This window comes from Thermobia domestica, chromosome 11, assembly GCF_964235325.1.
Source record: "Thermobia domestica chromosome 11, izTheDome1.hap1.1, whole genome shotgun sequence".
In the NCBI taxonomy this organism is placed as follows: domain Eukaryota; kingdom Metazoa; phylum Arthropoda; class Insecta; order Zygentoma; family Lepismatidae; genus Thermobia; species Thermobia domestica.
In genome coordinates this window covers 110,768,797-111,057,154 of record NC_137464.1, presented here as the reverse complement: position 1 = coordinate 111,057,154, position 288,358 = coordinate 110,768,797, and the positions used below count along the sequence as shown (strand labels likewise).

Sequence of the window (288,358 nt, the reverse complement as noted above, 5' to 3'; positions counted from 1 at the left end):
TTCATGTGATGGAATAGAATTGGAAAGGTTGGAGACTCGGCGTGTGATAGAAAGTTTAATTGGAAGGTGATCACTGCCCATCGGATCGAGTACGTGCACAGTGCATCGGTCTATGAGATTATGCGAAACTCTGACTACATCTGGTGTAGTGTTGGAAACATGTCGAGTAGGTTTGGGTAGTTGCACAATAGTGCCGGTAGTATGAGTGGTGATGAAATCCTGGAAGTGGCGTTTTTGACGATCGGTACGGCTATGAAAATTGATGTCAGCCATGATTACAAACATTCGGAAGTTATTGGAAATATATTGAAAAAACCCATAAGGAAGCTCATGACCAGGGCGAATGTAAATTGTGGCAATGGTTACATAAAGGTTTGAAAAATAGAGCGTAACAACCAAGTTTTCAGACAGATTTTGTATTGGAGGATGAAAGATGCGATATGGTAAACTTCGAGGGAAACCAATAGCTACCCCACCATTTGCTCTGCGGGCTGGTATGGTGTTGTCATGGCGAAGTACATGATAATTTGAAACTTTGCGAGAGCGTGCAGCTGTAAGGTGAGTTTCGTTTAGTAAGAATGCATGAATGGTTTCCTCCAAAAGAAGTTGTTCAAACAAAGTCCTGTGTTCCTGTAAGGAGCTGATATTCAGAAACAATAAATTAATATGAGAGTTCATGTCTGAAAACTCAATGTGGATCAGTTGTAAGGTCAGTGTTGAGAATAGAAGAGTGAAAATATACATTTTGACCAGAGTAAGTAGCTTGGAAGTTAACATTGAGGATTCTTTTGGCTGCCAGTTGAATTTGTTGGAAGACGTGTTGCCGTTGAAAGGGAAGAATATTTTGAAGTGCTGTGGTGAGAAAGGAAAGAAACTGGTTGATTTGAATTGGTTGAAAAACAGAAGTTGGCGTATCCATAGAATTGTCGGTAGGTGCCGTAACCTTTAAGGGCACAACTAGTTCTGGCTTGTTTGGTTCAGGACGGGGCCCTGCTTTGCACCTGTAGCTAAAAGTGGGATGAGCATCTCCACAAGTACTACATGCTGGCGGATTTTGAAGGTTTGGACAGGTTTTCGTGTTATGAAGTTGTGAGCAGTATCCGCATTTCGCAGGATTACGACATTCCGCTGTGCTATGCGAGTTATAAATTTGACATTTCTCGCAACGCAATGGAAGGGGAGCTGGGGTTTGTGATGGCTCTACTCTGTGGCGTTTTTTATAAATGAAAGCTCCATTGCAAAGTAAATCGTCAATGGTCTCTTGAGAGCTAGTCAAAACGCGGACCATGTAAGTTGCGCCATGCACACTTTTGATGCGTAAACACTTGAGAATGGAGTGCCCTTCAGCTTTTAGTTCCTCGCTGACTTCATCGTCGCTTATACTTGGTTCGACTCCACGCATGACTACTGATAAAGCAGGTTGTCTTTGTGGAGGAGGTTGCTGTTTTATATGTTTATCTGTTAGTTTCTGCAGGTTAGCGTTTTTTCCCAAAAATTTCAAATGAGTATTTATTTCGAATGGTAGTAGCAAAGTTAGAATCTGGTGATTTAATTATGTTCCCGTTGCGAGTTTTAGTGATCTGAGTGACTTGTGCTCGAGTGAAATACTTTGTTAGTTGAAGAAAAATTTGCTTCTCGTTTTGGAACTTCGGATCGTAATTAGTAGGTAGATAAGAATAGAACGTCGGCTTTGAGATATCTTCTAGAGAAGGAAATTGCTGCCTATCGTTAGGAGATGGTACATCCATCTCGGTAGATTGAGGTTGCACAGGTTGCGAAGAGTGGTGCTTTTTTGGCGGTGGCGATTTTTGCTGACTGCGAGTAGTTCGCACTGGGGCTGGGGATCGCGACCGAGATCGGACACCTGCCCGCGAACCCTTGCTGTTTTTGCGTTTATCGGTCTTGCTGATAGCACCAGTTGAAGCAGAAGGTGAGGGTGTTGTTTGTCCGGTGTCGATATCCATTGTCGTCTAGGTCGATGTGATGAATCAATAAAGTGCGTAACTCAGATGAAGGTAGCCTGAATGAGAAAAAATGAAATGATGCAATAGCCAAAATAACTGGCCTCTCTCGGGTCAAACCCTCTATCTCGCCGCACCACTACGCCCGTAGCAATGATTGCCTGGTTGCGTCCACAACTCAGGATCGATCAAAGTCTAGACTCGATACCTAGGTACCTCGGCCGGAGAGTTGAGAGCCAAGTGGAAGTATGATTAAAAGCGTTTTTTTTAATGCTAGCCCGCAGGCTAGCTACCCTGTAGAGGGCTACACCCTCTTTAAGGGAAGGGTTGCATAGGAATTATATGGATGTGGAATGACGGGCGTTGGGCTATGAGACTTTCTTTATTTAACAATTACTACAGATGTCAGGTCATTATGGTCTTTGCGACCATAATCATTAGTGAGGCAAAGGGTACACAAGACATAGGAAAATACATACCATACATACATTATAGATTACTGAACTAGTGGATTAAAAGTATTTTATTGCAGAGATGATCATGAGGGATGGAATGAGTGCAGATGACGCCACAACACGTAGGGAATGTTAGCAGAACAAATGCGGGTTATCTTCTGCCTAGGGGCGACGCTAGGCCAATGAAGACGAGGGAAGCCCTGTTAGGTACAGAGGGTAATCACTGTGCTTGATGCGAGGGAAAAATATGAGGAAGATGGACATGCAATCGATGATCCTGCAATAGTGCTAGGTTGGGATGATTTGGTGGTAAGGTATAACAGTATAATGTAAACAGCAAATTTAGAGGGAGATGGTAATATCGAGGGCGAGCAGATGAATTGGCAAGGTAGTGCATAGTGGCGAGTAGAAGTGGTTGCTGCTGCATATATCGAACAGTGATGAACTTGAGGCGAAGAGATTCGAGGTGGAAAAGTAATGTAGGGAAAGTAATGAGTGAATATAGGTATCTAGTCGGACTGGGAAGAGAAATGCGGTAGGCAATGTGGAAGGCATGACGTTCAAATGTTGCAAGTTTGTAGTAGTACGAGGTAGGAGCTGAGAGCCAAGCGGTGAAACCGTATGTAAGGACAGGGCGGAGAAATGCTTTATATGTGTTGAGAACCATGGTTGAGGTGGGGCCCCAGGTAGTGCCAGTGAGACGTTTAAGGAGATTCAGACGATTATATACTTTGGTTTTGATGTAATTAAGATGAGGAAGCCAGGTGAGATGGTGGTCAAAAACAATACCAAGGTAAGTAACAGTTTTTGATGGACGGATCGCTGTATCTTGAATTTTTAGAGAAAGAAGTGATGGATTTCTGTGGGTCTTGGAGCGTTTGCGTGGCGGCAGAAATATTATGGCCTGTGTTTTTGAAGCATTTATGGTAAGGTGCCATTTATGACACCAGTGCGAAAAACGATTAATAGATTCTTGTAAGATGAGGTTGATATGGTTGATGGTGCGACCAAGGGCAAGGAAGGCTGTATCATCTGCATATTGGAAAGTATACACGTTTTCTGGAAGAAAAGGAAAATCGGAAACAAACAGTAAATACAGCAAAGGGGACAGAGCTGAGCCTTGTGGGACACCAGAATTTAGGAAGATAGGATGTGATAGATGGTTGTTGATATTAACATATGTGATACGGCATGCCAAGAAGTGAAAAATGAAGCGAATGTAAGACATGGGTAATTTAAGCTTGATAAGTTTGAAAATAAGTGCAAGGTGCCAGACTTTATCGAATGCTTTTTCTAGGTCGAACAGAACAAGGCAGGATGGACGAACGGAATTAAAGTGATTTGTAATGAGAGTGGTTAGACGTTGAAGCTGATCGTTAATGGAATAAGACGGGTGGAATCCGGCTTGAAAAGAAGGAATGAGATGACGTGCGTGGAGGTATGGATGAAGTCTGTTGACAAGGATGCGCTCAAGAATTTTGCAGAAAGTGGAAGTAAGTTGTATAGGTCGGTAGGAAGAGACTGCGCTAGGAGGTTTGTTTGGTTTCGGAAACATGAGGGTTTTGGACATCTTCCATTCAGCGGGGAAAAAGCCAGTTCTGAGAATAAAAGTGTAAATAGAGGCTAGAAGAATAAGTAGAGAAATAGGACTTTCTTTGATATGACGATATGTGATGGAATCAAAACCAGGAGCAGAGTTTCGTTTATGCTGCACGACTGTTGTGATGTCTGTAACAGTGATTGGAGCTGTGAGTTCATGCTGCGGCAAAATATGATTAAGGTTTGGTTGAAGGATAGGATGTGCGGTGTTGACATGATCGACTGGATGAGCAAAAATGTGGTATGACGGGATGGTGTGAAAATGTCTTGTAGATAGTCAGCAAAGGCGTTTGCTTTAGCTTGATCAGATGGTGCGTGACTGTTGTCGATGATGAGAGGATATGGGGTTTTGCTGTACTTGCCACAGAGTGCATTGAGACGTTTCCAATAACGTGAGGGGTGTGCATGGTCAGTAAGGTTATTACAGGCTTTGATCCATTGACGGCGTTTGTATGCTTGAATGCAGTTTTTGACTGAACGTTGCAGTTGATGGTGAAGTTGAAGAGCCTCGGGGTTTTGTGTTCTTATGTATTCTCGATAAGCTTGCCGGGAACGTTTGATGTGAGTGAGGTAATGCGGAGGTAATTTAGGCTGATAAGGGGTGGAACTGGTGGTAGGAATATACAGTTCTGATGCATGGGTGATTTCTGAGGTGATCGTTTCAATATGTGTGTAAAGCTCATCTGATATAGTGGGAGGGTGCAAATGAGCTACGGCAGTGGTAAGATAGTCGCGGTAATGATCCCAATCAGCTTTGTCGAAACGTGGAGTTCGAATTGGCGGAGGTGCATCGTGAGGTCGAGCATTGCCCATATGATATGAGAGCTTGATCGGGGCATGATCACTACCGAGTAGGTCCAGGACTGTAAGGGTGATCTTAGCAGCAAGTGTATTTGAAGTGATAGCAATGTCAGGGGTGGTATTTGATACAGGTCTAGTAGGAGTCGGAGGGATGTGTAGAATGCCAGTGGTGTGTGTGGTTATATGATCTGAGAATTGTGTGCGTTCAACAGGAGTGCGACTATGATAGTTGATGTCAGCGAGGATGATATAATGTTTATAGGTGTGAGATATTTGACTAAAAAATGCGAGTGGAATAGGATGACCTGGGCGAACGTAAATAGTAGCAAAGGTGATCATGATAGACTTGAAATATAAGGTAGTGATTATATGCTCTGGGAGGTGAGGAATGGAACAAATGTGATTGCGATGAGGTGTGTGATTTCGAAATCCGATTGCTACGCCTCCATTAAAAGCGACTGAGCTCCAACCTATAACTTTAGCTTTCGAATCTTTCATTTACAGTTGTGTGTGATTTCACATTAAACAGAGACAAACATTTTGAGTATGTGTACTTTAAATAAATTAGTTAACTAAATCTTTTTCATAAAGTTTGTTTGTTTTAAAATTATTGCTCAAAGCCTTTGTATTTTAATAAGCCTTCTCTAATGTCAATGCATGTGAATTGTGCTGCCATCTTCCGAGTTCTTTTAAACTATATGTTGTGAACGTTTATATGTTCATGGTCAATCCTTTCGACAATGAGATCTCAGAGACTACAGGCTCTAGAAAGATGACGTTTTCACTGATCGATTGGAAATTTTGCGTAGAGTGTCCAGTTCTAATTGAATATTTTTTTAAAAACATGGCCATTATTACTTTATTACATTTTTAAGGGTACACTGGAAGCGTTGAAATTAAAACAAACTAAAGCATCATATCCTAAACATTATACAATCCAACACTACAATGTTGCATGTAGGGTTTTCGTATGTCTCAGGTGTTTATTGTTTGACGGCCAAATAATAATGAAAAAAGGAGAGATAACCATTTCTCCAGTGTAAGATGAATCTTTATTTTTGGAGTGTTTTCCCAATGAACACCATATTTAACTGTCATTATAATTAATTGTGTATGTAATGTATTTGCTTATTACATGCTGCATGCAACAAGAAAGAAAACACTGGTCATGCATGAATTAGAAACTCCAACCGGAAGTAGGCTCAAATCTTGCAAACGGTGCGAGATATTGAGAAAAAGAATCGATAAAATCTCCCCTTTATGATACGCCTTGCCGATTTTTTTTTTATTTTATTTATTTTTTTTTTATGAAGACGTCTTTCACTTGTGTCTGTAAAGGGACATGCACTGATGATGTGAGGAATGAGAAGGATATTTATGTTCATATGCGAATGATGCGCTGTGTAGAAAGCGCAGGTTCAGCTAGTCTACATATTAAAATGCTAGGTTTATATGCTTGTCGTCAATCCTTTCGACAATGGGATCTCGAAAACCACAAGTGCTAGAAACATGTCGTTTTTTCAACAATCGATTCCAAATTTTGTGTAGATTGTCCAGTTCTCATTCAAATTTTCAAAAACCGTATCATTATTAGTCTATTCAACATTTTAGGGGCCATTTTGAACCCATAAGATTAACATTGTTGCAGGCCGAAACTACGGTGTTGGGCAACCAGTAGAGAAGTTACGTATGGCGGGTTGACGGATATTGCAGGCACTTTGCTTAAATATGACTAGCATAACCTATTATTGTATGCTGGAAACTTCAAAGTAGGGATTGCCACAAAGTTCCGGTTCCGGCGGAACCGGTTTCGCAAAGAACCGGTTCTTGGAGATCCGGTTTTCAGAACCGGTTTCGGGACAGGTTCCAGAACCGGATCTTACGAACCAGTTCCAGACCTGGATGCGAAAACCCGTTTCCAGATCCGGATCTTAGGAACCGGTTCTAGATCTGGATCTGAAAACACGGTTCCGGAACCGGATCTTAACAACCATTTCCAAACCTGGATTCGAAAGCACTCAAAGAACTGTAAAGGTGGCACAAAGTTCACCTTCAAAACACTGCAAAGAGGACCACGCGCTTGTGCCCTCCCCGCTCAGACCCGTTTGTGCCCTCCCCAGAAAAAATGTTGGTCCACCAGCGGATGTTTAGCCAAATGAGATTGCGAGTTTGCCTGTTTAGCCAATGAGTTTGTCAGTTACCCAGTTTGTTTAGCTAAATGAGACAAGCGGCCGCCGCCTGGGTGCCTGCCTGTCGCTTTCACCATTTCATCTAGCATACTGTTCACAGCCTGCCAGCAGGTCGGGTTTAGCGTAGGGATGGCCACAAAATTCTGGTTTCGCCGGAACCGGTTCTTGCAGATCCGGTTTTCAGAACCGGTTCCAGGCCTGGATCTGAAAACCTGGTTCCGGAACCGGATCTTCTAGAACCGAATCCATTTAGAGCCGAAAACCGGTTCCACCAGGAACGATTCTGGCCATCTCTACTTCAAAGGCCTCAAGAGACGCAATGAGGCGTACTCGGACGGATATGAATTTATTAGAAAAAATATTTCCACTTGATATCGTGTTACTTCTAGAAATTTGACACAAACTCACTCCAACATCTATATATAGCAATTCACTTCCTTTGTAAGTCTCCTATCATTTACTTGTGTGAGTAAGAAAAGATGCACAGTGGGAAGGAGATTCATGGTCATAAGAGAACGATGCGCTGAGTAGATAGCGCAGGTTCAGCTAGTTGTATTATAAAACTTAATTTTCACAAGTTAAATAGATTTCAAATAGAAATCAATACAATAATACTACTAAAAATCAAATTTCACTTCAAACAAAGAAACAATATTTCCCCGTAAAAATCACTGGGCTAAAAATAAAGATGGCGCAAGTATTCAACACCGTTAAAACATGTCTCAAAGAAACATATTTTAAGAAACAAGCTGAAGAAATTAAAAGAGACCCGTTGGATTGAAAGCAAAGACATTTATTTATAAAAGATAAGTATGTGCAAAATTGTTCTTGACAGGAAATCTATCCAATTTTGAGTTAAATGTTCTTTTCATTCTATTGATGATACCGCTTTCCATTCACTAGTACTTCTCTGATCTTCTTCCCTCTCCTAGGAATAGTATTTCAACTTGGCTTTAAATCACGAATCTCTTCTAGCATGACTTATCTTCTTAATGGAAGGGTATTTCCTCTCTTGGGCATTGATCCTCTTCTTTTTTCCATTGCTTTTATTTCAGTATTCCTTTTCATTAGGCCAACTTTAGAACAGCTTTCCTCCTTCAGCTTCAATGGGGTGGCTGAAAGAATGGTTAGATAGGGGGAAGACAGACAGAGGAGCGCGAAAACTTCAGGAGAGACATCTGGGCCATAGGACATCGGGTCAGATGAAAATGTAGGCATCAGACCAAGTGTTAGGGCGCTGATAAAAATGCCATAAGCTATGAAGAAACATACATAACATATGGAGAGACAGGTAAGGTATGGTGTCGTGTAAGTGTAATTGTTCATATAACAATCAGCAATAGGAGAGGGTACACAAAAGTAACCGGAATTACAACACAGTATGGATACGTTTTGTAGTTACGGAATGTGCCGCTAGACATTATAGCTTGGGGTTTCCTCGCCAATGTCATGAGTAGCGTCAGTCTTTGTGAAGTGGTTCCCTCTTGATACTACATTGTGTATCCTCCTACTCTTAATGTTCTACGATTATTGTGATGTATGACCACAAGAAATAAAGAGGAAGGAAAGGATTTATGGGGAAAACTGAATATCACTCTTAAACCAACTATTGGAGGCGCATACCAGTATAATTAGTGCCGATTCAAAGCCCGGATAAATGGTGAGGATTAGCGTTAGGAAGTGCATCCGGACGTAAAAACATATTGCCTAGCCAAAACCAACATTTTGCCTAGGAAAATGATAGTGTTCTCCGGAAGCGACGCGAAGAGCCTGCCTCCTGAAAGAAATGAGGAACGGCTACCAAGTAATGCGCGAGAACTGTTCAACAAGCTACTCCATTTACAAATAGAAACCTTAAATGTGGGGTCAATGAGCAGAAGAGGAAGGAAAATGGCAGATCTAATGGCAAGAAGAAGAATAGAAGCACTGTTTTTTCAGGAAGCAAGATGGAGAGGATATACAGCGAAGAACCTAAGAAGTAGATATAAACTACTATATGGTGGAGCAACTCAACAAGGTAGAAATGAGAGCAGAAATTGTCCTGACTAGTGAGTTAATTCAATGTGTAGTTGGTGCAAATAGGAGTGGTAGAACAATTAGTGTCAAATCGCGCCTTGAAGAAATGTTTAGTATTATGAGCCTGTACGATCTGCAAGTTGGCTGCGAAGATGAAGAAAATGACACTTTCTAGAATGATTTGGAGTAAACATAACAAAGGAAGGAAGAATAATTGGCGATCTAAACGGGTATGTTGATGCAGAGGAGGAGTTATATCTTCAAAAGTCCACGAAGGTTGGAATGCTAGAGAAAGGGATGGGTAAGGGATGAGAATATTAAATTTTGCACAGGCATGTGATTATACTATCTATATATGTAACACATTATTCGAAGAGAATACAAAGCAATTAGTTACATATAAAAGCAGATGAAGGGAGAGCCAAATAAATTCTTTCTTATGCAGAAGACAACTTGCAAAGAATTGCAAAATCAACCACAAAGAAGCAGTACATCACAGAATCCTAGTACTTGATTGCATTCTAATGCAAAATGAAAAGAATCGCTTAGAGAACTACAGCTAACATTAAGTAGTAGAAATTCATAGATCCAAATCTAAGGTGCGAGTTCAAAGAAGATAAAACTACACAAAATACAACCCATGAAAGGTGCCAGCAAATGGTGGGAGATAAATACTGTAGTCATTAAAAAGATAGGAGAAGAAGTATTAGGTAAGACTTCAGAGAAAGGTGCTCTAGTAAATAAACACACTTGGTGGTGAGATAAAGACGTTCAGACAGCATCAAAGAGAAAGGAGATGTGAAAGTAAAATACGATAAATTAGGAATTAACGAGGATCAAGAACTATTCTGAAAACTGACCACAGTAGCTAAAAACAGAGTAGAATAAAGCAAAGTCAGACGCCTAGCGAAAAGTGTACGAAGAACTTGAAACTAGTAAAAATGAGAGGGAACTCCTATAGATAGCCAGGGAACGAGATGAAGAAACAAAATATTTTTCTATTTTACAGGTAAAGAATGAAAAAGGAGAAGTACCACGGGAAGAATAAAGTCAAAAGAAGATCGGAGACTACTATAAAAAGCTGTTAAATGAAGAAAACTTGAAAGTAATCTTGAAGAACAGTGTATTAAACAAAGGGGTTGAAGACAACATAAGGGAAAAAGAATATTAGCAGTACTCAAAACAAAGAATAAGAACGCAACCGACCCGAATGAAATACTTGTGGAAATATGGATATGCCTCGGCGAAGACGGAAAAGTATATTGTTAAATTTGATGCAGGGTATTTGCCGAAGAAAGAATACCCCAAAGAATGAAGAGTATAATAATACCAATTTTCAAGGAGAAGGAAGATATTCAAGGGTGCAACAATTATAGTGTGACTAAGCTAATGTCCCATAAAATGAAGATTTGGGAAAGAATCCATGAAAGATGGCTTCGGAAGGAGACATCAATAGGAGAGGAATAATTCAGATTGATGGATGTCGAAGAACAACAGGTATGATTTTTGCAATTAGACAAATGATGGGAAAATATCAAGAAAAGAAGAAAGAACTACATGTAGTGTTTTTCCACCTGAAGAAATCTTTGAATGTATATCGCGTCAAGAGATCGAAAGATTCATAAGAAGTAGAGTTGTACCAGAAAATTTGTTCGCATACATATAAGGAAGGTATGAAAGACCAATCACTTTTGGGGTATGCTATATGTAGATGACACTGTTTAATATATCAACAGAAAAGAGTTGGAACAGTGGAAAAGACCTTTGAGGATAGAGGATCAGTGGGGAGAAAACTGAATATATGAACTTTGGAGGAGATGGATACGAAACCGTACAAATGGAAGGACAGGTTGTAAAGAAAGTAAACAGACAGATTTGAATACCTAGGTTCCACAGTGAATAAGAATAGTAATTTAGATGCGGAAGTTGAGCAGAGAATTAAGATGGGATAGATGAAATGGAAGAAGGTCTCAGGTATTGTTTGTAATAAAAGAGTAAGTTTCAGGGTGAAAGGAAGAGCCTACAAGCATAATAAGACTCACAATATTGTATGGAACAGGGACTTCTGAAATCAAAAAAGATGTTGGAGAAGAAACTAGACGTGGCCAATACGAAAATGCTTAGATGAATTGTAGTGTTACCAAAAAGATCAATGTTGGACAAGATCATAAACGAAAGAATAACAGATAGCTTTAAAAAGACTGAGATATCTAATAAATAAATAAATAAAAATTATGAGAGAGAAGATTCAAGTGGTATAGTTATATTATGAGAGAAAAGGATGATTTTGTCGATAAGAAAATGTGGAAGCAGAAGCCAAAAGAGGAAGAGAAAGACCAAAAGGAAGATAGATAGATTGTATAACTCCTAACTTAGAAGAAAAGAGGTTAATAGAGACTGGGGTTTGCAACTGAGTAAGGTGGATGCAAATTAATCAAATTTTCAAAGATTTAATCAAATTTTCAAAAATATCGATCCCACATAAGCAGAGAAAGAGTAAAAGAGAAAAGAAGATAGTATATCACCGTCCAAAGTTCATGAGTAGAACAAGCGCTTTCGCGAAGAACGGACGTCGCTCGGGAATGACAAGCAGGATGGTGCACCGAAGCGTGTTACAGACCAGCATGTTGCTAAAGTGGATGAACTCATCAAGGAAATGTAACAGTCGTCGAGTAACAACGAAATTTCAGGCTCACCCTTCAGTCCTTGTTGTCATACATCACACTGGACGCTATGAGCGATAACATACACAATGCAATATCAATGATAAACAATTCCAACTCCACACAGAAGTGACTCCACTCGGCTAGTGACATGCTTTCCGTAACCACAAAATGCGTGCATGTTGTGTTGCAATTCTGGTTGGTTTGGGTATTCCCTCTTACTTACGAACTGAAGTGTTAGAGTGCGCGTATTTGGAAATATCAGTGTAGTGTAGTATATTTATGTAAAAGAATGCGGCGAGGTTCAGTGCTAGAGCGCTCACTTCTGATGCGTGAGTCCGTGGGTCAACCCCAGCTCCAGCCAAGTAAGCTATATGATGGACAAACACCGTGTGCATGGATTTTCTCAGGGTTTTCCGTTTCCTCCCACTTTCGTCATTCCATTATTATCATCCATCTCATCATCACCGTCTTCCTTAGCCTCAGTGCATAATTGTGGGACGTTAAACTAAAAAAAAAATTAAAAATCTCTACAAATTGCAGGTGTCTCCGGTTCCAGTATCGGTGGAAGATCAAATGGTTTCGATTTCATGTTAAGCTATAGATCCACGTCTCATGTAGTATCAGTCATTAAGGAAGAAAGAAAAAGACTTGAAAATAATAAGTTGTTACTTGTATATAACTTTTACGTATGAAAGGGTGTAATTATGCGTAGTACACATGTTGATGAGTAGAAATATGTAAAGTCGAGATTACGATACGAGATGATAGAGGCAGTGATTGAATTAAGCCGGTATGAGTCTGTGTGGCACACTGGCGGTAAATTGAAAAGCCAAAAGCTCATACCAGCTGTAAAAAGTTAAAAATAAGCTTTATAATATTAAAGTATATCAAAGACATATCTATGGATATAACCATACGGGTAGTATTTTATTTCCAACATAATTATTGAATTATGGTGAATGTCGGAGTAAATGAAACGAACAGTTAGAAAAGAACAGAGCATTGGAAATGAAAGAAGAGCGGGATAGAAATTTGATAAAAAAAGATGTAGAAACAAATGATTATTATTAAAAGAAAGGTATGGTGAAAGCTTCAGGAAGTAAAAGAATTGGAAAATAAATTATAGAAAAGTGATTATATCAAAGGAATTGAAACAAAAGAAGATAACACTAAACACCTAATTTATTTGGAATAAAAGTTGTAGAGAAAGAACGAAAAAAACAATTATAGAAATTATAAAGAATATAATAAAAAGGATAACAAATGCATATTAAAAACATAATTACAGGAATAACACTGGATTTGGTAAAGAATGGATTAGACGGTTGTCACTGTTTCCGAAATTCAAATTAAGATCAAAACAGGTTATGATTTATACGTCATTTATGGAATTTGGTGGATGAAAGAGAAGACTAATTTACGACATCATTTCTCTATATTATGTAAATTGAATGGTATACTTGTACGGTTTTAGGAATGGAGAGAAAAACTGTAAGAAGCAGACTTACTTTTTAAAAAAATAAATTCATAGCTATTTATAGATGCGATTGGAATTATATTAATGTTTGATTATTGTTGGCACGAAACTGTAAGGCACAGTCATCGAAAAAGTTAGGATTACTTGGATATCCCCAGGATTCAGTTAACAAGTATCTTCTAGAAATGACGTAATGGATGTGGGTGTCGCAGTGTCAAATGTGAGTGTGTGTGTTAGATTCTTGAGTTTAACATTCTATCGTTAGCAATGAGGCTATATGAGACATGAACTACAGTTTAACATTCGATCTAAATAACTTAAACTCCTGCCGAAAATCGGACCCGGATCTCCCGCGTCAAAATGTGTGTGTATCATATCTATCTATTTATCTATATCTATATCTATATCTATCTATCTATCTATCTATCTATCTATCTATCTATCTATCTATCTATCTATCTATATATATATATATATATATATATATATATGTGTGTGTGTGTGTGTGTGTGTGTGTGTATGTGTGTGTGGATGGGTAGGTATTTATGGGGGTGGGGGTGTTAGTGATGTAGATGGGGGCGTGTAGTTTAATATATTTATACGAGTACATATGTACGTGTGTATGCGTGCATGGAAGTGGTGTCGTACTTGTATATGTTTATGTATAGATGTGTGTGTGTCAGAGTAATACCAGTCTGCCTCTTAATTGGGATGTCTCTAGACTTTAGTGGCATTGCCTCTGTAAGACATCCCACGCACCCAATCCGATGCCACCCAAGAAAAAAAAAGATCAATATGTAAAGTGCCGATTTTGAAAAAAAAAAAAAGACGTAACTACATCCGACCGTCTGCCCAGCGGCCCAAACGCCCTCCTTCCACTGCCTGTTCCCCTGTCTGTTAATCCAACCACCATCAATCTTCACCTTTGACCCTTTGAAGTCTCTGAAGATTGATGGTACACTATCCCCACCCACCCACTGATCCGACCACCCCATTTAATCAAAGCTACGTAACCTAAAATCAGTTCTGCATACCCCTAGTGATCTGAAAATTTGAAAAGAAATAGATTTAACTCGCCAAATATTGAAAACTGTTAAACACATTTATAATGAGAAACAAATAGAAACAATAGGAATCTATTCTTAATTCAAACCATAAATAATATAGTATACATGTAAAAATTAACAATTGCTTGCTTATTTATGTGTTATATATTATTTTATTAACTGCAAACTAAGGTTACCAAATACAAACTACCATCAGAAGGGCCAAAGAACTAATACAGATTATAATTGAAAGCGTTGAAAGAAAACCAAGAGGAAAAGATAAATTTATTTTTTCACGAACAAATCTTTTTCAAACCAGGATAGTACCTAAATCACTGAATGTTTTAAAGGATTTGTAGTTCAATGTATGGACAATCCACTCTATTCACTATGATTATAATCTATTTACTAACATAGACTGAAATTTTGAGAAATTCACACATTATAAGTACAAAGAGTAGTTTTCTGCAGGCCAGATAAAGTTATTAAACAATAATGCCCTAAATAACTATATCTGTAGAATATTCCCTGTTTTTGTCACTTCTCAACCTCTTTCGTACTCTCAGTACCTCTTTCGGTTAAATTATTCTTTTTAATATTAACTAATTTTATTTGTTTCAATTTTACATTTCACATCTATAACCTTAGGAACAAATATGATGGTGAGAAATTATGATTATGATAATGAAATCAAGATTAACATTTTATAAAACTGAGCCCATGACATCTTAGCCTTTTACCACAGAACACTTAAGGATGTACCTAGTACAAAGTATTCAGTAACATTAGTTAACATATGGACTTATATGCTAAACTACATATTTTAAGAAAAAAGAAAAGAAAAGAAAAAGAGTGAGTGTCAGCTCGGGGTAAGGTTCGTCATCTCTGTAATATTACGAAGTTTACCATATTTTGTTACTACATCAACCACCACTGAATTTTGTATATTATGGTTGATTATTAGATGAATAATCTTACTTATGTTTATATACAGTACTAATTGGACATTGTCTATTGCTTGTAAGGTTTAACGGCAATAGAATATTTTATTATATTCTCTTCTATATCTAAATTCAGTACTGAATGTATGTATTATTCAAAGAATACTTATGTTTGACTGAAGTGGCTCACAGAATGTACTCTGTATTATACGTTTATTCAGTGGAAATAGTACATCGAAAAGTTCTACGATGGAATGAACTGAAAGAGGAAGATAAGATTGCTCAGGATGAGAAAGAAGATTGTATACTGCGCGCTGAATTTGACAAGACCATAAACAAACAGAAGAAAGGAGGTATTGATATCGTTCCAATAAAACTTATCAAGGACACAGGTTGTCAAATACATAATGATCTGTTTCGCCAGGTGCAAAAGGATCTATGCCATAGAACAACTTCTGGAAGGCTTTAAAAAGTGTCTTACTGTATATTACGCAAAACAGCGTCTGGCGTCAAATGTGAACGATATAGAACTATGAGTTCAGTAACGTAACGAAAATACTAACGGCCAAAGTTCTATGGACAACTAAAAGAAAGCTGTAATCTATCATTCAGATGATCAATTTGAATTCAGAAGAGGAAGGGGAAACGCGAAGGAGTATTGGGTTTGCATTTAATCTTGAAGAACAGGATACGAAAGATAAATATACGTATATTGCCTTTGTTGATGTGGGAAAGTCACTTGGTACAGTTGATTGGAAAATAATGTTTAGAATGCTGAAAAGGTTGAGCGTAAATTATAGAAATAGGCGAGTAATACAACGGTTGTATAGAGATGAAACCACTGTGATAAGATGTGGCGAATATATTGAGGAAGATGCTATCAAGCAAGCTGTAAGGCATCCTGCGAGGTTCCCGGTAGGGTGTAAGCAAGGTTCTTTATCACCTATTCTATTTAATGGATATATTCAATAGAATGAACGAATTACGAGAGAAAATAAGTATTAAAAAAATAAATAAATGAAATAAAGGAGTGAGAATACATAGGGAGAAAGTGGATTTCTTTGGAAGTGCCGGTGACATGGCTGTGTTAGCAGAAGATAAACAAGAGTAGGAAGTCATGCTTAATATGATTGGTTGAAGTACTCAAAAAATATAATATGAAGATCAATTGCTATAAGACAGCTAAGACAAAGATAATGGCAGCAAGAAAGAACAAAACAAAGTTAAGATGCTTTATCGAGAAGTTGGAGAATGTGTCAGCTTTCACGTGCCTTGGTTGTAACGTAACACCACATGTATAAGGTAAAAGCTGTTAGTAAAATAAATCAAGCTAAAGCCACCTTTAACAGTAAACAGAATATATTTACTTTCTGTAATATTGATACGAGAATTCACAAGAGCTTGCTAACTACCTTTATTTTTAAATGGTAGCGAGACCTGGATGCTCGGCCAAATAGATAAGAAACGCATAACAGCCTTTAAAATGTGGTGCTACACAGTGTTAAAAGTGGGAAAAAAGGAGAGGCGGTATGTTTTATTATGATTTTGGCTCAACATACCGGCTATTTAAATATTGTCTTGATCACTGAAAAACCAGAGACGGTATGTCCTCATTACTGAAAAACCAGAGGCGGTATGGTATACCACCGCATACCGTCTCACTTCGACCACTGGTGCTACAGACTTGTTTTGAAAAATCCAAGAGTGGACAAAGTAAAAAATCAGAAAATGTTGAAAAGGATTAGATACGAGAAAAGAGGAATATCTGGTGTGAAGACATCTTACGTCATGATGACTAGTTAAAAGGTTGCTAGAAGGATTTAGAGAGGGAGAGAATCCTAGGGTAAGACCTAGATTATAGTACATACACCAGATAATTGAAGACACCGGTTGCAAAAGCTACGAAACACAAACAAAAGGCACACTGACAGGGGCTTGCAAATGACCGTGTATTATGGACTGGTTCACACCAATCATATGACTAAATACAAAAGAAGGAGATTCCGTTTAATATACTACCCAAGATATTTTCCATGGGACGAGTTGTGCTGCAGAAAGAAAATGAAATAAAAATTTTTAGTTGATAGATGCACGTGAATAAGTTTGGGGGAAAAAGTTAGGAAGTGGAAAAAATAGGAGAATCTGCGGGAATAATGCCATTAATTTGAACACACATGGCCCGAGATTCAAGTTAGGGGTGTTCGATAAGGCTGAAGACCTATCGAACTTCGGGAGTGAAAATTTATCGAGTTGTCATCGGTTACTCGAAACCGTTCGAGTATTTGAAATTATCGAAGTTTCGGGTATTATCGAAATTTCGAGTATTATCGAAGTTTCGGGTATTATCGACATTTCGAGTATTACCGAAGTTTCGGGTATTATCGACATTTCGAGTATTACCGAAGTTTCGGGTATTATCGACATTTCGAGTATTATCGAAGTTTCGGGGTATTATCGAAATTTCGAGTATTATCGAAGTTTCGGGTATTATCGACATTTCGAGTATTATCGAAGTTTCGGGTATTATCAACATTTCGAGTATTATCGAAGTTTCGGGTATTATCAAAAGTAGTGATGAACAGTTCGGTTCCTTCACCTCTCCAATGATTTCTTCTTGCAGCCAAATTATTCAAACAACTTTTTTCATCTGATAAGTTATTGCAAAGTTGTATTTGTCGAAATCGTATGTAAAATTATTTTTCTGCCTGCCCCGTTATTGGCGCAATCGCCAAAGTGACTATTAGTAGGCTAATGTTGTCTTGGATTCCAATTCCATTCGGGTGATGCATGTTTTCTCTTCCTCTTTCTCTCTTCTGACTGCTTAACCCTTGTACAGATCTGTGGGGGAAAAAACTTTTCCTTCACTACATTGCTAAGGAGAGAAGTTTTAAAATGAACACTCTGCATATATGTAATACATATTATATACAACTATGATAACCTCGAATACATCGTTTCTTTCGAACACTCCGATAATCCCGAACTTTTCTAAATATTCAAGCGACTCGACAAATGCGATCATATTGATATCTTTCTGTAGATTCTCGAACAGTTCGAGTGTCTCGAAGTTGTCTAATGTTTCCTATATTTCGAGTGCCTCGAACATTTCGAGAGTCCCGAACATTTCGGGAGTCTCGATCATTTCGAGAGTCTCCATCATTTCGAGAGTCTCGAACAATTCGGGAGTCTCGATCATTTCGAGAGTCTCGAACAATTCGGGAGTCTCGATCATTTCGAGAGTCTCGAACATTTCGAGAGCCTCAAACATTTCGGGAGTCTCGAAAATTCGATAATTCGATAAAATTAAATTCTTTATCGATGAAACGGTTTTGAAATTTTATCGAATTGTTATCGATTACTCGATTATCGGAACAGCCCTAATTCAAGTACGATACTTTAAGGCAGAAGAGAATTTTATACCGCCGAGATGCTATTCTCACAATTATGTGGAAGAAAACTAGAACTAAAAATATAAAGCAAAATTTTTCAAGGACTAAAACTACAAAACCCATAATGTTCCTTTTGTTTCCTTATAGTTAATCCAATTTAAAGTATGAGAACATAGTTTATGATCAATCCAAAAATTCCAAACGAGATTAGTTCTTCGTATTATTTTTGTTATAAATCATATTTGCTACCCAACCAAATATGGAAACGACGGCAATATATATGTTTCGAAGATGGTGCAAAAAAATGTAAGTACTCCACTGCTGACAGACGTCACATATGGGCCGCCCGATTGCACATATGTTTGATGCACATTGCACCGCCCGATTGTCATGGATTCCCTGCCAAGAAGTGATCAAGGTGCCAGAAGAGACGATAGTCGATAGGAGAATCGTCAGTAGAACAGAAGAATATGATTGGCTAGGAATGGTTTCATACTGCAACTTATAGAGAGTCTGCACGGTCCTTCAAGAGTAATATGGAAGTTCATTTTCGTGAAACAAAAAGATATCATATCTGTCACTCATTGTTGGATGGTTGTGGACAAGTTTTCGGTGATTTGATGGAGTTGTCCACTATAATGCTCAGCAGTGACGGTTTCACCTTTATGGAGAAAAACATGATGCAGTTGAAGAGGTGAGTTTGGACGTTATAACGATCCAACTAGTCCTGGCCGTCTGTGGTTGTCGCAACAGAACCGTTTTTCATCCAATTGACACTCTGATGTAGGAAATCTTCCCGGTTATTAAGTACACTACTGCACACTACCAGATGAGGATCCTTGTCGCCCAGTGTCGACTCATGTGACACCCACTCCAACTGTTCCTCCTTATCGATTACAGGAAGCCACCGAACGACAGTGGTAGAGTCTATGTCCAACTCGTCTGCAATGGCACGAACACTTTTTCCAGGGTCCGCTTCCATGATATTGCTGAGGAGCTAATCAGAAATCCCTTTTGTTGATTGCTGTAGTTCTCATTTATCAATCTCTAGTTACAGGCAAGAAAATGCACTGTTGATGTTTTTCGCGACTAGATAGTAGAATGTCTCAGTTTAAGCTCATAAAGGATAACTACTCATAATTGTGTGTTAAAAGTCATAGTTTATACTCGTAAAGAGTAAGCACTCACAGCTGTGTGCTCTCCATGATGCATTTTCAAACAACCCTGTTGAACAATACACTTCATCTTGACTGACTGGGCACCTCAGTTTGTTTCGTGAACATCTACTGAGTTTGTGACGTCGTACGCGTGATTTCGGCTTATCCATTGGCTGCATTATAGAGAGTGGTTTCCTCTGCAAACATAAGAGCAGACATTCCGATCGTACAACCGAAAATATATTGTATTTCATTTATTCTCTTTTTTTTCCAAATGTTTTCTATCTTTCTTGGAAAGTAGTTGAATTCTTTCTAAACCCTATATATACTATGTAGAATCAGTGATTTTAATAATATCGCTAAGCTTCCTTGTGGCTATACGCATCTTCGATGCTCAAGTCCCGGGTTCGATTCCCGGCTGGAAATCATGTGGTTCGGATCACACACTCTAGGTCCATGTCTCATATAGCTTCGATGCTGAGAGGGACGCTAAATCTAAACTCAACCAATTAATAACATAGCTAAATGAATAATAACCACTAACCACTACTAATTTGTCTTTCTATTATTTCAACCCAGGAAGTATTATGGCCGATTAGACGGATTTCAGTTGGTTGGTGTGTGGTCAGCCCTTCACATCACTTCGTTGTTGTCTCGTTCTGTATAGACTGGAGTTCCTTTCCTTTTAATCCAATGGTCCCGATTGTATCACGATGGTGAGACAACAAAAGAATGCTATGCATTCGTCAGGAATCGAGCTCGATACCATATTTCATGAAAGACATTGCAAGAAGGCCCTGTGGTTCGATGGGAGCATAACAAATTAGTAAACCGTTAATAGAAATAAACATAAAGCGCTGAGATCCTCGAGAATATGAGTAACATTTTAAAAATATACATAAAAATTACACCCTTTGTAATCGAAACCAAGACTTCACGTTTAATGAGAGACTGGGAGTAAAAGAAATGCCTATAATTAAACAAAGATAAAGAGACAGCTTACTTTCTTGAGAGGGAAGAGATACATCTTGCTCTTCTTTATGTTGAATTACAAGGTAGTTCGCAAGATTAAGGTGACTCAACCATAGTTTTTTTTTTTATCTCTGAAGACATCTAAAACCTGAAAAGAATGAAGAATATTAAAGTTTTGTTCACTTTATTCAATGATATTTAAGAAGTTATATGTTCTCTGTAAGAGTTTTCTTACCTTGTTTACTACAGTAAAACCTGGCTTCAACGGACCCTTTATTAGACGGAAAACTGTCTTAAACGGAAATATTTCACGGTCTCATGAATTTTGGACTTAAAAAAACGCCTAAAAGTCCCTTCATTAAGTGAAAACTGTGTTATGTGGACAACGGAAGGCAAAATAAACATTTAACGGAAAATTCTGAGTTCCGGACTGCAGCGTTTAGAAAAACTTTTAGACATCCTGTGAGAGGCAAATATATACATTATATTATCTGCAATAAATTCTTCGTTCCTTTGTTAAATCTTTCTGGACAATTTTCCTTACGGAGAAACGTCTCTGATTTACTGAAGTGTAGTATCTGAGGCTAAAATGTGTGCGGAAAATGGAGCAGCCAAGCAGCAATATATACAAAAATCCCTACTTGACTATTGGAAAAAATAAGGGTAACGTGTGCATAGCATATATTATGTTTATTTGAAGATTTTGTGTATTAATTTGTAGAAGAAAGAAATACTGTAATTGAACAACGTACGTACAGCGATATATTTTCCCAGTATGTCCGTTATAAGCATATATTTTTAAGGAAAATTCTACCTCCATTAAGCGGAAACCTTACTTTAACGGAAATTTTTACGAGTCCCGCTTGATTCCACAAAAGACAGGTTTCACTGTGTTAGATTTAAGTTGGAATTCAACATTCTCAATATTAACAATTTAGAAATCAACGGATTATCCCTTTCATATAATTTTTTCATTGCAGTTGTTTTTACTTGCACTTTTTATCTTGTCAGTCAAAATCATGGATTATACAATTCAATAAATGAATAACTAATAAACATAAATTAATAACTAATAAACTATAAATAATAAAAAGACCATATCCAAGAAACAATGTGTGTAGTTAGTTCAAAGCATTGAGTTCACTCCTCCTTCCACTCCAGTACAGAAACGGTTCCTTTTTCCATCCAAACAACTTGAATATAGTGACACCTGTTAAATTGGGTTTACAGAGCAAGAAAACTGTACGCAATGTGAATCAATCTCTCACTTATGTAGCAGAGTGAAGGTCTTGTAGTAAGGCAAAATGCCTATAAAAAGATACGTCATGGCTCTGACCTATGGAAACTTTAGAACAGTGTCAAAATAATGGCTTTGTCATGAGACGGACCAATGTTAGTGATTTAATTAAATGTTATGCATAGCATTCTTCTCTACAACTCTTGTTACCAAAGGAATTGACATCCAAAGAGGACATCAGTGGAACTTACAAGATCTGTACTAAAGAAGATCTGAGATATGGCTGCCTATGAGAATCCACTACCTCAGCATGTTACGGTGAAACGGTTACATGTTTCCCAATCACAGTGAGTCGTGCAATCCATCACAAATTGAGGCTGTAAACTGTCCGCAAGGGCAGCTGCATGCGTTAACATTATGGAGCAAAAGAGCAAGGGCAGAAGGATGTACGAGCGCCACCTATTTAGTACCGCTGGGAGTTTGTTGTGACAATGCAGGAAGCTTAAATTTACCTAAAGGTCAAGGGTTTGTGGAAAACTCGGCCATCACCTACAGAGCTGTTCGTCAAAAAGGTCTATGTAACTTGGTACATCAATTCAAAGTTTTTCGAAAGGTTTTATGACTTTTGCTTTCTCCTGCTATAGAGGAAAGGTCGAAACATAAGTCAAAATTAATGCTGCTTATTCACAACATGTTCTATCCCCAATTTATACAGATGAAATACGACATTGTATGGCTATGACATCCATTGTATGGAACTGCACCAGGACCATGGCCACCGGAAAGGGAAGGGTAAACACTACGTAAAAGCAACACTGCCAACACCATCTGTTTTCCCATTCATCTCATCTAAGTATTGCCCAAGTTCAGCAATGATTATACAGAAATCGATACATCAGAGAGATTAGGGCGTTGGGCTGTGCTACTGGACAGTTCTAAGGAAGCTTTTACTGGTGAAAGCAAGGTGTGTGTAAAATTGACTAACAGCTTTTAACTCGTGTCTTCTGAATTATTTCTTTTGATTGCCTAACAATTACCACCAAATAAGATGAATTCACATCTTTCGGGTAAGTGAAAGCGATTTAACTAACTCTTGACTTCGGGACAGTCATTTCGAAGGAATTTGTGAGAGTCTGGAACTGCGATAAATTTGAACTTGCTCAGCGAGTTTCCTGAAGCACAATTGGAACGATTATATGTATATAATTTTTGACTCTTCAACAAGTTTGTTTCTTGTTCTGAAAATAAAGAGAAAGATGCTACAGTAACTTAATGTTTAGATCTATCAATATACTTACTAACATCCATAGCATTTAAAGTAGGCGTAGACAGCAGTTCTAACGTAGAAGCTGGTTGCAAAGTCCACAACTGTAACATCCATCAGTAACAGCGAAACTTCATTGCAGGTACTGGATATTTCAGTTCTTTGAACATGTAACGTTAGAATCTTCTGCTAGTTGCATGTAATATTGAGTATGATAATCTCAAATGCACTATAAAGAGTTAATAGCAAAGTCTTGAAGAGGTTAAAGAGTGTTGAACAGTCAACCATAAAAGCTGAAACATTACAGAATCTTCCCTAAAATAATCACAGGAGGTTGTTCGATGTCTCGACAATCATTTACTAAGCGTTGAGAAGCAACTTTGTACTCTAGATTCTTCTTTGGATGAACACTGCCAGTTAAAATTTGAATTTGTTTGTTTATTCACAATTTACACCTCAATAATTTTTGAGTTTTCATGTATACTGTTCACACGCAACTAGTCATAAAATATTTTGTACAAAATGTTGTCTTGGTGTAAGTGTATTATGAAGTTTTCGAAGTATTCCATCTCACATTGGGACTTCCTGTCCATGTAGTTTATAATTGATTGAGTATATATTTTTCCATCTTCAACAACGTTATGTCCATGGAAAAAAGAAGAAAAATATTGTGTTGATGAAGGTTGTATACAATCGTATATTCTTTCAACTTCATCTTTTCTAGATTCTTCTGGTCGTTCGAATTGACTTGTTCTTCACTTTGCATTGGCATTTATTGGCAATTCAAAAAAGTCTTGGTGTGTGATAGATATTATCGATTTACACAGTTTTAGTTTCTTTTATATTTAAAACCTGATAAGTCCCTTTGAAATTAGAAGAGCAACTGTTTTTGCAAATGCAATGGTTTTATATTGAATGTTTCTTCTCCAAATTTAGTTCCGTTACAATCTTCTGATAAATGGATCACAAAAATTATAGAACCCGTCTTAAAATTAACTTTTTTTTTTTTTTAAGCATATTAGAAGTACATAAGATCAGTGCATTCAAAGCAAGGAGTTATCGTATCTGTTTCATAGATGTGTTACTCATGATCATGTCGAAGCTATCTGCTTTATCGAACTGTATTTTTCACTATATTTTACTAATTTCTTTCTATAATATGAAGTTAGGCGGTATATTATTCTCTTAATCATCCAACCCAAGCATTTCTTGAAGATGTAATTAAGGACTATATGTACACATTTTCCCTCTGCATCACAAGTTATCTCTGTAGGTTTCATACTCATGGCACAAAGAATATCAGTTCTTTTCTTTAATTCCATTCTGCGAAGAATATATCCAAGGTAAATTTAGATCCATTACTCCTTCTAAACACATATAACTCCTCCTTCCATCGTTTTGATTTCTTAAGGAGTATTTTTGGATTCAAAGGAAGACCTTTGATTGGTAGATCTGACGAATGAGAATCTGCCTGTAAAGACAAAACGCTTTAAAGAGTCTACACTTTTTAAAATATTAGGTATTTCAATTATGTTGTCTATTAATCAATGTACCATCATCACATTTTGGAAGAAAGTGATTACTAACTGAGAATTGTGCTTTGCTTTATTGTACTTATGATTGCATATCTCATCAATAAGTATAAAACATCAATATGATTTTGTCGATGAGTATGCAACACAGATATGTTGCTAGTGGAGAATATCTTTTGACGAGAAAACACACTTTTTGCTAATATTGGAGCAAGCTTTCATAAATTCAAGTGCTTAAAATTTATTATCTGAATAAATTATTATTTCGTATATTCATAATTTCAGGCTAAGAATCTAATGAAAACAAACAACAGCAAATAATTAAATTTAGTAGTTAATATTATGCGAACTCTCTGAAACTCTCTGACAGGAAGACAGAACGCAGTAATCGCCCAACACATCAAAGTCTTATCTGTTCTTAAATACTGTATTTTCCGAAACACATTTCGCTTTCAACTATGATAATCAGAAATACAGTCCCCTCTTAGGGAGCTGCTATTAATATTTGTAATTACTATTTTGTTTATTATTCTTGTATATCTAACGTGGGTTCCTGTCACCACGGCATGGCGCGTCCTCAGGTTGCGGATCGAGAAGGCCTCTAGATATAGAAGTTAGCTGCGAATATACTGAATCAACCATGTACTGAATAAGCAGTCGCGGACAGCCGACTAGGAGGCAGTAGAGAGCTTTTGTGAACGCGGCATTGAACCTCCGGGTTCCATAGGCCATAGAGTTAGTTAGTTATTCTTGTATATCTTATGTATTCTTAGTTAATATAGATTTAGAAAGAAATCCCGGCCGGGTAAATTAATTATTACCAGGGCCCGGATTTTGTTGACAAGTAAACTTTTTTCTGTTACGCATAGGACAAGGCAACTTCAAACATTATCCATCAACTCTAGGTTCTAAAATTATATATTTTTAGGGTCAACTTTTGGTCACTTTTTGCCGTTTTGAAGTTTCAGGTCATTTTTCGCTATTTTAAGGTCACTTTTAGGTCACTTATGGCCTTTTTATTCTTTTTCTTCTACGTAAGTAAATCTTAAAATGAACACTGTTTACGGATGTGAAAAAAGATGAAGTTAAATCATCATCTTTTTATGCTTCCTGATTATTTGGGTGGGAAAATCTGCATTCTTAACAAGCTAATGAAAACAAAGCTGTAGCAGGATGACGAAAGGTGGGGGTTGGTAGGTGGCCAAACAGATAGTTTTGGGTTGTTGACCACAAAGGATGTGATTACGTGAATAACTAAAAATGGATTAGAAGGCGTACAAGGATTTTAAACAGAGTTTTTATATATTGTTCTCAAGTAGTCTACACTTGCAAACTTTTATTTTTTAAGAGTGCTTCCTAGTTTCAACTCGGGAGTGAATTGACGGATTCAGTACGTACTCCCATGCGCAAAAAAAATTGCGCGTATACTGTAACTCAAGATTTTTCGCATTTATTCCATTTTCCTTACGTTTATGGGTAAAATTCAGTTATTAGTATGTGGAGATAATAGAAAGCAATCCATCTAAGGAGATATTTCCAAAAAATATAATAAAATAATAAAAATATAAGCAAAAAACAAAATTATGCTCGGTTTTGTGTATACTGGCAACGATGATTTCTAGGGATTTTTTCAGTAGCAGATCACAATTGCGGAGGGAATTCAGTAGGGGAATCGAGAAGTTGGATCAAGGAACAAGATAGTGGACTAAAATGTTGCATTTATTGGTTAAAACCTAGTGTGTAGATTGCCTGCCAAATATAAATTAGCTTCTGTAACTAAGATGTCGTACGAAAATATAGAATTAAACAGAAAAACTCTTATCTTAAGGTTCGAAGCGATACGCACCATGGTTATGAAGATTATTTCTTTTAAAAAAAGAGCCAACACAACGTAGCCTCCGTGGTTAGGTGGGTAGAGTTGCGGAGTCGTAGTTATTTTATTATTTTGACACCACATCGAATCACATCCCATTTTTTTTTTTTTTTTTTTACAAAACATTATAATTTTCATGTTAATAAGAACCGAAGCAATATAATAAGGACAACTTACTGATATTTTGCTGTAATGACGTATTCATCCAGGATTAGAAAACTATTGTTAATAGCTATTGTTTTCTATTCATGCTGTTGTATAGTTTCTCTCATCCTGTTTTCTTGGGGAAAAATCAATTTTGTCTCCAACGAAGTGTGAAGGATATATACGGACAGAAAAAGACATCTTAGTACCAAACGTGATTTATCGTGATGAAGTGGACTAGTTTGCCATTATTAAAAAAAAAAAAATTGAGTTGGCTTTTCTTTAGGTTTTAGCTTAAAAAAAATATTTTTTTCTTTATAAGACTATACTTTATGAGGCAAGGTGTGTGATCATACCCACAAATTTAGCTAGGGAGTGAAAGATAATTGTTTATACAAACATTTTACAGGTTTAGTTGCGTGAAACACCAATACACCATAGTCTCGCTTATCCGACCATCCTTTGTTCCACATACCATATGATCCGATATATCATTGCAAATAGCACCAATCGGCAAGAAGATCTCCAAGTTGTGGTCTTAATCTATTTTTCATGCTGTGGAGTCTATCGCCTAGCGCGCCCGTCTACACCTTGACTCATACGTCTATCATTCAGTGCAGACACGTATCCAGGTTTTCTATTCGGAGGGGGCCCAACACGAATCCTCGTAAGCACGTAATTCTAATGTTTTTAAATATCAATAATAATAATAATAATAATAATAATAATAATAATAATAATAATAATAATAATAATAATAATAATAATAATAATGCAACAGTTCTGTACCTCTCTTAAACATTTTCCTACTTTTCATTTATAAACCGGTTTATTTTGGAAACTGCATTATAGCACAAACAAAATGAAACATATTTTCGAGAGAAATGTAACTAAAGAAAACTGTCTGCTACGTATATCACTAGTGTTGCCACGAGACGAGACATTTCTCGTGTCCCGTCTCGTCTCGTCTCGTTAACGAGACGAGACGAGACAGAACTCTTTTAGACGAGACACGAGACGAGACAGACTGCTTGTCCCGTCTCGAAAACGAGACGAGACGGGACGCCTCGTGAAATGTCTCGTCTCGTCTCGTGTCTCGAATATCAAAACGCTGGCGGGAATGGCCAAGATTGAAATTGCCAGTAATCATATAGATTGCAAAAGGAAAATTCCCTTTGAGAGAAAACATGTTGAAAAGCTTTCATAGAAAAGTGTCCTCTGTCTATTAAATGAAACAATCGTGATACGTGAGCTTCCAGGAATATCATCCTTTATGTCTTGTCTCCAATTCCCCTTGCTGTAAGCTGAGGAATTCTCATTTTTTTCATTTCTGGCTGGAATGATGACAAACAAAATCAAAGACAGGGAAGATTTTTACAAGGTCAAGAAACCGAACTACCACCACCATCTATTCAATTTGAAAACTGGGTAAGGACTACACTCATTACAGGTTGTAGTTGAAAGTTCTGGCTGAGATGGCAGAAGAGAACAGAACAGACTACACTTGTCTTTATTCTCTGGTGGCGGTATTCTTTTTGCTATATGAACCGAAAACGGCGATTGAAGTATGTCATCTTGCAACTTAAATTTTGTCTTCTCTCTCTCTCTCTCACTCACTCACACACACACATACACATAAAAACACACTTTTACCATTTTACCAATCGCTCGCTTATTATACAGCAGTCATGTTGTAAAATTCACCTCTTCGTTTGGAAGGCGGGATACTAATAATGACACTTTAGGTGAAGAGGTTTTACAGGGAGACCTTCGTTTTGTTACGCGGAAATGTTTGGTCTGACCAGAGTGCGAAATTGCCCTCTGCTTCCATGTTGAGAGGAGGGGAATACTTCCCTTTCCTAGTGAATAATATTCATTAGGACCTGAATTATCTTCAGAAATGGTTTCTTGCAGAGTGTAAAGAACATTTGGAATAATATTCATGGAACTCCGTTTAAAGCAGAAAATATCATGAGAATGATCAAAATTCGAACATAGAAGAACATAATTAACAGAAAAGAAATAGGATACTCAAACCATATTTTAAAACCTGCTATAAAATGTATATCCTATATTTTTACTAATTCCTTACTCCCATGAAAGTAACCTGGGGAGGATATTCTCTCCAATCTTCTCAGACTGAAATCCTTTTATCCCGTACTGTTTCCCCCTGACACAATGCAAAAAAAGGGGCCGCAGTGGCTCAGTGGTAGAGCGTTCATCTCCGGTGCTTGGGGTCCCTGGTTCGATCCCAGCCCGCGCCGTGTGGACTTTGTGGTGGACAAACACCGTGCTCGTGGGTTTTCTCGGGGTTCTCCCGTTTCCTCTCACTTTCTTCATTCCACCATTTCACTCATTTCTCATTATCACCGTCTCCTTTAGCCTCACTGGCATAATCGTAGGACGTTAAACTGAAAGATTTCATTTCATTTCATTTATAATACGAAAAAACAAATGCTGTTAAAATCCATACATATGACCCTTCTGGGACTGAACCCGGGGCCTTCAAGCCGATGGTCTATCGCCGCAGACCGCTCGGCTTGGTATGAAGATGTACGTTGTATGATTGCGAATAGATCACGAGAATATAAGAAACTTTAATCCAAAATGGCCACCCAAAAATTAACTTTTTTTTAGACCACTAGCTAATCTGGGTGTACTGTCATGGGTTTGTTACACAAACGGGACAACCACCACATAGTAGCACACACCCCGCAGTCATGAAAACAGATTTGAACCATGGAGGTGAAGACTGGCACCAAAGCATTCGTCCGATGTGTCGTTCAGCTCCCATTACTATGGCACTTTAAGTAGAGCTTACTGTGAAGTAACATATAAAATTTCAATCAAATACTTTCCATTACTCAATAAAATTATTTGGTTCCGAGCTTTTTTTTAAAAAAAAATAATTGCAACAAATCTAAACATGCTAAAATAGAAAGTAGTTTTTGGATTGGTATGGGTTAACACTGTGAAACCTAAAGGCTGGAATATATGAAATCAAAGTGTACACATATATCTATCTCTCTATTTATCTATATATCTTTCCATCTCTCCCTCTCTCATATATATACAGACACTATAAAGCAAGTGGCCTTATGTATACTATAGTGTCGGGGATGGTGACACCTTTACATCGAACTTTCCTTGTCGTGTAAACATTTTTTGACATTAGTGCCTTTATCTTCGACGTACCTATGAGCAATTTACTGTATATTCGTGTATTGAAACTGGTGAAACAAATTTCAATGTTTCAGAATGTAAAAAAAAAAAAAAAAAAAAAAAAAAAAAGCCAGGGTCGAGAAGCCTCAGACAACTAACAGCAGAGATATATTATCTTGTAAACTATTTGTCCTTGCCTTGTGGGCTTATTTGAATTTATTTTTAAGACCTTTAGGCAACTTTGGCCGAATGGATGATGATGGGAAAATAAGTGGAATGAAGAAAGTGGTAGGATACTAGACAACTTCGAGAAAACACACACATTCGAAAAATGAAGTGAAATATTCGAGTTTTACGTCCCACGTTTAGTACGAACATAAATCTAATTGTTCTCAGTGAAGAGTTCATATCCCAAGTTTGCTCTCTGTTCCTTTCCACCCCACATTCCGAGAGCCCAGTCTTTTTTCTTTTTTCTTTTGAGTTTTACGTCCCTCGATTATGCCGGTTAGGCTAAAGGAGACAGTGATGATGAGTAATGAATGAAATGGTGGAATGAAGAAAGTGGCAGGAAACGGGAGAACCCCGAGAAAACCCCCAACACACGGTGTCCACCACAAAGTTCACTTGGCGGCGGCTGGGTTCAAACCCGAGACCCCAAGCACCAGAGGTGAACGCTCTACCACTGAGCCACCGCGGTCCCCACATACATTCAATGTTTGTCCACCACAAAGCTCACGTGGCACTAACCGAGATCGAACCGAGTACCATATACAGCAGAGATGAAGGCTTCACGGTGTAGCTACCGTGACATTTCTTGTCTTGTGTGTTCTGGGTAATACTTGTAACTTAGTTGTATCTTGATTAGCATGGTGCAGCCTGCTACATTTTACTTTCGTTCCCATGGTATGCTGCTATATTTTTTACGAGACAAGACGAGACAAAACGAGACAAACGAGACGAGACGAGACGGGACAGAACCTCGCGAGACGAGACACGAGACGGGACGGACACATTTTTTCGAGACGAGACACGAGACGAGACATACTTTGCACGAGACGAGACGAGACAGCCTGAAGTCTCGTCTCGTCTCGTCTCGTGGCAACACTATATATCACATAACAAAAATAGCAAGAAGACATGGAGTGTATCGTTCTAATATATTAAAGTTAAAAACAGAACGGAAACGAAATGTTAATCCTATTTAAGACTGTTCTTTAATTCCACCTGGTCAGTGGCGTATTTACGATTTTGTTTCGGGAGGGGCTTTGCTAACTTTCAGGGGGGGGGCTTTGCCTGGAAATGTGAAAATTCTGCAAGATATTTCATTTACTTTACTATACTAAGTAAGATTTCGTGGGGGGCTTAAGCCCGAAAGCCACCCCCCCTAAATACGCCACTGCACCTGGCATAATGGCATTATGGTATGTTCTTAGAATTATAACAAGACAACAGCACATTGCCCAAAGTTTGGACACTGACTACTAGTAAACTGATATAAAAGAACCTCAAAAGGGTAAAGGCAAGTTTATTAAAAAGTGATTGAGTTTCGGAGAGAGACAGCTCTCAGGCCCTCACGCTGGATACGTCCCTGATTCAGTGCAGTGCAGTTATTTGTTATAAAACATTATTATTAGATGCGTAATATGTAAAATTATATCATAAGTTTTACTTTTAATAGGTCTTTTCTTAACACATCCATATTATCCAGCGTTCTGCCTGCCTGTTTATGTCGGATAAGCGAAACTCTACTCTATTTCCGAAGCTAGCATATACATGAACTAGAATTGTATCGTCCTAGAACAGACAATAGTCTGAAATGCTTATATTAAAAGGCTGGAATAAAAAAAGCATAAGTACTGTTTTGGAAGCGTGAGAACAAATTAAAAACAATTCAATATATTTCCTAGGTATCAGATTATCATCTTATTATGTCGATGTGTATTCTTTTTTAAACATATTTTTAAAAGTTATACCATTCGCAATATTCCTGAGGAAATCTAAAGAAAAACTTCTTGTGCCTCTTATGGCAAAGCGGCTTAAGTGCATGGTCCGAAACCGATTCCCACGTTAAGGTATAGATAAAGTTCCCGTACTTCAAAAATGCAAATCCGGGACGCTACTAAATTACGAGAATCGTTGAAATGCTTAAAACTGAAAGAAGTGTTGAATACTAATTTACTTTCCTCCATTAGATAGAGTTGTTCAAGTATTACGTTATCACATTTTTATTCATTTCACTAGATCTTCCAAGGACGCCAATTTCTCTGTAAATTGGGAGGGGGGGCATTCAAATGCAGAAGAGATATATATATGAAGATTTTAAGACAAATTACACTCAAATAATGCCAAATATTGTATATTCATAAATACAAAGGAGGCCTACATGAGCTTTGAGCGGGCCCGGCCCCCCAGGATCGGCGCCCTTGCCTTCTTCCTAGTTAAGCAAACGTAAGCAGATGATTTACTCCCTCCCCCTGGTAAGCAAATTTTTTTTTTTTTTTCCCTCAAGATCTGTTGTGTTTCGTGAAATAACAGCAGGAATTTCCTGATTACTTAACCATCTAAATGAATGTTTTCACTTAGAGCCATACCGTTGATTCGCGTTGCCTAGGACTAAAATAAATTAAGGGTCAATAATGAAGATGAGACTTCCATATCAAACATGAAGAGACATGTGGATCGGAGATCTTTCTTTGTTCCAACTTTGATTTTTTCAAATCCATGATGGGAAATTATATTATGAGTACAATTTTCGAAATTAATAGTATACAATCGTAAAAATATCTTACAAAACGATGGTTTATTGCAAAATACTTTGACTCAAATAATAAATTACAAGTAATAAACTTGTTACTTTTCCTGAAGAGTCTAAGTCGTGAATGAGACGGAAGCTGTCGAGCGTAGTGCTTGGAACGATTGCCTCACTTGTTCTACCTTCCCGTGGCGCAGCCTTGATTCGACTTGATCCTAAACGGATTATTCAGAAGTCGAAGTCGGAAGATGTTTCCCATTTTTCCAAAACACTCTTGGTCGATTACAATCTGCCTCACTCGTGAGGGGACAACCCCATGCCGTAAGCGTCGGTGGACCACCGATAGGCAACTAGTGACATGTCCCCCAAAAATTGGCGGTCCCGCAGCCAAAAATTGGTCCCACTTCCGTTTTGAAAATTATACCACCACCGGCAGAGAAGCGACGGAACGCCAACGAACCACAAAATTATTCCCCTAAAATACGTTAAATCGTCGATATGCGTAATTTCTTTGCATCAAGATGAGTCTAAAAACATTTTTTAAAAAATAAAGCGAAAGTGCCCTGAGCTGGGCGTGAACCATCAACCTTAGGGTTACTAATTGCGTGTTCTTCCGAATTCGTCACGGAGGCGATTATGAAGACACAGCTTGTAGAGTGATAAATCGTTGAAGTCTTTTTAATATTTCTAATCAGAGTGCTTCTTTAACCGTGTATATTTGAAGACAACTGTTCGGAATCAAATCAAATGCACTCGTCATGTAATTTTATAACAAAATGGCAAGCGTCTATTTACTTTTTTCATATTTCTTTCATATTCACTTGCTAGTGATCGGCGACAGTTGCCAACTAAATTCATACAATTATACGCACCCACCTCAAGATTTTTCACTTCATGATGTAAAGGCGGGAGTTACTTTTGACCCCCGGAGCTCAAATATTGTCCTGGAATGATGACTCTATACTACATTATGTTGCATAGAGCATTTTATGTATCATATCATTTGACAGTTGGACACTTTCTTTTTATATTGAAAGCAACAGGGATTAAGTCCTTCTACACTTATATGATAAGTAAACACATTCTTTTTAATTCGTGGAATTGTGCCAATGCACTAGGTTCAGAGAGTTTTAATTTAAGATAATAATAATAATAATAATAATAATAATAATAATAATAATAATAATAATAATAATAATAATAATAATAATAATAATAATAATAATTATTATTATTATTATTATTATTATTATTATTATTATTATTATTATTATTACTTTATTGACTTAGGTTTTCCTGAATATTAAGCAATATTTCACAAAAAGCTGGTATTTTTAAACAAATGTGTTCGATATCAAGTTTTCTTAAAAGTAGTCACTCTCTCCTATTAATAATTTCAGAGGGGCCGCGGTGGCTCAGTGATAAAGCGTTCACCTTTGGTGCATGGGATCCTTGGTTCGACCCCAGCTCGCACCAAGTGAATTTTGTGGTGGAAAAACACCATGTGCATGGGTTTTCTCGGGGTTCTCCCGTTTTCTCCCACTTTTTCATTCCACCATTGCATTCATTTCTCATCATCACCGTGTCCTTTAGCCTAGCCGGTATAACCGTGGGTCGTAAAACTTAAAGATTTGATTTCAAATAATTCCAACCCAAACAGTTGCAGGAAGTATGTCATTTCGAATAAAACAAACTACTCTATAAAATTCTGAGTATTATTATTTTTTATATATACAATTCTAGCGGACCTTATTTCTAAATCGAAGGGTAAGAAGACTAAATTCACTCTCTTATTATTATAAATTCATTTCAATTGAAGCAGTTAAAATAGTTGGGAAAAATTAGAAAGCCATACCCTATATTCCAGTGTGCCACAACCGGATAACGTGGCACACTGGCGTGCCCAGCAAAATGAACAGTGTGACGCAAACTTTTACCTATTATTTACAAGAATATTTGTCGAGTTTATTTTATTAACTATTATGAACGATTCTTCCACGGATCAGCTCTCTGTATACAATTAAACAAACAAGTATCACATTGAGGGAATGAGTGTAATTATTTACTTTAATAGTAATAGAAATGTATATATATATATATATATATATATATATATATATATATATATATATATATATATATATATATATATATATATATATATATATATATATGTATTTTCTACCGGGAATAACTGCATCCGGTCTAGAAAGCAGGGACTAACAACAAAGGAACCCGATGTGCTAAACACACACCACCTACGCACTTCAATACACCAATGAAGGTGCAGACTATTCATGAATTAAAGTCTCTCACCCAATGTATTCTCCTAACATGTCTCCCAGCGATTACAACATTTTTTGGTATCTCAATCACTTCCTAGTAGGATAGCTTTACCTAGAGACCACTGATTAACCTGGTATTGGATGTTTCACTTTCTTACCTTTGGAGTTGACAGTCATCGGTTGGACAATCTCACACGCAAATATCTAATATTAACAACGTTTCTTCTATAATTTCGTAATATTGTATTATTTCTTTGTATTATTTATTAGGTTGGTTAGGCTTGTTTCAACACTTTTCTCTTTGCACCTACTTATTACCTATACCTTAACGTTGGATAAAAATACACTAGCTCTCACCGGGAATCAAATCCAGAACCAATGGACTTCAACCATTTGGCAACAACAAGGCACATTTAAATAGAAGTTTCGATTTTGTTAGGAAAATTGTGATTAGGTGTAACATTTAAAATATATATTTAAGAATGGGTACGGATGAAACGCACTGAATTTTCTCGCTCGATTTTCTTAAACTGACTCGTGTTAGGCTGCAGCTATTACTGAAACATTTATTTGGGAAATGCGAATAAAATAATGTGTTTTTGGAAAACTTTGTTCGAAGCAACTTATGTCCAAAAGTAAAGTACCCATTGGTCATATTTCTGTTAGAAATAACTTATGCCATATATTAGAATTATTAAAGAAATAATTGTATGTGAACTATGAGCAAAAGCGTCTGAGTACTTTCTGAGAAATCGTCAAAAAAGTCATCCCCAAGAATAAAATATCCCTTGTGTATCTTTTCAGGACAAACGAGTTAGGCTATTTATGAAATACGAACAAAATTGCCAGAGTCATTCTCGACAAAATCGTAAAGTAAAAATTGCCCCGAAAAGTAATATACCACTTCTAGCTTTTTAGGATAATGGAATTATACCATATCGTTAGGTTATTTATGTGACATTCATTTATGAAATATGAACAAAATTGCGTCAAGCGTTAATGGGAAAATCGTCGGAGAAGAGTAAACTACCTCTTCTGAATGTTTACAGGACGAACGAGTTGTGTCATATTGTTAGGTTATTAATGATACAATTATTTATGAAATGTGATTGAGAAAATTGCTCGAAAAAACGCATCCCATACAGTAAATTACACCTTATGTATTTTTTTCAGAGCAATGATTCAAACTATATTTGTAAAAAAAATAAGCAAAATCTTTACAGCTACTTTTGAAACAATTTAATTATTTTAAATTCTCATCCTTCAGTAAACTACCCTTATTTTTAGGTGTCGGAGAATATAGAATTCGAAACGATAAAGTGTTATAAAAACTTCATGTCTAGACTTAGGTCCAGATACGTCGAACAGTATGGCCTCTATTTGAATGCATGTAAAAGCGTGACGAACCAACAAACGAACAGATGGACAGACATCAAAATCACTTTTTCGATATGTGGGGGCGTGAAACTTGAATTCATTGAAATCTCGAATTCGATTTTTATCACTATTACTACAATTTCTTCTTTGGTCGCTTGAACGTGAAAAAGAATAGGAATACAACGACACGTAAGGTGATAATTTGTAATTCCCAAAATTTAATGAGTTACGTTTAATGTGTTGCCATGCTAGAAAAAAAGCTTATGCCTGTTTGTTATATCATTTTAATATCAGTTTTTCACGCTACTATATAATGTAGAAATATGGTATGATTATCGTTCATATTCATTCTATATTTGGAAATATTCGTGTTCCGTATACAAAGATCTGTATAATTTAGTTACGTTCAACGAAAGCATTCTTGCACTTGTGGATATGAAAAAAAAGAGAGAGAAAGTCAATACTCTAAAAAGGAAAAAACAAGCACACACACACAAACACATAAACGATCATTTAACATCAGGTCGATGTAACAAGGGGTAAGACTGCACAGATTTTCAAGGTCGCGTATGTTCTTCCTGACACACAAACCCGAAGTGAGTTGTCTGCTGTTCAAGAACGGGAAGTAACATACAAGACTATAAACTGAAAACAATAACTGCTTCCAATAGTACACGTATTCTAATACTGAATAAATACGTCGATTAAAGGATACTACCAATAAATTATTTCCTTATTATATTGTTTCGGTTCTTATTAACATCAAAATTATACACTTCCTATAATGTTTTGTAAAAAAAAAAAAAAAAAAAAAAAAAAGGATGGGATTCGATGTGGTGTCAAAATAATAAAATAACTACGACTCCGCCACTCTATCCACCTAACCACGGAGGCTACGTTGTGTTGGCTCTTTTTTTTTTAAAGAAATAATCTTCATAACCATGGTGCGTATCGCTTCGAACCTTAAGATAAGAGTTTTTCTGTTTAATTCTATATTTCCGTACGACATCTTAGTTGCAGAAGCTAATTTATATTTGGCAGGCAATCTACACACTAGGTTTTAACCAATAAATGCAACATTTTAGTCCACTATCTTGTTCCTTGATCCAACTTCTCGATTCCCCTACTGAATTCCCTCCGCAATTGTGATCTGCTACTGAAAAAATCCCTAGAAATCATCGTTGCCAGTATACACAAAACCGAGCATAATTTTGTTTTTTGCTTATATTTTTATTATTTTATTATATTTTTTGGAAATATCTCCTTAGATGGATTGCTTTCTATTATCTCCACATACTAATAACTGAATTTTACCCATAAACGTAAGGAAAATGGAATAAATGCGAAAAATCTTGAGTTACAGTATACACGCAATTTTTTTTTTTTTTTTTTTTTTGCGCATGGGAGTACAATGCCGTACAATGGACTGTTCAATGGACATAAATGATCAATGGACTGCAACTAACTGAAACAAAACTTTGTGAATATGAGTGAGAAACGTTAATTAAAATCTAATAGATATTTTTTTTTAAATGTCAATGTTTAACGAAATAAACGTTTTTAAAAAACGCAAGTTTTAAGGTCAATTTTTGTGAATTTTAGGGTCATTTTACAGGAATTTTAGTGTCTTTTTATAGGTCACTTTTTAGAAAATTACAGGTCAACAAGATCCGGGCCCTGATTATTACAGTATATATAATCTACACTATATTAATTCTTATCTGTAATATAATTTTGTTTAGCTTAATTGTTAACTAACAGCAGTTTTCCTCCTTTACGAAACAGATTTTTTTAACAGCTCACTTAGGGGAGAGTCAGTTACGAACGCTAATCTTGCTTTAAAAAAAAAATCGTTAATTTTAAAATATTTTAAACCAAGCGTTTGGCTGGTGACCGTTGGCTGTAACTACTATATAAGAGCAGGAGAATCGTAGGTGGGGGAGGATTAGACTAATCTGATGTTTTCGTTAAAATCGTGATTCTTTAGTATTCTTCTGCCAATTTTGGGGGGATATGCGCGATAAATGGTTCTCTCTTATAAAGGGCTGGATTCATTACTTCCAGATAAAATGATCCGAGACATTTTTCCCCTCTTAGTATGAATAAAGATTTAGTATAGGTTAGTCCTTGGGTATTTTCCTTTTTGTTTTCCCATAAAGGTTATTAGAACTTTTTTTTTTTTTTGGAGTATTTTGAAGCTTTGTTTAAACCCTATGCATCTAGACCAATCTGAGTACATTGCTTAGAGAAAGATACTTTGGGGGCTCGTTTTCGTTTCTTATATTTTTTATTTTTTGTTAATCAACTATGCTATTCCTCCTGGGTGCACACAGATGTTAAATGAGCCGCTTATACTCTGTGGACACAAGTTCTATTCTCGGAATGTTTCCTTAAACGGGGAATGGTGATTAGTGAATGGGGGGACGAACTTGGAGGTGGCAGAAATAAACTCTGAATAATTCAAGTACAGTAATTAATTGTAAACAAATATAACTTTAGTTTCATAATTTTTTTTAAAAAAAAGTTTAAACCCTCTGTTTGTTGGGGAAAAATTTCTTCTAGTTACGCCACCCAGAGTTATAATTGACCCAGTACACATTACGGAAGAAGTAGAAAAAATAATCGTGCAAAAATAAAATAATTGTTCCTTCCATCAATGTACATATTCGTTTTCTAGCTACTTTGTACTCTATACAGATAGATCTGCTTGTATGACTCATGTAAACAAAATCTCTATAGAACTATAGCAAAAGCTATAATTTTCATAACAACTGTTTGAGACTCTACAATAGCAGAATGACCCTTTAGTGCAATTGAAATCTGAGCAGAGAATTCGATTAGATAATGTTGTCATTTGTGACGTGAAATTGCAATAGATCTTTTCGCTTTTGTTTTCCAAAATGTGTTTGATGAAGTTATTGGAGTGTAAAACACCGAGGGAAGGAAACTATAAAATAATATAATGAAAACATTACTAAAATTCCCAGATTACAGTCAGACGAAAATATGTGTAGGGGTGATTGCTTATTCCAGGGATAGCATATGCCAGGAACACCGCACCTGCAGCCCTCCTGAATTTCTTTGGCAACTATTTCTTCTTCCAGTGAAGTCATTTTTCCAAGAGTGATTTGCATCCCATGAAATAATTTCGTACAGGAATAAAACAAGTTAGCGGGAAGGTCATTTATGTTTTCCGTATATAAAAGTAATTTTTATGTTCAATATTTGAAACTATTTACCCTGCTACATATAAATGAAGGTGACAAGCAAATACTCCAGTACATTTATAACGTCCATCCACTGTTTCTACATTCAGATGCTCTTCATTACTAGAATTTGATTTTGTTTATGAATAGGTCAATGATTGTACCGAAGGACATGAACCTTGATGTACCAAAAGACCATGGGCGGAGTTATGGAGGGCATGGGGGGAATTGTACCCGAACTTTTTGAGAAAAAATTCCACCTATAAGATGGCCACCTACCAAGACCTCCGAGACCGACCAAAAAGTCTGCCCCCCACTGCCCTCCCAGCAGACAATTCCTAGCTCCGGCTATGCAAAAGACAATACTTTGGATATAATGATCACTATTTTTTTTTTTTTTTTTTTTTTTTGTAATGATCTTGTCAATATAGTTAGTTTTGGAACCAATGTCTCTAATTGCATATTAATTGTATGTTCTTTCAGCAAATGTTCTATTAAAACTGTGAACTGTGAACTGTGTGCGCCGGAGTTCCTTTGTATTATCCTAAATGCTCTCAATAGTGTCAAATAGTTTCCTTTTAAATGTGATTCAGGGTAATGTAACGTAACCTAAATGGTATGTTATAGAGTTATAGCTAAAGCTATTATACATAAAATGAGTATGTCATGAAACACCATTTACTTAAAGATTTAACAGGCTTGACAGCCGTATGCCAAAAGTAACACATAATCTACTAGGGGATCTCATTTGATATTATAGAATTTTAAATAAAATATTAACACATTATTTTTTGAAAAGTACTGCAGACTAAAATTAAGGTATAGAGCTGTGAATTACTTTTGGTATGAGCTTTTAAAGTGTTTGGCGTAAGAGTTCCCAAGTCTCGGTTTGGCACATCATTTTGCTTTGCAGGTGAAGATCCATTATCTCGCTGGTCGATCAACTGATGTGAATCCATCAAAATGTGGTTCTCCAATCCCTTTCTCTGGTTGATAGTTTTCTTCTCGGTTCGTTTTTCGGGCCCCACCTTCGGTCTCTTCCAATTGCAAATATGGAAACTGGTACTTAGTGTAATATCTACAATTATGACGAAGATAGCCATCATCTCGGGTGTCCATGAAGGTTGTGAACCTCAGATACGTACGTTTTCGTGAAACCTTCTTTGATGCCATCGTACCACATCGTGGAATCTTGATGTAGCTAAAAGGCGGAATGAAACTCTTGACGGTGACCAAAATTACGGAAGAGTCTGTGAAATTTTTTCGTCCTCATTATAAACAACTAGGAAGTTTTAATTCTACTCCATCAGTAATACATTATATTTCCACAAGCTGACACATGGGGAAGCAAAATACTGGCAATGACAGGAGAGAATAAGGAATTGCTGTAAAAGACAAAAGTGGCGAAAGTCGGCTAAGAAGTCTGCATAATGTACCTGAGTTTATTGCACAGAGAAAATTAATTTAAAAAAAAAAGTTACAAAAGCACTCAAGAGATGCGATCAATAATGTGTTTATATATATATAAATTAACGATAATTCCTTGAATTGACATCAACGGAGATCGAACCCATGGATTTTTCGAACACAATCATCAACAGTAGGGAACAGGAAAAAGTCACATGGAGTTAGATCATATGATTAGGAGCAATGGTGTTCGACGGTGATGATGTCTTTCTGCAAGAAGCTAAACACCATTCCTTAAGTGTGACACAGACCGCTGTCATAGTGCAAATGCTGCTATCCAAATGCCCATTTGTCCGGACGTTTACGTCGAACGGAATCGCGTAATCGTCGTAACACAGTTGCGTAGATCTCCTTATTGACAGTTTGGCCACATAGAACAAATTTACGATGTGTGATCCCGAACATGCCAATAAAATACAACACAGTAACATTTTCAGGAGGATTGGCCTTCTCTGGCCTTTTAGGATGATTTCAATGGGATGACATTAGCTCGGTTTACTGTACCCGTAAACCCATCATTCATTTTGTATGACGATACTACCCAGAATTTTCGGATCATTGGCGGCTGTTTTCTTCAATCCCCTGCTGATGGTGCCATGAGCGTTCTTCTGGAACTATGTGAGAATCCTCGACAGGAAATTCGCTAATACACGCCTTTAAAAAAAAAAAAAAAAAAAAAAAAAAAAACCGCCTAGATCTTTATGTATGATTTGGTAAAATTTGGAGTCAATTGAAATATTTAACGCCCTCGTACTTTCACGGACAGTCAGTCTATGATGGAATTTCTCGGACCGAAAGCGCGTACGCTAACCGTAGTCACAAAGCTCTACACTGATTCGAATCTCATCAAATTGTCAATATATGTCTCATATAAACTCAATGCTGAAAAGAGGCAATGGACAATTATGTTAATTGAAATTTTGTATTCATGTTTTCGACATATTAATGTGAACGTGATGCCTTTAATATTTTTCTCTAATGACATCCCTCATTGATAACCTGTAAATAAAGGTCAATAGAAGAAACACACTTATTATATTCTACTTGATAAAGAGCTTACCAAAGCTGCCTACACAGCACACGTGACCCACTCGGATCAAGACAGATTCTTTCGCCAGTTGAAGGAATAACATTCCTTAAATATGTAGGGTCACACACTGACATCAGGGAAACATAGTCTGGAAATAAAATGAAATAAATAATAATTGGCATGATATTTAAAGTAATTTACTTATTTGTTTAAAAACTCCGAATAACACAGGGTGCCCAAATTATAATTGAGAACTTTTAAATTACACATTATTACAACATTTATTACAGATTTATGACAGTTATTACACATTTCAACAAACGGGTCTTTTGGTTAACTAAACTTTGCGAAAGTAGTCGTAAGTTTGTAAATTTGTGTATTTGGTGCTGACAGTGTTAGTGTACCTTAAGAAAAAGTACAATGTGCGTATACTATAAAGTATTACGCAAATGCAATGGAAATTTCGCCGTGTGTTTTATAAGGTTCGTTTGTCATGTACCATATTATACTGCAGTACGTTGACTTAATTGAGGAAAACTTCTAACACGATTTTTTGAACGTCGAACAATAACAAAAATTTTCTTGAAACAGAAGAATCGTCCTCTGGATGAGTTACTCAACAATGAGTGATTATGAAAGCATTTTATGCAGATTTAACTAAACATATGAATGACTTTAATTTAAAATTACTAGAAGAAGACCAGGTTCTGCCTGATTTATGCTCTGACACTAAGTCCCTTCGACAAAATGGGTTTGTTTCAATCCCAATTTAAAAGAAAAAGTTTCACGCATTTTATTACATGACAAACATTCAGTCTGCAAACTGAGACTTCGTTTCCGGTAGATTTTGCAATAGAAGCTTTGGGTGCTTTAAAAATAAATTTTTGAGTCTCGTTTTTCAAATTTTGATACAACTACAAACGACATTGAGATTTTTCCAAAATCCTTTTAACGCCGACATAGAGGCTCTTGCCCCAGAATTTCAATATATTGGAAATGATTGATTTGCAGTGTAGCGATAGTTTTAAAGAAAAATATTTAAATTCCTCATTAGTGAAATTTTCTAAGTTTCCCACTCACACAGGTTGATCAGTTGCACAAATTTGCTCCAAGCATTCTTTCAACTTTCGGAACTGCTTATCTGTGTGAAAAAAAAGATCCAAAATGAAATATACAAAAAGAAAAATATTTACAGATTCAAGTTAACTGATGAACATTTGAAGTTACTGTTGGTAATTTCCACTAGTAAATTTCATCTACAAATGGACAATTGCCAACGGAAAATTACATAAATCTCATTAATCATAATTGTAATGTTTAATTTAATTATATGAATTACCTACGTATGTTTGTTACTTATTGTAAGTTTTAAAATAAATTCCATATCTTTAATTTCAGTTTAAATGTTGAATTTTATTATGTATGTCAGTTAATGTGTTTCTTAATTGATCGAATAAAAAATCTGATTATTATTTTGTATGATTTACTTAGTAAATTTTACAATTCAATCAGAATAAACTGTGTCACCCCGAATTGATGGTGCTCGTAGGTCGGTGTTGACCCGTGGGCCGTAGTTTGGAGATCCCTGGTCTAGTAAGTGCTTTATATGAGATTGATTCTAATTTGCTTAAAAAACATCAACAAGAAATAATAATAATAATAATAATAATAATAATAATAATAATAATAATAATAATAATAATACGAGAGGAAATTACTTCCTTGAATGAGTTGTATTTTATTCTTACTTTGATTTTTTTAATAGTTTGTTTATAGCACTGAAGACTATTCAAAGGAAGAATAGATCAGTCTTACTTGTTCCTCCTGGTGACAATAGAAAACAGGTAAACAGGTACTGCTGATAAAAATTGGTTAAGTTTCTAGGAGAACTATAGGTATGATTTTCTTAATATCTACAAAATGATTCTATAATATACGTGGACTTTGGTAAAAGAAACACAAATTTCCATTTTAAAGACACGTTTCAGGAACAACATAAACGCCATTGAAACAATCTTTCTATACCAGCATGTTCTAACACGGAATTCCTTATTCTATAGAGCGTCTCACCCTTAGATTGCAGTACAGGAGTAAATAGCAATGCTTTTCCTTATGCCCATTGTTGCCAAACTTAGCCTGGATTTTAGAAATAGTTTTATTTACTAGATATAGATAGATTTTGGCAAAACATTGTAATCTCTATCAAATAATGTGTTTTTCTCATATAAAGAAGAATTTTCAAGTATTGAAATAAATTGAAATAGTGAAATCTTGCTAATGGCAAATTCTAACGTTGCTTTAAATATATAACGTCATAAGTTCGGAACTATAAGAGATACGAAATTGAGACTTATACAGCTATTAACATCATATTTGGTGCCAATGTTGGAAAAGTTTGCATTCAAAAAACTTTTTGAATTTTAAAATAAAAAAATAAAATGTAAGAGAAAATGCGTATACTATTGCAATCCAAAAGTCGAGTAGTGAGAAACTTTTTTATTTTTCAGGTTAGATGGGGGTGCAAAGCGAGAAAAATATTGAGAAATGATTAAAGTTATTTTTAAAACAATTCACAAGTCGATATCTTTCTTTATTTGGGTTTTATGACTTTTAGAGTTAAGAGTCAACTTTCCAAAGCGCGCGCATCTGACCAGAAGAAAGGCAGTGACAAATCTTGCCAATGCTATGCTTACAATGTTTATTTTAAAGTTACTGATGTAGAGTGTCGTGCTATACCGATGAGTATTCACTGTTGATGCTATGTGAGCATGAATCTACTGATATACCGTAGGTATACACCCCTGCATTGATCAAATATAATATTCTAGTTTATGGGTTTATTTGCTTCCGCTCTTCCGAGCTTAAGATGTAAGTAAAAGCATATTCAGAACAAATAATGAAAAAACTAAGTCTACCTGATGAATAACAATAAGAAATGATATAAAAAGCAATACTGTACTGTATACCTACTTTAGGGCCACCCTATATATATATATATATATATATATATATATATATATATATATATATATATATATATATATATATATATATATATATATATATATATATATATATATATATATCAGGATAGTAATTAATTTAGCAATATCATAAATCAGAAAAATGCAGTTGGTACTCAAACAAAACGAACTGTTTCTTCAAAAGATCAATATTTATAGAAGAGAAAAAAACAGGCCAATATCTGTTAATAATAAAACACAAAGCAGAATGAAAAGGCTCTTTGTTCTTTTCCTCGATGTTTCCTTAGAAAGCATGAAAGAAACAAAATGAATTTCCAGAGGGTTTATTTTGTTTGGTTTTGTTTCCTCGCCCAACGATCTGTACCTTGTTGGCTGTCACTATACCTGATTTAAAGTCACAACTTGGTGCGTTTGTTTAGAGACTGTCATTGTGTGTCTGAGGTGTCAGAAGTGAGTATAGAAACAAGAGCGGTTCAGTTTCGGATGTAGATTGTTGAAATATTTATAATATTTGGTGTGTCGTGTACACTAATATTGTATTTACTGTGTTTTTCATAATGGAAAGTGAAGTGCGAAAAAGACGTTTGATTGGTAAGCTGCGTGGGAGAGAGCGTGAAATAGTGCTGAACGTGTTTAACCCCTTCAGTGTGGGTGGCGAGGTAACTCGTGTCTTCAAAACGCACCTGCTGTGCGGATGGCATATATACGCTTTCATTTTGCTTTGGCTATTTTGTATTGCGTATGGCGAATATACTTGCCCATAGTATGAGTAATGTTATTCCCGACAATATTTAGCGAGTTTGCGCTCACCTAGGAACCCCAAGAGACCACACAGAAAAATTGGGTTTGATCTGTTGAGGCATTCCTAAATTTTGTGTAACCTAACCATATGATGATGATGATGATAACCATAAATATGACAATGTCAAGTTATAGTAGCTAATCACAAGCAACAAAGATCATAATGCAGAAAATTTCATTGTGATTGCTTGAGAGGTTCAAAAGTTATTAAAAGGTAACAAATTCCAAAGTTAAAAAAAAAAAAAAAACCTTTTTTACAGCGGTTCGCATCTGAAAATTACGCACTGAAGGGGTTAAACATTTTGCACAAAGTATGAATGTTAGTTCTGCAGTTAAAGAAGGCTCACGAGCTACAGGATGTTCATAAAGAACTACTTACACATTACGAAAGGAAGAACACAAGGAAATATTGACGACTCCTGCGAAGGTCAAGCAAAGAAGAAAAGGACTGCAGAAAAATGCAAGATCGGTGATCTACGATGGTATTGTTCAGAGTGGAGTGCGCCGTATTGTTCACTCGTTACTTTTCGCAAATATTCCACCAACACTAAATGTTATTTTAAAAACCGTTAATGAAGACGAAACCTTGCCTAATTTTTCAAGAAGTACTTTGCACAGGTTTCTACATGACATCGGATTCCGATATGTAAGGCGAAGTAATAAGTGTGCTTTCATAGAACGCGATGATATACGTTGGCGTCATCGGTACCTGAGGCAAGTCAAACAGTTTCGAGCAATAAGTTTACCGATCTTTTATACAGATGAATCTTGGGTAAATGTTGGGCTTACAGTGGATAAAGAATGGAAGGACACCAACATCAAAAGTGCTCGACAGGCTGTGTTAGAAGGTGTGAGTTCTGGCTTGAAACCTCCACGGGCAAGGGGACCGCGATTTGCGCTAGTTCACGCGGGGAATGAAAGGGGGTTTGTAAAAAATGCCGAGTTGACATTTCTTTGTAAGAAAAATACCACTGACGTCCACGATGAGATGACAGCAGATACTTTTGAAAAGTGGTTTGCGGAACAATTAATACCAAATACACCGGAAAAGGTTGTTATTGTACTTGATAACGCATCTTACCATAGCCGATTGTGCGAATCCATTCCAACACAAAAATGGCGTGTAGGTGAAATCAAACAATGGTTAAGCGAAAAAAGTATTGCATTCGAAGATAATATGATAAAACAAGAGCTTTTACACATAGTGGCAGGAGAAAGAGAAAAATATGAAAAGTACAGACTCGATGAAATGGCAAGAAGTGTGGGGAAACAGTGATTCGGCTACCTCCAAAGCACTGTGAGCTGAATCCCATAGAATTGATTTGGGCGCAATTAAAAGCATTTATTAAATTACACAACACAACATTCAAAGTCAGTGATATAGAAAAATTAATATCTGAAGGTTACTCCCAGATTTCTCCACAAAAATGGAGCGATTGTGTGGACCATGTAAAAAAACTGAAACAAGAATTATGGAAGGCCGATGAATTGCAAGACGATGAAGAACGTCTTCTCATAGCACTATCATCATCTTCTTCAACTTCAACTTCATCATCGTCGTCGTCGTCACCTCAATCATGCTTTTCGGGTTTGCAGCTACAGACTGAATACATGGAAGGCATTTCACCTTTAAGTGGTAGCAGTGACAGTGATTAAAAGGTATTTAGCATGCGTTCTTTTCATATCCTTTTATTTTAAATTTACTAATCCTTCGTTAATATTCACAAATGCATTTATAATGTCTATTATAGTGTGGTGTTTCATTTAGACCTCCTGGTATTTGTTAAAATATCATACTGTTGTTCCGCGGAGAAAATCGGATCTAAACCGTCGGAAGTGGGGAGCAGCCGCTTTCACAATATGCTTTACGATATAACTTTTGTTTGACAAACGGAATTGGATTTGCGTATATTTTGCGTACACAGACGAATGAGCGTTTTCGTACGTCATATTTCTGGCCACGTATCATTATCACCCTACTCCAATTTTCACTCTTATCCAATTTCAGTATCTTACCCAATGCTATTCCTTAGTTTGCCGCACAATCGGTACAGGAAATTTCTGTGTGAAACTGTTTAGCCTGTCGTCTATTTCAATCATATGTTTTCTATTCGTTCATATATTCTCTCGATTCCGTTTGCCCTTTTCGAAATTTTATTGCAAATATTTATAAACCATCATAAAAGGAAATCTCTAACACACAATTATTAGACTGTTTCGTACCCTTCAATTCGCCGTTCCAAGTGAATTTGCGCGAATGGAATGACAAAAAGGTTGAAAATATATGAATTAAAAAAAGATTTATTTACAGACACAGTCATTCTGTCTTTCTTCTTCTTTCTTCAGAAGAAAACATACTGCGGAAGAAATATGGCAACAGCGCGCTCCATTTACCCTGTACTGCAATCTAAGAGTGAGACGCTCTATAGAAATCAAAATATGTATGTTTCTTGACAGAAATTGAAAAGTTCACGGATTCTCTGAGTTAGGTAATCTTAGCTAAGGTTCTGTTAACAAGGTATCGACACTGTCTGTTAAAGGTCTCTGATGAACAAGTTACCGACCAACAATATCATACTTATGTCCGATGAGTGACATATCAAGCGACATACAGATCAGAGAAGCAGCGTACGTGTTATTCCTTTAAGAAGACGTCTACATTCTGGGATATATGTGATTGGGCATTATTCTGTTAAAATAGCATCCGTGTTGTGTAAAGGAACTTTTCTGATTTATTGGCCACTTGTGAGGTTGCTCTGAATTGGTAGTAGCTGAGGTCGTGTGTTGCACCCAATGCAGTCGCCTCAAACCGTTATGCTTGTCTTTTGGCTGCTATGATACTCGACAATACGCTAGCAGATTACACTCATAATGACAGCGTCTAAAATTAGGTAGCCGTCATAGTACGACTCGTCTGGGCCGCTCAACATGGTAAGCAACGGCATTCACATGCCCACTGTAGCCTGAGACGTTTGTGGTTCTGAGTCAATGGAAGTCAAGTAAAGCCATGCGTGACCCAGTATAATATTCCCAGACACTGTCAAACAGTCAACTCAAACAGTTCTACATCCATTATCCTTTACCGTCTAGCTGATGCTGTGTACGACGGTGTTCGCTGTCATAGCCATCTGAAAAATATGTCTGTTATCCAGTGGTGTGTCCACGTCCCAATCGTTCCTGCGTATGATTATCTCCTGTTTGCACACGCGTATCACTGTTTTGGCGGCATGCTTTGCACGTGCACAAACTTCTCATGGTCTTCCTTTTTTGTAGGAAAACCTAGGACTCCATTGAACACAGTATATTAATAGGCTACATTGAGCCCTCCTATGCTGACAAGGCATATTGCCACTTGGGCATATGGTGTGTTTCCTGTTGAATTGGCCATGCTCTACTAACTGAATGCTGTGTTGATCGTCCTCTCGCTGTGCTATTCCTTAAATATAACTAAAATATATTTCCTTGTATAAATTATACTTCTTTAAATATAGTTTTCAATGTTTCTCGCGAGTTTCAACTTATTTTCTCTCAACTTCCTCAAATTCTATTGATCCACGTTGGAGCATAACCATGTTAGAAATATGGGAATTCATTGATATTTTTACAATTAAAGCTAGAAAGCCAATTAAGTGGTGTCTTAAATGATTCTTTAACGATTTCTTTCTTTTTAAATTTTAAATTATGTTTGATTAACTGGCTGTAGCAAATTATAGTAACCACGCTCATAATTTCACCAGTCGTCAAATTTTAATCGTAACTTAGAAAAAAACGCTATGAGGACTTCGGCAGAGGGTTTACATTGTGGATATTTGCTTCTCCTCACAATGCATTAATGGCCAACTTTAAAAAGTCTGCTCCAGCTACAACTCACTGTAGCTAGTATTCTTCTCACCTACTGAGGGGCACTTCCTAAATCCCAAACAATATAAGCATTCTATGAAATAGATCAACAATCGTCTGAGACAATAGCCAAGCTCATACTCAATAAAACTATGTCTGGCCCTATACCCGCTTAATCTTAAACAAAAACACCTTAGAATTGTAAATTGCACAACTTGATGCATACTCAATTTAATTTTCAAAGAAAATTCCTCAAATAGCATAAGACGCCTAGGCTATACAGATAAACCACAGCTGCATTAACAACATCTATCGTGAAAAGTTGATCCACTTTGTAATTAATGTCATCTGTCGCAGAGACGATAAGTAATATAAATTTACATCAAATTTGACAGAACAAAGACATGCTACATATCTAAACCCAAGGTTACACCATCTGTCGCGAAAAGTAATTCAATCTTAACCTTGACATAACGAAGACAAAGTTACTGAGCTAACCGAAAGTGCATCAATGCAATCTGTCGCAAAACACTCGAAAACGAGTCCTACTTCTCGGTGCCCTTAGAGGCGAATTGGAGCGTATATTACGAAATACAGGTAAATCTGTCAGAGGCGTACGCAAGGGGGATTTTCGGGTTTTAATTCCACATTGAGAAAGATATTATAGAAAAGTAAAGTTCAGTCACGTTTGTACTGAAAGAATATGAGTTTGAGAATCTGAACCCGTTTTGTTAAAATTCTGTGTACGCTACTGAAATATGTAATTTTTCAATGATTACTAGATTTTACACCTAATCCCCACCATAGCTGCATTATGTTCATCTTTCCAACTGTTAGATAAGGACCGTCTCCTTTAGCTTAGCCAGCATAATCGTAGGACGTAAAACTTAAAGATTTAATTTAATTTATGGTAGATAAGGACAATCATATCCAGTTTCAAATGAAAATTACCACCAAATTTTGCTATATACATTATATATAAACGAATGATTTACTAAATAATTTTAAAGCATTAGAGTTGTGAATCTGGAAACACTAATCACCACTATTAATATATAACATGATTACATGCATATACATTTTCATAAAATAGTTTAGGCCAACATATGTAAATTTTCATTCTTCCATTGGTCTATTGTTTTATAATAAGATTAAATTCAAACCTCGTCGTAGATACTTAGGCTACACACCCACTATTATTTATAAATAAATATTACCTATTGAAAATCCCGCATACGTATTTTTTCCTCCAAGAATCCAAATTCTCCACACTTTATCGTAAATTTTGCAAATGAATTAATAAAAATATATGAATAAAAATGAAAGAAAGAATGAGAGAAATTACTATCAACTCACCTTGCGTCCATATTTTGCGGATAACATATTCTTAACACAAAAAGTAGTGTTGTCATGGTATTAGATTTTTAAAGGATTACAACAAATAAAGTAAATTCAAAATTTTATAATTTAAACGAATTTCTATTGTTCCTTTCTATTGTTGAAATAATGCTCTGAGGAGCCAGCATTTCTCATATTTTTTATTTTAATTTTATTTATTTAATTTAGTTTAACATCCAATGATTATGCACTGAGGCTAAGGGAGACAGTTATAATGGAATGGATGATGATAATGGTGGAATAAAGGAAGTGGGAGGAAACTATTGAACTCCGATAAAGTTCACGCACACGATGTTTGTTCTCCACAAAGCTCACTTGGCGAGAGCTGGGATCAAACTAAAGATCCCATGCACCAGAGGTGAAAGTTCTACCACTAAGCCACAGTAGCCCAGTACTCTTAATAGTGATGTATCGCTCGCGAGTGAGTCGACTCTTCTAACTAACTCTTTTGGATGAGTGAGTGAGTCGTTGATCACTAGAAATGAGTAACGATTCTTCGAGAGTAGTTACTCTTTGAGAGTCGTTCTTTGGGAGTCGTGGTTCTTCGGGAATCATGATTCTTCGGAAGTCGTGGTTAGGGATGTAAAATACCTGGGTATTTATTTCAGCGGGTATTTACCCAAAATGGGTGTTTTAGTGGGTATTTTATGTTTCAATTAGCAATAAATGGATTTTGTCGTTGTCAGTGAAAAACATAATGGTCATTTGTATCACCTGCAACAGGAACACTAAACAACCATCTAATTAATCATTTTTTTCTAGTAATTAAAGAATGAATTTGATATTTATTAAGTAATACAGTCGGATTTCCCACCTACTCACCATAATTTTCTTTCTACTTACACTAAATTTCCTTCTATTACCCTTGGCGGAAAATAATTATCCATTCTACACTGTGAATTCTTACCTTGGTGTGCCCCTGAGGCGTCCAATCAACTACGCGGTAGAATTTGATAGTGGATTAAACCAACATGAAAATTTAAAATTTATGACAGAACGTAACGATAACTAAAGAAAGTGAAGTCAGTTGTCACCAAACCAGTCATACACTATTATTAAGTATTCTACCTGCCAGCAGCTCCTGGTATTAATGACACGGAGTTTAAGTTCTTCGTTAGGTTCTCCTCTCATGAAACTTTCTCCATTTTTCTCAATCTGACTCATCTTCTTTTATCTTACAATACATTCTCCAGTTTTTCAAATCACCGATGAACACACTAACTAAAATATTTAAGTAACAGCAGGATCTCTATTACTAAAGAAATACATTTTCTTTTGGTTTACCAAATTTATTAATGGCGGAAAATGAATTATTATTATTAATTGCTTTGTTATTTTAAAGATCTAAAGTTTATAACAATTTTATTATACATATATGTTGTTAACATTACCTTAAATATTTTTGAATAGTAATGATGAAAACAAGCTTTTTAATAATTTTAAAAAAACTGAATTGATATTACAGATACGGCTGGTTACTTTCTTCACGCAAAATAATGTTATTTTTGGTATTTTATCTATAGGCAATGAGATGTACTCAATTGTCGAGAATGCAAAGAATTGGACCAATAAGTTTCTTAGGTTTTACGCTTGGTTTACGGAATTAATAAATTAATCTGTTTAAGAAACTACACTGTAACAACGAAGTTGTTGATATACAGTGTAATCATATCATAGTAAAGAAACTCGACTTTAGTAACTAATAACCTTGAAAATACTTAGAAACTTAAAAAAATACACATTTACCGATTACGAAAGTTGCAGAATAATCAAGATAATTAAATTTAATAAATTGGTCGATTAAATTCTTTACTAAATATGCCGTTGAAAGAAAATTATCCATAAAATAAGGAATAACATTTCCTGATTTTTAGAAGTGTTCGCTAAATGGAGTTTAACACTAACAATGATGCTTTGTGAAAGAATTTTTTGGAATAGCATATATTTAAAATATTAATGTGATAAACAACATTAAGCTGTACAGTAACTCAGTTATATTTATACTTTAAATTATTCAATATAGAACAGCAATTAACCTCTACCATATTTGGAGCACTATAAAACAACCACAAATTTTACCGTCCTACTCAGAATCAACCGTAAGATCAGAGTCGGAATCATCACATAATTAGTTTCCAGTACGCCAGGATTTTTGCCTAAAATAATCATTCTAATTCTATTTAATGCATTTAAAGCTGTAGGATGATCATAGAGTCCTCCATGGAACGAGTCTGCGAAAACATGTTTTCCAAAGAGTCCTGATTTAAACGATGTGTTAGAACATACTTCATTCCCATGCTCCGAACACATGAGAGAAGATGTTTCAGGGATATAATGGACACAAGAATGGCTGTTTGAAACACTTGCATGCTTTTTTTGCCTCGACACAACATACTACTAATTGTATTATACATTTTATCTAATGCAGCATTTTGTTCTTCTAGTCGGATTCCGTATCCCTTTTTAGTTGGCAGATCTGAAGCTGATGGAACATATGTGTTCATAATATCAAACCAATCATTAACGGTTCCAATAAAATTTGCAGTGTTCTCAGCCAACTGAGGATCATCTCCAGGTTTAAAGTGATGAAGAGCTGCTGCAACAGTGTGCGACATCAATTCTGCGGCTCTTCTTACATTCATCCTTTCCGTACCTTCACAATTTATGTGATTTTCAGTTCATTTATAACAAGTTTTAATTTCATGACTATCACACTGGATAAGCGCATTTACTGGGTCTTTGGTCACATAACTGCCATCAGGAAAGATGAAACCTGTATCCAGAAACCAATTCCGATTTAATTTTAATAGGTGCGGTGCATTTGCGAAAAAGTATATTTTTTCCTGTGTTCTTGTATTATAAGCCCAAGTTCGTTCAATGCTTATCCCGTATTCCTTCCATAAACCTTGATTAGCTCCACTCATATCGCACACACATGCTATGACTCTGTAGCCTATATCTGACAGCCGAAGAATTAAATTGTCGAGAATACTTTTAGACATATTTTGATCAAATTTCACATAGACTAATTGTTTCCAATTTTTGAACAAACCTCTGGCCATTACAGTTTGCATTCTTGAATAAGGACCTATAATTTCATCTTTCAACTGGTCGTACTCATAAGCGCTTTTAACTTTCATCTCGTCAAACTGTAGAACTGTAAGTTTTTCAGTATCTTTATAATTTAATCCAGCTACTTTCATCATACATAGAATACGTTCCAATATACCATTCTCGCTTCTCATATCGATTTTTGAAGCCCATTTCTGTAAAGTTGACAGTCCAGGTAGTGGATGGTGTAGTTTTTGTCTAAGGTATACGTACGTTTTTTTGCCTAGGTACCTTAGCGTAAAGGTTACAGAAATGTCTTCATCAGTCCACCTAATACGCTTTTGTTTATTTGTTAGCATCTTAATTTGGTTATCAGTAAAAATCCCTCTCAGTCCCGATACAAGCTTCTCATGAACCACGCGAAGAGAATTATTTTTACTTCTATATTGAAGGAGTTCTTTTTGCAAATCTGAAAGTGCTGTTCTTTTAAGAGTTAATTTCCTTTCTGTTGTTTCAAGTTTACTTTTTAATATTTTGTTATTCATTTTCTCCTGTAAAAGTTGATGTTTTAATTCATCTATTTGTTTTTGAAGGAAAATAGAGGAATCATCTACTGTAGTTTCTTGTGTATTAACCATAGAAGCATCTAGAGAGTCTATTTCTTCCCTGGACTGCAGTAAAGTTGCTACAACTTTTCTATTGTCTCTTATTGCTTTTCTTTCCGCGCGGTCTTCAAATTGTTTTTCTTTATATACATCTTTAACTAACCCCAAATTAACTGAAGGTACGGCGTCTTTTTTTAGTTTCATGACGAGAGGCAGCCCTAATAATTCGTTTTTTTAGATCTCTTTCGAAGTCACTGGAAACAAAATGCTCCGAACACACTCTACACGAATCTGGATTCCACTTGCCATCACGCCTACAACGTTGAACCCACTGTCTTCGTAGTTCTGCATCTACGGGGAATCTAAAATATTTGACATGTTTTTTAAGATCATCTTTTATCGTTTTCACTAAACTATTGTTGCATACTGCGACAGTACACCTTGTGCCCGGCATATTAAAAACTTTTGCAAGTACTATAGAATTCAACTAATTAAAAACTAAATTTTCACATCACCACAGAAGTGTATATTTAAAAATCACTTTACATTCGATGCACTAAATTCCAAATAGGAATATAACAGATTCATTCCAGGAAAAACTATAATAATAATAAATAAATATAACACAACTAAAAACACTACACTGTAAAAATGAAATAACCAAGAAAATGGCCCAAGTTTTCACTAACACGAACAGCTGAAAAAAATCTGTTAGCTTACGATATAGAATCAAATAAAATTTCCTTTCGAACACACACACACACACAAAAGATTTGCAAAACATTTGTCACACAAGTTTGTCAAACAATTAACATTCTTTCGCACCCCTCATGTGTCTTCAAAGCGTTGGGTCTCCATGTGACGTATTTACGATCTTCACCGACTCCCTCCGAACGAAAACCGAAGTGTTTCGAGGCAACCTGTTCTCTAGTAATCTTGTCTAGCAACTACGTACTAACGAACCTGTTTCCCAACCAGGGCCGGCGGAAGGGGAAAATTTCACCCGGGCAAAGAATCCGTATGGCGCCCCCTACAACCCATTGTTATTATTGAGTTTAAATTTGCTATGCTACCTTACAGATAGCTGCTTTTAAAGGATAACTCCTTGAACTCTATAATTATAACTATAAGAATCAATTATCAAACTGAGTAAGATCTTAACTTTTGTCAGTTAAATACACAGAGTAAGTTTTAATACACAGGTTAACGATATACGAAACAATTATTTACACATGAGCATGCAAAATATTCTACGTCACTGATTAGAAATTTACAGAACGATTCAAGAAACAACGATTTATATAAAATTAAGATTGATGATGCGATACAGCATTTATTTACACATATATACATAAACAACCTTGTTAACTGCGAAAGAGAACACATATATGAACAAAAGAACATACAAATATATTTTGTAACAGCATTGTACAAAGATTTCGTAATACAAATAATACAACCAGTAATATAATTTTACATCTTTATACAGTTTTAATGCAAATTGTCCTTTGACTTGTTTACAATGCTAAGTAAAGTTAACTTTTCGTGTCTTTTTCTCTGCAAAGTCTTTAATTAAAGTATCAGTGTCAAGCTCACACAGAACATCACATTCAATAGACATCATAGAAAGGCCTACAAGACGCTCTTGCGTCATCGTTAATCGTAGGCAGTTCTTTATAAGTTTCAACTTGGAGAAGCTTCTTTCTGCTGAAGCTACACTTAAAATAATAGTTAGTAAGATTCTTAGAGCAATAGTTGCATTTGGAAATAACCCAATAAGGGAGTTCTTGCAAATATATGTAAGTACTTGCAACGGTTTGCTCCCACTTCCAGAACCGAGAAATGAAGGTAAAAGTAAGAGCTCTTGATATAACTGAAATCCGTCAATATCACAGTGATCTTTGTCTGTTAAAGATAGTTGTAAGTCCTTGCAACACTTTAGTAAATACTCTTTGTCCGCTATTGGATGGATGTCATACAAAAACCCAAATAATTCGCTGTGCTGCTTCAGTTGTTGAAATATTTCATTCAGGGAACAGATAATTGTGTCTAATGTGCAAAAATAGAAGTTTACATTTAAACGCACTGTATGGATCATTAATCGGTTCGTCTTCAGATTCATACAAAAATTGTCGTTTGACTTTTCTAGGTCGGAGTTTTGGTTCATTCTCAAATTGTGGTTGAATGTCGAGCTCTTCAGCAATTACTTTGGCATCAACCAAAATATTCTGGAAACCTTCATCACTTCGCATGTTCTCAAGGCGACACTTGGTTTTCTTAAGCAGATCAACTGCTTGCTGAATGTCCACTGATTCTTGTTGGAAAACATGGCTAACCACATTAACACAAGAAAGAACTTCATACCAAAACACCACAACACAAACGAACTTTAGCTTTGTCAGCGGAGATTCTTTTTTATAGACAAATAAGGTGAAGGGATTTCCTTTATAGGAGATTCAAGAAGAAACCGGGGTTGTTATAAAGAGTGAGGCCTATGGCATGAGGTAGTAACCAATGTTGCTACACAATTTATGAAAAAGTTAATTTTTAGTTCACCGTTTACAATAATATAAATTTAGCAAGGATTTTGGCGCCCCCTAACTCCCCTAAAATTTGGCGCCCCGGGCGGTCGCCCGGCTTGCCCGGCCCTTCCGCCGGTACTGTTCCCAACAATGTCATCGTGCGACTAAATTCTTGTCACAAGGTTATGAAAGCTCTTGGATGACTTTCTTCTAAATGTCTTCTTACCTTATGTTAGCACGCGACCCTTGCTGCTTGTTACTCATATGGATGTTACAAGAATTCACATTTCACATAGAATAACTTCCTTTATGCTAGAAGAAAGGTATACTTTGATATTACCAATTCAACATACTGATAAATTGCAACCACTGGAATTATTCTGTTCTTGAATCATGTTAGTTTAGCTCATCTTCCTCCTCCTCCACCTATTTTTATTATTATTATAGATTGACTATTTATAACAAACCAAAGCAATGCATTTTTCTTTCTTTTTGTATTTAAGATTAGAATACTCGATGTTTGTAAGTAAGCTAACATTCCGACCATGTTTGTCCACTATATGAGAGGACCAGCCAAATAGTTTTGTAATTCGTTACTTCAACCTTCAAAACTAACAGTAGCTAATGTTAATTTAAGTGGTTCCTCAGTGAGCTACAAGGACCTTTACTATGAAAAGTGAAAATTTTGTCTTCCTACTAGAGTGTTAATTCTCCCTTATTCTATTGGAATTTTAAGTTGTAACCGAACTCCTCTGTTTTGGTTTGAACTTTTAGTTACACATGTTGATTGATAACGTAATGAGTGAGCTAAACTAAAGAAAAAAAAGTCATTTTAGCTAAACTAAACTACGATTGGCATTTTATTCATGTGAATGTGCATCCATGGATGCAAAGAAATATTTACACACTTCTAGTGCCTTTAGGGGCTACTGAAAATTTCCGACTGAGAGGAAAAAACAAAATATTCTTCGAACGTGTTCCTTCTTGACATCAGCGTGTCTAGTTCTAATTTCTTCCAAGTACAATTAGTTAACTGTCAAAGAAGAGAAGAATCGTAAGTCTAGTGATGGCATTAACAATTGTGTGTTTAAGCCGTACAAGATTGGTGAAATTACCATTCCCACTGTTAGAGCGTATGACAGGTAAGTTCCTATTAAGGTTGCAGATGTATGTAAAATCATCAAATGTTTCTGATGACTGTAAAGACTTTACGAACAAATTTTGCTTCAACCAATTAGTGCACTACCACGGGATAAGAACGGCAAGTAACATAGCATACTTATGTATATGTTGTGTAACACTTGATGTTTGAAGTAAACTATTTTGTTTCTGTTTTTTAATATTATTTGCCAATTACAAAAGTTATTCTTTCGATTGTATGACTTTTCATGTAAGTAAATATTATTAACAGATATATACACTGTTTGATTTGTACTTTCCAATCCTTCAACAGCAAGTTTAAAAAGAAAAAAAAAATCATAATTTTTGTTGCTAACAGCTAACTAACAAAAATAAATATTTAAAAATAACATGTTCGATATCTTATGCAGGTCCTACAGAATAACTCTGTAATTATAGTTTTTATTATTATTATTTATTAACCTATTAGTTAAGCTGCAAAACATATTTTCTTCTGTTTCCCAAAATTCTGATCAGGTGGAATCTTTTCCTTCTTAATCCCACACATTCAATAGTTCATTGCATAGGGAGGATTTAAAAAAACGCAAGAAATGACAATTTATCAACTTTATTCACACAATATTATTCAAAATACTAGAAATATCTTTCTCGTTGCAAAAAACGTGACACAACTTCTACAAAAATAGAAACTTCGCAAGATCAAAAACACGAGTAAAACGCTCAAAATCCGATTCAATTATAATGTATATGTGGACACAACTAAGTACTTACAGCAAGTAACTCACTCAGAATCGGTAACTCACAAAGAGAAACAATTGTGCATCATCTGCGACAGAATCACAAACAATATAATACAAGTATTATTTATGGACACACCATTGAGCAAATATAGAAGGAAAAATATTTAATTTGTTTCTCAGTAAAACGAAACCATCACATATTTATTTGATAAAATGGTAATTACATTCGTTATAAGGTATTTTCATCTATATTTGCACTAATTTTAAATGGAATGTTTAAATATGTATAAAATAAAAAGGGTTTATTTTTTTATACTAAATATCTTAGGTTTTCATATGGCACAATAGAATGCATAATAATATTTAACTGTTACAACGGAGCAAAAGATCAACAAAAATCCACAAATCACTCTTATCCATACAGGGTCTAAAACTCATCTTGGGCCACGATGCCTGTTGCGCGGAGTCCCTGATTCGATCCTAGCTCGCACCAAGTGAACTCTGTGCTGGGCAAGCATTGTGTGGTGGGTTTCTCGGGGTTCTTCCGTTTCCTCCCACTTGCTTCATTCCATGATTTCATTCATTCTCATTATCACCGTCTCATTTAGCCGGAGATAAAACTGAAAATGTTCATTTCATAAAACTCATCTTAATTTAAAGATGTAAATATCAGTAGGAACTAGACGATACTATAATAGCCATACAATGTAGATCTAATAATGTTAATCTAAAAATTCAAATATTTCAATAGGGAAACTTAAAATAATAATAATTAAAAAACGAAAAATAAATAAACCAGAATGAAAAATCCAAAAGTAAACTAATTTTAGTCTTATCTTGAAAAGAAATAAAATTGATGTTATTATAGTTTTAAATTTGTACGTAGCAATGCAATTTCATTTCTCTCATACCTGAAGTGAAATTATTCCCTTACAACAAATGCCAAATATTATATTCGGAAGATATGAAACTACAGATATCAACGTATAATTATTTTCGGTTAAGATATAGTTCTCATCGTTTACTGTAAATAAATTTTAAAAATGTTGAAAATATTATTATATGTACCACACAAGATAAAAAAAGCAACATCTATGATAGCTTCTTTTCTACCGAAAAACTGTACATTATTATTTTTTTCCCCTCCACAACGCTGCTATTAACAATTACAACTTGTCACTATCATAGCATATATATGTATGTATATAAGTAAATGCATTTTTAAAATATTTTCCTTAATGTTCTTCTCATCTTTTTGATATACAAACGCAAAAGTTATTGATTAACAGACAAATTGATTTATCTTTCTGCCAAACAATAACTTACCACAATTCAAAATATTAATGGTTACTTTTAGATATTGCAGTTACCGAGATTTAAAACACGAGTTTTTAGTTACACCATTAACATATAAATTGTAAAGAAATTATTGTTAACTGAAAGAAATAGATACATGATTATGAGTGTGTGTTTTTGCGTTTATTTTGTCATAATTGTTAAAACTGAATATCTATAGGATTACGTACTAACAAAATGATTCCTGTCAAGGGCTGGAAATGGGCCTCCTGAAATTCCAGAGGCCTACCGGCCATAGATTGGCAGGTCTCCAATTTAAATTATATATCTAGAAACTTTATACGTTGACTTTTATATTCTTGTGTTATTGGCAATACCGTATATTGTTTGTGTAGTTGTATGTAAAATAAAATAAATAAAAAAAAATGTACACCAAAGGTTTTAAATATATTATTATCATTTAATACCAGTGTGTGTAACCATGTAACAAAACGAAGAAAATTTCAATACTGAACTGATGTCGAATAATCCGTTTTTTGGGTAAATGGTGTACAGACTAACATAGAGAATCGATGGTGGCGTTGGTAACTCCAATAGTGCAGCATCCGTCTAATAAGCGGGATACAGATTCGATTTACGACTAGTATGGTAAATATTTAAAAAAAAAAAAAAAAAATCAGTAATACAAAATACTGCATTACGCTTGCAGTAACAGAGAATTTCTCATCTGAACAAGACATCCTACTATTTAAGCAGCGATTTAAACCATCACGACGGAAATTATCTATTTTACAAAAATGATAATTGAACGAATACTACGTTTGTTCTTAACCTGTTAAATGTTTTATCAGTTTCATTGATATTTGAGTCAGAAGTGATGTCCATTTTTTTTTTTCAGAATATTAGCAACTGAACAATACATTATTAAAAAATGAAGTCACTAACAGATTTTTCTTTTGAATCAAGAAATATGACATCCGTTAAATACTAAACTGTTTTAAATTTGTAAGCAATCAGCTTGATTAAAACAATACAGAGAAACTTGTATTACGAAAGAATATGCAGTGAAAATACAGTCACAATACAGAAAACAATATAAAGAAAAATAATAAGCATAATATTATACACAAGTCTTTTGTTTGCTATAGGTTATATTAAAATAAATAAATAAAAGCTTATCTGTTGCATTGCAGACAACAGCATGGTGAGATAACCATTATATTATTGCAACCCATAATTTGTGTAACTTCAACTCTTCCCGCATCATGCTATATTGTATATTAACCTGTTTTTAGTATGAATCAACATACACGCACCAAATGATCCGACATTAAAAATCTCGAATTTTGGAAAGCAACTAACACTTAAAACTTCAGACAATTACTGCTGATGTGTTTTGTAATGAAACAAGGTGATTAAATCATCACAATTCGTTACTTCTGAGAATGAAGGTCGAAGATTAACCTACATAATGAAACATCGCAAGCAGATAAACATAACAAAGCTTAGAGATTTTTGCTTCAACTAGTGGAATATGACAACTCTTTGAGTTTTGTTTTAGGCTTTCCATATCCGAATGGAGATTCTGTAGTATATATATATATACACGTTGGACAGGTTCCGTTTAATCTCTCTAGGTTCGCTATTTTTTACATTTCTTTTAATTAGGAACAACAATAAATATCAAATTATAGCAGTATTGTATCTTCTTAACTTTATTTTTTTAACATGTTAAGTTCCACTGTACAATAGGACCTTATGAAGATGGTCAATTTTCGCTGAAAAATAACTGTAAATAATAAGTGAATGAAGAGAGATAAGCTCTGTCCTTTCGTGCTCTACTTTAAATATCAATATTTTGCTTCGTATTATGACTCATAGGAATGGGTTGGTTAGTCTTTCTCTGTATAGTATTAATCACGTACATACATATTTGTAGAAAGGTAAAAAATACTATCTCTCATTTTGAGCCAGGCCTTGGACGAGATGGAGGCAAGGTTCAACACTTTCTAATCCTCGAAACATATACAGAAAAATGTTATCAGCCTCACACTCCGACCATCTTTATCCTCCAGGTTGCCCCACGTACCCATTTGATAGGAATGGCAAGGTTGGAACGAGAAAAAGCCTGTTCCCATTGGGGATCGAACATGGACCGTCAGGTTGAAAGGATTGGAAATGTCATACCTGTTATATTAGCATAGCTCTGAATATATTTGTATATATGTACAAAATATTATTTCAAGTACTATTAGTAAGGACTAAAACAGTTTTTCTATTTTTTCAGTTATCACATTTTTCAACCAACTTCTCTTGAGATCAATCACATTTATGTATAGTATTCAAAATAGGTCTACCATTATGAAATAGAGATAACTCTCATAAATAATCAAAAACGAAAATTTTTTATCACAATTATATTGATTTGTACATTGAAACGCCTATGATACTTTAAAGTATGTTGTATCAACATTCTGCAGAATATATAAAACTTTATTACAAAACTCCAATCAAAAAGTTTGACACATTAATAATCACACGTGAAACAATTATGTTGTAAACTCGTGCATTGGTCCCCAGTTTGTACAGAGTGTACAGAGTGCGGAAAAACAACACCACTAAACTACGGGAAATCGACTTACATTATATGAAAGGAAACAGTTACAAACATGTATAGATTCTTTCACGCTATAAGCTGCCGAAGACTGGAAAAGTCAGCATGTGAAGCACACTAGCTTGCACACTATGGAATCTAATTCTAGCCATTCGAGAAGCTATACAGGAAAGACAGGATGTTATATAGATTCTAAATATACATGTCTGTGAACGAACCACTACATATTTAATAGTTCGAAAGAGCAAGTTGAATAACTGCTTGGAATTCTTTTCACACCCACTCTTTACTTCTAAAATGCGTTTTATAGGTGCAATACGGTTCGCAAAAATAGATATTAAGACAGAAATGTAATAAGGACTAGCTTTTGAAAATAGGATTATTTTAAAATGGTTTTCAAACATTCAGCAGCTTATAGCTCTGAAATGAAGTATTTTTCCTATTCTATGTCTTATAATTTCTTTAAGGAGTTATCTCCAAAAGTTTGAAGGTGTTTTTACACCCGTGAACATACGCACTCTGTACATTAATATTTGACTAAGAATGCAAGTTATTTAAATGTACAGTTTCACAATTAAAAGAAATTTTGCTGCTATATTTTCAACACAAAACAAGAGGTAAAGAGCAAGATAAGTATATGCATCTTACATGTACTCATGACAATAACCTCTTGACGAAATGTGCAACTGGAATACGGTTTTCAATAGTATACAAATAATTATGCTCTCCCCATGTCCAGAAAAACTTGATCGAATTAATTGATTTGTTACGAAATTATTGATGAAAGAATATCCGAGTGTATACATAGATTGCAGGTGACTGTATATACTCTTCATACGAAAAAGAGCTTCCTCGTGGCTAAGCGGTTAGCCTACGCGCCTTTGGTGTGCGAGACCTGGGTTCAATTCCCGGCGAAAGCTCATGTGGTTCGGATTCCACGTTAATCAGTAGGTCCCGTCTTATATAGCCTTGCTGCTGAAAGGGACGTTAAACTCAAAATCAACTCAACTCTTCATACGAAAAAAAAAAATTTCCCGGGCTAGCGCACACCTTTTGGTTTATGTGGTCTCGGGTTCTATGCCCGTTGAGAATGTATTGAAATTTAAAGAATCACAGTAGTTCGGATTTCACCTTAAACTGTAGGTTCACGTCTCATATAGACTCGGTGTTAAAAAAAGACGCTAAACTTCATTAGATAAACAAACAAAAATGGAAAAAATCATAATGTTTTACGGTTTTGTCCTTTAGTTTACACGATACACGTAAATAAAAGATTGTGTTAAAAAAAAGGTGCGTATTTAGCTTCAAGTTATAATTCTAACAGTCACGTAGTAGGGGTTACTTTGGAGTTTAGCGTCTCTTTCAGCAGTGAGGCCATATGAGATGTGGACATGCAGCTCTCAGCTTGCGATCCAAACCACATGAGCTCCAGCTGGAAATTGAAGCCAGGTCTCCCGCGCCGAAGATGTGAACGCTAACCATATAGCCACGAGATTGCTCTGAAGGCGTTTCGTGGAAAGAATATTTTTAAGATAAATTAGGACTGTCGAGAAGCGGAAGTGAATATAACTGTAATGTCGCTTTACTCTCAAATTAAAGAAAACATCATAATTTGATAATATATGATTCATAATTTGTAATTAGAATCCTCTTAAATAGGATTCCAAATTGTTATATATGTATGAGAAAAATTTTATTTATTAAATACGTATCAGAATTAACGCTTAAGTACTCCGAAAATACAATTTAAACATTCGGGATTAATATATTCCAAACCGAGTGATGATTTCAGAGAGTTCCCCCCGGAGAGAGGAGGAGGTTCAATGTAGAGGGATAAAGAGAGCAGCATTGCAAAGATCTAGCAACCTTCGTTAAGTACAATCATAGAATTCTGCAAGAAGTAATTTAATAGTTTCGAGGGGAAATCTTCCCTCGGGCCACCCTCTGAAATTATCACTGCTCCAAGTCAAAAACATTTCTGCAATCTGGTACAAATAATGCTTAGGGAAAAACTTTCTTGAGAAAACAAAGAAATACAGGGTGTCAATTAATGAATTATATGAAATAAAACCGTCATAATTTCTGAATTGTTCGCGTGATGATGTCCAAACTGCGTGGCTGACCACAGGGCATGATGGTAATTCGTATGCCCATGCGGCAAAGCTCACTTTCATTTGGATGGGTTCGTCAATAAGCAAAATTCGCACATTTGGAGGACTAAGAATCAGCATTTTACAATGGAGAAGTCTTTCCACCCTGAACGGGTGACGCTGTGGTGTGCAATGTCCAGCCATGGAGTAATCGGTGCATATTCCTTGACGGCGCGGTGACCACTGCACGATACGTGACGGTTTTGGAAAATGATTTCATACCCATTATCCAAAGTGACCTTGATTTCGACAAGATGTGATTCATGCAAGACGGAGCTACACCCCATCGGACCATGAGAGCATTTGACATCCTGGAGTAGTATTTCGGGGACCGCATTCTGGCTCTGAGGTACCCAGAAGCCACTGGAAGAGGACTCGCTTGGCCGTCATATTCCTCGGATCTGAGCCCATGTGAGTCATTTTTGTGGGACTATGTTAAGGACAAAGTGTACAGAAATAACCCCAAAACCATTGCCGAGCTGAAAACAGCCATTCAGGTCATCGGCAGCATCGATGTTCCGATACTTCAACGGATCATGCAGAATTTTGCTGTTCGTCTGCGCCAAATCGTCGCCAGAGATGGCAGACATATCGAACATGTCATAACCTAAATCCGAGTGTCTGTAGTGCCGTTTACATGTGCAATACAGTTTGTGTACCACGTAGTTTGTAACTAATTTCCGTTTTATTTCATATAGTTCATTAATTGTCACCCTGTACTTGCATTCTTAGATCAATATTAATTAACACTAATATAGTATTAAAAATATCTCATTAGAAATTCATACAGAAAAACAAACACGAGCACTCAATACACAACAATAACAATATAAGTACACATCTCATTCACACGTGCTTGTACATTCGGGGATTTCCCAGTAACGATAGAAGGCATGGTGAGGCTTTATTGATTATGTAGGTGCATGTAGTCTCCTGGTAATCATCACTCAACGTAAAGGCACTTCTTAGCTTCACATAGCCCTCAGATGGACAGCGAATAATACCACGTTGTGACGAAGAATCGTACTTCAGCACATCAACTGATGTAGTTGCTCCTATCTAGAAGAACAAATATAATGTAATGAGCTAAAACATTTAAAAAGGGAAAAAAAAACACTATATAGAAAAAAGCTAACGAATAGAAAAGAACTTACGAACAGGTAATAATTAATAAGTACAGGATTTTTCTAAATTACTTTTCTCACCTACATGTTCCTTGCAGTAGCTAAATAATATGACTCGGTTAGATCATCCAACGGTCAGAACGCCATAATTTCAAAACGGTCAAATCACCCAAAACTATGATTTGACGTCCACAGAAACAGTTAGAACGACCAAAAGCATACAGTGCCACAAACATGCAGGCGAACTTTACCGAATGAGTGTGATGTCACTCAGTGAGCACAGCCGACACAATGAAGCGGGCTTATATGCATTTCTCTTGGATGTAGGTTTACATTACTAATTCATATATATATATATATATATATATATATATATATATATATATATATATATATATATATATATATATACAGGGTGAGTCAAAATAAGTGTTACAAGCCAATATCTCGCGAACTATACATCATATAAGAAAAATATTAAGAGACAATGTACAATACAGAGGGGCCTAAAAATGAGTCAAACATTAGATTTCCCCCGCCCCCCATTTTGGGGGGAGGGGGGTGAACGTAAAATTTTCAAATGGGAACATAGGTCGAGTGATACCTCGTTCGAAAGAGCTTAAAAAATTGAACATTTTTTGTAGGAAACAATTTTTGATATGGGGCACCGTTTTCAAGATGGGCCCCAAAAATGGTCCTGTATCCGATAAAATTTCCAGTACTTATAAATAAGTGTTACAAGCCAATATCTCGCGAACTATACATCATATAAGAAAAATATTAAGAGACAATGTACAATACAGAGGGGCCTAAGAAATGAGTCAAACATTAGGTTTCCCCCGCCCCCCATTTTGGGGGGAGGGAGGTAAACGTGAAATTTTCAAATGAGAACATAGGTCGAGTGATACCTCGTTCGAAAGAGCTTGAAGAATGGAACATTTTTTGTAGGAAACAATTTTTGATATGGGGCACCGTTTTCAAGATGGGCCCCAAAAATGGTCCTGTATCCGATAAAATTTCCAGTACTTATAAATAAGTGTTACAAGCCAATATCTCGCGAACTATACATCATATAAGAAAAATATTAAGAGACAATGTACAATACAGAGGGGCCTAAGAAATGAGTCAAACATTAGGTTTCCCCCGCCCCCCATTTTGGGGGGGAGGGGGTGAACGTGAAATTTTCAAATGGGAACATATTGTAGGTCGAGTGATACCTCGTTCGAAAGAGCTTGAAAAATTGAACAATTTTTGTAGGAAACAATTTTTGAAAATGGGCACCGTTTTCAAGATAGACCCCAAAATTGGTCCTGTAAGAGATAAAATTTCCAGTACTTATAAATCGGAAACGGCTAAGTAGAAAAACATGAAACAAAAAATGAAAAAGGTAAACGCCATAGGCAACGTGGAATTATGTTGTCGTGGTGCCCCAGGACCCCATCATGGGGCCCCGGGAACAATTTTAAAATTTCAAATCTGAATATAGGTCGAGTGATACCTTGTTTGATAGATTATGGAAAACCAAACAGCTTAGAAAAAAAAATGTTTTGATTCCGGGCAAGCCTGTTACAAAATGGCCGCCGGAAATGGTTCCACATTCAGATAGAAAGTGCAGTGTTCAAACTGAGTGTTACAAGCCAATATCACGCGAATTATTGCATCAAATAAAAAGTGTTAAGAGTCCATGTACAATACAAACAGGCCTAAAAATATGTCGAACACGAGGTTCCATCATCATACTGTAAGTGAATTAACAAGTAAAATTTTCGGAGGCAAAATCGACCTATAACGTAATAATAATAATAATAATAATAATAATAATAATAATAATAATAATAATAATAATAATAATAATAATAATAATAATAATAATAATAATAATAAGAAGAAGAAGAAGAAGAAGAATACGCAAAATAACAAAATAATAATAAAACTAGTAATAATAATAATAATATGAATGAAAATAATAAGACAATGAATAATACTAATACGTATGCGCAAAAAGACGTCGTTCCTCAATCACTACAATCCTATGAGAAAGGGATAGGAAGGTACCTATTAGGCCCTACTTGTAGGCAACATCTCAGCATGTGCCCAGTTAGAGTAAGGAAAGCCCGTCAATGTCATTGCCTGGGGAATGGAACCGATGGCCTTCGGAACATAGTACAACGATAACGTTGTATATTGCATTAACAATCTGTACCATCTTATAAAAAAAAGGATCAGAGGCGAATTATCTGAGCCGTTTTATACAAAGAAAAGAAAGTTGCAAAGAAATATCTTTAGATTATTTTTGATCGTCAACTATTAATGTAATCGCTATGGAAACGTAATAAATGTAAGTGTAAGTGTGCAGACGTAGAAAGAACGGGATATAAACTTTGGTGATAAGTTTTCCGTATAAGTAAACGAACACTATCGTATTGATATTATTAGTTTGGGTAGCGTTTGAATAGAGCAATGGCGGTGTTTGATCATTGTGTAGATATGTTGCTGGTGTTGGGGGAATGTAGAAGAAACTATCGTAGCGCGGCACGAATGTATGCAATGCGCTATCCCCAACGCCAACAAACATCTCACATGGCATTTCTGCGATTGGAGAGACGTTTGCGGCAACATGGTAGTCTTGTCCGGGGACGAGGTAGGGGTCGTTACCGCTCTGCAACCAATGAAGAACGTGCAACAGGAATATTGGCAGCAGTGCACGTAGACCCACATGTTACCACGAGATATCTCGCTCAGGCCAGTGGAGTTAGCCAAAGATCTGTAGTGCGTATTTTGCACGAGTACATGTTTCATCCGTATCATATCATCTTACATCAGGAACTATCTGGCAATGATTTTCATGCCAGATTGCAATTTTGTCTATGGTTGGAAGGTATGGAAAACAGACAGCGCAACTTCATATCCACCATCTTGTTTAGCGATGAAGCTACATTTACAAACACAGGACACGTAAATCGACATAATATGCATTATTGGGCTAGGGAAAATCCACTATGGCAGAGAGAAGTTGCTCATCAGCATCGGTGGTCTCTTAATGTATGGTGTGGCATCCTTGGTAACCATATCATTGGGCCATATTTTTTTGATGGACGTCTTACTGGTGATACCTATGCCGCATTTATCAGTGATGTACTATACCCGGAGTTGTTAGAGAATATTCCTTTCGCTGAACGTATAAGAATGTGGTATCAACATGATGGTGATGGTGCTCCAGCACACAACGCACGTCAGGTCAGAGCCTTATTGGACCACCGTATGGCGAATAAATGGATTGGGCGTCGAGGTCCTATTCACTGGCCTCCACGATCTCCTGACCTAACCCCACTTGATTTTTTCCTCTGGGGTTATGTTAAGGATCGGGTAATGTCCAACGTACCAACAACTACTGATGATATGAAGGCGCGTATCCAAGGTGTGTGTGCATCTATCACTCCAGAGATGCTACATGATGTACGAACATCCCTATGCCGCCGCTTACGGAGGTGTGTGGAGCAGGATGGAGGACATATCGAGCATCATTTGTAACATGGTAAGTGTTGAAATTATTTGCTTTACAGTGATTGAAATTACAATTTTTAACATCGCACATACCCGTAGAATTACTAAACGTTATCCTACTACTTTACAGGATATTAGGTTGTGGTAATGCTGTTGTGACAGGCTTGTCTGAAATCAAAACAACTTTTGTAGTAAGCTGTTTGGTATTTCACGATCTATCAAAGAGGTATCACTCGCCCTATGTTGCGATTTGAAAATTCCATGTACACCCCTCCATACAAAAGCGGGACGAGGGAACTTCTTTAACACAAATTTCAGGCTTTCTGTATTGTACATTGACTCTTAACACTTTTCTTATTTGATGCGTAGTTCGTTGCGTTGATATTGGCGTGTAATACTCAAATTGAACACTGCACTTTCTATCTGAATGTGAAACCATTTTTGGCGGCCATTTTGAAACAGGCTTGCCCAAAATGAAAACAAATTTCGTACGAAGCTGTTTGGCTTTCCACGATCTATGAAACAAGGTATCACTCAACCTACAGGTATATTCCCATTAATAATTTTGAAATTGGTCCCGGAGCCCCATTATTAGGGCCCTGCGGACACCACGACAACATCATTCCACATTGCCTATGATGTTTCCGTTTTTTATTTTTTGTTTAATCGTTTCCTACTCATACGTTTCCGATTTATAAGTACTGGAAATTTTATCGGATACCGGACCATTTTTGGGGCCCATCTTGAAAACGGTGCCCCATATCAAAAATTGTTTCCTACAAAAAATGTTCAATTTTTCAAGCTCTTTCGAACGAGGTATCACTCGACCTATGTTCCCATTTGAAAATTTCACGTTTACCTCCCTCCCCCAAAATGGGGGGCGGAGGAAACCTAATGTTTGACTCATTTCTTAGGCCCCTCTGTATTGTAGATTGTCTCTTAATATTTTTCTTATATGATGTATAGTTCGCGAGATATTGGCTTGTAACACTTATTTATAAGTACTGGAAATTTTATCGGATACAGGACCATTTTTGGGGCCCATCTTGAAAACGGTGCCCCATATCAAAAATTGTTTCCTACAAAAAATGTTCAATTTTTCAAGCTCTTTCGAACGAGGTATCACTCGACCTATGTTCCCATTTGAAAATTTCACGTTTACCTCCCTCCCCCCAAAATGGGGGGCGGGGGAAACCTAATGTTTGACTCATTTCTTAGGCCCCTCTGTATTGTACATTGTCTCTTAATATTTTTCTTATATGATGTATAGTTCGCGAGATATTGGCTTGTAACACTTATTTATAAGTACTGGAAATTTTATCGGATACAGGACCATTTTTGGGGCCCATCTTGAAAACGGTGCCCCATATCAAAAATTGTTTCCTACAAAAAATGTTCAATTTTTCAAGCTCTTTCGAACGAGGTATCACTCGACCTATGTTCCCATTTGAAAATTTCACGTTTACCTCCCTCCCCCCAAAATGGGGGGCGGGGGAAACCTAATGTTTGACTCATTTCTTAGGCCCCTCTGTATTGTACATTGTCTCTTAATATTTTTCTTATATGATGTATAGTTCGCGAGATATTGGCTTGTAACACTTATTTATAAGTACTGGAAATTTTATCGGATACAGGACCATTTTTGGGGCCCATCTTGAAAACGGTGCCCCATATCAAAAATTGTTTCCTACAAAAATTGTTCAATTTTTCAAGCTCTTTCGAACGAGGTATCACTCGACCTATGTTCTCATTTGAAAATTTCACGTTCACCCCCTCCCCCCAAAATGGGGGGCGGGGGAAACCTAATGTTTAAATCATTTCTTAGGCCCCTCTATATTGTACATTCTCTCTTAATATTTTTCTTATATGATGTATAGTTCGCGAGATATTGGCTTGTAACACTTATTTTGACTCACCCTGTATATATATATATATATATATATGTTCACAGTTTCATTACAGAAAGCAATTAAATTTATATAGTTGATGTTGTTATGGTAAGTTAAATCATCAGTCACCAAAACTGGAGAAGGTGCTTGTTGTTATGGTAAGTTAAATCATCAGCCACCAAAACTGGAGAAGATGCAACAACGAACAAATGAAAATTGTTGAAGGAAAGCAAAATTCATGTGGACAAAGTGTAAAATCAAACTACCATGGAGAAGTTAGACGCTATCAACTGAAGCAGTTCATAATTGACTGTGAAATTGGCAAACGTCGATTGGATTTGTCTTTTACATCGCTGGTCTGTAATTTGAATCATTGTAAGCTGAACAAATGTTACCGTAGTAATAACAATTATTATTATTATTATTATAATCATCAAAGAGATTGTTTTGAATACTATAATAAGTATGATGGTATATTATTTACAACATCCATTTACAGCAGAAAAATATTTCATTGTATGTGAGTAGAGGTATTTCCTAATAGTTAACATTCGTCGCTCCGCTATATTTCCTACTTGCCTAACTACCAGCCTTTATTTGAAACTGGATAGTGATGATGCTGAACATGAACACGCCTTGCTGTCTATTATAACATACGGGCCTATTAAATGTAGATAAGGTTGGAATTATTTACATAAAATACGAAAGTATTTATTCCATGTCAAGCACAATACATAGTACCTAGGTATATAAACTACAGATAGTTGTTACAGTTTACGTTTAAGACAGTGCAATATTAAACAAGCTTTACGGTCAATCCACATATCCTATACTACTACTATCAGGCCGTAACTATATTTAAATTTGAGTATTTATATATGTAACAGCAAATTAGTTGGGAAAACTTTTTGGGGAAAGATAAGTGAAACAATTAGCACTCCTAATTAGTTATGATTTTAACCTATAGCGCACAACGAGCTAAAGACTCAGGGGGCTCAACTAATATAGTGTAAAGATGATATAATAATTATATGTTATAAATATTTAAAAAAAAAAAAAAAAGACTAAATGAGTTATCCAAAATCCGCTAAAAGTGTTCACTATGCATGGCGTCCAATATATTTGACACCACCTCCCTTCTCTTAAGTAGGGTACATGTAATCTAGCATTATTTTTACAATTTGAGTCTCTGAGTGATAATTTACATCAAAAGTATATTTTGGCATTTCGATAAACTGTATGCATTAATGGTTTAAGCACAAATTTAACCTTAAAAACATGACTGAAACAACTTCGTACTCGTTAAAACCAGAGAAGATAAAAATAAATAATAATAATAATAATAATAAAAAAAGTATGCAAGAAAGGAGGAAGTAGACTATAGTTACACTAAAGAATAGTATATGTATTATGATAATTATAAGACTAAGAATTATATAATTAAAAACAAACTAAAATATCTTGGATATTACACGCACTATAGAAAGTAATACATCTAAAACTAATGTAGTCCTAATGATCACTGCAACATTTTCTTATGATATTTTAAATGCTCAAAACAGATTCCGGGAGAAACTACGCCCTTATCTAAATAGTGTAATATAAACTGCATTAATTGTATTTATTGATGCAAAGATTTGAGTAAGAAGTCTGCAAACAAACAAACAAAAACAGGACGAAGGAGACTGCAGTTACTTAAGAATAGTATACGTAATACTATTCGGTAGCCACATCAATCGCTATAATTGTATATTTGAACAATGATGTATACACAATTTCATCGAGGAGATATCACGCACCCAAGCTGATATAACTGCTCCATCGAGCGTATGGAACCTTACATTATTCACCTAGTAATGTTCCTAATCAATCTTTCCTCCAATATTTCGAAGAAAGAGTAAGATAAGTGATGCTGTACCATAAAAACAGTGCAATGGGACCACTAATTTGTGAAGTGAGACATTTGGTACACTCATGTCCAAAATGATTGTGACATATCTATAACTGTCTTCTTGTAAGAATATAATTTGATAATGATTTTGCAGGATACTTTTAATACTAATACTATGTGTATAATCGGGAAATGTATATTTGTGGTTAATTTAATAGGAAAAGAATTATAAATACGAAAATTAGAATGAGTAAAGCAAAATGTTGCTAAATGCACAAGAAAATTTTATTCTCGCTTTTTATTCTTATTTACTGCTCTTTTGACATGAAATTTGCCACATACATGTCTTTGCCGATTATACACATACTAACATTACAAGAAATACCGGGTGAATTCGCTATCAAATTATATTCCTACAACAACATATTTATAGACATGCAACAATAATTTTGGACATGAGTGTACATGACTGGGACAGAATCGTAACATCAAAATCTTAATCAAAAAGGCTGACAATAGTCACTGTGCACGATGCCAAAAGATCAGTTTTTTTTAAAAATTTTTATTTATTTATTTTTTTAAAGTAACGACAGAAGAAATCTTTACGGAATCACAGGCATATGGCCGGCTGTGTTGCAAAGCCCGTATACGGTATTAGAGATAGAGAAGTTTTCGAAGACTGCGGGCAAGATGAAAATGAAGGCATATGTACTTCATTTGCTACAATTCTTACAGAGTTCATGATGGAGACGCACATAAGGGTGCAAAATTTTGAGACTTTTGGCCAAATGACATGAGGATGAGAGCTTTACACAACCATTATAATGGTAGCTAGAAGAAACCACGTTCAAACTCAACGGCCACATCAATCGCCATAATTGTGTATCTGAGCAGAGTTGTATCCACAATTTCATTGAGGGGGATATCGAACGTATGAAACACATTGCTATACCTGAAATTACTCACTCACTAGTGATGTTTCTGGTCAATCTTTTCTCCAATATTTCGAGTGAAACACAGGGTCATTTTTTCTCAGGGCTACACAATAACATAAGACCTTTTTACAACTCGATCTTTACATTGTTTTTGCTGTCTCAGTAGTGGCAATTATAAATACTACGCAGATTTTTAGATATTTATTTACAGTTGTCTACCTTTTCCAACAGTTATAAACTGCTCAATATTTTATTAATTAACAATATACTGTATATTTCTAATTTTGGTACACCAACTAAACTTTTTCAATTGATTCTTTTTACTTAGTTCGTCCTCTTAGTCACTTAACAGACATTTCATTTGTGATTTTGAGTAATTAAGACGACGGGCTGAGTATGAACTAAGAAGGACAAAAAATCCCGGCTTATCCCATTGTGCTTCTTATTTAATCATCTTAGAATCAAAGTACGAAACATGGTCGCCTACTCTGTGGGAAGAACGTAGATTGAAAGTATTTAAGAATACGATCCTAAGATGAATATTCGGACCCAATAGGAACGGGAATAGGGAACGACGGAAACTTCATAATGAGGAACTACATAGTTTATATCGTTCACCAAATCTAGGAGGCTTTAGGTGGGCGGGTCATATAGCAAAATGGAAGAAAATAGGATCGCTTTCAAGTTTTTAACCGAAAATCTAATCGGAAAACGACCATTACGAAAACCTAGGCGCAGATGGGAGGACAATATCAAGATGAATCTCGCAAAAATAGGAATACAAAGTAGAAACTGAATCCAGTTGGCTAAGGATAGAAGTCAATGGAGAGCTTTTGTGAACGCGGCATTGAACCTCCGGGTTGAACCTATGGCTTGTCCTACCTATTTTAAATCCTACCGTTCCTCCCACTACGACATTTAAGAGGTATAGATTGCTAAGCTTGTCACATATCAGCAGCTTAAGGGATAGCCTGTATCAAGTAAATTTTTATGATTTGTTAAGCACATGTAATAATTTGTCTACAGCATGGAATACATTTATAAACACTATCGTCAATATTTATAATGAGTGCTGTCCAATAAAATCTAAAACTGTTCACATAAATAATAAGAAACCTATAACACATTTAACATGGTTTAGTCCAAAATTAGCTAACCTTCGAGCTATAATGGTCAATTTACACGCTAAAGCTAAAAATGGTGACAATATTGTTAAATTAAAGTACAATGTGATTAAGAAAAAATACAGAAAAGAAATAAAAATAGCCAAGCAAAAACTTCATGAAGAACACATAGCCAAAGCAAGTAATAAATGCAAAGCTGCCTGGTCAATAATAAAAAAAGAAATTAAGACAGAACATGGAACAAAGTTGCCTAGCATTACACCTAACGAGTTTAATAGCTTCTTTGTAAATAATCAACATGTAACTAATATTTCTAAGAACAATGCTGGCAACCTTAACAATGATCTTAATGTGTACCTTAATAGGCAGAGTTTACCATAACTTAACAACCTAAATTTTAAATGGACACAGGTTAGTGCAGATGAAGTTTTAAATATTGTGTCAAAAATGAAAAATACGTACAGTGAAGATTTTTATGGTCTATCTACCTTTATTATAAAGCAAATAATTGATATAATTGCATTTCCTATCACGTACCTTATTAATTGGACACTAAACGACGGCTGTTTTCCTGATAGCCTAAAAGTAACAATAACAGTACCTATATATAAAAAGGGTGATAGAGGTAACCCTGGTAACTACCGCCCTATATCCCTTGTTCCAGTGTTTTCTAAAATAATAGAGTATTGCGTTAAAAAGCAATTATCTCCTTATTTTGAACAAAATTCACTTATTAATGTAGCCCATTTTGGTTTCAGATCAGGGTTATCTACTATTGATGCTGTCGAGACAGTCGTGGACGAAATACTAAATGGTTTTGAATCCGGCTCATATACGTGTACTACTCTTATTGATTTAAGTAAAGCTTTTGACACAGTTGTACACGATATCTTACTTACAAAATTACAATTCTATGGAATAAATGACATTGAACTATCTCTTCTTAAGAGTTTCCTCACTAACAGACGGCAAATAGTAAAGTTTAACAATAAGATATCTGATGAGTTAGAAGTTTTGACTGGTGTTCCTCAGGGCTCGGTACTAGGCCCATTTTTATTCTTAGTGTACATGAACGACCTACCAAGTTGTCTACCGTATAAAACAACAATCTATGCTGATGACACTACTTTTATTACAAATGACCATAGCATACTCAATGTAAACATTAAAAATAAAGAAATGTTAAAGGCTTCTTCTCTATGGTTCCAAACAAATAGCTTGGTATTAAACACGACAAAAACAGAAACTCATTTCTTTTACCTAAATAAACCACCGTGTATCTTGAATAACCAGAATTATGTGAAGTTGTTAGGCATATATTTAGATACAAAATTAAACTGGGCAGTTCACACTCAGGAACTATGCAAAAAACTCGCTCGTGTTCTTTACGTATTGCGGAAATTAAAAAGGTCTGTAAGTAAGGAAATGATGATTTCAGTATATTATGCTCTTTTTCACTCTCATTTATTGTATGGTAATTTACTATGGGGAAACTATGCAGGTGCAAAGGACGTATTCAAATGGCAAAAGAAGGCATTACGTTGTATTAAAGGTGTACCTGATACTGAGTCCTGTAGGAATATTTTCAAAGAATACCGAATCATGACAGTTCCCTCAATAAATATTTATTATAGTTTAATTTATATTAAGGAAAACCAAACTAGTTATAATTTGCGATCTAACGTGCACGATTATAATACAAGGTACAAAGATAATTTAGAAACGCCGTCTGTCAGATTATGCAAGACGCAGCAAAATTTTAAATATAATGCAATAAAACTGTTCAACTTGTTACCTTTACATGTACGTAATTTGGAAAACAAGCAGTTTGTTCAACACATTAGTAATATATTAATAGAGTATTGTATATATAGTATTACGGAATTTGAGGAATGCATTTGTAATCAATAAAATGTAAATAGCTGGTAAAAATGTGTGGGTAAAGTTCCGTAGACGACATACTTCCTTAAAGGATTCAAACATGGTAGCAGTAATCAACTAAACCTGCAATTACCTAATCTACTACTACTATCGCTACTGTTACCATTGCTATTGCTTCTACGGATCTTCACCCAAATTTGAAAGATGTAATTCAATAGAAGGCTTAACCCTAATAATGGTAATAATGGGCTTTTTGTTTATTGATATGTGGTAGTGCCAACAATGTAAATATGAAGTATATTTATTCTATGAAGTATATATGTAGTAATACTTCTATGAAGTAATTATGAAGTATATATGTAAATATGAAGTATGTAAATATGAAGAATGCAAATTGTGTTATAACTGTTAGTAATAGTTTCAATTAGTTATTAACTGGCAATTAGTAATAGCCATAGTTTCTTTTTTTGTTACATTTCAATAATTTTTACAATTTAAATACTATTCTGGACGAAGTCTATTGCAACTATGTTGTCTAATGACTAATAAAGTATTCTGTTCTATTCTATTCTATTCATACGCCACAGAGTTAGTTAGAATAAAAATATATTTTAATTAACAGTGCAATAGCAGCCATGATGCAAAACATATTTATAGCATCTCATCACATTTCTCTCCTTGTAGATACAGTAATATGAGTTTCAAGGAGTGCTAACAATAATCAATAGATGACAACAATAGGTGGTTTCTATTTTTCCAAAGTCTTTTGTAGAGAGCACAAATATTCATAATAATTCACTCAAATCTAAGAGACGAATATTTAAACTGTTTAAAGACAAGCTGAATAAATAATCAGAGAATAATCCGTGGAACTTTTAGATTTATTTATTTATTCATTTGTTTATTTCATTGTTGAAACAACTTAATCGGCGCGCGCGACAAGTTCCGGTCGTGCTGCAACCTGGTTTTATACGGACAACTACGTAGACCGAAATTGTAATTTTTCAAGACATCACTATTGAGTAGCTAATAACGACAGCAACGTCAAATTACACACAGTTACTAATACTGACATGTCGTACAAAAGTATCAAATGTTACGAGAGGGGAACTATTGAGAGTTGAGATATCAACCCATACAAACTATGTTTTTCGTGATTCCTGGCTGACTCACTCACTAACATAGATGTTTGGTATATTCCCGACTAGCTACAAATAGTCAATTTCGCACATTGATAAGAGGTAACATGTATATACCCAGAAAATTTAAACATTTCGGATACCTCTACTAGAAGGGTCAAACAGCGCTATCAACACCTAGAGAGACCGAAATGATCATTTGAAGATATCATTGTTGAGTAACTAATAATGTCGAGAACACCAAATTATAAATAGTTAACAGTAATGACACGTTAAATAAAAGTACCAAACCTTGCGAGTGGGCAACCGCGGGTGGTTGAGATATGAACCTCTACAAACTGCACTTTTCGTGGCTGCTTCATTCACTCCTAACATAAATGTCTGGTATGTTTCTGATTAGCTATAAAAACGAAATTTCAGACATTGATAGGGGGTTGCATGTATATTATGTATATCCAGAAAATTTCGACATTTCGGATACTACACCTAAGGGAGCCAAACAGTGTCATCCATCTCCTCGGACTATTTCTTGTATAGACCGAAAGGATCATTTTCTACAAAACATGACTGATAGCTACAACTATAATAATATGGGCAACACCAAATTACAGACAATTACTAGCAGGCCCGTATTAAGGGAGAAGCGATCGCTCCGGAATCCGAAGATTTTTTAAAAAAAAACACTAAAAACATATTTTTAAATCCCAAGAAGACCCACACGCACAGTGTTTACTACCACAAAATCCAAATGCTACGAAACAGAATTGAACGAAGGACCCGACGCCGAACAGGTGAGCGTTCTACTAGTGAGTTCCCGTGGTTGCTCACTAGTAATGGAATATTCTACAAAATTACTAAACCTTAAATATGGGGCTTAATGGGAGTTTGAGATTGCATGGAAACTGCATTTTTCGTGTAAACTGTTGACGAGATCGAAATGGTTATTTTCAAGACATTACTTCTGACTAATGGAATGAACAATGATTGAATATATTTACGTTATATTTTTTCCAGACTCTTTATTGAAAAGAATGTTCACGACTAACTACAAATAAGAAACTTTGCACATTGACACGGGTGACATTTACATAACAAGAAAAATCCAACATTTCAGGTTCCACCGCTAGGGGGACAAAGAGCAACATCAACATCCCAGAGTGCTCCTTTAGTAGAGTCGAAATAGGATTTTTTTTTTTTAAAAAAAAAAAGTAGAACTATTTCCTAAACAAAATGATTTCTGCCTTAAAGTGGAGCCAATACTCCTCCAATCGACATATTAAAAAACACGTATCTTACGGCTACCACCTTGAAGAAATAGCGCCCAAAATTTAAAGAAAAGAAAAAAAATCATGTGAGAAATTACAGGGAATTTAATTCTGAATCTGATTTTTTTTTTTAATCTTATCTTATCTGTCAAGTTCTTAGAATAAATTATCATTACTCTGAAAATATTTCAAGGGAATTTGGCTAACTGATTACAACAGATCATAACTTACCGTGGCTGAAGAATTTAGATGTATCGATAACGTAACTAGTTGGCTAACTTCTTCATATATTTTCAGAATGACGAAATTTATTTTAAGAACTTGACAGAATCGATATAATAACTTACCTTGGCTGCATTGATACCGTAGCTAATTGGCCAAGTTTTTCAAATACTTTCAAAATATGGCATAATCATTATCATAACTTACCCTGGCTAAAGAATTTTACTGTATTGATAACTTCACTTTTTTTTTTTTTTTTTTTTTTTTTTTTTTTTTTTTTTTTTGGTACTCGTTCAGAACTTGCCTTTTTCTTGACATGGAGTGTTTTGGATTGGGATTTTACTCTTCAGAAACATACTTTCAATAATGAAACAAACAAAACATCAGAAAAGTACAAGGATTATTCTCTGATTATTTTTGAATATTCGTGACTTGAATTTAATTATTTTGAATATTGAAGTTCCTTACAAAATACATTTAAAAGGCAGGAGACACATTCTCCCAACTACTGGTAATAGTCGATTTATAAGTATTGCTTACTTTAATGAAGCATGGAATATCCGAAAGAAGAAAGGCGAATTCAATCTGACTGTTGACAGTTAAATAAAAGTTTAAAAAGTTGGTCGATGTATAGCAGGAAAAATGAGCAGTGACATCGTCACATGACGTAATAACAAAATCACTTCGCTTAAACGTATTCACCTAACAGGAGCAAATGTCTATACGTTTTCAACTAATGTTAGTGTGTTCCATGTAAGTTCCTATATTATCCTTGTTTTCAAGTTTTTATTCATTCCTACATCTTACTTTGTTTATTCCATAGGAGAAGATGCAAAACATCTTGAAATATAAATGTGAACTTCGGTTTAAAAAAAAATGAAGCGTTAAGAAAGGTCTTTTCTCAATAATAGCAGCGTAGTACTGACATGATTTACATATAAATAAGTAAATAAAAATATACAGTACCTCGCCAAACACCGACTTCAAACACTGAATCATATGATTTTTGAAATAAACATCACTGACTTTAGGATTTGGCTCTTCCTTTACTTTTCTGGAAAGACAAATAAAGTACATTATCATCAAACTACTAACAATTGCCATTTTATAGCAACAATTACAATTCAATAGAAAACAGGATAATATGCAACAATACACAATACCAAAACCCCAGTAAAGATCACTAAACATGGCCAACCTCGAGGATACAATGCTGTTTTGATCTTCTTAAACTAAAAGCCTAAATGAATAATTCAATAAAAAGTCAAACACTTATTTATTTTTTACTTTTATTTCTTGTGGAAACATTTTCGGTATAATAGATACATTTACCAAGTTCTAACATACACTTTTATAATAGAAAAATATGAAAAATGAAATAAAATATTTCAGTTTAACGTCCCACGATTATGGCGTTTAGACTAAGGGAGATGATGATTAAGTCAAGTGAATGATGACGGAAGAATTGGTAGAATAAGAAAGTGGGAGGAAACGGAATCATAATAAATACAATTACACTTGCTTTTACACGGTTAGCGTACACGACTTCCGGCGCAGAAAATTCGGGTTTGACTCACGGTGGGAGCTCATATGATTCGTATTTCTGTAAACTATTCGCCGTAGGAGCTCATATGGTTCGTATCCCTGTAAGCTGTTACGACCACATCTGATACAGCTTAGGTGCTGAACGGGACGCTATACTCCTGATCAACCAACTGAAAATAAAATTTACAGCTTGAGAAAGAAAAATGGAGCAAATTACTTGAAGAGCACTATCTACTGATAAGTAATAAATTAGTTTACTGGAAGCCAACTACTAGTAGTCAATTCTCTATAAGGATTTAGCTCGTTCTGAAGTTACAAAGCTAACATATGGAGATTTATTTATTTGGTTAGAGAAGATTTAAGATGGAAACTGGATGTATTTTTCTCCCCGAATATTACTAAATTAACACAATAGTAAAAGGAAGTAGTCAATTCAAATAATAATAAATAGACCTTCACTTCCCCCAGAATTATCGTAAGTTAGTTCAGCGATTTATAGATTTTAAAGAATTGTCTTTCCTATTTTTTCTTATTCTTCTTGACAAAAGCCTCTATTTTTCTGAAAAGAGAACATTTCATTGAGATTTAGAGAATCTTAATTTCCCCATTTCTTTAATCAGGTTTTCATGAATTCAAGTTTAAAATTTGGAGCTCTATTCTTAATCACAAATATTTGGAACAACAGACAACTATAATGCAAAATACTGTATGGTACAAAACTAACAAAAATTAAAAAGAAAAGACCAAACTGCGCATTAAAATGATCATAGTTCTTGCTATTCTTTTTGTTATAACCTACCACACGCATATGGTCAAATAACACATTTTCAGACCATTTTGATTGTCCTTTCACCCACAAAAATGCATACACACTTCCATGTTCATTTGTGAATAACTTCCGAACGATCTGACCTTAGTATTACACAGAGAATCACATTCTCTCTAAGGCAACGAAAACTCAATTAAAAATGGTCGATTTGACTCGTTCCGAAGTTATTGACTAAAGGACATGCAGGATATGTGTACCCATTTTTGATTGTAATTGTACCTAGTATCCTTCAGTATACAGAATATCAGGGTTACTAATTACATGAAGTTAAAAAAAAAAGACATCTGAAAAAACGTATATTTACAAAGTGTGAACACGTGTAAGTACCATTTTATCTTTTAAATGGCATTTTCCTTCTTGTGTTACACAACTTTAAACATTTTAAAACGATAAACGCCAGTTTCCAATATATGCATCCACTTATGCTATTGACGAGCAAATTGCAACTGTCTCTTTCCTGCGCAGTATTGGCTGTTAGCAGACGACTTCCTGAGCTGTGGTCGAATATTACACATTTCTTTTTTTTTTTTTTTCTTTTTTTTCGTGGTCAATAGATACAAATATATGCAAGAATCGAGAGGGGAAAATTTATTTCAACTGTCCATTTTTCTCGAATTCCTAGCAAACCCGGATGATTTCATTGTAGAAAATCCACCCGGACGCTTGTTTTGCCCTTAAGAAAAAGAGGACATGTCGGGGTTATTGATTTGGTAAAAATCACCTATCTGTTTACGAGTACTGTATTGTTTACTATATATTAAATCAACGAAAGTAATATCGCAGCTTGTGAATTACTACATTTTTTATATTAAGGCAAGCTAAGTAGGACCAACCAATTTGGACCTACTTCTTAACACTCATAAATAAATGGTTTAGTCACTTACACAACACATCTTTATTATACCCACCGAAACTTCATAACACAAATATTCATTAAAACATTCCGAGCTTCATGGCTTCTTCATCAAACTCCGAGTTTCAAAGTTTTATATAAATTTCTGATAAAATATTGCTACAACAAAAATGAAATGAAATCTTTCAGTTTTACGTCCCATGGTTATGCCAGTTAGGTTAAAGGAGACGGTGATTATGAGAAATGAATGAAATGATGGAATGAAGAAAGTGGTAGGAAACGGGAGAACCCTGAGAAAACCCACGAGCACGGTGTTTTATTGCTACAACTCCATGTTTACATTACCAAACAGGAACAACACACATACATGATAAAGTGACTGGCCCATTATTATTTTTGATAGATGTCAATTATGCACTTATTATCCGCTAACATAACTTCTACCTTCCAACATCCACCTCTAGGTAATATTTCTTCTCGCCGTTTTATTAAAATTCTTTTGCTTCATTTTATTGTTGTCTTTTCTAAATTTCATTTATTAATGTTTTAAGCCCAAATAATTGCTTCTCGAATTCTTTTTTCTTCTTATCGATACATTCAACCTTCCTTGACCTTGGTCTCAGGTTATATAAGGATCTTGCTCTGATCGACTTCACAGATATCACACCGTCGAAGCTATTAAGAAGTTTTCAAGATTTTACGCGCTTTCGGCACGCAAGTTAAAGTTGCTGCTTTTTACTCTTTACATAGAGAAAAGGACAATATAAGATGTAGTAATCAACAACTGGACTTCATACATAACGTCGTCGATAGAGAAACAAATATCTCATGCCGATTCCCGAATTTCCAGGACTTTGGTGAAGGGGCCCCCTGTTTCCCTCTTTCACCAGGCTGTGAGGATTTATGATTTAGATTTCTGGGCTTTCGGCATCTACGGCCATTTACGGTACCATCTACGGTACCTGTCATGTTTGAGGGATGACATCCCTCGGTGAGCACACTATCCGGGGAAAGGTAAAAGGAAGAAAGGATTGGGGAAGGAGGGAAGCGACCTGGGACCTATAAGTTAGGTACCACCCCGGCATTTGCCTGGTGTGAATGAGGGAAACTCCATTCAGGGTGGCTGGCCTGAAAAAGCGTTTTACACTTTTTCGACCGAGTACCCCCATCGTTCACCAGGCTGTCTAGAGAAGCCAAGGACTATTAGTCACTCAACCAGCCTCAACTGGAAGACAAAGCAAGTGAGTACTACATTGTCCCGCTTAGTGAGATTTGCTCTCTAGACCATAATGAATCGACTTCGAGATCTTTCGTTGTAACGAATCTTACTGACGAATTGTATCTTCGATTAGCAATTGCAAAATGTGTTAATTTTAAACTTACTAAATGACCTCGATAAAATTAGTTTTTCGTCGCGCAAGTGAAACGACCTGGTCTGAGCCCTTGCGGTCTATTATTAAAATGTAAATTTTTTGCTTCTGAGTCGCATCTTCTCTAATCAAATCTCTACCTTATTTCATTTTTCTTCGTTTCCTTCGTTTAATGAAAGGCGAGAAAGGACAGCGAGTTGTATGCCTTTTGTAGTTTCTGAAATAAAACGAAAGGGGCATCACAATGAAAGTTAAATAGCCACAAGTATCGACATTAAAAATTCAATAGTAGAATGTTTTTCAAATCCAATGAATTTCAATACTTGTCTCCCAAAACTCAGTTAAAATCATCATATTACGAAAAAGAGGAAAATAATATATTCATCTTTTGACGCTCGGAAGTGATTTGCAAACTTTCAAGTAGTACCTGACTACCACTTCGCTCAATAACTTTTTATTTTACAAGAACTCAATATCTTTATTTGATTTTATTTATTTATTTATTTTATTTTATTTTATTTATTTATTTACTTTTTTTTTTTTGTTGTTGTTGTTAAACAGTTCACTTTGTAATCAGGAATAAAATGCTTAAAAAGTACAGGCTAGGAGAAGAAAGTACAAGCAGTTGCTAGCATATTTTTCCAGACATAAACTACATACAGTGAAACCAATTTAAGGCGATGATTTATATAAGTCGTCTCGAGAAGTGAGTAGTCTTCCTAAAGGTGGTACAATGACTTACCAAGAATTTCTAAATTAGGGAGTAAACCTAAAATAATCGCTGATTTTTTTTAGAATTATTTTGGTTGGTTGATACGACTGGAATTTAGCGTCCTTTTCAGCACCGACGCTATAAGGAGTCCGGGAATCTGAACCATCGAATTCGTTCAAAGTTCACCGTGAATCGAACCTGGAACTCATGCACTAAAGGCGCGTGCTAGCCTCTAGAGCAGTGACAAGGGCTAAGAATTATTTTATATTAAAAACAATGAAATAAAAAGGGACTTAATGAATTGGAAGGACGGTATTATTTAAGTGAAACGAAGAGAAGGAGGCGACAATTTACATATTACACTCCATTCACACTTTACATATTCTACTGTACTGTTGCACTACCTACTGGTCCACGTCTCATATATCCTCGGTGCTGAAAAGGAGCGCTAAACTCCAACTAACCAACCAATCTACTGCACTACTTATCACACGATCACCATTAACGTAAAAAAATAAATAAATAAGATAAGATAAAAAACAAATTACGCCTTGCATGCAGTTAAAACAATTTTTTAAGACTGCAAAAAATATATTTGAAGGCGCTCAAACAAACGCTTTTAAGTTTTTATCAACTCTCAAACGCACAAGATACTTCACAAGCCCTGCCAGAACTAGAACAATATGTAAAATGATGAGAGGAAAAAATAAAGTCCTTGATGGTCCTGCAGTTATTTCTATTTATAAGACTATTTAATCGATTTCTGAGAATCGCTCGAATTGTGTATATATTTTCACTTATGCAGTTCAAAACCTGGAACTTTCCTGTCAAAAGCAAACCTGGTAGTTGTCATGAGATGTAGTTTAGAAAGCACAGCATTCAAAACTTCATGCGTACATAAGCGCATACCTCTTCCCCAAACCCGATTACACACCAAATACTTTAGACCTTCCCAGAGTTCATCCATCTGTTGCACTAATTCAGATCATTAACATTATTTGACTATTGTTTGTTAGTATTACAAGTATCTCAACTGACGAACCACATGTCTGTAGTAGACGGTACAAATAATATTTTCTGATAAAAATTAGCGAGCATCCTGTCATTAGTATAAAGAGAGTTCTAATACATTGTTCTTATGAAACTAATTCCGTTACAACCAGTCAGTCGTAGTGCAGAATGGTTTGATTGAAATGGTGGTCATTCAGGCGGGTTTCACTATATCACAACAAAAAAGTGCTTATCAAACATTTGTAGTGTTTTCCCCAAATGATCACATGTAATAGCTGTAGGAATATAGTAATGATTTGAAGTAAGAACTGAAGCTTTCTTGATGTCGTGGTGAACATAGTTGTTCTCGGGCAATCAGCCAGGTGAATTCTACGTCGTCCAACGTTTCGAGAACTAACAACATTGTTCTCGTCTTCAGAGTGTATGAGAGACCAAAACAGAAGTCTTTATTATATAGGTGCTGGCAGGAAGGGGGAGCTGGTCAACGGCGATGTCCAATTAACGTCAGTCTGTGGCTTCAATTGTGATTGGCTGGTTGACTGGGTTGGTTAGCAAGTCTAGATTGGTTGTTTTGTATACGTTTTCTTCCAATGAGGGAAAGCTAGGTTTGGCTGAGTTGAAGACCGGTATCCTTACTGAGGTTCCTGCCTTCTTCTAGTATTGCTATTGCTTCCTTCACTTTTCTTCCCAGTAGCCTGAACATTTTGCTATCTACGTTGTTTCAGAGAAAGACATGTTGTGTCTCCCTGTTATACTATGCTCTGCCAATCTTGATTTTTCTGCCTGCTGTTATTCAATGTAATCGGAATGTTCTTTTCGTCAAATTTCAATTGTGCGTCCTCAGTCTGTCCAATATAGGCTTTCCCACATTTGCATGGAATACGGTACACTCCCGGTGTCTCCTAAATCCTAAATCATCGTTCACTGGATGCAGCAAGGCTCTAAGTTTGGCATGAGGTTTATTGATAGTTTCTATTCCGTGTTTTCGGAGGATTCTAGTGAGGTTTACTGGAAGTTGGAAGACGTGTACGGAAGACAGGCAATTTCTCATAGTTTTTTTTCCCCTCAAAACGAGAACAACATTGTCAATTCTGAAAACATTGGATTACGTGGAATTCACCTAGTTATTTACCCGAGAACAACTATATTCATAGTAATGATATTTTTCCTAGTGCTAAAACTATTAAGAAAACAAAGTAATTATTCAATCTGCCCGAATTATGATTTAATTTCCAATTTTTATACTGGATAGGGAATTACTCAAATATCCGTCTTTCAATTCCTGTATTTATCTTTCTTTAATTTTTAAAAATAACTTTAACTGTATTAATTTGACGTTTTGAATTTCTCAAACGATCTGAAACTTTGATACTGACATCTCTTCAATAGTCGGAACGTGTTTCTTGATTTTTTGTTCAACTCTTTCTTTTAGTCACTTCATTATACAATTCTTTGCATTTACACATTATTTTATAAACATGAATATTCCGTAGAAAAACAAAAATGTTCTTTCTAAAATTTTTGAAGGAAAGGTAGTATTATTAAATTTATTTAAGTTCATTCATCATATTTAAGTTAATTCATTAAATTATAAACAACACATGAGACACATTTTTAAATTTTACAAATATGTATCTCTTTTCGTGTCATTATAAATCAATTTTCAAAAAGCGCTAGCAACTTCTGTTAACTACTTTGTAACGTCAAGAAAGCAAGGAAGATGCACTGTTTTGCTACAGAAACACGACTAAATTTCATAAAGTGCGTAGGAAAATCTTGCATTAAGAATGCTTTCCCTTTGTTCGGTGGAAAACAAAATAAAATATGGTATGTGTGCCAAAAACATTGATAGTTTTTGTGTACTTTGTTCTCTTTTCACTAATACGTACATAGGTTTTCCAGTTTGCATAGAGAAAAGTTATTATTTTCATACTATTTCAATTCAGTACCAATAAAGTAACATTTCTTTTTTTATAAAAGTAATGAAAATATCCTAGAACAAAAATAATTTTGTGCCAATGACTCGCTAAATTTGTTAGGATACATATAAATATGCTTATCACATACTTCTAGACAATATCAATAGGTTTGTACAATATATTAAGGTTTAAAAAAAAAAGAAAAAAAAAAGAAAAGAAAAAAAATATTTAAAAAATATAAACATTCTAAGAACAATTTTGAAAAGTGAGATCCAAAAATAACTGGAAGAGACCATTTAAGGTAATTTTGATGTAAAATATAAATAAATAAATAAGTAAATAAATTTTTTTAAAAAATCATCAAACAAATACTGAAAACTTCTTACTTGATTTGTTAGCAAAGTGTCGTAAATACTGGTTATATTTAGTAACTGTTAATTGTACAGTCAAACATTTTAGTTCCAAAATGACTTAATAGTTAGTTTGCCAGAAATGATGCTAAACTTTAGTGTTTTCATCTTCAAACTGGTACAAGTTAGTTTCCAAACAAATGCCCAATATAACGAATTACTTACCTACTTGTGTTCTCTCGAAATATTGGAAGTAACAATGGGCATACGAACACGAATAGGTGAGTAATTCATTATATTATAATGTATTCCAAGTGCTCTAGGTTATAATAAACGTCCAGTAGTTTGCTATTGTCTTCTTCTTCTTCTTCTTCTTCTTCTTCTTATTATTATTATTATTATTATTATTAATAATAATAATAATAATAATAATAATAATAATAATAATAATAATAATAATTGTTCCTCGAAAAGCATTGTATAGCTGTAGAAGCTATAGCTATGGATTGGATTGGAAATCCATGACATCCGAGAAGATCATCTTGTATGACTTGCATTAACGAACCCTTCTTCATTTTTATACTATATGTATTACATTTTTAAGTTTTGTAGAAAATGTAAATTGAAGACACTAAGTCATTTACAAGACGGTACGTGTGATGATTTCTATCTAAGGTTTTTTATCTACGAATTAAAATTTTTAACTATACAAAATTAACATTTACTAAATAAATACACGTGTGGTATTTACGATAGTTTCCCTATAAGTCAAATAAGGAGTTTCAGTTTTTACTTGACGAAATAAATAAAAGTATCCAAGTATTGGAGTTTCCTTCGAAAAAGAAAATAATGACTGATTTCATTAGACTTTGGCATTTATAAAAATATTAATGTTTCATACTAAATTTAAAGGAAATGAATTTTTGAAACTCTATTGTAATATCTTCCTACGTACAGTGATGTACATGGGATTTCTTTTTATGTACCCTTCACCTTTTATTATATATCACTATAATACAGATCTTTTCTTTATAAAATTAAATTCGGCGAAGTAGTTACGTCCCTTTTTATAGATCTTTCTATCCCGAGCAGCAGACAGGCAAGCGTTTGTATTGGAGAACTCCAGACCCAGGCAGTCTTTGAAGTTTGTGGATGAGTTATCTCTTCGACCTAAGCAGTCAACAAAAAAAGAAGATATGATAGGATATTCTGACACAAGCAGTCGGAACAGTAGTCTCCCAACTCAAGTAGATGATGGGAAAGGTGAAGGGGTTTCTCAAAGTCCAAGCAACTAAGACAGAAATGGTCAACTCCAAGCAGACTGACTTCGAGGTGTGTGATGCACCCGTTTTTATTCTGGATATTCGGGTTTCTTGATAATGCCTTATCGCTGGCGCTGGTGCCGTTGACGTATCCCTACTTCATCATCATGTGATGAGTTGTTGATGGTTGAGATGTCTTCTGCTATTGTTTATAGCCACCTTATGGTCAGATATTACACTATCCATACACGCCAGTTTGCGATACGCACCGGCAGACAAGGCCTAATGTATGAATTAACCTCAATTGAAGGGATTATAGTTCTGTTCAAATAACGTTAATCATCAGGATAAAAAAACGGATTTAGAAGAACGTTTTAATTACTTCTAAGTAGTTAAGGTAATTATAAGAAATTAGCCAGGGTTGCCAGATCGTATATGATCCCCGTAAAACAATTTCTTCTGGTTTTTAATAAATAAAAGAAATGATAATCCTGGAAAATTTCTTGAACTCCTACGCTAGAACCACTGTGGATCCTCTCATTATAGAACTATCCCAGGAGAGTCTTCATGACTTGGAAAACAACTTACGAAATACGGAAATTTGTAAAGCACTTGTAACTATCTTCTGTAAAAAATTTTTTAAGTAAGGATTATGCGTACATTAAATTGAGTAGTACGCTCACTATGAACGAAATCAATCAATAAACACGAAAACAAAGAAAGAAAAAAAAAAAAACAACCGTTAACCCAATCACACTGTACCTCATCGTCGCCTTGAAACCTTAAGATTTAACATTAATAAAACAAATAACGATCCAACTCAATGTCACATTTAGTTTTTAAGTTACTGTTGTATGTGGTTGAAACTATTCACATTCTACGTGCTGAAATCGTGTAAATGTTATTCTATTTCGTAGAATCGTTCTTTTTCTTCTGTAAAATTTCGAACATTCCTAAAACACACTGTAATTAAAGTTTTCGAACAGAAGTTTTATTTTAAATTTGTTGTATATTGACATGATGAAAAACAATAAAAATGGATTATTTTAACACGTATTTCATTTTCAGTATTTACTGCAATTGCCAATAATATCATTCTACCTATGATCAAGATTTCCATTATCCAGATTAAGTACCGGATGATTTTGCTTGGATGAAAAAGAACTCAGACATACTTCTATCTATGTTCATGTAGTTGAAGTACCTTAACCGTATCAATCTGATGTCCTATTTCTTTTAAGTGTCTGGATAGAACTGAGATAGGTAACTGCTCATACTTCGAATCTTTCACATACTCTTTTATTGGTTGTGATATTCCTTTTTATCATAAATATATAGGACCTTGAACAAAAGTAAAATCCAATTTTTATTTTTTGGGGGGAGGGGAGGGGGGGCTACTGTGAAATTCCCAAGTTGTATTATTCTAGTGTGAACATTGAAACCATTTTTTCTCTTCTCAATAAAAGAATAACTCTACATGTTGTAGATCCTTCGAAGATAATGTGGAAAGCTTTCAGAATAACATTCGCTTTTATATGATCCGAATGTACGAATTCTTTATGCACGAAACAGTCACATATTGATTTTTTCTATACACTGAAGTCCAGAATTTGTTATTGAGCTCACAAATCTACCGTAAATCATATATAATTATGAATGGAGTTAAATCCGAAAGATCTGATAGAGCGTCTTTTCTTTGTAAATAGTTAAACAGCCATCAAAGCACCTAAAATATCTTATATATTTTTCTTTGCACAAGATTTTTGTTTCGAAATGGTTTATTATGATGTTGGCCAATACAGGGAGACAAGGGACATGCCGGATCTTGTAATATACGAAATCATCAAATTACTCGAATGCACGCGCCTTTGGCGTGGGAGACCCGGGTTCGATTCCCGGCGGGAGCTCATGTGGTTCGGATTCCACGTTAATCAGTAGGTCCACGTCTCATATAGCCTCGCTGCTGAACAGGACGTTAAACTCAAAATCAACTCAACTCAACTCGAATGCTGCCTCTCTAACAGCTGTTTTTGTCTTTGTATGAAAGAAACGTTTTTTCACTAAAAGCATAGTCTCGGCACCTTAATCTTCGTCTGTTAATATCGTCTTCTTCGTATCGCAGTTTCCATCGATCATGATACACTGATTTCCGGAACAGAAGCTACTTTCAACTAATAAAGACAGAATTCCAGTGATATAGACTTCGATAAGTTCTGCAAAGAGTTCTCTGAACGTATAAAGAAGGATGTTGGATTTACAATTAAGAGGAAACAAAGATTTGTGTAATATATTTGATTGATTGGATTTGAGTCTAACGCCCCTTTCAGTACCGAGGCTATACAAGACGAGAACTTATAGCTTAACGTGAGATACAAACTACATGAGCTCCACGGGAAATTGTAATATACTTTATTCAGTTTTATAGGTTGCAATTATTTCTAATTAAACTGCCCCACTTTTCAATTAAAATCATTCTATGCTAGTATGTGAAACTATATATATATATTTGTTACATGTAAATTTTGAATATCACATATATTCCTTTTTCCCTAAAAATCGTGAAATATTCCCTTTTTTCCTCTGAAAATTCTGGCAACCCTAGAATTAGTAACGAAATTTTGCAGAATGCAAGTCTCTGTGCGAAACTATATTCAGCATCTGTGCAGTAGCAGTGAGACTGCAAAATTGTATCTAGCGTCTTGAAATATAAAATAAGTTTGTAGAAGGAATTTCCAAGCTACTAAGGAAGACATGGGGCCTTGTCGAAACGATTTGGCATTTTCGAATTGAGACAATTTAACTTTAAGTCATTGTCAAATACTCGTAATAAACTGTGTGTCAATTTCTTTGTTACTAAAAATATTCACAATATCTCAATACTTGATTAAATTCTCTTTGTCTGCATTGAAATCCGGCAATATGCGATAAAGATTTAGGCCTAAATAAAGCGTGTAAGACATTAAAATTAAGAGTTGCCTAAATAAAAGACAGGAAAAATTTGACATTCATGACCTGACCTGACCGAATATGGATTAAGTGGGTGATATAAAAACAATTAAATATGGGTTTCAATTTTCTTATGACCTCTTATGCTTGAAATAGCTGCTGCCAACTTTGTAAAAGTAATGTGTTGAGTTTATTTGTCTATTATTGGATTAGTTTTTGGTATTTAATTCTCTTAGTATTTGTTTATTTGCCTTCTGGATTACGGTCTATTATGTCTAGCTATAAAGCTAGTGGTGGACGCCCCCATTATATCAGTTTAATTAGTCTTGTATATTAAGCTCTACCATCTGCTGCTTATTTCTGCCGTATTCTAATCCATGTTCTGTTGAGTTGAGTTGATTTTAGTTTAGCGTCCCTTTCAGCAGCGAGGCTATATGAGACATGGACCTACTGATTAACGTGGAATCCGAACCACATGAGCTCCCGACGGGAATCGAACCCGGGTCTCCCACGCCATCTAATCCATGTTCTCTCGTTACAATAGAGTAGAATAAAAGTAGAAGAGTAGGAGCAGTATCGGTTAGGTTTGCACTATGCTAGTGATTGAAGGTATCCCGTAATCACGTTTTCAGACGTTACTTTCTTTGTGAAGCAATATACTACTACCTAAAGTTTCCAAGATTTTCTGACCTATTCTTTACCAGTAGTTCGTTGCGTGTCTGTTACGATTTTATGGTGTCACTGGGTAAACTGTACGTGGTAGTCCCTATAAGCTAGTTTTGCATCTAATTCGCTTCAGGCAAGACGAAGAAACTATGAGGTTCCGCGTAAAGGTGTATCCGCAGGAGCAGGAGTGTCAGCGATGGTACGTATACTGGTAAATAGTTTGTTTGCAATGTTAATGTGATCAATTCTGCATGCGTAGAGATTGCAATTCTTTGTATTATGTTTATTATTAGCTCCAGTGTTGGCAATGATTCTGTCCTGTTACCAATCTAATATACTAAGCTAACGATAGCACACATACATGGGATCTCTATGCAAGAACACCCACACCAACGTTGTAAACTACATTTTCTTTTCTTTATGGAAAACCTCATCACTGAAAAACTGACCACTTACCTCCAACATGGGCTGTCTTGTATGCCTTCACATAATTGGATGGGTTAACTTTGTATTGCACGATCCAGCTGATATTTTTACTCAGACATAAACAGTAGGACTGGTTAAAGAAGTGTTTAAACGAGAGATACCATTATCTTTACAGGTAAGACATGAATGTGCAATTATGCTAAGAACACATATCAATCTATGTTAGGTGGTCAGTACAAACCAGTATTGTATTTAACACGCGTCAAAACAGGTGAGCCCGCTCGGTAGCACGGGGTCCAGACGCGTTAGCGAAAATGGAACGTGTATAAAGGATAAAGTTCTGTTTCAATATCTAATACAACTCTTTGTTCTCAAAGTTGAAAATGGTGCCATTGTTTGCGTCTGTGTAAAGATATCAACTGCAGTGGACTTCGTCAAATTAACCCAATTAATCTATAAGGCAAACCACTAATTTTTTCAGAAGAGTACTAAAAAACTGTACATGTCGTAACGTTACTAGAGAACCCAACTGTGCAGATTAAGGATATGGGGTACACCTTTTAAAAAATTTACAGGCAAAACTTGATGTATATATATATATATATCAGTAGCGGCTCGTAGTCTGTACAAGCACAGGTTGCAATGTTATAATATCAAAGGTATGTAGGTACGCGCAAGTGTTCCCATCCCCCAGCATTCTTGAGTCTTATCCAAGAAATATTCAGGAAATATGAAGAGGAAAGTCTTTTAAGCTCTATTTGTATATTATTGATTAAATTATTTCTCTAATATTAATTTAATATATAAGCTATTTCCTTTTTTTCAAACAACCACTATCGATGTATGTTTATACACTATTTATATACGAAACCTCTACACTCATGTTATTGAACACGAGATAAATCGAATATATAGTGTGTGCTGTAAGCCATGAATGATGGCGTTAATCCGAAAAGCAGAAAAAAAGCAAGAAAATTGTATGCACGCAGTTAAACAAAATTATTTAATTATATAAACTATGCATTATTTTAGAATGGAAGGTCTTTCTTCGATCTTTCGGGCTTCAAATTTTTCTATGACCTTATTGAAATCTGAAATGCTGCTCGCCAAGTTTCTCTGAATAGAAAGCATCGCTACCGCAAATATTTTCCGCTTTATTTTCTTTAGGGTCCAGAAACACCTCTCTCCTCCGACAATATGCATTTTGTTAGCATTTCTTTGTATAAATATACGGAACAAAAAGTCCATTTTCAGGAACCATGTATTTTTTTGTCTGTAAAGAAGCGTGAAATCTAAGATGTTTTCCTTTGAAAATGAAAAAAAAAAAAAAAGTTTAACATTCCAGCAAATTAGGCTAAAGAAGACAGATGAGTATTGGAAGTGAATGATTTGATATTAATTTATGCTCTCCGCCGGAAATCGAACACGGAATCATGTGCACGAAAGACACAGAGCTAGGAATTAGACCAGTAGTAAGACATTTTCTTCTTGAAGACTCGATTGACACCCCCCCCCCCAGAATAGGATTTTTTAAAAAAATAAATCGTATCCCAAGAATTTTCACCTTTGTATTATAAATGTTAAATAAAATCTATTGACTTCGAACGACCGCCACCCAAACTTTCAGCCTGGATCCGTCCCTGCTACCACCAGACTTATATTTGTTCTTTGCGAGTTTATGTTTTGTGAATAACTTCTTTCTTCCACGCATCTGTATCTTCCTCACCCTATCAATTGAGTCAAGCGCTGCTAAGCGGAGGAATTCGTAACTATTACAGAAGCTGACCAGTTGTGGCAGAAATTGCAACCGCAAGGGACCAATACGGTAAGATAGGAGCGTTGCAAGAATAAATCCACTTCCCCATGTTAAGAGATAGGAGCTCGCTGCCATATGCTCAATGTTACTGCTTCCAGTGGCAACGTTCGCTGCCACTGGAGAGGTAAATCTCTCTCTTTCTTTCCGTTTTTTTAATTGACTTTTTTCAGAAATGCATCAATACTGTTTTGCGCTCAAGAGCAAAGGTTTATTTTTTACTGATACACTACTTTAACACTTAAAAATATTTTTAGCATTAAAAAAAATATCCGGTTGCACAACCATGCAACATATAGTACCAGCCGCCACTGATATATATAAATATATATATATATATATATATATGGTTCACAAAAATAGAGTGATATTTAAAGACCTAAATTATATAAGAGGCAATCTGTAACTCATACATTAATCGTCTATTTTATATTTACAAGGTAGTGCTACCAATCTGTAATCATTACAAGTGCTACACGACTATATTAACTATTGTTTTCCGCCGGAGGAATATTTCTACACAGTATGCAAAAGCGTTTACACGTGTAGCGATACTAGTGTGAAACCAATACAATTGTTAGAAACTCGTACCACTCCGAAACCCACATTTAATTAGAATTTAAATAAAAAGTAACATACGCTAGGAACGTGGAACTTATTTTTCTTATTTACAGAAGCATGAATATAGCTTAAACTAGTTTATTTTAAACCAACCTAAACTATTCTACTAACCTAATCTCGACTACCATACAAATTTAACTGTTGCTTGCATTATCTAGCACAGGTTGATGCATGTTTTTCGCATGACTCTTTATTATGACATTTTAGTTAGCAAGCATATTATGAATTTATATGCAATTATTTGGACATGCGCCAAGAAAATAGGGCATTAGAGTAATATTGAGAGCAAGTTTTTTTTTTTCAAGTCTTTACTTTATGCATTTAATTTATTATTGATTCGTTTATTCGGGTTTTTGATTCAGTGATGTGATTCCGTTTTTGTGAATGAATCTGTTCCACCAGTTACGCTAATGTGATCATTCATATAGCATGTGAAATTAAGGGTATCGTTTGGGGTCAGGTGATTTCATAGATTTGTCAGTTGCTCATGTTTTCTTCGGCAAGCCACTCGAGACATATGTTATCTGTGGTACGTGTGTGTTGATGAAGTGACTGACGTTATTTACTATTTCGAATCAACTAAAGTACGGAAAACGGAAGCCAGAAGTTACAAATCTTGTTTTAATGAAAGTATATTAAAATTTAAGGAAAGACTACTTTGTGCCAAAAGGGGTACAAATGATTTGTTCTGAAACTAGGTACGTTTTCTTAGTAGATGTTCTGGTAATGTGAGAAACGCTAAGAATTCACTTGGCATGACATGTGAATAATAACTTTACTGTTTTGGAAAACTTGTTTAGTAGATACTTGTGAATGGAATAACTACAGTAATTACTTTAAGTTAAAATATCAGGTATTTATTTTATTTTTTTCTTCTTGGATCTCTCTTAATTTGGGTATATGGGTGATGGGGGATTTGTCTTCTCAAACGTATATGCCGTTTTCACTTTACATTGCATGTTCTTCTTTGTATTTAATTTTGATATATAGCATTAGGCGGGCTTGACCCCTCAAGTATATAATTTCATATGTGGTTTCTATTTTACATTAAGTCTTCCTCTTTGCATTTCTGTAGTCTAACTTTTGTGCATTACTTCACTTGATTATGCTCTTCTTGTTGATTTAGTGGTGAACGGGTAAACCTTCGGTGCACGTAGTCTCGGTGATACAGCCAGGGCTGAAAAAGAACACGATTTTTTCAAAAAAAAAGTCTGAATTTGTATATAAATTGATCTTTTAGACTTAAATCACTTGTACTTGATTTTGATAAAACGGAATACAATTTAAATTATATGTTGTTTTTTTTTGTTTTTTTTTTTTTTTAACTGATGAACTAAGAGGGTTTCAGATTTTTTTTTATTAGGTGACGTTAGAATAAAAACGAAATCGAAGGTTTCCTAATACTTGTTTTTACCAAGATGTTTCTCACTCAACAGTTACTCAATAGCAATACATTATTGTTCTCCCAACATATAAGAATGGGCGGTTACACTGATCCTGAGATTACTTCACACTATTTTGACGAAGAAAAATAATTATGATAATCTTAGTACGTATTTCTTTTTATGCATCTTAATCAGCAAAGGACTAAAGTAAAATACGCACATGTAGAATATGCTGCCATTTTGCAAATAGTAAAAATTTTGCATTGCTTTGCACAGTTAGTATATATCCTTTCTAAAATGTTTTTCTTTTATATATATATATGAACTGTTTATGTATATCTAGTTTCAGGTTATCTGCATTCAGTATGACAATAATAGTATCAAACTATGCAACATCTGTTAGTATTAAGGTATTTCTAATGAAGAACGGCTCCTTCTTTTCAAATATAATTATTTCTTTCTATTTACAGTATATCCTGTTCTTAGCACGGGAAAAAAACATTTTTTTTTTTTTTTAAAAGTTTAACCTCTCGTGTTTATGTTCTTAAGGCTGAGAGAGACGGGTGATTAATAAACGTGAAAGATTGTGAAATTATATATTTTGTGCTCTCCCACCGGGGAGAGCTCTTAGAGCGGAGTGAATTGGTTTATGCCTAATATATGAAAAGTATATTTCAGCCCTCTTTTTTCACCCGCTTCAGATGCGTATTTGAAGTGAAATGAAAAGATAGAAACCCTCCTCGACTCGAGTGCTATGTCAAAAAATCTTTACAAATGGTGCAGCCATTGTTGTTTGTAAAAATCTACCCCTTTCCCACCTCAGAATACGAATTTCAATTCAAATGTAGAACTAATGGTAAATACACAGAACAACCCAAGTTATATTTAGAAATTCTTAGTAAACGGTCCATATCCTCACTTTCGCCATTTTAAAAATACAAAATAGGAAATTAAAATATTACAGAAATATTCTTCCTTTAGAAGCAGAATTTTCAAAAACCCTGGGACAAGACTCAACTTATTTTCAATAACGATCTTATATACCGAGTTTCATCTGCCTAAGCCGTCGTAAGATATATATTTTTGTCATAAATTTCGAACCCCTCCCACCTTAGGATATGCATTTTTGTTAAAAAGACAGGCTAAAAATCCGGCACGAGTCAATGCAAAAACATTCCAAACGGTTCATCCGCTTCACTGTGATGAATCAGACAAACGGCGATGTTATTTTTATACTCACATAGAGAATAACATAGAAATTGTCTCTCATTTTAGGTCCGGAATTTTCTAAAAGGCTGCAGTATGTGGCCACTTATTTATGATAAGGAGGTAATATAGAAGTTCCATCGTTGAAGGCTCTGAGAAACTTTATTTTTGGAATAGGCTTTAAGTCCCCTTTCCATCCCATTAGGATATGCATTTCATTGAAAATAAGATAAAAACTGGCTCGATCCAAGTGCTATGTTCAAAAAATCATTTCAAACGATCCACCGTTTTTCCAGGATTATAATCCCAACAACAATGATTTGAATGTGGAGAAAAAAAGACTATAGAAATTTCCCTCTTCTTCCCTTAGAAGCGGAATTTTTGAAAAAGCTGTGATACCTGCTCAGTTATTTGTAATAAGGAGGTTATGTACCAAGTTTCATTTTCCTTTGAGACTTTTTTTTTTTTTTTTTTGGCGTAAGTTCTTACCTTCTCCCCCTTCCTCTCAGGATACGCATTTTAGTCAAGGTAACATGTTAAAAACCCAGCTTGGGGTAAGTACTATGTTAAAAAATACATTCCAAATGGTTCAGTCCGTTACATGTATGTAAACGTTCAAGTTGCAGCAAAAACGTTAGGATATGTATTAACACAATATCTACAATTCTGAACTAAAACCTGATAGTATTCAATGTTAAATGGATTCAAGCTTTCTTCTCAAGTCACCTGTACAATATGAAACAATTCAATCAGTACAATGTCTAAATTCTTGGCCCATTAACTGAAACCTAAAAAACAATACATTTTGTTTAAACTTATTAAAATCTTACCATCGTACAGGTTAGGATGCTAATTTCAGTTATACTCGATTAGTGTCCTGAAATATCGCACTCTGTATCTGTTTTAAGCAAAATATATTTGATTTAAATAAAGGAATTGTTTTTAAAAAAACATTTAATTTAAATCAAACACCGCTAGATAAAGCATAAAAAATTACTTGACGATCATTCACTTTCATTAATACTCCGTCTCTTTAGCCTAAATGGCATAATAGTCGGACGTTGAACTTAAAAGAAATCACTTGCTTTTGTTACAAGAATTGCGATACAATTTCCGATTTTTATAAAGTTTGTAGTGTGTTTTTCAGGAGTCGGGAAATGTGGTCCCTCTTGGTGTAAATTTTTCTGTTGTTATTTTAAACACTGCATATTTAAAATTTTGATTAATTTAGAACTCTTAGGAGAGAGAAAGCTGCCATAGTACTAAATATCGTGCAGGTTAAGTTTAGGACTACCACTCAAAATAATTGTTGAAAAATTAATTTACCACTTATTTTCGTATCTTCTTCCAAAATATTTTCACTGGGCGAAATGAGAATACCCCACTTAGCATAGATGAAGTTCAAGGGAGTAACTACAAATAACTGTTGAAAAAATTATTATTTCATTGTTTGTGTATAAATGCAGCACTCGGATATGTGCCATAAAAAACTACAGCCAAAAACACAAACCAACCTTGCTAGGTGATCACTAAAACACACAAATAGTATCAAATCAAGTAAGGGTAGGATCAAGCTGGTGTGGCAGCACGGGGATGCGCCCGTAGCAAGCAGGCGCATGAGCGACGGTGAGTGTGAACATAGGCAAAGATAGTGGAAACAATATGATCCTCATGTTACTAGATTCCCTACCTGTCGGTCAGATTCATCGTTACGGATCATGAACCCTGAAATGGGTATATTTTGGACAAAACGTCATTTCTTTTTTTAAAATTTTATGGTGGTATTCTTTAACTTTTGAAGTGAGAATTATTGCACTTACATTGTACTGAAAAGCACCTCCCGTTGCGAGTGGGTTCTATTGTCGTGTTCATTTTTGCCTTATGGTGACTGTTGTTTCGTGTTTGTCCTGTTTATTTGAAAATTGAGTGTGATAAGTTGGATGAATTCACTCCACAGTTCAGTTTTCTCCACATTTCACACTCCACAGTTTTCTCCAAGTGTGTGTGGTATCTTCGTACAATGCCGCGTGTATATAAACGAAAGGTACGAGCGCAGATATACTGCAATTATGAACAATATAAAGTAGATTTAGCAGTAAAAGCCATTAAATCTGGCAAAATGATGTACTGTAAGGTTGCAGTTTTTTTTTGGTGTACAACGGTCCATCTTAGAAAATAAGGTAAATCGAGCAAACCCTAAACCCATCCAAGTCCCATCAGTTCTTAAGCCTGCACAAGAAATACTGATACATAATATTGAAAAGGCAAAATATTTGCTGTTACCTTCTTACTTTAACCGACTTTCGGTACCTTGTGAGAGGATACCTTGATATATTAGAAAGAAAAGAGAGACGATTTGGTCAGAATCTGCCACGCGGGGAGCATAAAGCATGCACAGAAAATAAGAGACTCTTCTTATTTTAGTGCTTCTACTAAGACTAGTGTTTCTCTCATGATGTGTGTTAGTGACGACAGGAAGCTACTTCCTCCATATGTTTTGTACAATCAGCGGCAAAAAACCTGCAACATAATCATGTAAGTTTATTGTGAAATGACGAAGTCTTTTGCTCCAAAATAAGTGTTCACGGGAGGACGCCGAGGTTTATCCTGGCGTGATTCGTGCCACTTAGACGTTATGTTGATTCCCTGTGCTGTTAGGCGTAGTATCACAATAAACTTACATTCTCATGTTGCAGGTTTTTTGCCGCGGATTGTACAGTCAGAAACAATATTAAGTATAGGTTGTAGCTATCATTTCTTGTATCTTCAACCTATACACAGGGCTTGAAAAACTTTCCTTACAGGTACTTGCCAGCCAAAAAATCTACTAGAAAGACTATTATGCAGTTACAGTTGGTATTAAAATAAACAAAACTTGCAACACAGTAAACATATCAATACATCCCCCCCCCCCTATTTTGTCTATTGGAATCTCTCTTACAAATAATAATAATAAAAAAAAAGTGACGTGGAATGAAACATGTTTTTGATTGATCGGACTTTACTGGCGAACAGGTGAGTGGATTTTTCAAGCCCTGCCTATACTTAATATTGTTTCTGACTGTATAAGGTCGAGCATTTATGGGACACATGGCAAGAAGGTGACCCGGCTGGTACGAGATACAATAGAAACAAAAATACGTTGTTTGACCTTTCGTTTTTTTTTTTTTTTTTTTTTTTTTCTGTAACACTGCCATTATTCAAAACAGTTTCAGTGAAATAAAGTCATTACTGGAGACATTCTTTCCAGCCATATGTTTTTACCAGTAATCCAGGAATGTGAGAAACGAAATTTATTTTTTATTTATTTGTATTTTTTACTAGCAAATAATAGACATATTCTTCATCTGTGAGATATGTGCTAGTTGGCCACTTAAAAAAAAAAAAAAAAAAAAAAAAAAAATACATGAGACAAGTATTGACGAACTGAAAAATGTCCACACGTATATGTATATGTGTATATCTAGAGATGCCTTTCCTGCCATTCTGAAATAGACTCTACGAAAATGGAAGCAAAGAATCCTGGTATCACAAGGAGCGGCTTCTGCAGTATTCAGCTAATTCCTTTTAACCCACAAAGGGTCCTCAAAAGGTATCCAGAAACGAGTGATAAAAATGATAAATTATTATTTAAAAAAAAAAAAAAAATCATGGTCGTCCAATTTTGAGTACTTACAATCTGAAGCACGGTATGACTCTAGTAAGACCACTACAGTACACTGTCGCAAACTAAACGTTCCTGCGAGGAAATCTCTATCTCGCTACCATTTCACTGACAATCAAGTTGTTGGCAGAAAATGAAACAGTTATCGTAGAAAACCAGCGAGAGATGACACTGTGGAAACTACATAAAGATTCTGGAATTTCTGGGTCAGTGCTTGACTCGGAAATTTCTGTCGTAGAGAACTGCAGGTATGACCATGGAAACGGAAAACAGACGTCATTGGCATTACTGTTGAAATAGGAGCACAGAACGTGTATGTAAAATTCTTCTGATCGAATAGTGGAAGTAGAAAAATGTTTGTTTCCGAATGCTGAGGACGAGGACACAGTAATAAAGGACCATATTGTTAAGACTCTACCAAGCACCAAAGGAAAAAGGAAGAAAAATTTTCATTTTTAATGAAAATGTTACCTAACTCTTTCTATGTTAGTGGCGTATTTAGGATTTTGTTTCAGGAGGAGTTATACACAGCATATGAATAAGCATTTAATTTTTCTTTTTGAATGCCTACAAGTTTTAATGAATTTCGGGGAAGCTTGAGTCCGATAGCTCTCCCCTAAATACGCCACTGTTGCGTGTAACAAACTTTAAAAATACAATATAGTAAGAAACATACTGTTTTCAGATAGCACAAACATTTCGGATTCACGTAATGTCTACAGCCAGAAATGTTATTAATACTACTGAATTATAGATATCATATGTTATCGTTTGTAAATGAAGTCCATCCGACGTGTCTCCTGCTATACAAAATGTCCTATTACTCTATCATTAAAGTTCGGCATTGTGGATATGAAATCACGCTCGATTGATACGGCAGCCAAAGCATTGAGTCTTTCCTGACATATTGTGCATCTCAAATATGTTTTAACTATTTTTAAATTAGAGAAGAATCGTTCTGCTTACGGTTTCCTAACAATTGTCACACAAATTATATCTGTTCAGAAAATTTGCACAAACTCGAACATGGAATACTATTATTTTTAAAGCGCACAACAATTACACTGAACACCTTTATCCAAAACAACAGAATGGCGCCTCATGTACATCATGTCACGTCTCTTCGGCTTCTTTGGAAGTATTCGTGCGTTCTGAGCTGCTAGAAGTGCAGCTCTAGTAAATCCTATCTAACAAACAAGGAAAATGTTATATAGTGCGGCTGGTGAAGATTTTGGTCTCAATGCTAAAGCATAGGGCAATCAGTGCACAGCTCTTGCAATATTACTAAGCTTCAGAAGGTGTTTCCAGTAATTTTACGCTATGTAGCATATCCAGCAGTACAATTTCAGGACACAGTTAGACCAAATATCAGCATTACATGCTATTACCTTGATTAAATTAAACACAATTCAACTCAATTGAAAGTACATTTATTCCACTAAAATAGCTGGTAGCTCTGCAGGTCTGCAGCACTTATAGACAAGCCACCTCTGCATGATCGACATACCTGAATAGCAGCTAATAATACAGAAAAAAGTCATATAGTCTACCACTTTGCTGCAGATTAAGGGCTATGTTTCGTTGAAGGGTACAGAAGTACGTCCAAAATAGAAGATTTATAGGAGAAATGAGTTAAAGTAACGTAATTGTAATTGATTTCTATGTCATTTAAAATCCAATCACACTATATGTTGTAGACATGGAAAATGCAAAATGCTGTACAGACTATATCTACTTACCGGAAGGGCACATAAGGAAAGATGAATACATACAAAGTGTCTCCAAAGTCCCGACATAGGGTAACTCTGTTATTATCAGAGTTACAACACAACATAAGAGGGAAAACCGCCTTCAAATTTGCTTTCAATCTAAAGCGAAGGATTTTTTTTTTCTAAATCGGAGGAGCCGTTTGGGCTGAACACTCTTTATGCGCCCAATTTTAAATGAAAATGCAACGTTGTCATTTACCTGGACCCACAACATAAGTGAATAAAATTATTGTTTGACATGGGGGCTGGCTATCGACACGTTAGTGTGAAAGACAGTAACTTCATTCACTTTTGTTGTAGGTCTAGGTAAATGGCAACGTTGTATTTTCATTTAACATTGGGCGCATAAAGAGTGTACAGCCGTTTGATTTAAAAAAAATCCTTCACTTTAGATTGAAAACATTATATTTGGAGACGGTTTCCCCTCTTAAGTTTTGTTGTAACTCTAATAGTAACAGTTACCCTATGTCAAGGAACTTCTGAGACAACCTGTATATGTAAGTAGTTACACCTAAAGTAACCTAACCAAACTTAATATTAACAGAAATAAGCGTTTTTTTTTTTTTTTTTTTTTTATCATTTTCTCTAAAATAAAGCTGAACACCTTTAACCAAACATGGGGCCAGATTAAAAATAGTCCATCAAATTAGAAAAGCATTTTTCTCTCCCTTTTCTTGCTTTAAATGATCCCTAAGACGTCCTGCACTGTTATTACCGTGCCGCGTGCTCCAATCATTGCGTACTCGTTGATAATAATCGTGCAAGTTAATGCACTCTGGAAATAATTACGTGACATTCTATCACCTGCTATCCTATGTAATTATTTTATCACGAAATTCACTCACAGTACTTTTGAAATTCTTTATTATGGTAGAAATTGCATTAATGTATGCAGACTCACTTTATGAGGACTTCTCGTACAGGTCTAAATATGCGTCAGGACACATGCCATAAAAACGCTTGTATAAAACACATAAACCAACTTGCGTTAGGTGAGTATTAAAGGCGAGAATGCTAATCAAAACAGGACAGGGGGGGGGGGGAGCGGATGTTAGCGCTTCTGCAGGGAGCAGGAGAATTCTGGGCCTACTCTGCGGCAGGAAGATCCAAATAAATAATCGAATATAAATTAAAACGGATAATTTGGGGACTGGGAGGGCCAAAATCAGATATAAAACACTATGTTTACAGTGTTAGGATTGAGTATAGCCCGCTCCCCCCAGTGATTTTTAACGAATCATAGTGGTTCTAATGATTCATACTAGTTCATAATGAATCGGAATCGCATGTTATAAAGATTTAAGATGTAAATCTTGTGGTAAGGAAGTTTTAGTATAAGTAGTAGTAGTAGCGGTAGTAGTAGTAGTAGTAGCAGTAGTAGTAGTAGTAGTTAGTAGCAATAGTAGTAGTAGTAGTAGTAGTAGTGGGAGTTAGTAGCAATAGTAGTAGTAGTAGGAACGGGTTAGAAGCCCCGCAGGGGTTGGTTGGGTTCTGTTCTCGATATAAGTAGTAGTAGTGACTCTTCCAGTTCCGGTGACAAAGAACTGGGGGGAGCGGGCTATACACAAGCCCAGTGTTACATAGGGTAATTACTAATAACTATCAAAACATAACCTAAAAAGGTATGGCCCCCCAAATCCAAAAATATGCCAATTAAACAAAAGTACTATACTCTTTGAAGCTGATTACTCCACTGATTAAGTTTAAGCACCCTCGACTACAGCTCTGCCTTGCAGGTAGTTTCCTGTATAAATCATGAGCGCTCAAATGTCTGTGATTTTAGAAACCAGTGATACAACATTGCTAAGCTACTTAAAGTGAAAAAGCAAGTGCATTAAAAACAAATTTTTAAAAAAGTACTAACAAAGTAACATCCATGTAATAAAAGTCACTCATAGTAGACAGCTATTGATTCCTGCAGGATTCTCTACGTATATCTGTCAAACAAAATTCTTTAACACTTCTGTGCACTACTTTTAAAGAATATTAACTCATGCTCATGTACTTGACTATCAGTTCATTTTCTGTGTATTCGGACAACAGGAATTTAAAACAAAACTTCCTTGCACTTCATATATTGAAATAACAAAACACTCTCTTGCTGCGTTTCCGACACTGTTGCCAAAAGGTGCCTTTAGAAAACAGCTACATGCATAAAATTAGCTAAAAGTGTCTAAACCTTCTACCGCCCTTATGGGGCGTTTACACTTAGTCGATTTGCGTTCGATTCAGTTGAATTGACGTCAGTTTCAACTTAATCGACCGTGTAAACAGGAATTCAACTTAATCGCTTGTTGATCGAAAGCGACTAATCGACTGGTAATTGAATTAAAAGACGTTCTATTTTCTGTGGTAGAAATAATTGAACATATCCATCAATCTGATTCGGCCTAGTTGCTTCGATTTAGTGGAAAATGCAGCGAGTCGATTTAGTCGTGCGACTAAATCGACTAAGTGTAAACGCCCCATTAGAGGGGCAAAGTTGCCCCTTGAATTTTCGAAAAGATACAGTTTTATTATAGGGATCTACATATTGTAAAATGTACGGAAAAATTTGGGGAAGTCTTTAATTTGTCCATTTTATGTCGAGAACAGAACCCAACTAACTCCTGAGAGGCTCCTAACCCGTTCCTACCCCTACTGCTACTCCTACTACTACTACCCCTACTGATATTATAGATCCGTATAGTAAAACTGCGCGTTCGAGAAACGTTCAATTCTGGGAAGCAGGGCCGTCGAGTGGGTGGGGCAAGCGGGGAGCCGCGACCAGGGGCGTCGGGACGACAAATCAACAAATTTAGAGAAATTCAGGGCCATATGCATAGTCGACTGCGTAGGGGTCCCCTACACGAGCCGTACCTGTGGCAGGGTTAAAAAAACAGTTTATATAAAAAAAGATGTTTAAAATGTTTTAAACATGTTTTAAAACACACACATACACAAACATATTTTAAACATTTTGAACAGTTTAAAACATTTTTCAACATATATTTCAAAATCGTGTAGTAACTTATTTGTTAAGATTTCTTGCCCTTTACAAGCAACCAGTGATGTTCTAATTTTTTAACAACCGTTTCTGTGTGTGTGAGAGAGAGTAGATGGATAAGTAGATAAATAGATATAACTCTCTTAGGAAACAAACCGTACAAGGTAGAGAAAAGCATTATTTTTACTGGATACCACAAGTGACACGAAGTGACCTACACAGCATTCTAATACAAAGTGGTGTGACGAAATTAGTTACTACTGCAAATACCTAGAAAACAAATTCCCCAACATAGGTGGTTGTCAAAAAGTATTGGAAAGACCTTAATACAGCAATAGATCGGCAAGTTTTGATAATATGTATGCGTTTCAAATATACGTAAATTACCCCCATCACTACACTCATGTGATCCCAGTTTTCATTCTTGATATCTGTGCATTTGAGTTGAAGAAATAAACAGCTTATACTTCGTTCTACGGAATCATTTGTTTAACTCTTTAACTGTGAGAATTTTTAAAAACAAAGATAGTTAAACTGAAATTTACTGTTCCTGGGTATAACTGGATAAAATGTACTATCATGTCTGGGTTCTGCGAACTCGAAATATTTAACAACCGGTTCAACAAACCTGTCGGAACTGGCTGAGTAGTACCACTGCTTCCAACCGACTTTTTCATTTATTTTATCCCTGTTAAAACTACACTGTGTTGGGTACAGAATATTTCAGTATAGATTAGTAATTCTCAACTTATTTCATATCACGAACCTTTTTATTACACCATCTTGCCAGCCATGGGCGGCGATTAGGGGGGGCAAAGGGGGGCAGTTGCCCCCCCACTTTTTTGAAGTAACCCATTAATGTATATAGCTTCATTTGAAAATGTTAAGTTTTGTATATATTACTGGTTCATAAAAAATGGTGCCATATAATATTTTCCGTTGCGTGAGTACATATTGGTTGTCTTCTTGTGAAGTTAAGCAAGTTACAGGAATTGCGTTTTAATTGCAATTCAAACCAATTAATATTGCAATTGCATATTTCTTTAAATTTCGTAGAATGTGCTTGTAGTATTTACTGTCTTTCATTTTCTAACAAGGTACATTCGCGAATTGTACCTTCGGGATTCGTGTAAAATTGATTCAAATGCAAAGTTCTCCTCGTCACAATGTATATTGTACAAATTTTAGCGGCCCATACTGGTATTTATGTACCTTCATATATCCAGAATTCAATCATATACTAGCATAACGCTCAGACACGAGATTGCTTTTAGTTTCTTTAGATGTGACTGAACATGAATGTGGGCATGTGCAAAACAAATTTGATCAAGTACTGCTTCTCTGACACATGCTACTAACCCGAGCTGCCATCTTGGATTCAACTTTCGGTTTTTCAAAAGGGAATAGGTGCAAGTGAGACATCAAATTCATGTATAATTTTCTCGGAAACTCACTGATATAGAAAGTTTTACTGTAGCTTGTACCGTTTGCAAGGTATTGCATGTTAAATCCTTCCAGGCATTTCGCGAATAGATATTACAGAGTAATATCAGTTACACATATATTTTTTATGTTGACAAATCAAAAAACAAATTCTAACTGGAAAAAATATTGTAGGTATTAACAAATTCCTTACAAACATTGGTGTCATAATCTTATTACATTTTTGTGAGTGATTGTATTAGTTCCATGATATACTACAACAGAGAAGTATTGTATAACGGTCAAAATGCTTAATGTAAATTTAGATACGACCATATTTAGGCGAAGACCATTTCCGTATTGACGTCTGTGTTTCTGTATTATGTACGCTCAGAGAATATTTCGTCAACGATAAATCACGTAAAACATTACATATACACAGCGGGCCCTGCACAACTTTCTATTTGATTCAATATTCATGAAGTGCCTGACATTTAACATGCAATAGCTACGATGAAACTCACTACATTAGTGAATTTCCGAGAAATTGTACATGAATTTGATGTCTCACTTGCACCTATTCCCTTTCGAAAAACCGAAAATTGAATCCAAGATGGCAGCTCGGGTTGGTAACATGTGTCAGAGAAGCAGTACTTGATCAAATTTGTTTTGCACATGCCCACGTTCATGTTTAGTTACATCTAAGAAACTAAAAGCAATTTTGTGTCCGAGCGTTATACTAGTGTATTATTGAATTCCGGATATATGAAGGCTCATAAATACGCAAATTACCAGTATGGGCCGCTAAAATTAGTGCAATACATATTATGGCGAGGAGAAGTTTGTATTTCAATCAATTTTACACGAATCTTCAGGGGACACTTCGCGAATGTACCTTGTAAGAGTAATAATGTAATGTCATGTGTGGAATTATAAATTAAGTTGTTCATTAATCTCCAGTTTGAACATAACTTTTGCAAAACAAGCCTCATTATTCATTAATATAATTAATATTATCCTTTCTATTTACTTGTTTTGTAAATTTTTTTAATTAAATAATCTGATCACACAATTTTCCAGACAGAATTTTAAGATGTTCATGAGCAAGGAATCAAATCTCTTCTTACACCGTTGTTTAAGAGTACAAAGGGCTAGTATTTACTTCCGTTGCTCTTGTCACTTTAATAAAATATGAAATATGATATATGGTATTTTAACCGAAGAAGATAGTATCCTATTAGTTATACAACCTTTCGTCAAACAGTGTTAGAAACAACCAGATAAACTAAGATTGATATACAAATATTCAGATCATGCCTTGCCCCCCCACTTTTAACGTCCAACCGCCGCCACTGTTGCCAGCAACTCTCATAATACTTACTTGGTTGTAATAAGCTTTTTAGATAGATTTTAAAATGTATTTACTATGGAGATTTCACACAGTCTATCAATATACATAATTAAATAAAAGTCCTCAGCACCCTTGTGTGTTGAGAACGGGTTGAGGGAGGATGATGACACCCTGGACCTGTTGCGTGTATGTAACCACAGCGTCATCCTCATTTTGAACCACTCTCCTCATGTCATCAACGGAATTTAGATGGCCAATTCCATCTAATTCATCTAAAATGTTAAATCTTCACTATTTAATTCATTTATATTGCTACGCAAGTTATGATTTTCTTGAGGTGTCATGTCTGGCGTTTTCAGATGGGATTAGGCATGGTTCCGAAACAAGCCGCGTCCCAAAACTGAACGAATATGACAACTCTGTATCCTTTATTCTGTCCACCTGACCTTAACCACAAGATAATAAATACATAAGTTTTTTTCTGAGCCTGATCTTAACTTTGTTCTGCATGAAAAAATCCGTGGACAAACAAGTCTAAGATGTCAGCACTGGATACGCTGTGCTGCAGAATTAATATATCATTACATTCAAAAAGCACGAAGGGCGCGAAGCAGCGCGTCACATCTCTCGGATCCCCGATGTCCTAGCCGCTGCATTTCCATTATGCTTTTCAAGTGCTAAAGATCCTCGAGTAATCGTTCAGGTCGCGCAGCATCTCTTGAAGTTCATCCACAAGGTCGAGCTGTTCGGATGGGCAGAATAAATCCATCCAACTAAAACTGTAAACATCCGAGTTCGAGCCCGGGCGGAAGCGGCTGTCCATCGTGTCTTTGGCGTACAAAATCTGAGTTCAAAACTCGCATCGGGTCCCGCACGGCAGGGCATCAGGTTCCCAGCTTTAACCTTAAAAAGTCGTGTTCTGTCCTCAAATTATGCTCCGCACAAAAATTCCCATTCAATTTCCGGATCGGTCCCGGAAAATACCACGTAAATCAAAACTTTGATGTGAAAAGACCTGGATTCGGACCCTATACAGGAAAAATTATGTGGTTCGAATTGTCAGTAAGATCCCCACAATCAAAGTCTTGTGAGGATATACAAAATATAGCTTTGCTGGTAAAACGTGGGACGTTAGAAAATAAGATTATTCACTAAACTTTTCCTCCCACCCACTTGTTTCTTCTTATTTTACTTTAACAAATTTTAAAAACTATGTACCTAGTAACAAATTGAAAATGTGAAGGTGTAGGTCCACGCTAAAAAGTGTAGGTCCACGTCTCGTACATTCGTTGTGTTGAACAATAAACTACATCCATAATATTACAACTATATATGACTATATTTCAACTCGTGGTTCCTGAATACTGCATTTATCTAATAAACAAGAGAACTGCTTCAGACATAAAACATACATTAAAAAACACCACAAGAAATTCTGTATAATTGATTATCCATTAACCAAATCTTATTTTTTTTTTTAAAAAAAAACAGTGCTTAATTTTAACAATGTTCAGGGGAAGTCCCAAACCAATATTTTCAACTGTTACTTTTTTTACGAGAAAAAAATTGTGTTAAACAACCAGACATCCGTAAATTTTTCTCAGGGTTCTCCCATTTCCTGTCACGTTGTCATTCTATCAATTTTTCAGACTAACTTTTCATACAAGGTAAAATAAATATAGCACGATTCTCAACAAACTACTTTTATACCATACAATGGCTTTGAGTCCGTGAGTTTCCTCGGGTTTTCCCTGTTTCCTTCCACTCTTTAGTTCTACCAATTTTAAATGATTGTAGCTTATTACTTCGTAAGTGTGTGCTGGGTTGGTTCTCAACAAGCTAGGTTCATAGTACACAATGACTTTGTCCTTGTAATTTATTCGGTGTTCCCCGTTTCTTTCCACCTTTTCATTCTACCAATTTTCAAAGATTGTAGCTTATTACTGCATAAGTGTGTGCTAAGGCAGTTCACAATGACTATGTGTGTACTAGATAATAACTCTATGCCCGTAAGTTTTCTCGGTGTTCTCCCATTTCCCCCATTTTCTTCAGTTACCATTTTCAAAGATACTACTTTGTTACTGCGCAAGTGTGTGCTAAGGCAGTTCTCAATAACTACATGTGTACTAAATAATAAACCTATGCCCATTGGTTTTTCTCGGTGTTCTCTCATTTTCTCCCACTTTCTCATTCTACTATTGTTACCTTATTCTCGGCATAATGTAACATGGCCCGGTGCTTTTGGACACCTAGTATATATATAAAGGAAATTCTATCTTTATTGAAAAATGTAAGAAAACGTGTTTATTTCTTGTATTCTGAAAAGGTAGATCGTAAATTTTGCGTAATTTTATTTAAGTAAATAATTTCAACAAGTATTACATGAAAATATATGGTTAATAATTATGTTTTGCAAATTTTACGTATTTAACCAAAAATATAACATTATTTTAGAAAATAAGTGTATATTTTAGCTTTCTTTATGGTTTTCAGTTTATTTCTATTTGTATTTTGGTATAGGGAATCTTCAAAAGAAAACTAAAATTTTTATTTCGTAAATTTTCTTCAAAATTCCAAATTTAGAAAGTCAGCCATAATTACTTCTTGATGCATCTCTTTGTTTTTGGAGTAAATTATCTGATTGGATCATCCGCAATCACAGCTGTGGTTGAGATTTTCGGCTTTTTTTTTTTTTATCTCAGCAGAGAAGCCTATCATCCGATAGTTACATCACAATAATCTTCCAATTAGGGATCATCTTCTCGTTGTTCTTTGTCTTACATCATCAGCAGCTATAGGAGATAGACGTGTAGTGTTCGACGTCTGTACAAAATTGTTAAAATAATTAGTATTTTAAAACTGTGATTCATTCTTTGTCTTACATCAGTGTTACTCTTTTGGAATGGTGATTCTTGTTAAAAGTTACGATCTCGAACAGCGAGAAATTGTCGCAGTAGCAGAATAAGACAGTGGCAAAATACTCAAATCTTGAGTTTTGTGAGTTAGCGTCAGGGAAGAAGTTGAGTGGCCCTCCATTGCCTCATGGAACGACATCGTAGACGCTTGTGGATGTAAATATTTTTTTCAAACCACTGAGTAAATCCCTGGATGGGATTTGGTGGCAAGTATTCGTTATTTTTAGACTCAGTTTGTAAATCGACGAGGGATGCATTCAAGTAAGTAAGAGGCTAGTGAAAACAATATTTAGTTTAGAAAGTGAAACCTCAAAATTCTTAGTTTTGTGACAGCAATAAAAGTGTGGTTTTCCTGTGTACGTGTGAATCTTAACATGATGTGCTAAGTGCCGTAAGTTTTCCCCCAAAATTTCATACATATAGGTCCGGAAATGTGACAGCGTGAATACATTCAATGGGGGGGGGGGAGAAAATTAGAATCATCTTAACGCAGACGATTGTCATAATAACAACAAGAAATGTGTGTACCACACACATTTCCCCCAATGAAAGAAATTTTAGATTCCCTGTTAACCTCAAAATTATTTATTTTCGGAAGCTTAGTACTGCTCGAAAATTTTTATAATTCAGCATGATGCTTTTCTTTGTTTTGAAGTAATTCTAAAGATTATAGAATTTTGGAAACATATGTCAGAAAATCACGGCTAATGGCTAGTACAAGGATACATGAATTTGCATACCGGTAACAGGAGACTGTCGTCAACAGGTCAGATCTCCGTTATATACTCTGATACCCACCGAGAAAGTTTTAAAGATTTATTAGTAGAAATGTTCCAGTATTTTAAAGTAAAAGAGAATTTCAGAGCAAAACTTTCATGAATATCCACTACGTCTTTGCCATACTGTGGTAGCTGAAGGAAAACATATTTTTTGTGAATGAAAAGGGTGCTTCATGTATATGTGTATGACTTTTTTCTTAGGTTAAGTTAGTATAGTATAGTTAGGTTAGGATAGGGCAGTTAGGTTTAAGTATTGGGCGAATATTCTTTGAGTGTTTACCTGTGCTAGTTGTCCAATGGGGGTCCGAGCTTCAAGGGACAGCTAGCAAGGGTTCGCCAAGAAAAGCGTAAACCCTCTATGCCGGCGCACAGAAATTTGAGCACCAAAATGAGAAAGGAAAGAAAATAAATAGCTAACCACAGAGAATGTGTAGTGTAGATTTAAAATGTAATGTGTTTTGTTGAATTCTCATTTGTTTTGTGTCGGTCTGATGTAAATGTTTATGAATATTGAGAATATAAAGGAATATGAATATTTTAAGAATATTTGTGGAAAACTTAATGAAAAGTAAACAATGTTTCGGCTCTGAAGATTTAGAAAATCTTTAATGTTATCCTCTTTTGTTTCAATTCCGATGGGTATATCCGTACAAACAACTGTAAAGATTTATTTTATCAGATTTCCTGTCAAATCTATTTTCAATGAATAATGTCAAATAAAAGTTTACTAGCCGTGAAGTAACATCTTTGTTTTCAAGTACAGAGTATAACATTTTAGTTTTGAGAAATAAATTTGAGTATAGTTATGTTTGATATGTATGTGAAGCATGAACAGGGCAAAGAGCAGTACGTACACAATTATTTTACTGGTGAAATGAAATAGCTGTGAATCGAAGAAAGAGATTTTTCCTCAGTGTGACCGGGGTTGGAAACAACCAAGTCTGTAGAAATTTTCTTATTTTTATCAGTTTTAATCAAAATCTCAGTTTGGATTTTTTTTATTCCGTTGCGCTACAAAATTCTGTTTTGGGATTTGTATTTTTTTATTATTTAGATAGGGCTTTTACAGACAAAATTGAGATCTCCATGGTGCTCATTGCCAGCTCCACTCGTAGGTCGGTGTCCCGTGTCAGTAGTTGTGGTTCGCAACCTATTTCGTGGTGGGATGCGAATGGTGAACTGCAGGCCTGGATACCGGACTGTGAGTTGAGATGGGAGGGACTCTGGAATCTTCTCATTTCGGGCAAATTTGAGTTCTATTTTCCGTAGATGATTGGCTTGGTAAATGTGTCAGTGACTGTTGATGGCAGGCCCACACGGGCCCAGTAGGTTCGTTACCACCAGTCAGTAATACATTTGCATAGCCTGTAGTCTCAAGGAAAGTGAACATGATTCAAACAACAACAACATAAATTTATTATATATATATATATATATATATATATATATATATATATATATATATATATATATATATATATATTTTAAAGTAAAACTATTTTTCTAAGATTATAATTTATTACTGCATAGGTAAATCTTAAATCAATTCTTGATATGCACCCATATCTTAAAACATAACAAAGTACAAAAAACAACTTACATGTATCTTGTAGCACAGAAACAAACATACTTCAAATACATAATCACAGGAGAACAAAACAGCACTGAAAGAATCTATAACACAGAATACTCTCAAATATCAGGATGAGGTAAATCATGAAGTTTATATATCTCTTTATTAAGGACAGGTCAGTTCATTTATCTAGCATCAGTTAGGATTTTCTCTGGAAAAATGCATAGACGATTTCATACAAAATTTTAAAATGACAATTTGCATTATTACAAAGTTTAGTGCGAAAGGCAGGGAGAGCATTTACATCTAGATAAAAGCATTTACATATTCACTTAAATTTTCAAGATGCGATCTACATAGATTCCGGAATATTCCGAACAGATTACATAGTTTGGAATTACGATTCACCACTTCGTACGCTGACATTTCATTAAGATGGCATCAGCATATGACCACAACAGTTGATAATGACATACTGTCATTTGCTAATGCATTTAAAAAAAATTTATGTTCATCTAGTTTCACCAGACAATTTCAAGTAATCATTCTCATTCATGTCTCTACCAATACCTAAGGAAATTCAAGTGAACGAAATACAAGAAGTCAACGGCAGCAAAGGGTGCCAATGGCTTCATACGTCATAGCAATACACATTTCCTCTAACGGGTGCTGGAATGAACTAAGAGGTCAGCAACACGGCAAGGTAACATAGGGATCCTGACGTCACAGACACAAGCTTTCACCCGCACACTGAGTTCTTCTGTAATCTCTTCAGTTAGTGTCGTGAATTCTGCCAAGAAGGACGTACAACGATCATGCTCTGTATACAAGAATCAGTACCACAGAAACTGACTACGTTATGAAAGCATCATTGGATCTAGTGACGTCCATTGGCATTCGGATCACTACAGCAAATCTCACCAAATTACAGTAGAATTACTTAAAGGAAATAACATAGATTGAAAAATCACATATCTGGAACTCAAATAAGATTGGCCATCGTACCTAATAACCTGCATGCAGTGTAGCAGAAGTAATTAGTAAAGTCCCAAGAATACCTTCTTCGCCATAGTGACTAGCTAAGGAATATAATAGAATTTTTAACACTGCATAAACTTCTGTTCCTTAGTTATGCATTACGTACATGTACTGTTCTAAATGATTTTGTTTCTTTCAGTCTTAAATATTTACATTTATAATGTGCTTCACCGTCATGAAACACACTAATATATTATGGACTGGTTTTAACATCCGAAGCATACACCTGATAAGCTGGTACCCTGGAAAGGAAAAAACAAGTAATTGGTAATAAAAGACATATTTAAATATTTACATGTATTTACAAAAGACTATATATATATATATATATATATATATATATAAACCATATAGAGATGCATTATACATTTTTTTCCAATTTGGAGATTTTAATTTTTTAAACATTTTTGAAATTTTATAATTTGTTTGTATTTTCTAATTTGCAATACATTTTTTAAAAAATACTTGATATATTTTTTTAAAAAATTAACGTATATGCACAAGTTTATATACATATTGACAAAGTATTAAATATACAATTGTACATTTGTATAAATAATTTACACACAACGTGGAATACAACAAGACGACCCACTTGGACCGCCTTCGAGTGACCCACTTCGCCCTAACCATCCATCATATTGTTAAGGATATTAACACAGATTTAAATATCTGGTACTTAGACGACGGTACCAAAGCTGGAAATATCGACGTAGTACTACGCGCTTTCAATAAAATTCGTGTAGAGGCTTCGTCTATTGGATTGTTTCTAAACTCTCTCAAATGTGAATTAAGTTTTCTGAGCGCCGGAGACGATGAAGTTCATGACCTTTATGAAAGATTTAACGAAGAAGCACCTGGTATCAAACTCTTATCATCTAGCAATGCGAAACTTTTAGGTACTATCATCTTTGCCGAATAAAGGAGCAAAATTTTATTGAACAAGATATCAAAATTAGAATTCTTCTTTTCTCAATTATCAAAAATTTCTGCACACTCCGTTTATTATTTACTACGAGCTTCACTCTCACGTCAACGGGGATTTCCTCCGTTGCTCCCCTTCCTGGAAGGATGACAAATTACTTGACAAATTCGACCACACTCTTAGAACAGGGCTGGAATCCATTCTAAACTCTTCTTTGAAAGACAGTTCATGGTTACAAGCTTCCTTACCAGTTGAAAATGGAGGCCTTGGGATTCGTCGAGCCATGGATATTGCCATACCTTCTTTCCTCGCATCATTCTATGGCTCAAGAGAACTAATTGGATCTCTTCTTCAACAGAGGGGTTGACTTGGACTCGACTCGAGATATACAAGAATGCATCGATAAATGTACTAACCTGGGTGGAATGGATCCCCACCTGACGACAAAAGACAGGTCCAGTCTGTTTGTGATAGTCAAACTTCGTTTATCTTCGCTCCTATCATCAACTAATAACACAGATGACAAAGCCAGGCTGTTAGCTGTCTCTTACTCCAAAAACGGAGCATGGCTTCAAGCCCTACCTTCTCACACACTCGGCCTACACCTTTGTAATGAGAGCTTTCGTATTGCTACAGCTCTGTGCTAAGGGACTAATATTTGCGAGCCTCACTACCGTTCTGCTTGCAACGCATAAGTTGATAATAAAGGATTACATGGTCTTTCATGTAAAAAGAGTGCCGAAAGACAATCTCGACACCATAATGCAAACGACATCATTTGTAGAGCCCTCGTATCAGCGGGGGTTCCTTCAATAAAAGAACCAAATAGTTGTTGCCACTCTGATGGTAAAAGGCCTGACGGCATGACCTTGGTACCGTGGAAAAACGGGGAAGCACTAGTCTGGGATTTCACATGTTCCGATACGTTTGCTCCTTCCAACATAACCCATTCTTCAATTCAGGCAGGTCTCGTCGCCGCTCCCAGAGAATCCGAAAAAAGGCTAATATACATAAACATGTTAGACAAATATTGGTTTTAACAGTAGCAATAGAAACAAGTGAGTCTTGGGGTCACGAAGGATCTAATTTCATTAATGAACTTGGTCATCGAATAGCGATCAAAACTGGTGATTCCCGAGCTACTGCATTCTTCTTCCAACGTATCAGCATCGCCATCCAGCGCGGGAATGTGTCATTGATCTTAGGCACATTACCTCCTGGTAAAGAACTGTACAAGATTTGTCTTCTATAACCGACAATAAGACGGAAATACAGATATCCTAGAAGCCAGACAACCACTTTGACGATGTTCTGAAGAATGTTTTGAATACAAGAACGAAAGATACCTGGAAATAGACAAGCAAGGCCAAGTATTTTACAATTTTAGTTAATATTTGTTTTAGTGACATATTTAATGTGTGGAATATTCACATTATTAGGAACGAAAACTCAAAACAAATTTTTATTATATGTTTGTCCATTTTACTTGAAGTATATATGCACTCATTAAGTTGTCCACCCAAAAAACAACACAAATTGTACTATATATATATATATTCTATTCATACTTTCACCCAATATTATATACACATATGCCTACATAAATCCTACAGATGTCCAAGAAGATTGAAAATTTGAATCATGTCCTGCTGCAAAAGGGCAATCATCGAACGATGGTCAAAACGTGGTTTATACCTTTTCCACACTTTAATTTTCAAATTGGCGTAACTTAACGGCGAAATTTGGAATTTATAATAAATTTCTTTTTAAAATTTGTATTTTTCCCCCTTCTTTCACTGTACCGGTATACGACAAAAGATACGAAAGCTGTTCGTGGACAACTGTGCTCACCCTATTTCCAAGCCAATGATCTACCAAAAGACCGTATCCTGTCTGCTGTTGCTAGCTGATCAGCCTCCAGCAATAGTATTTTTCGAACGTTTTTCAGAAGCTTGGTCACCTGGTTCAAGAAATCACTCCTGGTTCTAGCCTCTACTTTGAGGATGAGCTTTTGCAGTGCATCGGAGAGATTGTGTTTTTAATGATTAGGAGATTTCAACATTTCTCCAAGCATCAGGCTTCCATCCTCGGCTACAGGATCATTCACTGCTGTAATTGTATCAGTTGTTCCAGCGGCTCCTTTTGTATCATCAGGAAAGGCAACCGTGGATAGGTGAGATCTGGTGGTATCTGAAATACTTCCGTCGATTGGTACTAACACTCTTGTAAAAATGTGCGAACAGTTGCCGTTGCCAACATTAGACTCAATGGCCGTAATGCTGAATGTTCGTGACGACGTTCAGCTAAACATGTGGGATCAGTTGAGCAGCTGATGTATCAGGTAAATGTAGTTCAACTAGTAACATCACACATATCACAAATATTGGTGTTACAGCATCAGTTGATTGCCTACCCTCAGAATGGGTTGTGTGTTCACGATAAGATCCGTGTACTCTATGCCAGTTACTCTCAAGAAGCAATGTCTGTTATTGGCAGATCTGCATAAATCATCTTCGAGTTTATGATCTTGCTCCCACACGTCCATGGACATCTAACTAAGCGTTCTTGACCGATTATTGTGACCTCTGAAAGGGCACAAACTCCTGTACCTATTCGGAAATATATTTCTTTGTTGTGCACAGATGGTAAATGCATCGGCTCATGGAAAACGTCTCATGTTTCGCTGTCAACTGAGATCGTAGATTTCAGAAGAGTTCTTGGAACTTATATACTATATATATTTATCACCACAGTTCGAATTGTTAAGATCTTAAAAAATCTTGTACTCCATAAACTATTTAAAGGATTACACACTTAATTCACATATATAGAATACTATATTCTAGATCCTATTTATTAAATGTTTCAAATGGGTACAATATACGTTTATATTAATGAATGTCCTCTTCGGTTATATCTTGATTACTTTTTCAGTATAGACAGGATCTTCCTCTTCTTCAATTTCGGAATCACGATCTACGGAAGTAGCACATGCGTCAGAATCATCCAACGGCTATTTTCTCGGTGGAACAGGCACAGGTGTAGAAGTCGAACAGCGGAAGGTAAATTTGCGTATATGATTGATTTATTGTATTTTGAGGTTATTCTACTTATGTTTGTTAAACAAAAATATCAGTCTGACGTGTGGTCTTTCGGGTCACGCCACACCATTGGAACGGCAAATGACATTGCTTTGTGTGTTCCATTCAACCACCCCCGAATATCCACTGCACAAAATTTACAACTCCATGTGGTGCCCATTTTTTCCTGATCCCCGACTTTGCACTCGAAGTACAATTTATAAGCTCTATTCACAATCAGTGTTATCTGTGTAATATTGGATTTAACAGTCACTCTCCCACAGGTATGTATTAGAATCTGTTAGGGTTATTCAAGTGAATTCTTGGCATGACTGACTGCACACAACACTCGCACAAGTACTTTTTACAAGAAAAAATCTTAAGAGTAATATCCAGCAACAAACTTTTATCTTTGTCCAACAAGTTCAGCTGTCAACAATAAGGGTATTTCCAGTGTATACCCTCCCACTCCTTCCATATGCAGCAAAATCACAAATAAGGAAGTCAAAATAATGGACCACAATTCCACTGATAAATACTTTTACACAGTGCTGCAACTATACAGCAGAAAGTGTTGCCAACTCGAGAAGGGCAAATTTATTATTAAAAATTCCCTTTTCCCCAATTTTGGGAAAATGGAGGCTGATACAAATGAACGACTTATGGTTTTAAGATCAGGGCACGAAATACGACTAGAACAGTGAATAACTTCTACGAAAGAAGACCACTATAACACAGTGATATCCAAGCAGTTTCTGACGAAGTTGGCTGTTGCACAAAATGTTTTAGAGCTATTACAACCATAATTGAGTTGCATGTGGAAATTAAACCAGAGAAGAATTGGCAGGACAATAGTGAATTTCTAGCATGTTCGTGTATATCGATTTTAGGATTTGGTCTTCTGGTAATCGCCTGACACTGGAACAATCTTGGATATATCACTGGCTGCCATTTCTTCAGAAAGACCAAAGATGTTAACAAGCAGACTCTTCTGTAAAACCGATAGTGGATTCTCTGCGATCTTATAAGGCAACTGGGGATGACTTCTCAAAATCGGTACAAAGAACATTTGAACTAATTTCTTGAGGTCCTGCGGAGGGAATGGTGCTTCTTCAGTAGGTGTTCCTGTATTTGAAAGTAATTGTTTTCTGTTTCGTTTGCGTGGCCCATAACGAACTTTACCATGTCCTTTTCTAAATTAATTCACATGTTTTTGCAACGGCTAAAAGCGCCATTATGCATTCTTCTACAAATAAGAGCTATTTTCAAGAGGCTTATTTGCACTTTTTGTTAAACTTGACAAAACTACCTATAATAATAATAATAATAATAATAATACACATCCACTTGAAGAACAGTTATAGAAATTTGAAGTACGACTATTTATATCATTTCGTAGTATAGATAAGAAACAAAATTTCAATATATTAGAAGCTATGTGCTTTTAAAATGTTCGAAATGGGTTACAGTATTAATTTCCAGTAATAATTGTAAGCTTTTTAAAAAAATTCTGTTATCTGACCACAAAAATAGCATTTCAATTTCGATTCTTTTACAGTAAAAAAAAATATGTTGTTAAATGCGACGGAAATTCAGAACGTGCCTTCTTCGCAAATTTCTTAATATTGATCGATGGAGTTGAAGAATATGTTTAATGTTTGTGTTTATAAATCTTTAAGTTTTACGCCACACGCTTATGCCGGATAGGCTAAAGGGGACGGTGATGATGAGAAATGAATGAAATAGTGGAATGAAGAAACCCTAACAACAGAAGATGTGCTAGGCATGTTCCATTTAGGTGTCCCAGTTACTTTTTAGGTACCCGACACTTGGCACATATGATAGTCATGTGCTAAGTATGTACTTCAGGTACTTAGTTTTAGGTACGGGTACTTGTTACACCTAATTGATATTTGCAATTAAGTACCACAAATATTGCATTTATATACCTGGCTCAGTTTCGTACTCGAACAGTCATTGTTTTTATGTCGTCACTTGGGACATCTGTCATGTTCTAGGTACGTCCTTTAGGTACATACAGTTTCAAATACCCTAACAGCATAAGATATGCTAGGTGTGCGCCATTTAGGTGTTCTAAATTCATCTCCCAGATTTGATGCATTTGTTGCTTCTTTTTCTAAGCGAATGTGTACCAGAAGCAACAAACGCATCAACTTTATTAGATGGCAACTGTGGCCGATCATTTGAAAGTGAATATGGACGAACCATGAAATAAAGTAAATAGACACTTGTCATTTTGTTATATAATTACATGGCGAGCAGATTTTATCTGATCCCAAACGGTTATCGTCGAATATACACGAGCACTCTGATTAGCCAAATTCAAAAGACCTCAACAATTTGTCCCTCTACAAGCGACGATTTCTTTATCGCCTCCGTAGCTAAGACGGAAGAGCACGCGGCTAGTAATCCAAAGATTGGTTTACGCTCAATCCGGGTGTACATTTTTTTTTACTTGTTTAAAGTGGTTTTTAGATTCACCCCAATGTAAACACATTACGCATCTAGACGATATAACATATTTGGGGGGGGATAATTTTATGGTTCATTGAGGCTTGCGGCATGGGGAATATATCTAGAACATACTGGGCACGTTCCCCATGTACGTGTCAGGCATGTGCCTAGGGGCGGATATAGACTGTGACTATTACTTGCCATCCATGTGATTTCTCTCTCAGAGGCAGATAACGCACATACTGGACACATTCTCATGTACCTGAGGGACATGATAGGCATATGCCTGCTATGTAATTGTGTTGTTAGTGAAGTGGAGGAAACGGGAAAACCTCGAGAAAACCCCCGCACACCGTGTTATCCACCACAGAGCTCACTTGACGTGAGCTGGAATCGAACCAAAGACCCCATGCACCAGACGTAAACCCTCTACCACTGAGCCTCCGCGGCCCCAGGCGAAATTCGTTGAGTTAAGTTCTAACCCCTTAAACCCCTTTCAACAACTGTTTTAGTGATGAGCAAATGCAAGACCAAGACCAAGACCACTTGCACATCCAGTCATGCTCTTGGTCTTGCACTGGAACCCTTCGTCTTGGTCTTGGTCTTGCACACCCAGTCTTAGTCTTGTTCCTGCTTGCAAAAGTCTTGCAAGTCTTGCATTTAAGAAATCTTATGCTTTTCATAGGTAAATTTTACTCTGGATATAAGGGATAATAAACTCTACAATGCGCCAATAGTAATGTAAATACAATGTATGTTTCTAAATGTAATATAGTTCGTGTAAGTATGATGATAGTGTACAGCATATATGATAACCTTTATTATTTTTAATGTGCCCACGCTTCACTACTTATAACATGAATCACAACGTTTCGTAATCTGTTTATGTTTTTTAACAGATCGAACACTCCACTAGTTCCCAAACTGGGGAAGCTACCCCTGAGACGCATAAAATTGAATCAAGACGGAACAGGTTACTAAAATACCATGAATTGCAAACTTATTTTTACACTCTAAAGGAGTCAGATTTTTCTTTTCAACCACGATTAGCTAATTCTTGTATTAAACGAACTTCCAATTAAATATTGAGATTTAGTTTTACTGATTCCGATATGTACTCCATGGGGCAGAAACATTGACATTAGGCAAAAGCGATGAAAAAATTGCAGGCTATCGAAACATGAGCATGTAGAGAAAAGGAGAGAATTAGCAGTGTTAAGTAGAAAACGAATGAGGTTTTAGAAATATTAACAGTAAGGGAAAAAAAGAAGAATTTTAGCTATTGTTAAGAGGAGGAACAGGAACTGGTTGGGATATTGGCTGAGGAGAAACTGTATTATGAGGGACGTGCTAGGGGGTATTGTGGAAGGAAAGGGATGGAGAGACCGAAGGAGACTAGTTGAAGCAAGGTATTAAAACAGAAAATTGCTACGTCAAGACGAAGAGACTAGCTGAGGACCACTGTACGTCAAAGCACATTCTCATGTTCTCAGTTGCACCAAGTGACCTGCCAATAATAGCAGAATAGCTAAGATGATTATGATATGTTCAACAGTATTGACCCCTCCCACCCTAAAAAAAAAAAAGAAAAGAGAGAGAGAAAAAATTAAAATAATAATGATTATAATCAAACCTCTTAATATTTTAGAATAATTTGAGTGAAAACTGAAAACGACTCAACTGTCTATGTCTTTTGTGTAAACTCAATTTATATAAATACTTTTGACCTGTATTAGAAATACAAAATAACGGCATCAAACTCCAAGTTATGTGAAGTCTCACCTGTGAATATGGATTACTAGCATCAATTACCCACTTCGTTGGGTTAGACTAATAATAATAATAATAATAATAATAATAATAATAATAATAATAATAATAATAATAATAATAATAATAATAATAATAATAATAATAATAATAATAATATATTTAGTTAGTCAGTCACTTTTTACTATTACTAAAGCGCTCTCAGATATCGGTCATTTTCGATAATTTTTATATTTCTCTCCCCTCCTCCTCCCCAACTTGCGTTGTTGAATTTGGATTTAAACGGCATCAAAAGTGTCGCTGTTCATCTCAGAGACTCCGCCCATGAAATCAAACTTGCAGTCACATGTACTAAGTTTTTGTCAATGTCCTGAAAACGTTATTTCGATATTAATTTTATTAGCACACATTAAATATTTCCAACGGATGCTTGAGTTTCGGAGCCAAGGCCATACCCATGTAGTCGGCAGCTATGGTGTACGGAATTACCGATGTTCAATACTATATTTCTCTTTAGTTTTGGAAGAAGACCACTAATATGCTTTGGAATGAAATGACGTCCCATGATTATGCACCAAGGCTAAGGGAGACAGAGATGATGAGAAATGACTGAAATAGTGAAATGAAGAAAATAGGGGTAAACGGAAAAACGCCGAGAAAATCTATGCACACGGTGTTTGTCCACTAAAAACGCTCAAATGGCGCAAGATGGCACTGTGTGGCTTGGAAATGAGCAATATCTACAGAAAACGCGAACAACCAATTCAGAAAACGACATACTGTAGTTATATGCTACAGGAGCAGATCGACTCACAGGGATAGCATAAACTACTGGAAACACATTCACGCCAGTAGCATTGTCACTGAAGCCAAGAAATTCATCCCCTTCTTTTTTACATTCTATAAAAAAATTCAATTAGTGACGGTACTTGTGCAAGAGTCTTGGTCTTGGTCTTGGTCTTGGTCTTGCACCCTTGGTCTTGGTCTTGGTCCTGCACCCTTGGTCTTGGTCTTGGTCTTCCATCGGGATTCCTGGTCTTGGTCTTGTTCTTGCATGCAAGATCAAGACTCTTGCGCTCATCACTAAACTGTTTCATGTCCGATAATGTTATTATTCCCCTTGTTACAATCATTTTAATATTCTCGATCTAACAGAAGCTTGTGTATGTCTATTAACTCCTCTCATTTTCACACCTTATTTCTCACCGTCTTTGTGATTAATCCGATTGGATAGAAAAGCCGAACACGCCGAACACGTATTTCAAAATTTGACGTTTCTGGTTTCGTAAACGCTCACCCTAACAGCACAATTACATACCACGCATATACCTGTCATGTCCCTCAGGTACATGGGAATGTGCCCAGTATGTGCTTTATGTACCTATGAGAAAGAAATCATATGGGTGGCAAGTGATACTCACAGTCTATGTGCGCCAATATGCACGTGCCTGACATGTACCTGGGGAACGTGCCTAGTATGTTCTAGGTATGTTCCCCATGATATAAGCGTCAATGAACCACAAAATTACTCCCCCAAAATATGTTAAATCGTCTATATGCGTAATGCGTTTACACTAAGGTGAGTCTAAAAAACATTTTAAACAAGTAAAAAAAAATGTGCCCTAAGATGGATGCGAACCAACAACGTTTGGATTAGTATCTGCGTGCTCTTCCGCCTTGGCCACGAAGGCGATGATGATAACGTCGCTTGTAGAGGGATAGATAAATTATTGAGGTCTTTTGTATTTGGCTAATCAGAGTGCTCCTTTAACCGCGTATATTCGACGATAATCGTTTGGGACGTAACATTTATTGAAACGTTTGGATCGAGAGTGAAGCGAGCTAGAACATTTTTACCAAATGTATTTCTTTACAAACCAACAACAATATTCATTTAATATGGTGGTGCACCGCGTCGTTTACTCTTTTCCAACATTGTTTCTTTCTACTTGCTTGTTCGGCGACCCTTTGCCATTAGCTCCCGGGGCAACAGCCCCGCTCCCTCCGAAGCTACGGCTTTGTATATTGCACTAAAGTGTTCGCGAGGAATTTTTATTTCTCGCACATAAAAAATAAGTATTTAAGCTGCTGTAAAAAATAAGTAGCTTAAAACAAAGAAAGATAATTTAAGCGTAGAAACCTCTATTCTGTCAAAACTTACAATAGGAGAACAAATGAATGACCAGAGCTGTAGGTAGGGGGAACAAGCGGGCGATTTCTCCGGGCGCTGATAGCAAGAGGGCGCCGAACGAATAAGAAGAAAGAAAAATGTTGGAAAAGAGTAAACAACGCGGCGCATATATATATATATATATATATATATGTTATTCTTACACACACACACACACACACACACACACATATATATATATATATATATATATATATATATATATATATATATATATATATATATATATATATATATATATATATATATGTGTGTGTGTGTGTGTGTGTGTGTGTGTGTGAACGTCTATTAGTGTATTTTTAATATGTTAATTAATAATAAATAACCTTAAACTCAGGTCTTTCTTTAATTAAGAAATTAAGTAATTACTATAATTTGAAACATATGTAGTAACAAAGTTGTATTTGGGTTTTAAATACAAACCTTAAACATATTTTCCTTATAGCTTACTCCAAAATAAATAAATAACGATGAACTAAACCTTCAATATGAAATACGACGAGTAATGCCTTCAGCGTTGCTCCTGTCAATATAAGTTAAATAATGAACGATATCTTTAACTGTTATATAAGCCCACATAACAAATATGTATTTTCGTTGCATACATGGAAGGTATTCTGAGAAACTATCAGAAGTCTTCATACATTTTGACCCTCTGCCAATCCGTTCCTCAAGCCGATTGAAAAAATACGTGGCAGATCTGGTGAAGTCATGTGTGTGTAGAAAATTTGGTGACTCCTTTCTATGCGACGAGCTCAAAACACACATACATTATTTGATTTACTAGTATATATATATATATATATATATATATATATATATATATATATATATACACTGTATAAGTGTCGATCAAATTGAACCATGACATGACACAATTTTCTGTTTCCTATATGCTTCTCACTTTGACGATTTACAACACGGACGGGAAAGAGTGATAGCTGAAGGTGGTACTGACCTCTCTAGAACAAAATATTTTTTTACAAGTGTTAAAGGACTAGGCTGTGATTATAATACGAAAAGGTTTTTATAAAGCTTTTTAATGCTAAAAATATTATACTATATTCGAGGCAATACGGTGGCTGTTCAAGTTTTAGGTTCATGTCTACTCTGCGAGCATTAATCATCTTCTGTGATCGTCGTAGACACTGCAAGACAATTGAACTATCTCCACCAGCATTTAGTACATCATAAACGTAAACAGCTCTTACTACTTCATAGATCTCTCTTGGTTGCTCAAGCTTCAGAAATAAATTTTATTGTAGGCTGGTAGATGCTATTTAACCTATACTTTTCTGAATGACAGCGCTTTTCTCTTAGTAGTAAATATATGTATAGTAACAAAACTTATCATGACTACTCAAGGTGTATTATTTTGCTACTAAATGTGAATATCATTTAATATAAATAAATAAATTAGGGGGGAAAACTTTTCGATCGCTTCTGATACAACTTAAATGGGGCCACGGTGGCTCAGTGGTAGAGCGCTTACCTCTGATGCATGGAGTCTATGGTTCGATCTTTGGCTAAATAAGTTTGAAGTGGAATCAACAGCTTCGCTGGATTCCCCTGACGACGCCAGTATCTTTGACCTGTGCCTATGCCTAATCCCACTAGTTGATGGACTAGCTTCAACACTTCCAGCGTCCTTCTTGCTTGTCTGCCCCTTAAATCTGCTCACTTTACGGGAAAACGTCTTTGACAGAGATTTGCTTGTTCGGACGTCAGTGTTACCAATGCTCATTTTCCTTGATATTCTCTGGTCCAAAAGAAACTTGAATTCTCGTTTTGGAATCTTGTGTGTCCTCTCACAGTTGCAATCTTCGGCAGTTTTACATTTGCAAGACGCAATATCAAAAAGAGACTTTTCCACGTGTGCAACAAAAACCTTCATGAAGTGTTGCTTCTTGTCCTTGTCGACAGAAATGTTTTTCCGTGGTGCGACACTTATTATAAAATGTTTTCAGCATGTCTAAAACTCTCTTTTGTGAAACCATAGAAATGCTTGCTTTACGCCAAATATGTACAACTAGTTTACAAATGTCAGTCACTGATAATTTAGTTACACTTTCATCACCACTTAAACCACTTCGAAACCAATGATAATGTCGCATAACGTCAGCGTACGTGGGTAACTGCACTTCACTCATTTCACTTGGAGTGCCAAATAAGCCTTGTTCCACACGTTGGTCTGCTATGAGGCTTTTTCTTCATCTTGCTTTCCATTGCTTCCGAACTTGGAAACCAAAGTATACAAAATGTCTGTGAATCGTATCGCACTAAGAAGACTGTAACTTTAGGTACAATGCACAAACTCTCTGTCTTAACAGAAACAGTAGCGAACTAAAACCGTTAAAGCTTAAGCTGCAATAAACTGACCTGTTGGATTGGTTGGCTGAAGTACGCAATATTTATACCACCGACGAACTTCGAGCGATAATATTCTAGAAAAGTTGGCGTAGGTTCTGGAGCCAACGAGGCGAGCGAGAGGTGCGCGAATCTTCTGGACGGAGCCGGACGTTGCGACGACGCTCGAAGAGCGTGGCCAAAGTAAGCAAGAGCGAAGTTGTGTAGCCTGCCGCTAGATGGCATTTGCTGTCGGTGTACATAACAAGCGAAGAGTTGCCAAAAACAAAACGTGTTATATCAAGAGGTATGCCTATAATCATCGTTAACGTGGCATTCCAAACAAAATCTGGACATAATTCCAACAACTGAGCTAATATGGCTGTACTTTGACTCATAAACATTTTAAAATTATTTACTGGCATTGCTACAAGTTTCTTTTAATAAAATAATTGTATTATAGTCATCAGGTAACTAAAAACGACCAGAAGTAGCTTTTCTGTCATAGGTGTTGTGCATGTTGCCTAACCAAACACTTAAAAAACTTTAAGTCCGTTGGAGCAGGGTAAGGGGTTGTCCAAAAAAAAATCAGTAAGATCGTTGCCACTAATGGCACCTTTTCCGCACTAGCCGTCATCAAATTTCCAACGAAAATGCAAAACGCTCCACCCTATTGACTAGAGAATCAGTAGCAGATTGACGTAAAAAAAAAGTATGGTTAGAATTAGGATTAGAAATTAGATTTCTAGGCTCTCGGCATCTATGGCTATGTTAGTCCTTCGCGTATGAGGGATGATATCCTTCGACGATCACATTACTCAGGGAATCAGGAAGAAAAAAAGTGGGGAATAAGGAACCGACCTGGGACCATTATATTAGGTACCATTCTAGCATTTACTTGGTATGAGTGAAAAAAACCCAGGAAAACCGTAGTCAGGATGACTGCCTTGAGAATGCTTTTACACTTTTTCGACCGAGTGTCCCTAGCGGAAATCGACTCTGGACCGCTCACACCAAAGGCGAGAGCATTAGCGACTACTCTACGCGGAGCCAAGAATACATCATAGCAGTGGCGTATTTATGATTTTGCTTCGAGGGTAGCTTTCCTAACTTTATTCCTGCAAATTTGAAAATGCAAGATATTACATTTACTTTAAAATAGTAAATAACATTTCGGGGGCTTTGAGCCCCGAAGCACCCTTAACCACGCCACTGCATAATAGTATAGTTCGTAAATACTGTAACACTTGTAACAAGTAATTTCATAAAAGATTTGATACATTTTTGTTAAGTGACTTCTGGTCAGCGATGATTTCAGAAGGTGGCCCGGGGTATTTCACCCCCTGGACATATCTTCTATCAAGCTCAACGTGAGTTACCTGTGTTTTTGCAGTACCACTTTTCACCCTCATTGTGTTAAAAGTCCTCCCGGAGGAATTTTGAAATCATGACTACTTGTGGCCTACCCTGTAGCGGTAGTCCCCTATACTGTATCACTTTTAGGAAATGTCTTATACTTCCTCAGTATGAAGATATTTAAAGGTACCTACATCATCTTAGGTAGGGTATGAAATGGTTGAAAAAGCTGTACTGTTTATTGTATGTTAATCGGTAGTATTTAAGAAATCTTTCTAAATTGTACCAGTCAAATTATAACATTTTGTATATACAATGAAGGTCACTGTATTATTGATTACTGTTAATGACATTACATTTAGGACTACATCTAAGAAATATAAAACCGGGTAACTGTTTTGGATCAGAAGATACAATTTAATGTGTCTAATGGGGCGTTTACACTTGGTCGATTTAGTCGCACGACTAAATCGACTCGCTGCATTTGCCACTAAATCGAAGCAACTAGGCCGAATTAGATCGATCGATGTGTTCAATTATTTCAACCACAGAAAATAGAACGTCTTTCAATTCAGTTGCCAGTCGATTAGTCGCCTTCGATCAACAAGCGATTAAGTTGAAGTCCCGTTTACACGGTCGATTAAGTTGAAAGTGACGTCAATTCAACTGAATCGAACGCAAATCGACTAAGTGTAAACGCCCCATAACAGATATTTTCCATTCAATGTATTAGCATTGTCAAAGTTTTTACAAGTTTAAATACGAAGATACACGAAAAATCGAAGTAAACAAAAGTCTATTCATATTTATAGAGAATGAATCTGCGATTTTCCTTTATATTGGAACTAGAAAATATTATTTGTTTTCTTGAAACAAGGAAACCGCTTTTGGGACTCTCTGACAGGTACTGGTAAAACATTAAGAGAGGGCTGGTGTCTCAGTTGTAGAACGTTCACCTCTGGCTTGTGGGTCTCCGCTTCGATGCCAAATTCCCGGTGGGGACTCTCAGTCGAAAAAATGTTAAAGCTTTCTCAGGCGAGCCATTCTGAGCGAGATTTTACTGGGTTTTCCTCATTCACACTAGGCAAATTCCGAGATGGTACTTAACATATAGGTCCCAGACCGCTTCCTTCCTTACCCAGTTCTTTCTTCTTCCCCTTTACTCGAATAATGTGATAGCCTGACGGAAGTTAACCCTCACACGTGACGGGCTAACATGGCGATAGATGTCGAAAGCCCAGAAATTTAATTCCTAAATCCTTCCTTCGATTCCAGCTCTCGCCAAGTGGGTTTTGAGGTTGACAAATGTCGTGGTCCCATTTCCTCCCACCTTCACCATTCCACCATTATCATCTGACTCATCATCGCCATCTCCCATAGCCGCAGTGTTTAATCATGGGCACGTTAAACTATATAATAAATGGCAAGTATTACAATACAATGTTGGTAGTTGGATTAATTACGTACATGTTGAGTTACAATTTCCTCCAAAGCAATTTTACCTCTTTGAGGCAATAAAAAAATGAAAGAAATTAGGGTAATTCGTTGCTTTAGGAAATAAATGAACTCAATGTTCATTATGCTACGATATGTGTGTGTGTGCTCTGTTTATGACATGAATGTATATAAGTGAATCAGCCCGTTATATACATGTATGTTAGAATGATGTGAGATTAACTGTAAATACAGGCTTCGGAGAGAGGAAATTGGGGGAGTGACTAGCAATCTTCATCGAACAGACGTTGAGCGATATTTACCACAAAATCCTATCACATTCAGTTTGGGGAACTGCGGGAGAGATGAAGAGAGAAATATTTCTGCTTCGCTCTTGAACATTCATTTGTTTTTATCGCCTAGGACCAAGCGATCAGCTCAGCCATTAAGCACGCATATATACGCTATGGAAAATTGCTCAATGGCACACACACACACAGACCAAGCAGTTCGTGCGCATTAAGCTATCCTATCGAATGATGGTTTGAAGTACACCAAAAACTAAACATAAAAAAAAGCGAGGAAACATATCACCCAACTCCATAACTAAAATATGGAGCTATCATTTCGCCTGCAGTAATACCAAATGGTTTATATTTTGGTATTGTATAACATAAAAAGATTTAATGCGCGTGATATGCGTTCATAAGCTACACACATATATACATGTGTATGTGCTCACTACAGACTTGCGCGATTTCTGGTGTTACAATTGGTAATATTTAGTTTTATGAAGCACTTAAACGGAAAGTAACATACAATGTTGAAGCGTGTTATTATATAATATATTCTGAAAGGTATTACGAATCTGATTTTGAAGACCCCCCCCCCCCCAGCTTCTACCTCACTATATCTCTTCTTTGAAGACCAACAAAATAAAGATAAGCCTTATCGTGGACAGAGAGAGAGAGAAGAACTCACTTTTGTAAAAGCTCGTTCGAGAACACTCTAATAGTCAAATAGCACTTGGCAATTGAACATTTATTAAAGATTACAACTCGGTCTTTTCTTCTTCTTTTTTTTTTTTACACCAGACGTATAGGCCTACACTAGAACGGAAACTGTGATGTAATAAATAAACTAACGTTTTTACTATTATTATTTATTATAAAATAAGAAACTATTTACAATATATATATATATATATATATATATATATATATATATATATATATATATATATATATATATATATATATATATATATATATATATATGCAAGGCGTCTCAAAAATTCTCTGACATAGGGTAACTGTTCTTATCAGAGTTACAACAAAATGTAAGAGGGGAAACCGTCTCTAAATATGTTTTCAATCTAAAGTGTTTTTTTTTTTTTTTTTTTTTTTTTTTTTTGAATCGGACGAGCCGTTCGGGCTGTACACTCTTTATGCGCCCAATGTTAAATAAAAATGCAACGTTGCCATTTACCTGGACCCACAACAGGGACGGCATTAAGGGTGGGCGGGGGTGGGCGACCGCTCACTCGATGGAAGGCCTCGCCCACCCATCCGCCCACCCCAACAGAATGTGGGGTAATGAAGGTGACATCATGTACTTTAAAAGCAATAGGTATTACTTTGGATTGTAATGTAATAGGTTCTAGGACTCTGTTTAACTCTGCAATAAACAATGATTTTAATATGGATACTTGTAATAATATAATTATGCCAAAATTTGTGATTAACCTTTAAATTACGCGTGCTTTAAATTCCAGTACCTCGTGAACTACGAAGCCATTTAAACCGATTTCGTGGGGTTGGAAAAAACGTAAAAATAATCACTCATATTTACGGCAGACACATGAAACAACAACAACAACAACAACAACAACAAACTTTTGTTACTCTACTTGAATTTCAGTTATTGATATACGTGATTTTTATTCTTTTATGCATTATCAGTATTGTTGTTACTGTAAATTTCCTTTTAGGAAAGAAAACTAAGAATCCTCCCCCACTCCTCCTCAAATATACTGATAGGAGGAATATGTGATTATTATTGTCCTTGAAGTCCATTATTTAACATCACAATCCATGTAAACCTTCCTTTCTAATTCCAGTTTTTACTCCACGAGAAAATATCACGAAAAAATTAAAACTCACATGGTGTATCCAGTTTTAAAGGGGAATTTCCCCATCATTCCCATATAATTCGCAAATTGCTCTTTACCAATAAAGTTAGTATGGCTAGAATTGCTAATATTGTTTCTCCTAGCACGGTGTAAACATGATTGCTAGCTTGTTCTATTGGACATGAGTATAGGTGACTTGCTTTTATTCGGGCTCATTTAATTACACATTTCCGTATTTTGCTTTTCCATTAGCAGTACAGGCTGCTCGCGTAAATCCAAACCTACCCTAATCCGAACCCCGCGCCTGTCCGAATGACATTTAGCCGGGGGTTGATATTTTTAGACTGGTTGCTCAAACAGAAACAGTTGTTGTGAATTATTGGACTAGATCAGGTCGCTTTTCTTGAATACAAGACTGTTTCAAATGACTTTTCAATGCTTAACTACATATACGGTACTGTACATGTTTTAGATTAGAACTAAACCTTGACAAATATTCGTTTATAGCTCGATTTGTGGCTTTTGAGCGCTCCCTTTTTACGTCAAACAATTTAAAAATCCGAACAGCTCAAGCAAATATTCGGATTAACGCGCGCTTTCTGCTGTAGTTATCGAAGATTATTACGGTTCACATTTTATCCGCACAGTTACCATGAAAATAAACGGATTCAAATAATGTTACTCCTATTGACCTTCCAGTGTCCCCGGTAGATGAGTGGATACGCTCATTGCCTTGTAAGCACGGAGTTCCGGATTCGATTCCCAGTGAGAACACAAGTGATTTGAATCCCACTCTAGATCCCGTTCTTAGGACGTTATCATCATTCCATGGAAGGCTATGACAAGCCATCATGGTTTCACTTTGCCCAGGGACCTTCGGGTCAAAGATCGACCTTCTGGCAGGACACTGCATCACCATAATGATCTTCCACTAATCGGTCATCGCGTCCTTTGATATTGCTGAGATGTCGTCAGTGATACTACGCAGAAAATGACGGCTTCTAATGTACTATCTTCTTATGGTATTCAACATATAGTATTATTTATGGCATTAAGTATCTTCTGAACCACTAACGAAATATTTTTTACCCGTTATCTTAGGTTGCAGTGGCTATGAAGAGAACGTTTAGGACAGTTATTCTAACACTTGGTGAGATAAGTAATGAAAATCGCAATCGCTCTTCTAAAACAAGACGTCTATTGAGAGAAGCGAATTTTCAGTTTGTGTTCCAGCTCAACTTGTTCACACTTCTTCTTGGAAAGTTGAAAAGATTGTCAGACTATGTACAAAATAAGGAGAGAACACTGGCTAATGCTGTTTTAGTTACGAAGGGTGTAGTGGATTATTTTTCGAACTCAGTCGAGGAGTTCGAAAAAATTTGGAATGATTCTTTGAGTCTTGCTGAAAATAACGATATATCTCTAACAGGTCTAATGTCCAGAACACAATCTCTTCCCCATCATTTACGTCAGTATATTATGACTGAGCAAATATAAGTTGAGGAAGAAGATATCCAATTCCAAGAAGACTACAGACTTTCCAAGAAGACTACAGACTTAGAATATTTCTTCCTGTACTTGACAGAATACTTGCAGAAATGAATAGACTTTTTTCAGAAAATGCAGGTATCCTATGTGGGATAAGCAGTCTTCACCCTAAAAATGAACACTCTCTCATTTGAGAAAATTGAACCACTTGCACGTCATTATGGATGTGATGTCGATAATGTAGAGGTGGAACTGAAACTTCTCCCGAAAGTTTGGAAACGTTATGAGGAGGAAAAGCAATGCAAAATTACCTCCGTTTCTCAGTTTCCTGAAGTGATGGATCGTTTCAAAATTGCTTTTCATGAAATTCACAAATTAGCCGTAATTGTTGTCACCATTCCCGTATCTAGTTCAGCATGTGAGCGTTCTTTCTCGTGTCTTAGACGAGTTATAACATATCTAAGAAATCGAATGGCAAATGGTCGCCTAAGTGATCTGTGTTTCCTTTCAATAGAAAGAAAGCGTAATGAATATTACTGTAGAGGATGTGGTAAATGCATTCGATATTGGACATAAAAATCGACGCATTGCACTTCATTAAAGTGCAGGTATAAAAAATTTATTGTAAGCTTGTTCATGCCATGTGATCAGCCCTTCATAGTTTAAAATACATTGTTGTTCCTGTGGATCATGATGAAGTTTTGTTAATTACTATTAATTTATCCAATTTATCTATCTATCTATCTATCTATCTATCTATCTATCTATATATATATATATATATATATATATATATATATATATATATATATATATATATATATATATTTGGTCTAGGAATTAATTCGTGCGGGTGGACAAGAGATGGCGCAACGAACGGAGCGTCCCACAGTTCCGTGTATCCACACATGTGTTGCAAACCCCTGTCATCGCGTATCGTTCGTAGTATAGGGCAGTGGATTAAAGCGTCAACAACACCAGTTTGTAGTTAAGTGAACATGGCGCAATTTGTGCCTGATAAAGTGTTTTTGCGGGGTGTCCTGCTGCATTACTTTAACATGCAGAAAAGTGCGACTGAAAGTCATCGTATTTTGGTGGAAGTGTATGGTGACCATGCTCTAGCTGAGCAAACGTGTCGGAAGTGGTTTGCACGGTTTAGAAGTGGTGATTTCGGCTTGGCAGACCAAGAGCGAGCTGGACAGCCAAAAAAATTTCAAGACGAAGAATTGACAGCATTGCTCGAGCAGGATTCGTGTCAAACGCAGGAACAACTTGCAGCAGCATTAGGCGTTGATCAAACAACAGTCTCCAAACGCTTGAAAGCCATGGGAATGATTCAAAAGATGTCACATTGGGTTCCACATGAATTGAAAGACAGAGACGTTGAAAGACGAAAAACCATTTGCGAATTGCTGCTTCAACGACAGAGCAGAAAGGGGTTTCTGCATCGAATTATTACGGGTGATGAGAAGTGGATCCATTACGAGAACCCTAAACGAAAAAAGGCCTGGGTGAAACCAGGTGAACCAGGTCCATCACAAGCAAAACGAGATATTCACTGTGCAAAGGTTATGCTGTGCATATGGTGGGATATGAAAGGTGTGGTGTACTATGAGCTGCTGCAACCGGGTGAAACTATGAATGGAGAACGTTATCGACGACAATTAATGCGTTTGAAGCAAGCTCTGGCCAGAACACGACAAGAATGGGAGAACAGACATGATAAACTTATTGTTCAACATGATAACGCTCGCCCACATGTCGCAAAACCGGTCAAAACCTATTTAGAAAATGTCGGATGGGAAATTTTACCCCACCCTCCGTATTCACCAGACGTTGCTCCTTCGGACTACTACTTGTTCGATTGCATGAACAACGATTTGATTGGACAGCGGTTTACTTCTTCAGAAGATATCGAAACATGGGTCTCTGACTGGATCGCTTCCAAGGATGAGGACTTCTTTCGCCACGGAATTCGTACATTGCCTGACAGATGGGCGAAAGTGGTGGCTAGCGATGGACAATATTTTTCTTAAGGTATTTATGTATTTTGTGTTTGTACTACAGTTTCAATGTGTGTGTACCAACCGCACGAATTAATTCCTAGACCAAATATATATATTTGCTACAGTTGCAAAGATATCTGTGTAAGCTATGATCAAATATTCATGCTGTCGAATTTCCTATAGAGATCACGGCAAAAAATTTTGTTTTACTTTACCTACTTATTGTGTAAACTGTATGTTGTAAATGTTATTAACGAAAGGTAGAGTTTTACTTGTTAGTTTGTGTTGTTTGAACCTTCTTTTATTTCTATGGATTCATGTGCATTCTTGGGGGAAGAGGAGGTAAAGCTGTCTTGAACTTCATCGACTACACAGTGCACACCGTTATTATCGTTAAAAAAAAAAAACTGGAAATAGAGGCAGTGTGTCTGCCACGCGGAATTCGGTAGGTCGAGCATATAGCCACGAATTCCCGCAGCCCATCCTATGTCCTGCACTTCTTCAGTCAAACCAGACGAATGCCGGAATTGTACCTTCTATAAGGCCCAGGTAGCTATTTTTCACATCCTTGTTCCTCCCCTATTACGGTCTGAACCGTAGCTAACTAAAGAATATAAAAATTTAAACTTAATTACTGTCAAAACAATGTCTACATTGCCCAGTTCTCATTTTCATTCTCCGCCCACCCACCAAATGGGTTCGCCTCTTTCCACCCACCCCATTAAGCGTTTCTTGCGCCGTCCCTGACCCACAACATAAGTGAATGAAGTTAGTGTCTTTTATGCTAACGTGTCGATGGCCAGCCCCCATTTCAAACAGTAACTACTGCATTCATTTATGTTGTGGGTAACTGAATTCACTTATATATACAGTGTATAAATATATATATTAAAATTTGCTACTGTTTTCAAAGTGTTTCACCAACGTTCGTTCAACATTGATTTCGAAACGGTGCTTTATGAACAGTATTTAACATTGGTTCGTCCCTGCATCAATATGTATTCAACGTGAAACATTTTATCAAATTCCCAATTAAATTTTTACTTGTTTTTACAGTGTTCTCTAAAATTAAAGAACAAACACTAATGCTTGCCTTAGTATGAAAATATTTTATATTCACTATAATATTTTTTCAAACAATTACAAAACTAATAAATAAATGTAAAATTTCCAGTCATTGACTGCTTCTAAGGTGTTCAGTTTTGTTTGCAAGGCGTCAACTGTTTGAAATCTCCCTAATTCGATTTTGTTGAGAAAATCCCTTTGAAGTCCTAAAGATAAATGATGGATCTTTTGTTCTTCTGACGCATCCGGTATTAACTGTCTAATTGCTCAGAGTTTACGAAGAAAAAAAGAATCTATGGGCTCATCTCTTCCCTTTTGGACTTGTAATAGTTCCTATAACGCCCTGTATGATGGAATCTTTGGCCTACTTAGTGCAACTAATTCAGATCTTCAAGTTTTATAAGGTATCGTTCCCAATTGATTTTGTTTTTTAAGTTGTAAAATTAAGTCTAACGCCGTGTCCTACAAGCATATTGGTAAAATTTCCTTCTTTTGGCTGGTGACCATGATTGTATGGTTGCCATGTAATCGAACAACATGAAAAATCTGTCCGAGTCCTCATGCACATGTCCTTAATATTTCGTAAGATAAGGTATGTTAAAAGATATATGAGATGCACCCTCTGTCATGTCTGTATTATTTCTTCCTTTTATATATATATATGTCTGTTTACCAGACCTCCTTTCCGGCATAAAATCGCACTCAGGAAAGCTAATGAAAAAAGGAAAGAGAGATAATAAAATTTAGATGAGTTTTAATACTGACCTCTTTAGTTTAGTGCCTGATAAAAGTTAATAAAAAGAGCGTCCGTACAAAACTCCCAAGCCTATCACCATATAATGATTTTATAGGTAGAGACAAAATAACGGTCCGGGCGAGTATTTTCCCCTTCACCAATTTATTATAAAAAATCCTAAGTACAATGTCTTTGATTTACAAAGAATAAATAGTGTCTTTTCTTATTGACGAGAAGGAGATTGGTGTTTCGCACGGTGCCCCTTCTCTCAAAGCAGTCTCCAAGGCACCTGCAACGTTTTGATGAGTCTCGAAGAAAAATCTCCTCAGCCCAAAGCAGCTTCATGAGGTTTTGCTTCTGATGATGATCCCTAGTCCAATACGACCTCGGGTAAAGGAAAGGTGTACCCCTAGTCCAATGCGACTTCGGGTTAAGGAAAGGTGTACCCTTAGTCGAATGCGACTTGGGGCTAAGGAAAGGTGTACCCCTAGTCCAATGTGACTTCGGGTTAAGGAAAGGTGTGCCCCTAGTCCAATGCGACTTCTGGTTAAGGAAATGTGTATCCCTAGTCCAATGCGACTTCGGGTTAAGGAAAGGTGTACCCCTAGTCCAATGCGACTTTGGGTTAAGGAAAGGTGTACCCCTAGTCCAATGCGACTTCGGGTTAAGGAAAGGTGTACCCCTAGTCCAATGCGACTTCGGGTTAAGGAAAGGTGTACCCCTAGTCCAATGCGACCTCAGGGCAGGTGTTGGTTAGTTGATCAGTGGTCAGACTGATACCAGGTCCTCCTCAGGCTGCGCTTTTATAGAAGGCATCTTGGTGGTTCGTTTCTCCTCGGGCTGTTGTCTTGGTTTCGTGTCTTCAGTGCTGACTTCGCGTCTGCTTCATTGTTTGTAATCAATAACACGTGTTGTATTGAAATGTACTTCTGTTATGACGTGGGGATCCTTATATTTTCTCCCACAAACTTACCATTCTGGCCCCTAAAGGTACTTTTCTGTTCCCAAATTAATCGTTTTCCAGTTTGATTGTATCATTTTTAACGAAAAATTATATCTCCCTTATATTCTTGATACCTCCCAACATGACAGGTATCATGAGACGGAAAAATTTGGAACACCCTATATATATATATATATATATATATATATATATATATATATATATATATATATATATATATATATATATATATATATATATATATATATATATATATATATATATATATATATATATATATATATAAATTAGATATTGTAGATAGATGTGTATTTCCTGGTAGAAAATTTTATTTTTTGGTCGTATTTCGTGTCATTAGGAAAAAATGGTGTCTTGGTTAAGTTAGTTTAGTTCGTAGAATTGTAGTATATTGATTTTTGTGTCATTTTGTATATTTTCTTGTGTTTTATGATTTTTTGTGGTAAAAACTTCATATTTCAGTGTTGTTTATGTCTTCAGAACATTTTCCTATCGAATTCTGAAGTTAGGAGTCATCTATAAAAGTTTCATAATTTTCTACGTAAAATTTTAATAATTTCTGGTTTCTATATTTTCGGCCATCTTAACATAAATTCTTAAAAAGTCCTTTAAATCGAACATTACTTTCTTCTACATGCATCATCTGACGTAAACGAAGAATTATCAGGTGTCAAAAGTTAATTGGTCGGTATTTTTCATCTTAAATCACGATTTGTTCATCCTATTGTTGTCGAGATTTATCAGCCAATCCCCGTAATCATCTTTGTGAGACAGACGCCTTGAAGAGTAGCATCCGTAGTGGATGGTACGGATTTTGTGATTGTGAATAATTTTCGGCGGAATACAAAGGTTTTGGATTATTTTAAGTGGAAAATTAGTTTTGAAAGGGAGCCAAAGTGGTGAACGTTCAAATTGGTTATAAAAAATCTAAAAAGGAAAGCCTAGTGACGGAACGAAAAAGAAACAAAATTGAAAAGTGTACTGCAATGTATTACGCAACATGGCGCAAAGTGATTTGTAGGATGGTTTCGTACAATAATTATTTTGAAATTGCCGTGCACTCTTAAGGATAAGAGTGGCAAAGTTTGTGGGAAATTGGGGAGTTAGAGCTGGACATGAAGCTGTGATACATAAAAAAAAAATTATTCTCAGAACTCGGAGTGAATTTAATGATTTGTTTGTCCTTTGAAACCGATCTGCATAGCGCGAGAATTGAAGCAATGTACATCAAGTAAGTTCGATATCTACGGACCCCTTCCTCCAAAATCTGGATTTTGTGCTGTAAGTATAAATTTTGTGTTGGACATAGGAAGGCAGGATTGTGACTGATGTAAGTTTCTCCAACTCCATAAGTTGTGTTAAAGAATCGTGTTTGGTGTAGTGCATTTGGTTTTAAAATGACATCCATTTACAATATGTTTGAGTAAAGAACCTCGTTCCCTACAGAGCTACTTTTCGATCATTCACATGTAAAGCAAACAGTTTCTCTTTGGAAAAGGGGGGGTTATCGAAAATGTACATAACATACAGTCTCTTATTTTCGTATGCAATGTAAAAGGTAACTAAATCCATAGAAATTTCGATATCTCTTTGGGCTTGCATAACAAAATTTTCTTAATATAATCCTGTACCAAATTAATTAGGTAGTACCGTAATGATTCATACAAAGCAAAATTTGAGAATTCGGTAGTAACGCGTTCTGAAATATCTATAGTGTAGTACTGTTTTATACACTCTCGAAAGAAATGGAAAATTTATTGTGTGTACAGCTGCACCACGTCACTGATGGTACGAAGTTCGTATCCCGTCTTTGATACTTATTTAAAAACATCAGTTTGCTGTTCACCTTGAAAGAGTTTTTTTTACGCTAAATTCAGACACAAAATGATGGAAATTATAGATATCCGTTTTCGTTTTCTGGCACGTCCCTATGCTTAATATGTGCATATATATATATATATATATATATATATATATATATATATATATATATATATATATATATATATATATATATATATATATATATATATATATATCTGTATAGTGTGATATTTTGTGTTTTGTTTATGTATGTACTTGTGCGTAGGTTAAGTTTAGGTTAAGTTAGGGTAAGAATGTAATGTTGATGTGTGCAAATTTAATGAATGTTGTGATAGCGGTTGAATATTCCTGCTTGAGTAATTTGTAATGAATAATTGATGACAAAATACGTAGTATAGCACACAAAATCTGAAGGGGCAGGATGTTTAATTCCCTGCAGTATATATAAAATATAAAACTGAATGCTGTGATTCATAATGATTCTAATAAGTAATCGGGACGATGTAGTAACAATTTGGATTTTTTTTAAGATTTGAAAGCGAACTTCTTGTAAAAATGATTTTTTTTTATTTTGTGGTTAAGAACATGTAGTAATGTTCAATATAGCAAATGTAATACAGATAGAGAAGGTGAACATGCGTGCAACTGAACAAAAGAAATGTAGCATAACTGTACACATTACATTTTTTTATAATTTTTATTTTATTTAAAATTTTCTTGAGATACCAATTAAATGGATAAAATTTGAAACCTAATATTTTCATTTCAAATAAATACAGAGAAAACCCAGTAGTTTAGGGAATTTAGGTACGTTTGAACAAAAATGGTACAAGGGTAGATTCAGTAACAACGGTCTGTAATGATTATAGTGAAAAGATCAACTGAAAGTGAAACGGTACAGATAGCGTTTGAGGGGAACCCAAAAGTAGACATAACAACCTTTTCAAAATTTAGTTTTATTTTTTTTCTTTCTTTCGGTCGCTGCGCAGAATCAAAGAAATTTTTCATACATTACCCGTTTGAGTTCAGCGTTCTCACATGACAGTGGAGTGCACGAATGTTTTGCGGGTTGCCAGGCGCACTTCTGTGGGGGCCCAAACAGGTCTGTGACTGGTTAAACTTGCAATGCGTCTGGGCACAATTCAATCAAGGGAAGGTGAACGTCATACAATACATAAGTCAGATGCGTAATTACATTTTCTTTTATTTATTTATTTCTGGGTAGATACAATATTTTTTTCAGCCAAGATTTAATTATTATTTTATTTATTTACTATTTGTTTGAGAGTTACATTCTTATGGGTGTAACTCACGCCCTAAGAGCCGCGTGTGAACACCCCGTGGCTTACACAGTGATATAAAATGAAAACAGAAGTTATTCGCACTGTAGAAGCTTTCTTTTGCTATCTTCAGTTATTTATGTATTGCACTTACACTATAATCATTTTTAACAACGAACGCCAATTTTATGAATACTAACGAAGAAAAATATGTATTACATTTTTCATGATAAAAATTTACGTAGTAAATTTTATTTTGTTCTTCCCTGGTGAGTACTAAAACAGCACCACTCATAGCAAACACAAGTATTTATTAATAGGCTTCAACGTTCTACTACGAATGGTCGCTATTCGCATTAATGGACGTTTAATACGAAGGGTTCCGGTTAGGCTATACATTTTTCAGTGTTTATCAAATGGAATGAGGCTATTCGAGAGTAAAAAATGAAAGCGGTATGAGACTTATGATCTGTTGTCTAAATTAAATCGTCACCTAATCAGTTTCAATCTTTCTATGGGGATTTGGACAGTCAACATTCAACATTTCAACATGTTTTATATCTGGGACGGATGAGTACTAATACTCTATTACTTGTCAAGACAAATATCAAGGTTTAGAGACAGTTCCTGTTATTATTATTATTATTATTATTATTATTATTATTATTATTATTATTATTATTATTATTATTGTTATTATTTACAAAACTTCTTGCTAAATATTTTGAATGGCATCCTGTTTACAATTTTTTATCATATATACATTTTTTAAATTTTTAATATTTTTTAAGAAACATTCCTGCGTTTTATTTACATTTCCAAAGAAAACCATTACAATCTTGAGAATGCATTAGTTAATGCTGTTGATCTTTCACATTTCCACCAATAATTCAACTGTTATGCACTACGATAATCACATCCTGATTTCTTTACAATATTTGTGGGGAGAGAACAATATTCTATATTTTTTAAAGAATCACAAGTTTTACGCATAAACCATATAAATTAGATTTCACTATGTTTTTGTTGAAACACTTCAAGGAGTTCACTAAGAGTTTTATCAAGAGATAAGCACTTCGTTGCAAATGTTCCAGTATTATAAAGATGAGTATAATCATGAAGAAGATTTAACTTGCATTCTATTCATTCAATTCGATGATTATTGCGTAAGTATACTTTTATAGTTTTTAATACACAATTCACATTAATCACACCATTTTCACCAGTACATAACACACATGAAACACTAGCAGTATTCGAATACATTTTTTTCAGTCTAGAGTATCCGATTTCCGTCTGTCTTTTCTTATGAAAATGTCCAGTAATACCTGGAGATAGTCTGTAGCACTTAACTACTCCGCATATGTTCCATAGAATTTTTCTCGTGTTAATATTCCAATAATATGCGTGTTTCCATATAGGTAAAACACATCTTCCTCAACACTAGGACTTGCTATAATACTCGAAACACATGTTTCCAATGACTTTGGGCATCATTCATAGAATCATGAGCAAAATCATGATAGAGTCCTTCTCTAAAACCGTCGCATATTAATGTACCGTTGAAATCCCATTTTTCAATAGCCTTCTTTATACATTCACGGTCCACTTTTTGACTATTACAACAACAATCTAAACCCCAAAATCGTGATGTTCTTGATAATATAAACGGAGATGACGGTGGGGTTGGTGAAACTGTAGGAACTGGTGATTCTATTGCATCAATATCATATTCTTCATCTAACGATAATTCGTATATTTCTGTTTCAACATCAGGTAATGCTTCAGTGTTAGCAGCAAAAGGTTCCTATTTCTCCAAGTAATGCATGATGTCTCTATATATATTTCCCGCTATAACCCGTATTTAAAGTATTTTCATACCCGCAAGGTAATCACGTGTTCACCATTCGTGGCGCCAAACTTTTTTTTCTATTGCCAATTAGCATAGGGGCATGTTTCAACATATTCATTTACCGCAACCTCAGTCTTCTTTTGTATTCTCCGCCGACAACATGTTATGTTCACCTATCGCTACACCAAACTTGTTTTTATTACTCTGTCGGCATTGTGTGATGTCTACCTGGCGTGGCGTCGGTCTTCTTTTGTATTTGTGTTCATGTTTTATCACGTACCTGTAAGGTCATTACCCGACAACGCCACCTTTCACACGCACCCAACCGGTTTCCAAAATGCCCGCGAAAGGCTCAGTTTGTCTCTTGAGTTCACCAGCGAAGTACGTACGAAGACCATGCTTTGTATGCAGCAGAGCCTATCATGTAAAAGTATGCGTACTTCGTAATACGAGTAATATTTTTACACATTACGAATGAATAAAACCAAGTCCCGCATGAATAAAATTTATTCCTTCTCCATCTTTAATTTGATCACAGCATAGCTGTTCTAATTAGCTTCATATCGAAGCGATCCATAACAAGCATTACTAAATAATAAAAAGATACGATCCTATAAAAAAAAATATAATCACGGCATAGCTGTTCTAGATTACTTAAGTTAAATGAGCTTCGTATCGAAACAAAAGAACAAATAATATAATCATAGCTTAGCTGTTCTACGTAGTATGCTATGCATACGAACGAATTAAAAATAACTGATATAATCACAATCAAATATTGTTCATCGAGTAAACTTACGAGAGAATAAAGCAATCACGTGATACAGATCATTCAACCTTTCTAGAAACTACTCCTAACGGTCAACCTTCCAAGAACTAGTCTGACCACCTAACGGTCTGGCAATAAATCTTTACCCTCCTAATGACCTGTCCGGCCATATCTGACAAGAAAATACACAGAGTACCAGTTTACTCAGACCACCTGCGATTCTATTGTCTACCACTCTTTCATCTGACCCTACTTCCGTGCCCCACGCAACCGTTTTTTCCAGGAAAATACGAAACCCGTATTCCCTCATTTTACGTCTACAATATCTGTTCACAATTTCATTCACTTCGGTTCACTTGTTTTTGCCTTTCGGGTGTCAGCTTTCAAAATTTTGGGTGTGTGCTTTTGCTTCCTAAAACCATAGAAATATTTCTTCAGAGTTGATGCGATCATATCTCGAACTTAAGAAGCAACATGAATGGTGATTAGTGTCTTCAGTTCGGAATACACTTGGTTATAGATTCTTGATTTAGTCTGTGTATGTGAAGATTGAAAAAAAATTAATGAATTATAATGGAGGTTATATGCCCAACGTTACTATTCAGACTGAACTCTATCTTGTTCTAGTGTGGCTTATATGAGGGGTGTACAAACTATAAGTGATCATAAAGTGGTAATGTCTTTGCGAGTTTGGTTGAACTTCCGCAGAAAATAAAAAAAACCGTATTCATCTATTTTTAGCGTATTGTCCCTACACGAAGTTTCGTTGAAATTCTTCATGTCCTTTACAGACATCTGACATATTGTAACTAGCACTATTGATATTTCGTGATCAAAGGTTTGGAGGGGTCCGTGCCCCACCTAATCGTTTTTTTTTTTAAAGGAAAATACGAAACCCATATTCTCTCATTTTACGTCTACAATATCTGTGCACAATTTAGTTGACATCGGTCTACTTGTTTTTGCATTTCGGGCGTCAACTTTCAAAATTTTGGTTGAGGACTTTTGCCCTCTGAAACCTTTTTCCGCAGAAAATAAAAAACACGCATTCATTTATTTTATGTGTAGTGTCTACCTGCCAAATTTTATCCAAATCGGAGTGTTACACTTTGGGAAGTGTTACTTGTAACTCGAGAGTGACATTGAACATGTTTCATCAACGTTATTATCACAGTCTCACTTAGTGTGTTTATAAGTTGTTGGACGAAAAATTTAGTGGAACGTTTCTTAAGTAAAAATTATAGAAATATTTCTTCAAAGTTGATGCGATCGTATCTCGAATTTAAGAAGCAACATGAATGGTGGTTAGTGCCTTCAGTTCGGAACACACTTGGTTATAGATTCTTTATTTAGTCTGTGTATGTGAAGATTGAGAAATAAAATTAATGAATTCTAATGGAGGTTATATGCCCAACGTTACTATTGAGACTGAACTCTATCTTGTTCTAGTGTGGCTTTTACGAGGGGTGTACAAACTATAAGTGATCATAAAGTGGTAATGTCTTTAGGGTGTTTGGTTGAACTTATATCATATTCGCCTTCGATACCTGAAATAACGTATACCCCAACTTCACATACAGGTTATTTAAATTATCCCGGCAGAATTTAACATCATTTTTGAACATTGATTTGTTAAGTGATCATTTCGAAGTTTCATCATCTTCGAGGAGTAGGGATGGTACCGGGACCAAGACGGACTGCTATATACGGAGACCGAGACGGATTTTATATAACTGAGACGAAACCGAGACGAAGACAGACCTCTATAAATCGAGACGAGACCGAGACGAAACTTAGGTGAGTCTCGAAAGTCTCGGTCTCGTCTCGAATATTGATAAAAATTAAAATTGCCTTTACTCAAAATGTCTTTCGTCGCAGTGTTAGATAATATGGGAACGGTTGACTGATATACAGTTTCGTATGTAGGGGGTGGCTATCAGGCTCAAGCCTCAACCAAAATAAATTTGTGATCATTTTTTTCGCACATCACGTACAGCACACATGTTTCTTACCCGTTCCTCAAGCCTCTCTCGAAAAAAAATCCACTGTTGATGTATATAGCCTTTTCTCTCTCACTCTCTCTCTCTCTCTCTCTCTCTCTCTCTCTCTCTCTCTCTATATATATATATATATATATATATATATATATATATATATATATATATATATATATATATATATATATATACAGATAGATAGATAGATAATATAAATAAAATAGAGTTTGTGTGTTTGTTTGTCCGTTTGTATGTGTGTCTGTGCGAGGCCTGGGGATCAGACGAGTGGACCGAGAGTTGCCAAATGTTGGTCACGGATACCTTGTCTAGGCCCCAGACCAAGACGAAGCGTTTTTTTAAAATTCAAATCAGAGGGTCTTAGTCTGTGGTATTTTGGGAATGCGTTTTCGAAGCGTAACCCGACCTAGAGCGAACACGACCAAGGTGGCTATTTGGTAACTTTACTTTTGCCAGAATTTAAATCATACTGTGAGCCTGTTAGGGCTTCCAGGTCTTTTTTTTTGCCAAGTCCAGGTCTATAATAGCAGAGTTCCGGTAATCTGCACAAAGCATCTTCAAAGCAGCTGTTTCTTGCTAAAATCCCCTTGCCTGGCAACACGTCTTTCCTTTTTTCCCTTCCTTTTAACATCTTTTAAACAGCAGGCGGTCTATTGTTCCGAAACGCTCCAAATACGCTCGAGCTGACGTTTTCTACGTGTTTTTATTGCTTTCGTGTTTGTGATTAGCCATCCACATTTAAATACATGGTCAGCGTATTCCAAGCGTACGCAAGAGCAATAAAAATCGCTTTGCAAACGCTACAATTAGCCGGGGACTTAGGGGAGGCGTTTACCGGGACATTAAAAGTAGTAGAAAATGATCGATATTAGTATCGAATTCATAGTTTTCGTGGTCGCTAAGATCAATGGTGAAACTCGCATTAACTTCCAAATTCTTCCCATTCGGTTGGGGACCATATACATAGGGGGGGGGGAAGTACCGAGACATGTAAAAATATTTTAAAATGGCCGATATTAGGATCAAATCCATATATTATTTTCGTTCATCATTTCATCTTTCTACTTTTTTAAAAATAAATCACTTTAACACATCAAAAGCGCATAATCTTCATAACTCATCCGAACTTGACCAAAATTGGTGTAGAAATAAACCTTGATTTGTTCACTACATATCGCACATTCGGTGGAAGAGTGTTGCAACTCAAAAAAAAAAAAAATGTAAATTTTGAATTATCATCGCTCAAAAGAGAATAGAGAGAGTGAATCAAGCTCTACCTGCGTGGTATTTTCGCAGAAACGTAACTAAACAAGTTAACTCCTAGATGACAGAAATACCAGTATTCCAGGGAGCAATTTTGATAGAATAACAAACTTTTAAAGTCATATTACTTCAAATGTATATTATTGACATATAACAGTCTTCCACCGGGTGTGCAATATGTGAAGTATTCTCTTGAGTTTGAACTTAGAGTACGTATTGTAATCTATCTACAAAACTCACTCGATCTTGATTGAAGGATGAACGTAGAAGTAGAGTTAGTTAGTACATCTATGTAACATTTTCCTATGCAAATACTTGAGTCCCGAGTTACAGTATCTATACCTACAAAAATAGGAAATGAATCAGAAGAAAAGATTTGAGGGAAGGAGGCGGAAGAAAAGACAGAGGAAAGAAGAAGGTGTTTTGGAAGTAATAGTTTAGGTGGTAAGACAGACCTTACTGAAAAAAGAGGCAAAAGAGGAAAGAAAAAGATATAAATGCATAATAGGAAGGAGTAGTATAGCAAATCAGTTATTAAGACTATAATATGGAATACATAGGAGAAACAGGAAAGACATTGGAAAAAAGAATAAGGCAACATTAAGACGAGAATAGTTGTAACAAAATTATTTAGTTTCAGAAACCAAACAAATATGTATTTCGTATTGGTAACCATTTACTTGTTTATTGCATCCAAACAAATCGTAACCAAATTATTTAGTGCCAATGACTAAACGTTTGGTTGGCACTATATTGGCCAAACGATTTGGTCATCAGCACCATTTTTTAAGTAAGGTTGACCAAATATTTTTTTCAGTGTATATTTGGTGCTTTGGTCAATTTTGTTTTATTAAAAGTATTAGACATAGAATATCTAAATTTTGTTCAAACTTTCACTCTCAGCTGTAAACAAAACAGAACATTATGACAGGTTCATCAAATATATATGAAACTATTAGCTGTATAATCCTGAAATTTTCTACAAACATTTTCCTAACACTCTGGGCTGTAGATAGGACGAATGTTTTCCAAATTCGGCCCCTAAGGGAAGGATAACGGCTTGAACGGTTTTCTCCCGTTCGTCAGCTCTCCGAAATTATTAGTCACAGACTCATGAAATTTTGTACAAATATTCTCCTTGCCCTTTAGACTGCAAATAAGATATTTTGCTTAATAGGGCCCTAAGGGCAGGAAAGTTTTTTTTTGAATGATCCTTTGTCGTTCGCCAGCAGTGCTGTGTAGTGGAAAATCAGCTCCCAGGACGAGAATATAGGACGTCGCCCCCGTACATATGAGTTAGGTCGACAGACCAGCCGCGAAGCGCCACCATGGTTGGCACTTAGCGTAATAAATTTCCAAAAATAAACCCTGATTTTTCGTGGTTTTGAGCACTTTTTATTACTTTTTCCTTCCTTTTAATATATATCTTTTATTTTTCCTCCCGAATTTTGCGCCCCCTTACTTAGACGCCAGGAGCCGTTGCTCCGCTCGCCCCATCAAGGCATGGTACTGTTCGCCAGAACTATTAAGCGTAGAACCTTAAAATTTTGAACAAATGATTTCCTTGCACTATGAGTTGTAGATGATATAGGATTTTCTGAAATGCGATCCATAAGGTGATATAAGAGAGTTTTAATGATATTTTGCCATTCACCAGATCTTCGAAACTATTAGACTACAATCTTGAAATTTTGTAAACATATTCTCCTTGCACTCTAGATTATACTAAGGCAGGGGTTTCTGAAATGCGGACCCTAAGAGGGTTTGTATGATTTTCTTCCCGTTCGATAAATATCTGAAACTATTAGACGTAGAATCTTGAAATTTTTTATTAATGTTTCTTTGCACCTTAAGTTGTAGATCGGGATTTTTGAAAATCCTATCCCTAAGGGCGGATAAAGGAATGTATTATTATTATTATTATTATTATTATTATTATTATTATTATTATTATTATTATTATTATTATTATTATTATTATTATTATTTTGCCGTTCCTCGAATCTCCAAACTATTGCGTGTAGAATGACAATGGCTCAGTGGAAATGCTTATCTTTGGTGCGTGGCGTCCCTGGTTCGATCTCCGGCTAAATAAGTTTGTGGTGGACAACATCGTGTCTGTAGGATTTCTCGGGATACTCCTGTTCCTCCTGCATTCTCATTCCATCAATTCTTCCATCATTCATTCACATGTCTTAATCATACCTTAGCCTAAACGACATGATCATGGAACGTTAAACTGTAAGATTTCACTTCATTTTCATTTCAGATTAAAGCTATCCTATTGTATTATTTGCAAATTAAGTTTACTCATTTTTAAACATTTAGATGACGCTAATAACGACAGTTGAAAGGACTAGCAATTACAGAGGTTGCATTTCAGTGTTTGCTATAGAGGCTACATTTGTTAATATCTTTTGTTTCCTTTTTTTTTTGGGGGGGGGGAGGAGAGTATTTTATACGTTATGTAAAATCACAGTCATGATGACACATCATGGGTTTGGTGTCATGATGATTGTACCCAGTGCACTTCAGCAAAGGGTACAAACAATGATCTAGTACGAAGTTCATAATTTTGCCAGAAGGAGGCGCATATTTGCCGCTGATAGCGTTCTCTTACGGCAAAATATTGAACTATCTTGTAAGATTGCGAGAATATTACTACCTAGTACTACTGAATTTCTACAGTACATTCTTAGTCTTTGACTATCCTCAATGGCACAGTCAATCAGAAAAAAAAAATCTATGGCTATGAATTTTCCACCTTTGATAACCTCTAAGGCATAGCAAATTTGCTGAAGATCGTTAAAAAAAGCTAGGACTAGTTCCAGAGAAAAAAAATATGCAGAAGAACCGTACAAACGAAGCAAAAACTGAAATCTAAACTAAATCATTTCTATGAGTATGCATATGTACTAAATTGCTATTTCCATTGCTATAATAGGCATGAAATATAAACAATACGAAGAAATATCTCCCATATAGCAAACTTGTAGATAAAAAAAAAAAAAAAAAAAAAAGCATACAGCAAACTCACGTTCTGTTCATATACGTGCAGGTAACTTGGTTCTATACTCTGAAATAAATCCTGAACAAGGTTTCCCAAGTCTGCTATATCTCAAGCGAAGAGAACGTGCATTGTATGGAATTGGGATGATACTGCACTATGTCCGTGGGGAGTCCCGAAACAAAGTATCCTCCAACACGTCTTACACGAAGTGTTTTTCCCCCGATGTTTCGTCTGCACATCCATTTCATCATTTTGTTTTCATGCGTGAGTGTCCCTCAAGTATTACAATACTTTTCTTTTATCTTTCTGTATATTTTGTTTGGGACTGTTATTTTTTTTTTTCTTAAAGGAACGTATCTGAAAGATTTTTTTTTTTTTTTTGGTATTTGTCAGATCTTTTTCCTGTGAAGGAATATGCTAAAGAAAATCTAGTGCTTTTACCTATGAACATATGCAATTTATTTTGATTTTCATTGATAATTTTACAAGTACAATATATTTTAAGGGTAACCATAAACTCAATTAAATTTCCTGGCGTTACAATTCACGAGGGGATATATGCAGCCGAGGGTTACAAGTTCAGTCCTATGATGCATGATCAGAGCATTGACTTACAGTATCCTCTTTTTCTAGACTGTATGTGTTATTTCTTTTAATTCATGTAGCTTCTCAATTGCCTCTCTATGCTGAGTAACATCGAACAAGATACATTCGCGAAGTGTTCCCTCAGGATTCGTCTAAAATCGATTTAAATGAAAAGTTATCCGCGGCCCAAAGTGTATTGCACTAATTTTAGCAGCCCATACGGGTAATTTTCATATTTATGGGCCTTCATACATCCGGAATTCATACACTACTATAACGCTTGGTCACAAAATTGCTTTTAGTTTCTTTAGATGTAACTGAACATGAATGTGGGCATATGCGAAACAAATTGGATCAGGTACTGCTTCTCTGACACGTGTTATCTACACACTAGCCGCCATCTTGGATCCACCATATTGGATTCAACTTTCGGGTTTTTAAATGGGAATAGGTGCATGTGATACATCAAATTTATACAAAATTTTCTCGGAAATTCATTGGTGTAGTGAGTTTTACGGTAGCTTGTGCCATTTGCAAGATATTGCATGTTAAATGTGAGGCACTTCACAAATTCAACCATTAAAAAGTTGTGCGGGGCCCCGTATGTATATGTGATCTTTTACGTGATCTATTGTTGACGAAATATTTTCTGAACGTACATACATACAGTCACACAGACGTAAATAGGATGTGGTAGATCTTCACCAAAATCTGGTCGTATCTAGATTTACATTAGGCATTTTGTTCGTAATACAATACTTTCTTGTTATAGTATAACATGGAAGTAATAACAATCACTCACAGAAATGTTGTAAGATTATGACACCAATGTTGTAGAGAGTTTGTTTATACCTACAGTACTTTTCGAGTTAGAAATTGTTTTGATTTGTCAACATCAAAAACGTAAGCGTGACTCTGCAATATTACTCTGCAATGTCTATTCGCGAGCTGCCTTGAGGGATTTAACATGTAATAGGTCGCAAGTGGTACAAGCTACCGTAAAACTCACTACACCAATGAATTTCCGAGAAAATTTTATACGAATTTGATGTGTCACATGCACCTATTCCCATTTGAAAAACCGAAAGTTGAATCCAATATGGCGGACCCAAGATGGCGGCCGGTGTGGATAACACGTGTCAGAGAAGCAGTACTTGATTCAATTTCATATGCACACATTCATGTTCAGTTACATCTAAAGAAATTAAAAGCAATTTTGTGACCAAGCGTTATAGTAGTGAATGATTGAATTCCGGGTACATGAAGACTCATAAATATGCAAATTACCTATATGTGCCGTTAAAATTAGTACAATAGACATTGAGCCATGGAGAACTTTGCATTTAAATCAGTTTTACATGAATCCCGAGGGACACTTTGTGAATGTACTGTACCTTGTAAGACCTGTTCTCTCGGCTCTTTGGGGTTGGCCATTTACCAATACTGGAGGAAAAGTAGCGCCAGCATAGTATGTTGGTTTTGTTATGTAGGATAAGTCTCAGAGTATCCGTAAGTTTTATTAAGCCTTATATAATAATAATAATAATAATAATAATAATAATAATAATAATAATAATAATAATAATAATAATAATAATAATAGTAGTAGTAGTCTGAATTCCCATTACTTAGAAGTAATAAGTGAAAACTTTTTTAACGATATAATCTCTGACCAACTTAATTTACATCGATTGATTGATTTGTATTAAGACGCTTTGTCAACACTGTGGCTATTTAAGACAAGACCTGTAACTTACAGTGGGATCTGAACCACTGTAGTAGTTCGAAGCCCTCTTACTGAAAATCGAACCAGGGACCTTGTGCATCAAAGGCACACATACCGGTTCCTAGACCACCGAGGAGTGCTAACAATTACGAAAACTTGGATGGAAATGAATTAAAATTTGGTTTTGAAGTCTTACAGTTTTCTCTCCTGATTGTTTAGAACAATTACAAGTTGGTTCATTGAATAGTTAATTTGGAGTTTACCATCCTGTTCAGCACCGAGGCTATATGAGACGTGGACAACACCTTAACATGGAATCCAAACTACATGAACGCTTACTGGGTACGAGCCGAAGGCACGTACTCTAACCATATAGCCACGGGGGAATTCGACAAATTCAAGTGTATGATAATAAAAGGCAGTAACGGTTTGTGATCTGTATACGCATCGGTTGCAATGTTGCAATATCAAAGGTATGTAGGTACGCGCAAGCAGGGATGAATTCAGGGGTAGCCCGGGGGAATGTGTCCGCGAAGGAAATTTATTCTCCCCGGAGAAACTCAAAATTTCAATCACAAAATGTAGAAATTACTTCACCCAAACTCCCCTTCCCCCTGGAGCAAAGTTGGCGTGGGTCAATGAAAACTTAACCCACGACCCACTGACCCAACACCCACCGTGACCCACGACCCACTGACCCAACACCCACCGTGACCCACGACCCACTGACCCAACACCCACCGTGACCCACGACCCACCATGACCCACTGTGACCTACCGTGACCCACTCTGACCCACCGTGACCCATCACCTACCATGAACCACTATCATCCACTGTGACCTACTCTGACTCACCAAAATCCATCGTCATCAACTCTGAACACGATCCACGGCCTCTTTTATACTGGCTAAAGTGTTTACACTTGAATAAAACAAGACTGTGAAATTGTCACTAATCGGAGTTTGAATTTCTAGTCAATCGCTTGAGCACCACTCTGTTACAAAAACGGGGGATCTGACCTTTACAATATCAAATGGTAAAGTGTTTATAAGTGAGGAAATTGAAGCATTTCGAGATGGGGGAAATTAGTGTTTGACTAAAATATACTTGTACTAAGAGAGTATTCTTGCAAGTGTTAATTTCTGAACGCATTCCTAAAGAAACTTCTATTCGCAGGAAAATAACCGTGTACAATATGGAAAAGGTTATGGTTTCTCAGTTCACAGTATTTTTTCTCACAAAAGACTTGAAAAATCAGTTTTTCATAGTGTATAAAGGTGCTCTGGTACCCTATGTGAGAGCATCTCCATAAAGTATGCTCATAATTGTAATTTGTGTAATCACTAAAACACCACGTTAAATTTAAGTTACAAATATGCATAATTGCAATTATTATGAATATTTATTCAAAGTACTTTAGCTAAAGCAAAGAAGAGATTTATTAAAAATTAAGTACAAAGTTGAATAACAGAAATAAGTCATTAGTAATACAGTAGAAGCTGTTTATTCACGGGGTATATGTTCCATAAATATGCCGCGAATACAGAAACCGTGAATACGGAATGGTGATTTATGTGGGATTATAGGGGAGACGTTCCTAGGTGACAAAATAAAAAACAAATACATATATTAAAAAATCAATTTACTGTAATTAAAGTTTTTGACGATATTGATTAATTATTATCTTCAGGCTTAGGCAATGGTTTGAAGAATTTTGTAATTTTTTCTTGCTTGGCAGTTTTTAAAAGCTCCTTCAATTCAGACTGATATTCAGCAGTGGCATTAGCAATTTGCCTCTTAAAAATAAAACTTCGTTCCATAGACGGATCAATTTTCATAAAGAAATCACAAAGTTCATTTGCCATTCTTAAACCTTCACTAAGATTTTTCAAGTTAAATGTCACGTTTCCAGTGCTTGTTGAAGCATCTTCTTCAATGGGCTGTGAATTTAACATTTCCTCCAAGTTGGTTTCAGTCAAATCTTCATCTTGCGATTCAAGCAATTCCTCAATGTCACTTGATTCTATCTGTTCAAACCCATCTCGTCCTATTCCATTCGCAATTTCGGCTATGTTTGCAGTCAAAGTTTGAATTTGCACACATTCTTTGTCATTTTCCGCAGTCAGAGCAGGCCACAGTTTTTTCCAGCATGACTTCAATGTGTGTGGCTTCAGTTCTTCCAATGATTCTTTTATGTTTACGATGCATTTTGCTATGTCCAATTTCTTCCAGCATTCCATAACATTCATATCAGGATTACATTCCATATTATCCAATACGATTTTGAAGGTTCGTCTAATGTAATAGAGCTTAAAGGCCTGGATTATTCCTTGGTCCATAGGTTGAAGCAAAGCCGTTGTGTTGGGAGGTAAAAATGTCACTTTTATATTTGGATGCATAATTTCAAGTTCGCGAGGATGACCTGGTGCATTGTCCAAAACTAGAACTGCTTTAAAGTCTAAATTCTGTTTTTTTTTTTTTTTTTTAATAAGTTTAGACTTCAGAAACAAAACAATTCCGGAACCAGTCACAAAAAATAGCGCTTGTAACCCGCGCTTTCTTATTAGCACGCCAAAACACTGTCAGGTCGTCCTTGTTTTGATTTTTAAAGCCCGAGGATTTAACGATCTGTAAAGCATCAGTGGTTTAAAGACACAATCTCCAGATGCATTAGAACATAGCAGCAGTGTAACTCTATCCTTTGCTGCCTTAAATCCAGGAGCAGACTTTTCGCTTTTAGAAATGAATGTTTTGTTTGGCATTCTCTTCCAAAACAGTGCAGTTTCGTCTGCATTAAATACTTGCTCAGGTTTGTATCCTCCATCAGCTATTAAGTTTGCAAATTCTTCTGGATATCGTTCTGTTGCAGCAGTGTCTGCAGATGCAGCTTCTCCAACGATTTTAAAGTTATGCAATGATTGTCTCACCTTAAATTTATTGAACTAACCTTCCAATGCTTGAAATCCTCCATCTGTACATTCACCACTACAACTACCATCAGGTTCTTTAAAATGAGCGTAAAGACGATTTGCCTTCTCCCGGACCATCGGACCACTCAGGGGCACCCTTTTTTGGTTGCGGTCTTCGATCCATAATGACAACGCCACTTCCATTTTTTCTATTGCTGGATCACGAACAATTTTCGATGACAGTGAAGTTGAAGCTACAAACGACCTTATTTTATCTTCGGATTTTTTTATCGATCGTACAGTTGACTCGTTGACATTGAATGAGCGTGATATGGATGCAAACGACTCTCCAAGGCGTAAACGATCAAGCATTTCTATTTTCACTTTAAGCGGTAACACAGATCTTTTTCGTGTCGAAACTCGTTTCTCATTTTTTTAGTTGACATTACTGTATAAATTAGGAAGACAGCGGTAGAGACGTGTTACTCGATCACAATTTTTGTAACGAATGGAAAGACGAAACAATAAAACACGCAAAGTGGCTCTTATCAAAGGACGGAACGTCTAATAATGTGGCGACATTTAAAAACATACTTTATTCATTGAGTAATAAGGTTGCTTTCATTCTGTTTGTTTACATTCTCAAAAACACCGTTTGCGGCGAAGGCGGCTTATGTCAAAGTCCGAACCAATACAGCGGCGATATCATTTAACAACATACTTTAGGCAAAGTTGTAATAAGGTCTATTTTACATTTTATTAGTCCATTTGACGGCGTTTACAAAGGATATTGGGTTGGATACCTATTGGAATCCTTTTTATTATTATGTATGTACCAAATTTCACAAAATTAAATCCCCACATTAAGCGGGTTTGCATATCCAGGCTCCTAACTATGAAAACATTTACGCTCACTCCAACCTCAATCATTTCACGAATTCAACCTGTTTTACGTATGTTATTAGGACATAATATCGATTGTGATTTATTCTAAAAACACTTTTATACATTGCGAGAGCTGTAACGTCCAAATATTTACTGAGAACTCATAGTCGTATCGGAATAAACAAAAGCGAGTATGGAACAGTAAACTGCTTTCACAAAAGGCAAAAGAACACGTACAAAGGCATACAAAACGGTCGAGTGGTTTGGGTCGATACGCTATCAATCACATGTTTGTGTGTTCAAACCCGGTAGTAAGTTGTTTCTTTTTTAAGTGTCTTCCTATTTTCATCCGGAGGCTGAAAATATTTCTTTGAGTAACTCATTGAAAACTTCTTTTGTTTCAAATTCAATTAGAACGGAACATTGTATGAATTGCGAATCTTAAATCCATAGCTAAAAAAAAAAAATGAAGTATACTCAGTACTCCATTATCCACTTATTTGTAACGAAAAACTATTTATAAACAGTGGTGACTTCAGAAAATTATCCTCGGGGAGAATTTCAATATGCGGGTGGAGGGCAAACATTGGTAGTCCACATTGAGCACGATCGAATATATGGTCCTTAGGCGGAAATTTCTTAGCTCGAAAGGGGTCTCAAATTCTCCGTCAAATCACGTCCTGAAAGTATCATTGCTTAAAAGCTTTTCGTAGCAAATATAATATTACACTTGTTTCTCGTTCTACATTTAGAATTGGTAAAATCATAACTTACAGAGGATTATAATAAAAGCATAAAAATTACAATACCAAACATGTATAAATTATCCTGTAAGTTACCAACTTTGGGTCAGATTAAAACTCAAATATTTGTTTTCGGATTGCACTTAGAAGTAAGTCCTCTCTATATAATCCTGATTGGAAAGCCATGTATAACTCTAATTAATTAATCAATATTTATACAAATATTTTTTTTATTTTACTATTTTTACTGTTCAATATTATATACACTTCATTTCCAAAATCAAAATCTCGAAAATGTATATTGTACGAGTGCAGATTCGGAAATAAATGATTATTTATCATATATATTGGTCTCTATTCGAAATTCTATTTAATCGAATCCGACAAGAACACAGACAGAAACATTGAGAACAGGTGAAAAAAAGAGAGAAAAAGGTGGTGTACCCGGAGGAGACTCGAACTTAGTTCGAATAGTGCTTTATAAGCCGAACGCCTTGGACCACTCGGCTATGGTTGTAGCAAAAGCTTCGAGTAGTAGTTTTTATTACAGAATAACGTTTTCTATTGCCTAAAATTTAAACCTAATTTACTTTGATATAATATATCTATTAATTTATTTCATGAACACGTTTTTGTTACTTTGATGAATGATGTATGTTGTTGATATAGATTCTATTACACGTTCTTTCGTAAATATTATAGAAAGTATCAGGGTTATTTATGATCTTTCATGGAAATTGACTGGCGCATGCGCAGTACACAGACAGTTCAATTGGAAGGCGAGGAAGGAAACGCTAACACACTGTTAGAATGTTTCCCTCACAAGCAGTAGTTTCCAACCGAGGGACGGCGGGACGCACTTCCTCCTCCTGGGGTGGCGTGAAGGGTTTAAGAAGTCCCTTCGTTGTGTTATATTACTTGAATGATTATGCACAATATACACTCACATCTTCGACACATTTGGAAGTGATAAATTGTAGTATAAATAAATCGTCCTCCACACACAGTGATCGTTGTTTTTCCAAAATTATAAACTGGAACACTTTTTATTTCAATAGAATATAAAAGTTTTCATGGGAGGGGTTACAACCCCCTGGGTCTTTGATATGTCACCGCCTAAACTGTAACTTTCAAGTTAGAATCGAAAAAATGGAGACATGTGACCTACTAAATATATTTTTAGTTCATTATACATTTTCATAAATAAAATATCCACAATTACAATGACAGTAAATGCTAAGTAATTATTGTAAATGTTTGTACTTTCATTTTCTCTCTTTCTTCTCAACTGAGCTTGAAAAATGTAAAAATGGGAGGTTAAGAATTTCAAATATTACGTATATTTTAGCGTATTACGAAATTATAATTAATAGAATCCGGCAGGATCACAAACAGAAACGTCAAGAAGAGGTAAAACCAAATTGTGCTAGGGTGGGATTCGAACTACTCTTGAATGGTGCCTCAGAATCTCTAGCCGAATGCCTTAGTCCACTTGGCTAATGTCACAAGTTGAAAATATAGTAAGCGTGTTTCGTGTTCAATCTTTTGTTACAGTATGAAATTTATTTTGTATTCTCTGAAGTTTAAGCCTATTTTGGCCTGATGTAATAGTCTGTTGAAATTGTTTTATGTTTACGGTATTCTTTACTTTGACGAATGATGTTAATATAGGTTCTATTACGTATTCGTTCATAAATATTACAACAATTGTCAGGATTATTTATGATCTTTCATGAAATCTGGCTGGTGCATGCGCAGTAGAAACAGAAAGATGCACTTTACCGACATTTGCCATACACGCCAGAACGCAAATTTCTAGCAGGTTCTGAAAATGCCTTGCTCTAAAGGTTGTGGAGAACTGTCTGTTGCTCTGAGAGGAGAAATCATAGGCCGAGCAAAAATGGACGACTGTGCCTCAGATTGCTAGAGATCTGGGATGTGACAACAAAACGGTCAAGAAATGGGTTCAGCGACATGAAGAAGGTGGTGAATGGTTCAGGTGTCGGTCAAGAAGTGGAAGGCCAAAAGTGACAACTGCAGCTCAAGATCAAGCTTTAGTTACAGAAGTAATGAACAGACCTCTACGCCACACGTCAATCCTCTTGGACAAAGCCAGAGAATATAATTGTTCTCACGAAACAATAAGAAGAAGATTATTGGGGGCTGGTCTACACTTTTCAAGACCCGCTAGGAAGACTCTCCTGACTGAAACTCACAAGGCCAGACGAATGGAATGGGAACAGAATAACATAACCCAACCTCAGTCATATTGGGACTTAGTCATCTGGACCGACGAGAAGGTTTTCAAGTCTAACCAACAAGGCAGAGCTATATTGTATAGACCGCGTGGGACCAGGTATGCTGAACAAAATATTATCAGAACTTCTTGTTCAGGACGAATATCAGCACACTTTTGGGGATACATGACGGCTGCTGGTCCTGGAGATTTGGTTGCCGTGCCTGAGAGAATGAACAGCAGTGTTTACATTAATATCCTCGAAAATACGTTGTTACCGTCCTTAGAAAGTAACTTCCCCGAACAGGAAGAATATATATTTATGCATGACAACAGTGCTGTTTACACTTCCCGGCAAACACGAGAGTGGCTAAGTAAACATCCAGAGTTAATTTGTATTGAGTGGCCCCCTCTATCCCCAGATTTGAACCCAATTGAACATCTCTGGGCCTACATGGTGCAAGAATGGGAAGAGAGACGTGAAGACAGAGACCAAACGTTTCTTCAAAATCATGTTATGGAACTGTGGCAACATTTTCGTGACACACCGTCGTATTGCTCGAGACTTGTATGTAGTATTCCCTCCAGACTTCAAGAAGTTATTGACTCTGGAGGTGATTACACGAAGTACTACTGTGTTATTTTTTGTGTAAACATTTATTTTCATTTATTTATTATATTTTTTCAAGAGCAATACTTTCGTTCTTCATTCTTTTCCTTTGCTTGTTTACTTATTAGTTCGTTAAAACGTTAAGGAAGAGTAGTATATCTTCAAAAAGTATTTGTGAATTTACTTTGAACGTTTCTAAGAATACACTTACTTTTTTTCTTACTCTATATCATGCCCAATATTACTTTCATTTCAGTTAATTAATAACTTTATTTTACATCTCGGATAAAAGTATTATTGCCTTTTTAACGATGTTTTTCCTTTTGATTGTGTAATTTCTAGTTTCATTGAATTATCTCAATTCGAATGAATAAATCACATTTTCTTTATTGTCCCTTCCTTAGCTAGGTTCGAATTCGAGAAAAATGTGGTGTAATTTACGTTCTTTATTCTTCATATTGTGCAGTAATGACAATATTAATATTTTTCATGAGTCCAGTTGATCAGTGAGAACTTGCACAAACATTAACCTGGTGATTGTTTACGCAATGACAAGAGTAAAATTCATTTTAGCTGTTCTTTATACTTCACAGCGATGAGACATTCTAACAGTGTGTTAGCGTTTCCTTCCTCGCCTTCCAATTGAACTGTCTGTACTGCGCATGCGCCAGTCAATTTCCATGAAAGATCATAAATAACCCTGATACTTTCTATAATATTTACGAAAGAACGTGTAATAGAATCTATATCAACAACATACATCATTCATCAAAGTAACAAAAACGTTTTCATGAAACAAATTAATAGATATATTATATCAAAGTAAATTAGGTTTAAATTTTAGGCAATAGAAAACGTTATTCTGTAATAAAAACTACTACTCGAAGCCTTTGCTACAACCATAGCCGAGTGGTCCAAGGCGTTCGGCTTATAAAGCACTATTCGAACTAAGTTCGAGTCTCCTCCGGGTACACCACCTTTTTCTCTCTTTTTTTCACCTGTTCTCAATGTTTCTGTCTGTGTTCTTGTCGGATTCGATTAAATAGAATTTCGAATAGAGACCAATATATATGATAAATAATCATTTATTTCCGAATCTGCACTCGTACAATATACATTTTCGAGATTTTGATTTTGGAAATGAAGTGAATATAATATTGAACAGTAAAAATAGTAAAATAAAAAAAATATTTGTATAAATATTGATTAATTAATTAGAGTTATACATGGCTTTCCAATCAGGATTATATAGAGAGGACTTACTTCTAAGTGCAATCCGAAAACAAATATTTGAGTTTTAATCTGACCCAAAGTTGGTAACTTACAGGATAATTTATACATGTTTGGTATTGTAATTTTTATGCTTTTATTATAATCCTCTGTAAGTTATGATTTTACCAATTCTAAATGTAGAACAAGAAACAAGTGTAATATTATATTTGCTACGAAGAGCTTTTAAGCAATGATACTTTCAGGACGTGATTTGACGGAGAATTTGAGACCCCTTTCGAGCTAAGAAATTTCCGCCTAAGGACCATATATTCGATCGTGCTCAATGTGGACTACCAATGTTTGCCCTCCACCCGCATATTGAAATTCTCCCCGAGGATAATTTTCTGAGGTCACCACTGTTTATAAATAGTTTTTCGTTACAAATAAGTGGATAATGGAGTACTGAGTATACTTCATTTTTTTTTAGCTATGGATTTAAGATTCGCAATTCATACAATGTTCCGTTCGAATCGAATTTGAAACAAAAGAAGTTTTCAATGAGTTACTCAAAGAAATATTTTCAGCCTCCAGATGAAAATAGGAAGACACTTAAAAAAGAAACAACTTACTACCGGGTTTGAACACACAAACATATGATTGATAGTGTGTCATCCCAAACCACTCGACCATTTTGTATGCCTTTGTACGTGTTCTTTTGCCTTTTGTGAAAGCAGTTCACTGTTCCATACTCGCTTTTGTTTATTCCGATACGACTGAGTTCTCATTAAATATTTGGACGTTACAGCTCTTGCAATGTATAAAAGTGTTTTTAGAATAAATCACAATCGATATTATGTCCTAATAACATACGTAAAACAGGTTGAATTCGTGAAATGATTGAGGTTGGAGCGTAAATGTTTTCATAGTTAGGAGCCTGGATATGCAAACCTGCTTAACGTGGGGATTTAATTTTGTGAAATTTGGTACGTACTGATTAGATCCGCGAATAAAGAAATCTTTAGCCGCGAATATAGGAATTGGGTCGCATTTTTTAATCTGCGAATAGTGAAAACGCGAATGAAGGAAGCTCGAATAAAGAGCTTTTCTGTAATAATAATAATAATAATAATAATAATAATAATAATAATAATAATAATAATAATAACAATAATAATAATACATGGACAATGTTTTCCTCAGAAACTTACGACTTTAAGGTCTACAGTGTAGAGCTCTGCCGACGACAACACACTGGACATTGTTTATAAACAAAAAACCGAAAAACATTATACATTAACTTATTGTCTACGGTTTGAACTACAAGAAATGATCATATTTCTTCGCGATAATGCGAATACAAAAGTGAAATGTTGTGTTTCTACATAACTTCCTTTTCTCGGATGACTGGATAATTAAAAAAAAAAAACTTCTATTGTTGTAAGAAAATAAGAAGTATGTCTTCAGGGGGAATCGATCTTATTACCACGTGAACTACCGATTACACCATCAAGACCTGCTTGCAAGGAAAGCGCTACATTGAGTGATTTGTCGAAAGAGTCCAAGCACTTTACATCGCATTGTATTTTTTTTCTTGTTTCGTTTTTATTGCGTTCAGTCTGTGTTTTTCGTACAATGCACGAAAAAGCAAATACATTTTTTGCCACGGTGCCCAGGAATACTGTTTTAACTGATCAGCAAATAGAAAGTTACTGGCGAAATGATATGGGGTAATGTGTAGTATTTTATTTTCATAGCAGCAAGGGAGCAAGATACTATCCCTCAGAAAACATGCAATTTATTTGTTTGACAGACAATACCTCGAGTATAAATTTTGCGCTACTGACAGAAGTTTTTATTGCGGGATTCGCTACAGTTTTTTGAATAATGTTCCTTTTCCTGTAGCCGCCATATTCGCTGCATATGATTTTAACACATGACGCAATGTAATTTCTTCCTTTGCTGTATTGTTTAAAGATGTAAATATTGTACTGCTATTACCCATGTTTCTTCAAGATGTTCGTTTTGAAGTGAGGCGTTGGATAACAAAGTGGCATAACTTTTTTTTTTTTTTTTGTCATTACCGTGAACTTGGAACCATATATAACCTGTTGGATGTCAAAGTTCAGTATCTCAGAGTTGAAAGACCAGGCCATAGGCCAAAAAATGGCAGCATAAAGAACTGATTTTGTCCGTTTTTCCTATATCTATTCTAATAAAAGTGTCAACGTCTCATAATATCTCGAAAGTGAGTTACCCCACTTTGCCATCCAACTCAACGCCTCAATTAATAAATGCATACACAACACAATACTATTACATGAATTTGACGATCATATCGATATGAGTGTCTCTTAACCAAAAATGCACGCATAACAATCATGTTTCAAATTTAGACAGTCATTCCTTCTAATCGTGACATACTAAATAGTAGGTAAATATTCGTATTGAAACAAATTTTGAAAAGTTTTTTAAGCTACGATTTTATGCACTTTCCGTATATTTCTAATTCTGTATGTCAACATTACGTTTCGGGTACAAAACATCGCATGTGAAACTTCGCGGCCAGAATCTTGGCCTCCAAAATATCGCCTAGGACAGAACTGTGCATTAACGAACGATTTCTTCAGTGAAGAATGTTCAACATATTGTTGTACTTATATTCAGGGGTAAAAGTGTGGGGGAATGCCCATGCCGTCCCCCCGCTTCCAAGAAAAATCCGTGGCGTCCCCCCAATTTTTAACAAAATTACAACGGGCAAAGATAGGCATAGGGGACGGCGTGACGTCATGCATCTTTTGAGATCCACTTTTACCCCTGCTTATATTTATTTAAAACAATATAATGACAAGTGAAATATGGATACTCGTAAAAAGAAATTGCCCTTCATTTGATTGTTTTCTGTCGAACACTGACCTTTAATTGTATTTAAACAATACTTATTACGATTTTTTATGTCCAATACATAGATTTAGAACCAAAAAAGCCACATCATGACATTCCACAAGTTTATATAACAGATCAAGGTCTACCACTATGCCAATCGAATGAGCTTGGTGTATGACGTTATGTTTTCAAAAATAATACCCAAAATTTTGCCGCCCATAACTCGAGAACCCAAAGCCTGCACAATCTAATATCTCACACGCTTACTGAGTTTATTATCTTGAAAAAATTATCAAAAACCGAATCAAGTCACACCATCCTCCACGATATGATAGTAATCAGTGTGCGAATTGAAAAATTTTCCCAGGGGGGGATGAATTTCACCCATATGCACACCGTCCTCACACACACACACACACACACACACACACACACATATATATATATATATATATATATATATATATATATATATATATATATATATATACTAACAAGTACAAAACAGTTGAGATGTGAGATGTGTCATAAATTTTCACTCAAACAATATTAGTTTAGCTACGCAAAGTAAGAATTGTTCCCTTTTTCTATCTTCATGTCTATTTAAAAATACTCCAAAGGGGGGAAAATTATCCCTGCCAGGGATAAAAATTTTCTTCTCCAGAGGGGGAAAGATTTTCGTCAGGGGGGGAAATCCCTGGCATCCCCCCCGCCAATTCGCACCCTGATAGTAATACAAATACAACAATAATACATATTGTTTTATGAACTGATACATATGTTAGAAGGAAGCACAGAAAAACAAAAAAACGAATGTGGCATACGTAAAAACGTAGGTTACATGCGTAAATCATGTAGTTTTTGGACTTAAAGTACGGCTCTATATAGCATTCTGTAGCAAACGTATAACTGAAAATGTATGTTTTATAATACTGTCCGTATAAATGTTCTATCTATACGCACTTTCCGTATTTCTGTATATAGGGCATAAAGATTTGGTATATAGATGGACGTATATAATATATAGCTGACGTATGTAATATAGACCCACTGTTAAATATCAGACATCCTGCAGCTGCATGATGCAATATCTAAACGAGAAAAAGGCAGTTCGTATGTAACATAGGGATAATGTATGATTCATACAGATTTCCGTAGTAAACATGTGGATTCCATATATTTGTAGAATACCGTTGTCCAGATAATGGATTAATACAAATATGGTATGTATCATAATTTTTTGAGCTGATTTCGAACGCGATTTAGACCCTGTAGGCCTATTACTTGATTTGGAAAACATCCCTTCTCTAAATACTTTGATGTTTTCTCTTTCTTGTAGGTAACTGAAATTTTAAAAGAATCCTCTGAAAAGTTACAGTAAGACAAACAACCATCCTACATCCAGGGCCGTGCTGGGATACTAATGAGGGCGGTGGACAAGTCTACTAAAAGGGCGCCCATACAAACGGGAATATATATATATATATATATATATATATATATATATATATATATATATATATATATATATATATATATATAGAGAGAGAGAGAGAGAGAGAGAGAGACTTTGAAAGAAAGTATGGGTGACATTTTATATGAAAATCACCCCCAAATTTCCAAATTTGTTTTAGTATTAACGTAAATAGCTAACCTCGAATCGAAATCCTATTTACTATAGAAAAACGTTTTAGTTCCTGTAATAACATTTCTGTCAAATAAAAAGAAGCTAAATGTATCAACAACTTAATATAGCACGCCTATGGACGCAGGAGGCTCATTGCCGCGTTTACAAAAGCGCTCCATTGATCTCTGTCCTTAGAAAACTGAACCCAGTTTCTACTTTATATTTCAATCTCTGCGAGAACCATTTTAATATTGTCCTCTCATCTGCGCCTCGGTCTTACTAACGGTCATTTTCCTATTTGGATTTCCAGTTACAACTTCGAAAGCGTTTCTAATTTCTTCCATTCTGGCTACATAACCTGACCATTTGAGCCTCCTAGACTTGATGACCCTAACAATGTTTGGTAAACGGTATAAAATTATGCAGTTCCTCGTTATGAAGCTTCCGCCTTTCCCCATTCCCGTTCCTTTTGGAGTTCAAATATTGGTTTTAGAATCTTGTTTTCAAATACTTTCAGTCTGCGATTTTCCCTCAGAGTCAGTTAGCAACGCATCTCCTTGTTTCAGGTCATTCTCAACGTGAAAGCTCGTGAACAAGAATTTATCTACTCGAACCTTACTTCGGAAATAATTTAAAAATATCTTAATTAATCTATCTTTCTCTGTATTGCAAATTCTGTAAGCATGTTGTACAATGTTTCCCTCCTACCAGAGTCTAAAGTCAATAATTGATGTGCCAGGATGTTGTATTCTCTCATTTCTTTTCAAGTATTAGTCGAATGGTAAATATCTGGTCGATAGTTGATCGACTTTACCTAAATCCGTTCTGATAATCTCCAATAATTTCATCTCCGTATGGAGTCAATCTTCCTAATACAATGTGTAAGAGGATTTATTGGATGTTGACAGGAAAGAAATACCTCGATAATTATTAGAACTGTTTTTTTTGCTTTTCTTCTGAACTGGAACAATGATTGATTCTCTTCACTCTTGTGGTAATTCCTCCTTGTTCCAGATAATGAGAATGAGTTTGTGTATCTTGCTCTACAATTTTTCCCTTCCAGCTAAAATTAAGTCAACCAGGATTTCGTCTACACCCGGAGATGTGTGTTTTATTTATTTATTTATTTTTTAAATAGCGATTTCTATTTCTGCCTGGTTAGGTTCTGGAATATACGGTTATGCTGCATGCATTTCACTTTCTCCACGTTGGCTGTGTGTTAAGCAAATCGTCAAAGAAATCTTTTCATCTATTTAAGGTGCTATCTGTATCAGTGAGAACTGTTCCTTTAGGTTTCTTTAATATATAAGCACGAAGTTGATAGCATTTCTTAAGTTCGTTGATGCATTTATACATGTCCCGATTGTCTTCAAGTTAATTAATTTTAACTTTCAAACGTAGCGTTTCTTTGTTTTAAAAGTTTTAGCAGTTTTCTGCCAGATGACAATGAAATTTTGTGTAGTTATTTTGTTCGAATTTTGTAGCCATCGCAGTTTCTTCTGTTTTCTCTTTTCTGCTACTTTACTACATTCCTGGTTGAACCATGGTTTGTTCCTACGTATTTCTGCGTGCTCCAATATTTATTTTGTTGAAATTTTAAAGTTAACTCTAATTTCAACCACGTATCTTGAACACTAGTGCACTCCGAACCTTCTAAAACCGAGAATCTATTCGACACTTTAATCTGGCTCCCCTCTCACGTGACTCTTCTCTATTTTAAACAAAATACCGCTCCTTTTTCAGATATTGAATATTTCTTTTATTCAACGATAGTCTCTCTCTTACAATCACAATCAACTCCTCTGAACGACCGAACATCAGTTGTGCTAGACTGTTCTTTTCTGTCTACTAAACCATGGTCAGTTTGAATATGTGTTTTTCCATCTGATGAGGTCCAAGTATATTTATGAATGTCGCGATGTTGGAATTTTGTAATCTTCAGGATAAGGTTTCTGGATGTTGCACAGTTCACGAGTCTAATGCCGTTGTTACGACTTTCCTTATGAAACATTTATTCCCTATAATCGGTTTGGAAATACCCTCTGGTCTTACCTTCGCATTGAAACCGCCTAACAGAATTTTCATTTGGTATTGCAGGAGATGATCAAATACCCGTTCTATTCTTTCGTAAAAACTGTATTTTTTAAATCTCCATCCTTATTTTATGTTGGAGCATGTGCATTTAAAATAATAATATTACACCAATGACCTTAAGAGAAGTAAAAGAAAAATCTATCATTAACAAATTCAACCTACGCAATTGCTGATATTACGTATTAGTTTGTGAACGGAAAGCCCTGTTTCTAATTGGTAATTTTTAATTTGTTCCCCGTAAAAGTACGTAAAATTTCCTGACTTGACTCTTCCATTTCCTTCTCATCTAACTTCCTGATATCCCACTAGGTCCAACCTCTATTTCTAAACTCATTTTTTTACAAATTTTAACGCGCAAGTCCTATAGAGACTTCTTATATTTTATGTTCCAAATCTTATGTCGATTTTACTTTGCGGAGTTCGTGCCAAGTTATCAGTTCTGATCCGAGGATTCTGCGACCTTATCTGAAAAATCCTTTGTTTTTAATGGATGAGGTGGTTAGCCTCACGCCAAATTCTCAAGCTGGATTATCACCCCTTGTCTGTCCGCGACTGCTTACTCAGTATATTCACAGCTAACCTCTATATCCCAAAGGCCTTCTCCTCAATCCACAACCTGAGGACGCGCCGTGTCGTGGTGACAGGAAGACCACATTTTACGGAAATTAATACAGCTTTATTTCAGAAATACAACAGGTACTGATTATACGAACACTGTTTTAAAACACACAGGAACAATCAGTATGCTCGGATATATGGATGCATATTAAGACTGTGAAAGCTTCGATGCCGCAAAAATCGTAAATTAGAGACTAGTGTCAGTGTAGTATCACATAAATGTATCGTACGTTTGACTATCCGAACTATTCTTGATGTATCACATTGTTTCGTTTTATAGCTATATAACTTTCTGAAAGTATTTGAGAACAAGATCCTGAGACGAATATTCGGACCCAAGGGGAACGGGAATGGGGAATGGCGGAAATTATGTAACGAGGAACTACATAATGTATACGATTTACCCAACATTGTTAGGGTCGTCAAGTCTAGGAGGCTTAGGTGGGCGGGTCATGTAGCTAGAATGGAAGAAAGTAGAAAGTCTTTCAAAGTCTTGACTGGAAGACCAATTGGAAAACGACCATTAGGAAGACCTAGGTGCAGATGGGAGGACATTATTAAGATGGATCTCGCAGAGATTGAAATACAAAGTAGAAACTGGATGCAGTTAGCTAAGGATAGAAGTCAGTGGAGAGCTTTTGTGAACGCGGCATTGAACCTCCGGGTTTCATAGGCCATAGAGTTAGTTAGTTAGTTAGTTAGATTATATTCTTTAACCGTTCTCTGCCAATAGCAACTGTATGAATTTATAATACAAAACTGAAATACAGAAGAATAAAATAAAAAATTAATGTGATATTTCGCAGGGCATCTTATGTAAAGGGCGCCTTGTATTCTTCACAGGTTCTGTACTACCAGTCAGTATAAGAATTTATTAAACAAAGCTGGTATACAGGATTACTAAAACCACTTATTTATAATGTGATGTTTCGTAGGGCGCCTTATGTAAAGGGCGCATTGTACCTTTCACGGGTTCTTCGCCAACAGTAACGGTGTGTATTTATTGTACAGAGCTGTGCTATACAGAAAAGTAAATAACATCGTTCATCTTCGATGTGGTCTCGGAAGGGCGCCTAATGTAAAGGGCGCACTGCACGTTTCACGGGTTCTTTACCAATAAAACTGTAAGAAATTATTACTAGAAACTTGTACCTTTATTTATACTGTGATATTTCGGAGGGCGCACCGGGACACGTTCCGGTGTCCCGGTGGGCCAGCACGGGCCTGCCTACATCCCGAGGACAGATAAAAAGGAGGAACAGCGTGTAAATATCAAATTTTGCTACAGAGTTGGTAAAACAACAACCGAAACGTAAATATTAAAACAAATGTACGAGAACAATAGTTTGGTCCTTTTCAGTGATTTTGGGGGTAGAAACCAAAATGGTGTGTTCGATTACAAAGATCAGTATACTGGGCATCCACGCTCGATGTACACTGAGAAACAAGCTGTAAAAGTACGCCAAATTTTGTTGGAAGATTTGCATATGTCTGTTAGACTGGTCGAAATATCTTCGTGGAATACCTGAAACCATTGTTCATAGCATTTTAGGGAAGAATATGACAAGCGAAAGGCGTGTGTGTGTTTGTACGATTTGTACTATGTAATATGTTCTTACCAATAACCAGTTTTTTTCTTAAGTGAGAGTTATAGCCTCTAGCCTCATGCTCAATACGTTTCTGATTCCTGAATTAGAACATTGTGGGCTATCAGAAACGTGGATGCTACAGGATGCAATGCAGTGCCGTGGAAAATCAGCGCCCGGGGCAAGAGTATACGGCGGCGCTCCCGTACATAATATTCCTTCTCTTTTCTTCCCTTCTTTCATTTTTCTTCCCGAATTTTGCGCCTCTTTACTTCGGCGCCCGGGACCATCGCCCCGCTCGCCCCTCTCACGGCACGGTGCTGATAGGATGGCGCTATCTATCACACAGCACGACGGTCTGTGGTAAATCTCCGCAAAGACTTCCCAGTATGCCCCATTTCACGATTTGGTAACATCAATTGGCCAGCAAGATAATTAGATATATCACAAGTAGACTACGTCCTTTGGGTTTACCTGAAGAAGAAACGCCAACAAACTACGAACAATTGATGCACTAAAGGAAGATATCAGAAGGGAAATTGTAACCATTCCAGTTGACATGCTCCACTGCACCATTCTGCAGCTTAAAGACGTTCTCGTCGTTCTCGTTGTAGTGGTGGCCACCTGAAGGATGTAATTTTCAAAATTTAATGAAGTGTGCAAAACTCCTGTATGTTACAAATGTATTCACCATAGTTTGCGTTAAAACTTATTATTACAACTGCAGATATTTGTATTTAATATATGTTTGATCTTTATGGGACACCGTGTAATTAAACAGTGTGCTTCTTTTTATTTAATAGGTAATACAAACCTTGTATTACTATGCACTACAGTATTTGGCATGGCTTAAGACAAAGAACAGGGAAGGGGGGAAATTGTTGTTAACTGGGGCTCTTGCTGCAGGTAAAGTTTTCTTCTTTGTTTTTATACGGTATTGGATACATATATAAAATTAGTGGTGTTTCCCTTGCTACAAACAGTTCCCACGTAATTCATTCACGGGAACAACACCGGTCGTTTTCATTTATCCCCTTCCCCCCAACTTCTCTCTGCAATCTTCTGCTTCTATTTGGTTCCCTTCCCGCAATTTCTGATCCCCTCTCCTCCCGAGATAGAGGCAACCAAATTACCTAAGTCGTTATCTCAATTAATCTTTCTAAATGATCATTGGCATGGAACGGTGGAACCTTCCTCGATTTTCCTAATCTCGTCCTACAGCGCACGTCATGCTAACCCTAACTACGTAACCTTCCACCCTTTCTCTGGGCCCCTTGTTTCCATTTTGGCCTCCAACCTCTCTGTTTCTCTTTCCCTTGACGTCTCCCTTTCACGTTTGGTCGGTTTGCCACGCCCGACAAATATAATTCAATGTCCCTGATTGTTCCTCATGATAACTTTCCCAAGAGCGATAGTTCGTTTTCTTTTTAAAAAATCTATTTTGTTCGAGGCAAAATTTCCTAGAAACAACTAAAAGAAGTGTCTTGAGATCGAATCTCAAACGAACCAAGATACTCCTTTCGTTCTTCAATTGATCTTCCCCCAAAGAAGGAAACAAATGACAAATACGCTATGTAACGTGCAACTTCAATCAAATTCACCCGATCTGGCCTATACTTGGCATGATAAGTAGAGCTTAACTTATTATTCGAGTTTGTGAATTTTTATGGTCTGCAGAATTTTGCTTCCTAAATTATGTACGTACGATCAAAGTTCTAAGTCAATTCGTGGGCAAACGTTTAAGTACTGTTTAAATAGCATAGGCCACTCTTCGATAGGAACAACGTAAGTAAGGAGAGGTCTCCTCAAAGCAGTCTGATCCTGTTCGTAGTTGAAAATTTCGAATATTCTTTCCCTGAAGAAACCTTCAAACAATTCAAATTCTCTCATGAAAGAACAGGACACCAAGTTTGTTGTACGGTAGGCCTATACTTTCAATTTCTGAATATTATTCTTGACAATTTTATTGCAGTGGGCGCTGCGGTGGCTCAGTGGTAGAGTGCTCACCTTTGGCATGTGGGGCCTGTGGTTCGATCCCAGCTCCTACTAAGTTGGCTTTGTGGTGGACAAACACCGTGTTCGTGAGTTTTTGGGGTTCTCTGGTTCTTTCCCACCTTCATCATTCCATTAGCATTCATCTCATCAGTACAGTCTCCTTTGGCCTCAGTGTATAATCATGGGAGGTTAAACTTAAAAAAAAAAAAAAAAAAAAAAAAAAAACTGTTGGAGGTGAATAATTCAGTTTCACATAAATGAAAATTATACAGTCACTAAGTTAATGATTACGTATAAACTAAAAGTAAAAGAATAAGAATGATTTTTAAAAAATATTATTGCGTAATTTAATATATATGTAAACTAGAACATCGTAGAGTTGTAGCTTGAAGAGTATAAAGAAGCAAGTAGTGCTTACTGTTACGTCTTCCATTTCTGTCCTGTGAATTGATCAGGACGATGTAAAATATTAATACCGATTTTAATTTTTCTTGTTAATTGGGGCCGTGGTGGCGTAAACCTCTGGTTCGTCCCAGCCTTGCGCCGAATGGGCTTTATGGTGGACAAACACTGTGTACGTGGGTTTTTTTTTTATCGGAATTCTCCCGTTTCGTTCCATTCTTCATTCATTTCTCATCACCATAATTTAACTTAGCCTACACGGCATAACCGTGAGACATACAATTGAAATTGAAAGATTAAAAATAAATAAATAAAATACTTGTGAACTGATAAAATGAAAAGTAATAGTGTAAGTGTTGAGATAAAAACGAGGTGGTTTCTTCTAGTGAACAAAGAATTTTGCACATTTGCGGCAAGGAAGCGCTGCTAAAGTAGAGCGTAAAGAGACTATTGCTTAAATTTATCAAGTAAGAAATGTATTTATCGGAAGCGAACTTTATTATTATACAGTTAAACAAACAGCTTAATCTCCCTACACGAGTAAAAGAAGTGTTTACAGCTAAGAATAAGTTAAGAAATGTAAAACTTCAAGGCTTGTTCTGAAACAGTAACATAGACGCACATGTGTAAATTAATATAGTTTCCTAAGATAATTTAGAGAAGTAAAACGTGAATAGTCTCAAAAAAAAAAAAAAAAAATCTTTCATTTTGTTTTCTTGTGTCCAAGACTGGCCTTTAATCTATATTATAAAATTGAAAGTGACTATGTTTATGACTCTTAATCTCTTGAACCGCCCGACTGATCTCGATCAAATTTTTGACGTAGAAGTGGGTCTAGCCTGGGAGTGTCTTTAGCTATTCACTTTGACGGTAGAACTTAGGGGTGGGGAAGGAGGGGTAGTTATAAAAAGATAAATAAAACTTAATAACTCCTGAACCAAACTACCCATCTCGATCCAATTTTCAACATAGATTAGGTCTGTGCCTGGGGTGTTTCTTTTTTTTGATCATTTCATTTTGACGGAGGGGAGGAGGGAGAGATATGCTAAAATCAATATATATATATATATATATATATATATATATATATATATATATATATATATATATATATATATAGATATAGATATAGATATAGATATATAGATATATAAAAGTGACTATGTTAGTCAGTTTATAACTCTTGAACCACCCGATCAATCTCAATCAAGTTTTCAACATAGATGAGGTTTGAACCTGGGAAGTTGTTTGTCATTTCACTTTGACGGTAGATCTTAGAGGGGGGGGGGGAGAGGAGGGCAAATATACAAAAATTAATAAAACTTAATAACTCTTAAACCACCCAACCGATCTCGATCAAACTTTCAACATAGATAGGGTTCGGGCCTGGGAAGTTTTCCTCATTTCACTTTTACGGTGAACGTAGGGGAGGAGGAAGGGGAAGATATATGTAAGAAAAAAAATAAAAGGGACTGTCTTTGTGACTTCATCATGCTTAAACCACCCGACCGATCTTAACCAAATTTTCAACATAGATGATGTTCGGACCTGGGGTGGTTTTTATCATATTACATTACGGTAGAACTTAGAGGAGGGAGAGGTGAGGGGAGAGATCTATAAAAAATAAATAAAAATAACTCTTGAACCACCCGACTGATCTCGATCAAATTTTCAGCATAGATGAGGTTCGGGCCTGGATTTTTTTTAAAAAATATTTTTACTTTGACGTTAAGGGAGTGAGAGGAGAGGGGATATTTATATATAAAAATAAATAAATCTTAGCTCTTGAAGCACCTAACCGATTTCGATCAAATTTTCAACAGAGATGAGATTCGGGTCTAGGATGTTATTTATTTACTAACTTGGACAATAGAACTTAGGGGCCGGGGAGAGGGAGTTAAAAATAAATAAAACTTAATAACTCTTGAACCAAACGATCAACTTCGATCAAATTTTTAACATAGATGAGGTTCGGGCCTCAGATTTTTTCTCATTTCACTTTGACGGTAGAACTTAGGGGGATAGGGGGGAAATATATACAAATAAATAAAACTTAATAACTCCTGAATCACCGGACCGATCTCGATCAAATTTACAGCCTAGATGAAGTTTAAACCTGAGATGGATTTTGTCATATCACTTTGTCGGTGTAATTTAAAGGTGTGAAGGGGAGAAACATTTTAAAATGATCGAAAATGACCGATATTAGTGTCGAATCCATAGTTTTCAGGGTCTCTGAGATGAACAGTGACACTTCTGATACCGTTTAAATTCAAATTCAGTCCCGCAACTTGGAGGAGGGGAGGAAGAGATATATAAAAATAATCGAAATGACCAATATCAATGTCGAATTCATAGTTATCGGGGTCACTGAGATGAACAATGACACTTCGAATGTCTTGCCCCGCAACATGGGGAGGGTAAGGGGTTATATAAAAATAATCGAAAATGGCCGATATCAAAGAGCGCTTTAGTAATAGTAAAAAGTGACTGACTAACGGAACATATTACCATTTTTTTTTTTCAAATTTAACCCAGCAAAGCGGGTAATTGATGTTATAGTTACTATATAAACGGTATTTATTACGTTTTTATTAAGCCAAATGTATTGAAGAAGAAATTTTATTAAAGTATAAAACAGCTCTCCAAAGGGAGAGAAAAGTTTTAAAACTTCCAAGTTGACCACCAGCCTATGGTTGAGGTGAGCAAGGAGAAGAATGTATTGATTTCGAGCTTTGTTCGAATCACCTGGAATCAAAAACCCTGCACATTATAACATTTCACACGCTTGCATGGATACCATGTCAAAAAGTTCGATTTACTTTTTTTTTGTTTGTTTGTTTTCGAAAATGTGACCTCAAAAAATATTGAGTACCCATAGCTTGAGGAAAAAAAAAAAACTGCTCAACATAGAATATCACACACTTATAAAAAGCAGGTCAAGGTCTAGCAACATAAAAAATTTGAACCTGATCGGACGAGATCAACGTATGACTATGTTTTCTAAAATATGAATCAAAATTTGACCACTCATATTTCGGGAAGCGAAAGGCTGCGCATCATAATATTTCACATACTTATATGACAGATCAAGGTCTATCGTCATCCCAAGTTTGATCTTAATTGGATGAGATGCATGTGAGTTTATGTTTTCGGAAACATGACGTGAAATTTGACTGCCTATAACTTCGGAACCAGAAACCTGCATATCATAATATCTGTACCTCAGAGGTAAACTAAGTTAAACCTAATCATAAATTCATAATTTTACAGGAGAAGCGAAAAAAAAAAGTTTTTAAATAAGAATTTGTGGAAATATTTTTAAAATTTATTAAGTACTTACAAAGAAGTACATGCTTTTAAAAGTACAAATTTTAGTCATCTTTTTCTGTTATCTTTATGTTATTTGATTTTAACCCTTTCCGGATCTTGGCATTTTGGGCTATTTTTTTAGACTTTCAGTCAAGCAGCTACTGCATCGTCACTATTTATCCTAGGATCATGGTTCATACCTCATTCTCTTTAGAATAAAGCAGGCTTTCAAATGGTATCACTTCCATGCCCATACCATACACCAGGAGAGGGAAAATTGATGTCAAAGGGAAAATTTTGATGGGAAAATTTTTTTGGTCCAACTTTGGGCCCCCCTGCCACCCCCCTGTGTGAATGTAGAGACCTCCAAAAAATCTGATAAATAGTACTTGGTAAACTAAATGTGTGTACCAAATTTTAAGTTTCTATCTTGAACAGTAAGGGCGGGAGAAATTTTATCAGGAATTCCCACCATGCCCAAAACGACCGCAAAACACCATGATCTCAAAGAAAAAAATTCCTTAGACATCCCTAATTACCCTAGGGTCATGTTTCGCCCATCATTCCCTTCAGAACAGAACTGCCTTTCAGACGGTATGACTCACGTGTCTCTATCATGTATGTAAAGGGGGAAAATACCGAAGAATTTCCCTACCATGCCCCACTTTTACCCTATACAGAAGTATATTTGGATAAAAATTCACTGAGACGGCCCTAATTACCCTAGAATGATAATTCGACCGTCGTTCTCTTCAGAATGGAACTGCCTTTCAGACGGTATGACTCACGTGGTCCCATCATGTATGTGAGGCGGGAAAATGACAAAAAACGGGATTTTTGGGGTAAAAATATCCCTTTTTTTAACCCTTTGCCCCTCTGGTTCCCCCCTGTTTTAACACTGACATCGGAACAAAAAATCTGGTAAATACTACTCGGTAGACTGAATGTTTGTGCAAAATTTCAATCTTCTACGTTCAAAAGTAAGCCCGCCAAAAATATAATACCGACAATGCCCCATTTTTCCCTATATAGAAGTATATCTTTTAAAAATTCCCTGAGACATCCCTAATTACCCTAGGATAATAATTCGACCGTTGTTCTCTTCAGAATGGAACTGCCTTTCAGACGGTATGATTCACGTGGTCCTATCATGTATGTAAGGCGGGGAAATGACGAAAAACGGGATTTTGGGGGTAAAAAATCCCCTTTTTTTACCCCTTTGCCCCTCTGGTTCCCCCCTGTTTTAGCACTGACATCGGAACAAAAAATCTGGTAAATACTACTCGGTGGACTGAATGTTTGTGCAAAATTTCAATCTTCTACGTAGAAAAATAAGCCCGCCAAAAAATACTGAACATAGGCTTAGAAAATGAGAATAGAAATTTTTGACTTATGACGTCATCACCTCCTATGTCTGGACGCAGGACGGTCTGAAACCATACGTAATGTCTTCTACAAGGCCTCTGGACTTGGAACACACACACACACACAAAAAAAAACGGACGAAAAAGCTCAAATAGAAGAGAATTAACGCAATGTACCATGAAAAACGCGTATGGTACAAAATTGCACCATAGGATCCACAAAGGGTTAAACAACGGTTTTATTAGCATGAGTAAGAAATGACTTACAAGGAAGCTTGGCATCTTTGGCATTGGATCAACTGTATTGCGGAAAAAGGTATCGAAGAGCTCTTCGATTTTTACTACAATGCACAAAATGTGCTGTAAGTTCGCGAGCTCTTTGTTTCTTGGCTAAATCAGGCAATTTGATCAAAAAGAGCGGTAATGGAACTTTCTTCCTGCCTTTTTTCTGTCATTTTTGTCTATGTATTGTCGTTTGGTCATCTGATGTGTCGTGATACCCTTCGTATTTAAAACCCTGTTTAGCTTTTTCTCTAATTTCTGTGTTTCCAGGCCAATAGGCAGTATCCTTACTACCATACTGACCTGCGTGTTGTTATTCCTGGCAGCATGGACGTATTCTATATTGTATTCATTTGCAAAGTATAATATTAATCTGTATGTTTCTTCCTTCCATAGCCTTGTGTTGTTAATTTCCGTATTTGCTTGAAATGGTGTGGAAGTTTTGTCTGTGTCTAATGTACTATATCAGTGGATAATGTTTTGTCTTGGTTCTCTGTATCCTTTGTTTGTCCTCTGTTCTATTTGTCATGTTGTTGTTCTGTTTCCTAGGTAATACGTTGGCGTAAGTTGTTCCCCTTTTCCTAGTTGTCTCGTATGCAAGGTTGTTGCTCTCGAGCTGTCAAAAGACTATCTCCGATACACCAGAGCTCTTCTTGTATTTCGTTATATATCCTCTGTTCTCGTTCAAAAAGCTATGGCGGGATCTGATTAGCTGTAATCTTAGAAATGGTGTGTTTTGGAATTGGCTCTGGTAAGGGCCGTTCTTTTTAAAGAACAAACACACTTTAAAATTTGTGATATTCTTCGTTTTACATGTAAGTTCTGTTCCATATATCAGAATTAGAACAGATATATTTTAGTATATCTTAAAAATGCTTGCCTGCCTATTGAGAAACTTCATCGATTACAAATTTATTAATGCAACAGTTAATTTTGTAAACCAAGGGGATTTGTTACATTTACAATATGCCATGATGTGATATACTACAACAATAAGAAAAGGAATATACTAAGTTGAAGGAAGAACTTAAAATTATGAATTTCTTCTGCATCTGTCTGTTCAGTTGTCTGCAGATCTGTATTTGCGTACATATTTTGTCAATAGAAATGTATGTATGTGTGTGTTTATGTTCCAGCATAACTCTTATGCATCGAGGGTAAGGGAAACGAGAGATGTAGGATAATGGTGGAATAACAAAAGTTGGAGGAAACGGGAAAATACCGAGAAAACTTACACACACGGTGTCTGTCCACCAAAAAACCCACTTAGTGGAAGCTGAGATTGAACCAGGGACCCCAGCACCAGAAGTGAGTGTTCTACTGCTGAGCCATCGCAGAATTATTTTACTATACGAGCAGACGGATCTGATGGAGTAGTATGTAGACGGGAAAGGAGAAGGAGAGGATTTAAGTCGGGTTTTAAAGTGAACACACTCTTGTTCCAGCTTCGAATCGATATAAATTGAAATATTCATTTCGTAAAAATAGTTTTAAACAATGGCTAGAAAAATCACATTTAGTTAGTGAAAAGTTACCGGCACTGAGAACTGTTGCATACCGCCAAAAAGTACTGATTATTATCATTTGATATCTGTGAACAGAAAATGTCTCTACTAAGGATTGCAACAGTGAATAAGTATTTCTATTGGAAAGGGGTTAGTGAAAATCGGAGAGGGAAAAATTCGGAGAAAGCTGAACTTCCAGGCAACCTTTATCCGGTTTCCACTCAACGAGAGTTAAGTCGTTTTAAGAGAGTGTGGGTGGCTGCAGAGGAGGATAAGGAAGAACAGAGATGAGAAAGAAGGAGGGTAATCATTACCTTTTAAAACTTTCTCGTTTTCGACGGCGCCACATTCCTTCGTTTTTTCCCTCCGTCCTTCTTTACTCGGCTTTTGCACACCATTCTCTTTCAATGGTTCTTCCACGACTTCGGTCACAAGGGCATCACAAACGGTACTAATACTGGTTCTTGAGAAAGATAGGATAGGGTGAGGCGAGCGAGGAATTAAAGTAAAATAGAGTTAAAGATCTGAGACAGAAAAATGAGAGATTTGCATTCTAAAGTAAAAGCTTAATTTATACTTCAGCAACGTTCTTGTTAACGCCTTAGCAACTGTATATCGTATTTTACATTGACAACTTCTCCCTAGGACTACTGCTTCAAGTAGAATAGCTAGGTGTCCAAGTCTCACATAGAGATGTTTTATTTCTCATTCTTTCTCGTCCTCTCTCTCTTTCTCTCTCTGCAAGGAAAAACAGTCGAGTCGCTTCACAACGACGTAAACATATTATCCATGCAAATACATATAAACAAATGAATTAATGCTTTTTGAAGCCGGAATGGATGCAAAACAAGCTCGTAAAAATATCTCAGCTTCTTCCAAAGGAGTCTTGTGAATAAATTTAACTCCTAATTCATTTGTTTGCATACACCAGTACTACGACCCGGAAATAAAAACACGTCTCATGGTAATTAAGAACTTTCTTTCCTATTAAATATTACAGCACTGCGTTTTATGAACAGTCAAGTAAAAGCTCGGTTCTTTTCTTCAGTCTTTCATTTGAGAACTTAATTAAACATCATTTTGATCCTACCATTTTCTTTAGTCACAAGCCAGAAATTTTCGAAACATAAATTATATCACACTATCATAGGCCCATTATATTTTGAGAATTGCCTTATTATTATTATTATTATTATTATTATTATTATTATTATTATTATTATTATTATTATTATTATTATTATTGGTAGTGGTAGCAGCAGTAGTGGTTGTTGTTGTAATAACTGGTTGTTTGGCTTTCAGTGTCTCTTTCGAGCACTGAGGCTATACGAGACGTGAACCTACAGTTCAATGTGGAATCCGAACTACTGTACGTAACGTGTTCAATTTTCAAGGCTCTCGAACCGGGAATCAAATCCGCGATCTCCTGTGCAAAAGAAACCTGGGCTAGCCATTAGAGGGCTGCTAATAGCTGTAATAGTTGTAGTAGTTAAAATGTAGTATTCGATTTACGGAAAACGAAAACAATAAAAACGAAAAGAGTTAAAGACCCTAACTTAACCTGGTTTAACTTATCCGCTATATTATGATATCTGTATGTGTTAAATCAATCATTTATTTTGGCAGATGGATGATTTAACTTGCGAGTTCTTGAAACATCTTGCCTTCTATGTGACGTAGGTTTGTTTGATCTTGAAATTAAATTGTAATAAGTTGATGACGTGGGGCGCAAGTGTGAAACTCCTTAGGTAGGGCAGTTGGCTAATGTTGGTATCTAGTAGGTAATTGGAAATTAATCTAAGTTATTTATGGACTTGATGTTGAGAGTTGTACAGGCATCACACGAATTTCCTTCATTGACTGAACATGACTTCATCAGTGATAGAATGGTTCACGAACTGTCAATGATCTACCAGACCCGATGACCCGGACAGACCCATTATCCGTTGTGAGCTGGAGACGACGAAACATCATCATACACGTGGAGAGTAAATGAGACTGCTTATGTAATTGTAACAAACATAATGCTTTTCCCCCTTCTCTCTCTTGTCACTAAACTTTTTCCCTCCTGTTATATGTGTTTCTGTGTGTCGAAGTATTGCACTAAAAGTAACTACAAGTTATCAACTATAAACGCGTTATGATCACAGAAAATGAAAGCTAATATTTTTCTTATGGATAATCGTTAACATTTAATCTAACGAGACAGTAGAACTTCTCATTTAGAATATAAGAGACGCAGCTAAGCCCAACGATTATGTTAAATTCTGATCTCAAAACCACCTTTTGTTTATATGTATTATCCATGCAAATACATGTAAATAAATGAATTAATGCCTTTGGAGCCGGAATGGATGCGAAACAAGCTCGTAAAAATAATATCCCAGCTTCTTCCCAAAGAGTCTTCTCAAAAAATTTAGTTCCTAGTTCATTGTTTGCATATACCAGTACTATGACCCGGAAATTAAAACACGTCTCATGGTAATTAAGAATCTTCTTTACTATTAAATATTACAACACTGCGTTTTATGAACGGTATAGGAAGGTTTTATGAACAGTGTGAACATTTCAGCATAGGAAGACGAATAAACATCAAATTATTCTTGAAGTAGTCAAAAGATGGCAACATGATTAAGAACAGAATCTCACCCGAAATCAAACACATCACTATTCAGGCTAAATTAGTAGGCATCATTAATCCACTATAAAAATTTGCAGTAATACCGTAGGGCTGACTTTAGGCTGCTTCTGGCTTCTTATATCTATCTGGGTTACCGGGTGTGTTCGATTCAAACCAGATCTGAGAAGTGAGACCCAGACCAGGGTTATCTGAATAAAAGTCATGAGCTAGCATCACTTCCAGGCATAACATTTAGATCTTAATGGAATTGAGAGATGCGTGTATCTCGAAAGTGACCAGAGAGAAAGCTGATAAGATGGAGGAACATGTTGCTATTCTTGTAATGTCACGAATACAGACACGACACTCTGGTTGGACTCTTGGGAGTTGGGTATAAGGAGATTAAAAATTGGAAAACCTAACTATTGGAACCCGTTATACGTTCTGAAACTAATTTGTATTAAGAATCAAGAGGTGTTATGGTGGATTTCTAGTGTGTTGTGCGGTGCGGAATACTACAGTTATTATGCTCGGTCAAACTGTTCTTGCCTCATTTGAAGAGATGGTACGGTTAGTTAATTTAGTAAAAATCTGTCAATTAAATAGAGTATAAGAAAGACAAATTGGAAATTTATTGTTGGACATTATTGTACGAGTTATGGCCAAACAATCCTTACGGCGACTAATTTCCTCAGTCTCTTCTCATAATTGTAGTTTTCCGCAGAATTCCACCGTTATACTACTTGCTTTTTTAATGAAATTTGTTTTAGAACCTATAATAATAAGTAGCTACTAACAGTTTGATTTTCGAATTTTCACCTCCTTATACCAAATATCCAAGAGTTCAAATGGAGCGTCATTTGGACGTCACAAGAATATACGAGGCTGGATTGGAAAGTTCGAGGGTGGAAATGGTGGTTGGAATGATGAGACTGTGGCAATTGCGGAAGCCTGAAGTATAGTTTTAATACATATGTAGTATTATTAACGAGGTTACGAAACGTAAACAGTAAGTAGGAAGTAAAGTGAGAAATGAAGAAACATGTTTAAAATTATTGGGATGATGATGATGAGAGGCACAGTATGTGAGTTTCTAAATGAAGAGTTACAAAAAAAAAAAAACTCAGATGTAGAGTATGGCGTTGTATATTGCACAAACGTGGACATTACGGAAAGACGAGATCAAAATATTGTAATTGACATCTCGTGTAAAGTTATTTTATTGAAACAAGTAGGAAAAGTTTTAAAAATCTCTTCTAATATTTTAATTTGTGGTAGAATATATTTATTCAGACTTCTTAGAATAAAAGAGCTACTTTTAAAAGAGAAAGGCGGATGTCCCATTTTAGACACAAGTCTACGTGACCAGAATAAAAGTGGAAAGTGATACCAACACAGGGAGAAACAGTATATAACCTCAGTTTTTTTTTCTAACGAGTTATATTATCTTGCTTCTCGCGAGGAAATACTATTATCCGTTTAGCACTTATTCTCCTGGTTCTTGAAGAGAAGATTTCTGGCTGATCACTAGGCTATGTGCAACGCATTTAGTATTTCACTGAGAATACAAGAAACAAGGCAAAATCTGAAAATGGAAGAATCTTTGTGAGTACAATAATTTTACTTCCCATAAAAGATGCAACCTTGTATTTGCGGCAACAAAATGGTTATGTCAAATATCAGGATGGTCTCTCTCAACATTTGTATATGTTACACATTAAGATTTGATTTTATAATTTCTTTTGTAGCATTAATTGTCAGGAATTTAAATTTGTTTAATTCATCAAATATCTGAAATATACAGTCATTTATGGTGTATGACATATTACTTGTTTTTCTTCTCTTAATATATTCAAAAATTCATATTTTATTATTATATATTGACCACTTGACACCTTTCACATAACCACTATGACTACTGAGTGTCCTCACTCCTTCCCTTTAATATATACAATATATACAATCGATATATACATCAGCAAATATTAATTATTCCAAAAATTAATAAGAATCATTAGGAGGAGCCATACTCGGAAAGTTGTATGTTAGGAGAATGAGAAACCGTAGCTGATTCAGACGATAAACCAGTGAGGATCATTTAGCGTAGATTATACGGGTAAAAGAATATAGTATAAAATAATTAAGATGTTATAACATTGCTGGGGAAGAAATTCTCTGACGGACGAGGCAATTATGGATGGAAAACAAGGAAAATAGAGGAATAGACTATAAGATTAAAGTATAACCTAGTATTAAAATGCTAGGTTTATATGTTTGTCTCTTAAAAAAAATGTATATGTTTGTAGCCAATCCTTTCGACAATGAGATATCGAAAACCACAAGCGCTAGAAACGTGGCGTTTTCACTGGTCGGTTCCAACTTTTGTGTAGATTGTGCAGTTCTAATTGAATATTTTAAAAATGTGGTCGTTATTTCTTTATTACATTTTTAGGGGTACACTAGAAGTGTTGATTTTTTTAAAAAAAAGCGTCACATCCTCTGAGTTATACATCCCAACACAACACTGTATATCTCGGGGTTGTATATCTCTCAGGCATTTGTTTCATGGTCAAATGAAAATGAAAAACGAAGGATAATAATTTTTCCAGTCTAAGACGAATCTTCATTGTTTGAAGTGTTTTGCCCAATGAACATCATACATAACTGACATTATAATTAATTGTGTGTGTAATGTATTTGCTTATTATATATTGTGCAAAAAGAAAGAAAACTCTGATCATACATAAATTGTAGTAGAAACTCGAACCGGAAGTAGGCTCAAATCTCGCAAACGGTGCGATATTGAAAAAATCTCGCTGATCTTTATTCAAGGAGATTCATGCTCATATGTGAATGATGCGTTGTGTTAGGAGCGCATGTTCAGCTAGTATTCATATTATTAGTATAATTAGTTCTTTAAGATGAAATTCCATAAGAATTATAGTACACAGAAACTTCTAAATACATAGCAAGTGACCTATCAATGATAGAAGAAAATTATTATTAACTAGTTGTTCCTCCGAAACTTCGGCTTGCTGTGCGCTATAGGCCTAAGTTAAAATGTGCCTAATTAAAGGTTCTAATTGTTTGCATTTAATGTTTTTAATTCTCAAATCTAGTATACTTACTGCCCTTTTCCTATTTTGAAGTAATTAAATTGAAACAATGCCATTTTTTCCGTCACAATAATTTTTAAATTTGCAAGTTGTCTACACGCTAACATCATCTCTTGGTGTCAGGAAGGAGATAGAAGTCAGTGCATCTACTGACGACTATTAGCGTGATTGTGAACTATTAGTAACGTGATGGTCACACGGAAATGAACTTGGATTATCCTGATGCACAGGATAGAGCTAGATTCCACTAATTCTTAATTCAAGTAGTTTCCCACTTGTCTTACGATTTTGACGTAAGTTTAATTGGGATTTAGAAGGATTCTTTGTTTTATTGTCCCTCTGAATTTTTACATGATAGAGTGCTCAAAAGTAAAAAAATAATTGATTATTGTTATCTATAAAAAAAGTTTTGAAGTCGTGCCAAGCAGAACAAATAAGTGCCTAATACTCGTATAAAATTATTTGGATGCTAATTTAATGAGACATTAATTTGTATGACTTGATACAACTTCAAAAAGTCTTTGCAGATAATAAGTTATTTTCTGCTTTTAAGCGCTCTATTATTTTCTACTTTTTGGCGCTTTCATTGTTTTCTTCTTTTTAGTGCTTCTTAGTCGGTTCATATTTTTTAAAGATTTTATTTTATTATTTTCAGTATATCGTTTAATTTTTCCACTTTTTGTTACTACAGTAGCTTAGTTAGGTACCTAGAGATAAGACACTGACTTCCTATAAAATGAATGCTCCTACGAAATAGGCATAGACATGGTGTTTCAAAACAACACTAATAACGTTTCAAAGATGATTCCTGACACCAATACAAGAAGAAAAGTTCGTGTGGACCTCTGGGGAAAAAGTGTTTTTTTTTCAAAGCTAGGACTCCCTATACGCGTAAAAAAGGAATATTGTAATACGCGTTATTTCATTTAACACGAGAAACTGTTGAGTGGCGGTCCATATTAGCGTAAGAGACATCATATATACGCCTTTCAAAACTACATATTTCAGCAATATGCAATGTGTGTGCAAGGTATTTTCTACAGGGCATAATTTCCAGACATGTGCTGCCCATTACTTCAGCTGCGCTAGAACCAAACCAAACCACTTAGCGTAACAGCCCTTTTCGTAAGTCTGAGCCGCTCCAACTTCATCTGTTAGCGACAGGTCAGTGTTCTGCGTCACCAACAGGCATATCAGGAGCTTTCTAGAGCTAGTAGCCCTCACGTCTTTTATTGACATGACTCCCCAATTTGCCTCATGTCGCTGGGTGGACGCCGAAAATTGGGAGGCACCGGACGGAAATTGAACCCGAGACCACGTGGACGTGAGTCGAACGCTCTAGCCAACAGACTATGGTGTTCCTTTCAGCTGCACTAGAGGCTTCTATATATTCATGCAGCGTCTGTGATGCACTCAAGAGTGTGTAAATCTCTATGGTAGATTGCAGATACGTCTCAGAACATGAGAGTCCCATGAAACGAAATCTTTCAGTATAACATCACACAATTATGTCCGTTAGACTAAAGGAGACGGGTGTCCCATGAAAGGAAGATGAGATATTCGGATTATCTCGAAGTCAGGAGCTGTTCAGACGCTCTCAGAGCAAACACGGACACACGTTATATCAATTAAAGCTTTAATTTGAAGTCTGATTGCACTACTTTTCTTGTTTAATTATTGTAATATTACAATAATTACAATATTATAATAATATTGTAATATTAGGACGAATAGCAATCGCAGGAGTTAAACACTATGGAAGATACGAAAACAGTCTACAAAATGTTTCTAAAACATATACCCATTCATAAAGCAAGTACATTCAATAGCTTTTAAATATTTTTGATACCTTTTAACAGCCATTTCATCAGAGTATAACATAATACAAATCCATGCAATTAAATAATTCATAATTAGTTGGCTAGAACATTCACATTGTATATGAATAAACTCGTCAAATAAAATGGGATTGGTTCTGTAAAATATGTCTACGTTATGCCTATGATATAATACATTTTAGGTGCAGATTAAGTCTAGGCACACCACTTGAAATAATTGTTGAATAATTATAATGCTTTCACTATTATCTTTCCTATTATCCTTCAAAAGATTTGCGCTGGGAGACATAACAATATCTCATGCAGTATAGATATGCAATGGGCTACCAAAAGTAATGTATGAAAAATTAAAATTATTTCACAATTTGCGTCCGGACATATGCCATAAAAACTACAGCGAAAAAAAAAAAACACACAAATCAACCTTGCTAGCTGGCTGCTAAACTATACAAATGCTATGTAATCAGATCAGAGCAGGATGAAGCTGGTGGCTCCAAACATTAGCACCGGGGTGCGTCCTAAGGGAGCAGACGCTTCAGTGACTGTAAGTATGATCGTAAGCAAAGGTAGTGAAAGCACGCGGGGTGTTGCAATGATACGAGTTCCTATAGACTTATTGTAGTTTCATAATAGTAACGCTACACTTCTAAACATAATATACAGCTTTTATTCCCTATGCTGAAATACTCTGCCGGCGAAAGATAGAACCAAATGTAGTAAATTTTCATATGCACTTACCTATTTTAAGTGCTGTAAAGCATGATTTTGCACTAGCAACCCTACAGCAGTAAGCATATAATACAGGGTGTCCGAAATGTGGCTAATGTTTTTTTTTAAAGTGTATAGTTTTAATATGGTCTGAGATACAGAAGAAAAAAACATTCATATTGAAGGAAAACTCAAAAAGTTTTATTCATCAAATTTTCATACTTGAATAATACCGGTGATGGCGCTAGTATAGCTGATAAACAAAAATGGCGTCGACAGGCGAAAAGGCGCAATGCGTGTCGTGGTTTGCAGAAGCAAAAAGTGTTGTTCAAGTTCATCGAAACTTTTGACGTGTTTACCACAAGGATCCTCTATCACGCAAAAGTATCAAGGCGCGGAAGGATCAAGTTTTATCAACGGGGAGTATAGTGGAACAACACATCGGTGGTAAATCGCGTGTGTCAGAAGAAAATGTGGAAGCAATAAGAGAGTGTTTCTCACGCAGCCCGAGGAAGTCAATTCGCGGAGCGAGCAGGCAATTGGTAATTCCAAAGTCAACAGTGAACGATGTGGTACACAAACGACTACGTTTGCGCGCTATAAAGTGCAATTGTTGCAAGAAATTAAGCCCAACGATAAGCCACAGAGAGTAGCATTTGCTACTGAAATTCTGGACAGGGTTGATTATGACCATAATTTCCTATTGAATGTTGTTTTCTCTGATGAGGCAACTTTTCACTTGTCTGGCTGTGTTAACAGATACAATATTAGGATATGGAGATCTGAGAACCACATGCGTACATAGAACATTCTAGAGACATTCTCAAATTGAATGTTTGCTGTGCTTTAACACGTAATGCAGTAATAGGCCCCTTCTTTTTATAGAGACATGCTTCAATACTTTGCTGTTCCCCAGTTGCAACATTTGCAACCTAAAGTGAAATTCCAATTGGATGGTGCCCCGCCACATTGGAGCCTACAAGTGAGGGAGTACCTTGACACTGAATTTCCTGACCATTGGATAGGCCGTGATGAGCCAATTAAGTGGAATCCATGCTCTCCTGATGTTACCCCCTGGACTTCTTCCTGTGGGGGTATGCGAAAGACCTTGTGTATTCTGGTGAAAAGGTGCGTAACCTTGATGAACTAAAAAGCTGTATTAGGAATGCGATTGCTTCAGTAACGCTTCAGATGTTATAGAATACGTGGAGAGAGATTGAGTTCAGCTAGATATTGTAAGAATTACAAATAGAGCTCACGTGGAGTTACACTGAGTTAGAATGACTTGTAAGTAAGACCAAATAAACTTTTTGAGTTCTCCTTTAAAATGCATGTTTTTTTTCTTCTGTATCCCTGACCATATTACAACTATACACTTTAAAAAACCGTCAGTTCTATTTCGGACACCCTATACATCTCTATTACAACTTAATTCTGCCGCCCTCAAAAATTTGTTCCTTATAAACATGTGGTTCATTTGTTGTTATTTGTTCTATGCGAATGTGGTGTGCCTAACCTTGACTAGCACCATATTTTAATCAAGAGTTTCTGACTTCGAATACATAATTTCTAGACCAATTGTCTGATTCTAGTGTAGTTTGGATTATTAAAAGGCTTAGAAATACATAATCATCAGTTTTACTATTTCCTCTAAAAAATAGATCTAAATAACAATTTCTACGAAGATAAATGATTCAATAACTATAAACTATCTCGTAGTTTTAAAATTTTGTTTTTCGGTTTTAATAGAAAAATTATGATGGTAGAAGATACTAAATTATCTTTCCGATGGTATTTTAAAACAGGAAATTTAATCTTTTATTAAATACCCGGAATCTTTTAATAACGGTCGCCGCACTACAGCTTTATCGACCAGGTCACTAGAATTTATATATATATATATATATATATATATATTTGCAAGAATTGTTTTAAAACTAAATTGTCTATACAATTTAGCAGTTTTAATGCTGCACAAAATGGTTCGGCGGAAGTCAAAATCGTGTTTTCATGTTAAGATTTCCATAACACTATATTCTGTCACTGAATGTCATTATACAGGGTGGCCCAAAAATAGGTATACAGTCCCGTACTGATCGGCTCATAGCATTTTATATCATTTACTTATTGTTATCCACACAGGTATTGACTTAGTTTCTTCCTTATCTGTTCTTAATTTATTTTCACTTACACCTTAAGCTTAGAACAAACCAAAGCAAATAAATTTATTTTCTTAATCAATTAAAATGCCATACTTGATCGATGGAGGTCTGTAAACCTACTTTTGGGCCACATGTATAATATCACATATAAAGTAAAATCTCTTTATAAATAAACAAAAGTTTTAGGTGATTTCAATTATTTTTTTTAACAGGGAGATTGTTTCTGGAGTGGTAAATACAGCCCTATTTTGGTTGAGTTGTAAATACAGCCCTATTTTGGTGAATTCTCAATAAATATTAATGTTCTTTTTATACAAAACAAAATATTATTTTGATTAAACTTATTACTTCCAATTTATTGTTTAACTTTACAGACTTACAACAAGTCGGCACAACCAAACTACCTAAATTCGATATAATTAATTATAAACTTAATAAATAATTAGTTACAATTTAAACAAGAAACATGCACAGATTAAAAATAACAATGGCAAAATAATAAGCAATATATATATACAACTGTAACAGATATGCAACGGTCACACAGAGAAAAATCCGTTCTCCGAACAGCGGTATATTGTACAAATATACGGTATCCTCTTGCTTACTATAGAAATCAGAAATCAGTACGGAGCATACGTTATCCGTATGCCGTACATAGGCACTGCCCTTAGGTGTTACATCATGCCGTTGCAGGATGCCTGACATCTAACAGTTTTCCGTATATCACATGCATATACTTATGTTACCTTCGTCAGCTATATGTTATATACGTCCATTTGTATGTGAGATCCTGACCGTCTACATTGTTTCATACGTATAGATGGAGCACTTATACAGAACGTATTATAAAACAAGCGTTTTCAGTTATACGTCTACTGTACGTTAAGTCCAAAAACTACAGGAATTATGCATGTAACCTATATTTTTAAGTACGCCACCAACAATTTTTTTTTCTCAGTGCAGTTACAGGGCTCTGATTGAAAGATGAGTTCAAAGTAGACAAACAAAGCTTGGTAGCAGTCAATACGGGATAAGTCAGCGGGGAGTCGGAAGTGTTAGGAAACGCCAGCTCCACGGTTCCTCATATCCAGAATAACGCTTGCTGCGATCTATTATTTCACGCTTATACATGTAAGAAACGTGAAATATATCGTGGAAACACGGCATCTTATTATATCTCCGTCACTTTTGTTCATTATTATTACTATTATTATTAGATCAGCAAAAGCTATATCATAAAAATGTCACATAGAGATGAGTCGCTGCCTTTCCAATTTCTTGTTCGCAGACAGTAGGGAGCTAGAAATTTCATGAATCTCAAGTAGCTATTCTTTAAACGCGTTAATGTTCTAAAGCATTTGGCATGGCATTAGCGTTAAGAATAATAACAGTTCACAGAAGCGTTTGGTGGAAGAAAATTTTCGGTTTCACTTTTCCTTTTTCTGCTCTCTCTGCCGGGCGCAGATAAGCTTCAAGCGAGTGTCAGGCTCATATTCAATACCATTACTTCTTTATGCTCCCTTCCCAAATCCTTATATGTCGCTTATTTTTAAACACACTAACAGCATGACTAGGGGGGAAGAATAGTTGAAAAAAAAAAAAAAAAAAAACGAGAAGATCCTTTAGTAACTTCCAACAAAAGGCGCTCTATAGTGTGCATGGATCAGTGAGCTATTTCAATCCAGGCAACAAGATAATAAAAACTTACGTTGACTGGTTCTAGAAAGAAAGTTATGTTTAAAACATGACACTGTGAAATTACTTTATGCAGAGATTTCCTGTTCAGTCTCCGTGTACTATGTCGGCCTCCTCTTTCACTTTTCTCTTTTTAACGCTCACCAACGAGAGGGGAAGAGACAGAGAGAGAAAAAGAAATAAAAGTCTTATTTTATTTCTGAAGCTATTTAATTTTATTTGTGAAGTTTCTATCTATAACACATGTATGCGATAACGTGATCACCGGTCAAGTTCAAATGCAACCGGTGACAGAGGAGGCTTAAGTTAATGAAACTATTTAAAAATAAATAAATAAATAAAGTAACACTACCAGAGGTTAGGGGATCATACAGGGACTAAACTCCCTGCTCAAACACTTGGTCAAATCAGTAATAACCATATCGCTACTAACTAAAATACTACAAAAGGTACCGGTAGTATTTTGTATAACAGATTTATTTTTAAAACAGTAAAAACTATGGACCGATCCGAACATCCGCACATTTTCATAAAAGCCGATCCGAACTATATTTAGGGTCCTAGAAAGAGGGCATGTTCGGGTAAAAGAGGATGTCTAGCCTCTACTACTGGACTTTTGTTCCCTCTAATGAGTCCGGAGAGTAATACTCGTTATAAACTATATTATAATTGTCATATATCATGAGGGCCACATCATGGTTCGATTTCCAGCCATGCGAGTTTGTGGAAATCACTTACTCCTCCCCAATTGCTTGATAATCATTGCCCTCCATTGATCACCCGTCTCCTTTAATATGCAGGACCAATGTTTCATTTTTATCTCAAAGTCGTTTGGCCGTCCAAAGGACTTAGTGGCAGGGCCGGATTTTCCAATAGGCCCGGTAGGCCCGGTCCTATGGGTGCAAGCTCCCAGGGGGCGCACGGCCGAGAGAAAAAAAAATTAAAAAATATCTAGAAATAAAAATAAATAGCCATAACTTAACACATTTTTTTAATTGATTTTAAAAAATCAGGCTAATAAAGCATTCTAATTTTGAAGTTCATTGGAACAAATAATTGTTGGTAAAGTTACCAATCTTTTGTTAATACATTAACGGTATTTTGTTAAGCCCAGAACCAAGTAAATTCCTCAAAAAACTTGCAATGATAAAATTGCATCGTGGAGTGGTGTTTAAGCAATTAACATATAGGCCTGATATAATTTTTTAATAAAGGTTTTTAGGAAAGTAACTTTAACCAGACTAGGGGGCGGAAAAAATTATTGGGCCTAGGGGCGCCAAAATGCTAAATCCGGCCCTGCTTAGTGGATTGGACATAACGCTTTAATTTTAATTTGCTTATATTGCTACTTGCTTGTAACATTTTGAAGATCGTCCGATAGGGTTATGGGAAGTCAGAACCTCCCTCAGCGGAGTACTTAATTTTAGAAGGGATAAAATGGTACCTTTTATTTTCGAGTCTTTCTAATAGGGACCCTTTCTTTATGTTCTTTTTTCCCTTATTTTTTACACACATTCTTACTTCTGGTTTTTTTTTTTTTTTTTTTTTTTTTAATGGCATTGGGAAGTGAATTTTTATGCAATTATTGATCAATCCTTTTCTCTATCTATTATATAAAATGTGCATGCGTGTGCTTCTGTAAGTTATAGCATACAGTTGTTGGATGAGAAAGTTAGACAGAAAACGCTTGGGAAATAATTTATGTTCCTCGTAGAGCGACCAAAAAGGGAAAAGAACAAAAGAAGATGGTGAACTCTTGCGTGGAGATGTTTTCCTTTAAAAGTACTTTTTATTTTTCCTCTCCTTTTTCTCGTCTCCTCATGCAAGATGTCTCATCCAATTTTTCTGGCTCTCTTCTTCACTGTTATTGCTGGTAACACTGTCCAGACATAGGCAGCCGATCAATGGACAGCTTCCGGTGGGAAATCAAGTAACCTAACGTACGCTGAGTCAATTCCTCCTTTCTGAAAGATTAAGTACAACGAGTCCAAGGTCTGGACATCTTGTGCCGTCCCCTTATCCAACTTCCCTTACATACAAGGTAGCCAACTCTCTTCACATCAAATAGAACTACCAATTGTAGAATTTTCGGGGGTCGCCATGGCTCAGTGGTAGAGCATACATCTCTGGTGTATGGGGTCCCTGGTTAGATCCCAGCTCGCGCCAAGTGAACTTTGTGGTGGATAAACACCGTGTGTGGTGGTTTTCTCGGGGTTCTCCCGTTTCCTCCCACTTTCTTTATTCCACCATTTTATTCATTTCTCATCATCACCGTCTCCTTTAGCCTAGCCAGCATAACCGTGGGGCGTTAAACTTAAAGATTTCATTTCATTTTCATTTCCAAATGTAGAATTTAAACAGCCAACATTATGTTCTCTAAGGCCGTTTAGACTCAATATGTTTCACATATTTCATCAGGGGCTGCAGTGGCTTAGTGCTAGAGCGGTCTCCTCAGGTATGTGGGGACCTGGTTCGATCCTAACTTCCGCTTTGTGGTGGATTTTCTTGACGTTCTCCTGCTTCCACCCACGTTCGTCATTCCACCATTATCGTCCATATCATTTCCGTCTCCCTCAGCCTTGGTATTTAATTATGGCGCGTTAAACTAAAAAAGAAAAAAATCATCAAACTATGATTGAAGGTTTATGACGCTGTATTAAATGTAATTTTGGGTTTATTTAATTATTTATTTATTGAAGTCTAACATCCTTTTCAGCACCGAGGCCATATAAGAAGATCTACAGATAAGGTGGAATCTGAACCACTGAAATGCATTAAAATTTTATTGTAATTTCATACAGAATGAACCAAGGACCATCTGTGCTAATCTCGTGCACACTAACCACTAGGTCAACGATAAGTGGTATAAGAAATTTCGTGGTTGCATACTATATTGCATGCAATGATTTTCCATCCAACTTTACTTCATAAGAAACAAACAAAAAACGCTTTGAGGTAACATCTTCAGTATCACTTTTATTAGCTCCCATTGCCAGAGTTAGTGTTTTGAGACGTTTTCGTAGAAAAATAGAAGGGGAAAGGTGCTAAAATAAGGAGAAAAATGAACTTTGAAAAAAAAAAATACTATTTTCTTCAACTATTTTGGCAAATGCTTTTCTATCCAATTGAAAACCCAGACAAAGCACAAAATACTTGACTTTGTCAAAATTCTCCGTACCACAAACAACAGTGCGCCCAATCCACGACGGCTCGGAACATTGAAAGAAAATTTTCAAAAGCTAAGAAAAGCAGAAAAGGGAAAGAAAAGATAATTTTTTGATAGATTAAGAAAACAAAGGATAAAGAGCGCAAAAGAAGGGGATGTTGTAATATTACCTCTCTTCCGAACTAGAGCCAATATTTGACACATGCACTACTACTGGGGAGCTCGTTTTTTACTTTAAAAGGAAAAAAGTGCGTATCTAAAAGTCCTTAGCCTACTCATTATATTCTAACCCACTAACTTAGAATTATCTGACTTGTGTCTGTCACGTAACAAATATATAGATTATGTAACACCATTATTAGTTTTCTTACTCTGTACAAGTGTTCTCAGCTTTTAAATATCGAGTGTAATTCATTTCAAGAGACTAAGAATGTGAACTACGAGTACATATTAGCATATCTGACTTCTATCCATCAAATTTTATTGTTTAACTTTGGTGCCTTGCAATAATAGACAAATGTATTCTAATGTGTAATTTATGTATAACGTCTACAGAATTATCTCCCTGGACAATCAACCAAATGAAAGAAACAAGTAACGAAAAATATTATAATTTTAATTACAATCTTTAATTTTGAGTATAGGCAGGAAACCCGAATATCCTCTTAGGAATCTCATTCAAGTCTTAAGTTTAAGATTTGATGTTGATGGTTGAAATCCTATTGACATGATAGAGCGTTATAAGTCACAAGACTGGTGATCGTAAGATCTGCCTGTCACGGGTTCGTATCTCCATTACGGTACGGTGTTATGTATTATTCTTTCATGTATTATTTCATTATATAAAAAGTCATTACTCATTTATCCCGTGTTCATTAACCTAAAAGTACAACTCTAAATAAAAGTAATAAATCGGTAGTTGAACAATGTAGTCTCTAGGCCTCTGCATATAGATGAATGGACGGACCAACATTCTAAAACATTATAGATATGAGCGGTCGTGACACATATAAATCCGTTGATATATCAAAATCGATATTATTTCTGGATTACAATACGTTTTACTTCCTATTGTCGCTCTAAAGCAATGAATGGAATGAAACATCTTAGTATTCCCTATCGCGCAATGTTTTCTTCTCTCTCACGCTCCAAAATTTATCATGTGATAAGGTATTAAGCAAAGTACATAAATATCTCCAGTAGTACAGTATTTCTTTGGTTCTTAGTTGTTATTTATTTATTTACTTAATTATCGAGTTTTATGTTTCAAGAATTTGTATATAACACTGAAAGAGAGGATGAGAAATTATTGATGATAATGAAATGATTGGTGAAACGACATTATAAAACACTCATTTCTAAACCCAGACCCAGATTAACGCCTAGACTAAGTAGGCTGAAGCCTAGGGCGGCATATTTAGCCTCCTCTCTCTTTCTCTTTCTCCTTACATTTTACAGACTAAATTAATTTAGTGTACTAGAAATTTTGCAGGTGAAGATTTCTGCATTACAGATTATAATGTATGTTTCCTTTTTCGAGTGGTCGTGCCGTATCAAACATTATCGATATGAGCGACATTAAAACACATAATCCATTGATATATCGAAATCGATATTATTTCTGGACTATAAGACGTTTTACTTTCCTATTGTCGCTAGAAAATAATAATTAGAAAGGAACATCTTAGTGTTTCCTATTTCGCAATGTTTCCTTCTGTTTCACGTTTCAAAATTAACTATGTGACAGAGTAATTGGCAAAGTACCTTTCCCCCCCAAAAAAAGTCTGCAGGAATCTAAAATTGTAGCAGCGACTGGTGCTGAATTTATTTATAATGACAACCTAAGAACAAACTCGAAAAGTGACTTACCTCGATCGTTATACCTTGCAAAAAGTTGATCAAAAAGTAAAATTATCTTCACGTAATAAAATGGACAACAGCAACAACACCACCTCCAAATCCGGGAGTAGAAATTCCTTTAAAATTACGACACTTTCAAGGGTGTTTCTTTCGAGTACCTGTGTAGCGCTTGCATTCCGTATCAATCTTGACTTTCTTAAAAGGATTCGAACCTCGATAAACAAGTCTTGTGATCAGAAACGTAATATTTTACGCTTCCAGTTGTTGTACTTGAATGCACGATTTTCTTGCTTTATTTTTTTGTTGTTTCCGTTTCTTCTCAACGTAAATGGGAGGTTCAGAGAAGGTTATGCCTATTCAATGGATAGTGTCGTAGAATATAGATGGAGATTAATTTTCTGCTCCATTGAGTTTACACAGTCGATGTTGAAACAGTAATTTCTACCTTAAATATTTAGTAGACAAGCAATGGTAGTAAATTGAATATTAACACTATGGAATTGATATCAATGTTTGTATAACTTAAACGTATAACATGTACTAAATCACTATATGAAAAAGAAATGTTGTGTATCTTGTAAATTGTGTCTTGTCAAAAATACCTCCCTCTTCTTATGTATTCAAAGTGTTTGAATATTACAATAAGATGAAACAGTACTAACACACTTATTATGAATATTTTCGTTAAATTAGCGTAAAATAATTGAACTAGAAGCAAAACTTAAATGTGGTCTCACTTTTATCCACTGCCAATACTGTTATAAGGCAATTTAGAGAGAATTCAAACATTCGAACGCTGAAAAATGAAATTTAACTCCAAAGAGCAGGGCTATCGTGGATTTAGACTCACGTATGAAACATTTTATCAAATCTTATCCAGTATTTTTTTAGCTGCGGCATCCTAAAATGTGTATGTAAACATTGATTTTTTATATAGGGAACAGGAGAAATTTTCAGTCGAAATACGCGAACAGCAAACTTCTTTAACAGTTTTCCTATATAAGCCAGCAAATCAGCCCTACTAGTAACCGGATAGATCATTCAGTGGTAAAATAATAAGGAAAAAACTTATAGAGTCAGAGATCAGAAGGCAAGGAACCAGTGCTTAAAGTGACATCAGATGAGGTGACGGTATGGAACAAATATGACCACTTAGAGCAGTAATTTTGACAGAACCCTAAAGAGCATCTCTGCTCCTGATAATTTTGCACCACTTTTGAAGTGAAAAATCTATAGAAAGAAAGAGAGCGTAGGTGAGGACTAATATACTAAATGTTTTACTCCCCACTATCATTAACCTAACAGAAATAAATATGCATAAAATGATTTTGCTTTCTTAAGATTTTGCTTAAGCATATCGGCGATCTAAATATGGAAGAACAGGGATGGTACGTTTACTTAAACATCGCATTTACAATAACATAGTGATCCAACGGGGCCTTTAAGTGGATTAAAACAAGAAACCACATATATACCCATATTATTTTTCGTCTCGTTCTCGTTTCGTAGGCACTCTCGTCTCGTTTCTAAGTATCTAGTATGATTCTTTCCAATCTCATTTCCATTTTCAAAAGCTTGTTCTGGTCTCGTCTCGTGGTCAACACTAATTTTCTTATAATTGTAAACACAGAAGTCCAGACAACGTGAAAAGAATAAGTTTGAACTTCAAAAAACAGTCCTGTCAATGCCAGGGGTGGATCCAGGTCAAACATTTTAGGCAGGTACGGTACTTAGATTTTTTTTCGACGGGGGTGGAATTGCTCGCACAAATGTTGAAAAAAATCAAGAGCCCAAATTCTGCCATTGAATAGGATGATAGAGAACTCTTATTTCTTTCGAAGCAGCATACACGAAATCTTTGATATTACAAACATATTTGTTGACTCAATACTAAATGCATATATTTTTTTCTACACACAAATTACAATTTAAATCAGTTATTTTTACCGGTATGCCATATCGGCCGATTTTCTAACTTTCGGATGCATAACCGGCTCACTTTAAGCACTGCAGGGAACAGCGTTTTTTAAAAGTAAAATTATGAAATAAGAAAAAATAACGGCTGATAGTAACATATCAGACAAGTCAGAAAAAATACAATATTAAAATAGTGAGAAAGAGACATTATATACACCAAGAGACACGTTGCTTCATGAAAGATATCGTTTCTCTTAAAAAAAAAAAAAAAAAAAAAAATTGCTGTCAGTGTTCATCAGTAATTGAAACATGGGTAATTCTACATTAAGAAATTACCAACTCCTGCAGATAGTTTTGTACATCGAATTCTTTTTTTTTTAAGTACGATAGGATATCCTTCCGTGCTGTGGAGGTCACATTAAGATTCTTTCATTTGTTTGTATGAGACGAGAAGATTTTTAAGAATAAAATACATGACATACCAATATTAAAATAATGACAGCTTACTACGCGAACACTCTCTTAATGAGCAAATATAATTTATACAACTAAACTTTTACAGTAACGATTATGGAACTACTAAATCTTGCTCGCACTTACAACTGGGTGTGTTGCATTATCATGGAAATTGATACTGAGACAATATTAAAATAAACATTTATTTAAAATTTGTCTGTGCCTTCCAGAAAGTTGTATTTTCCCATTTTACTAGGGGAAAAAGAAAGAAAGAAAAAACGCAGGAACACTTTTGATGGCCAAAAGAAGAGGACAGTACGGGTAAAAGAGGATGTATGATAATCCTATTTAAGAGGAACTGGTTACATTGACTATATTAGTAACTTTGTTTTTGCATATCTTAGAATATGGTTTGAATAAGCCCAAATTATTACAATGTTGCTTCGTCGAAAAGAAAGCAGTCGGGATTCGTGAGCAACGCTCCATATATGAGACGTTCAGTACACTAACAAAAAAAGCATCAAAATTGATTCACTACCAACTGGGCTTTCTCACTAGCCACTAGATTGAAAATTTCCTCACAAATCAACATTCAAACTTACCATATTTAGTGACAAAAGCACTAAATTGGCAACACTGTGTGCTAGTAAACAAGAATGGTATGTAAGATAGATGGTGGTGTGGCAATGCAAGTAGTGCTACAAGCAGAGGTATTAGCAAAACAGTGTACCATTATATTGTTTCGATTGCAAAATGCTTTCAACTACTGTTAAGCACAATTTGTTAGGAATTGGCAACTCTGAATGCAAAATTAGCAAAACTCGTAACTGTCAACTATATTTTTACTGGTTCCGATAAATAATATTTGCTCGATAACCATTGCAATGGCGCTATCTAACGAGCAAATAGAGAATTAGACGGCACTTACCATAGCTGTGTCATAGAAGGCACTTCATTGTGGAACACTTATGTAAAAGGAGAACGGCCTATCCCACGTCTTGGAATTATGGTAGTGTTGGAGAGCAATATACCCATGCCATACTGTATGAATTTCGCCAAGACATTCAACCGGAGCAGCAACACCAAACATCAATGTTGTAAGGTTGTTGTGGATGTGTGGAAGTGCCAGAGGTTGCGTTTGGAGACACAAGTATCACCGAAAGGCCAAGAGAAGAAAGATTTGTGCAGCTGGACAACTATACTCTGCGAGAAGCTGGAGAAGCAAACCCAATGGAAACTGTTGAAGAACTAGCCAGAAAATTCCATTCGACAGTTCGTCGACAGCTGTAGGACCTTAGTTACGTGTCGAAACTCTGTAAATGGGTACCCTATGCTTTAACACCTCAACAAAAGCAGCAGCGAGTGGACATCTACAGTTCTCCTGCTCACCCGTCAAAGACGTGAGCCATTTTTTCGCAAAAGGGTGACAGGGAATAAAAAGTGGATTCTCCGACATTACACACAAATGTCAGTGGATATCTAAAGGGAGGCTACAGAAAATGTACCACAATAGACCCTCCACCTGCAAACTGATATTTAGTGTCCGTATGAATCCGTATGAATCCATTTTGAGCTCTTGCCACATAACTAGACAATCAATGCAGATGTTTACTGTCAGCAGCTTGAATGCCCACTTACTGATTCCTGGTTCATCGCAAGGATGTGCTAAGTTACGGTGAGAACGTACACCACACGGCAAAAAACCTATGCTATAATACAGGAATGAGGCTAGGAGAAAATTCCCCACACTGTTTTCACCAGATATTGCACCAACAAAATACTGTCTTTTTACGCAGTTTGCAAAACTACCTTTCCGATAAAACACTGCAAGATGAGGATGACGTGCGACGAACAGTGAGCCAGTTCTCTGCCTCCGAAACTGGTGACTTCTTTCAACGGAGGATTCAACAACTGGTTGACAGGTGGCAGAGCGTTATGGAGTCCGATGAAGACCATATTTCTGACTAATGGTAGTGTTCCAAGTAAGATATTGTTCCTTTTCTCACGGTGCAAAAATACGACATTACTTATGAGGTGACCCGGTAGCTATAAAATGTCTAAATTGGCAACACTGCTCGTGTCTACATATTGCCTCGGAAAGTGGCAACCCTACCGAAAAAGATCAGGCGAAATACAGGGTGACTATTTAGGACCATAACAAGTGAAAGTGGAATAACTTTTTTACTTACCAAGATCTATTGCATAGATTTGTTGCACAGACACACACAACAATAATTCAGAAACTGTTTCTTAAACAAGTTAAGAAAACTAATGAACTTCTAAGTATGCACCATTAGTTGGGAGCAAATATCAAAACGGTATTCCACCTCAACCCAAACATTCTTAAGCATCTGTGGAATGACGTTGCTTATTGAAACCACAATTCTTCCATACAAGTCTTCCAGATGTTGAACCTGAGTAGAATAAACCTGATCCTTATCAAGTTTCCAATAGAAAAAGTAAGATTTAGTGATCGTGGGCAATGTTATGAACTTTGAACCTGTTCCAATCCATCTTCCATTAAAATGGTCATCGAAGAAGTCTCTGATAACGTGAGAAAAACGGAGTGAAGTTCCATCTTAAAGGGTTGTTTCAAGTAGAAGTTGGGACAAGGCATATCGCTGCAAAATGTCTAGATAATTGTTCGAATTTACTGTTGGCAAATGAAGAAATGAAGAAACAAGCTCCCACAAAAAATCATGACTCCAAAAAGATCATAACTTAGTAGAGATGACCCACAACTCACTCCCTCATCCGAAAGAACCATTCAGAAGATTACTGCACTCCTTATAAAACGATCAACGCACTATAAAAATCTCTCATTTCTACCAAAAATAATTCACGACCCACTAGACATTCTTACTAGCCAACTTACTGTTGTTATCAAATTGTTAAAATGTTTCAGTGTAAAATAGCCTAGTGCTGTATCTGAAACCTGTTATAAATAAATAAAAAAAATTAAAAGCAGATTTCTAAAAATAATGCAATACTTGAGTTATTTTGTCATTTATAAATATGTTAACCTTTTTTAAACGATATACTTAATTATGACCATTATCATTAATATATAGTTAAAGAACTTCATATAACCCTTTCTAACAGTAATTGATGTTTAACAACGGTCTTCATTCATGTATTTGTCTGCTGATTTGGCATTTCTCATAAGCTGCTTGTCTTGTAACGTACACAGTGGTTACGAAATTCACTGGAAATCATGTTCACATTCACTAAACTCTGCAACCTGGATTCCATTATTGTCAGATCAAGTCTGCCTCTCTCCTTACTCCACTGTTCACTCATCAACGAAACTATACGCTCTGCATTAGAGCTAAGTGCTGGGAGGCTGAATATTTTGGCAGCAGTGATTGCTATTCTGAGGAATCTAGCCGTTCGAAACGTCAGACCCATTCACAAGCAGCACATCATTATCGACAGTAACTATAAGGTCAAACTGGCCCAAGAAATAGTGTGCCAAGCGGACTATCTTACACGGAGTCTGCCACCCCGTCAGTATCTTCAGTCAGTTAATAGTAGGAGTGACGATGAGCGCTCAACAACGTCTGATACGTGAATTGTTACTGTACGAGTTCGAACTTGGACATAGCGCTGCTGCAATAACTCAAAACACTTGTCATGTGAAAGGGGGAGATCCAGTGAATTAAACTACAGTAACTCATTGCTTCCAGAAATTTCGTGCAAGTTGTAAAAATGTTGAAGATTATCCAGGATCTAGCCTCCAGAGGTTAACAGATTTTGATTTCGGATTTAGATTTCTGGGCTTTAGGCACCTATGGCTATTGAGTCCATCACGTATGAGAGATGACGTCCCTCGGCGAGCACACTATCGAGCGAAAGGGAAGGAAGGAAGCGGCCTGAGACCTATAGGTTAGGTACCACCACTTTATTTGCCTGGTGTGAATGAGGAAAACCCAAGGAAACCTCATTCAAGATTGCTGGCCTGATAAAGCTTTTTATAATTTTTCGATCGAGTGCCGACCGGGAATTGAAGTCAGGATCGCTCGCACCGAAGGCGAGAGCGGTAGCAACTACGCTACGGGGCCACATTAACAGATCCTGAGTTCATAAGACAGATCATTGAGGAAAATCTATCATCAGCACACGACGATTGCCAAACAAACTCGAAAGTTCCAGTCCACTAGAGTGGGTTACCTACATGAACTCGAGAAAGCCATCAGGAACTGCCGCATTATGCTACAGGGTTCATTATGAAAGTAATGAGCATTGCTTTAGAAAAACTGTTTTATTGTTCCTATTGTTACAAATATTTAAAATTCCTCAAAATACGCTCCTTCTGCATCGATACACTTCTGGAGACGTGTTTTTCACGCCTGGAAAGCATCTTTAAAGTCCTTGGCTGGAATGGCTTTTAAAAACCTTGTAAAATGGGCTTGAATGTTCTGCACAGAGTCCCAATGTTTTCCTTTGAGGTGTCTCTTCAAACGGGGAAACAAAAAAGTAAACTAGGAGCCAGGTCAGGACTATAGGGGGTGGGGGACCACTGGGGTTCTGCTCCGGGCCAGGAATCGACGACGTGAAGGCGGTGTGACTTGGTGCATTGTCGTGGTGGAGTTTCATTGAGTCTTTGATGTCATTTCGAACGCGTTCACCTGTTACACATTATTTTCTGCTACTTCTACATTTGATACCGATCTCTTCGTTCTAATCACTATTACTTTTGATTTTCGAACGTTTATTTTCATACCTCTCACCAAAATTGATGTTAATTCAACACAATTCAGTGGTTGTACCATAACTACCACTATATCGTGTTATTTTAACTCCAAGGGTCCGGTGTTGCGGGCAACATAGGCCTGGCGCTACCGATTTAACACATAAAAGATGCTGTGTGGTTTCAAAATATCACCGCAGCGGTGTTACAAAACCAGAAGAACGAACTAAGGATCCTGAAAATAGGAACAGCGTCATGGTGGTATTTCTATATAATATCATGTGATGTGGCCCTTCACTAACATTGTGAACGCAGGTCATTGAGATTAAGTTCGGAAAGTATCGCAGTCACCTCAAAATCCTGTGTATCAGATAGATACAATTATACCATAATTTCAAGGTTTTTTGAAGCCTATGCCAACCAAGAGCTAGCAGCAGTTAGAAGGTTGCATGTTCTGTGTGGTAAGAGATGTCAGTAATTTACTGGAGATCATAATGTCTGATATTCTAGGGAATGTCCGGAAAGTTGGAGAACCAAGTTCTGTGTTATTTTCGTTGAAAGAGTATTCAGGCATTGATGATGTTGATTTATTTTATTTATTATATTACCAGAAATATGAGAGTCTGAAATGCAAAAAGTGAAACATGCAGTGCACTGTCACAACACAACACATAGGTGATAGTGGAACAAAGGAGATTATCTTCTATCCAGGGCAACTCTGGACGCAATGAAAACTAATAGGTGCCCTGTTAAGAAATACGGTTCTTACTGCACTGAAAATGAGGGACTATATAATTGGTGATGAAAAAGTTGCAACTGCATCATAATGAGGCTAATCATTGGACACGATATATCTGTAGAAGAACAAAAGTAGCAACAACGTCGTGTCCTATATTTTGCGAGTTGAGAAAGATTGTAGGCAATGTCTACTTGCATAGTATTGAGGAGTAATGGATACTGGGACTCGAATCCATTACTCCTAATGGTAATATTTTTCTTCTGTAAAGCTTCAAAGTGAAATATAATGTATAGAAAAGGCATAACGTCATAAAGTTCTTGAGTAGTGCTCCTAAGTTGTATTCTGTAGGCCAATCGTATGACATGTCTCCCAAGTGTTTTCAGTTCTTCATAGTACGCAGGAGTGCGGGTATCCATCCCATGAAGCTGCAGATCAGATCAGAGCGTGTGAGCTCCTCCGTGGCTAAGCGGTTAGCGTACGCGCCTTTGGCGTGGGAGACCCGGGTTCGATTCCCGGCGGGAGCTCATGTGGTTCGGATTCCACGTTAATCAGTAGGTCCACGTCTCATATAGCCTCGCTGCTGAAAGGGACGCTAAACTAAAATCAACTCAACTCAGATCAGAGCGTGGTCGTAGAAATACTTTATAGGTGCTGAAAACGGTATTTACCCGTATTCCCCAAGTAGTAACCAATGAGACGTTTAATAGAGTTTAATGATATTAAGTCTATTATATAGTTTTCGTATCACATGTTGTAAGTGAAAGGACCAAGTGAGTTAGTGATTGAAAAGAATATCCAGATATGTTACATGTTTGGCTGGTTGAATTCCCGTGTTACTTGAATGTTGAGGAGCATTCGATCTCGTTTAGGCGGAAGAAAGACTGTTACTTTTAAAAAATGTTGAATTTTAAACGCTATTTCGTGCACCAGGTGAGAAAGATCTGAATTGCTAACTTAATTTAGTAGTGGTGAATAGTTGAACCTAAGATAAGGAGTGCAGGATTATCTGAATATAGAAATATGTATGTGTATTAGGCTTCAATGTTATAATATTTATGGATAATGCAACTGTGACAAAGCAAGTTCTCGAAATACTCCAGTAATAAAGAATATGGGATGTGAGAGAATGTCTTTAAGCGGTACATAGGCAAGAAGTTATGAAGAAAATTAGATACAAATCTGATGTATGAAACTGGGAGTGTTAGTAGATAAGTTTGCACATGAAAGCTGCATGCTATATCTTTCAAATGCCTTTTCCAAGTAGTAGAACACCAGACAAGACGGAAATTGTGTATTAAATGGATTCGTAATAATATTAGATAATCGAAATAATTATAGTTATTGGTACCAAAAGCGGACGGAAACCAGCTGATGTAAACGAATTACCAAGAATGGAGCTGTCGGGCAAGAATTATTTCAAGAATCTTGTTATAAGCAGATGTAAGTTGAATAGGTCTGCGAAAAGAAAGAGTATTTGATAGTTTATGTGGCTTGACGAACATGAGAGTTTTACACACTTTTCACTCACAGGGAATGAAGCCTGTCCGAAGGATGAATTGGGTGGTCCCATTCCAAAACGGACTAACTACATTTTTGATTAAATTGAGGTGGAGTGACAGGCTTGTGTATAGCCCGCTCCCCCCAGTTCTTTGTCACCGGAACTGGAAGAGTCACTACTACTACTAGTGCTACTACTACTACTACTACTACTACTAATACTAATACTAATACTAATACTTATATCGAGAACAGGACCCAACCAACCCCTGCGGGGCTTCCAACCCGTTCCTACTACTACTACTACTATTGCTACTACCATTACTACTATTACTATTGCTACGAACTACTACTACTACTGCTAGTACTACTACTACCACTACTACTACTACTACTACTACTACTTATACTAAAGCTTCCTTACCACAAGATTTACATCTTAAATCTTTATAAGATGCGATTCCGATTCATTATGAGCTAGTATGAATCGTTAGAATCACTATGATTCCTTAAAAATCACTAGGGGGAGCGGGCTATACTCAATCCGAGTGACATTTTGTGAACTGAAAGTTTTATCATTCCAGAGTAAACGGAGGTTGTAGCTTCTTTAGTTTGCCAGGGGTTGGGGTAAGTCATTGTGGTTAAGTCCAAAAACTACAGGAATTACGCATGTAACCTATTTGTTTAAGTAAGCCACCTACATTTTTCTCAGTGTACGGGCCCTATAAACACAAACAGTCCAGGAGTGCTTTAGGAAAATTGGCAACTGAGTAATAGCTAATTGGGTGTACAGACAACTATTTCAAGATTTCTGATATATATAAGTAAATGTCGCCCTCCTTTTCGAACAGGGTATAAACGTTCAAGAACTATGTGTGAAGGTAAAGGCTCCACTCTTGACTTCGTCACTCATGGAGGTGATGAAGTTAATACCACACCCTGGTTTCTGTACTTCTTTGAGTTGCCTCAGGTACCTATTTTAAAGAAGCTGGGTAAACCTTAGAGCCGCATTGAAGTGAGGATAGATCGAGCAATGTTTTCCCGCTTCCACAGGTGGCCAGATCCGGGCCGAATGTATGCGCCATACCGTTCCTTATTTATATAGTAAATAATCGTAATTTTTTATATTGTTGCTTACTATTTCCGTTGCCTTTTACCATTAAGGTAAGCGGTCCATTCTGTGGAGAGATTTGTCGAGCAACAAATCCTTTTGTGTGTATAAGTATGTCTTTTTTCCTTCTTAATTTGTCGTAGGTTAGTCCTAAATTTGTCTCTTATCTTATGTTAAAAGTAAATTACACGTTTTTAAGATTATTCTTCTTGGTCTTTCCGTAATAATATCGCATTTTGTTGTATTGTGCGTAGGTTGACAACACTGTTACGATCATTTTTCCTGCTTCCTTACCATTCTGCGTCATTCCACCCCCACAATGTTCCGTTCTTTGCTTGTCAGAAACTCTCTTTTCTCTCTCCTTCTCTTCCTCATTTTTCTCCGCTCCCTGGGTTTTCTCATCAGTTTGATCTCCGCTTGATTGACTTGACTCGCCAAGGAGACCTCACAAAAACTTGGAATAAGGTTACACGTCCATTGAACTGACAGTTAGGTTTCTAGCCAATTCGGTGCCGTTGATACAAGAGCTGACTGCAATAACATTGCCTTCCGTCCTGTCTTTCTCAATTCTTTACAACTTTGGAAAGAAACCAATAAAATTTAGTAGGAAGAGTCGTTTTAGGAGTTGTTCTCGAACCCCTACAGCTCCTACACATTTCCTGTCTACTTCTGTTCATCACGAGAGCCAGCGAACAAAAGAGTTGCTTACCAACAATGATAGAGTCGTTTGTTCGTCTTTGTTGATCACCAATTTGATCTTAGATGATGGTATAGTGCTGTACGTTTATATAAAAAAAGAAATTTCTTGTTTATTTCAAAGCGTCTTTTTATGATCGATATCAGGGCGCAAATAACGAAAATTGCAAATTTTTCGTGTTGTGCACAGCATGTGCCAAAAGTTTGGAAATATTGGGAAGTACAAACTATAAGACATGCTCGAAATAGTTCTTGTGGTTTGTAACACACATATACACTCAAAGTTGTTGAATTGAAATAGCCTAAGAAACAATTCTACTTATTCAATTTACAGCAACTCTTCTCTTGTTTACGTAATGCGTGACTTACGTCAATTTGCAGTTATGTAATAAATCTAGGAGGAAAATTTACTAGCACGTATTTGCGACTTTTGCGTCTTTGCCATCCTCTTCAGAATGCAACGATATACATAATACAGTATAACTTAATTATATTTTTTTCTGTATAGAAGAATATATATAAAATAACCGTACAAAATAATATAGTTCAGCATGCTGTTGCGTTGGGCCCTCTCCATGCCAATAATATAGCATTGTTAGAAAACTGATTAGAAGTATTTTAGGGTCCCTCACACAACAATGTCAATGTTCTCCGTGTCATGCTTGTGTGCCCTTGCGTTCAATTATAACAATCTACTGAACTGGAAACGCTACTTTCTCACTTAACAAGGGCCCTTACAGTGTGTAGGCCAAAGGATTGATGAGATTGAAAAAATCCACCATTTTAGATTGAAAACCACACATTTCCGACAACTTTTTCCTTTGTTTCCATTTTTTCGTATCTTCACTTATAACGGAGTCGGTCTATGGCCCCGATCTTTTGATACACCCTGTATATGTGACAGAAGAGTAGCGATACAAATGCTGTCACAAGGTCAATTTCAAGATGGCCACTATCAACATGCACCAAGGTGAAACAGTGTTCTGTCATAAGGTTTTTGATGGGTGAAGATGTGAAATCTGCCGGATTCATCGCAGAATGAAACTACAGTAAGGTGAAGCATGTCTGTCACAGCAATAAGTATATGAGTCGAATAGGAAATTCTTACATTATGTAACACTTGCTAAAGATACCCATTCCCAAGTCAAGAACACCGAGAAGATTGAAGTTGTAATAAAGGACATTCGCCGAGTGACAGTGGATGAAGTAGCGACAATTATTGGCATAAGTCATGGTTCAGTTCATAACCATGTGCTCCGGTTTTGGAAAATGTCCACCGGATGAGAACTACTTCAGCTGATAGACGAGCTGAAACAGCGATGTGTTAATGTGTGTGAAGAGCATTTGCGGCACTTCAAACGGGAAGTAATGACTTCTTGAAGAAACTCGTTACTGAGGATAAACATACGTGCACTATTACATCCCGGAAACTAAAAAATTGGACACAGAATGACAGCATTCGTCGTCACCCACATCCAAAAAGTTTCGAACTCAACCATCTCCGTGGAAATTAACTCTTAATCTCTTTGGTAAATCAACAGGGCGTCATTGTGAAACACCACATGCCTAGGGGATGCACAGTTAATTGTACATCGTATTTCGATCTCCTTCAAAATCATCTTAAACCGGTTATATTAACCAAACGACACGGACTACTGACAAGATGTGTCCTTCTGCAGCATAACAACGTTTAACCTTATACTGCCCTGTAATAGTTGTGATCATTGAAAACTTTCATTCTGAGTGTCTATCCCATTCCGCTTGCTCACCTAATCTCACCTACAGTGATTTTGACATGTTTTGACCCTTTAAAGAGGCACTAGGGGACAAGTTCCAATTCGATGAATAAGTGCAACAATTGATTTGCGCAAGTAACCAAAGTTTTCTTTTTTTAATCCAGAGGCATTAAAATAATATGAGGATAGGATATTGTATTAGGCATGAGGGGATGAAAACTAATCTTGGGTTAGCTGGAGGTTCCGCCTCGAGACTCCCACTTTTGCTCGGCCTTCAGCCTCGCGTCTCTTATGTATCAGCCTTTGCATCAAAAGTGAATTTCGTGCATTTGCTCTTAATATTTCCTCAATTAGGCCAGCTGAGGACTTTGCCACCAGATCCCGTCGTTAACTCGGCCAACGGCTTTGCATCTCTTATACCCACAATTCTACCGCATTTCAAGTTTGTTTTCCTATTTCAACTATCTAAAAGATAAGATTTTATACACCAAGAAAACGCCAATATAAATAACGCGAGAATTTCTTCATCCCGCCTTTAGACCCCTTAAAAATTAAAAATATTCACCTCTGGCAATTTTCCTGTAGGTTAGCTCCACAAGGCTATAATCATGCCAAATATCATCATTCTCATCTTGCTGGCGGTTGTAACGTTATATTTATGTTACATTCCAACCCACAGTTCAAGTAATTTTAGCTATATCAACACGATCGAATTGCATTCAATAAGACACATCACCTTGTGTGATTATTACCTTTTATTCCTTTTCACTTAACTTCATTAGTAATAATAATTTTCCTTGTTAGTTGTCATAGCAACCAAACAAAATAAACAACTATCTGCTGTTACGGTAACAAAGTACAGTTTATACATATAAAATCAACATATATCTTCAGCTACTACGATTAAATCTTATTTCTTTTCTATTTAGAATCAACAACATTATATTGTTTTCTTTTTCTTCTTCTACATAACAGATTATGTACTTTTATGCACCGTTGCTCAAAACCAAGATATAAAAATAGGAGAAATTCACAAAATAAATATACAATATCGTTGTATATATGGCTCCCGACGATGAACTCTTGAATTGGTTACAATTTAAGAAAGAATCCTGGACAGTTACCTATTTTTACTTATACAGTTACAATACTTTCCGAATAGTCCTCATATATATTATAATACACGTATATATTAATTTCATTTTATCCCATTCTTATATTTATTTAACAATTAATTCCATTTTATTTCTATAAACTTATCAACAAAGAGGACTTCTCCAAAACGCGATTAACTAATTTAATTATTCAGGTTCTAAGGCATATTCTTACTTCAATATTATGGGAGCTCATTGACGAATCAACTTAGTATATATTGACATACAATATAACATTTCTTCCATTTGAGCAAAAGTACAATACTGATAAACAATATTTGTATCAATGCATAGATGTAAATAGCATAGAATTCAGAAGAAGTACGAATTACAAAAAAACCATAACAATGCATTAAATAAAACAAAATAATCAATATCATAACAAGGATTAATACAAGTAAAGAAATTATTATATTAAGAATCAATACAGTTTATGTGGATTAGAATATGATATAATATGTTTTATTTATTCGGGCATAACTTTTAGTAAGTAATATTCGTGTTAGTACCAGAACTTGCTGCAACTTTGTATCCATTATTTTCATTATCTGTATAGAATTCAAGCAAAGTACGAATAACAAATGAAATCATTACGATATTTAAAGTAAAATAAAACAAAAATGAATTGAATTTGTTTTGCCGGATGCCACAACGTTAGCTTAGGTTACATTGTCAAAGGATTCGGTTAAGTTGCATTGTACGCTACAATCTTGTGTACCGTCTTGCCTATTGTGTACTTCAACAGTATTCCGCTTTCTATTTTGATAACTTCTGCCACATATGAATCTATTATGAAATCCATTTCGTGGAAAGTTAAACTTATTGTTCGTTTGATTCCTGAATGTATTACGATTATTGTTCCTGTTCCTCCTAAAATTAGATTCAGTTCTATTACCGATAAAATTTGGTTCAGTTCTATTCTCGTTACAATGGAATCTATTATTATTTCTAACATTAAAATTACCTTCTTCCCTGACATTAATGTTGCGAACAGGTACATAACTAACTTGATCACGATTAGTATTGGCTTGATTATGATTTCTATTCGCTTGCAACATAAATTGACTTTCAAAATTTTGCACTATCATAATAAGGTGATTGAAATTAACGCATTGTGCAGAAAAACATTTGTTGCAACTTAAAAAGTAACAAGATTCGGATTGATACTATTACTCTTGATTCCTGTTTATATGGATTAATTAATTTCAACTCATAATATACAGATATTGCAAAATCAGTGAGGTTCTTATCCAATTTTGGGTTATAATGTCTATTTCGAACTAAGGCGTCTCTATTGGCCAACATCAAATCATTTTCAAAATTAGAAAGTAGAGCATTTTTAAAATCTAGATAATTATGTAAATTACTTCGGATTGCTTTGAACCATACGGAACACGGCGGTAATAAAATATGAGTCTGAATTTTCAACAATTTAGATTTGTCTGCTCCCATTAACTCACACTTCTCTTCGAGCTTTTCTAAGAAAGTGCTGACCGAGATGTCATCTGATCTTCCACTAAATTTTGTTAGGGATCTAATTTCACTGAATCGTAAATGATTATTTTTACTATTATGCTTACAATGTTTACGATTTACGGGAATGTTTTCCAGCGGTGATATGAATGATTTCTTCTCCTATCTCTCTCCATACTAGCTTCACTATCGTCCTTGTCTGAGTATCCGACGCATGAATTACTATCCTCCACTACTCCTCTGGATTCGTATGGTATGGATTCAATGTTGACAGCTGGAACTCCATCACCATTTGCAGTACTAAGCTTCTCTTTGATCGTATTTACTTCTTGCAATTCCAGGTTCTGACTAGTATGCTCATTGACTAAAGTTTCTACCACTTCTACCGAACTTTGTACGTCAGTAAATCGATGTAAAATCTGTTCCATCTTATAATCTGTTTGTTCTAATTTAGAATATATTTGATGGTTTATTTGTTCCAATTTACTATCCATTTTAGTGTCCATTTGATTAGTTATTTGCTCAAACTTAGCATTCATCTGTTGGGTTAGTTGCTCCAGCTTGGTATCCATTTTAGTGTTCATTTGCTCCAACTTGGTATCCATTTTTTGCTGTTGCTGTGATATTTGCTGACCAAGCTGTCTTATAAGATCAGCCAAGTTCGTTGATGAGTTCATACCAGATAAATCTACATCACCACCTTATCGTTTATATTTTCACTTCCAGAAACATTCATTTTGATGTTTCTATAAATTCTTATCTTACTTCTGAGTAAAGTATACTCTGTGTTGAAAAACTATGATGAGACTCCTTTACTGAACTTCAAACTAATCTCAAGGTACTCCTGGTCGGTAAACACCATCTAAAACGTAACGTTATATTTATGTTACATTCCAGCCCACATTTAGCGTAATTTTTAGCTATATCAACACGATCAAATTGCATTAAATAAGACACGTCACCTTGTGTGATTATTGCCTTTTATTCCTTTTCACTTCATTAATAATAATAATTTTCCTTGTTCCTTGTCGTAGCAACTAGGCAAAATAAACAACTATCTGCTGTGACGGTAACGAAGTACAGTTTATACATATAAAATCAACATACGATGGTCACTACGAAAGTTTTGAGATGTGAAACAACTTACATACTTAAAATCAATTTAACACTTACATTTTCTCAAAGTATTCACCATTACACTGTACACACTTTTGCATTCTCGAAAACCACTTTTGGAAGCAGTGTTGCCAGTCTTTTTCTTCAAGTGTTGAAAGTTCATTCTTGTAAGCCACTACAGCTTCTTCAGGGCTGCAAAATCTCTTCCCACGCATGCAATCTTTGATCCTGGGGAACAGAAAAAAAATCACACGGGGCCAGGTCAGGGCTATACGGCGGATGAGTCATAAGTTTGACCTCCATAGATTCTAGAAACTGAATTGTGATGTTGGTCGTGTGTGCGGACGCGTTGTCATGATGAAGCAGGATCCCACGCAATCCAGTTCTTGAACTCCGTTCCCGAAGCTTCTGGAACACTTGTTAGGCAAACAGTGGTGTACCACTGAACAATAACAGTCCTTTGTTCTTGAAGAGGAACAGCTGTAACATGGCCAGATTTGGAGAAGAAGTTGCGACCATCTTCTTCCCCACACTTCGCGGTCGCTTCACTTTCGTGGGTGGATTTTGGTCTGGAAAGATCCAAACTGTAGACTGAAGTTTATTTTCAGGGTCAAATTGATAGATCCAAGTCTCATCACCAGTAACAATGTCAGAGACGCGTTGAGAATAGCCTCCATGAAATCTTGCAAGCATTTCTTCACACCATTCCACACGCATGCGCTTCTGCTGTTCAGTCAAAGTGTGAGGCATCCAACGAGATGAAACCTTCCTGAGCCGAAGATGATCATGAAGAATTTTTGTTACTGCTGGCGATCCAATGTTCACTGTAGATTCAATGTCCTTGAAAGTTGTTCGAGGATTTTCTCGAATCATTTGTTCCACAGCGGCAATGTTTTCATCTGATACAGCTGTTGCCGGACGTCTAGCTCTCTCTTCATCTTTAGGCGATGTCCGGCCTCTTCTGAATTCACCAAACCACCGAAAAATTTTAGCACGGGAAGGAGCAAGATCCCCAAATGCCCCCTGCAAACGGTCAAGGCTTTGTGTCTCGTTCAAACCACTTTTGAAATCGTAAAGGATCATTGCCCAAAAATGTTCCCTTTCGAGCTCCATTCTAGACAGCCGAATACTGCTCACATCAACAAACAAGTGAAGGCGATACGGCAACGCCGATAAGCGAGGCGAGTTGAAACTTGCTTTGCTTCTTCGCTCTGGATATCACTACCGAACGCAATGGTTGGAATTCAAATACTGTGCCACAACAATGCGTATCTCAAAACTTTCGCAGTGACCCTCGTATATCTTTAGCTACTACGATTAAATCTTATTTCTTTTCTATTTAGAATCAACAACATTATATTCTTTTCTTCTTCTTCTTCTACACAGCAGATTGTGTACTTTCATGCACCGTTGCTCAAAATCAAGATATAAAAATAGAAGAAATTCACAAAATAAATATACAATATCGTTGTAAAGTGCCTAAGCATTTTGAGGTGTAGAAGATGTACCATACAAATAACATGGGAAAGATTTTTCAGTTCCCCATAAAAAAAACTTGAAAGTTGGAAATTTTTATTCTTAGTGATACAAATACATACAAGCATACCGAATTTCAAGTTTTTATTCCAATTCTACATACCTAAAACATGAGATTGTAGGTCCAAAAGAAGGCCCATTTAAATAACATGGGGAATTTTTTCATCCCCCTTTAGACCCCCTAAAAATTAAAAATATTCACTTTTGGCAAATTACCTGTGGGTTAGTGTGGGAAAGATACAATCACGCCAAATTTCACCTCTCCACGTCAATCGGAAGTACCCGATATTTTATGCCAGTAAATATAGTTTTATATAGGATAATATTCACGTGTTTCTCATTTTCTTTCTAAACTGTTCGAAAATGTTCGGTAAGAGTACTTCGACTATAAGTTCAATACTGAAAATGGTCAATAAACTCTGTGAGACAGGTTCTGTATTTAACGTGAAACACGTAGGAGGACTGCACTAACACAAGAGGCAGTAACTAATGTTAGTGAGATAATGACAAGATCTCCCCACAAACCTTTACGACGCCTAAGCCAAGAGACGCAAATATCCGTAAAATTAAGTCCATACAGCAGTGAGGAAAATATTGAAATTATACCGATATCGAATTCAGCCTAGCCGGCATAACCGTGGGACGTAAAACTCTAAAATTTCATTTCATTTTTTTAAAGTTTTTCATGAATTAAAACAAATTGACTACCATAATCGTATGCTCTACTGTCAATGGTTGAAGAACTTCATTGTGAATGACATCACTGTGTTGGACTACGTGTTTTTTTAGTTGGAGAAATACTAAGGAGGAGTGTATTTTCAAAACATGTTAAATCCGTTTGGTAGAATTCTTCAGAATAGGTTTAAAAAAACATGAGATTCATCTTTTTACATTGAAACACTGTCGCAAGTGGTATTTCAAAGAGACTCGTACCACAGAAAATGTGTTTTGACAAAAAAGAATTACCAAATTTAACGTAAGAGGTTTCATAGTATACTTCTCCATATTGAATTCAAAATTGGATTTAGCATGTTTTGGAAATACACTCCTCATGTACTTATCGACAATTCCTCACAGTGCTATGTACATTTAAACGTTACTAAATGAGATTTTCCAAAAGTTGACATTAAGAATTTCGTCCTTTGTTTAGAATTAAAACTCTACCAAAATACAGTTCACAAATAGATGAAAATCATTAGTAACTTAGTCAAAAATGATTTAAGTTTACTATATAGTACAACTTGTAGTTACGTTGAAATATTGTTATTGGGAAAAAGAAAATTAGAACCTTTAAACATCGTGTTGATACATTCTCGCCTGTATTTTAAGGGAAGTGTCTGTGGGTTTGAGAGAGATACTATGAAGGAAAACGAGTTGAGGTCACGCTTGGGTGCTTGAAGTGTGTAACGTTCGCTAAGTATGATGAGCGAGTTCTTCGTAAATTCCTAACCTCTGAAGCTGGCAGTGACGCTCAATACTATCGTGAAGCAAGAAAGCGTTCTTTTCTACATTCTTTTTTTCTTTAGAGGCTTTCTGAGACGCTCGGATGTCTGAGGAAGAAACTAATGAACTTCTTGTCCATATTTCAAAGCTTCTGAAAACTAACGCCATCTAACAACCACTTCCACCAAGTAGTTTTGTGTGTGGCGGGTTCCTCTCGCTAGCTATATGTTCTCTCATACAACGTGCTCTTCTGAGAGATCTCTCTCTCGTTCCCCCTTTCGTTCGTGTGCATTCACTCATTCTCTTGCAACCACTGCTTCCGTCATGTTAACTCTCCTTTCTCTCTCTCTCTTTCTCCGTTTCTGTCCAATCTTCACCTCGAAGGAGAACCCCAGAGGCCCGATATTCCAGCCGCCGTGTCAGCGACTATAAAACAGTTGAAGGTTGTTACTGAACACCGAATGGGCCATTTAGAGAGTGGGTAAGATGAGAGGAAGAGAACGGGAAATAAAATGTGTGTTGCTCCTCACGGAAACAATGTGGCCAACTATACCAACTTCAATTATGTCCCCCAAAAAACGTCATTATTATTAGTGTTAATTAGCGTTCTACAGCATTATTATCAATGAGATCTCGTAGCAATCCGTAGATTTCATAGAACTGAATAAATTTCTATGAGTCAGTGTGAAATCCTTATGCGTAGTTTTTGAGAAAATCGCGAATTTTTAGTAAACCTAAGAATGGTTGCTGTACTATAATTGACACAAAATTATAATTAACTCTTAATATTATTTGTTTGTTTGTTTGACTATAACATTGTCCCAAGATGATACATATCAATCGATAGATCGCATGCAACCGAACAAATTGAAATACTTCTGGGAAAATTCTCTCAGGTATTTTTCGAAGAGATAAAAAGTGAATTTTTAGACGGCTGAAAAGTTCATTGTTGAGAAATTCTGTTAAAACAGATTATTTTTATTTCCTTATTATTTAGTATTTACGAACATAATTCCAGTCCAGATACAGCTGAACGCCACATTACACAAGAATATCTAACAGAATAAGAGATAACATAATACAATAATAATAATCATAATAATAAAATAACAACGTCTATACTAATAACAAGAAAGTTTGACAATAGTGGACTAAAATTTATCCACTAAAATGATGTCATAGTGCAGAATTATATGCAGCTTCAGAATTAAATAAATCCACGGAGTGTATGTGACATTTCGTTGTGTAACTTAGGAAGCCTGTAGAACAGAGAACGTTGAAGTATTGAAAGTCTAGGTCGTATGATATGAAAACGATGTGTGTTACGTGTTTGTCTAAATGGAACTCGGAAATACAAGATTCTGAGCGTAGCAATTCGAATGTGTCTCATGAACAATTTATGACGAGTGTCAGGTAGTTGAATATTTAGTGTTCGTAATAGTTTCTTGTTTTGTCATCGCACGTGTGCGGGGTACTCTGAAACGTCGTACTATTGCTAGGAAGAAGTTTAGAACTGAGTTTAGCCTGGATAGGTTTGTACAAGTTGCCATTGTCCAGATAGGTGAACAATATCCCATTTTAGATCAAATTATTTTCTTGTAAATCGTTTCTTAGGAAGGGAGGCTTCGTGCTTATGTTAATCTGTACAGAAGTACTAGAATGCACATCAATTACTTAGTTATAGTGCTTATATGTTCTATAAAAGTTAATATAAAAGTCTAAAGTAACTCTGAGATCCTTGTGGCTACTATCGTGATGGGAGAACCATTTATATTGTTTGAGGTGTGTACAATATTTTCTTAAGGGAAAATGCTATGGATCTACTCTTATTGAAATTCATTTTTAGAAGCTGTGTGTTACGCCAAGAGGCAAAATTGTCTACGTCGTTTTGTAGTGGCTCGGAATCTTCTATACGTTGACAACCCCGAAGATTATGCAGTCATCTGCAAATAAGAAGATTCTGCTGGAAATTTATAGTCAAAGCGACTAGCCAGGTCATCCATGTATATACAATATGAATAAAAATGGTCCAAATATACTTCCCTGTGCTACTCGGATGTTACATGTAGATGGTTAGAAATCGATCCCGTCAAGACGGCTCTCTGCGTAAGACTTTGCAGGTAGCTAGTCAGATAGAATTGCCCACGAATACCGAGATTTTGTAAACAAGATAAGGGTGGTTAATTGAATCGAAGGCTTTAGATAAATAAAAATTTATTTATGTAGTGTTTATATAAAAATATTCACTCTTAAGTTATTTTTCTCCTGACGGTGACACATCTACTCCTAACAGTGATACAATGACACATACACTAGTTGTAAACTATTTTCTGATTTTTTATGTAATGTTACCCATACAACACTTTCATGTTGATTTTTTAGATTGTAATATTTCTGTCGGTACTAAGGATGTATGAAACATGGATTCTTATTTTTAAAGATGGATCCGAACCTCATGAACTTACGTCGTGGATGGCATCTTCATTTCCTGTACGAAGCTACAGAATTCTCAACATAGTCACGACGAGGCTCAACGCTTCCATTGTTTACCTGTTTAATTGAAAACAATATAGAGTGAAACCTGTCTTTAGTGGAATCGAGCGGGACTCGCAAAAAATCCCGTTAAAGTCAGGTTTTCGCCTAATGGAGGTAGACCCTTCCTTTAAAAGAGTACATACTTACAACCGATATACTGAGAAAATATATTGCTGTACGCATCTTGTTCAGTTACAGTACTTCTTTCTTCTCCGACTTAATACACAAAAAAATTAAAATGAAAACAAAATATGCTATACACACATTTTCTTTATTTTTTCCAGTAGTCAAACAGAGTTTCTGTATACATTGGTGCTTGGCTGCTCGACTTTCCGCACACACTTTAGCCCAAGTAGCTATTTTTCCGTAAGGCAAATTGTTGTAGTTCCTTTAAACACCATTCCTTAAACAGTACCCACAACGATTTAACAAAAGAACGAAGAATTAATCACAGACAATAGGCCTATAATGTATAAGTTTGCCCTCTCACGGGATGTCTAAAAATTTTCTAAACGCTGTAGTACGAACTCAGAAATTTCCGTTAAAGGTTTATTTTGCTCTCCATTGTCAGCATAACACACGTTTCCGCTTAAATAAGGGACTTTTACACGTTTTTTACTCCAAAATTCATGGGATAATAAAATATTTCCATTTAAGACAGTTTTCCGTTTAGTAAAGTATCCGTTGAAGGCAGATAATACTCAGACATAAAAGTAGATATCATTACGTACTGGAAAAATACAGTATACTATATGTAACTTCGTTTGTTCATTGAGCGTTTGGTCCCATGTTTATGCCGTTGTTTTAAAACTTTTAAAGTCTGGAGCTCACCTCAAATTGAACCCACAAGCTAAATCCCTGTGATTACTCAAATACTACAATTGAATACAAAATATTCTAAAGTTTTATTCATTTCTTGAATACAGTAGGTAAGCACTTACTGACAATATTTATCGATTATATTTACTTGTCAATTTTCATATATAATTGATTAACAATCTAATTCTATAAACTATTATTCAACTATACGGTTGTTAATGCGGATTAAAAAAAGAAATGTCGTAAACATAATATACATTAAAATCAGGGAGAAAAATAAGAATAGAAAAGTGATAAAGAAAAAAAAAACAGTATTAATATATGGAGTCGAAACTGTTTCGCAGTAGAATGAAAGCATTTCTTTTTTCTATAGGAAGAGAAGAACTGGAATTGAGCATCTTAACGATATTTACAAATTAAGTTATAAATTAGTAAGAAGTATAAATACACAGAGTTAATTATAATAACAATTAATAAATCATTACTGTTTATATGTACTGAATACAGGTACTGTTTCTTATGTAAACATGCTAGTCACATTTAATAACGTTGTCAATCAGAGAGCTCAAATAATAGCTTTAAAGAAATGGTTTTAAGAATTTGTTATCTGCAAATATTCTTTTTTTTAAAAAAAACTCTGCTTTTTGGGTAAGGGATTGCTGGTGAAATTTCATCAGCATTGACCACCTTCTCCCAACGTTCTGGAAGGTCATGGATTCCATCGCGGTAGAACTTGGTGGGCCGTGAAGCGAAGAAGGTATCAAGTGCACTTTGCACTTCTATAGGGATTTGGTGTCCTCTAAGGTGATTGTCCAAGGAATGGAACAGGCGATAATTGGACGGTACAATGTCCGGGGAGTATGGCGGATGCAATAGTACGAGGGTCATTTAACTCGAACTGGCAACTCTGCTACGATTAGAGTGTCGTGTGGACAGGAGACAATTGACGAACGTAGTGTGTTCCGTGGATGTGTACGAGTCAGTTCAACGCTGTTGCAGTTCCAAATTACGGTGTGTATGGCGAGTAGACATTGTTAAAGTGATTGTTGTGTGAAATATCGCCCTAACACAATGTTCACGCGTGGAGAACAACGTGTATTTATGAAATTCCAGGTGGCACAAAGGCAAAATGATAGGACGATTCACAGAGGATTAGATGCCTGTGGCGAAGCTTCCCTACCGTATCGGACAATGGCGAAATGGGTTGCAGTATTTCAGGCGGGACTACAGTCAATAGACAAAATGCATGGCGGAGGGCATATGCGAAGGGCTACGGGCAAAATTCATCTTGCAAGACTACGGACACTGCTTGACGGTGATCGGCACTAGACTTGTAGTGAATTGGCGCAGGAGCTGAACATTTCTTACGGATCGGTGTTCCGCATGCTAACACAAGATCTTGGCGTCCGGAAAATTGCAGCCAGATGGGTACCCCATGCTCTGACCGAGGTTAAAAAGTGGCATAGGTGGAAATGTGTGCGCCTGCACCTTCAACGTTACAATGAGGAAAGTGATGATTTCTTGCAAGTGACGAAACATGGGGAAGATCTTATGAGCCTGAATTAAAATGTCAGTCGAGTGAATGGTGCCCAAAAGAATCTCCACGACCGAAAAAGCTTAGACAAGAGCCAGCAAACGTGAAGGTGATGATGATAAAGTCATGCGACCACGAAAGCATTATCCTGTCACATCAAGTTCCACCGGGCCTGACGTTACCGTCAATTCTGCATACTATGCTTCATACCTCAGCCACCATTTGCGACATGCAGTGAGACACAAACGAATACACCTCCTGGAGTCTGGACCAATTCTCCTACACGACAATGCTAGATGTCATACACCCAATCCAGTACAGACTCTGTTACGACGATGGGGTTGGGAGGTACTAGAGCACCCGCCATACTCCCCGGATATGAGCCCCTGAGATTTTGATCTTTTCCTAAAAATGGAAGAACCTCTCACGGTCAAACGTTTCAGAGAGATTCCCAGCATTGCAGATTCCCGCGCTGTCAACACCCTCTCACAACGTGGGGCTTTGACAGGTATTCAACGGTTACCAGACAGCTGGCGAAGGGTTCAACAGACTGGCGGAGACTACATCGAAGGACTGTAAGCTTCTTGAGGTGAGTGATTTACTACATTCCATTTCACAACTATGTTGCCACTTCGACTTAAATGACACTCATATTTCCCATCCAAGGCGTAGAATGGTGCGCCGGTTCATCCTTGCCACGTGGGGTTTAGCGTTGTCCTGTAACAGGAGGACCCCTTTGCAATTCAGAAGTGCTGGCTCCAGAGTTTTTTCTTGAACACGGCTCAATTGATCTTTGCCTTATCTCCATCGCATTCAACTCACGGTGTGAGGGCCAATTGAACACAGACCTCCACAAAAAGCGACAGAACTTTCTTCGTTACCTTTATATATGAATAAGTTCAACTGTTTTCATATAAAAAAAAATAGGAGACATTATTTTTCAGCATGCCCTGTTGTTGATACAAACTTTTACGGGATCGTATGTAGCAAGCAGCGACAGCGTTTCCATTAGAAGCAGTGTTTAGGGGTCTGTGTGACCGCTTCGGCAGACTGTAATGTTGCTTTGCACTGGATTGAAGCCAATAAATCTCTATAAAGAAGATACCTAATTTCTTATATACCACTCAGTGACATGTGCAGTCAGCACGCGAGTTACGTCAATTCGACATACACAAATTCATTGTTAGGTAAGAAGTTTACAGTGTAAGTAAAGCTTACGAACCGTACTTACATCTGAAGTGAGAAGTAGAGGGTGTTCCAAAAGTGTGGAAACACCCAAATAAAATCCAAACCGTTCAGAATTGGGGGAAAAAGGGGAAAACGTGATGATAATAGACGAGAGGGAAAAATCTTTTGAGACATATCCCCATGCAGTAAACGTCGGTGGCCCATCGATGGGCAACTGACAACATCTCGCAAAAAATTGGGGGCTGCACGGCGATGATCCGCGGTGGTCCCTCTTTCGTTTTGAAAATTATACCACCAGCGGCAGACACACGACGGAATGCCAATGAACCACAAAATTACTCCCCCAAAATACGTTAAATCGCCTATATGAGTGATTTGTTTACATTAAGGTGATTCTAAAACACTTTAAGAAAGTACCCCCAGGTGGGTACGAATCATCACCTTATGATTACTAGCCGTGTCTTCTGAGGCGATGAAGAAACCATGGCTTGTAGAGGGATAAATCGTTGAAGTCGTTTTAGTTTCGCTAATCAGAGTGCTCATTTAACAGTGTATATTCGACGATAACCGTTTGGGATAAGATAAAATGCATTCGCCATGTAATTTTATAACAAAATGACATGCGTCTATTTACTTTATTTCATAGTTCATCCATATTCAATTTCTAATAATCGACGACAGTTGCAATATAAATTCATACAATTATACGCACTCATCTAAAGATTTTCCCTTCATGATGTAGAGGCAGGGGTTACTCTTGACTTCTGGAGCTCACTTTAGGAATAATTCGTCTGGAGAAAATAATACATAATAATAAACGCATGCACATGACTGGCGATAATTCGTGTTGGTCCCTTCGCGATTCCCCGCGACGAATCGAAGGAGCGCGGACCAAAATGAAGTCCTCGCTGCTACGCGGTGGTAACTTCAGCACCCCGACTCTAGATATCTGTTTTGACTCGACGAATCCCTGCCACTAGTAGCGCACTAGCGGCAATCCTTCAACTGTCGCTATATCGACGATCGACATTCACCGACAGAATGCCACTAGGTGTTGACGACGTTTACGGTATGGGAATGGCCCATCGGCTGCCGTCTTGAAATCCGCCATCTTGAAATGGCGGGAACTTTTTAAAATGGATACCCTATCCTGTGATACATCAAATAGGACTGATTTATTTCCAGGAAGCCAGTAGTGAAATGTTTTTGGTTCTACAACTAACTACTGCAAACTTTTAACCTATTTTCTGCACTTACGTGAAGATAACTACGGGCAATGTGTAGCCCACTGACCAATATTACACGAATTGTTCAATGTGCTGTCCCTCCTAAGCAATCTTTAAATGAATCCGCTGCTGCCAGTCATCTATCACTCTGCCCAGTTATACTTAGGAATGCTGGTACACGCGTAATAATCCTGCGTTGAAGGTGGTTAATGTCGCTGATCTTGGTAGCATTCACAATGGATTTCACGTATCCCCACAGAAAAAATCGAATGGAATGAGGTCTGCGGAACGTGGTGGCCATTCTACAGATCCTCACTGGCCTATCCATCTCTGTGGGAATTGCTCATCGAGGTACTCACGAACACATAATCCGAAATGAGGTGGTGCCCCATCATGTTGATAGAACAAAGGGAAAGAGCCATCCTCTAATTCGACGGACGGCAAGATCTCCTTCTCAGGCATGTTAGGTAGATAATTGCATTTAAATTGCTCTCGATGAAGAATGGGCCCACCACACGGGTACCCCACACACCGCACCACACCATCATTTTGTCAGAGCCAACGACCGAGAATTGTCGTACAAGTGTGGATTGTTTTCACACCAATATCGATGATTTTGCTTGTTCATCTCGCCCGATTAGAGATGCAAGGGCTCGGAAAAAAACCGGCTTTTTTGAAAAAAAACTCGTTTTTTTCTGCTTTGCTTTTTTACTTGGGAAATTTTGGGCTTTTTTCAAAATACTGCTTTAAATTGATAAAACAGACTTTGTATCGCTTCTCTATAACACAAAAAATCATTTAATTAGTGGTTGATGCTGATAATAATATAAAACATCGAAAATAAACTATGAATTTCGAAAAAATATTTCAAACAATTTTTCTTCAACATATTTACATTATGAATTCCACAGGATTAACCAATGTATATAATAAGAATTTTTTAACCTCCTATATAAAAAAGTAAGCAGAGTTGGCAAGAACCGTGGTTGTTTTTGAAAATGCCGAAAACCCGTTTTTTGGGGGATGTTTTAAACCAGGCTTTTTTGGTTTAAACCAGGCTTTTTTGACTTAGATTTTTTGCTTTATGTATTTATATTACATATTCACAGAAATAAGTTTGTTTCGCCTTGATGTTATTAGCAACAGCGGGGTTATGCCGGAAGAACTCCCATAAGCTTAAAAAAAGTGCGGTCAGTAAATTTCTTAAGTTGAGAATCTCCCGCCCTAGCCATTAGGAAAATCCCGTCATTACTTGAAATGTAAGACAATAACGGGAAAATCCTGTTATTGCTTTGCATGTAAAATTTAAAGCTCAACGTACCATAATCAGTACGCTAAAACTGAGGTATTAAATTACAAATTTAGTACCGGTACGTAGATATCATTGAAAGTCCAATCCAAGCTAATGTTGGAAGCTACGTAGGCAATCGATAAATTTTGCCAATTTCTATCAATATATTTAAGCAATATTGGCTTCTTTATAAAACAACATGCATTTAGGCATGCAGAAATATACAATTTGGTTTGTTTCGTATATTTAGGCTGAACATCCTTACGAAATACCGAGGTTATCAAGGAGAAGACTTTCGCTTAAACTGACATCCGAACCGCTACTTGGGTTACGCATGAAAGAAGAGTTGTGGTTCGACCGAGAATTGAACATGGGACACCTTGATTAAAAGGTGAAAGGGAAATAAAACTATTGCAGGTGGTTTGATATCTGGAAACGTCACCATGAAGTTCACACGATTCGCACTTTTCATTCTTTTTATTTTTGTGGTTTAAACCAGTTATTAAAAAATGTTGGTGTTAACCAGCCAACCCTAAAAGTAAACTCTTCTTTTTAAAGAATACACAAATAACTAGCAAAATAGTATGTAGTATTTTTACTTCAAAATATTCCATCCCCCCTTTCTGAAACAAAATAAAATTAAAATAAAACATAAGAGAAATACTTAGATTTATATGATACACTTAAAGGCTGAACATCTAGAGCTTTTGGTTCTGTATATTCTTGAAATTCTCCAGTTAAGTTTTATAGAACCACCATCATAGTTTACCCAATCCTCAAGTTTTCTGAATTTTTAACAAGAGGGATTCAACATATCATTACGGAACCCCCCCCCAAAAAAAAAGACTACGGAATATATTTAAGTTAAGCTAAATACAACTGCACAACAAACATGACTGAGTGATTAGCTTTTGAGATTCTATCGGGAAGTCCGGGATTCAACCAGCATTCGACCATTCTGACAAAGCTTTTCTTCATTCCATCTGTGAATGTAGAAATAGTGCGTGTACTGTGAGTTGGGCGACTTCCTTTTCTATTGTTTTTAAATCGTTATTATTACTACTTACCAGCAGTAACGGTTTTGCGAAGGTTAGGGGGGCGGTCTTTCGGACTGAAGCCCGTTCCCCAAAGTTACGGAATGTCTGCAACAAACGAAATATCTATTATTTATGCCTTTACTCATAAACTTTAAGCTCCCGTCAAATACAAATTACGAATGTTTTAAAAAAACTAAACATTAGTAAGAAACCACTCCCAAAATACTTTTCTAAATCCGCCACTGATTCTCAGTATAAAATGACTTTTTTTGTATCTGGAAGATTATTGCTAATCATATAAACGAAACGAAATATTAGTTATGCCTGTACTCATAAACTTCAAGCACTTCCCAAATAAAATTAGGACTTTTTAGGAAACGAAACAATCAGAAAAAAACCTCCTAAAGTACTTTTCTAAATCCGCTACTGATTATTTGTATAAATTGGTATTCAAGGTTGTGTCCGGAAAATTAATGCTAAATCACTTCACAGCTACAGTATAACAGAAATGTGGAAGTACGGTTTGACGGATATATTGAAAAACGTACGCTTTGACGGATAAATAGAAAAACGGGCAAGTTCAACTTTTGCGCTAGAAGCTAGAGTACTAAAAGCTCTTAGAAATGAAACACGGATGACAAACTAGAGAAGAAAAAAGATGTCGATAACTCAAAAGTTAAAATAAAGTTAAATAGCCTCTAAAATTACCCTCAAATACTACATTCTTCATGTTAGCTTTAATTCGTAAAACATGTGCTCCATCCATCTTGATGGTGAATTTCAAAGCGAAATATGACATTCAGGTCATGCAATTCTTATCTAACTATAGAATATACTATAAGAAAGCTATTTACATAGAAAAATCATGAAGTTGAAAAAAGCCAAAATTTCCAAAATTCTCGTTTTTTCCCAAAAAAGCCGGCTTTTTATGTGAAAAAAACCATCGATTCAAAAAAGCCGGCTTTTTTGCATCTCTACGCCCGACACAAAAAAATTGGCCTCGTTCTAGAACAGCACGTCATTTGCGAGTCGAGCATTCTGTCTGATTTGTTCCGAGGCCCACTCACAGTATTCGACGGCGGCCTGGATCATCCTCGGTTAGATATTGAAATAGCTGTATCTTGTATAGGTGCCACTTATGCACAGATACGATTTGCAGGATAAGCGTACGGGATACACCACATTCTTGGGCTAGTCGACGGGTACTGCGGGTAGTACTTTTCGCGAATAATGCTTACACAGTAGTAGATGTAGATTCATCAGTAGCTGTGCGAGGCCTCCCTGATTTTGGTTTGTTTTCCACCAACCCGGTTTCTTTAAGTTTCTCTGTAACTTTCCACACTGCACTATGGGAAATTGGTTCCCGTTCTGGGTGACTAGCGTTGAAATCGTCTGCGATCGGCCTGCTGCTGCGCTCTCCTGAGATCAACACTATCCGCTCACCCCTTGTTAGTGCCATTCCGTGTTACACCACTTGAAACAAAAGAAAATCAGTTAAATCTTTACAACGGTTGGTCGTAGAGCCAAAAACATTTCACCACTGGCTTCCTGAAAAAAAATCAGTCCTATTTGATGTTTCACACGATAGGGTTCCCATTTTAGAAACTTCCCGCCATTTCAAGATGGCAGATTTCAAGACGGCGGCCGATAGTGCCATTATGTCTCCAAAGACTTCCCCTCGTCTGTTATCAGCACTTTTTCCTTTTTTCCCCAATTCTGAACGGTTTGAACTTTATTTGGATGTTTCCACACTTATCTTTCTACACATATCCACACACTTCCACCACCTTGTAGTATTAAATTTCTAAATTCTATCTTGCGAGTAATCTAGTGACTAAGGCATGAACTACTGTCAATTTGGAATAATTTGTCGATTTTTTATTTTTCTTACTTGATTACGAAAATGTTTATTACAAAAATTTGATTTTTCGTAAATTCGGACTTGTGAAAAAGATCCCTGGATTGATCTATTTACGTAAGTTTGAGGGCTGTTGATATAACAAAACTTTTGTCTGTCATTTGTCATTAAAACTTTAAAGCAAATTCTAATGATTATACACTGTACACACTATAAACAAAGACTGAGAACCCTAGGTTGGGAACCGCTGGTATACTGTGAAATGGTAAACTATATGTCTCTTGTTCTAACAGTTTTAAAAGTATTAGGAATAATAAGTCTGGTTAAGGCAACGTATGGTTTTTTAACAGTTTTTCAATCAAAATAAATAATTATAAATTTATCGTATGTATTTCCAGTTAACATTGTGATATGACGGAAACGAAACTATTTTTTTATCACCAAAATGCGCCTAATGAAACAATGCAATAGAAAATAATTCTTCAAATTATTTGTGAATGTGGTTTGCACCTTTCATTCATGTCAACGCTCGTTTTTCTATCAGTATCGTCCCATCTTCTGCTTAAGATTCTCTTCCAAAGATCATTTCACTTTTAAAAAAATAACTACTTCTTCATTGCCTGGGCTTTCACAAGTATTTACAATGTATTTTAACGATGTATTCACAAATATACTTTTTAAATACAATAAATGAAATAGAAGCTTTACATACTTCTTTACATACAAAGAAGTATAATAAATTAATACAATGCGTCCAGAACATCCACGTGCGATGGCCGATTCATGAAGATAGTAATATTTTAATTCATTTCTGATGAGCCTAATTCAATAATTTCCAAGACGATGCCTGATAATTCCTCACTTCATTACTTAACACCTTCTCCAGCGGACCATCATATTAGACCCTACTGTTATTGCAGGATAAGCCGAAATGATATGATGTAGATTAGTTGCAGATATAGTTTTTCTCCCAAACTTCTTTTTATGCGCCAAGGCTCGGCAACTACAATTCAATTTTTCTTCTTTTTCTTTTCTTTCTTTTTTTTAAAAAAAGCTCCAAAAGGATTTTCAGTGCATTAAGGATTTGAAGTATCAGGGAAATTAACTCCTCCTCAGTGTCAGCGTTGCTGTTAGGTAGCCAAAAGTGTTCCCCTGTTGTAGGCGTCTGTAGTTCAAGTAGACGGCTCTAAATATACTCACAGAATTCCCCTTTAGTCAATTAATGTTGAAGCAACAGCACAACAACTTTCTCCACCAAGTTGTCTTTGACAGTCGTGACTACTATACTGTCTGTGTTACCGTTGAGAAGAATTCTGTCCAATTCGGACACTTAATGTCCTCAAGAACAACATGGTCTGATAGTTCGCTTCGAGCATCATCGTCGGATCCAAGGGTGGTGCACGAATTGTGTGCGTGTATGCCTTTAAACATTTGTTCTTGTAAGTCGAAGAAATCAAATTCTTCCTCTTCTTTTTCTGTATTAAGGCAACAAGAGCGACTCGATTTATCACTGTTTTCGCTGTCAAGAAAATTCATGTACTCTTCTAATGCCAGTAATTGAAGTGATGGATCCTTATGAATCTCCCTAAAGACTCGTAGATCAGTCCTGACACTGACATAAGGAAGTAATACTTTCAGACGCCTTTCCTCAACTGAGTACCAAAATACAGTGAATCCGTGTAAGGTGTAAATGAAAGCTGTCCTTACTGCTTCTTCATCAAATCTATATGTATACACTAGTATCACGACTCTGATACTCCCTACACCTCTGCTCGCAACTGATTGTAATTGAAGGATCGTCTATAAAGGGAAACTTCTGCTTATATTTATGGAGAAAAGAAGTCTTTTCCCACTTTTTCCACTTTCCACAAGAGGTCATTTTTTTGCGTTTAAAGAGCATTTTGTCGCTTTTATAGAGCAAGTATCAATACGTGTTATATTCAAATCCTTGTTCGCTGCATTGAATTTTCCAGCTTTTAGTAACGATAACAGTGAGTTCAAGAATAGAAACTTTTAATTCTATTAACAATGGTTAATTCTATTTATATTAAACATAACATAGAAAGTAAACTAACAATATTGACATACTGAAGACAGATCAACACAACATTGTTGACCTTAATGAATGAACGTATATGTTTGCATATGAGTGTTCTGCTCGAGAGAAAATTTTATAACATTTGCCGAGTAGGATCAGGTGAGCCATTAGGAAAGTACAGAATGGCTAATGTAGTACAGTTTGTTTCCCCAGTAATTTAGTTCTGTGGGAAAGTAGAAGTTAGTAGTCAAGGGATAGCTTAGAAATCAGAATAAGGGATTCCATGTATATAGAAACTGAGAAATAATGAGTATTTTACCCTTTTATTTTAAATTATTATGCGTATGGGGAAGGGCAGTGCCGGACTTACGTATAAGCTAAACACGCTATAGCTTAGAGCCCCATACTCTTGGAGGCCCTAAAAATTCAAGGAAAATTGAATAAACATTTCCAAAATATAAGAAAAACAATAAAATAAAGTAACATCTACATATAGCAACAGTGCTTGGTATGTGTAGACCCCTACGATGTAAGTAATGGGGTCCCTTCTGCTAGTCTACTTCCTAAAATATCACTGGTTTCTTCATTTCTCTATATAGGGTCCTACGTTCATCTGGACACATAAAGGGCCCCATTATCTTCAGTAGCTTAGGACCCAACCAAACCTAAATCCAGCTCTGGGAAGTGGTAGAGGGATCACCTCTAGTGCAAGAGGTCTCTGGTTCGATCCTTGACGACACGAGCACTCTGAGTTCTACCGTTTCCCCTATATCCATTCCATCAATTATACCTTCATTCACTTCTCTTAATCACCCATCTCCTTTAACTTAAAGACCATAAACGTGGGATACAAAGCTGAGATGTTCATTTAATTCCACTCGAGTTTCTGTGTAAGCATCTTTAGACAACACCGGAATATGAAGGACAGGTCCCACTATTACCATGAACTCAGAACCACGACTTGGGTTTGAATCCGGTCCATCATCTACGAGCAATGCTTAGTATACACAGCATTCCCCAAGTTGGATTACAAGGGAGTTGGATTACAAGACCATGCCACCGGCCGTTCATTTGAACATATTAATTCCTATTCTTGCGACACAAGGCGCCTTGTAGCAAGAAGCCAAATCCTTAAGTTAGTATAAAAACAGTATAAGTCACGAAAGTATTGGTGACAACCAACAAGGGTCTGCATATGAAATTTAGGAAATTAACTATTCTTCTGTGTAGGCATTTTTAGACATTTAGCAACTGCTTAAACTACTACTAATTCTACGGTAAAGTATAATTACTTGCTAGATCTAAGGTAAATAAATAAGATTTATATTATTAATTAAAAACGTAAAACCTTGTATTATTCATGCAACAATTTTTAAATCTGTTCATCACTCGCACATATTATAAAAAGTGTTAACACTACTTCAGCTTTACTTCGGTGAACATAAGAAATGAGGTGACGGACTCTAGAAAATTATTACAAGTAAAGATAACCTGATCGGATATTAAAAGGAAAGTTAAAGAACTATCATAGAACTATGAAAATTGAAGAGAATTTTAGTAAAAGAACTGTTTTTGTATTGTTTCGTCCCAATTGATAGTGAAGTATATTCGAATATCATTTAATAAGTGACAAAGCGCTGGCTGCAATTTTATTTTGGGGAAAGCTGTTAGAACTAATTGGACGAAGTTATTGATAGTTAGTAATATTTGAATATCATTTTGACAAAGCGCTGGCTGCAATCTCATTTTTAGGACTAAGCCTTAAGTTTTAAGGCTGAGTGCGTCAATTCGTGGATTTTTTTAGTTTATAAAATTAAAAAAAAAAAAAATCCATGAATTAACCGCACGTGTCCATGACGTCCGTGGGTTACTTACTACCCTCTTTCGTATAAGCTGAGTGCAAGCTTCTACTGCAGGCCCAACTCTGTCAGACAGGCGCCAATAAAAGAGGGCACACATACCTGCCTGGTGGTAACAATGAACCTTATCGCACTGTAAACATAATCAATGTGTGTGTGTGTGTAACTACTGGACGAAACGCTACTCAATCAGATGGCAGGTCGAATCCTAAGTTTCGTGTTCGTGGAATTGGGACGAAACGACACGTCACGAAAGAACTTAGATTTCCTTAAAGTTGAAAATTAACAAAACATTGTAAAAGATACAACTATCACCTGATCTAGTGGTTAGCTTGTGCACCTCTTGTATATACATATATGGTATATAAATATGAGTGTGTGTACTGTCAAGTATATAATAAGTGGTTATACAGATACGAAAATATAACAACAGTGGTTAAAGTGAAACGGTATGTAATACCTGTGCACTATATTCAGTATAGTTTTTAAGGGTAAAATAAGCATTACCAGTGAATATGTTCTAATCGGCTGAAACACTACCGTTTGCATATGAAATTGAGTTGTTGAAAGAAATTATACCAGTTCTAGTTTGCTGTCTCTTGGCCACTGGTTTGCACAATTAGAAATCTTAATACAACATTCCGTCCTTGATTTCCTTCCGTTTTAAACACTGTAATTACGTATTTGAATGTGCAACAGACTGAAGAAATTACTAAGTGAAAGAAGTTGTTTAGACTAGTAGTTTGAACTTAAGTTTATTGCTGAAATTATTAATATTACTATTTTACGAAATTAATATTATGTTTTTATATACTTTTATGTTGGAATTGGCCTTATTTTTAAAGAATCTTACTTATCTATTTCCTACTTTTCTTCCTTATGCTGCTTCCCAATACTTCCTGTGTGTTTTTTCCATTTGACTTGCTAAACTATAATTTAAAGATTTAAAATTATGATGATTTTATGCTATTATTGTAATAACAACTTAATTTTGGAAACCAACAACTTACTACTTGAATCTGATGTTACTTGTTAAACATAAGTACTACGTTTGAAAAATGGTTAGAAGCAAGTAGTCAATAATATATATATTCTGTAACAAATATAACTACTTAACAATACCTGTAATGCTCCAAACCAGAGCGACTGTATTAAAAGAAGAAACAGACAAAGTGTTTTGATTAGGTTATGTCATTTAATTGAGAAGTCTATAACACTTTCCGAAACAATTTTACTTTATCAGTGGAATAAAGTACATAATTTTTATTATGTAATTGTAAAAATGGGTAAATATTACAACTACTGGCAATGTTAATATTAAATCGTTATTCAAAAAAGTTAGTCACTATTTTAAAAAAGCCATGTATAAAATTGAATTTTCTGAAATATGATTTAAAGTCATAAATACGAAACACAATTTGGTAATATATGTAAATACACTTTCTTATTTGGCTTGTATCTATTTAAATGTTAAACTTATAGTTAATTCCGGTCTAACTTAGGTTATATCTTTTGCATAGATTTGGTAACACTGGTGATGCCACAAAGGACCGACAGAGAAAGCAACTCGATTACAGCAAGTCTGGCGTTCGCTTTAACATTCTCTTCACAGTTCCCTTTATTTCTCTACTCTCGTTTCTTTTCGTGCTCCAAGTGTCCTCTTCAGCCTTCTCGCTGAAAGCTGTGTCCATTCTACCACCAATAGATGTGTTTGAATACTACGTATAGGGATGCCGAGTTTTGCTGAAGTAGAACCCTGGAGATGGTTAAAAAGGAGAAAAAACCTGGCTGCCGGACCTTTCGTATTATGTAATCTTCTATCGACTGAAACGTTTTCTATAGCAATTTTCTTTCGTCTTTCCCCACCTCTCATCCTCGTCGTCCCTTCAATGTTCTCAAGGTTTTTTCGTGTATGTGCTCCTTCGCCTAAAGTAATGAACAGACCCTTTTTATGCTTGAAATTGAGGCCTTACCGTTAAAGAAAACTGAAGGCTCTTTCTCGTGCTTATATTTCCCTGTTGGCTCGTGAGCAACAAGGTTATACATACATGTAAATCAATACCATATCTACATTCTACGTATTTGTGCTGAATTGCTAGATACACTTTTTTTTATTTCGAGAAGGGAAAGAGAGACGTGTGTAGAAATAGATTTGTCTCTTTTATTGAATATGAAATATCAATATTCCAGAAAAGAAGGAACATTCAAAAAATACTATTCAAATTACGGAATATACACATTTATAACAAATAGAAGTTTCTGTAACATATCCTACATTCATATAGTCAACATGATAAATTGTAGTATATTGAAATTACAGTATAACCATCAACGAGTTGGTTTTAGAAAAAAAAAAAACTGAACTGAAATATTAGAGAACTGAGATAACTTGAAGACTGGAAATCCATTTTATTTTTAATACCATGACAGTCCATTGTTTTCTTCGATTGCATCACTAAACGATAATGAAAATTCTACAATATTGTTAAAATATAACAGAAAACATGTCCAGAGGGAATTCGACTACAGGCATATAATTTGAAGTACTCACCAACTACCTCTATAAAAATGGTTGCGGAAGTACCGCAGGATTCTGAAACATGGATATTTGGATACGGCACATACTAGTTCCTAAGTCTTGACCCGACTACGGTAGGTCCCATAGTTTTTGAACTACGGACCTTTAAAGTTCATTTTTGTGTATTCGGCGGCCTATAAATCCGAAAGGAAGCATTTGTGCACCGAGATTGGTCTATAGTTTTTGTCTTATCTTTGTGTCAGGAATCACTTCCCAAACGTTGTCAGTTTGTTTTGAAACACCCTATATATATATATATATATATATATATATATATATATATATATATATATATATATATATATATATATTTGGTCTAGGAATTAATTCGTGCGGGTGGACAAGAGATGGCGCAACGAACGGAGCGTCCCACAGTTCCGTGTATCCACACATGTGTTGCAAACCCCTGTCATCGCGTATCGTTCGTAGTATAGGGTAGTGGATTAAAGCGTCAACAACACCAGTTTGTAGTTAAGTGAACATGGCGCAATTTGTGCCTGATAAAGTGTTTTTGCGGGGTGTCCTGCTGCATTACTTTAACATGCAGAAAAGTGCGACTGAAAGTCATCGTATTTTGGTGGAAGTGTATGGTGACCATGCTCTAGCTGAGCGAACGTCTCAGAAGTGGTTTGCACGGTTTAGAAGTGGTGATTTCGGCTTGGCAGACCAAGAGCGAGCTGGACAGCCAAAAAAAATTTCAAGACGAAGAATTGACAGCATTGCTCGAGCAGGATTCGTGTCAAACGCAGGAACAACTTGCAGCAGCATTAGGCGTTGATCAAACAACAGTCTCCAAACGCTTGAAAGCCATGGGAATGATTCAAAAGATGTCACATTGGGTTCCACATGAATTGAAAGACAGAGACGTTGAAAGACGAAAAACCATTTGCGAATTGCTGCTTCAACGACAGAGCAGAAAGGGGTTTCTGCATCGAATTATTACGGGTGATGAGAAGTGGATCCATTACGAGAACCCTAAACGAAAAAAGGCCTGGGTGAAACAGGTGAACCAGGTCCATCACAACCAAAACGAGATATTCACTGTGCAAAGGTTATGCTGTGCATATGGTGGGATATGAAAGGTGTGGTGTACTATGAGCTGCTGCAACCGGGTGAAACTATGAATGGAGAACGTTATCGACGACAATTAATGCGTTTGAAGCAAGCTCTGGCCAGAACACAACCAGAATGGGAGAACAGACATGATAAACTTATTGTTCAACATGATAACGCTCGCCCACATGTCGCAAAACCGGTCAAACCCTATTTAGAAAATGTCGGATGGGAAGTTTTACCCCACCCGCCGTATTCACCAGACGTTGCTCCTTCGGACTACCACTTGTTCGATTGCATGAACAACGATTTGATTGGACAGTGGTTTACTTCTTCAGAAGATATCGAAACATGGGTCTCTGACTGGATCGTTTCCAAGGATGAGGACTTCTTTCGCCACGGAATCCGTACATTGCCTGACAGATGGGCGAAAGTGGTGGCTAGCGATGGACAATATTTTTCTTAAGGTATTTATGTATTTTGTGTTTGTACTACAGCTTCAATGTGTGCGTACCAACCGCACGAATTAATTCCTAGACCAAATATATATATATATATATATATATATATATATATATATATAGATAGATAGATAGATAGATATAGATATAGATATAGATATATATAGATATAGATATAGATATAGATATAGATATAGATATAGATATAGATATAGATATAGATGGGTGTGTGTGTGTGTTCGATAATCTTACTTCTTACTAACTTGAACAAAATGATAAAAGTAAGGATATTAGTTTTCGAAAACTTTTTTTGTAAATTTAGAAATTAATGTTCTGCGATAAGCGCACTATCTATTAAGTATACAGTATATCTTTATCAACTTTTTTTTATTATGACAATATATATTTATTAGCGAGACGACAATATAGAACATGATTTTTTTAGTTTAACGTCCCACGATTATGCTTCGAAGCTGAAGGAGATGGCGATAAATATATGTATGTTAATACTGGAATTATGAAAGTGTGAGGAAACGGGAGAATTCCGAGAAAACCCACACGCATAGCGTTTATCCACTACAAAGCCTACTTGTGGAGAGCCGGAATCGATCTAGGGACCCCATGCGCCAGAGGTGAATTCTCTATCACTGAGTTACTGCGGCCGCAGTACAGAGTATATTGATATAAATATTCCACAATGACGACTAATGTTCTTTAAACATGAATTTTTATTTAGCTGTATATTGTCCAAAGAGATCACACTAAAAGGAGGTTTTTGAGATTAACTTCTTATGCGTATTTACTGAAATACAAATGAAATGAAATCTTTCAGTGTAACAGCCCACTATTATACCCTTTAGGCTAAGGAAGTCGAGTTATTATGCAAGTGAATTATGATGGAATAATTGGTGGAATGAAAATGTAGGAGGACCTCGAGAAAACCCACGGACACGATGTTGTCCACCACAAACTTACTTGTCTGGGTGTCAAACCATGGACTCCACGCACTAGATTTAAGCGCTCTACCACTGAGCTACCATATTCTCCTGAATACTTACCGAGAAAATGAATTTTTTATAGTGGTAAAAAGTATGCCCGTTCATATGTACTGTTAACTAGCAGACTGCATGTGTCGTTTGTCTTCTTGTAACGGACACACATCTACTCCTAACAGTAACGCACATATTACTTGAAAGAATTCCTGGTGTAGTGGCTAGTACGGGGGACATTTGGATGGTCCCGGGTTCGTTCCCGGTGGAAGAGAGCAAGAATTTAATTTCACTGTTATATTTATTTTAATAAATCGTCCGTCTCCTTTAGCCTAAAGGGCACCGTAAAGTAAAAATAAATTAATTTAATTTCTTTACTAATGGTGAAAGATCGAAGAGCACAAAACCACTCATAAAAGTGCCCATCAACGTATCTATTGGGCAACAAGTAAATAATAATAATAATAATAATAATAATAATAATAATAATAATAATAATAATAATAATAATAATAATAATACGAATAATAATAATAAACTTACAGGCTTCGATTTACATGAAGTAAGGAAATAAAAATCAAGTCGTCTCTATAGGTTTTTTTAACGGATGGAAATGAAGAGAGAGAGATTAATATCTACGAGTATTTTGGATCCAAAAAAAATGTCTAAACAATTTAAATCAAACCATTTCCCAAGAGATTTCCAAATGATGTTACGAAACATATTAAGTCTAATTCAAAACAGCTTTCACAGCAAAAACAGAACGTATTACATTTAATGATTACTTCATTCATAATTGTCTTTCAGACAAACATGGAACTTACAATGGGGTTGGAAACTGAAATTGTGTGACTTCATATGCATTGGACTCTACAAGAAATAAGTAAGAGTGAGGGATTCTATTTTATACACTTCCGGTCTTACGTTTTTAACATCTTCCCATTATACCAAACGTACAGATAATGTTATGCAATAAACTTAAATAAGTAATTGAATTTAAAATTGACGAAGATCCTTTTGCATTCGAAGATAACAGAAATATAGACATTATTCTGAAACGCCCGAATCGTATGCAACCTAGCTTAACTGTAATGTGGGTTGCCTACGATGTAGGTGAAACCACGACACTTCAAAGTTCAGAGTAGACTATTAAACATCAAACAACTTTAAAATTCACTCCTTCCAGCTTTTACAGATACATTACCACCTCGTTACTTGTGTGGGAGCTGATGATTATTGAAATTGTTAGATTTTAATCGTTATACAAACTTTTTATTTTTCGAATATTCCTGACATTTCTTTCAATTTTTACTTTTGAGCGATGATCGAAGAGAAGAAAGAATGGTGATCTTGAAAAGAAATCGAATTCGAAATTTCAACGGATTCACTCGTTTCAATACTCGTACACGCCAAAAAGGGGGATTTTTTAGTATCCCGTCCGTTCATCCATCCGTTTATTACGCTGTATGTACACTTACCTAGAGATCATATTGTTCAACTTATTCACACCAAACTTGAATGTTTTCATAAGACTCTTCGAAATATAGTAGGGTTCAATTTTGATTCCTACCCTCAAAGGTCTTTTACTAAAGGGTGAACAAAAAAACTTGCTATTTTTCTAAAAATGATTCTAAAGATTTTCATTTGCATATATTTATATGGTTATATTTCATTTACAGTTCGATACTATGGTATAAGTTTTTTCTCTCGAAAAATTCAGAATTTACTCTCAAGGGTGAGTTTTTTTCGGCCGGTTTCCTCAAAGACGACTCAGGTGATTTTCTTCATGGTCCATAAATATTTTTTTTACAAATTACCCTATAATGAAATGAAATGGAATCTTTGAGTTTTACGTCCCACGGCCATGCCGGCTAGGCTAAAGGAGACGGTGATGATGAGAAATGTATGAAATGGTGGAATGAAGAAAGTAGGAGGAAACGGGAGAACCCCGATTAAACGCATGCACACGGTATTTGTCTACCACCAAGTTCACTTAGCGCGAGCTGGGATCGAACCAGGAACCTTAGGCATCAGGCACCAGTTTCCTCAAAAACGACTCATGTGATTTTCCTGATGTTTCTTAACAAATGTTTCATTAATAACACTAATACGAGAGCTACTGGAAAAGTTTGCGGAAACTTCTACTTACATTGGCACCAGTGTTCACTATTATAAAAATCGAAAGAATAGACCTTTTGTGTTTAAATTATCTTTGATAGTTATTTTAAGCCTATTCGTTTATTTTTCAAAGCAATTTGAAGTCCCTCAGAAATCGCTGTTCGGAATGTGTCAATAGCTACTTCAGGCGACACAAATCGCTCAACACGCATCTTACTTTTCTTGCCTAGGAACAAAAAGAAGTCATTAGGTGTTAAATCAGGTAAGTAGAGGCAATGAGTCATTAACTATTCGACATTTTTATTGAAAAAATATCAGTTTGGTGTGATGAGTGAAAAGTGGCCTTGTGGTGGTGAGGAATGATGGGTTTTGAGTTTGTTCTACGCAACTCATTGATGATCTCTCGTAAACAAATTGTTGCCTTTACTACAGTCCTTAGATTCTCCCAAGTTATGGTTGCTACATATCCAGTGTAACTTAAGAAAAAAAATTGCTTGACAGCAGTTCTCGAAAGGATGAACTTTGGATGGTTTCGGCTCACTTTGAAACACCCAAACATCGGATTGCTGTTTAGTTTTGGGTTCTTACGAATAGATTCAAGTTTCGTCTCTTGTATTTTTGTAGTATACCAAATTTTACTTACCTCGGTTGAATTTATTGAGCAAGGTTCTTTACATCAATTAACATGAGCATGTTTTTGAGCTTCGGTCAAGTAGTGTGGATTGCAACGTCTTGAAAGTTACCATATGTTCAGCTAACCATGCAAAATCGTATGTGTTGCTTTCGTGTCAACATGGAAGGATCCTTGAATCTCACGATATCCCACACGCCGATCTCTCCCAATCATTTCACCCACAGTATCAATATTACTGGCAATAACAAACATGAATGGACGACCTTCACGAAATTCATTACTGAGAGATGTACAAGCACGCTAAAATTCTGAAAACCAATTGTTCATAGTTCTATTGAGTGGTGGTTCATTCCCAAAATTCAAATGATGTCGCTTGATGCATTATTTTGATGCTAAACTACATATGAATCGTATTTAAAAAATCATTTTCCGAAAGTATTCACGAGACATTTCCATCTCTCACGCAAAACTACTTTTTCAAACAACTGTGAAAAATTAACGAATCGGATTAAACAAACAATCAAAGATAATTTAAACGTAGAAGAGTGTATTTTTTGAATTTTATAATAGCAAAATACTGGCTTTACTGTAACTAGTAGTTTGCAGGAACTTCCATCAGCCCTCGTATATGGCATGCGTCATTTCCCAAGAGAAGAATTCTTATGAAGTATATGGGTGTGTGTTTTCATTGAACGAAGTTTTTCGAAAATGTCTTGTAATTTTGTTTGTATTTTACAAATAAAAACTTCAGCAATAACTGCAGAAGAAAATGATTAAATTTAAGAAGTTTGAGCAAAAGAGTTTAATGTGGTGACCCAAACATTTTATCCTTTTTTAAATTTGGATAATGGCAAATCGAAAAAAAACTAGTACAAAAATGTTATGAACAATAAATATATCTCTTCACCAATCCATTTACATCTTCTCATAACATTAAGAACCATCTTTTTAAAGATTCTTCTTATATCAAACGTGATAGGTCCTTATGAACCAACATTAATTCCCTAGCGCTGTGATCCATAAAGATCTATAGTCAGCCAGATGAAGCATGTTTACTTGGATGATACATGGTCTGTACATTTATGGTTTTAGAGGGCGGAGTGTGCCAGTTCTTCCTCAAGTAGATTTCCACTTGCTTAAAGAGGCTATGCACCCATCGAAAACCGAATCCGGGTAGGTATCCTGTACAAGAGAGACCTGCCAGACTTTTCAGAGAGAGAAAACTAACAGTACTAGAACTTTATAGTAACTGTTAACTGTGCTGACGGTTTATAACTAATACATAATTCTTCAAAATTTTAAAGACTCCTTCAGGTAAACAATTTTATTTGATTCTAGTTTAAAATTCCTTCTCCGATGAGGCTGTAGGAGACGAAATCTACTGCTTACTCGTAATTTGCACCACTTTGGTTTTGTATCTGATACATATACTCCTGTAAACCTTACAGAAAGCTAAGGTATTTTGTTGCATAATCAGTTCTCTTGGAAAAAAGATTAAATCATGTAAAGATGTCTTAAATATTTTTTTCTGAAAAAGTATTAAGCACGATTGCAAGGTGATTGATTTATTTCTCTCTATAGTGCATTACACTAACTTCAGTAATAAACATGTTTGCTAGACGCCATAAAATTACATTATACTGTCACAATGTACTGTATTTACTTTAAAATTATCAGGCATACTTAAGAAGAGTATTAATAAATATTTGGAGGCCCGCAAAGAATACGAACAGCTGTGTTTTAACACAAATATACTTATATAAGTTGCTTAGACATGCTGTATTCTGTAGTAAAATCCACTTAAGATTGTGTAAAAGTACGACTTTCAATTTAGTAACCTATAAGATATGCAATTACACTGATGCTAACTTGACACAACAGAATGAAAGGAAACATTTTTTTTTTTTTTTTTTTTTTTTTTTACATAAGAAAGAAAATCATCAACTAATAAGCACACAGTGGACAAGTCAAAAATTTAAAAAAGAGAACAGGAAAAATACCAACAGAATGTTCTTAGAGTGTCTCAAATACAAATCAATTCCGTATATATGAGACGAACTAAGTAATTCTGTAGTTACTTCTTCAGAAAGAACTTAAATAGAAGCGCTCTTAATATTCGTAAGGAGAGTGAGATACAGAATTCTTGAGTAGAGAATTTTCGGTATACTGTTCATGCAGTATTATTGGTCTGGAAAATTAAAATTGCTATCAGAGATTGGAAGTGGATCCGGTATTTATGCTTCCTTATTGTATCGGGCGTACTATGGCAGCCCACAGGGATTTCAGATTCGTCATAGAAAAGACATTTAAACGCTCAAACTTGTTATATACTAACAAATTATCTCGAAAGCTCGTTGCATTTTAGAGGGTTACAATTGCATCCTATTTCAAGGAAGAGATTTTGGGCGAGAAATGTGATTAAGATTGATACAGTCCTTGGTTATTACATAAAAGAAGCTGGGAGAAGATTATTGCTATTGACTCTGTCCCTATGTTATTTGCAACTAGTGTAGTATATTTCGATAATATATATGGTCTATAGTTTAGTGAAGTATAGTCATGGCGGTGAAGTATAAAGGCGGATTTCGGGAGAACATGCCAGCATGTTAGTGAATCAGATGTATTGTACGTAAATTGAGTAAATGGAATTTTGGAATTTTTACACGAATTTTATGTTTAAATTAGTTACAACGAAAAAGAAATTAACTTACTAATCACAGTTATAATTTTACAATACAATTACTTCAAAGTGTGGAAGTATACTTTAAGATACATCTAAACAAGGAAGGATTCCACATAGAATCTTCTCGAAGACTCCAAATATTGCTGTGATACAACAGAAGACACTTTTGTGCTAATATTTTATTAGTTTAAAACGTTACTTGTTGATTAGAAAGCCTTATTCTAAATAAGCATAACACTGTATTCACATTTATTTATTATTATCTAATTACTTACAGCGGTGAAATGAGATATATGATTCAAAGTGATAGAATGTTTGACTTTGTAACATATACAAGATATTACTTACTATGGAAAATAATAGAACTACAGGATGGGTGGAAAGTAACTTCGTATTTTTAATATTTATTCTCTCATCCATATTATAGGTATAAATCTTTCCAAAAGTTACAACACAATGTGTGCTCTAGTATTTTCTAGAACAGGTACGTTTGCTACGAGCTTCCACAAGATCTCACAAGTAAACCTTACGTTTGGGTGAATCGAGTTGCTGACTGAGACACATATGAGAAAGTAGTACTAAATGTGGTCAGTATTTCAGTGAAGTTGTAGGTGCGAAGCTCCAGGGGTTTAGGAGATACAGCTACTAGAACATCACATGGAAGTACAGAATAGTCTTCATACAGTTGGAGGTAAAAGCCCTGTAAGACCTCTTGTAACGACAAAAGGTGAATAACAAATATATGGATACATATTAGGACTAGAGGGAAGTCATATAGTAAGGGTATACCTGACGGCGGCCATCTTGAAATCCGCCATTTTGAATTAAGGTTAAGTTTTTAAAATAGGAATAGGGTCATGTGATACATGATTTAAGGCGCAAATTTAATCAGAAGAACAATGGTGACGTTAATTTTGATTTACGCGCAATTAGTAAAAAGTTACAGGGAAATTAAATATGGTTTCAGCATATGTGTTAGTCCTTTACCCCACCTTGTAAATTTTGTGTTAATGATAATAATTAAATAAAAAGCAGGTGGGTAAATATTAGGTCTATGGTAAGAGTTGCCTTGATGGCGGCCATGTTCAAATCCGCCATTTTGAATCAGACAAAAGTTTTAAACAAAACGCATAACATTGACACCTTATTAATAGCAACTTTTACCATAAATCCAACGGTATAACCATTTTTGCTTTAACGCCACCATTGTATTTCTGATTAACTTCTAGCCCGAAGTCATCTATTGCATTACTATATTCAAATTTAATTTTGTACTGGTTAATGATAAAGCAAAAATGGTTATATCGTTGGATTTATGGTAAAATTTGCTACTAATAAGGTGTCACTGTTATGCGTTTTGTTTAAAACTTTTGTCTGATTCAAAATGGCGGATTTGAACATGATCGTCATCAAGGCAACTCTTACCATAGACCTAATATTTATCCACCTTCTTTTTGTTTAATTATTATCATTAACACAAAATTTACAAGGTGGGGTAAAGAACTAATACATATGCTGCAACCATATTTAATTTCCTGTAACTCTTTATCAATTGCGCGTAAATCAAAATTAACGTCACCATTGTTCTTCTGATTAAATTTGAGCCTTAAATCATGTATCACATGACCCTATTCCTATTTTAAAAACTTAACCTTAATTCAAAATGGCGGATTTCAAGATGGCTGCCGTCAGGTATACCCTTACTATATGACTTCCCTCTAGTTCTAATATGTACCCATATACTTGTTATTCACCTTTTGTCGTTACAAGAGGTCTTACAGGGCTTTTACCTCCAACTGTATGAAGACTATTTTGTACTTCCATGTGATGTTCTGGTAGCTGTATCTCCTAAACCCTTGGAGCTTCGCACCTACAACTTCACTGAAATACTGACCACATTTAGTACTACTTTCTCATATGTGTCTCAGTCAGCAACTCGATTCACCCAAACGTAAGGTTTACTTGTCAGTAGGAACATCACTTATGACCTCACGGATCTTATTCTCAAGTTCGCCAAGAGTTTGTGGCTTTCTGCGATACACTTCTTCCTTAGCTCACCCCCATAAAAAGAAATCGCATGGTGTGGAGTCTCGACTCCGCACTGGCCATTCTGCGGGATGCCGACAACCTATCCTGCGAAGAGTTCATCAAGTCATTGTCTTACAGGCAAGGCGTAATGAGTGGGAGCTCCATCTTGCATAAATAACAGTTTATGTGACTCGTCTCATTCAGAATTTGTAGGCCATACAAAATTTTCTAATATTTTCAGGTATCTTTCAGCAGTCATAGTGTTTCTCAACAGATAAGGTCCAATAATGCGAGAAGAAGTTAACGCACCCTGTATGAACTTAACCACGATCGTTATGAACAATTGTTATTACAATATAATTAATAAATTGTAAAAGATAAAGGTGACATAAATTTATGCTTGAAACCTGTGTAAGACACCTCCCAAGAGATAGAAAAGAAATTAAATGAAGATATACAAAATTATATATAAAGTCTAGTCCAGGTATAGTTTATGCCTTATTTCTTGTTACTAGCGTATCGCTTATCCTCAGATTACCAAGCAGCTCGTTATAACAGAGATGTAATGAAACAAAAGTTAATCAAGGACTGAGTGGATGGTGAGAATTGATAATTTTATTTTATATACAATTATTAGATATGATTTGTGATTGATAGATAGTGTTGATAAAATTAGATACAGTATTCTGCTTATAGCTTGTTGCAGGATAATAAAGACAAAGAGATCCCACCGAAGACGTAGCTACAGGATGTTTGAACTGGTAAATAGCTCACAAGATAAATATAGTGGAGTCATTATTGTTAAGGTAGGCTTCCATTTTACATGAATCTTATAGCTATCATAAAAAAAATCTTGCAATTCGATCTTTCTATTTACTATTTACACATTACAACTTTCTGAAAGCAAGAAAGATATCTCTACCCATGCAGCACTGCATTCTAGTGGACAAATAGTGAACCTCCACATTAAAAACTTGTATTTTGGCGCGCTTTCCCTCTCTTTCCAAAAGATGCAGTTGTTTCGGAAGCAGCGAAACTGGTTTTCTCTTTATGTCAGCGGGAGGGCAAAATCAGCTACGCAAGCAAGACGACCCAGAAAGTTGCACTTGGTTTAGCTCCTTGCAAGATAGAAAAAAGTGTTGTATATCCCTTTCAAGACTATGTTTACATGAAGAAATATAATAGTGTTTCAAGATTTTTTTTTTATGACAGCTACAAGATTCATGTAAAATGGAAACGCCATCTTAGATTTAACTCATTTATGTTTCTTATTTAAATATTAACTGAAATGGCCTTCTCACATAGGAAGAATAGGTCTATGGAAAGTAGACATTTGCATCTTCCACCGTTAGAATACGCATTTCAATGTAAGCCAAATTACTAAAATCCATATTTCCCTTCCCAGTCCCATCCCTAACACCTTCTCAGCCACAATGTCGATGAGGGCTAAATTTGCACTTAAACGGCATCGGGTGTATCAGTATTCATTTCAACAACCCCGAAGACTAAGAATTGCACACTAATATTGAACATTTTTTTATTATTTTTATATGACCCTTCTCTTCCCTCCTGATCTCCCTGCCAAAAATTATTAATGTAATATCATAAGATACTTGTCAGGTATAAGATTGATGATCATGTCAAGTATCATTTTAATTTGTTCGGTAGTTCTGGACATATATATTCTGTGGCTTGGATCTAAAAGGGCCAATATCACTTTTTTGGCAAAGGTGATATATTCTTCAATTGTAACGTCTATAAATGAATGTTTTCTTGTGCAAGAAGAGCAAATGTCAACACGAAATAGTTTGGAATATACGCCATTCATATTAACATTTGCCTTTCTTGTACAAGAAAATATCCATTTATAGGCTTTAAAATTGACGAACATCTCATTTTTGAAGGAAAAATGACATTGGCTCCTTTAAATCCAAGCCACAGATATACACATGTTAGTTTAACGAAATGAATGAAACTTTATCCTGTTAGTTATTCTTTTTATTTAACGTAACAACAGAAGTAGCAAATGATAGAATGGATTATTATTATTATTATTATTATTATTATTATTATTATTATTATTATTATTATTATTATTATTATTATTATTATTACTATTATTATTATAGACATAGTTGAACGTTTGTACAAATTTCTTCACTTTGCCTAGGTAATATCACGTTAGGGTCGTGAAGTCTAGGAGGCTTAGGTGGGCGGGTCATGTAGCTAGAATGGAAGAAAGTAGAAACGCTGTCAAAGTCTTGACAGGAAGACCCATCGGAAAACGACCATTAGGAAGACCTAGGCGCAGATGGGAGGACAATATTAAGATGGATCCCGCAGAGATTGGAATACAAAGTAGAAACTGGATACAGTTAGCTAAGGATAGAAGTCAGTAGAGAGCTTTTGTGAACGCGGCATTAAACCCCCGGGTTCCATAGGCCATAGAGTTAGTTAGTTACTTAGTTAGTTTTAATATCACGAAGGGGAGGGTTTTTTTTCGATGTTTTGCTCTCTAAAGCTGACTGAAATAAACCTAAGAGATCTGAGGCGGTTCTATTTTAAGTATAAGTTTTCCACAAATTTAAGTAGTTCTTTGTGAAATAATTCATTCAAAGTGTAGGCTGTGATGAGATATACTATGAAGCTCAGCCATTATCAAACATATTGAAAATTATAATTTTGCATATTCGGCAAATTTCTAGTGCAAAGTATTGAAAATATAGTCAATATTGTGTACAATTTATGTCGACTAAATTGAAAACGATAGAATTGTTACACACAAACCTTGAACAACTTCGAATAGTCTAAACCAGAAAAAAATTTGAATTGAAGGAGGGAATGCGGATAATAGCAGATAGTTTCCCTATTTCGTTTTAATTTCCTCATCCTCAACACAGAAACCATGAAGTCCATCTTGATTAGTTTTATCAAAGATGAAAGATTGTCTTTCGAGTGAATCTTTTGCCGTAATCAAATATAGCATTCCTTTAGTGGTTTTAGTGAAGTGGTATTAACAACGAACATAAGCATGTAGGCAAAGAAGCTACATGATCTTTTGCAGAAAGCCAAAGTGTTCACTGACCCAAACAGCAAAGATATTTATTTCCTCAGCATTGCTTGAAGAAATTTTAAGTATGCTATAGCACATAGAAATACGTACGATCCTAATGTTTCTAACAGGACTCTTATTGCAGTGTCCTCTCGCTGTGTCAATTCTTATTGCGGAGAGATGTAATATCTTCAAATTTAAGATTATTAAGAAAATTATCTTGGAAGTACCATGTGTCATGAAAATCACACGGCTTTGTACTTTTACCTAACGTGCAGTCTGTAGTAAGAAATTCGGATTTTGAAGAACTTATGGGTAATTTTTTCCTCCTAAAATCTGTGTTATGGCCTTCAGAATCTCTAAATACGCCACCGGGTCCAATTAGTTAAGAAAGACATCACTGTGCAGTGTAAGATAGATACTACAAGATAGATTTGAACGGAATGAAATTTCTTCTAAGAAATCAAAATAAAAGTGGTCAGTGATTAGTACAGTCCGAATTTATATGCAAAATGCATGTTTATAGTAACATGCAGAAACGTATGGAAAGTGTTTTGTTCTTCCCCATGGACTTGTAAGCATTTGTCTGAGACACATATGATAGCGCATATAAGTGCATATTTTGAGTGAATTTCGATATGTATGCATAGTTCGTAAACTTTGCAGGATACTGCATATTTCCGAATTTTATTGCAGCATACTAACATATTTCAGAGTACATCACAAGAAAGTAGGTTATATTTAAAGTAAACTGAATTACTTTGTAAACGCAGATGTAAATAAAACGTTGTATAGAATAATAAAATAAAGAGTAGTATCCAAAATTAGTCCCCCTGACTTGTTTTGCACATGGTCTTCATCGTGTGGCAGAAACAATCAGATGCCAATAACCGGCAGTAGACGAGCTTGTATCAAATGTAAAGAAAGTATTTGTGAAAGCTCCATCGCGCGTACGTGCCCTTCGCAAAGTTGCGAAAAATGTTCCAGTACCTTCGCAACCAGTGGGGCTCGTGGTTAGAAGCTGTGTCGTAATATGCAGGTAACTTAAATCAAGTGAAGACAATTGGTGACTCACTAAATTCTGATGATGCAGGCTGTTCGAGCCTGTGCATGGGCAATTTGTTCATTTTTTCTTTTCGTTTTTGTGTATGTGTAGTGTGAGAAAGTTTTCTTTTTTGGCAATAGATGGCCTATGCCTACCACTCGCCCACTCCCTTTCTTGGGGGTTGTTTTTAGCGTCCTCCAGCCATAGTGAGAGAGACGCGACAAGAGTTTTGTGTGTGTGAGAGTCCTTACATCCTTCGAGTGAAAATTATCCATCTAAAACATTAAGAAACTTGAGAACAATTCAAAATTGAGGATAGTAGACAACTGAGTAAATCATTTTACATATTTATCGGAATTTTCTGTAGTTGTATAGTTTTTCATATATTTAAAATAAAAGCTTTAAAATGACAAACCGTCGTTTGGTAAGAAGCTCAAACATGGTCCTCCTTTAGTGCCGGATGAAGCAAAAAGTGCAGCTTTGGTGAACTTTTGTGAGTGTGTTTACTGTAGTGTGTGTGACATTCTAAAACAATGGAGAACTTAAATATTAAAAAACGTACTTTGAAAGCCAAAATTACTCGACAGGAAAAGGCAGTGAGCCTGCTGTCTCAGAACGACGCGAACGCCATATTGGTTCATAGCGGGAAGGTCAACGAGTTACAACAAGACTGTTCTCAACTTTTGGACGAAATAGCTGCAGTTTCCAACGATGAAGAATTTATTAAAGAAGAAGAAGAGCTCGCAGAAATGGAAAGTAGACTTGTAAAACTAAGTGTGTCCCTAATGGATCTGCAAGCTACAACACAATCCCCTCCCAATAGTGAAACTCATGCGTGTAGTGAAATGAAACTGCCGAAATTACAGTTGCCAACATTTAGTGGGAACTTATTCGAGTGGTTATCATTTAAGGACTTGTTTACTGCATCGGTGCATAACAACGAGAAGCTCTCGGGAGCTCAGAAGCTGCAGTACTTGAAAACAAGTCTAAAAGGTGAACCCGCGCAACTAATCCAGGCTATGCAAATTACTGATACTAATTATCAGGAAGCGTGGAACATTCTGAACTCTCGCTATCAAAACAAGCGTGAAATCGTGAATTCGATTTTAAAGCGGTTAATCACGCAACCGGTCATTCAGCAGGAATCGGCTACTGCATTGCGTAAATTAATCGATACAACGGTCGAGTGTACGCGTTCGTTAAAAGTGATGGAGCAACCCGTAGAGCATTGGGACGCTATTCTCGTGTACCACACTACCGAAAAACTCGATAGCGAATCGCGTCGGCAGTGGGAACTAGCGCAAAAATCAAATGAGCAACCCTCATTTAAAGAATTAACGGACTTCTTGGATCATCGCGCGCGCGCGCTCGCAGTCTCTAGTGGCAGCAGAGGGAAGACTACGACGTCGAGTGATACAATGAGGCAACGAGAAAAGAGGCAAGCAGTGACACATCATACAGTGACCCAGAGTGAACTAAACCCCTGTGAGTTATGCAATGCGAAACACTCTCTCCATAAGTGCCCTGATTTTCAAAAACGCTCTGTAGCAGATCGTGTGTCGTTTGTGAAGAGTAAAGAGCTATGCTTCAATTGTTTACGCGGTTCTCACAAAAGTACCCAGTGTTCCTCATCTAGTTGTCGTGTGTGCCATAAGCGACACCACACATTACTTCATTATGAGCGTAGTGAGCCCCGAAGTACGTCGGTGTCACCTGACGGAGAACAAGCTGTTTCTTCACATGTTGCAGCCGAGAGAAACACTCCGCATGTGTTGTTATCAACAGCAATTATAAAGGTGAAAGACAGAAACGATGTTTGGCGCCCATTCCGTGCAATGCTCGATTCCGCCTCTGAGACGTCATTTGTCACAGAAAATTGTGTTCAAAAGCTGGGACTAACAAAACATAAGACGAAAATAGTGATTTCTGGAATAACGGGTGCAGGTGTGGGCATTTCTCGTGCAGTGACGGATTTAGAATTTCAAGCGGTAGGTGATGACAGCGAAACTTTCAGCACCAGAGCAGTAGTTGTACCCAAGGTTACATCTAATCTCCCAAAGGCACCAGTTCCGGACCCAAGCTTGTGGAATCACTTAAGCGGTATCAAGCTCGCGGACCCAACGTTCAATGTGGTGGGCCCTGTGGATATATTGCTAGGTGGAGACGTGTTTCCTTTATTATTGTGTAGTGGAAAACGAGTGGGACCCATTGGATCGCCCGTAGCGATAGAAACTGCTCTCGGTTGGATCGTCGCAGGGAGCATCGCTCCTACTAGACGTAGTGTTACAGTTACATCTCACCATGTCGCTTGTGAGGTTGAAATCAGTTTGCAGAGGTTTTGGGAAATAGAAGAGCTTCCGCCCCAGAAACACCTCACACTAGAGGAAAAAAAGTGCGAGCAACATTTCAAAGACACATACTACCGGGACGAACACGGAAGATTCACGGTAAGCCTACCCTTCAAGGATAGTGTAAAGACTCTCGGTGCATCTAGAGACATTGCTGTTAGAAGACTTTTGCACAGTGAACGCAAGCTTGCAAAGTCACCTGCCTTACAAGAGCAATATCGGGATTTTATGCGGGAATATCTTGATCTAGGTCACATGGAGATCGTGCCAATAGGAGAGAGAAACGTTTCCCCAGAGAAGAGTTGCTACTTGCCCCACCATGCAGTGATGAAGCCAAGTAGTTCAACTACAAAATTAAGAGTTGTGTTTGACGCTAGTGCCAAAACGTCATCTGGTGTGTCATTAAATGATAAGCTTATGATCGGGCCCAAACTCCAAGATGACATATTGCCACTATTACTGCGATTTCGAGGCCACAAGATTCCCCTGTGTGCTGATATAGCGAAAATGTATCGTGCTGTGCTAGTAAACAAGGTGGACAGAGATTACACGAGAATCGTGTGGCGTGAGTCGCCGGATTTGCCCATTCAGGACTTTCGTTTACGGACGGTAACATATGGTACTGCGAGTGCGTCTTTCCTGGCGACACGCTGTCTACAACAGCTGGCAGAAGATGAGGGTGAACACTTTCCCCTGGCGGCTCCAGTGGTCAAGCGGGACTTTTTTATGGATGACCTCCTTTCAGGGGCGGCTTCGGTGCCAGAAGCCATCGAGCTTCAACGACAACTGATCGAGCTACTGAGAAGAGGAGGTTTTGAATTGCGGAAGTGGTCCTCAAATGAGATTGAAGTGTTAGAGGCTATCCCAGCTCATATGCGTGAAACGAATGTGCCCTTTCGTTTTGACACTGACGACACACTTAAAACGCTTGGTGTCGAGTGGTCTCCCTCCGCGGACGAATTCGGTTTTAGAGTGTGCCCTTCAAAACCCCACTCAGTGCTGACGAAGCGAATTATACTGTCCGAAGTAGCAAAATTATTTGATCCACTTGGTTTGTTGTCTCCTGTAACCATTAAAGCCAAAATATTGTTGCAGACCTTGTGGAAAAACAAGTTGGACTGGGATGACACACTTCCGGTAGAGCTTTGTGAAGTATGGTGCAAATACTGTTGCGAGTTACCGCTATTACGCGAACTTACCGTGGAGCGCTGTATCGTACCAGTAAATACAGTCAAGTGTCAATTAATTGGTTTCTGTGATGCTTCTGAAAAGGCCTACGCTAGTGTCGCCTATTTGCGGGCAGAATGCGCAGATGGTCACGTGGAAAGCAGATTAATTGCAGCAAAAACGAAGGTTGCCCCAATAAAAACAATGACCCTACCGAGACTCGAGCTGTGCGCGGCTGTGCTTTTGGCAAGGCTACTTAGCGCTGTGTTAAAGGCTATCCTACTCAAGATAGAAGATATAATTGCCTTCAGTGACTCCACCATAGTTCTTTCGTGGTTAGCAGCTGAGCCTAACAAGTGGAAAACTTTTGTGGCAAATCGAGTCTCCGAGATACAGAGCTTAATTCCCTCGGCTCGCTGGCGTCACGTAAATAGTGCAGAAAACCCCGCGGACAGTGCTTCGAGGGGAATCAATCCGAGTGAATTGTTGTGTCATGACTTATGGTGGAATGGTCCTTCGTGGCTATCACAGCCAGTGCTATCCGACGATCTGGGTCCGGACTTCGACCCCCACGCTACGATGGAAGAAAGGCAAAAGTGTGTGACAGCTATGTGTACTACTATAACGGATGACATCACAAACCGTTATTCGTCATTCACGAGGTCAAGGCGTGTTTTAGCATGGTGTCTAAGATTCATCAACAATCTCAAGGCTAATTCCCCAAGACAAAGTGGGCCATTAACGGCTAATGAGCTAAAAGCTTCATTGTTATGCTTAGTGAAACAAACGCAAAGTGAAGCATTTGCTAGAGAACTAGAACATTTAAAGAGCCGTAAGCCCTTACCCCCCAAGAGCCCTATTTTGTGCTTAAGTCCATTTATTGACAATGACGGGATAATGAGAGTGGGAGGTCGATTACAACACGCAGAGATCGCCACAGATCACAAACATCCCATTTTAATGCCAAAGAATCATAAGTTAAGTGAACTGTTGATTCAACACGAACATGAGGCTACATTGCATGGCGGCCCTCAATTGGTAACAGCTAGCCTGAGGCAAAAGTATTGGATACTTGGAGCTAGGAATCTAGTGAGAGCGATTACGCGAAGATGTGTAAAGTGTCATCGTTTTGCTTCCAAAGGAGAAAAACAAATGATGGGCTCCCTACCAGCAGCCAGAGTGAATTTTAGTCGATGTTTTCTTCAAGTAGGTGTCGATTACGCGGGCCCCATTCTTCTTAAGAACGCTTTTGGAAGAAGGAGAGTGCCGTATAAGGCGTATATAGTTATATTTGTATGCCTCTCTACAAAGGCCATTCACTTGGAGCTTGTGTCAGATGCAACTTCTAATTGTTTCCTAGCTGCTTTTAGGCGCTTTGTCTCCCGTCGAGGGATCCCCACTGATGTCTATAGTGATTGCGGGACAAATTTCGTCGGTGCTAGCAAAGAGTTAAAACAGCTTTTAGGTTCCAGTGCGCACAGAGAGGGAAACGAAACAACTTCAGCGTATTTAAGTGAACAGGGAATATCTTGGCATTTCAGTCCCCCCCTTACCCCGCACTTCGGTGGCTTGTGGGAAGCAGGTGTGAAGAGTATCAAACATCATTTGAAACGAGTTGTGGGCAATGTTACGTTGAGTTACGAAGAGATGTATACTGTTCTATCTCAAATCGAAGCAGTACTAAACTCTCGCCCCCTTACACCAGTATCTAGCGATCCCAATGATCTTTCCGTGTTAACACCAGCTCATTTTCTCATTGGACATAGTTTGGTTGCCATTCCTGACAGGAATCCTTTTGAAAGCAAAATATCCAACCCTCGAAGATGGCAATTAGTTCAACAGCTGACTCGCCATTTCTGGAAACGGTGGGTGCAAGAATACTTGTCACGCCTTCAACAAAGACCTAAGTGGTTGGCTCCGCGGAAGAACGTCCAGAAGGGTGACATGGTATTGTTAAAGGAATCCTCCCTTCCCCCTCAGCAGTGGAAAATGGGAAGAATCACGGAAGTCCATGCTGGGACCGATGGACTAGTGCGAGCGGTAACAGTAAAAACAGCCTCCGGCGAACTTAAACGTCCGATTGTAAAGTTGTGTGTGCTTCCCTTTGAAGTGAATAGAGAAGCTGAGTGAAAAAAAAAAACTTGTTCGCAATAGCGACGAATGTTTGTTTACGTTGTATAAATAGTGAAAATATAAAATTCTTTGTTTGTGTTTTTTGAAATGTAGCATTTCAAGGCGGGCGGTATGTTCGAGCCTGTGCATGGGCAATTTGTTCATTTTTTCTTTTCGTTTTTGTGTATGTGTAGTGTGAGAAAGTTTTCTTTTTTGGCAATAGATGGCCTATGCCTACCACTCGCCCACTCCCTTTCTTGGGGGTTGTTTTTAGCGTCCTCCAGCCATAGTGAGAGAGACGCGACAAGAGTTTTGTGTGTGTGAGAGTCCTTACATCCTTCGAGTGAAAATTATCCATCTAAAACATTAAGAAACTTGAGAACAATTCAAAATTGAGGATAGTAGACAACTGAGTAAATCATTTTACATATTTATCGGAATTTTCTGTAGTTGTATAGTTTTTCATATATTTAAAATAAAAGCTTTAAAATGACAAACCGTCGTTTGGTAAGAAGCTCAAACACAGGCGCTATTTTTGCCACAAAACTGTTACTCTACAAGTGGTATTGAGAACAAAATTAAGTACATCTACAACCACTTCTCGAGAATATCTGAAATAATCAGATAGGTGAAATCCCGTAAGAATGCTTTGCAGCATTCACTCTCTTTGTTGGGCAAATATTGCAGGCTTTGCCTAGTGAAACTCACGGTCTTGCGAAAATAGCGTCAGATAAACTTTGCCAAGTATTAGGCAAAAATACCGGGTACAATACAACCTGTGACATTGCAAATGTACTTAATGGTGATAAACGCAGAGAGTTTACAGAAGGAAACCTAAGGAAGATTCATAGTTCATTGAAACAGAGATCTTTAAGATAAGATCCTTTTTTTTTTTTTAAAAAAAAAAAACATTTTGTTTACTTAGTGTATATTTCAGTGCATACGTTAAATTTTTAGTGCATATTTTTTGATATTTTTCGTGCATATTTTGGGGTTTGTTTGCGCATGGAAATCCGGGCTCTAGTGATTAGATTATAGAGTTCTTTTGTTTTGTCTTTTAGTCTTTTAAAAATAAAAAAATTCTGTTCCCAACAAGAAGTGGACCTTAGAAGGTAATGTCTTCCCTATAGCTCGCGATATGGATTAGGGATATTTGGAATTAGGGATATGATTAAGATTATCATATAGGTTCAACTTCCCACGCAATTTTAAAATAATTGAATACATACACTTATTTTCTCCTTTTTATTTAAACCAATGATGGTGAGAAAATATCCCCTTATTTCACAATCTGTCTTCCTTTTCTTTACTCGCTGCTTTCAGAGACACCTATGATCACATCATCGAACTACCACCATCTCTCAACGATAAATGTAGCGAGCAGGCGAGCGGGGTCCCAGTCCAGAGACTGACTTGGCAATTTATTCTTTTTCTTTGTCGCAAATGGCTATTAATTTTCAGCTTTAAAGCCGACAAATGCGCTTGCTTTCCCCTTTTCCCCATTCTTCTTACCCCCACCCCCTTACCAGCAGTGAAGCTAAATTATATAAAAAGGAAAGGGAGAAAAATGAATAACAAGAAAAGAAAATGTAGAGGAAAAAAAGGCCGGACGGAGGCGGTTGTATATAATGCATAAAAAGAATGACTTCATTTATAGTTTTGAACATTTTGTGTATATGTGTTTGTGTGTATATGTGACGTCAGCCTAAATAAAGGGAAAAAATATAAGAAAGAATAAGCATTCATGCTTTTCATACAAAAAAAAGTCAAAAGAAGACAATAATCAACCATTATAAACAAGACATGCATTTACAACAGATTATTTTAAACTGTGATTAGTGGTGCCTCGGTGCGGCGAACGATGTAAGCTTGAATCTCAAGATGAGTTTTTTCTTTTTTTTTTTTTTTTTAAAAAAAAGGCAATTAAAACAAGCTCTGAAGCAATCTTTAAATATGCCGAATACAATTTTACTCATTAAAGCAGCTTGCGGGAGGGAGAGGAAAAGAATACAGACACAGAATATAATTACAAAGAGGTTAATTTTATATCTTTCTGCATACAACACACACACACACGTAATATTTACATTATCCTGCCCTCGAAAAGGGAAGAGATCCCCACTCACCTTGCGTATATAGGCCTCCACTGCTATGTTGTATCAGTAATTGCATTTCCGTTCTTGGATATTTTTAAAAATCTAATTACATCAACATAATTTTATTTTTAAATTCATGATACAATACTTCATATATCGTACGAAAGAAAAAATATATATACAATGCAATAATTTGTTTTAAAATATTAATCTGTGTATCTTTACGATATAATTAAAGTTGTTTTATGTGACATGATGTTATAAACATGAAATTTATGCTTTTCTTCTTTAATTTTAAACTGACAAACAATACTTCGCTAATTCATTCTTTTGAATGTGTCATTTATGTCATATATATATATATATATATATATATATATATATATATATATATATATATATTTCACATACTATAAATTGTTTTTTTTTTTAACGTACAACATCTGATACACATGAAAAAGTAATAAAAAGTAATATTATAACGCTCATTAATATATTTTTCTTAATAATTATTTTTTTTAGATCTCTTCATTTTGATGTTATAATTACAGAAATTACATGTGTTGTGGTATCTAATATTAATAAATTTCATTATTAAAGTTTAATGGATATTACAGTTTAACAACATTGTTAAGTTTGTATCATAATTAAGAATAAGAAACAGAACTGAATAGTCATTACATAAAAGAAGAGGTAATTATATTAACGAAACGATAGTAGCACAAAACAAATTAAGGTTAGTGCAAGGGATATACTATCGACAACAGATGGCAGCACGTTCTCCCTTTCTTTTTCCAGTGTATTTTGAATGGAGATATCTAGTGTCACAATAGTTAAAGAATAATTAAAGCACAGGTTATTCTCGGATTGTTGTTTCACTTTGTTTTTAGGCAATACTTCAACGTTGATTTCTTGAATTTGACTGAATTGAATTGTTGCCAACTACTTTTGAAAGAGACGGGAAAGTGCTGCCATCTATTAGTGACTGGCACTCCTTTAAGCTCACCTTAAATATTTTCCCTTCAGTTTCCCTAAGATGATTCAGCTGTATGTGCGGTAGAAATTTAATCTTTTGGTATTGTGTATTTTACAGTATTAATAAAACAAAACCGACCAAAGTACGTAATAATAATACTTGTGTAATAGATTCGGCAATGCTATATGTTATGTTTCGGCACAAATATTAAAATATACTTGGTGCTTTGAACAGTAATAATAACAAAGCACATAATAATAATAATAATTGTGACAGTTTCGGCAATATGATATTATGCCGAAACTGTACACAAGTATTATTAATATATATTTGGTACTTTACTTAATAATAATAATAATAATAATAATAATAATAATAATAATAATAATAATAATAATAATAATAATAATAATAATAATAGTATTAATAATAATAATAATAATAATAATAATAATAATAAAGCACTAATAATAATATTTGTGTAACATTTCGGCAATGTGATATTGTGCCGAAACTGTTATACAAGTGCTATTAATAGACCTATATATTTGGTACTTTTGTCAGTAGTAATAGTAACAAAGAATGTAATAATAATACTTGCGTAACAGTTTTGGCAATTTGATATTGTACCGAAACTGCTACACAAGTATTATTAATAAATATTTGATGATTTGCTCAATAATAATAATAATAATAAAGCACGTAATAATAATACTTGTGTAACATTTCAGCAATGTGATATTGTGCTGAAACTGTTACACAAGTATTACTAATGTATATCTGGTGTTTTCGTCAGTTTTGTTTTTATCAATATTGTGGACTATTTTCAAAGGTATAATGCACAAAATACGTGAATTTTTACCAAATTTTATAGGTGCTGTCAGTAGAATTAATTTAATCATCACAAACAAATTATCATCAACAGCTTATCAGGTAGACAGAAAAAACTTAGTACTACGAAGTAGTATCTATTCTATGTATCGAGGTGCATGGTGCAATACGTAATAATGCGAACATTTATGCACATGTGGTTAAAGCGGTCGATGTTCCTCGAACCCACAGCTAATTATATTATAAACTGTTCTTTCCTGCACACACAACAGCAAGAATTGAAAATAATTAACGTTGTCAGAAGATAATGTATAAACTGCCTTGCTACAAAAATCGAGATGCTGTGATTGCAACAAATATGCCTCCGCAAAACATATTACCCATGCAAAAAGCAACATACCACAACTGTGTTTAATCCACTTGGTTATGTGGCACGTAGACATCGTGTACTATTTTTGATGTTGTCGCAGTGTTGTCATTTTTGTTTAATCTAATTTTCTCAATAGCTTGAAGAACAAATAAATATTCTACAAGCAAAAATTATTTGTTTTGTTTAACTAATAAAAGCTCTTAATCCTTCTTCCTATATATATATATATATATACTGTTAATGATTAAGCGGAGATTTTAGGTGACCACGTTCAGGGACTAATGTAGGGAGTCGGTCTTGGAGATCTGGACTCGCTCCTCCCGAAACCCGGACTTTTTTGTAAATTTAGTGTAATTTTAGGTTGATTTTACAAATTTACCTGGCCACATGCCTGTACATGCCTGGCCACGTACATCCTATGCTCCAGATGTTTCCAGCCAGTGATGATATTTTCGCGGATAACAATTCGCCAATTCACACTGCGGAGTTGTTGAGGACTGGTTTCATAAACATCCAGATAAACTGCAATCTTCCCCTGCCCGAATAATCAGAGTTGTTCTGCTGAATAATGTTGTTTCTACGCCATATTATCAGGTAAGCATTTTTGTCCAGGTGTTTCCATTATTTTGATAACCATCTGTATATCAATACATATGTACAATCTCTATATTAATAAGAATTCACATAGACGGTAATCCACATTTTGTCCTTGATTTCATACACGTAAAACGAGGATAGCTTCCTCGAAAAAACATCGAGACTACCATTCTTGTGTTCATATAAGCTACGAACGGGTTTTGTTTTGTTCCCTAAGCTCTGCACATTCTGGTAGTTGTATTTCTCTCTCTCTCTCTCTCTCTCTTTTTTTCTCTTTCACGCGTGAAAGTCGCAGGAGAAGGGGCATTCTGTGAGAACAATAACAGACGGCGGATACATGCTTAGTTGGCAACCTTTGCTAAAGATTCTTGCAGCACGGGAGTCTCCTTTATCTCGTTTCTCCCCTCTCCCGGCGCTCGCCTTGAAGCTCGTATTCTATCTCTGTCTAAAATCCCGCTGTTAGAAAGGACAATTAGCGACAACTCTCAGCGAAGATCAATACTAAGATGGTCCATACAGACGGGGCTACAGCTCTGCCACCTGCCGGTAATGGTCTTCATCATTATAAAAAAAAAAGAAAAAAAGAAATGAAAAGATTACGACAAGAGGAAGAGAAAGAAATTCAGGAAGATGTAGAAAGTACGATGAAAGAAAGTGGGGAAAACGGATACGAGAAAGACAAGAAGGAAATAAACGAAGCAAAGTACGGGTAATAAGATGGAAGGGGAATTTAGAATAGGGCATAATAGTGTAAAACGAAAAGAAAGAAGAAAGAAAAGAAAGAATTTCGGGCTGAAACAATTACTTGAAGCTTATCATTAGCAATTTCCGTCTGTAATGTTAAAATTTCTTTATTTTTCTTTTTTTCTTTTAACTTTCTAAACGAAGTTTCCGTTTCTGAGGGTGGAACTGGGGAGGGGATTGAAGGACAAGCGTAGAAAGAGAGGATAAGAAAATAGTTTGGAGGGGAGTAAAAAGTAGAAAGAAGTAAAAGAAATATAAAGGAGAGGTTTTAAAAAGGAAACGAAAGAAAACTCGAAATTTAATTAGTTGATGACGTCAGAAAAAAATCTAACATAATTATCAATTACGGAGTCAAGCAAAGATATCACTCGTTCGTCGAGATTTATCATGTAAAAATCTTACAACGTAAAAGAAGAGTAGTATGTCTTCAAAGCACAAAAGGACACATAAAATAAAAAAAGGACCCATTGTTCATTTTAAAATAAAAAAGAAAAGGTAAGAAACAAGAAATAAAAAAAACGTTGATTTTATTTTGTATAAAACGAACTGCTTTATTTCTTACTCACATTAAGTTGTGAATATTTTTTAAATAATAATAATAATAATAATAATAATAATAATAATAATAATAATAATAATAATAATAATAATAATGCTTTGTTTAGTATCCAAGTTATTTAAGAGGGTCCTAGGACTGGAAACAGCTAATATGAATTAAGATGGGCCGTGAACATTTTGCAAATCTTGGGTCTATGAAGTCTTTTTGGAGAAAATGACACACTAGTTAAATGAACACAACAAAAACTTTAGTGTACTTGTATTAATGGAAGCTCTATGGATATATTGATTTAACTTATTTAACTTAGTTGCTAGTATTAGTATTAAGTATTCTGCCCGTTGGCAGGTCCTGGGACTAAAAGAGGATTCCCCTCCCTCTTAAGTTAGTGTCTTGAAATGTTTCTTCCACTTGTGCCTTTCTTTTGCCTTACTCCTCCCTTTCCTTCCACCTTACCTTTTATAGCTGTGTGAATAGAGGAATTTCTTAGCAAGATGTGTCCAATCTAGTTGGTCTCTCTACGAAGAATGCTGGTTTAGAGCGTCTTCCTTTCTCCTACTCGTTTTAAAACATCTTCGTTTAGTCTATATATTTCGGAGAATGTAGTTTACTATATTAATAATTATTATTACTATATTACTATACTATAATATATACTATATTAATAATAAGGAAATTGATTATTAATAGGGCTATAACAAGTAGCAATGTTAATATATCCATTAAACCTGAATCAGTATAGTTTAAAAAGGGGCCGCAGTGGCTCAGTGGTAGAGCGCTCACCTCGAGTCATAGGGTTTTTGGTTCGATCTCAGCTCGCGTCAAGTGAGATTTGTGGTGGATAAACACCGTATGCGTGGGTTTTCTCTGGGTTCTCCCGTTTCCTCTCACTTTTTTCATTTCACTATTTCACTCGTTTCTAATCATCACCGTCTCCTTTAGCCTAGCCGGCATAACCGTGAGAAGTAAAACTGAAATATTTCATTTTATTTCATCAGTATAGTTTAAAGAAGTTCGGTTTAGCAAATATTTATATTTTTAGTTTGTTGTACGTATGTGTATGTGTCCCTCCGGAAGACAGAGAGAGAGAAATCCAGTTCCTTGAGGAAGATGAGCCATCTGCTGGAAGTGATGAAAACGATGAATTCCAGTTTTATTGTTTATCACTATAGGGCAAAAATGGGCTTATAGATAGCAAGTAGAGGCTTTCTGCAACCGATTAAGCATCTCAAAATTATATTTTACCTTCATCTTTAACTGTCTATTAAAACTGGAAATGGCAGAAATCCACTACAACTTCCGGTTTCAATATTGGTCTAATTAGAGCAAAAAACGATAACAAATAGCGGAAACTTTTTTTTAAATTCAACCTAAAGATTTAGTATTTGTACGCTTACACCCTCAGAGTGACGCTACATTAAAAAGGATAAACAAATTTTGATTTGTACGCTGGACCTTATTTATGTTCTAAACAAATCAGTCCTAAGGTATTTGAACTTGTGGACATAAAAACGGGAAAAAACTTTAGGACTACGGAATCTTGATGAAATCAAGCTATGGCAGCCTATGGAAAGCACTAGAAAACGGTGGTTAGATGTAATCAAAACCTTAGTTCCTTCTGAGGTCATGACGCAAGCAAATATAAATAATAATTTAAAAAAAAGGGGGGGTTCATTGTTTTAAACTTTGTTATTTTATCGCTGACTTTCCAGAATTGTATATTTTATCTGATGTTCCAGAATTGTATATTTTATCTGATGTTTGATGTGTGTGTATCATGTCTTTTGCAAAGTTATCTTATAATTACTTCTTTGAATATTATGAATATTTGAAAGATCACAATTTTAATGTAAACTTATGAAAGTAATGACAGATATATAAGATAAATGCACCTTATTATATGGAAAGAATAAGAATAATGAATATCGAATCTCTTAATTTCTCAAAGTTTATTAATGTATTAAATGAGAACCATCAATGCGTTTATATTTTCCAACTTTGTTGACTTCTGATCCTATCAATATTTAATATTATGAAGATCCTTTGTTTGTAAATAATGTTATTTGTATATGAAGGAATAGTTAATTTTGTACCCTAGAAGAAAACTACCAGTTAGGTTTAATTTGTGAATAGCCTTACTTATGATAATTGGTAATGCGTCGTTATTAATACTGAGATATATTGACAGATATGAAAATGTGTTATATTATAGTATATTATATATAAATGGAAAAATAGAATATGTATATTAAAGGTGATATTATATATATGAGGGCTATACGAAAGATAAATATTTCATGGTATTTAACCCAGGGTTCTTTCCTTCATAGTAATACTATTCTGGAAGTCCCGTTCGAGGCGACATCTACAACGATAACGTTGTATGTTTCATTATCAATATGTGCCTATTTACTGAAAGGAATCAGAGGCGAATTATGTGAGCAGTATAATGTATAAAGAAAAGAAAGATATATTGAGATTTTGAGATATTATTTGTGTAATCAGTAACAAAAATAAATGTTGGTGTTACTATAGCAACGACATAAATAATTGTACTAACACGTAAACATCTTGATGGATAAAGAAGTGTGTGTATGAAGGTATAAATATTTTATTGTATGTGTAGAAAAGTCGATTATGTACGCTTCGCTTGATCAAATATTAAAAGCCAGATAAGAAAGTGTAAAACACGTTGAGAATTATTTTTGAAGGTTAATTTAACGAACCAAGGACCTTACATTAGCGTTCTGTTAAGAGATACTATTTTCTTTCTTAATCCTCAATTCAAAGCAGAAGTAGCATAAATCAACCACTTCTGGTTTTAACGTTGATCGCTATAGAGTGAAAACGATTATAGACTACAACAAGTGGTTTTCTGCAATCAATTACGTCTCCCATGAATATATTCTATCTTCAGTCTAATCTCTTTACTATAACCGGGAATGGTAAAAATCCACTACCACTTTCGGCTTTAATATTAATTGTGAAGACATGACAACATATAAACCAAGTATGTTGTTCACGTGACACTACTAGTTTCTAATTATTCGAACTATATAGGATTCCCTTAACCTTCTATTGGAAGCGGACAGTGATACAAATCTATCATTTCCAGCTTCGGTCTTAATCGCAATAAAGCAAAATACGATAAAAGATAGAGAAATATTGCTTTTTATTCAACTTCTCAAGAATATGTCGCTTCTTTGCTCTCATCATTGTACTGTAATGTAATTTTAATTCTTCAATGTATATTTAAAATTTTTAAAATTAGAAATAAAAGAAACAAACAGGCTGAGGTTCCGTAAACGCACTTTCAAGGAAGTGAAATTTAAAATTGAAAGTGACTGAAAATGTTAAAAACACAAAAACAAAATAAGGACTGCATACAGGTGAGAAGTCAAAAACAGGATATATAAACTAAAGAAATGGTAAACAAGGGGAGTTATTTGGTTAATTATTGAATCAGTTAGAAGGAGCGTCGTGAATTGACCTTTGGATCCTTGTTAGTGATGAACCTCAGCCTGTACAATCCAACCTTCCTGTAAGTGCTTCGTTAATTATGCTAAGAAGCAATACATAAAAAGTTCGTGCATGGAGGTCTTCCTCCATGACAGGCGTAATGTTATAAAATTTTATAATTTCTATAAATATTATTTAAAACCTTTTCTCTATGTAACTTGTTAAATAAAAATCAAGATGCATCTGAAGTAGTATTGTCCTTCTACCGAAAATAACAATAACAATATCCTATAATCATTATTCAATTAGTAACTAAAATCTTCCTATCTAAAAGTTACGAAACAGTATTAAAACAGCAAGTTGCTGAAACCCACTGATATTCCCCTCACGTAACAGGGGCTGTCTTCGTAATTCTAATTGGTAGTAGTTGAAGAATAATAAAAACCCTGTTTCTTTCAGTTTAACTTCCAATGAATAAGCCATTTAAGCAAAGGGAGACTATGATAAAAGCGAGGGAATGATTATGGAAGAATTGGTGGAATGATAAAGTGGGAGGAAAGGGGTAGTACCCCAAGAAAACCCACAGACACGATGTTGTTCAGTACAAACTTACTTGACCGGGAATTGAACCAAGGAACCCACGCACTACAGGTAAGCGGTCTACCACTGAGCCACCTTAGTCCAGTAAAAACACTACTTATCCCTACTTCAGCATTTACATATTTTAATAAGATATGAGAACACAAGCTACAAACTACAATTTTATATTTAATACGTAACGTGACTTATATAGGTATATCCTGAATATTGAACTTAAATTGCCCTCATTTTTATGTTCTTTTCATGCAAGAATGTCAGGCAGCAAGGAAAGACATTAAAAATTCTTATTACATGACGGGATAAAATTCCCCGATGTCTTAACAAGAGCAAGGAAATGATCGCAAATAAAGGTTGCAGAAAAGGTCACGCGTATAAAAGGGGATATCGCTGGATGAATGGTTGGGTTTCTTCATGAAACATGAAAGAAACGAAAGGAAGGGAATAGTCGGAGGGAGGTCTGCCGATGTAACCACCTCCCGCTCTTCCTAAACCGTCCGTTGCGCACTGACTCAGGGCCAAAGGATTAAGGTAATATATAACATCGTGTGTGAAATATGGTTGGAAGGAGTAGCAGTAGTAGTAGTAATAATAACAATAATAATATTGGTGGAAAGCGAGGAGAAATATTTCGATATTAATCAACAACTAAGCTGAGGAGACCGATTTGGCACAGAAAATATAAAAGTGTAATATTAAGAATAGATGACTAATGCTGAGTAATGCATCAAGAATTTTATGAGATGGTTGCTTATTTTCTTTCGTCCAACTATTTCGTGTTTTGTTTTAGCCTTATCTTTAGTGTTAAACTTCCGAGGCAGTTCGAAAAGTATTGTTTTGTTTGCAGTTTCTACTGGAAATCATACGGAAGGACAGAAAATTAGCAATGGAATTCTTTAAAGATACAAAAATACAATAGTACCCATGGTAGCAAGATGCTTTTATGGTCAAGATTGGTAGAAAGAGCAGGCTCACTCCCGTAGGGTGACATTATCGTTTTTGTGCACTGACGAGGACAAGGAGAAGGATTGCGTAGATCCAACGTTCGTTTTTTTTTTTTTTTAACACAACTACTTAACGTTCACATATATTTTACATTTATTCTATGCATACATAGATGTATTCTTACTTACTTACTTACTCCCTGGCACTACAGTTCATGGTTAGCTTTGCCCTCCTGTACAAGCAGCCTCCATTTCTTCTTATGTTGGACCATCTGCTTCCATCTTTCTGTTTTCATCTTTTGGAAATCACACCTCACATCACCTATACATCTTCTCTGTGGTCTTCCTACTTTCCGTTTCTAGTACAATTTTTCCTCCACCATCTTCTTTGGCACTACCCCATATCTCATTCTTGATGATGTCTTCTAATTCATCGTCGTACCTCTTTCTTCATACGTTTCCGTCCTTGACTGGTCCGTATATTTTCCGTAGTATTCTTCCCTCGAACTGTTTTAACAAATTTTTTATTTCTACATTATCCATGTTTCTAAGGAGTATGTGATGACTGGTCTCATTATTGTGTTGTATATCTGCGATTTTGTAGTTTTTGATATTGGCTTACTTTTGAATATTTGGTAATTGGCGTGGTATGGTATATTCCTTATTTGTATTCTGTCGTGTACACATGCGCTTGTGTTGTTTTTATTGTCTATAATGCTTCCGAGATAACTGAACTTATCTTCTTCAAATAATTGCTGACCTATTTTTAGGTTTCTAGATTTTCTTCTTGTTTCCGAGGCTAAGATTATCATATATTTTGTTTTCCCTTCATTTACTTCCAGTCTCATTCGCTTTGTTTCTTACTCCAGTTTCTCAAACACCTGTCTCAATCTTTGTTTGGATCTGGTAACTATGATTTTGTGAACATACTTTCTCTCTAATCTATTTTTATTATTGCGTAGTGTAGGGCTGTTATAAACAGTGTTGTGCATAAATCAAAATAGATGTATTCACTTCTACTTATTTCATCTACTACGTAAAATATATTACCTTCCGATTTTCTTCTTTTCTGTCCACTTCCTCTGGATTAGAGGCTGTCTTTGATTTCACATACTCTCTCACGATCAAACCAGTTCCCTCTACTTCATCATTACTTTCTTTATATATTACTGATATAGACTTTTTCTTGCCAATTTGATATTGTCGTCTTTTTATATTCTTTAACAATTTTAACTTAACTCTTGTTCTTGACGTTGTGTTTCTCGATTATGATTTTCATTACTTCGTATTCTTCTTCTTTTCTTCTTTCTCGGTTTTGACTTGTCTTGTGTTTGGTGATAATTTTCCAAATTAAACATATATTTTTCTATCAATTTTCAACCTTTACAACTTTTTCCTACAATTATAATTGCTAGGAGAGCGCTTTGGTTTGTTTAGCAGAAATTATCTCAAGGACTAGAACCACACAGAGAAGAAACATCTCACATGAAATTACTGAAGGCCAACTGCCAGGAGCTTCCTTTCAGAAATGTATTTAATATACGATATATCAATCTTATTATTTCTCTACTAATTTGCGACTATCTTGTTTAGCTTCCACACTTTTAAAAATATCTAATGTAAATATCAACGCATAAGTACCAGCGGAACGTAACTCCATTTTCGTAGGTTTACAGGTGAGAGGACAAAAATATTTTCTTAGAAAGATGTGTTTTTAATAAGATGGTAATTGAGCTATACATTACAACAGATGATCGACAAGGAGAACAGATGACATTACGTTCTATTTACACCAAATGGGACTTTCAAAATTATGTCCAAACATGAAGAAAACGAAAACCGCATTTTGGGAGTTACGTTTCCCTGATTCTCATGCGACTATATGATCATATTGTGACGAGTAGATAGCAAAACAGAGCAAGGTATTACTATATCTGATGTGTATGAATCTATACCTTATGTGAAAGACTATCTACGGATATTTTATGAAATTTGTATTTGCTACATTAGACTGTTGTATTTGCAGTCTAAAGAGATGTACGAAATCACGAGCCTGATTCTCCGACTCAATCGGGTTCAAGTTCACTAATTCTTCTGCATTTTAAATAACAAATGATCTGTATTAGAAAGAATTCTTGTATTATTCTATGCTCCTACAGAACCTTGCTTATATACATGATTCTCGACTTTGTTATTTCGGCTTCAGAATAAAGGCAGGAACATCATTTTTTTATCACTTTATTATTAGACTATTATTACTATTATTATGATTAGTAGTCAGGGTCGGATTTAGGGGAGGTACACCGGCGCACATGCATCCCGTTCGCTGTAAATATACACTATCTAAAATGAGAACTTAGCAGTGAAAAAGCAACATTTTCCGAAACTTTCTGCTGTCATGTGTCCGTTGGAGGCTTAAAAGAAAGCTTAGTTTTGCAAAAAGCAATAGTTTAAGTCGATTTTCTAAAGGTTGAAGGAAGGAATGAGGTAATATTCCTCATTCACACTACAGATGCCTAAAGGCATTTAAAAACTTAAAAATTTAAATCAAATGTAGTGGTAGTTATTGGTGCACCCCCTTCAAGGAATTCTGGATCCGGCCCTGTTAGTAGTATCAGTACGTAGTACTTCTATTCCTCATAGACCCCTACGGCATATGAAAAATAAAACCTACTTTTCGACAGTTTTAAACTGTTAAAACTAATCTCATTTCTATGATTACAAAGATAGAAAGCAAAAAATGTTTCCTTTTCTCCTTTGTTGGAGTTTAATATTCCACGAATATGCACCAAGACCAAGGAGAAGTGATGGGATGGATGACGATGATGGAATGACGAAAGTGGAAAGAAATGGGAGAATTCCGAGAAAAATAATGTACTCCCATGCGCAAAAAAAATTGCGCGTATACTGTAACTCAAGATTTTTCGCATTTATTCCATTTTCCTTACGTTTATGGGTAAAATTCAGTTATTAGTATGTGGAGATAATAGAAAGCAATTCATCTAAGGAGATATTTCCAAAAAATATAATAAAATAATAAAAATATAAGCAAAAAACAAAATTATGCTCGGTTTTGTGTATACTGGCAACGATGATTTCTAGGGATTTTTTCAGTAGCAGATCACAATTGCGGAGGGAATTCAGTAGGGGAATTGAGAAGTTGGATCAAGAAATGGATAGTGGACTAAAATGTTGCATTTATTGGTTAAAACCTAGTGTGCAGATTGCCTGCCAAATATAAATTAGCTTCTGTAACGAAGATGTCGTACGAAAATATAGAATTAAACAGAAAAACTCTTATCTTAAGGTTCGAAGCGATACGCACCATGGTTATGAAGATAATTTCTTTAAAAAAAGAGCGAACACAACGTAGCCTCCGTGGTTAGGTGGATAGAGTGGCGGAGTCGTAGTTATTTTATTATTTTGACACCACATCGAATCCCATCCCATCCCATTTCTTTTTCTTTTCTTTCTTTTTTTCTTTTCTTTTTTTTTTTACAAAACATTATAATTTTCATGTTAATAAGAACCGAAGCAATATAATAAGGACAACTTACTGATATTTTGCTGTAATGACGTATTTATCGAGGATTAGAGAACTATTGTTAATAGCTATTGTTTTCTGTTCATGCTGTTGTATAGTTTCTCTCATCCTGGTTTCTTGGGGAAAAAACAATTTTGTCTCCAACGAAGTGTGAAGGATATATACGAACAGAAAAAGTCATCTGAGTACCAAACGTGATTTATCGTGATGAAGTGGACTAGTTTGCCATTATTAAAAAAAAAATGAAGTTGGCTTTTCTTTAGGATTTAGCTTAAAAAAAATATGTTTTTCTTTATAAGACTATACTTTATGAGGCAAGGTGTGTGATCATACCCACAAATTTAGCTAGGGAGTGAAAGATAATTGTTTATACAAACATTTTACAGGTTTAGGTGCGTGAAACACCAATACACCATGGTCTCGCTTATCCGACCATCCTTTTGTTCCACATACCATATGATCCGATATATCATTGCAAATAGCACCAATCGGCAAGAAGATCTGCAAGTTGTGGTCTCAATCTATTTTTCATGCTGTGGAGTCTATCGCCTAGCGCGCCCGTCTACACCTTGACTCATACGTCTATCATTCAGTGCAGACACGTATCCAGGTTTTCTATTCGGAGGGGGCCCAACACGAATCCTCGTAAGCACGGAATTCTAATGTTTTTAAATATCAATAATAATAATAATAATAATAATAATAATAATAATAATAATAATAATAATAATAATAATAATAATAATAATAATAATAATAATAATGCAACAGTTCTGTACCTCTCTTAAACTTTTTCCTACTTTTCATTTATAAACCGGTTTATTTTGGAAACTGCATTATAGCACAAACAAAATGAAACATATTTTCGAGAGAAATGTAACTAAAGAAAACTGTCTGCTACGTATATCACATAACAAAAATAGCAAGAAGACATGGAGTGTATCGTTCTAATATATTAAAGTTAAAAACAGAACGGAAACGAAATGTTAATCCTATTTAAAACTGTTCTTTGATTCCACCTGGTCAGTGGCGTATTTACGATTTTGTTTCGGGAGGGGCTTTGCTAACTTTCGGGGGGGGCTTTGCCTGGAAATGTGAAAATTCTGCAAGATTTCATTTACTTTACTATACTAAGTAAGATTTCGTGGGGGGCTTAAGCCCGGAAGCCATCCCCCTAAATACGCCACTGCACGTGGTATAATGGCATTATGGTATGTTCTTAGAATTATAACAAGACAACAGCACATTGCCCAAAGTTTGGACACTGACTACTAGTAAACTGATATAAAAGAACCTCAAAAGGGTAAAGGCAAGTTTATTAAAAAGTGCTTGAGTTTCGGAGAGAGACAGCTGTCAGGCCCTCACGCTGGATACGTCCCTGATTCAGTGCAGTGCAGTTATTTGTTATAAAACATTATTATTAGATGCGTAATATGTAAAATTATATCATAGGTTTTACTTTTAATAGGTCTTTTCTTAACACATCCATATTATCCAGCGTTCTGCCTGCCTGTTTATGTCGGATAAGCGAAACTCTACTGTATTTCCAAAGCTAGCATATACATGAACTAGAATTGTATCGTCCTAGAACAGACAATAGTCTAAAATGCTTATATTAAAAGGCTGAATAAAAAAAAAAAAAGCATAAGTACTGATTTGGAAGCGTGAGAACAAATTAAAAACAATTCAATATATTTCCTAGGTATCAGATTATCATCTTATTATGTCGATGTGTATTCTTTTTTAAACATAGTTTTAAAAGTTATACCATTCGCAATATTCCTGAGGAAATCGAAAGAAAAACTCCTTGTGCCTCTTATGGCAAAGAGGCTTAAGTGCATGGTCCGAAACCGATTCCCACGTTAAGGTATAGATAAAGTTCCCATACTTCAAAAGTGCAAATCCGGGACCCTACTAAATTACGAGAATCTTTGAAATGCTTAAAACTGAAAGAAGTGTTGAATACTAATTTACTTTCCTCCATTAGATAGAGTTGTTCAAGTATTACGTTATCACATTTTTATTCATTTCACTAGATCTTCCAAGGACGCCAATTTCTCTTTAAATTTGGAGGGGGGGCATTCAAATGCAGAAGATATATATATGAGGATTTTAAGACAAATTACACTCAAATAATGCCAAATATTGTATATTCATAAATACAAAGGAGGCCTACATGAGCTTTGAGCGGGCTCGGCCCCGCAGGATCGGCGCCCTTGCCTTCTTCCTAGTTAAACAAACGTAAGCAGATGATTTACTCCCTCCCCCTGGTAAGCAAAATTGTTTTTTTTTTTCCCTCAAGATCTGTTGTGTTTCGTGAAATAACAGCAGGAATTTCCTGATTACTTAACCATCTAAATGAATGTTTTCACTTAGAGCCATCCCGTCGATTCGCGTTGCCTAGGACTAAAATAAATTAAGGGTCAATAATGAAGATGAGACTTCCATATCAAACATGAAGAGACATGTGGATCGGAGATCTTTCTTTGCTCCAACTTTGATTTTTTTCAAATCCATGATGGGAAATTATATTATGAGTACAATTTTCGAAATTAATAGTATACAATCGTAAAAATATCTTACAAAACGATGGTTTATTGCAAAATACTTTGACTCAAAGAATAAATTACAAGTAATAAACTTGTTACTTTTCCTGAAGAGTCTAAGTCGTGAATGAGACGGAAGCTGTCGAGCGTAGTGCTTGGAACGATTGCCTCACTTGTTCTACCTTCCCGTGGCGCAGCCTTGATTCGACTTGATCCTAAACGGATTGTTCAGAAGTCGAAGTCGGAAGATGTTTCCCATTTTTCCAAAACACTCTTGGTCGATTACAATCTGCCTCACTCGTGAGGGGACAATCCCATGCCGTAAGCGTCAGTGGACCACCGATAGGCGACTAGTGAGATGTCCCCAAAAATTGGCGGTCCCGCAGCCAAAAATTGGTCCCACTTCCGTTTTGAAAATTATACCACCACCGGCAGAGAAGCGACGGAACGCCAACGAACCACAAAATTATTCCCCTAAAACACGTTAAATCGCCTATATGCGTAATTTCTTTGCATCAAGATGAATCTAAAAACATTTTTTAAAAAATAAAACGAAAGTGCCCTGAGCTGGGCGTGAACCATCAACCTTAGGGTTACTAATTGCGTGTTCTTCCGAATTCGTCACGGAGGCGATTATAAAGAGACAGCTTGTAGAGTGATAAATCGTTGAAGTCTTTTTAATATTTCTAATCAGAGTGCTTCTTTAACCGTGTATATTTGAAGACAACTGTTCGGAATCAAATCAAATGCACTCGTCATGTAATTTTATAACAAAATGACAAGCGTCTATTTACTTTTTTCATAGTTCTCCCATATTCACTTGCTAGTGATCGGCGATAGTTGCCAACTAAATTCATACAATTATACGCACCCACCTCAAGATTTTTCACTTCATGATGTAAAGGCAGGAGTTACTCTTGACCCCCGGAGCTCAAATATTGTCCTTATAATAACAATTCGTCAGGGAAAAATAATATATAATAATAACCGCATGCACATGACTGGCGATAGTTCATGTTGGTCCCTTTACGATTCTCCGTGACAAATCAAACGAGCGCGGACCAAAATGAAGTCCTCGTTCTTACGTTGTGGTAACTTCAATACCCCCGATTCTAGATATCTGCTTCGACTCTACGAATCCCTGCCACTAGTGGCACGTTAGCGGCAATCCTTCGACGCGTCGCTATATCGACGATCGCCATTTACCGGCAAGTGAGCTACTAGGAGTTGGCGACGTTTACGGCATGGGGAAGCTAATAAATAAACAAAATAATAATAATAATAATAATAATAATAATAATAATAATAATAATAATAATAATAAAATCTAAAGCCTTATAAAAAAGTTTTCTGAAAAGTTACATCTAGCAAAATCATTTGTTGGTATTCCAGAACTGTGAATTCACCTCTATTCATAATTTACTTCTATCGTAGTTTTGATATGAGAATGATATGTCTGAAACTAACACAGGTCACTAATACTTTTTTTTTTTTTTTTTTTTTTGCTTTACTCAGATTTAGCAGTTTTACTTAACAGTCAGTCAATTTGGATCTGTGATATCAGAGTTTTAGAGATTTCCTTAATTTTTTTCATTTCTAAAAAAGTTTGCAACTAACACCATTAACGTATCTCTTTCGATATTTCCATATGTAATGGCTTGGTCACTCCTAGTATATTTCAAACAATAAAATATTTACGGTGTCTTACTCCATTAATCCGAACTACATTTTATATCCAACAACTCTGTGCATTTTCCCTTAAATCTGCAAACTTTCTACTAGGTTAAAACTCAGTATTTTCTATTTTCTTCCTTTCTTGCTAAAACGAAAGTGTTCTTTAGACAACCTGGAATGATGACTCTATACTACATTATGTTGCATAGGGCATTTTATGTAGCATATCATTTGACAGTTGGACACTTTCTTTTTATATTGAAAGCAACAGGGATTAAGTCCTTCTACACTTATATGATAAGTAAACACGTGGTTTGATTCGTGGAATTGTGCCAATGCACTAAGTCCAGAGAGTTTTTAATTTAAGATAATAATAATAATAATAATAATAATAATAATAATAATAATAATAATAATAATAATAATAATAATAATAATAACTATTATTATTATTATTATTATTATTATTATTATTATTATTATTATTATTATTATTATTATTATTATTATTATTATTTTATTGACTTAGGTTTTCCTGAATATTAAGCAATATTTCACAAAAAGCTGGTATTTTTAAACAAATGTGTTCGATATCAAGTTTTCATAAAAGTAGTCACTCTCTCCTATAAATAATTTCAGAGGGGCCGCGGTGGCTCAGTGATAAAGCGTTCACCTTTGGTGCATGGGATCCTTGGTTCGACCCCAGCTCGCACCAAATGAATTTTGTGGTGGAGAAACACCATGTGCATGGGTTTTCTCGGGGTTCTTCCGTTTTCTCCCACTTTTTTCATTCCACCATTGCATTCATTTCTCATCATCACCGTGTCCTTTAGCCTAGCCGGTATAACCGTGGGTCGTAAAACTTAAAGATTTGATTTCAAATAATTCCAACCCAAACAGTTGCAGGAAGTATGTCATTTCGAATAAAACAAACCACTCTATAAAATTCTGAGTATTATTATTTTTTATATATACAATTCTAGCGGACCTTATTTCTAAATCGAAGGGTAAGAAGACTAAATTCACTCTCTTATTATTATAAATCCATTTCAATTGAAGCAGTTAAAATAGTTGGGAAAAATTAGAAAGCCATACCCTATATTCCAGTGTGCCACAACCGGATAACGTGGCACACTGACGTGCCCAGCAAAATGAACAGTGTGACGAAAACTTTTACCTATTATTTACAAGAATATTTGTCGAGTTTATTTTATTTATTATTATGAACGATTTTTCCACGGATCAGCTCTCTGTATACAATTAAACAAACAAGTATCACATTGAGGGAATGAGTGTAATTATTTACTTTAATAGTAATAGAAATGTATATATATATATATATATATATATATATATATATATATATATATATATATATTGTATTTTCTACCGGGAATAACTGCATCCGGTCTAGAAAGCCGGGACTAACAACAAAGGAACCCGATGTGCTAAACACACACCACCAACGCACTTCAATACACCAACGAAGGTGCAGACTATTCATGAATTAAAGTCTCTCACCCAATGTATTCTCCTAACATGTCTCCCAGCGATTACAACATTTTTTGGTATCTCAATCACTTCCTAGTAGGATAGGTTTACCTAGAGACCACTGATTAACCTGGTAGAAAAAAATATTGGATGTTTCACTTTCTTACCTTTGGAGTTGACAGTCATCGGTTGGACAATCTCACACGCAAATATCTAATATTAACAACGTTTCTTCTATAATTTCGTAATATTGTATTATTTCTTTGTATTATTTATTAGGTTGGTTAGGCTTGTTTCAACACTTTTCTCTTTGCACCTACTTATTACCTATACCTTAACGTTGGATAAAAATACACTAGCCCTCACCGGGAATCAAATCCAGAACCAATGGACTTGAACCATTTGGCAACTACAAGGCACATTTAAATAGAAGTTTCGATTTTGTTAGGAAAATTGTGATTAGGTGTAACATTTAAAAATATATTTAAGAATGGGTACGGATGAAACGCACTGAATTTTCTCGCTCGAATTTCTTAAACTGACTCGTGTTAGGCTGCAGCTATTACTGAAACATTTATTTGGGAAATGCGAATAAAATAATGTGTTTTGGAAAACTTTGTTCGAAGCAACTTATGTCCAAAAGTAAAGTACCCATTGGTCATATTTCTGTTAGAAATAACTTATGCCATATATTAGAATTATTAAGGAAATAATTGCATGTGAACTATGAGCAAAAGCGTCTGAGTACTTTCTGAGAAATCGTCAAAAAAGTCATCCCCAAGAATAAAATATCCCTTGTGTATCTTTTCAGGACAAACGAGTTATGCTATTTATGAAATACGAACAAAATTGCCTGAGTCGTTCTCCACAAAATCGTAGGGTAAATCTTACTCCGAAAAGTATTATACCACTTCTAGCTTTTTAGGATGATGGAATTATGCCGTATCGTTAGGTTATTTATGTGACATTTATTTATGAAATATGAACAAAATTGGGTCAGGCGCTAATGGGAAAATCGTCGAAGAGTAGGCTAAACTACCCTTCTGAATGTTTACAGGACGAACGAGTTGTGTCATATTGTTAGATTATTAATGATACATTTATTTATAAAATGTGATTGAGAAAATTGTTCGAAAAAACGTATCCCATACAGTAAATTACACCTCACGTATTTTTTCAGAGCAATGATTCAAACTATATTTGTAAAAAAAAATAAGCAAAATCTTTACAGCTATTTTTGAAACAATTTAATTATTTTAAATTTTCATCCTTCAGGAAACTACCCTTATTTTTATGTGTCGGAGAATATAGAATTCGAAACGATAAAGTGTTATAAAAACTTCATGTCTAGACTTAGGTCCAGATACGTCGAACAGTATGGCCTCTATTTGAATGCATGTAAAAGCGTGACGAACCAACAAACGAACAGATGGACAGACATCAAAATAACTTTTTCGATATGTGGGGGCGTGAAACTTGAATTCATTGAAATCTCGAATTCGATTTTTATCACTATTACTACAATTTCTTCTTTCGTCGCTTGAACGTGAAAAAGAATAGGAATACAACGACACGTAAGGTGATAATTTGTAATTCCCAAAATTTAATGAGTTACGTTTAATGTGTTGCCATGCTAGAAAAAAAAGCTTATGCCTGTTTGTTATATCATTTTAATATCAGTTTTTCACGCTACTATATAATGTAGAAATATGGTATGATTATCGTTCATATTCATTCTATATTTGGAAATATTCGTGTTCCGTATACATAGATCTGTATAATTTAGTTACGTTCAACGAAAGCATTCTTGCACTTGTGGATATGAAAAAAAAGAGAGAGAGAGAGAGAGAGAGAGAAAGTCAATACTCTAAAAAGCAAAAAACAAGCACACACACACACACACACACATAAACGATCATTTAACATCAGGTCGATGTAACAAGGGGTAAGACGGCAGACTGTCAAGATCGCGTATGTTCTTCCTGACACACAAACCCGAAGTGAGTTGTCTGCTGTTCAAGAACGGGAAGTAACATGCAAGACTATAAACTGAAAACAATAACTGTTTCCAATAGTACACGTATTCTAATACTGAATAAATACGTCGATTAAAGGATACTACCAATAAATTATTTCCTTATTATATTGTTTCGGTTCTTATTAACATCAAAATTAAACACTTCCTATAATGTTTTGTAAAAAAAAAAAAAAAAAGGATGGGATGGGATTCGATGTGGTGTCAAAATAATAAAATAACTACGACTCCGCCACTCTATCCACCTAACCACGGAGGCTACGTTGTGTTCGCTCTTTTTTTAAAGAAATTATCTTCATAACCATGGTGCGTATCGCTTCGAACCTTAAGATAAGAGTTTTTTCTGTTTAATTCTATATTTTCGTACGACATCTTCGTTACAGAAGCTAATTTATATTTGACAGGCAATCTACACACTAGGTTTTAACCAATAAATGCAACATTTTAGTCCACTATCCATTTCTTGATCCAACTTCTCGATTCCCCTACTGAATTCCCTCCGCAATTGTGATCTGCTGCTGAAAAAATCCCTAGAAATCATCGTTGCCAGTATACACAAAACCGAGCATAATTTTGTTTTTTGCTTATATTTTTATTATTTTATTATATTTTTTGGAAATATCTCCTTAGATGAATTGCTTTCTATTATCTCCACATACTAATAACTGAATTTTACCTATAAACGTAAGGAAAATGGAATAAATGCGAAAAATCTTGAGTTACAGTATACGCGCAATTTTTTTTGCGCATGGGAGTACATGGTCTTTGTTCATCACAAAGGTCATATGTCGGAGCTGGGATTGAACCAGGAACCCCAAGCGGCATAGGAGAGCGTTGTACCACTCAGTCACCGCGGCCTCAAAGATTATTATTATTATTATTATTATTATTATTATTATTATTATTATTATTATTATTATTATTATTATTATTATTATTAATATTAATATTATTATTAGAGTCGTAGTGATTATTCTTATATTCTGAGGCACACTAAAAAATTAAGTTAGTAAAACCTAATTTCCGGAATTGTAAAAATTTTCTTAATAATTAAAACCAAGGAAATCGGAGACTTCTTAAAATTGACACTCACGTTCCATGATTACAACAGAGATAGACATTTATTGAATTGAAAGCTGTATTTTAGATTGAAAAGAAAATTCAAGCAGAAACTTAGTATTTACATATTACCATTACTACCAGTAGCAGTAGTAGTAATTAATAACAGTACCAGTTATATCGCTAGTTTTCATATGACTTATGAATGTGACATGAAAATCAATTAACCAACTAACCTAATTACAAACTATTTTAAACGATAACTTGAATTTAAACCTAAAAAAAAAAAAATGAAACTCTTTAAACAGACTAATAAATCCTACGAATAATACAAACAAAACAAGAAAACAAGGATGTAAAATGAAAGTCACGTGAGGAATACCAATCAATCATCAGACAGAGGTAACTATGCATAAGTATGTCAATGCAACCTTTTCTTAAAACTCCTTGCTCTGGTCTACGATCGAAATTCGCATTCTTGCCGTCTTACTTAAACTTCCATTTTGTAATAATGAATTTAATACCTTTACATATGTTTGTAGGGTCGCTGTTGTTTTAGCGTTTATAGCTTTCCTCTTGAAACTCTCTGCTATTGTCTAGTTCTTTATTCAAAAGTTTCTTACTGTTAATTCTCAGATAGTGATAGGATGACAAAGAGGATACTGCAGGAGAGAATGTATGGATGAAGGAGAAGAGAAAGACCGAAAAGAAGATGGATACATGACTTAACTTCAGATAGGGCAACAATGGGAATGAAAGAATGGAGGAGATAAATACATGACAGAAAGGAAGGAGGAAGCCAAGCCCTCCCCGGGCTGTGGAGCTACTTGATAAGGTAAGGTAATTCTCAGATTGTAAATGTACTGTATTACTTTGGTCACATTGTTTTTCACGATTACCAAAGCATATGTGCAGGAATTTATTTCGGGGGAACTTCAAAACTTTTCGGAACGTCAAATTCAGTATGAGGATAAATTATATTAAATTTTGTAAAATCAGTTCTAAATTTACAAAAAGAATTTCAGGGGAGAAAGGGAGTCTGGATCCCAGGGCTGGTTTAACACACCTGTAGGCCCGGGGCTAGAAAAAATGTGTGGACCCTGCTGACTTCACCTAATACATTTCTGTGAAACTACAGTAGGAAAGTTAAGGGAATATATTTTATATTTTTGGTCATATTTTATTTAATGATGATGGTTGTATCTTCATGTTTCTTTTCAGATGGCCAGTTGAAATTTTTATCAGAGTGGAGATATCTGTCCACCTAGAAGCCCGGGGCAATAGCCCCCTAAGCCGTCCCCTTATTCGGGCTCTACTGGATTCCAAGGACTCACTTCCTATGTACATTCCTGACTATTCCTGTTCTTGCATAGTATTAAGCGAGCATCCAGTAAAAATTATGAAGCTAATATTTGCTTTTTGTGTATTTTGAAAGTGGAAAATAAAATTTTGAAAAAAGAAAACAGAACGAGAATGATGAAATTATAAAACGATATAATTACTACTAGGCAGTGGCGTCGATTTCTGTATAACTTTGGAGGATGCATTCAGATATGTGTGTTCGTTATCATATATCCAAGCAAAGATCTGAGTAGAGATCTGTGCAGATCCTGGGCGCACAAGCAAACTTTGGGGGGACCGGCAGGGTCAACTCGAACTCCCACGATCAACGCACATTGCTACCAGGCAGTATTTAATGACGTAACCGAACTTACATGCTGTCATAAGAATACATCTCTATTATTTCCTCGTGTATTTAAACCAAACAAATAGTAGTCTCTATCATTGGAATTGAACGCTTCTTTTCAGTATCAAGGGTATATAAGTCGTAAATCTAGTTTTACATGGAACCCAAACCACATGCAGTTTTAATGGAAATCGAAGCCATTAATTGTACAAATGCGTTTCTCGGAATGACCTAAATTCCGATAACCAACTGGCTGTGTATGTAAATCAAAGACCTAAGAGTCACTTGTTTTGAGTAAAATCAATGTAAGTCGGTTAAGCCGACCCATCTTACGTTAGCGTTATCGTAAAATGGAAGTTAAAAAAAAAAAGCACCTAGTAAAAATAATAAAATCTGTACTTTTCTCTTTCACAGAGAATGATAAATCAATATTTTAGTTTAAAAGAAACCAATGATTGATGTCCAATTGTACTGTCTATTATTTCGTTCGAGAGAGAACAGTGCTATTTTGGTAAATTCTGTGTTTCTTTCCTGAAGCGATTCAATACTATTTAAAATTGATTTTCTCTTTGTTCTGTGTTTGTATTGTACTACTATTATTCACATAAAAATAACTAATAGGTTTCTTTTTCTGTTCTGACTCATGACAATAGAGTGATTTGCGTTAAACTCACACAATTCACATTCATATATTATAAAATAATACATATATATATAATAGGAATCAGTGTTGCCAAATTCTGAAAACACAAATTTCTCTTCTAGAATTGGAAAATATCCAATTTCGTTCTACATTTTTCTTCATATAAATGATTGGCTTGTAATGAATGTTGAATAAATAAATGTTTATGATCTAATGGGAGCTTCTCTAACGATGCTATTTGTCTCCGTCACGAAATGGCCGACGTAAGCAGCATAAAAAAAACTGTAGTTCAAATCAAGGTGCTAGAAAGATAAAACATTAAAATAGAAAACAACATAAACAAGTTGAGAATGCTCCAAGAGCATTGGCAGAACTAACTTAGAAAGAACAGTTTTCTTGTCTAAGGCAAATTGCTTTTATAAAATAAAAATTTAAAAAAAAAAGATGGTAGGCTATTTGTCTCTTATAACTAGAAGAAGCTGGAATATGGGAAGCTGGAATGTCTAAAAAGCAAGTTCCTCGAGCCATGAGCTTGGATATTAAAACAGCAAGATACTCATATTGAATTGAATGATTCGAAGCAGAAGGGGAACAAGGATTACAAACTAAAGCTAAACTGAAATGAAATTTGAAATGAAATTTTTGAGTTTTACGTCCCACGGTTATGCCGGTTAGGCTAAAGGAGACGGTGATGATGAGTAATGAATGAAATGGTGGAATGAAGAAAGTGGGAGGAAACGGGAGAACCCCGAGAAAACCCACGCACACGGTGTTTGTCCACCACAAAGTTCACTTGGCGGGAGCAGGGTTTGAACCCGAGACCCCTAGCACCAGAGGTGAACGCTCTACCACTGAGCCACCGCGGCCCTTAAAGCTAAACTGAGTAGATCGTAAGTGACAACGAAAGACAAAAATGTTTATTGAAGCTAACGCAGCAAACCCATTTACTGCTTCAACAAACCTGAAAACAACTTTAGATCTAGAATGCGGTGCAGATACATGTAACTTTATTCATGTTCTCTTTTGCAGGTCAAACTATCAGATGCACGTATGTTACATGCTCGTTTAGTACGCCTTCACACTAGATCCTGTGAGCTGTAGCTGCTAGCTTTATATTGCCTTAAATGTACGCCTTCACACACGCGCTTCGGTGCAAGTGAGCCTCGGCTCTGAGCTGCTATGAAGATCACCTCGCCAGTAGCCGGCTCGAGCGGGCTGCTGGCGGGGAAGAAAATAACACGCTGTCTTATGGGAGCCTTCACACGTGAGCGGCTCACAAGACCTAGTGTGAAGACACACTACATATATTTGATATTAAAAATTTTCTTATTTCAGTGTTACTTTGATTAAATGCACATTTTATACTATTATACAGTTCGTTAAACGAAGATATGGACATTCTGAAGTAATTGAAAAATTTTCTTTCATCTTTTCGCAGTTTAGGAAACAGACTGTTACAACGATAACCTGTATTTACGTTTTTATTTCATTTAATATGTAGGGCAAAATTGCTTTAACGTATGCATTCGCTATACGATAGGAAAAAAAGAAGAAGAAAACAATATAATGTCATGAATAATCTTATTTTGTGAATGTTATATTGTCGGTCGATATATATCAATGTTTACTGTACTGAATCAGAAGTGTACTGAATCGTTGTGAAACAAATAACAAGTATTCTGAAATATGGTGCATTTAAATGATTGCACACAATCGCTCTTTCAGAAAAAGTGTTCCGGGGGGCACACGTAATATTCCGGGGGACACTGTTGATACTATTTTATTTATTATTATATTATAGACGTATTATTTTGGTCTCGTCTAGGGGCACTCTCAGAGCTTCGGGGGGGGGGGCAGAGTCCCCCAAAAACATGTCTGGAAGAAACACTGATTGCAAATATGTGTAATCAATATATACTTATCGTAGTAAATAGCAGTCATATTCTTATATACGAGTTTTACTAGAAATGTAACACCGAACTGAGGCAAAGTGTACCGGTAACATTCGTTATACTGTAGACTGAAAATTCTTCCAGTCTTGATCGATTTATAGGATGAATCTACATTGTTGTATATCTTCTTTTCCTTTTCTCATACAATTTATCGCCAAGATAAAGCTGCAGCTTCTTCTGACTAGCATGGCAGCCATTTTGATATCACGATCTACGATATCAGGTAGAGTTTGCAAGGACACACATCAACAAGCCACAAATTAAATCTTTGAGTTTCACGTCCAACATTTATGCCGGCTAGGCAAAAGGAGACGATGATAATGAGAAATGAATGGAATGGTGAAATGAAGAAAGTGGGAGGAAACGGGAGAACCCCGAGAAAACCTACGCACACTGTGTTGTCCACCACAAAGCTCACTTGGCGTGAGCTGGGATCGAGCCAGGGACCCCATGCACCAGAAGTAAACGCTCTACCACTGAGCCATCGCGGCCCCCGACAAGCCATAAGACTTTTGGAACCGTATACCCTATAATCGGAAGTGATGAGAAAATGTTTAGTTTATACGATGGAGGAAACATGTTTAAAACGTTCTACGATATATTGTTTTACGAAGACACATACTCAAAATGAAGGACTCAAAATTGAAAAATTCGCAAAATATCATCTCTCTATGACTTACGGTTCCCGAGATATGGCTCCTTAAATCTCCCATAAATCGGAAATTTTTTGGCCAACATCTCGGGGACGGTAAGAATGACCAGGAAAACTTCCATCACTTTCTCAGATAGTTTTTGATGCTCGAGTGGAGGGCACAATTGGAAAATTCGCAAATAATTGACACACACACACACGACCAAACATATAGAATTCAGAAAATATAACAGAGGTGTTAAAAAGACTAGAAGAATAGAATACAAAATATATAACATAAAGATAATTTTAAAAATAGCGATATTAGTAACACACAACACTAAAAATCTAATAAGGAAACCTCAGACCGCATTAGCGGTCCCAATTTCACGAACGAAAATAAGAATGCAGTCACTAAACACCATATTATTATCCAGGACCTAAGATTTTCAGGCATTCCTAAGCGTTCTCTGGAATCTGAGTACTCTGGTCACTTTATAAGATTGTGCTGATTACTCAGTGAGACAATACAGTCTTCGAAATACGGACGATTAGCGTCGCACGCTAAACAGGAATGACTGAGATGTGAATGTCCCATACGCACGCATACCAGGTTCACTTCATCTCGGCGAGTAGTACGGGACATACGGGACATTGTCTGCCTTTTGCCTCCCCCTCCAAAAATAATAATAATAAAATTAAATTAAATGAGAGGACCTTACTTTCCTTGAGGATTTGATTGGAGTTTACTGTACTTTCCAGCAGCAAGGTTGTATGAAAAGTGGATCAACAGTTTAAAATGGAATTCAAACACAGCAATAGCTTCAAATGTAAAGGGAAAATCGAACCCAGAACTCCGTCTCCCAAAGACAGAAGCTTGTCACTAGACTAACAGGGAGGATTCTTCGTGAAAGTGAACTAACGAGTTTATACTTCTGAAGTCTAAAATTATAGCATAGCGTAGTAAAGGGAGCAACGTATTCGTTATTGTGTGCATTTGAATAGAATTCAGACTCTCAACAAGGCAAAATTTAAATCACTACAAGATTATTTCATTTGAGATCAGCATTTTTTACAAATAGAAAGGCTTTCTGGTTGGTTGTATGTAAAAACAAACGTCGTAAGAACACTGACATTCTATAATAACTTTAAAAAATATTAACAGACTTCAACGTAAGCGCTAAAAAGTAGAAAATAATAAAAGTGGTTAAAAGCAGAAAATAATAATAATAAAACAGTTAAAAGCAGAAAAATAATACATTACCAGTATACTGGGTATAAAAAAATATTGAAATCTGTGCCAAGCCACACAAATTAATCTATATATATAAAAGAGAACGCACAAAATCCTTTGTCCGCTCATCACGCTAATACGGCTGAACCGATTTCTTTCATTTTTGGGGGGTTGTTAGGATTTGGACCCTAGATGGTTTTTATCATATCACTTTAATTTTCAATTACCAGTGTCTTGAGATAATTGACCAATCAGGTGTCAATACGTACAAAAAATCCTTTGTCCGCTCATCACGCTAATACGGCTGAACCGATTTCTTTCATTTTTGGGGGGTTGTTAGGATGTGGACCCTAGATGGTTTTTATCATATCACTTTAATTTTCAATTACCAGTGTCTTCAGATAATTGACCATTCAGGTGTCCATACGTACAAATCCTTTGTTATTAGTTCATCATAGGTATAAAAATAAACGTATTTATATGCAACCCGCATGAGCCTGTGACTCGGCGGGTTAACATAACTGACAGGCGCTATAAATCACTTGAAAGCGAAAAAGTAAAAATTATCTAAGTAACAAAGTTTATTGCGTTCCGGGATGACCGCAGCGAAGCGGGGCGGGTTGGGGTGACCGCAGCGAAGCGGGGCGGGTTAACATAAATGACAGGCGATATAATGTTAACATTAGTGCAATCTTCTATGGTTTTTATCATATCACTTGAAAGCGAAAAAGTAAAAATTATCTAAGTAACAAAGTTTATTGCGTTCCGGGGTGACCGCAGCGAAGCGGGGTGAACGCTGCTAGTCTATATATATAAAAGAGAACGTACAAATCCTTTGTCCGCTCATCACGCTAATACGGCTGAACCAATTTCTTTTATTTTTGGGGGGTTATTAGGATTTGGACCCTAGATGGTTTTTATCATATCACTTTAATTTTCAATTACCAGTGTCTTGAGATAATTGGCCATTCAGGTGTCCATTACGTACAAATCCTTTGTTAGTTCATCATAGGTATAAAAATAAACGTATTTATATGCAACCCGCATGACCGTGTCACTCGGCGGGTTAACATAAATGACAGGCGTTATAATGGTTTTTATCATATCACTTGAAAGCGAAAAAGTAAAAATTATCTAAGTAACAAAGTTTATTGCGTTCGGGGGTGACCGCAGCGAAGCGGGGCGGGTTAACATAAATGACAGGCGATATAATGTTAACATTTACTGCAATCTTCTATGGTTTTTATCATATCACTTGAAAGCGAAAAAGTAAAAATTATCTAAGTAACAAAGTTTATTGCGTTCCGGGGTGACCGCAGCGAAGCGGGGTGAACGCTGCTAGTGCTTCATAAAAGCATAATCCAAATGATGCCGCCAATTTGCGAGTGCTAACAAAACACAATGCAATAGCTGTCGCACAAAGAATCGACGCGTGAGATCGGGCACCTTGCAGCCCTGTTAAATGCGAGTATGATTGCAATTGCACCTGCTGTTTGACGTCGGTCCCGTTTTGTCTGTTTCACAAAGTAGCAGTCGTTCGCTGCTGTAGTTGACCGTAGTCGACCACCACTTTTCCTTCGCACAGCATTGTTTATGGTTCAGAATACTTCGCATGCATGTGAGATGATGTAGTCAATATCAAACTTCAGGATTACACTTGTAACACTTCATCCTTCTTTCAGGTTCTCGTGGATCCTTCCCCTTTTGAATGATCCAAATGTTGTTTATGTGCACTTTCCTCTGGCAACAAACTGCCAGACTTTCATTCATTTCAAAGGATTACATAATATTTCGTTACTTTATCTGGTCCTTAAGTTTTGCATGGCAGTATATATATGCAAGAAAGAAATGCCTTGCAAATGTGACAGTAGTGTCAAAGAAGAGGTGAAAGTTATACATTATTCTTTATGTATATTACGCTTGTGTGTTCCCATATTAGTAGCAATAGATGTAGTACAAGGAGCACGATACCAAATGATGGTTCAGTAACTTGTTTACTTTCTAATAATACGAATACCTCTGGATTGTTGCCCCAAGTATATCTTAAACTGTAGATCCATTCTTATATAGCCTCAGTTCTGAAAACGGACGTTAAATTTCAACAAACAACATAGGGAAAAGTTCGAAGATAGTGTTCTACAAGATATGATCAAAAAATATGGTGAATGACTTGGTGTATGGCGATAATGCTGTAATTGGAAGACTGTTTACAAGTGGTGTGAGCGATAAAAGCGGAAATAAATCGATAGAAGACGAACAAGTTCGGGACATCCAGTAACTTCAAAAACAGAAGAAAACGTGCAAAAAGTGGCAAAAATTGTTCATTCAAATAGGTAAACAACTATTCGAGAGCTTAAAAAGAACTTAGCATCTCATAGAGGTTCATGCAAAGCATTTAAACCGCCGATTTGCAAATGAGAAGAGTGGGTGCGAAATTTGTTACTCGAGTTTTGACTAACGAACAGGAGTTTTTTTTTTTTTGATAAAGATATTTATGTTTATTCACATCCACAGTATTCGCCAGATATAGCGTCATGCAACTTCTGGCTCTTTTCCAGAGTTAAAACTGTGCTTAAAAGAAAACGTTTTGACACCATTCCTGACGTTGAGAGAGCCACAACAGAGCAGCTGAATGCCCTTCCAAAAGAAGTCTTCCAGAAATGCTTCCAATCACTAATTGTATTATTATTATTATTATTATTATTATTATTATTATTATTATTATTATTATTATTATTATTATTATTATTATTATTATTATTATTATTATTATTAAAGTGCATTGCTACCCAAGGACAGTATTTTGAAGGAGATTAAATCAAATTCCATGTGAGCATATTGCTTTGTTTCTAATAAAATCATTCACCGTACTTTTTGATTACAGTTATTCGCCTAAATTGACTATATTTCTATGCACAAAGGATTATCTGTGCAAGGAAGCCATAATTATTGAGTTCTTCTATGTGTGATATACTATTTCATTCTAATTCTTAATTTGTTTCTTCATTCAAGTCCTTTCGTGATTAGGTATGCTTCCCATGATTGTAACCACCAGTTCGATTTGCTGTGAAAATGTTTCTTTGATGCTTCCTGTATACTGTTACCAATAAAAGTAAACAAATTTTAAGCGGAATGTTGTTTTACAAACATTTATCCAGAAATTATCTAAATAGAATATTTGTCCCATTCAATAGCGTATGTGGTATGGAA

At 35.9% G+C, this 288,358-nt stretch overlaps 1 protein-coding gene and 1 long non-coding RNA gene across 3 annotated transcripts; one reads left to right on the top strand and one right to left on the bottom strand.

Moving 5' to 3' along the window:
• Window positions 1-58,930: 58,930 nt before the first annotated feature.
• On the bottom strand, window positions 58,931-106,591 carry LOC145664356 (ribonuclease P protein subunit p14-like). The gene is made up of 3 exons (XM_081730986.1): window positions 106,325-106,591; window positions 81,080-81,167; window positions 58,931-66,198 (listed from the first exon to the last, which is right to left on the bottom strand). Exons 1-3 carry the CDS (start codon window positions 106,354-106,356, stop codon window positions 65,986-65,988), a joined length of 333 nt encoding a protein of 110 aa, XP_081587112.1. The 5' UTR covers window positions 106,357-106,591; the 3' UTR covers window positions 58,931-65,985.
• Window positions 106,592-141,337: 34,746 nt separating this feature from the next.
• Window positions 141,338-280,376, top strand: LOC145663646 (uncharacterized). 2 transcript variants are annotated; one of them, XR_014127209.1, is made up of 3 exons: window positions 141,338-141,790; window positions 279,638-279,836; window positions 280,223-280,376. It is a non-coding gene; the product is annotated as an uncharacterized LOC145663646 (long non-coding RNA). The 2 variants fall into 2 exon arrangements; XR_014127208.1 differs by lacking the exon at window positions 141,338-141,790 and adding an exon at window positions 185,191-185,322.
• Window positions 280,377-288,358: the final 7,982 nt, after the last annotated feature.

Bases quoted from the DNA above. Each gene is read 5' to 3' on its own strand.
- LOC145664356 (XM_081730986.1), bottom strand. From the start codon at position 106,356: ATGAGTGACTTTTATTACATGGATGTTACTTT. The intron at 81,168-106,324 runs GTTAGTACTTTT...TTGTCTTTCCAG, and splicing joins TATTACATGGATGTTACTTT to AAAAGTAAAGGAAGAGCCAA. The intron at 66,199-81,079 runs GTACTGTATATT...TTGTTCTTCTAG, and splicing joins TGAAGTCGGTGTTTGGCGAG to ATAGGAGCAACTACATCAGT.